At 43.2% G+C, this 288358-nt stretch overlaps 3 protein-coding genes, 1 non-coding gene and 1 pseudogene across 11 annotated transcripts; all 5 read left to right on the top strand.

Moving 5' to 3' along the window:
- The first annotated feature begins 7867 nt into the window (after positions 1-7867).
- Positions 7868-7951, top strand: TRNAQ-UUG. Its single transcript has one exon. It is a non-coding gene; the product is annotated as a tRNA-Gln (tRNA).
- Positions 7952-12882: 4931 nt separating this feature from the next.
- On the top strand, positions 12883-47705 carry IL1R2 (interleukin 1 receptor type 2). 2 transcript variants are annotated; one of them, XM_030310373.1, is made up of 9 exons: positions 12883-13097; positions 29647-29771; positions 30589-30853; positions 36749-36929; positions 39415-39589; positions 41718-41780; positions 42826-42961; positions 44536-44678; positions 46813-47705. In XM_030310373.1, the coding sequence occupies exons 1-9, from the start codon at positions 13084-13086 to the stop codon at positions 46950-46952; spliced, it is 1242 nt and encodes a 413-aa protein (XP_030166233.1). In that variant the 5' UTR covers positions 12883-13083; the 3' UTR covers positions 46953-47705. The 2 variants fall into 2 exon arrangements, with proteins under 2 accessions (XP_030166233.1, XP_030166234.1); XM_030310374.1 differs by lacking the exons at positions 12883-13097; positions 42826-42961 and having other exon boundaries at positions 39415-39608.
- Positions 47706-78878: 31173 nt separating this feature from the next.
- IL1R1 (interleukin 1 receptor type 1) lies at positions 78879-207786 on the top strand. 6 transcript variants are annotated; one of them, XM_030310342.2, is made up of 15 exons: positions 78886-79030; positions 128718-128979; positions 129125-129222; positions 177847-177983; positions 181575-181638; positions 190148-190382; positions 190492-190681; positions 191705-191873; positions 193817-193882; positions 199185-199285; positions 199405-199421; positions 200184-200335; positions 202801-202944; positions 203709-203876; positions 204409-207786. In XM_030310342.2, the coding sequence occupies exons 5-15, from the start codon at positions 181581-181583 to the stop codon at positions 204825-204827; spliced, it is 1719 nt and encodes a 572-aa protein (XP_030166202.1). In that variant the 5' UTR covers positions 78886-79030; positions 128718-128979; positions 129125-129222; positions 177847-177983; positions 181575-181580; the 3' UTR covers positions 204828-207786. The 6 variants fall into 6 exon arrangements, with proteins under 6 accessions (XP_030166206.1, XP_030166202.1, XP_030166200.1 ...); XM_030310340.2 differs by lacking the exon at positions 199405-199421 and having other exon boundaries at positions 199185-199302; XM_030310344.2 differs by lacking the exons at positions 129125-129222; positions 199405-199421 and having other exon boundaries at positions 199185-199302.
- Positions 195709-197321, top strand: LOC115510464 (annotated as a pseudogene).
- Positions 207787-218249: 10463 nt separating the features above from the next.
- On the top strand, positions 218250-262476 carry IL1RL2 (interleukin 1 receptor like 2). 2 transcript variants are annotated; one of them, XM_030310339.1, is made up of 11 exons: positions 218250-218839; positions 219610-219844; positions 222923-223118; positions 231301-231460; positions 235322-235396; positions 243367-243496; positions 244495-244631; positions 246638-246781; positions 255803-255964; positions 257847-258244; positions 260268-262476. In XM_030310339.1, exons 1-10 carry the CDS (start codon positions 218782-218784, stop codon positions 258212-258214), a joined length of 1665 nt encoding a protein of 554 aa, XP_030166199.1. In that variant the 5' UTR covers positions 218250-218781; the 3' UTR covers positions 258215-258244; positions 260268-262476. The 2 variants fall into 2 exon arrangements, with proteins under 2 accessions (XP_030166199.1, XP_032448505.1); XM_032592614.1 differs by having other exon boundaries at positions 257847-262476.
- The last annotated feature ends 25882 nt before the right edge of the window (positions 262477-288358 follow it).

The raw sequence follows: 288358 nt of genomic DNA, 5'->3' as shown, positions 1-288358 counted from the left end.
AATTTGGATGCCATCCTGCATTGGCAAACTGGACACACAGAAATATAAAAGTGGGTCCTGCTCAGGGCATAGAGCTTCAATTCTCCAAGTCAGCTGACCATTGGAATTCCTTTGGGCATTGTTTAAAAACCTGATGCCCAGACCACACTTCAAACCTGTGAAATCAGAATGTCTGTGTTTGGGCCTGGCCCAGGTGATGATCAAGTGTGGTTTGGGTTGAGAACAACTGGAGGAAGGATCCCCGTCCCATAGGAGATTAGACAGCTGGAACCTCTCCTCCCGCCACCTCAAAGAGCAGGGCCCACAAGGGAGCCAAGGAGAGACTGGAATGTTTTTCTAGGGGTGGAGGCCAGGCAGGCTGGGGATTTTTGTGCCATGGATGCCACCCTGCTGCCCCATCACTTTGGGTTACCTCTTCCTTTCCTTCTCTTGGTGTCTTGGAAAGGTCCAGGTTATGAATGTGGAGGGAGGAAGAGCTCTGACTAGAAAGGCCTGTTTGGAGATTTGGGGTGTGTATAGTGGCTAGCCAAATTTGTCCTCAAAAACCTGGGGTGCTGCAGCACACCCTGCCCTCCTCCCTCAGGGGCTTTGGGAGGGGAACTAATGTCTTCATGCTGGCCCAATTATATCCCTAGGAAAGGCTGTTGACATACTGCTTCCCGTCTGGTTCTCAGGGCAGTAGAGGGTCTGAAAGAGCAAACACAGTAATGTCTCTCTTCATTTTTAAGAGAAGGCCAGCAGGCATTGGTGTGTAGGTGCTGGCTCTCTTGCTCTAATGTGAATGACTTTTGCACTTCAGGGACAAAAGCTATTGGGGACTCATTTGGGAGAGTAGGCCCACTGCAAGAGCAAGTGGTTAACCTGGAGGGGACTTTGAAGAAGCTACCACTTGGGAGAGGGAGTGAGGGGGACAACCCTGCATGGGGAGCAAGGGGCTTAGTGTTGGCCGGGGGTGGGGGGCAGTGGATGGGTGTCTGTAGGAGAGGGCCTTGAGTGAAGGTCTGGGACAGGATGACTGAGGCCAGCAGGCTGATGGTGGAGAGTGGCAGGCCTGTGGCTAGGTCTGTGTCCTGTCACTAGGAGGCCATACCCTGATTTGGCCACTGACAAGACTACCACAGGCTTCTCTCACAAGTAGACTGGGACCAAGTTCTGGTGTGACTCTGGTCACTGGCTAGGTAACTGAGTGCATTCAGGGAGCCTTGAACAGCCAACACCTTCTCTGGGAAGATGAGAAGCACCGTCACCTCAGAAAGGGCTGCTCTGAATCCCTAACTGCACAGACGAAGAGACCCAGTCTTGCTGGTCTGTCTGTCAGCACCTTCTGTATGAAGTGATGGCCTGCTTCCCACCTGCCACCTTGAGCCTATGACTTCATAGGAGCCCCATTGCTTAGATGTCTCCATTCTGTCAGCCCGGTATGAGCATCCAGTTATTAAAAGTTCATCCCTGTGAGAGCCAGGGCTCTGAGGAATGCAGAAGTGCCAGACTGGGGAGCAGTGTCACTGATAGACCTGCATGTAGTCCCCTGGCCAATGGGAGCAGTCAATTCTAGAAGTGGTCAGGAGACAGAGGCCAGGCAAATGGGCTCCACCCCAGTCCACACCAGAGAGTGGGGCAGGGGGCTACAGGGACATGTCTGGCAGAGAGGGGCACATACTGTCCCTAGGATGTGGGATCTAGGATCAGGGAACAGGGTTTGGTGTTCAGAGGCATCCCTGGGTTGGAACTCTGGCTCTCTTCCTTGCTGGCTGTGTGAAGTGGGCTCTCTGCCCCTGTTTCCTTTTTCCATTGATCTGTTTCCTGATCCCTGGAGAAGTAAGTTGATGCCATGCAGTGCCTGGATGGTTGGTACTTGAAGTGGAATGATGCATGTTGTGTATTGAACCCAGTGCCTGGAGCACAGATGGGATTCACAAACATCAGCTCCCTTTGTCTCTTTTCATGAGAATGGGGGTGCACAGTGGAGCTGATCTTGAGAAGGAAGTGGAGAGCTCAGCCATCAGAACCAGCGATCTGTGCAGACTGCCTGCTTCCTTAGGGGCCTGTCTCCCAGAGCCAGGCAGGCACAAGGATCATTCTGGCAGGGATCCAGAGATATCTCTGGAAGCGTGGACTTTGCTCCTTTCCCTACCCATCTACCCACCTACTTCCCACCTTACTCACCCACCTTTGCCTTCCATAGATGTCACTGCCTTCCAAGTGCCCAGACCAATTTCTGGCCTCTGACCTTTCTTTCCCCACAGAGACTGGCCCTAGATGCCTGTGCACAGCAGCTCCTGCAGGTCCCGGCCTGACCTGGGAGAGGGGTCTGGCAGCAACAAGGTCAGAAGAGGCCTGGCAAGGCTGAATCGATACTGCGCCAATAGCTTGGGGCTTCATAAATTCCTTCCGACTGCAGTAGGCTGGTCCCAGTGCCCAAGGTGGGGCTGTGCTCACGAGTGGTGCCAGGAACTCTGGCAGGTGAGGCTGGGAGCAGGGCAGGCCCTTACTCGGCCCTCAGATAAACAGAGAGCTGTTTCTAGGAGGTTTTCATCTCTCAGACTCTCTAGGCACCTCATGTCATTATGCTTCAGACGGGGTCTTCATGTCCAGTGCATTAACAAGTTGGTGTTAGCTTTGTAGTAGTTGCTGAGGTTTACTGAGTGCTTTACTTTGTGTACAGCACTTTTCTAAGTGGTAGTTTAATGGTAAAACAACCCTAGACAGACACTGTTATTGTCTCCACTATACAGAGGACAATGCAGAGGCACAGAGAGGTTAAGAATCGTGCCCAAGGCCACTAACTAGTAGACAGTCATGTTCACCTTTGCACATCCAGTCCTTGAACTCAGCAAGTGCTTAATAAATGTTGGGCTTCACTGAATGAGTGACTGATTTCCTTCCCACTCTTGCTCACCAGTGATTGTTTTGGGGACGGCTGTTCAAGATCAGTGGTGCTGACTGGGCTCCCAGCCATGGTGAGGGCTGTGCTTCTGTCAAGCACCCTGAGTCAGGTTCCCTCTATGCTGGGTCTGGGACCCACTGCTGACCCCGTGGTGTGACCAGGCTTGAGGGGAGCAGGTCTGGAGAGGGCCTTTCACCTGCCCCACCTGGGAAGGCATTTTGCGTCTGGAATCTCCCACTTGGCAAGAGTAGCAAAGTAATTAACTTCTTGATGGAATGTGATAGAGTGAAATATCAGTTTGAAAAAGAAAGTGGTAAACAACTGCCTCATACTCTGCACGGTACGTGGCATTCTGAATTGAACTGTCCTGTTGCTACATGCTGGGGAGTTGGGGATGGTTTCAGTCTTGGAGATATTTTCCATCTCCATCATATATATTTATTTTCTGAGAATGTGGATGGCCAACAAGTAACGTTGTTTATTTCATCTTTGTGGGGTTCGTAGCTAACCTCCTCTGCCACCACCACGGGTGAGCTACATCGTGTCCTGGTGCTGAGCTGGCCACTGTCCCTCTCATAGCCACCCCGTGGGATGGTGATGAGGAGCATGGGCTCTGGGATTGGAGGGTCTGAGTTGGCATCTCAGCTCCAGCACCAACCCCTTCTGTGTATCAGTTACTGCCAACTAGATGGTTTAGAACGACAGTTATTTATTGGCCCAGTTCTGGGGGCTAGAAGTCCCAGGTCAAGGTGTCAGCAGGTCCATGCTCCCTCTGATGGCTCTAGGAGAGGATCCTTCCTTGCCTCTTCCAGCTTCTGGTGTTACCAGAAATCACTGGAGTCGCTTGGCTTGTAGATGCATCACACAGCTATCTTCCCCTTGTGTATGTCTCTGTGTCCAAATTTCTCCTTTAAAAAAAATGTAATGTTTTAAAATTTTTTTTTATTTTTGAGAGGCAGAGAGAGACAGGACGTGAGCAGGGGAGGGGCAGAGAGAGAAGGAGACACAGAATTGAAGCAGGCTCCAGGCTCTGAGCTGTCAGCGCAGAGCCTGATGCGGGGTTCGAACTCACGAACCGTGAGGCAATGACCTGAGCCAAAGTTGTACACTTAACCGACACTGCTACCCAGGCAACCTGAAATTTTTCCTTTTTTATAAGGACATCAATCATTTTGGATAAGACCCACCCTAATGAATTCATTTGAACTTGATTGCCTCTGTAAAGAACTGAGTTCTGAATAAGGTAACATTTTGATGTCCTGGGGGTTACCTTCTTTTATTGCTGGGGGTAGACACAATTCAACCATAACACTGTGTCTGTCACCTTTGACAAGTTACTAATGACTGCATACCTCAGTTTCTTTATTTGCAAAATGGGGCTGTCAATCCCTCATAATACCTCGTAGGGCTGTTGGGATGATGAAATAAGTGAATATGTGAATAAAGTGCTTGGGACAGAGGCAGGAAGTCAGTGACTGCTAGCTCGGTGAGTGAGAGCAGCTTCTACTGGGACCCTCTTCTTGCAGTTACAGAAGTGTAGTCTCTGGAGTTAACACACTTGAGAATGGTTTGAGGCTGGGTTCCAAACCTAAGTCTGCTTGGAAGCGGAGATGACTCTGTGGTAGCTACTTCCCCGCCCCCTGCCCCACCCACCCAGACCAGCATTATGCTGCATGGCCTGGCCCTGTGCCACCGAAGAAAGGAAGCTGGCTGCATCCAGAGCACACAGAGCTTAGTCTGGAAAGTGTTTTCCCCACCTGTTTTTCAAAGAAGAACAGGGCTCTAGTAGATCTTGAGTACTCATGGGGTGGGGGAGAGGGAACAGGGTAAGGGATGGCTTCATCCCTCAGTCTTCAGCTTGGGTGAAATCCTATCACAAATCCCTTCCTCATGTGCAAAGGGAGAGGGGGTCCCCGGGGTGGCCCCGAGCCTCTTCTTACTCGGACAATCTGTGCATCTCTGGATCTCTGAGTATGAGAACAAAACACGTGATGGTCTGACATAACAAATCCCTGTAACATTTTGCTTAGTTCTACTAGTATTTGGTCCCAAATGGCCCCAAAGCTTGGAAAGCTCCTTGGGGCTTGTTAGAGTGGGCCCAGCTGACCCCTTCTGTCTTTCAGAATCCAAAGGAACCAGAGCTGGGGCTGGGGAGCTCCTGGGGTTCTAAATCTGAAGAGGATTAATATGTGGGTTGACTGAATCCTAGAGAAGCCAGCAGATTCTTCCCCACCCCTCCACCAGGGCTCTGACAGAGTCTGGGGATGGAACTCCTTTGAGTACAGGCCCAGGAAGGCAAACCAGGTGGGCATGTCTGCTTGTGTGTGATCCTAACATTGCCTTCTTGGTCACCTTAGTCACCTGGAGAGTGGCCAGGATGACTGTGGGGTCATTCATCTTCCTGAGGCATTGATGGAGGTGACAGGGTGCTTCCTTGTAGCATTAGTGTAGGGATTTTTACTTTTGCCTGCAAAAGCTGGAAGAAAAAGTATGAACTCATGATTTCAGGAAAGTGGCCATTTATTACTTTGACTCTCAATGTTTTGAGAAGCAGATTAGTTTGAATTACTGGAGAATATATATATTTAAAAAGCAGTTGGAAATCTGTCAAGTATACTCTGTAAATGGATCCAGGCTAACAGAGTGTTCTGAATAGAGAAGCCTAGAACAAATCATCATGATATGTTATCAATACATCATCACTTTATGGCATGTGACTATTTTTTCATAAGTATGTAATGTGTACTCACTATAGTTCTGGTTTTTGTTTTTGTTTTGTTTTTTATTTAGCAACCTTTTTTTTAATGTTTATTTATTTTTGAGAGAGACAGAGAGAGTACAAGCTGGGGAGGGCCAGAGAGAGAGAGGAACAAAGGATCCAATGCGGGCTCTGTGCTGACAGCAGAGAGCCCAATGCAGGGCTCCAACTCATGAACCATGAGATCATGACCTGAACTGAAGTCAGATGCTTAACTTACTGAGCCACCCAGGTGCCCGACTTAGCAACCCTTTTTATCCAGATGGAATCAGAGTAAATTTCACTCTAGACCTTTTTTCCAAACTGTCAGCATTACTGACACTGGATTAATCCTACTGTTACTGGATTAGTGTCATCAGATCAAGGCTTATAGATGTCCCAAAAGTAATGGGGGTGATGTACCGAACACTCGATGGGTGAGAACAGATGATGCCAGTTGCTGAGACCAAACCCAGTGAGAAATGACATTTGAATTACCTTAGTATTGGTTACTGGTTGACTAGCATCTTGCTTGATATAAATTGACATTCATTTGTTTATGTCTTTATTATTGTCATTTTCTCTACTAGAGTGTGAGTTTTCAGGTTCTAGAACAATGCTGGGCTTGGAGCAAGTGCTCAAAATCGTATTAGTGGAATGAATGAAGGAATGAATGAATGGGAATGCTGTCCCCATGCTTGGCCTGATTCCAGGGTAGAGCCTGGAAGTTCAGCTCTTGTGATCTAGCTCAGCTTCACCTTTGTCTTTCTTAATAACTGTCCTCAGTGAGAATTTCCCCCACTTATTTACCTTTTCTTCCTGCCGGAGGTAAAGACACAGCTCTGAAGATTGTGAGCAGTTCAACTCCTCAGGCAGTGGCTCTCAACTGTGGCAGGCAACGCATTAGAATAACTGCGGGAGCTTAAAAAGTATTGACTGGCCCAGCCCCACCTCTTTCAAGATCAAATTGGTATGAAGGTGGGCCTGGGCACCAGTATTTGTTAAGAGCTTCTCATGTGCAGCCAGAATTGAGAACCACTGGAGTAGTGCTTCTCAAAATTTTGTCACTTCAAACATCCAGATGGCCAACGGACACATGAAAAGATACTAACATAACTCATCATCAGGGCAATGCAAATCAAGACCAAATGACAATGGCTAGTATCAAAAAGACAGGAGGGGCACCTGGGTAGCTCATTTGGTTAAGTGTTCAACTCTTGATTTTGGCTCAGGTCGTGGTCTCATGGTTGGTGAGATGGAGCCCTGCAATGGGGGCTGTCAGTGCAGAGCTTGCGTGAGATTCTCTCTCTCTGCCCCTCCTCCACTTTGCACTCTCTCTCTCTCTCAAAATAAATAAACGTTAAAAAAGGAGACAAAAAATAAGTGTTGGTGAGGATGTGGAAAAAGGGGAACCCTCATGCACTGTTGGGAATGCAAACTGGTGCAGCCACTGTGGAAAACGGTATGGAGGTTCCTCAAAAAGTTAAAAATAGAACTACCATATGACCCAGTAATTCCACTGCTAAGTATTTACCCAAAGAAAACAAAAATGCTCATTTGAAAAGATATGTGTCCCCTGCCATGTTTATTGCAGCATTATTTACAATAGCAAAGGTATGGAAGCAAATCAAGTGTCCACTGGTAGATGAATGGATAAAGAAGATTTGGTATGTATGTATATATGTGTATATATACACATATATGTATACATATATACATATATGTGTGTGTGTGTGTGTGTGTGTGTGTGTATACACACACACACACACAATGGAATGTCAGTCAGCTATAAAAAAGAATGAGATCTTGCCATCTTCGACAACATGGATGGACCTAGCGAGTATAATGCTAAGTGAAATAAGTCAGACAGAGAAAGACAAATGCCATATGATTTCACTCATAAGTGAAATCTAAAATAAAAAAAAAAAAACAGAAACAGACTCATAAATAACAGAGAACAAACTGATAGTTTGAAGGGTGGGGGAGGGGAGATGGGCAAAATAGGTGAAGGGGATTAAGAGGCACAAAGTTATAAAATAAATGAAGTCACAAAGTTGAAACGAACAGCATAGGAAATATAGTCAATAATATTGTAATAACTTTGTATGGTGACAGATGGTGACTCTATTTACCATGGTGAGCATTTCATAAGGTAAATATCAAATTGCTACGTCATACACCTGAAACTAATATAATATTGTATGTCAACTGTACCTCAATTAAAAATTGAAAAAAAGAGGGGTGCCTGGGTGGCTCAGTTGGTTGAGCGTCTGACTTTGACTCAGGTCATGATCTCATGTTCGTGGGTTTGAGCCCCGTGTCAGGCTCTGTGCTGACAGCTCAGAGCCTGAAGCCTGCTTCAGATTCTGTGTACCCTCTCTCTCTGCATCTTCCGCTCGTGCTTTGTCTCTCTCTCTCAAGAATAAACATTAAAAAATTAAAAAAATGAAAAATTGAAAAAAAGAGAAGAAATTGTCAGCATCAGAATCACGTGGGGATCATGTGGGTGGGGGGGCTGTTAAGCACCAGTTGCCAGGTACCTCCCTGTTTCTGATTTAATAGTCTGGCATGAGGGCTCAGAATGCCATTTCTACCGGGATCTCAGGACGTGCCACTGCTGTTGGTGTGGGCAATACTTTGAGAACTGCTGCCCTAGGGACCCAGGCATGGTTCTCGCTGGCACAGGGCTCTCTGCTCCCTGCCCCTGCTGTGCTGGCTCTTCCTTCCCCTGCTGGGCACTTGCTTTGCCTCTACACTGTCCTGCCCTTTGCTGAGACCCGGGATACTGACAGGGTACAGAAAACAATTTATTTTTATTAAAAAAATTTTTTTAATGTTTATTTATTTTTGAGAGATTGAGAGTCAGAAAGAGAATGTGAGTCGGGGGAGTGGTATGCAGAGAGAGAGGGAGACACAGAATCTGAAGCAGGCTCCAGGCTCTGAGCTGTCAGCACCGAGGTAGATGCAGGGCTTGAACTCAGAGACCGGGAGATCATGACCTGAGCCAAAATCAAGAGTCGGATGCTTAACCAACTGAGCCACCCAGGCACCCCAACGTTTTTGTTTTTGTTTTTGTTTTTAATCTACTTTTCTCAACCCAAAGGATTGGAATGCTTCAAAAGGTGTTTGATCTGAAGGGGAAATGGACCCCCCAAATGGGGACCAAGTCCATGGAGGTAGACACATTCGTAAGTGGTTGGGGCATGGGCACGCATTGGTTGGGGCATGCCTGAGAGGTGTGCTTGTAGGGGGAGTCATTTGCCACCTCTAGGAGTTGGCTAGCCCTTGAGGGCTCAGCAAGGCCCGGATGTCAGAGCCTCACAATACAGATGTTGTTAATAAAGGTCATGGTTAATGAAGGGGAATGGTTGGCCCTGACTTGGCAGACATAGGAATGGAGTTCCCTGTGGATTCATTTTAAAGTTGTTCTAAAAACACTGTCTCGTCCATAAAATACACATTGGCATGTAACTGCCCCATGCTTCTAAGCTCAACCCCTCCCAGACCAGGTTAGGGGGTGTGACCGTCACCACCCTTTCCCTGTCCGGTGTATGCATTGTTGCACCGAGGCTAGCTGCAGTGGCATGAGGTCATGGGCCACCCACAGGCCCGAGGGGGCAGAGGCAATTGCTTCAATAGCGCTGGATGAAGCACCATGTGTAACCACTGTGGATGTCACTTCCTGGGGAAGCTGGAGTGCCAGCCCATGACAGGCTGCTGAGAAGCGTGGATTCTCCTTTGTGATTAATTTCAGTTGAGGCCCTCCTTCCAGCTGCTGAAGGCTGCTGAGCCCAAGTGCTGAGCCTGCTTGTGACGACCTGCCCCAGGGGCGATGAGTGTGCTGGAGGGGTCGGGGCTCTGCATGAAGTGTGCGTGCCTGTCGCAGGCCAGGTGTGTCACTGCGCAGGTGGGGTCACTGTGAGGCCGTGCATTATATAACATGATACACAGATGAAAAGGCGATGGTACCCCTGGGGCCCTGCAGGATGACTCAGGCCCCGTCACCACTTTTCAGAAGTGTGTCAGCCGAAAAAGCAAAATTTTCTATACGTTACTAAGAGATTATTAGAAGGCAGAGAAAGTTCTCATGACTCAAAAAAAGAGCTGTGTGGGAACTAGAAGCCATTATGGAAACTGGGGCTATATTAGGGTGGGCCATGGTTGGGGTGTGAGTGACGGTGGCCAGGAAGGCCATTTGACCTGAGACTTACAGTCATAAAAGGCCGGGGATGGTGACTTGGAAGTTTTATCTCCAAATGAGTTTTATAGATTGCCTTTATTGTGGGTATTAAAAAAAACAAAACAGAACTGGGAGCAAACTTTGTGCTTGTACATGGCTGAACAATCGTCTCCTGAACATGCCCATGTCCCAATTCCTGAAACCTATGGTTATGTTGCCTTCTATGGCAAAAGGGATTTTGCAGATGAGATTAAGGTAATAATCTTCAGGTGGGGAGATTATCCTGGTGTATTTGAGTGAGTCCCAAATATAATCACCAGCGTAACTCACAAGAGGGAGCAAGGAACACATAGAAGAAGGTCATGTGATGATGGGACCCCGGGGGGAAGGTGAGGGTGCTGGAGACCTCAGTGAATCAATGAGGACAACCTCTAGAAGTGTATTTTCCCCAGGAGCCTTCAGAAGGAGCTTAGCCCTCCGAGACCCATGCCACGCGTCTGACCTCCAGAACTGTAAGAGAATTAATTGGTGTTGTATGGAGCCACTGGTTGTGGTAATTTGTTACAGAAGGAACTGGAAACCCACACAGAATGCATTTACTTCTTTTCACAGATGAGTTAGAAGCCCATTTGCAGTCAATAGTTTAGTTTGTTGGTTTGTTAATTATGTATGGGGATGGGAAGACTTTTCTCTTGCCTCTGTGAATAAGGCACAAGAGTATTTTTCTGTTATTGGTCCACTGACCAGAGCAGGCTTTGGAATGTTCAATGACCCTAGGGGCTTGGTGACCATATTGTCTTGAATCCAAATCAAGGATAAGAATGAGTGAATTTATGAGGATAATTTGACAGAGGCCGTCCCATCAAACCAGGGACAATTAGTCTCTGCTATAATCCATGACACAGTGACCAACACAGATTCTTTGCTCCCTCAAACTCCCTCCTCACTTTTCTGTACCCTCTGGCCTCTACATCACAGGGCAGGTTGGAAGCTTGCCACAGAGGTTTTCAGAAGATTGCTGTCAATTTCTGACCCCAAACAGACTTTGGAAAGGGCTGGGTTCAAAAAATGAAGACTCATTGCTTCAATCCTTGCAATAAACATCCTGGGTGACTTTCACCTCAAACCTCAGAGGATTTCGAGATACTATAGAACATTCTGTGCCTTGTCCATTTCCCATCAGTTGGTGGAGAAATTGAACCAAACACTCTAGTGATAATGAGGAGGGGGCAGTGTAGACCATGGATGGGAAATGGAGGGATATGGGAGGGTCGCCATTTTTCCATGAGTACTTTCAGTGACGGTTGGGTCTGAGGCATTAATTCCTCAAAGGGCTATTCAAGCAATTCTTGTGGCTCCATGATTACACTTTCCCATTGAAGAAGTGAGGTTATGTAAATTCCTCTTTATGGATCACAAGATCAGCAGTTATACTTGACCAAAAGCAGACTGCGTGGTTTCACTTCTTCTCTTTGGCTATATTAAGCTGTGGGCTTCCCTGTGCTATTTACCGAGTAGGATCCCAGCCAAGGCAAGGTTAGCTGAGGCTGGTATGTTTGGTTGACCACAGAGAGAGTGAGGACAATACTCAATTATTTGCATACCCTTCATCCTGGGATGATGAGGTATTTGGGGAAATTTCCCTGCTAGGGTGAATTTACACCCTTGAAATTACTTGGCTTGACTCAAAATGTATAGCTCACACGTCAATCTAACTATGTCAAGATTACAGAACAAAACCAAACGCTCCCCCTTCAACTGGTCATTGGAGAAAGAATAAGCATGGATACAGTGTAACCTTTACTCTTTGCCCAAGAAACTCCATTTTGGGGGTATTACAGCTTCCATCATGAAATTACATAAATTAATACAGCTTCCTCACCTGTGGTCTCCTTAAGTGCCTGGACCTCAATATGCAACCACCTCTAAGTTTCTATCTAGGTCCAACATTGCATTTTTCTCAGATTTTATTTACCCAATTTGAGCTGTGGTTCCCTGAAAGTTATCTTCCTTGTTAGCAAAAGGATAAAACAAGGGCCAATGGGCCTTTTTAGCTTCGAGCCATTTGTTCTGGATATGAAATCCCTAAGACTTCTCTAAAAGCATTTCTCTATCTGCCTTTTCACCTGTAAGAACCTGAGTATCTGAGTAAATTAGACAGAATGTGTCATTAAGGTTAGTAACATGGATTTTTAAGGACGTTTGGATAAATGTTCTTTTCCATCCACCAACAGGGGGATCCACATTACACCTCTGCCTACACTATGCAACTTGGCCCAACAGGAGGTCTTGGGGACCCAGAGGGTTCATGTTCTGGCCCCATGCCTTGGTCCCGGCCAGATTTTTACTCTTTCCCATGTGGCTTCGTGTTCATATCAAGGAGGGCACTGGACCCTGGGGTATGTGGAGGGGGCAAGGGTGATGGGGTGGGTGTTCGTAAGCCCATCTGGGCCAACAGCAAAGCAGTGAAACCATCAGGGGCCCTGTGCATCTGAGGATTTGCAGCAGGTCCCAGTGAGTGGGCAAGCTCCTGTGGCAGCCACTGGTCTGGCTTACCGCCTCTCTTCCTCCACTCCCACCCCACATGACTCCCTCCTCTCTAACTCCTGGTGGCTGATGAAGGGGATAGAGAAGCCATCAACATAACCTTTGGGCCTGTTAGAGGGAGTTAGGAGACATTTGTTTTGTACAGACATGATTTAGGACCGAATTTCCATTTCCAGCAGACAAACTATTCGGTTTGACAAATTCCACAAATTGTAATAAAGATTTGGAAAGTCACCCCCTTCCTTCACTTAACAATTAGAAATCATATAAGACTGGGACACGGAGGACTCAAAGCTTAACTCTCCTTCTATCCCAGAAGGGTTCCATGGGGACAGACATCAACTCTCTCACCAGTTAAAGCCCAGAAGACCTCCTTTTCTCTTTGATGGAGCCATGGTCAGGCAGAATACACATCACTTTAAAACCACCTCTCAGCTGGAAGTACGTAAGTTTTAGCGAGTCACAAAAAAATAGGGAAACTTACACACAGTTTCCTTGGCCACTTCCCCAACTGAGTGATCATGCACCCAGCACCATAAGCCAGAGGGTGCTCCCCGGTAAGGAGGGAAAAGGTGTGTTCACAGCCACTCAGTCAGAGAGAGTGACACAAGCCCTATTAGGAAATCCTTGGAGGACGAGGATATAAATCCCTGCCTGGACTGCTGAGTTTCCACTGAAGGTAAAAGTTGGGCCTGGCAGCCTTCCCCAGGCGAGAAGCAACAAAGTCAAAGAATGCAGGGCTGCAGGTAAGAGGATTTTGAGAGTGTGAGGGTATGAGAGCGAAGGAGAAACAGAGAGAGTGAGAGAATGAGAGAGAGAGGGAATGACAGAATGAGAGGGAGAGAGAGAGAGAAATCGGAGGCGTCAGGACCCTTGAGTTCCATTTCAGAATGGAGCCTCAAGCAGATTTCCTGATGTCTCTGGGTGCCTTCCTGGGTGACATTCCTCATCTCTTTGATCTTCACTTGTGTGAAGGTGACCTTGACCTTCTTGGGCTTCAGTTTCTCTGTCAAAAAAGGGCTGGATCAGAGGGTCTCTGAGGATCTTCCATGTTTCCAAGCAACAGGTAAAATTGGTGCAGAATCCAATAAAAGGAAATTCATAGTTGTAGACAGGTCACCTCGGGGGAGGCTGTGCCTACGAGGCTTACACTGAATTCAGAGGCTTTCTTCTTTGGAAGGTTGGGGAACTTTCTAGTAGGGCATGTTTCCTTTTTAAAAGTGGGTGTCACTCTTCTAACACTGGGGCTTTCAGAGCCGGCTGAACACCAGGACTCTGGGTTGTCTTGGAGGAGTAGCAAGCAGATAGTGGTGGTAAAGTGTGAGCTGTGAGGCTAAAGGGTCTGTGTTCGAGTTCTGACTTTGCCTCTTACTAGTTGTATGATGTCACACCTGTGTCCATAACATGACTGTCTTTAAACCATTCTGTACTCTAGTGAATAAGGAGTACAATTTGGATAGAGATCATCTATCCAGTGGCCAGCAGCTGGCCAGTAATCAATAGCCAGGAAGCATTAAGCTTACCTTTATCCCTTGCTTCATTCTCGTGAAATAATAAAACTAGGTACGATTTTTAAAATAAAGTTAATTTTTATCCCCAATTATAATGAAATACATTGCACAATTTACGTTTAGCCTCTCAGTGCCTCAGTTTCCCCATCTGTAAATAATGACCTTGGTGAGGAGGATCCCAAGGTAGTGGGAAGAGTAAATGAGTCTGAATCATGGGAAGCGCTTGGAGCAGCCTGGCACACCGTGTGTGCTGCTGAGATGTTGGCTCTCACTCTTTGGCATTATCTCCCTTGAATCCCACACCTTTGGAGGCCTTGGCTCCTCATGGAACCCCAGTGTCCTCAGAAGCTCCCAGGTCTGCCATTAGTGTGGTGTGGTCCAGGTCAAGCCTCGTCTCTGTCTGGGTTTCCTCTTCTATAAACAGACAGTTGAGTGACCTGACTTGTCAAGGCCCCGCCCCCCCCCCCCCCCCCAGCTGCTCAGGGCCTGCGATGGGATGCTGCTTCCTGCTCCTCAGCTCACCCCATCCCACCCAGTTCACCCTTGCCCTGGCCCATCTCTCTGAGCTCTGCCATCTCAGGGGGGGCAGTGGGTTCCATCCCACCGGTTCGGTGTGGTATTCCCACACACACAACTGACATCTCATTACAGTCACATCTCATTACAGTCTTGTCCATTTCCATTGCATTTTCCCACATTTTAGCTTCTTTGGTTACCCTAAGAGGCAAGCAGGAAACTTGGGTAGGGTCAGAGGAGCTGTGAGGATAGTCTCTGCTCCATTTATTTCCAGCTGCCAGGGAGCACCTCCCAAGTCCTGCCAGCAGGTGTCCCCTCAACCTCCTGGCTCCCACTGGACCTCACACCCCAGCTGTTGCACGGCAAACTACTGTGTGATTAAGACCCTCAGGCCCTGTTCCTCCTCCTCTGCTAGCCACGGACAGGCTAGCAGAGTCCGTGTCACATAAAAACGCAACTGACAAATGGCAGTTGTATGGGTTTAGGTTGCCTTTTTATGTTATCATCAGCTGCTTTCCTTATGGGGGTACATGGTCAAGACAGAGCCTTTGGCCAGTGCTTCTCAAACCTGAGGGTGTACCTGTACCCCTGGGGTTTAGTAAGCACAGACTGCTGGATCTACTCAGATTTCTGATTCAGTCCTTGTGTGCAGAATGTCTGAGGACTTGCATCTCTGAGCAGTTCCCCGGTGATGCTGATGCTCCAGGTCTGGGGACCACACTTTGAGAACCACTTCTTTAGGCAACAACAAGAAGTTTTACACCCAGTGCAAACTGACCAGGGAGTTGTTTCAGGACAACAACATTTTGAGGCCATTTTCAAAACAGCTCTCAGAGACCCACTGGATTTGACATGAGTACCAGAGGCCGGAGGTCTTAAATAGGAGAATTCTTTTAACGGATGGACACATAATCACAGCAGGAACAAGAGGTATCTTAGTGTCTGAATCTTGACCTCAGGCTCCTATCAATTTTGTTCTTCACTAATGAAGGAACATTGCTTAACATAGGAAGGGGGTGGCAAAGGGCAGCAAAAAGATGAAAGGAATATGGAAGCTTCTGTGGCCAGGTGATGGGCCAAACCCAGTGGCGTCACAAGGAAAATGATGATGGTGCTGTTAATACTCTAGCATCTCAGAGACCCTACTCCAGTGGTTCTCAGCCCTGGCCAAGTGTTAGAATCAGTTGGGGAGCTTTTAAAAATCTCTGTACCTGGGACCAATTACATCATTAACGTTGGGGGCTGGGACCCAGGCATTAGTAGTGTTTAAAGTTTTCTAGGGGTGTCTGATGGCTTAGTTGGTTAGGTATCTGACTTTGACTTAGGTCATGATCTTGTGGTCTGTGAATTCGAGCCCTGCTTTGGGTTCTGTGCTGATACTCAGAACCTGGAGCCTGCTTTGGATTCTGTGTCTCTCTCTTTCTTCACCTTCCTTGCTCACACACACTCTCTCTCTCTCTCTCAAAAATAAATAAACATTAAAAGAAAAATTTAAAACTTTTCAGGAATTCCAATGTATAACCAAGGCTGAGAGCCACTGCCCTATTCTGTCCCTTATACTCCTTACTGTCCCACCTCTATTAACTATTCAGGGACTAGCTCAACTTCAAACTCTGTGTTCTGAACCTGTAATTTATCTGATGAATCTCAGATTAATGGGCATTTGACTCACCAGTGGTGTGAATAGGAGAGAAGTCTGAGAATCTGTATTAACCTCCATCCAAACGTTTCTGAAACATACTTTGGTTAAGAACCTCTGTTTCATATTGAGCATAAATAGTTTCCTAAACATGAGGAGGCAGATGATTGTGATATTTGATTGCAGGGCCAAAAGAGCCCAATTTAGAACCTTGATATTATCTTGCTATGTGACTTAGACATGTACCTTAGTTTCTGGACATTAGTTTCACTCATCAGATGACAGGGATGGGTTAGGGAGCAGAGGTTCTTTGCTGTTGTTAAGGATCTCTGGAAAGTATTCATACCACCCACATTTGTCATGAAATGTCAAGGGGAAATTCAAGAATACGTGGACTTAATTGGGGATTTCAGGCTTGAGTATATTCACAGTCCAGGCAGTAAATCAACTCTGTGAGTCTGTGAGTGATACGGCTTGTGGCCAATTGGAATAAGGTTGTCCCTTGGGAAAGAAATTCAGTGAAAAGTAATACCAACATTCTGGCTGAATTATGCTTACTCACAAGCTGAATTGGCCCGGACCCTAGTTTGTGATTCACGGACTAGCTTTGACAACTTCTGACAATACGATCACATACACCCTGAGTTATGGCAAATCCTGGCCCCACCACTTTTATTTGTTTTTCCATAGAGGAGTAAGGAACTCTTCTTGCAAGCCTCCATGTCTTCATCTCTAAAACAAAAATAATAATATGTAGCTCATTACATGTTGGGGAAATTAAAAGAGCTTTGCCCACTGCTTGGCGTATATTGATGTTCAGTAAATGTTAGCTAGTATCACCATCTTCTATATCATCATCAGATTATGTGATTCTGACAGCAAAATTTCAGAAACCGCTCTGAAAGCCTGGAGTGATCAGGGCATGGGAATTTAATATAAGCTGTGCTCTCACTCCATGTAGACCTCTGCCTACTTTATTTAAGGATGAACCAATCTAAAGATCAATGCTTCTCAATCACCTAGAAATCTCGTTAATATGCCCGTAATTCTGATGCCTGAGTCTGAGGTGGGGCCTGCGATTTCACCTCTCTTCACAAGTGATGCTGCTGGTCATGGATGACACTTTGAATAGCAAGGCTTCAAAACATTTGGGACAAGGTTTTGTTACTTGGGAGCAAGGAAGAAGTGAAAGCAAAGCTGTGGATAGTTCCTGAATTTTCTAGAGCTAATATTCATCAGAATGTTTTTTTAAATGTCTGTGGTAAGCAGAATCCTAAGACGACCCCCACTGATCCAGGTCCTTGTATATCCCCTCCCCTGAATGAGGAGGGAATATAAGAATGTAATGATTAGGTTCACCTTGTACCACAAAGGTGAAAGAATTTTGCAGGTGTAATTTAAGACCCTGACTAGCTGACTTGAAGTTTATCAAAAGGAGTTTTCCTGGGTGTGCCTGATACAACCAGGTAGACTGTATAAAAAAAAAAAAAAAAAGTCTAGAGGTCAGAGTCAAGAGGTCAGACATACATGACGCAACATCCGATATTGTTCTATTGGCCTTGAGAAAACAAACTGTCATCTTGTGGAGGTGGCCATGAGGCCGGAAATGGTGGGTGGCCTCTAGCTGCTGAGAGTGGCCTTGGCTTACAACCGGCACGAAAGTGGGGATCCCAGTTGTACAATCAAAAGGAACTGACTCCTACCAAAAACCGCTTGGAACAGGACCCTGAGCTTTGATAGTCTGCTAGACCCTGAGCAGAGACTTTATCCAAGCTGAGACCAGACATCTGACCCACAGCAGTATGAGTAATGAATGGGTGTTATTTTAAGTCACCAAGTTCATGGTATCTCTACACAACAATAGAAAACAATTACAATTGTTTTCTTTGGTTGCTGTGCATATCATTCCAAGTTAGAGATAAACCTAAAACATCTCAGCAGCTTAGTACAACACAAGTTTCTTTTGCTCATGCTATCTCATTGTCATTGGTCAGCTGTGTGAGACTGTGGACGGCTCGCTGTAGCCACTTGAGGACATTTTCAAAAGAGAATTCATGAAGACCATCTGTTAGATTGTTTTGACATGAGTGCTGGGGTGGGAAATAGATGTTTCTCCTACTTAACAGAAGGAGAAAAGACATGCAGAGACAACTGAGTGGATCCATGGATGGAAGTAGATAGACCTCAGCCTCCTATCAGGATAACCTGATCATCCTATGTGGCCGCCGTCAATAAACAAGGGCTCAGAGAAAGAGTGCTGGAGGGTAGGCACCAGAAATGAAATGCTTAGTGATCCATATCCTTCCTACTTACTTTACATGGCTATAACCAGTCATGTGACTATGCCTAACTTCAAGTGTACAGAGAAGTGAAATTCTGTGTGTATCCAAAGTAGAAAAGTTCCAGATATTGGTCCGCGTGAGTCTGTCTACCACAGCATGTTGCTCAGGTTTGGAGGAAGCAGGATTTCAGACCGTCCAGCTTCATAGATCTCTTCTTGACAAGGCGGCTGGGCATCGCAGGGCTGAAAACAGCCAGAGGGGTTAGTGTGTGAATGGAATGCTTGACCCCAGCCACAGAGGACAGCAAAGGACTCCCTGGTGAGACTTTTTGGGTCTGTGGAAAACCCAGTAAGTCTGGGCTTTAGTGGGCTTTCTCATGGCAACGGATTTCCCCAGAGGGTATAGATAAAAATCATTTGAGTTTTTTTTTTAAATGTTTTATTTTTTTTTTGAGACAGAGAGAGACAAAGCGTGAGCAGGGGAGAGGCAGAGAGAGAGGGAGACACAGAATCCGAAGCAGGCTCCAGGTTCTGAGCTGTCAGCACAGAGCCTGACGCGGGGCTCGAACTCACAAACAGTGAGATCGTGACCTGAGCCGAAGTCGGATGCTTAGCCACCCAGGCACCCCAAAATCGTTTGAGTTTTTAATTGTTTGTTTTTGCTTGACTTTTCTCTGCTCTCATGGACATGCTGGACACAGGGCCAGGGAAAGCTGCTACCTTCTGTGACCCTCAGAGGACAAGCCATCCTGGCTGGGCACATTTTCCAGGGAGTGGAAGATGATCTTTCATTGCATAAAGAGAAAAACCCACCTTTTTTGACAACTTAATTTTGGAAGGAACTCTTTCTAAAATATATGTAGCATGGTGAAACTTTATACTCACTACAAATTGATGCTAAAAATTGTACCTTTAATCACTATTTTGATAAGAATCTCATTTGGTCTTGAGGCCCCTTTTCATTAGGAAAATGTCATCCCCATCTTGCTGGTTCACATTTGCCTCTCTTGGATTTATTCAGTCTCTTTTGGGTGGAGCTCAGGCTTTCAGAGTTTCTCACCTCCTAGCCAGGAAGGAGTCTGACAATAGGGAGGCCATGTCCTCAGGGCAGGATGGGAAGGGTGACAGTCCACACCTGATGGCCTGAAGACTTCACTGGTTTCCATGGAGATGTCTCTGGATGGGGTGGTCATGTAGTGTCCTGCTGAATCTACTGCTGAGTTCTGTGGCTGGGAAAACCCATGGTCTGATCTTGCAGCTGGGTCAGAGCCATGACAATGGCCAACTTGGGTCTACTGTGCGCCTCACTGGCTCCATAGGTTCTCTGTGTCTTGGCCATAGCCACGTTTCTCTCCTGGCTTAGACTGGCCACTTGTGCAGATTATACTCAGAATATTTAACAACCAGCAGAGATGAACGAACATCAACCAACTGGAATGGATGCTGTACTATTTGTTGCTGAACCAAGAGGATCTCAGGGGAGCCCCAGAAAAGCCATGGTAGTAGAGGGTGAAGAGCTCAGGGCTTAAGGATGTGGAATTTACCACCTGTTGGGGGTATGTTTCCACACTTGGCCACACTGCTCCTCATGGACTGAATATCTGGCAGTCTTGGCTTCAAGTCACCTCGTCTTTCATCATGTCAGTCCCATAGTAGTCCAGATCTCAGTTTACCTCCCATTCTCCACTGGAAGCACAGGGGAATATCTGGATCTCTTCTCCATCAGTGAAGAACTCAATCTAGCAGGGGACTAATGCTTGCATCCCTCTACCTGAACATGCCATGCCATTATTTCCCTTTTTCCTTAGCACCCCCACTTGGTCAGGATGCCTTGCTTTACCATGGTGGGGTTCCTCTGGAGACCCAATTTGAAAGCAGAACAAAAGTTTCTCTGCTCTCAGTTGCTCCCCCACCCCCATCCCTTCTACCGTGTGTCTCAGGAGCATGCCAATATGCCTCCTTGCTCTTGTGGTTTTCCTCCTTTCACCCTGGAGCCCCCAAAGCCTTTTCTTCTACTTCCCCTTCCTACCAGGAAGGAATATGTCACATCCACTTCCTTCCCTCCTTTCTGGGGAGGGTTTTGCTCTTCCCTTTTCTTTGGGCTATGGTGGCAGAAGAATTGGAGATAGCAAGGAGAGAATACAATGGAATGTGTCACCCTGACACTGTCAGTCAGGCATAGTGAGGTGGAGGGACCATTGATGTCTGCTCTTAAAGGTCCTTGATTGAAGTACTCTGGTTCTTGCAACTGTCTTCATATTTTTCTTTTCTTTTTTCCTGCATCTCTCTTAATGTTTTTCTGTCTCCTGTGTCATTGGGCCATCAGCTGTCACTCGCTTCTCTGTACATTTCTTCTACCAGTACAGTCCCTCTTTCTAATTTGCCACCTCGAATCTGCTTTTGATGAAGTGTTCTGGTCACATATTGCTGCGTAACAAAGTGCCCCAGAATTTAGCAGCTTATAACAAACATTTTATTATAATTCACATATTCTGCAGGTCATGAATTTGAGAGGGACTCAGCTAAGCAATTCTTCTACTCCATGTGATTTGATTGGGTTCAAACAGTGGTACTCAGCTAGTGAAAGGACTCTTCTGGAGAGTCTAAGAGGGCTTTACTCACATGGATGGTGTCTTTGAGGGGATTCCTATGAGGCCAGATATAGCTGGAACTGTCAACCATATTCCCTACATGTGGCCTCCTTTGCAAGGTGGTCTCAGAGTAGCTGGACAGTTTACATGGTGGCTGACTTTCCCCAGAGTAAGCATCCCAAGGAAACTAGGTGGAAGCATTCACCCAGCATTATTTCGTTGGTTAGACACAAGTCCCAGGCTGGCCCCATTCAATGGAGGGGAGTTGGACTCCAAGTTGTGATGGCAGAGTGCACAATCACATCATAGAAGACCACGTAAGATGGGAGATACTGTTGTGGCCATCTTTAGAGAATATAATTGCCACTCTGAGAAGTGATAATACTCTATACGCAACCAGAAAGAGGTTCAGTGAGAGAGGTGAAAAGCTCCTTTTGTGAGTAAAATATACATGCCTTTGTGCCAGGATCATATTGCTCTCTTTCAGCTGTTCAGATCATTTTGTCCTTGTTTCCTCTACCCACCTTATTTCAGATGAATAAGTTCTCTGAATGACTGTGTGGTGTTTATTACATACACTCAGATTACAAGAGGTTGAAAGCCACATTCGGCTTAAAGGGTTTGCTTCCTGTCCCATGCCAACACACAACAAACATTACCCAGTGAGTAGCCCAGTGGAGCTAGAACTCCCATCCTCAGGAGAACTCAGAGGTCTTGAATCCTGGCTCTGCTGTTTTCTGGCTTTGGGACTTCTGCAAGTGAATTGATGAGATTTGGTGGTTATCTGACTAAGGCCCCTTACTTCCTGCTTTAGAAACTGGAGCTGTGCCCACGGCTGGAGCCTAAGTGCAAATCCACACTGACTTTGAATCCTAGGGTTTTACAGCTGAAAGAGACCTGGGAGCTTTCAGCAGCTCAGTCCTTGTATTTATTTTAGAGATGAAGAAACTGTGACCCAGATTGGGTAAATCTCTTAGTGGCTTGCCTAAGATCACATAGCTAGTTAATGGTAGAGTGAATCCAGCTTCCAGAAATCCAGCTTCAATCTCCTGCTCTAATGTGCTTAAAGACTTTACCGCTAAGATGTCGGTCTGAATGAAAGCATCAGAATTCTGTGGTAGGCTTTCAATGTGTGTGTGTGCATGTACTTACAATTGTGTGTTTACATGTTAAACACATTTCTTTTTTTAAAGTTTATTTATTTAATTTTGAGTGAGGGAGAGAGGAAAAGAGAGAGCATGCATGCACGCACAAGCGCTGGAGGGGCAGAGAGAGAGAGAGAGAGAGAATCCCAGTCTTTGTGCTGTCAGCGCAGAGCCCAACTCAAGGCTCAATCACACAACCGGGAGATCACAACCGGAGCTGATATCAAGAGTCAGACACTTAACTGACTGAGACACCCAGGTGCCCCAAACATTATTCTATAATATGGATTTAGGCATCAGGTTTATTGATTCCATTAGGTAAAGTTGAACACCATTCTAATGTAGCAACTGGTATTAGGTAAGTTATTGACTATGGTACCAGAAAGTTCTCAGGCTGTGAGAGGGACCCTTAGCAGGAGTTAGTAAGAATGCAGGTGGTGGAAACTCTGACTTCTAACTCAATTCTGCCAGTTGTGTGCTCTTGATAAAGTTACTCACCTCCTGAGTTTTTGGGTCTGCTTCTGTAAAGTGCTGATGAGAGCCACCACATTTTAAGTGATTTGTCTTTGCCAGCTCTGTGTTGACCTCTTTACATATCACATGGAATCTGACCCTTCTGTGCCACATGCTAGGCTACAGCCATTTTACAGATTAGCAGACTGAATCTCTCAGAGGCAGTATGATCCCCACACCCCCCAGTCCCCGCCCCGCCACGGGCCCTAAACCATCCTGCTGGCACACAAGGAAGGCAGGACTCACATTTGCTTTGTCAGACTCTCAAGTCCATGTGCTTTCCACAGTTCTTTCCCGTAGAGACTCCCTAACTCTCAGAACTACTGTGCCATGTTGATGGACTTCTTCTGAGCTTCCTTCTAGGATGGACTCTGACCAATGAGTGGAGCTTAGGGGAAGGCAAATTTACATTTGAAATGACAGAGGTTTCTGTTTTTGTTTTTTTTTTTTTAATGTTTATTTACTTTGAGAGAGAGGGAGAGAGAAGTCCCAAGCAGACTCGGTGCCCTCAGTGTAGAGCCAGATGTGGGGTTCAATCCCATAAACTGCTAGATCATGACCTGAACTGAAATCAACAGTCAGATGCTTAACCAACTGAGCCACCCATATGCCCCTAAATGACAGAAGTTTCTGATCATGTGTATATTCCAAGACTGGAAGTGTCCATCTAATGAGGGGTAAAGTTGGCAATCTATGGAGGATGCTGGGTTTGGAAAGACTGTTTGGATGGGCTGCTGAGCTTTATGGCTTCTAGAGCCCCCTCTAGCTCCAGGTTCTGGTGCTTCTATAGAGCAGAGGATGAATACCAAGGCTAAGGATTGTGTTGACTCAGGATTACATTCCACTTTATCATTCCATTAGCTCTGTGGCCTTGGGTAAGTTACTTAATGTATCTGAGTCTATTTCCATTGCTTCATGTTTATAATGGGGATGATACACTCTACCAGACTCACGAGTTTAGTTAGCCCTCTGGAATTGTTCAGAGCAGAAAATTCCTCTCACACAAATATCAGGTTGGGAGAATGTGAAGCCTGGTGGATTCATACTGTGGGTGCTGAGGGCCTCATGGATGGAGCTTCCACCCCACATCAGTCATATTCTAGGAGGATGGCAATTATTCTGAGCTAGAGGGGTGGGTCTTGTCAGGGGCTAGCCTGTAAGAGGGCCTGATGCAGGAAGAAGGTGAAGGAAGTGTCTTGGTTGATGGTCCAGCTTGCTGGGGGCTCTGAATGACTCAGGCTTACTGGGAATGCAAAGTGTGAACAGAGGATTCAAATGAGTGGGGAGATGAGTTGGGTTGATTTGTCAAACCTCTTTGCCAATGGTTCCTGGTTGGGGCAGTTGACCGAGCTCAAAAGGTTTGATGAAAAAAGAGTGGTTTCAGAAAGTAAAACATAAAGAAGGCATGTAGCCCTTGGTGGAGCCAACTCTTAGCTTCTCTAAGTTTTCCCTTTGAGATTCAGCCCATCATGGCCCAAAGATGGGTCTTCCTGTGCCATGGCTTCCAGTAAGCATTTCCATCTCCCCAGACCCCACTGGAGTCAAGGACATTGAGGTGCTCTCATTCTGACATGGCCATGCAGACCAGAAATTGTCCCACCATGCTGCACTGAGTTCTCTGAATTCTGGGGTTGGGTGGGGGGAGTGTGGTGTGGTGGGGAAACTAGTTTCTCTCCTTTCTGTAGACAACCCATCAAGGGTTCTGCTTTAAGCCAGTATACTAAAAAAACAAAAAAAAGGCTGCCTCAAAATTGATCATGTATTTCTCTGCATCTGAAACTAAAGAATCTTCTTATTCCCTAAGCTCTTAACATCCTGTGCTTTCCAGAGACTTAGTTCAAAATACTTCTTATTTTGCTTCGGCTTTAAATTTTAAAAATTTCCAAGCTTAACATTGATGCAAATATTTATTTTCCTTTGGGTGTCAAAAGGTTTCATACCACATGCCTGCAACAACATGTGTCAGTTTTTAGGAATTTACTTTAAACTGGAGGTGGCTAAATAGTATGAGTAGGGCCTGATAACTCTTTGACTTCATTAATATTCAAGATCTGTCATCTTTGTTTTGCTTTTTTGGGTGACTGTACTGCCTGACTCAGAGATGGGCAGCTGCCTAAAATCTTTCCGGAACAAGGTGAAGATAGAAATAAAGTTTAATCTTTTCAGTGAATTAAGAGCTATATTAAAATATACTAGAGGGTAACATGTTTAATCCTTTTAAATGCCTGAAGATTGATCTCTGGAGCTATCATTTATTTGCTTATTTGTTCACAATCTGCTAAAACATGTGTTCCTATATGCATTCTAAAGTATTTAGGGGTGAAGTTTGAGATGTCTGTAATTTTCCAGTGTTCAGGGGAACAATATGTATATGTGTATGTATATGTGTAAGTATATGTGTATGTATGTGTATATGCATGTGTATACACATATGTGTATATATGTATATGTATACATATGTGTATACATGTGTATATATGTACACATGCGTGTATATATGTGTATATTATATGTATATATGTGTGTGCATATGTGTGTATATGTATATATGTGTATATATGTATGTATGTGTGTATGTGTATATGTGTGTGTATGTATATATGTATATATATATGTATGTATATACATGCTTATATATGTATATATACACACACATATATGTGTGTGTATATATAGGGAAGGAGACAGAGAGAGAATGAGAATAAAGCAAAATGTTAATAATTGGTGAGTCTCGTGAAATACATACTGGTGTTATGCCATCCTCACTTTTTTAGTCTGTTGGGATTTTCAAAATTAAATTAAAAGGTGAAGCAAACAGCTACATACTCTTAGGCTATGTGTACCATCCATGAGCAGGAGGCTGACACCAGGGATCAAAGGCGGTAAGCAGGGTGCTAGGCTCAGTGCCGGGCCACCAGCTCTTTCCACCGTACTGTGTTCTTTCTCCTTCCTTGAACTCTCCACAAATTGTTGGTCATTTTCTTATTCCTGGCCCTGCTTTCCATCTTATTCTTCGGTTTTCGTACACTGGATGTAGTGAAACATAGTTGTGTGGAAAAAAAAATTGTCATTCAAATTCTTGGAATCAGTTGCCTTTAAAATTTCTTTCTTCCAATAAGAAGGTCAACTCGGATTCAAGAAATGTCAAATTGTCTGTAATTTAAAGACACGTTGAAAGAAAGTAGGGCAGGAGAGGAATGTTTTGCTGCACACCTCTGCAGAACAAATTCTTTTTCCTTTAGGCCTGCCAAAGAATTACTATTTCCCACGCTAGGGCAATTTTGGTTCCAGCCTTTTCCCTAGGTTTTGATTATTAAAAATGATCACTACTGCATGTTTGTGGTTTAGTTGTCTGAAGCCACTTCCTGAAGAGGTCACAATGAAGCAGTTGTTTTTTGCCAAAGTCTTCAGAGGGAAACCAAGGCAATTAATTCCTTTGGCTGAGAGGGCCCTGGAAGGGGGGTGGGTGGGTGAGAGGGGATGGGGAGTACAACATTTTAGGGTTTCATGCCACTGGAACAGGGTCCTTGTTGAAATGTCTCTACTTCTCATCCTGACCAGACATGCGATTTTGAGAAGAAGGTTAATGTCCAAATCGCTTTCAACATGTGAAAAAGAAAGTGAAAGGACTAGATTTCCCTAAGACCCTTCCAGCTCTGTAGCTCTGTGAAGCCTCAGCTGATAACTCCCCCTGGATGGACACAGTCTGACTCTTTGGTGTCAAAGTAATTTTAAACATGGTTACAAACCACATAACTCAAGGCTAAGCCTGCACCTGTGTCCTGGGAGGTGCTCTCATCCAAAGGGAGGCTGCTCAGCTCCTCCTGCCTTTGAGTTGAATTACTTCTATTTTTTTTAAGTTTATTTATTTATTTTGAGAGGGTGCGTGAATGCACAAATGGGGAAGAGGCAGAGAGAGGGAGAAAGAGAATCCCAAGCAGGCTCCATGTTCAGAACGGAGCCCGCTATGGGGCTCGATCTCACAAACTGTGAGATTGTGACCTGAGCTAAAATCAAAAGCTGGATACTTAACCCACTGAGCCCCAGGAACCCCATAAAATAAGTTTTTTCTTTTAAGTAAATTCTACACCTAGCATGGGGTTTAGACTCATAACTCTAAGAGCAAGAGTTTTTGCTTTACTGACTGAGCCAGCGAGGAAGCTGAGTCAAAGTGACTTCTTAAAGAGTCAGTCAGCAGAAACTGTTTGAAACAGTTGAGTATCAGAAAGAGGACCAGTGAGAACACAACACCTGACCTGTCAGGGCTCCTTCCCCTGGTGTTCTTTTTATAAAGTTTGAGAAGTTTGCATATTGAGATTCAGTTTGCCTATGTATGGCAGGAAGCCCAAACATATTAAAAAAAAAAAAGGTAGTCTAGGGTGGGAGCCCCATGAAACCACTGAAGGACTCATGTTCCTGTCTTATCCCAGCACTGTCTGCAAGTGGTCTGCACCTTGTGACCCAATATGGTGGCTGTAATCCACCCACCATATCCATACTGAGCTAGCAGGAAGGAAGACCAGTGGAGACTTTTAAGTCTTTTGAGGAGGCTTTTAAGTCGACTTCCCAGGAGGAGCATACATTTCCACCTACATTCATTGACCCAAATTCTGTCACTAGGCCACTCCTAATTGCAAGGGAGGATGGGAAATATAGACTTTGTGTGGGATAGCAATGTGTCACACTAAGAGTCAGGGGTTCTATAATTGGCAAAGCAGGGAGGACAGATCTTAGAGGAGGAAACTAGCAGCATCTGTCATAAATACTATATTTTTGAAGAGTAAGTGCTTTGGAATCAGTAGTCTTGGGTTTAAACTTCAATTCCTGCTTACTTGTTGTGAGATATTGGTCAAGCTATATAACCTCCTTCATCTCTTGTATTATATGATCTGTCAAATTGGCATCATGAGATTCACATCATGGGGGTAAAATGGCAAAACTTATTTTCTCAGTGTTTAGCTCAGTAGCTCACTATTGTATCAGTCCCCGTGTCACCATCTTTGACTTCATCCACTTACTTGGATATGTGGTATTGGTTATACATGTGTATTTGACTCCCTCTTTTTTCAAAGCCTCTCTAGAGAACGAGTGAATCTGGCTGGGACCAGTACAGCTGGGGATGCGAGAAGCTAATGTGTGTGCAAAGAGGGCAAAGCAACTTGGTCAACGTTGTTGTGACTCTTATGCTAATCAAGTTGCCTGGTTAACCTGAGGCTGGGGTTAGTGGTTAAAGTCACGGGAAATATTTGTGTTTCAGAAACAGGTGAAAGATAGGACCACGCAGAAGCAGGAAGAGCTTAGGGGAAACAGCCCTGGGGTAGACACACAGCTAAGGGGAAGATCTCAGGTCATTTCACTGCCCATTCCAGTTCCTCATCACTCAAGGGGGAGTTCAGACTGCAACTCTGAACCCGTGCCTTCGGATGAGGGACGGTTACTAGCATGCAAGGGTACTTCCTCAGTTTGCCAATCCTGCCCTGGCCACTTAAGGTCCATCTGGGTTTACTGTGAGACATTCAGAATGGTATCTGTTCCAGGGTCAGGGAACAAGTTAAACTTTAAGGAAATGGGGAAGGGGTGGTGATAGGGAATTTTTTTTTTTTTTCCTGGATTCACTCATCACTCCCAATTTCCTGCTAGGCTTTTGAGCATAAATAATCTCCAGTACTCTCTGGGACTGGGTATTTTATAGGCCTTGAGGGCTGTGAATTAGACCATGCCTTGGTTCTCAAGACTGTCCCCACCCAGGGGAGCCAAAAAGACACGGTTGTGGCAGACGTCATCATTGCTCCCAGGTATTTCCATTTCCAGTGTAACTTGAGGCTCCTCCCACTAGAGGTGGAAGTAATCTCCCCGCCCCAGTGATGGCAGCTTTGGCCACATGACTTGCTTTGGCCAATGGAATGTGGGCAGACCAGCAGTAAGCTAGTTCTGAGCAAGGCTTTGAGCGCTCTTGCCACATTGCGTCCTTTTTTTGCCATCACAGAAGATCATCTCCCAGGAGGTTGTAGGTCCAAGGAAGATGAGAGACACATGGAGGAGACTTAAATCCCACCCGAAGCATGGAGTCAAGCCTAACAGCCCGATCTAGGTCAGCCAACCCCTATCTGATTCACGGACTGTGAGATAGAATCGCTTTACACCATTGGCGTGATCGCCATGGCGCTTGTTTTATGCATTTCAGTCTTGAGATGGATTGTTGGTAGTATGGTTGTGGCAATGGTTGCCTAATACAACAGATCATTACGCTATGGTGTGAAAGGGACTGCAGGGAAATATGGAGACATCTGGTGCTCCAGTCTTGGGGAAGTATGTGGGGAGGAGTACTTTATGAACTTGTGTAAGCTATTCACTATTTGTAACTTATTTTGCTTTTCCTCCTGGGATGCTCTAGACCAGAGAGTTAGCGGTACATAGCATCCATCAGGTACGTCAGAATTGTATGTAAAATAAAAGCTAATCCATAGAGACAGAAGGAAGAGTTCTCCAACAAGTAAAATATAAAGACCTTTTGGCTTCTAGTGATTAAGCCACTCATTCATTCAACAAGTAGAACTTAAGGATATAGTTGTAAATAGGATCTTTGAGTACATGAGCTTGCATTCTATAGGGAGGGAACGTGGTTGATGATGAATGCCACAGACAGCAATAGAGCAGGAAAGGAAAATGTGCAGCATTCACAGAAGGGTGGTGCAGCTTTACACGGGAAGGTCAGGGAAGACCTCACTAAAATGATTTTGAGTAAAGACCTGAAGGTTGGAGAGAGCCTAGGCAGTGGCCACAACCAAGGAAAGAGCATCTCGGTTTGCAGCAGGGAGCACTAGGGCACACTTCAGGAGAGAGAAACACTTAAGATATGGAACACCTCTTCCAAGGCACCTTGTTAGTGCTCTGGGGAGTTGATGTTAGGTATGCTCAGTGAATATAGCTTTTGAGGAGAAAATCCAAAACTTTTGTGTTTTCTTGGTTATAAAGTCTGGGCAAAAAGATTTCCATCTTCAGGTGAAGCCTCCAGAGCCTCCTGCTGGGACCATCGTCAAGGTGTTCTCTCTCTGGGTGTGTGTGTGGCTCCTGGTGACCCCTCTGTCTCCACCTACAGATTAGGGGGTGCTGAACCTGAGATCACCTCCCGTGTCCTTCAGAAGTTGCTGGAAACAATGTTTGTCTTGTACGTGTTGATAATCGGCGTTTATTCCTTCACCGTTCAGCCTGAGGAACACACAGGTGAGAAATGAATCTTTCAGCTGGAAAGGGCTTGCCTGAAGCTTCTCTGGGGGAAAGCAGTTGTTTATCTAGTGAAGTCTATTGTTTTCAAAAGGCAAGTTGTGACAGATGCTTCCTCCTGCCCATCTCCTCTGTTGCACTGTGCTTGCTCTGGGCATAGGTCATTCCTGCCAAAGAGCGAGCCAAGAAGGTGGTGTATTTGCCCTCAGGAAAAGGTGCCTTTGGATTTTAACCACATGTCCTGTCACAACTAAGCTCTTTTTGTATCTGAACTCAGCCAAAATCCACTTTTATTTTTTAATTTTATTTATTTTTAATTTTTTAATGTTTATTTATTTTTGAGAGACAGAGAGAGACAGAGCATGAGCAGGGAAGGGGCAGAGAGAGAGACACACACAGAATCTGAAGCAGGCTCCAGGCTCTGAGCTGTCAGCACAGAGCCCGACACGGGGCTCGAACCCACAAACTGTGAGATCATGACCTGAGCCAAAGTTGGATGCTTAACCAATTGAGCCACCCAGGCTCCCCCCAAATCTACTTTTAATGATAAGGAGTCAACAAGTGAAAAATATGACCCAACTTTTTAATCATTTTTTCATCTCCATGTGAACCAGATTGAATTTTCCCCACAAAATGTAAATTGGAATTGACAGTAACCCAAAAGTTGTTTTTGGGAGTTTTGAAGTCATTATAACAGGAGGGTTTAATGGGGCCTCCGGGGTGCAGGCCACTTGTTAGGGGCACGCGGCTTCTTCAGAGCTGCCCATCCAAGGAGGTTTTGGATCCAAAGCCTGACTATGATCTCTCTGTCCTTCAGCGGCTGCAGGAAACTGCCAGTTTCTTGGCAAGCATTTCAAAACTGACTTCAAAGTGGAAGGGGAGCCGGTGGTCCTGAAGTGCCCCCAGGTGCAGTATTGGTTGTGGGAGTCTGTCAGCCCCCACGTCAACGTGACATGGCATAAAGATGATTCTGCTAGAACGATTCCAGGGGAAGAAGAGACACGAATGTGGGTCCAGGATGGTGCTCTCTGGATCTTGCCAGCCTTGCAAGGGGACTCTGGCACCTACCTCTGCACTGTCAGGTGAGGCCCCCCAGGACTAGGGTACGGAGTGGAGCTCCTTCCAGAATGGACTTTTGCATGGTTCTTCGGTGTTGACCTGGATTTCAAAATGAGAATCTGCCTTTTGTCCTCTTCACTGTTCCTGAAATACCTCTACCCGAGAGCTTTCCCCAGATACCCTCATGGCTCTTTCTCTCCATTTAAGTCTTTGCTCAAATGTCACCACTTTAGAGAGGGCTCCCCCAGCCACTTTACCTAAAACAACATTCCTGACACTCTCTCTTTTTACCGTGCTGGTAGTTTTCCTACCTGACACACGTGTGTTCACATATTTAATGTTTGCCTACGCTGTAAGAATGTAAACCCCAGGAGGACTGGGACTTGGGCCGTTTTGTTCATGCCTGCATCCGCATGGACAAAAGAAATTGATATAGAAACTGGATGGGACTGTAGGAATGAATTAATCCAATTGCTTATTGTACGTGTGAGGGGACCAAGCTCACTTATGAGGTGCTCCTAGGTGGTGGGTGTGGAGCTGAAACTGGAACCCAAATCTCCTGATGTGGGGTCTACCCCCCTCCCTCTTTGTCCTGTTGCTTTTTTTAAAAGTCGTGGTAACATATGCATAGCATAAAAGTTATTATCTTATCCCTTTTTGAGGGTACACTTCCGTGCGTTAAGCACATTCACATTGTTATGCGACCATCAGCATCCTTCATCTTCAGAATTCTTCATCGTCCTACACTGAAACTCTGAGCCCATTAAACACGAATTCCTCATTCTTCCCTCCAGCTCCTGGCAACCCCCATCTTACTTTTTGTCTCTATGAGTTTGATTGCTCTAAATACCTCATATGAGTGGAGTCCTACAGCGTTTGTCCTTTTGTGACTGGCTTATCTCACTCAGCACAGTGTCTTCAAGGTTCATCCATACTGCAGTGTGTATTAGACTTTCATTCCTTTTCAACATTATTCAATGGAATAATATTCCATTGCATAAATATACCATATTTTGGTAATTATGGTGCTTCTGCCTTTAGGCTGTTGTGAGTGATGCTGGTCTGAACATAGGTGTACAAAGATCTGTTGGAGTAGGGTGTCTGGGTGGCTCAGTCGGTTAAGCATCCGACTTCGGCTCAGGTCATGATCTCATAGTCTTCGAGCCCCATGTCGGGCTCTGTGCTGACAGCTCAGAGCCTGGAGCCTGCTTTGGATTCTGTGTCTCCCTTTCTCTCTGCCGCTCCCCTGCTCATGCTCTCTCTGTCTCAAAAAAAAAAAAAAAAAATCTGTTGGAGTCCCTGCTTTGAATTCTTTTGGGTATATACCCAGGAGAGAATTGGTGGATCATATGGTAATTCTATGTTTAATAAATTTTTGAGAAACCATCACATTGTTTGCCACAGTGCCTCCTCCATTTTACATTCCCACCAGCAATGTACACGGCTTCCAGTTTCTCCTCATCTTCACTAGCACTTATTATTTTCTGGGGTTTGTTTGTTTGTTTGTTTGTTTTGGAAAGGAATAATAGCCATCCTACTGGGTGTGAAGTGTTATATTATTGGGCTTTCGATTTGCATTTCCCTAATGATTAGTTATGCTAAGCATATACCCATGTCCTTTATTGGCCAAATGTCTGTTCAAGTCCTTTGCCTAGTTTTAATTTTCAAAGTTTTTTGTTGTCTTATTTTTAATTTCCTTTAAAAATGGAAAAATAATTAAAATGCAGTGTTATATTAGTTTCAGGTGTAGAGTATTCAGCAGTTCTGTACATTTCTCAGTGCTCAGCACTATAAGTGTACTTTTAATCACCTTCACCTATTTCATCCATTCCCCCCCACCTACCTCCCCTCTGACAATCACCAGTTTGTTCTCTGTGTTTAAGAGTCTTGTTTGTTTCTTTTGTTGTTGTTGTTCATTTGTTTCTTAAATTCCACTTATGAGTGAAATTATATGGTATCTATCTTCCTCTGTCTGATTTATCTCACTTAGCATCATGCCATCCAGATCCATCTATGTTGTTGCAAATGGCAAGATTACATTCTTTTTTTGTGGCTGAGTCATAGTCCAGTGTGTCAATGAATCATCCTGTCAATGAATCCTGCCTAGGAAATAGACAATCTCTTACTTCCATAGCAGGGAAATGTGGATGCTTGATTTTACAATAGCTATCAATGCATGGTTTTTCTTTCCTTTTAGTGTAAAAGAATTCTAATGTTTTCCTAAGGAGCACTACTAGGAAAACTTAACAGTGCATTAGAAAAAGAACGGAATTGGGTTAGAATAGTATGGGTGTGAATCCTAGCTTTCTCGTTTTCTAGCTGGTAGGATGTTGGTCTTATTACTTGGCATTTATGGGTTTCAGTTTTCTCCTCTGTAAAGAGAGTTGTTGGGAGAGTTCTATGAAATCACAGCATGTGAAGCACCTAGTTATAGGGAGCACTGTAGAAGACGGTCAATATATACACGAAAGTGCCTTTTCTTTCCTGAAGGCAATGCTTATAGACTCTTGTAGTGATACTATGCAAAAATCAGGGAGATGTCAGCTGAGTGATGTTTGTCTTTTAAAGTTTGTTTTTATGGTTGTTTTAAAAAATTATACCTCATACTCATTTTATTTTCTATTCTTGTAGAAAAAAAGATCTGAGGGGCGCCTGGGTGGCTCAGTCGGTTGAGCGTCCGACTTCAGCTCAGGTCACGATCTCACGGTCCATGAGTTCGAGCCCCGCGTCGGGCTCTGGGCTGATGGCTCAGAACCTGGAGCCTGCTTCTGATTCTGTGTCTCCCTCTCTCTCTCTGCCCCTCCCCTGTTCATGCTCTGTCTCTCTCTGTCTCAAAAATAAATAAACGTTAAAAAAAAAATTAAAAAAAGAAAAAAAGATCTGAGATTGAGAGGGGCGGTAGAAATCTCAGTGTGGGTCAAAGTTTCGTAGCATGTGAGAGAGTCTACCTGGCTGATCTCTAGAACTGTCTTCCAGCTCTAAGATTGGGCTCCCAATGGATTGAGAATCACCGGCAGTTGCCATAATACCCTTTGGATTTATAGTCACAGGTCATGAAACAGCCCTGTTACTGTGATTTTTATAATCTTCTGATCCAGAACCCACAAGACCTTTCTGTCAACCAGGGTGGGCAAGTCAGTGGCTTAAAACCACAAATGCTTATTTATCACACATGTAACAAGCCAACAAACCCATGTTGGGTTCAGAGACAATTGAGAACCCAGACTGAGGGGGCAGTCACTATCTCAAATGTTGGCTGCCATACCAGAAGGAGATTGCTATTAAAACTTTGGTGCAAGGACACCTGGGTGGCTCGGTTGGCATCCAACTTTGACTCAGGTCATGATCTCGTGGTTTGTGAGTTCGAGCCCCACATTGGGCAGCTCAGAGCCTGGAGCCTGCTTTGGATTCTGTGTCTCAAACTCTTTCTCTGCCCCTTCGCAACTTGTGCTCTGTCCTGTCTCTCTCAAAAATAAATAAACATAAAAAAAAACACAAAACTTTGGTGTAGAAGTGACACACGTATATCTCATTGACTAGAAAGAGTCACATAACTGCACCCACCCACAGTGGGGCCATGACATGTTAATTCCACTGTATGCTCAGGATGGGGGAATTGGACACATTTGGTGAACAACACTAATGACCACCACCCCTTTGCTGTGGGGATGTAACACCACGTGGAGAATGTGAGTGTTGATCAAATCATTCCGCACCCATCTTTCTTTTGCGTCATTTTCACGGAGTGTCTTGCCCAAGGGGAATTACCAGATCAAAAATGTGAACAGATTTGTAACTTTCAATATGCGTAGTAAGTTTGGTTTCCACAGATCCTGCCCTAATTTATGGGTTTTCCCAAAGCCTTACCAGGCTTCTAACCTTGGTTTGACCTCTTAGTTGTTGTACAGCCTTAGGAAATTACTTAATTTCTGTATACCTAATTTTCCTCATCTAAAAATGATATAATAATAATTTCTGCCTCATAGGGTTGGAGAATAGATAATATATAGAGAGCACCCAACACAGGGCCTGGCATGTATCTCCTCCAGGTGCTGGGATGACTCTTTTCAGGTGTACACCCTTCTTTAGACTTGTCCTCGTTTACATTTCTTTTTTCTTATTCAAAAAAATTTTTTTAATGTTTATTTATTTTTGAGAGAGAGAGAATGTGGGAGCAGGGGAGGAGCAGAGAGAGAGGGAGACACAGAATCTGAAGCAGGCTCCAGGCTTTGAGCTGTCAGCACAGAGCCCGACGCAGGGCTTGAACTCACAGACCATGAGATCATGACCTGAGCTCAAGTCAGTTGCTCAACGGACTGAGCCACCCAGGTGCCCCTCCTCATTTACATTTCTTACAATGAGATTATATATTTTTCAAGATGATAGTTAACTTCCTGAATTTCTTTGTGCCTAAAATGTTTGTTCATTCTTTTCCTTTTTTAAACCAGACATGAAATATAATACAGATATTGGCTCTACATATTTGAATTAATTCTTTTTACTTTCAGGTAGCAAGATTTTATTTAAAAAAAAAATTTTTTTAACGTTTATTTATTTTTGAGACAGAGAGAGACACAGCATAAACGGGGGAGGGGCAGAGAGAGAGGGAGACACAGAATCGGAAGCAGGCTCCAGGCTCTGAGCCATCAGCCCAGAGCCCGACGCGGGGCTCGAACTCATGGACCGTGAGATCGTGACCTGAGCTGAAGTCGGACGCTTAACCGACTGAGCCACCTAGGCGCCCCTCAGGTAGCAAGATTTTACACTTACTTCTTTCACATACATTTTTTACATTTTGTTCCTTCTTCAGATATAGATTGTTTTTTCTTCTGCTGTACAGGTTCCCTCCCCCTGGCTCTTCCTTATACAGCACACATTTTCATGGTCTCTGTTGGTGTTGTTTCTTAGATAGCCAGGGGCTTAGCTGAGGCCATTGTATTTTCATGTTTTTCTATTTTTTCCTATGTTTCTATCAGTGTTTTGCCTCTGCCATTTCCCCAGCTCTAGGGTCTTGATAGAATTATGATAGTGAGATTAGAGTTAGGCCAACCAAAAAACAAACAAACAAAACCAAAAGAACACACACACACACACACACACACACACACACACACACCACCCAAATTAAAAACAAAACAAACTTGCCAAGTTCATTTCCCCATGCAGTATTGCAAAAATATTTTATAGATCTTACACAAAGTTCTCGGCAGTTTTCTGAAATTCGACTTACGCTCATAGATGATTCCCAAGAGAAGTAAAGGGAACTTATTCTAGGTAAATGGTGGCTTTTTGCAAACAATCTCTCTTTTTTGGATATGGCCTTCTGCACTAGGAAGTTGAATTGTGTTGGGGCTGTGCTCAGGGACCCCCTAGAACCCGGAAAGGTTCAGGCCTGTTTGAAGGGTATTTGGGGATCTCTTAGTGACCCTCAATGGGGTTGAAATCAGGCTTGCAGAAGGTCCTTTGGGAAAAATGCAGACCATGTCATCATTTTTTTTTACAATAGTTATGATGTGGTACTTTTTTGTTGTTTTGTCTCTCAAGGACTCAAAAAGATCAGGAAGAGAAGCATTGTGATACTAATCAAGAAACTGCAGAACACAGATTTTAATGGGTTTGGGGAAATTTGTTTTTTTTTTTTTTAATGTTTTATTTTATTTTTGAGGGAGAGACAGAGCACAAGTGGGGCATGGGCAGAGAGAGGGAGACATAGAATCCGAAGCAGGCTTCAGGCTCCTAGCTGTCAGCACAGAGCCCACTGTGGGGCTCAAACTCATGAACCATGAGATCATGACCTGAGCTGAAGTCAGATACTCAACAACTGAGCCACCCAGGCGCCCCAAATTATTCTTAATGTCATTTAGCTTTACTGTTATTTTTCCTTGTCATTTATTATCCTTTTTTCTCTTTTATATCAGAAACACGTCTTACTGTGATGAAATGTCCACTGAGCTCAGGGTTTTTGAGAAGACAGAAGCTTCCCTGCCTTTCATATCATACCCGCAAATTCTTACGTTGTCAACCTCTGGGTCCTTAGTTTGCCCTGAGCTGAGTGAATTCATCCGTAACAAAATGGACATGAAGATTCAGTGGTACAAGGTACATCTTTAAAAATTGCCATTTAAAAAAAATTTTTTTTTTAATTGCCATTTAATTAAAATGTGTCTTACCAACTACAGGAAGGATATAAAATACCCATTCTGAAGATAACACATTCACTTTTATATTTCTGATTTTTTTTCAACTAGTTAGTTTAAAAAGGGCAATGATTAATATGTTCTGTTCATCTTTATGTGGCTGGGGCAAGGGTCCTCAGAGTAGGAATTTAAGAAGCCAGAATGTAAAATGAATGCAGAGTAAGTGGCAGTTGAAGAGAATAGCTTTTTACTGTCATTTGTCTATAGCAATGGGAAAAAACCCATTGTTTATTTAACAACTGTGTACACATATTAATGAAGCTTTTTTAAAGCACATGATAATTAACTTTTGTGTTAAAGGAGTAAATATAGACAATTTGTTTTCTTGCCTGATTGAATAAATACTATCATCAGATCACTTGTGTAGACCAGGTGTGGGCAAATGATAGCTATAACCAGTGGCCAAATTGAGTGGCCACCTGTTTTTATTTGCTTGGGATAGTTTTTACTTTCTTTGTTTCTTTCTTCTTTTACGTGAAAGAGAGAGAGAGCAGGGAGAGAGGCAGAGGGAGCGAGAGAGGGAATCTTAAGCATACTCAGCATGGAGCCTGATGTGGAACTCAATCCCACGACCCTGGGATCATGACCTGAGCTGAAATCAAGATTTGGACACTCAACTGACTGAGCCACTGAGGCGCCCCCAGTTTTCACTTTCTTAAATGGTTAAAAAAATAAGACTAGTATGTCATGATATATGAAAATGACATAGAATTCAAATTTCAGTGTCAATAAATAGAGTTTTACTGGGACATGGCCATACTTTCTGTGTCTGTGGTCTCATACTCCAAGGGCAGAGCTGAATAGCTCTTCAAACTTACCAGAGGACAGAGGCCATGTGGAATGTAGGCCTGAAATATTTACTATCTGGTCCTTTACAGGAAAATTTGCTGATCCCTGATATAGACAGACCATAGACTGATGCTGAAAAGTTGTAATTTGTTTAAAATTTGATATAGGGCCACCTGGGTGGATCAGTCGGTTAAGCATCCAACCTTTGATTTTGGCTCAGTCACGACCTCACAGGGTGTGGGATTGAGCCCCGTGTCTGGCTCTGCACCAGCAGTGCTTGGGATTCTCTGTCCCTCTCTCTCTGCCCCTTCCCTGCTTGCACTCTCTCTCTCTCTCTCAAAATAAATTAACATTAAAAAAATACAAAAAATACAATTTGATACAAATTAATTCTGTAATCGAGGATAGGTCAACCAGTTGACTGGTATTATAGCTACAAGATATGTATAGGATATCAATGCTAATCGTTACTTAGTCTGAACTGGGTAGAAGTCTATTCTGGATTCCCTGGCATAAACTAACAAAGTAGGGACTGTTAATATCTCCATTTTACAGATTAAGAAATGGAGATACAGAAGTGTAAGGCACTTGTCCAAGGTCACGCAGCTGGTAGATGGTGCAGCCAGAACTCCAGCCCAGGAGGCCAGGCTCCACATACCACTGCCATGCAGGGGACCCCTGGGGGCTTAGAGGCCTTGGAGGAATGGGGGTACTGAGCCCTGTTTGGCTTTTTCATGTTTGGCTCCTCCTGTTAGGAACAATAAAATCTCTTTTTGGTTAGATAGATTGTAAAATAATACTTTATGAGCCATTAGCTGACAAACCTTTCCAGTTATGTCTCTGCTACCATTCAGAGCAAGAGTCTGAAACAGCTCAAGGTTACGTTTGACTATTGCAAGGTTTCGATCATCATGGTTTTGAAAGATAGGTTCCTGAGAACACTGTGTGCTCATTAGGATGTTTTTTTGAATCACATTCAGTTTTTTTTCTGTTACTGGAGGCCTTGCTCTTGAGGATTCTGTTGTGTAAGACCCACAGAATCTCTCACCCATATAGGAAGTGTGCTCTCATTTCTCACATTTAGTTTTTCTTTTTTTCACAAATTTTCTCCCATCTTTACTGACTCCTAAAATTGAAACAATCTTTAAAGTAATTACTGCAATATCATTTCTTCTGAATATTACTTTTCAAGTCACAAGTGATTGAGGGGCAGAGGCAGAGAAGGAGAGAGAGAAAGAGATTCCCATGAGGGGCAGAGGATAAGAGAGAGAGAGAGAGAGAGAGAGAGAGAGAGAAATGGGGCTTGAGACCACCGATGTGGGACTGGAACTCACTAACTGAGATCATGACCTGAGCTGAAGTCAGATACTTAACAACTGAACCACCTAGGCACCCTACAACTATGTTTTCTATGTTAACAAATTCCCTCTGCTAAGAAGTACAGTTAATAGTATGCCTAAAGTACATTTGTAAAGTAAATACCAGGGCAATTGTTGGATTGCATATTCAACATCAATTGTTAATACTGATACTATTCATGTAGCTTTTGAGATATAAATTAGTACATAGTATAACTTTGAAAAATATTTTCCCCTAAGGATTCTGTCCTTTTGGATCAAGACAATGAGAAGTTTCTAAGTGTGAGGGGAACCTCTCGCTTACTCATACATAATGTGTCTGTGGAGGATGCGGGTTATTACAGCTGTGCCATGACATTCGCCCACGAAGGCATGCAATACAATGTGACTAGGAATATTGAACTACGTGTCAACAGTGAGTACTTGCCATTGAGGTACTTTTCCACCCTGTCAATAGCAAGCATGCAAAGAACAAATTAGGGTTCCCCGTGGAATTCCTTGAATGTCTTTGGCAGGAAAGGAAGACAGACCTATCAATTCTCCTAAAGCATCAGTCTAATAAGACATGTGTGAACCTTTGAAAGATAGAAAGCAGGGTGTTTTCATGAGGAAAGCTGAATCCCTGGGTAGTTGATAGGGTTCCAAGTGTGAGGCTAAAACACACCAGCAGATGGGGCCAAACAGTGGTTCACTTGGAAGGTCTCTTTGGAAAACCCCTTTTGGAAGGCTTGTGCTCCAGGGCCAGCAATCAGAACATGGCTGCCATAACTTTATGTATAATTTTTGGATACTAGAATTTTATTGGACTTTTCAGTTAGAAGGCTGTGCATTGGCATATCCAGTGGAAAATGCCCTTTTTTTTTTTTTTGTCTTCCCCAAGGCACGTGGCCCTTGAAACTAGAATTTCAAATAGTGAGTGCTTTCTTTGGTTTAAATGAGTTCTACTTGAAAATAATGTTGTTAACAGTGTTGATTAGTATTTAAAAGTGTTCAACATTTATTGCATACCCCCTACATGCTGGACATCAAGCTTGGTGTAAGGAACATAAAAGTGTTTAAGTCCTGGACTCTGCCCTGAAGAGTATGCTGCTTTTCTTTATGTTATATACTGAAAAACTACACAGTTGGAGTCTTTTAAGGCATTTTGGAGGGCTTTGAAAATACATTAAGGTTAAATAATTAGTCATTGAAGGGAGAAGACATTTTTTTTTTTGTCACAGGGAATCCAGAGATTCAGTTTTACTACAGAGAAAATTGTGTCATGAACTGAAATCTCTAGACTATTTTACTGTCTTATGAGGATTCATTCATACCAACAACTTGTTCCCCCACAGGGAATCATGGAAACTTCCCAGGATTTTGAAGGGGCTCCTAATTATCCTGTTTATGTGATACTGCATATGAACACTAGGGGGCGACCAACCTTCATATTACCCAGTGTTATGATCTCACTGTTTCTCAGAGGTTCTCAAAGGGTGGTCCTGGGCCAGCCAGAAGTAGCAGCACTTGGATGCTCACTAGACTTGGAAACTCTCATCTCCACCCCAGACCCACTGAATTAGAAACAGGGATGTGGTGGGGGGAGCACAGCAATCTGTGTTTAACATGCGGCCCACGGATGCTGATGTACCTTCAGATTTGAGAAGCACTGAGGTTTCTAGCCCCTGAGGCTCTTTTCTCACCGCCTCTCTGTTGCCCCAGCATCTGTGCAGCAGGCATGCGATTATGTGTGTTTGTTGGGGGGCTGGGGGGAGACTCCTGGTCATGGTCAAGAAGCCATCTGGTCCTCTGCTGTGAGACTGCCTAATGCTTACTCACGTTAGGATTTCAAGAGGCTCTGCCAGGAAAGGCGTAAGGATGGAGTGAGCAGTTATGGAGATGGGCAGCCCTTCACCCACCCCCAGTCATGCTCTTTGCTCTAGTTCAGGTGCCCAGTTTCTTCAAGTGGTTGGGAGACCTTCCTCTTGGGAAGTTGGGTTGCTATTCAGAAGTCCACCTCTGTTTCCTAAAAGAGTTTATGTCTTCAATGAACAAGACATAGTAGCCAATGCTGGGTTGTGCTCTTTGTCACTCAGTGTGGGATTAACGGTATAAACAGGTGGTTCCCAAATACTTGTGCCTTTTTAAATTTTTTTCGAGTGACTCTTCAGAGGCAGGAATGGAAAGGATGGAGATATTTTAGGGCAAATAGATGTTGGGGTAAAGCCTATCTTGTGGACATTGTGAACATTGCTATTAAGGATTTATTCAGGAAGCCAGGGAGGGGAATGGTTAATTATTTATCACAGAGCAAAGAACATCTGTTAGTGGAATGTGTATTTAAGTGTGGCCTCTTCCAGTAATATCTCTTCTGGGAAAAGCATTGGCCAGAGATGCTCACTTTTGTGGAGAGCCTGTTTCCTTTGCTAGACAAAGGTCGAATCTTACAATGGCTGGCCATACTAGAGGAGAACTTTGTTAATTAGCTAAACAATGGAACTTGACTCTCAGCTTGAAATGAAGGCTTTCCTAATTGAATCTTTTTTTCCTCCTATCATTCTCAGAAAAAGAAGAGGAGACAATTCCTGTGATTATCTCCCCCCACCAGACCATCTTAGCTTCACTGGGTAAGGCCCGCAAGGACCGTGTAACCCACAGGGGTGCCTGCAGTCCCTAAGCGCAGTGTCCCAGACCCTTGTGACCCCCCTGGGTGGGACCCCAGGACCCCAGCGTGAGAGGCAGAAATAACGGATACGAGGGAACATTTCCTTCTGTGAGATGTTAGAAGTGGCATTGATTGAAATTACGTCTATTTTGTTACATGAAAACCGTACCTACAAAAATCTGCATGTAAAAATCCGAACATTCTGGTGACAGTTCTTAACTGTATGAGAGGATTAACAGCATGATTCCCTCATGTAGCCAGCACCTGTAGTATATTTTAAATCATTCACTTTACCAAAACTTGGCTGACGCTAAGCTTTTCCATAAGAGTCCATTTTTAAAAAAATTTTTTGTAATGTTTTAATTTATTTTTGAGAGAGAGAGAGACAGAGCACAAGCAGGGAAGGGGCAGAGAGAGAGGGAGACACAGAATCTGAAGCAGGCTCCAGGCTCTGAGCTGTCAGCACAGAGCCCGATGCGGCGCTCGAACCCGTGAACTGGGAGATCATGACCTGAGCCGAAGTCAGATGCTTAATCGACTGAGCCACCCAGGCGCCCCTCCGTAAGAGTCCATTTGTAAAGTGAGGCTGATCCTGCCACTACTGGCCCCAAGAGACAGTCTCTTGTTGCCAAAATAGCTAGTCAGCTGGTTGACTGGGGTGAGGCAAGTGACTGACAGGGTCTCCATTTTTCACTCTGGCCCACACACACTTACTGTTGAACGTCACTATGTCTAACGGGATGCCACTCAATGCCAGCATCGACCGTGTAGGAGGGCCTCATTTCTCCTGTTTTCCAGAAGGAAAAGCTGCTCAGGGGTCCTGGTGGCTCAATGAAGGTCAAAAGCCACACTCAAGTCAGGCTGGGGTTCAGACAGGCCTGTGCCTGTGTTTGAGAAGATGGGGAAGGGTCCACCACTCAGATTTGCTGATGGACGCAAGGACTGGTGTGACCCCTGTTTCCTGGCTGGGTTCTGACGTATGATGTGTGCTGTCTTGCTGTATGCAGGGTCAAGATTGACAATCCCATGTAAGGTGTTTCTGGGAGTTGGCACACACTCGACCACCATGCTGTGGTGGATGGCCAACACCACCAGCATAGAGAGCGCGTACCAGGGAGGCCGCGTGACCGAGGGGCAGCGCCAGTAAGTGTGTGAAGATCTGTGTCAGCTGAGAAGCATCTTCTAGGCATAGCTGTTAGGGGACTGATGTGGGCTTTGCTCTTCCTTTTAGAGACAAGGTCATACTGAACCTATTCGTAATGACACACATTCTACATTAAAAATAATCTTTTTGATTCTAAACTGTTGGAGTTTTAGGATTTTATACACTGAGTTTTGCTAAGCATTACCAATTGCTCTTGAGAATCAAACTTTCTCTAGGAGCTGAGTTGCTGCTGACTTGGCATCGATGTTGCATTTTCTAGCTGTTTCGTTTGTGTGTCGATTTTTGCAGTTTTCAAAAACATTTGTGTGTCGATTTTTGCAGTTTTCAAAAAAAAAAAAAAGAACCCAAAAAACTTTGGAGTTAATACATTTCCACTATGCACTTGGCAACCTGAGTGTCAAACATTTTCACAAACCCCTCAAAAGACTAAAGGTTAGCCCCAGTATCCAAGGGCCTCCTTGGTTTCTCAAGGAACTGGGGACTGCCGCAGGCACTAAGGAAGGTTAATACTAAAAGAAAGGAAGAATTCTGTTCTCATAAGCATTACTCTCTGGAATATGTTTTCTCACTCTGAAAGTAGAGCAGTCAGACCTTGTAAATGTGAACCATTTGTTTGAGGAAGGAGACCATTCAATGTTCCCAATTATCAAAGATTTTTAAAACTGTAGTTTTGGTACTCTGAATTAGCCTGAACTTTCAATTGCCAATTTTTTATCTTTTTTTTTTTTTTTTTTGAAAGACCTATCAAAAAATACCTTTCTGGATGCAGTTTAGCAGGTCAGAATTATATGTGGTTAGCACAGCTGCTTGCTTGCACAGTCGTTGTTGAGAAAAGCTTGGCATTGCTAACATGCCTCATGTGGGCTTACTCACACTGTCCACTCACTTAAAGGAGCCTATTTTCTCCCAAGGAGAAAAAAAGATAGTCCTAGTAGATCCACATACATGATGTTTTTATTCATGCTCATCAGTAGCAGTGAAGCATCTTCAGATTACCATCACTACAAATGGCTGACTTGAGCCATTCCCTGGCCCATCTGCGGCTCTCTGCTCCCAACTTGAGTTTCCAGAATGACAGCTGGCAAAGGAGCAGAGAGGAGGAAACACCAAGGAGGCCAGGATTCCTGGAAACTCCCTCCTCCTCAATATGCAAATGATTTATTGGTGTTACAGTTAAGTTTCCCCAAACCAGACATTTCTATTCCCACTGCCGCCTCGTTGTTCATCAATGGCCTTAAAAAATGGATTCTTCCATTATCCAAACAAAACTGGCTCCTGTTAAGTTCTCCTCGTGACAAGCGTCCTGTTACAGGCACCAACATCTTTAGTGTCACTCCCAACAGCTTCAGTGTCACTCTCACCTTCAGGCACAGGCTTAGAAATTCTCCCAGATAGGGAACAAATATAATGAATGACAAGTGCCCTTGACTTTATGAGTTGAGACCAATTTAAGCACAATAGATCCTTCTTATTGAGAGTGTTTGGATGTCTCCATTGTAAAGACGAACTTGCATTTGATACATCATGTTTGAGTGATTATTTCCTCCCTCAGGGAATACTCGGAAAATAATGAGAACTACATTGAAGTGCCACTGATTTTTGATCCAGTCATAAGAGAGGATTTGAACGTGGATTTTAAATGCGTTGTGCGCAACACACTGAGTACTCAGATGCTACGTACCACGGTCAAAGAAGGTATGTATCAAGCAGCATGTTTGATGTTCTGTGGCTGCTAGACAAAGTTACTGGCTTTCCATGTGATTGCTTAGGCCACCGAAAGCAGATCTCTCATTTTTTTCTGATTTATTTTTTGTCGGGTGGAGGCTGGCTTTGGGAGAGTATATTCAAATCAAAATTTAAGCAGCAAACTGATTTTTGGAAAAAAGACAAAGTGGTTCTGTGATAAACTTAAAAAAAAATCCTTGTGTCCTCATCTGGTTCTGCCCTGGATCAGCAAGACCACCTGTTTCTTCCTGACGCCTCTAGCGGGAGGGTGGGACATTCTTCATCCCGAAATTGAGAAACTCCCTTCCCCGAGAGGTGGGGTCTGGGAGATACGTGGGGCTCAGGGCAGCTTAAGGGTTAAAGTCATCAGTCGAGAGGAGAGAAAGCACAAGACTATAGTCCAGTCAACCCAGTGCCCATTTAATGGACCTTTAAGAAAGAAGAAAAGCCCATGCTATCGTTTTGACCAAGTTGATTTCTTCCCAGTGTTTAAGCACTGAGTGGGAAAGGGAAATAGAGGTAGTGCAGAGACCCTTGGCAGCCAGAGAGGTCAACAGGCGACAAGCCGACAAGCCGGAAGTGATCTCCAGCTACAGTCTCATTATGCCTTCTGGGCAGTCTGTAGCAATCAAAGAATCGCTCCACATTCTCTGTGTTTGCTGGGAAGGCAGCTGCAGACAGACTTGTAATTGAAAAGCTGAGGATTTGGTTAAGCCTCAGGGCAGAGCATGGCAACACCCCTGATGTCTCAAGCCACTAGTTGGAAACACAAAACCCTTGGCTCACCCCACATCTACCCAGCTTCTCCCAGCGTAAGGCAAAAGACTGCAGTTGGGCGGTACTCCTTTCATACTCAAGTTTGAGAACCGTTGTCCTAGATCATTTCCATGAAAGGGTCAGTAGTTGTAGAGATTTGGAAAGGAAGGGTCCCACGGAAAGCAGAGTTCACTTCTGGGGTTCAGACTGTGACCCAAAGGAACCTATGGTTTGTCTGGTCCTGAAGCTGGGACCCTTTAAACATTTCTGTAATATGAGCCCGCTCCCTGCATGCCTGTGCTGGATTGGCCATGCCTCATGGCAGCAGGCATGGCCGAAAGCCTGTCACCAGCATTGAGAGGTGCCTCTGGGCGGCTGCTTGGAAAATTAAAGCTTTTCTCATTTCTAAACCTTGTGGGATTTTAAGAGAGAAGAATCATCTGGAGAAATGGTGTGACATTGTGTTGATTCCTGGAGGCCTAGACAGACTACGATAAATAGCTTTAAAATGTAGAGCTCTGGCTTCATCGTCGAGTCCAGTAACACTTATGTACTTGTGTGTACTTGTTATGTTTTTATTTGTACTCTCTATTTTCATAACACAGGGATACCAAGGAGTAGAATGTAAAATAGCTGGGTCCAAGCAATAATCTTGACACCTAAGGCTCCTTTATTTGAAGTTTGTTTTCTCTTCCTTTGCTACTTTACTTAATCTTCCTGACAGCCACACTCATTGGAAAGGGGCAGACTGTACCCTGGCCAAGTCATAGTTGGCTGGTGAGGCCTAAACAGATACCATCTTTTTAAAATTTTTTTTATTTTTTTAAAATGTTCATTCATTTTTGAGAGACAGAGACAGCGCGTGAGCAGGGAAGGGGCAGAGAGAGAAAGAGAGAGAGGGAGACACCGAACCTCAAGCAGGCTCCAGGCTCTGAGCTGTCAGCACAGAGCCCCATGGGGGCTCGAACTCACAAACTGTGAGCTCATGACCTGAGCCGAAGTCGGACGCTTCACTGACTAAGCCTCCCAGGTGCCGCTAAACAGATACCATCTTATTGCACACTATTCAACGGGCGGAACAAGGACCCGTGACCCGTCACCCCACGCTCTGCTGTTTCTCTTTAATGGATTTTTGTTCTACCTTCCTTGTTTCCCTAATGCCACAGATATCATTCTCAAATATCCTTGACCTGATGTGAGGGACATGCTTTCTAAAAAATCACTGCACTATTATTAGAAAAGACAAACCCCACTTCCTTTCTTCTCCGTAAACCTGCCCTGCACTGTCCTGCCCTGGCAGTGAGAGAATGTTCCATCCACCCACCATGTGACTCTGTTCTTCCTACAGCTGCCACATTCTCCTGGGGGATTGCGCTGGCCCCCCTCTCCCTGGTCTTCTTGGTTTTGGTGGGAATATGGATGCACAGACGGTATAAACACAGAACTGGAAAAACATATGGTTTGACCACGTTAAAGACTGGCCCTTAAGATTTTCAATCTTACACGAGTGAAATAAAGGCAATAAAACAATTCAAATCCAAGCGATATCCTTTTTCATGGAAGTGGCTTGACCTTTTCGAAGATAGTGCTCTTCCTCAGTTTAACAGAGCTGCTGTGTTTATGGTGAATCCCTAAAGAAAGAATGTGATGTTTATCCTGAAGCTGAATGACAGGAGGAAGTGTGCATGTGGGCGTGTGAGTAGCTCCCTGCCACTTGTGACCTGTTTAAAAGAGTGAGGTGCCCCCAGGCCTGAGTTAGAGTCAAAAACATCTAGGTGAGTTTTATAATTCATTCATTCGTCATTTAACAAAAGCGTCTACCTTGGCTATGCTCCGTGGAAGGTGTTATAGATACAAAAATAGTTAAGATGTAGGCTGCGTTTTGGGGAAGATGGAATTTCATTTTGAGACCAGAAAGAGTGCTTTAGAAATGCTACAGAAGGAGAATCAGCAAGAATTGCTGAATTTTTTCAAAAGGACGAGCCAAAAAGTAGCAATTAAAATAGAGTAGACTGTGAGAAAAATACATGTTATTAGGACATATTAGTGAACTGAGAAACAGACTCAACTTTACAACAAAGCTTCTGAAAGTAAGGAGGAAAGAAAGGTATTGGGATGATTGCATACACATTGGAAAAAAAAAACAAAGCTAGGACCCCTTTTATATCATGTTACTCCTCCCAAAGAATCCCAGTTGAATTGATAAATTAAACTTAAATAAATCAAATTGTAGAAAAATTAGCATGACTCACTCCTTCATTTATTTGAGTCTTTGTTCAAGAGTCCTTCCCAGAGGCAATGCTGAATAGCACCTCTTTTCCATCCCTCTCTGTCCCCTCCCTCTGCTTTGTGTGTGATAGATCTTATCATCACCAAACCTTCCATTACATATTTACTTATTTATTTGTGGGTTTTCCCAGCGGATTTGCATGAGAGCAGAGATGTTATTTTGGTCACGGCTGTATCCCCAGTACTTGGAATCGTGCCTGCCATACACTGAACATTTAATAAACGTTTGTAGAATAAATGAAACTAGGATGTATTTTCTTTTGTTCACTACCAATAAAATACAAGAATGGGCAGGGTACAGATGGATGGACTTAATTATGTTACAATTCGTGGCTAATAGAAGAATGAAAGCAAAAGGTAAAAGATATTATGTCAGGCGAGTTCAAGGAATTAATGATAGCCTATACAGTTAATTCAGGGTTTAAAGAAAGGTGTCATGACCCTCATAGATGGGGGATCATGAATAGGGAATTTATGGAAGGAACACATAATGAAACCATAGAAAAGTGGTCTGTTTCAGTAATAATCAGAGATGTAAATTAAAGTGACATTGAGATAACAAAGCACTCACACACACTATCAAGTTTTAAAGGCAAACTCAAGGTCATTTCCAAATGGTAACTCCCATTTCCTGTAATTCCATTTATAACTTGGTACTGGGAAGTAGAAAGGGAATTTGTATCAAGCCAGTGGGGTGCTGGGAACAGCTTGTATCTTCTTGCAAGAGCTGAGTGTAGCATCTCTTCTGAGCTCTGTTCAGTGATGTCATGTTGGTAGCTTAAAATCCACCACCCTGGGAGTACTGACGCCATAGAAACTGGCAAATGCCACAGGCCAGTGCCCCCCTCCCGGGTATGCCACTCCAGGGCCCTGCAGATGCCTGGGGATGCTGCTCTTGGGAATTAATCTTAGACAGTAATTGAACAAAAGAAGATAAACAGATGTATGAAATATTTCAGTGAAACTCATCACCGTGATGATGAACAATTACGCATCAATTATAAATTATAATTAACAAGAATGCGAGACTGAAATACTTGTAATGTTATGGAAAAATTGTATATTTTATGTGATTTATGTGATTATGACAATATTAAAATTCATATCCAGCTAGAAAAGGGTGGAAAAAAAACCAAAGGATTTTGAAGACCGATTTCTTAAGTTTAATTCAAGGTCTACCATGTGGTGCCTCTGATCCTAGGCAAGGCCATTAGTCTCTCCATGTCAGTCTTCTGATCTGGAAAATGGGGTTGATAACAGGGACTAGAGTGCAATGTTTAATAATCAAAACCATAGGAGGAATAGACAGGAATAAAAATAGTTGTATTGTTTAGGCCAAAGGTTGGCAAACTTCAGCCTTCTGGACAAATGTAGCCTGGCCTTGTGTTTCTGTAAATTAAGTTAAAAAATTTTTTTAATGTTTATTTATTCTTGAGAGAGACAGAGCACAAGTGGGGGAGGGGCAGAGTGAGAGAAAGACACAGAATCCAAAGCAGGCTCCAGTCTCTGAGCTGTCAGCACAGAGCCCGACGTGGGGCTAGAACTCACGAACCGTGAGATCATGACCTGAGCTGAAGTCAGTTGCTGAACTGACTGAGCCACCCAGGCGCCCTTGCAAATTAAGTTTTATTAGAACACAGCCATGCCATTTTGTTTATGTATTGTCTGTCTATGGCTGCATTGGTTCTTTGAAGGCAGAGTAGTTGAGACAACAAAGTCTGAACTGTTTGCTATCTCGTCCCATACAGAAAAAGTTCTCTGACCACTGGTTTAGACTGAGGAAATGTGTAGGCAGTTTTCGAGCCTTACTTATATATTTCCCTGCTATTATCTTCTCCGTCCTGCCTTTCCTGTTTTGTAAGTGTGTAAGGAAGGAGAAGGAAAGGAGAAGGCAGAGCCTTTTAGCATCGAATCAGAACTTTCACCGTGAAGGAGGTGGAGGCAAGGTTTGGAATGAAGAAGGGGTGAGGGCTTTGCAAGGGGCTTCTCTGGGTGCTTCTGCCTTTCTGGCTCCTTAGGCTTGGGCACCACCCCACTCTCATCCCTCTTCCTTCCTGGGACTCCTCCTCCAGTGCTCTCCAGAGTTCCCTACCTTCAGATTCTGGCAGCTTCAACAATGACCTGGAAAAGAAACTGACTGCAGCCAGAAAACAACTTTTTAGACTCCACCTTGACTGCACGGCTTATGCATTTCCTCCTGTCCACAGTTCACAAGTTGGGGGTCATGCTCTTAGAAAGAATAGGAGGGAATTTTGGACACCACATTTATGATAATATCAAGGTATAAGCATGATATTGGAATTGTTATATTTTGAAAGGAGAGTCATTATATTTCTTTTTTTTTCTATTTTAAGGTTTGTTTATTTTGAAGGGGGCGATGGGCAGAGAGAGTTGGAGAGAGAGAATCCCAAGCAGGCTCTGTGCTATCAGTGCGGACCCAGATGCAGGGCTCGACCCCACAACCATGATACCATGACCTGAGCTGAAATCAATAGTTGGAGTTTAACTGATTGAGCCACTCAGGCACCTCAAAAGAAGAGTCATTATATTTCTAAGAGACATACAGGAATATTTATGGATGATAGTTGAGATTTGCTTCAAAAAGGTCCAGTACCATGGCAGGGGCAGGGAATATAGATGAAATATGATTGGCTGTGTGTTAATGATTGTTAACACTAGTGACGGGTGCCTAGGGGTTCCTTATGCAACTCTCTCTCTTTTTGCAAATGTCTAGAAATTTCCAAAATACAGAGGAAAAAACCAACAATATAGAAGTAACTAAATACCCTCCAGACAATAAAATGAATCCATAAGCTGGGCACAGTGGAATCTTCTACAGTGGTGACAGTGAATAAAATACAGCTACATGCAACAATATGGATGAACCTTAGAAATCTTAAGCAAATAACAAGTCCAGAAACATCTATTTACAGCATGATGCCTTTTTTTAAATGCTTATTTATTTTTGAGAGAGGGACAGAGTGCAAGAGGGAAAAGGGCAGAGAGAGAGGGAGACACAGAATCTGAAGCAAGCTCCAGGCTCTGAGCTGTCAGCACAGAGCCAGACGCAGGACTTGAACTCATGGACTAGACCGCAAGATCATGACCTGAGCCAAAGTTGTATGCTCAACCGACTGAGCCACCCTGGTGCCCCCAGCATGATGCCTTTTTATATAAAATGAAAAACAACTAAAACTAAGAGCTCTCTCTGTATGCATATATGCATACATACATGTATTTTTATATATTTATATTTAAGAGCACATATGTAATAAAACTACATTTTAACTATATTTGGATGTGTATGTATCTGTATTTAAAGAGTACATATGTGATTTTAAGGGTTTACAATTGTCTAAAATTTAAGAAAGCAAGAGCATGAGAAACCCAAGGCTCACGATAGTGAACACATCAGGTGACCAGGGCCGGGATGGGTTAGGAAGATGTAAGTTTCATCATGTCTGATCAAACAGATTAAGACACAGGCCACTCATGGACCAATGAAGAGTGTGCGTCTTCAACTTAGGATTCTGATTAATTCTGCACATCTGAGTCCAAATTAAACAAACAAAAGAAACAAGGTGTTTTCTTAATGTTTTCATCTGTTTTATGTTCTTTCTGTTGGTTGAACCTTCCAATTTGGATTTTTTTTCACCTCCCCCCACAAAATTGGGGGGATGGGGGAGTAAATAGCATTTGACAACCTCACATTTTGGCATGCTACCTGTAGGAAAACAAGCCCTATGTAATGAAATACCACTTCCCCAAGAACTAACTGCGGGTGACAGTGGATGCCAGTAACAGGTACGAACGAACATTTATGCACTCAAATTAAATTTGATATCTCAAGTATTTCATGTGCTGTGGTAAAATATAGGGGCTTTTCAGAGTGGGTAGGGTTGTATGTCTACAGTAAGATCTTCTAGGGACAGGATCGCTTCTGCTCATTGACACATCCCCACATCCCCAGCACCTGACATGGTGCCTCGCCACCTAGTAGGTACTTAAGAAGCGTCTGCTGGGTGGATAGAGAAATTGTGTGCTGCTTGGGTTTTCCCAGGACTCGCCAGCCTGTGTGGACAAATGGAATCCCACCAGTAGGACTCTTCCAAGTTTCCCGGCTCCTGCCCCTATTCCCAAATCTGCACTGGTTATTTGCACGACTCCTGCCAATAGCTTACTTGGCCACATAAATGGGCCTCGTGTTTGGTGGTTGTTTTCCTGCTGTTGTCCCCGTCTACAGACATCTGCTAAACATGCCATCTCTTCAAGGCTCCTCAGTACTGTATCTGGCCTCCAATGGAGCACTGTCCCCCCACAGAAGGCAGTGTTCCAGGGTGTCCGGAGGACAAGCCGTCCAGCCGCCACCCTGGGCTGCAGTTTCTGTCAGCTGTGGTGCCAGGAGCCAGAAGCTCTCCTTTCATGGCTCATGTGGCCAGCCAGACAACCGCAGTGGCGGTGGGGGCCTGCAGCCCTTCTCCCACATGGCTCAGCCTTGGAGTATGCCTCTTCTCCCTAGCGTGACTGCAGAAAATTCTTCCTCATTCTTGTTCAGATGAAGCGAAGCAAAACAAAGTCTCCTGCAAAGAAACTCCCAGAGGTGCTGCTTACTGGTTCTTCAGAAATGGCCTGTCTGCAGTTACCAGGCTCCTGAGGGAGGTCAAGGATTTGGGTCACAGGGGGCCAAGAGCTGCTCAGCCAGCTGCAAGGACCAAACCAGAGAAAGCTTTAGGTAAGGGAGAAAAAAGCAAGGAAGAAGAGGAAACCAACATTTAATTGCTTACAATGTGCAAGATTTTATATGTTTTACTCAATTTAATCCTCAAAATATCTGTGGGCGAATACTGTAACCCATGTTTTGGAGACAAGGGCATGGAGGCTAAGTTTAAATATTACATCATAATGTGGCTTAGATGTATGGCAACAAACAACTGATACTGACTCCCAGGCCTCAACACAGCTGGAGAACAGCTGGCCCCAAGTGGGGGTGAGTCCTTTACAAGAATACAGAAAAGAAGGAGCAGAGCAAATATTTGCTTTCCTGGGGGTGACCCGGCCACTGACAAGAGCTGAGATGCATGTGTCTGGTTCCTCTCCAAACTCACCAGAGGTACATCTGGAATCCATGAGGGGACAAGAGTGATTCTAGTGGGGGTCCCACCATGGGGAAGGAAGCACCAGGAAGGGGACCCAAGTGCCCCTCTCCCCTACAGAATTCCTCAGGGTTTTAGTTCTCTTGTCTTGTGGGACTCCAACCAGCCTGAATCCCGCAGGGTGAAGGTGGGCAGCCCACCCACACAGTCCCAGTTGGCCTTTCCGAGGCTGCTTGTCCTGGAAACACATGAACTTTTTCTGGACCTGGTGGTGGGCAATGTAGATTTAGCCCCCTGAAGGCTCAGAAATGGTTAGGGACAGCATGGGAATTAAATTTCCTGTTCCAGGGGTGCCTGGGTGGCTCAGTCGGTTAAGTGACCAACTCTTAATTCCGGCTCAGGTCATGGTTTCACGGTAATGAGTTTGAGCCCTGCATTGGGCTCTGTCCTCCTAGTGCAGAGCCTGATTTGGATCCTCTGTTTCCCTCTCTCTGCCCCTCCCCTGCTCACACACACACACACACTCTCTCTCTCTCTCTCTCTCTCAAAAATAAACTTAAAAAAAATTAAATTTCCTGTTCCAAATTACTGTTTTAAAATGTCAGTTTTATTATTATTCAGGTGTGGTGAGACCAACAAATCAGGCAATGATTGTCATTGAAAAGATGGTTTGTTATAGATCCCTGAAGTGGGCAGCCCATGCCAAGCAGGGGCCACATGGGGAAGCACCAGGGTGGGTCAGGAGGCAGAGGGAGGGAAGGGAGAGCATGGCCTTTACTATAGCTTCTTTTTTTTTTTTAATGTTTATTTATGTTTGAGAGAGACAGTGTGAGTGGGGGAGGGGCAGAGAGAGAGGGAGACACAATCCGAACAGGCTCCAGGCTCTGAGCTGTCAGCACAGAGCCCGACGTGGGGCTCAAACTCAAGGACCAGGAGATCATGACCTGAGCCAAAGTCAGAAGCTTAACTGACTGAGCCACCCAAGCGACCCAAGTATGGTTTCTGAGGAAGGAATGGACAGGACAGTGGAGGCAAGCTTCAGGTTGGCCAGTTTGACTAATTTCACTGAGTAATTTCATTCACTGGTACCTGGCTTAGGGCAGGTGGATAGTGGCCCTGAGAGCGTGAGAGACTGATAAAGGAGGTAGTTGGGTTGTGGACTCTGGGTTGGTTGGTGTGCATTTGAAAAGTATGCTCCCTGAATGGGCTAACTAGGGAAGGGCAGTCCCTTCAGGGTCAGCAAAGCTCAGGTGTCAGAAACACAGGGTTAATACAGTTATGCCCAGCTTCATCTGACAGCTCGCCAGAAGTTCAGCAAGGAAATAAATGGCCAAAAGTAAAGAACCAACAAAATACCTATGCCCCAGTTTTATTTTTTTGCAAGAATATCAAACATCCTTTATCAAGCAAACTCAAGCTGGTAAAGCAGTCACCATAAACCTGTCAAGGGTTGGCACGAAAAGGTTGTAAAATAATATTCTGTAGCCCAGGTTTGATTTTAAATTCTTTTTGCACTATCAGGTTCCCAAGGAGACATTAAAGTTCAAAGAGTAAATTATCCTGCCCTTGTAAATGCGAGTGTAAAGAAACCAAACCTCAAAAATGTTGAAATAAAAGTCTGAGTTTCCTCCTCCCCAATTCTACCTTGCTTGGTCCCAGCAGGACGGCTTCTCTGTCCAGGGACAGGGGACTGCGGTCTAGGCCGTCTTCTGTCTCTTGCAGGGAAGGGTGTGGTGCCGAGGCCTTGGGCATCGAATTGGCCTCTCACATGTCCCCTTTAAAAAGTCCCAGGTGTTAATGCGATATTAGCACAGCCCTGACTCCACTCACACCAAATTTTAAAATAAGCTGTTTCCTGGCTTCTGGAGCTGATTTCTCAGACCATGGTTGCTCCCACCTGGCACTGGGTGTCAGCAGTGACCACAGCAGTCCCAGGGGTGCTGGGGAGAAGGGCAGTTGGGTGCTTGTGTAGGCAGCTGGTTCTTGGAGTGCCGGCCCCAGACCAGCAGCACTGGCATCCCAGGGGACTCACTGGAAATGACAGAGCCGCTGATGGGAAGCTTGCGGTGGTGCCCCTGGGGGGTTGTGAGGCACGCTCACAGTCTGAGTTCCATGTGGTTTGTCCAGAATCCACGATGTGGGAATGTCAAGTCTGTTGGGGCAACTACTCCCACAGGCCTTAGTGACAGCACCATGGGGACCTCATCTGGAAAATTCCACCTGTGCATCTTATCTTAGCATTTGGATCTCTGATGTTTCCTTGAGTAACGTATGTGTCTCCAGGGGAAGCCCCTATCCCAGGCTCTGGGTCTTTCCTGGGGTCTTTCTTCCCCACCCAGCTCCCCACTCAGAACTTCTTACATGGCCTGTTCTGATGAGTCCTGTGTTTCAGGCCCTGCCTGGTGACAGAGCTTCCCTGGTATGTTGTCAGCAGGCCATGTGGTCCTGGGCCAGAGCACCAGTGACCATGGCCTCCTGCTGTGGAACTTTCTAGGCCTCTGCACCTTTCCCAAGGGCAGGCATCTCTTCCAGCCCCACTTTGACTGAAAAATCACCCTCAGCAGATCGCAGACCCTGCCTGTGCCCCTGAGGTTCCCTGAGAGTGATCCCCTCACCACATGCCTCTCTGTTCCTGATTTTCCCTCAGCTTTTGAATGATCAAGACCCTCTGCAGCATTTCCCCTACATAAATCTTTCTTTATCTTTATTTTTTTTAACTTAAATTCAAGTTAGTTAACATGCCGTGTAGTATTGATTTCAGGAGAAGAACCCAGTGATTCACCACTTACATACACGACACCCAGTGCTCATCCCAACAAATGCCCCCCCATAATGCCCATCCCTCATTTAGTCCACTTCCCACTCACTTAACTATGTTTCTGAAGCAGAGGGATGTGCTCCAACCCTGTGTGCACCAGGTAAGCAGGAGGGTTTCCAGCCTTGGCCACATACTGGAATCACATGGAGTGCCTGAAGCAATGTTGCTGAAGTCTGGCTCCACCTGCACAGATTCTGCTGTCAGTGGTCAGGGTGCCAGCAATTTCCATGCCCTGCAGGTGGTTCCCAGAGTAGCTGGACTGGAACCTTGGCTTGTCCTGTTTAGTTTTCTAGCACCTGTGGGTCTGAAAGCCTTCCTTCATTTAATTTCCTTTGTTTTCTGGACCAAGCATTATTCATTCATTCATTCATTCATTCACCCTGGCACATTCTTCTAGATTTTTGTCTCATTTGCCTCTTCCATGTGAACACTATAAACTCTATAAGCTTGGGCTTGCCAGAGCCCCCTGCTCATCTTCTCTCTTAAGCTGGATAATCCCACTATATGCTATCGGTTCAACATCTACCCCAGGCCAGACTCAATGCCATTGTCCTAATGGCCCCTTTACTCTGCCTTATCTGTGCTGTACCTTCCTTTATTACTGTCCTAATAAACTGCCTGAAATACGGTTTTAGCCACGTTCCCTCAACAAACAATTCTTGCCACCCCATCTAGCAAGAATCATGTCACATTAAAACTCACTCAGCAATTATTTGAGCATTTTAAGATTCTTAGATTATGGACAAGGCACATGGATTTAAAATACGTCCCTCCACAGTACTGTCCTTGGCCTAAGTGGAGAAGGCGGCTGGGGCACGTGATCTGGCTCTGCCTGCTTGGGCCTGGGACTGACTGCAGGGCTAGAACGTCTCAGTGCCCATGGGCAGCACAGGCACTCAGCAGCTTTGCAGTTTAGATGCAGTACCACCACCACTGAAAAGGCTTAGTCCACTTTCATTCAGCTTTGCCTGAAATCATGCCACACACGCCTGTAGCTAATGTAGTTCAAGGTCCGGCTGGAGCAGTCTGCCTCCAAAGGCTCCTGTCTTTGCTTTGGTCACTACAGGGCCTGCCCCCCTGTTTCACCCCCATCCTACTTCGAACAGCCTTAATATGAAACTACATGGTAACAAACAAGCAAGCAAACCAATCACCCAGGAGCTGCAATGGCTGCCAGAGGAAGTTTCCATGGGGCAAAGCATAATGCGGATTGGAAATTGCCCGCCACCCTCTGTAAAACAACCTAGGCAGCACATGGTCCCATGCGGGCTGCTGCAAGCCTCCAAGGGAAGCGCCAGCAGGGCCACCACAACTTAAAGGCGTCCCCTGGGCCACATCAGATGTTTCCATCGTGGTGTATATTTTACCCACAAATCCCACTCCTTATCACTTCTGTTTTCCCCAGCTGAGTTCTGAAGCAATTCAGAGGAAGGACAGAAAAGTAGGCAGAAGAAGGGGAACCTGAGCATTACCCACATCACGGACAGAGCTTGTGCTGGAGGGTATGTCGTAGATGTGTGGCCTAGGAGCTTCCTGATTCTGAATGCCTGAGCTGGACAGGTCCCAGCACTCAGTCCCAGAAGAATTTAGGACAGGGAGGAGCCCAGCAGAAGTTTGTTCCCTGTCGATAGCCTTGCCCCTAAAAGGTGGAACAGGAGCATGTGACTGAGCAAGGCATGCTTGGCCCCTCTCTGAAACTCATGGAAGGTCCCTCACACCTCCTCCCTCAGGGTGGACATTGAGGGGACCAGGGTCCAGGAGTGTCCAAATCGAAGGAAACATTAGGAGTGGGGACCAAATATTGCCTCCTAAAAATAAGCAATTCTTGGTTATTTCTGGCAACTGTACTGCAACTTCTGTTGTTGTTCCTGCCCAACTCTTCATTATCAAAAACTTCTTTTTGGAAGAAAGAACAGGCAGAATTGCTGGGCTGTGGTCAAAAAGTTTGAGTACCACTGGGCTCTCTTCATGGAGGCCAGACCCAGAGAGTGGGGCAGAACCTTTCTAAGGCCATTGACCAAGCCTTTGTTTCCTGTGCAATATGGCCTCACCTTTGTACCAAAAAGAAAAGAAAAAAAAAAAAGTCCAGCAATTGTTCAAGAGACATTCAGAAGCCAAGAGGTCCTTATAGTTCGGTACTCGGTAGGTGATCAATTTGCTTGTTGAATGAATGGATGAATAAATGAATGAATGGATAGATAAATAAGTGAATGAACGAATGGATGAATGAACAAATGAATGGATGAATGGACAAACAAATGAACGAATGATTTAATGGATAAATGGATGAATCAACAAATGGCTTCTGCACTGAATGGATAGGGCCAGAGGAGGAGCTTGCCCATTTACCATTGGCTTTCCTGCAACCGGCTTTGTCCATGCATTTCCTTTCTCTCCAAACCCTATTCCCACTTTAGGGCTCTTTTCAAATGCTGCTTCCACCACAAAGCCTTCCCAAACACAGGGATAATCCCTCCCAGCCCTGAATCCTATGTGGATCTTTATTATAGCATTTAGTGCTTTCAACTTTCTATGCTGTTAATCACATGTTTCTCTTTTCTCGCCTATGAGTGATTTGAGTGAGGGTTCAGGGTCTGACTTTTTGTCCCTCCAAAGCAGACTGCAGAGGGTCACAGAGCAAAAAGCATTGGTAGACCCGCGCAAGGGCTTTGAGGAGGAAAGCTTAGGACAGGCTGGGAGGGAGGGAGGCAAACCATAAGAGGCTCTTGAAAACTGAGAATAAACTGAGGGTTGATGGGGGGTGGGAGGGAGGGGAAGGTGGGTGATGGGCGTTGAGGAGGGCAATGGGATTGTTGCCCATTGGGATGAACACTGGGTGTTGTATGGAAACCAATTTGACAATAAATTTCATATTAAAAAAAATTAAAAAGGCAATAAAAGCAAAAAAAAAAAAAAAAAAAAAGAGGCTGAGCTCTAAGAGGCCCCAGAGGGGCCGCGTGATACAGCTCAGCTCTCAGAGCCAATCAGATTCTCTCCGGAGAGCCTGACCCCCAACACGCAGAGAGCCAGCCACGAGGGGGCGCCGGAGGGGGAGCTCAAAAGCCAAGGGGTGTGTGATGAGGGCCAGCGGGCAGGAAAGCGTGCACCTGCAGCTCTCGCGTGTGCCACAGCCTCACGGTTTCTTCAGGCCACAGACAGTTCCATCCTAAGCTTATACTTTGGTCAAGCTGGGACGCGATCCCCTGCGTCCAGGCCAGCCTCCAGCTCCAGCCCACCTCCCCCCGGGGCAGCCAGAGTCATCTTTCTGAAACTCAAACGTGACGGTGTCGCTGCTCTGCTTCAAACTTTTTCATGGCTACCTATTGCCCGCCTTCTGGCGTCTAAACCCAGAGGCCTTTTCCAGTCAGCTTACTTGTCTCATTTATTTTGTCTACTTCTGTCCCCTTTTGCTAGATTGTAAGCTCCATGAGGGCAGTGGGTTGTATCTGTTTGTTCACTGTTGCGTTTGCAGCTTTGGCAGAGGCAGGTGCCCAGCAAATACTTATTGAGTGAATAGGTGAATGCTTAGCCTCTGGCTTCACCTGCTGCCGGTCTCTGCCTGTCTTCTTACGCAGTGCTGGCCACACTGAACCACTTGCATTTCTGCCAGGTCTCTATTCTCTCTGGTCTGGAGGCCTTGGCCTGTGCTATTTCCTGGGCCTGGAAAACTCCTTCCCCTCGTGTTCAGTTGGCTGACTCCTCCTTTCTGTTCAGATCTTTCCTGGAAAGCCTTTCCCAACCCACCAAAGCTGGCAAAGACACTTCTCTTATGTGCCCACAGGGCACTAGGCAGCCAACACAGATAGAATACTTGTCATTTATTGAGCCGACGGCCTAGGCTTTTTCTATATATTTTTTCAGACACTGTCTCCTTCACTGTCCCAAACCTATAAGACAGCTAGTAATAATACCCCTCCCAACTTGACATATGGAGAAACTGAGGCTTGAGCAGGTTGAGTTACTTGTCTTGGTTACAAAGGTAGTAAGGGGGGTAGAGGCAGGGTTTGAATCCTATTATCTAGCTCTGGATGCCACACTCTTGGCCCCGAAATCGCTTTTCTGAGGGCACTGAAGTTGCTTGCATCCTTATCTGTCTTTTCTAGTGGATTATAGGCTCCTTAAGGGTAGGGTCTCTACTTTATACCCTTTGGCTTTGTCCCAGTGACATGCTTAGCACGGGTTAACTGACTTAAGACATGTTAAGCACCCAGTAGGCACTTGGTGAATGAATGAGCAAGGGACAGTGTTAAGGTTTGGAGCACACATGGACCAGGAAAACAGAGTCCCTGTCCCCTACCTCAACATCCATCCAGGAAGCTCATTACCTATTCCTGGAGTGTCTATATGGGCTTTTCCCTTAAGGCCCCGTTTATCTACCCATGTGTGTACTTGAATGCCTCAAAGGAATCCATCCTTACAAATATTATTTGGAAAGCAGAGATCTATAGATTTCCCAATGTCAAGGATATCAGATGAATGAATGAACAGGCTACGTGTTCATAGGAAGCGAGATGTTCTGAGGCAAACAAGGAGGTTTTTCTCTGCAGCCAAGGGAGGACACTAGAGTCCTACTGCAGGAATTACTCCCTCCTACACCCAGAGATTGGAGTTCCCTTTCTCGAAGATCTAGTGTCGCCAGGCTCTGTCTGCCCTCACGCCTTCATCCCCTTGTGAAAAGAACCCTCCCAGCCCCGCTTTGAGATTTAGATTTAACATTATCTTCCAACAACAAAGTGGGGCCTGACAGCTTGGTATGAACAGGGAGGGTCACTTTCCGAGTCACTGGCGTGGTTCAGAATGTTTTCTGTTCTTTGGACTTAGACTTTCCTGTTTAAATGTCTGAGAGTCTGGGCACAGGGTGCTTGCTGAGCTCTGACTAATCGGAGCCTATGATTAAGTTATTTCAGACTCCAATAAAAATATTTTTAGAATAAAGTCCTTTGGGAGTTATGTCAAGTGCTGAGCACACTTTTCTTGGTAAACATTTGAATCTGCCATGACTTTTTGAGTCAGCTTTTACGCAGCAATGTTCATCCTGAGGAAATTCAGAAGACTTATCTTTAAGGTCATAAGCCCAGGTTGACTTCAGAAGTCTCCTGGAGACAATGGCATCTGATGATATCTCATGGGCAGTCCTTTGTGTTTTAGCGCATCATTGCCCCCCTCACCCCCACCCCACCCCCACCCCCATCATCTTTAAAAGACAAATTCCTGTAATGCACTTGACATTACAATCTGCCTGGAGAGAAAATTTACGAAGAGGTCGTCCTCAGTCTCCCCACCATCCCCTCAAGCCAGAGCATGTGGTGGTAGAGTGGGGGTGATTTCAGGGAAGTTGGGGGACCATGAGCCTCTTGACCTCCCCATGCTCACTGACAACACTGACTCTAATATTTCCTAAATTACAATTGTTCTACAATAGCCTAAAGCAGATTCTCTGTTTTCTCCTGCTTAGAAGCAAAGTATGTAAACAAACAAACAAAATCTATTAAACAACTACCATGAATGAGGTGCTAGGCTTGGTGGGGGTTTGAAAGAAGACACACTGACACATTCTGCAGCATTTCCTTGCTCTCCAGGAGCTCATGGAACAAGAGTGGGCATGACATTTCCCAGACCGCACCTGCTTCTCCAGGCCACACCAGCTTGTGGGTGCCACCGGTGAAGGGGCCACGATGGCAGCTAAAAGCCTTCTGTAGTCCAGACCTGTATCAGATGGGATGCATGTGTCCTCAAGGAGCAGAAAAACCAATACAGGGCGGTTTGAACCAAAACGGGTGTTTATTTTTTCTCACATTACGGGAAGTAGAGAGGTTTGGCAGCTCAAAGATGTCAGGATCAGTGACTCTTGAATTTTTGACCTTTTCTCATGGTCACAAGATGACAGTTGGAGTGCCAGACGTAGTTCCCACATTCAAGGCAGGGAGGAGAAGGGGAGCCTCTGTTCTGTCTTTACCTTCATCTGGAAACCCTTTCCTGAGCTTCCTGCTACGTCTCATGGAACAAAACGGTCACACGGGCTTCCCTTTTCCTGAGAAAGCCAATCCCAGCCTTGTGCACTCAGTTTCCTACTGTATAGTACAGCCATGTTAGCAACCTTTCTTTTCTCACTGATTACAGCCCAGTGTCCTAGCAATCTGGCAACGTGTTTCTGTGGGCTGGATTGGAAGAAGGCTGGTGCAGTAACACAGCATGTTTCTCTGCTCTCAGCCCTCAGCAGGTATTCCCACACCTGGATCCCATGTCCAACCTCCCTTCCTTTGGGGCAGCTCATTTTCCAAGTGAGAATATTATTTTGGAGGGGCAGCCAGTTGTCCTTGATTTGCAAGAGGGTGGATCTGGGGTAAGGCCAAATATTAGCCTCTATGTGCAGTGCAGTAATCCCAGGGAGCTCATGTAAGGGAGACCCAGGTGGGACTGACACCAACATGCATGACGTTCTGGTGAGCACATGATTTAGGCCATGATGCTGGGACTCTCACAAAAGGAGGGAAGCAAGGAAGGAAGGAAGGAAAATGAAGAAAGGAAGAAAGAAAAAAGAAAAGGAAGGAAGGAAGGAAAAGGAAAAAAAGGAAGAGAAAGAAAGAAAAAAGAAAAGGAAGGAAGGAAGGAAAAGGAAAAAAAGGAAGAAGAAAGAAAAAGAAAAGGAAGGAAGGAAGGAAAAGGAAAAAAGAAAAAGAAAAGAAGAAAGAAAGGAAAGAAGGAAGAAAGAAGGAAGGAGGGAAACCCACAAGCAAAACCCACTAGTTTGTACTGTGGAGAATAGCGTGGTACATGCCTGACACACCAGTGTGCTGTGGGAACGCAGCAGGCGAAAGGCTTGCAGGGTGGTTGTGTGTGCAGGTCGGTGGAGGGCAAGTAGGAAGGGGATGAGGACAGTGCTTGCATCACAGAAGAAAGCAGATTTAGTTCACTCATTCATTCATTCATTCATTCAACAAATACTGGCTTTTCCTACCTTAGCCAGCAAGAACAGACTTGTCCACTGCTGTGTGAGAGCTTGTCTCCTGATGAAAACAGACGAAGATAACGTAATGAGTATTATAAAGTGTGAGACTGTGGAAGGTGCAGGAAGGAGAGAGTCGTGCTATTGGGAAGGGACAGAGTTAGGGCTGTTCCCTTGCTTAGGGAGGAGTGAGTGGGGTCTTGCCAAGTGGAGGGAGGGAAGGCTGAGCAGTGAGTGGATCTGGAAAGGGATGGCCGAGTTTGGGGAAAGGTGAGTGGTCCTGACATCCCAGAAAGGCAGAGAATAAGCAAGGATTGGGGGAACTATTTCCCAGTTTTGTGCCGGACATTTCTCATGTTCTGAGGCTAAGTTATGCTAGAATAACTTGTTAGGTGAGAATTCCTTTAGTTTGGCTCCCCTGAAGGTGAATTCTGGGACAAAGACTTGGATGCAGTAGGGGAGGTGATACCAGGAAGCAGGAGGGAGGGAGCCTGGAGAGGGAGGCAGGGAGTAAGGGAAAAACATGCAAAGGGTGATTTATGGAGCTCACCTACTGTGGCCACTGGGGCTCTTGTCCCCAGGATCTCCTGAAAGGCACATAGAAGTTCCCCCATAATGTTTTACTTGAAGGAATGGACACAGATCAGGAGTGAGGGGTCCCTGAGACACCTGCTCAGGTATTATATTCATTCAAAAGGTGAGGGTCAGAAAATTTTAGCCTCTTGCCCCCCCCCTTTTTTTTATTGCCAGTAAATGACAGAGCAAGGATTTGAACCAAGGTAGTCTGTGCCTGCAAAACTCACACTCTTACCTCCATCATCTGCTAAAATGGATGTTAGCATCAGTGTCGGTATGATATTTTTCTAACAGTCACTAATTCCTCTAGGCCTAAAAGTAATGCTAAGCCTGCTGCCACCACAGTACCTGCATAAGGGGAGTCACGTCACCGGGAGCTAGCGAGGGACGACATGGTGTAATCTACAGAGCACACTACAGGTCCATGATCTCATGGTTCATGAGTCTAAACCCCACGTCTGGCTTCGTGCTGACAGTGCTGAGCCTGCTTGGGATTCTCTCTCTTTCTCCCTCTGTCTCTCTGCCCCTCCTTGCTCTCTCTCTCTCTCTCTCTCTCTCTCTCAAAATAAATAAATAAACTCTAAAAAAAGAATCTACAGAGCAAACTAGTTGGCCTAACCATAAAATAGTGAAAAGGACAATAGGGTCTGTGGTGCATTAAAGATGGTCGGGGAAGAAAAAAAAAAAAGATGATCGAAAATTCTTTGCAATTTCGCCCAGCAAAAGTGGCATTTAAATCCCCTCCTTCTAAATTTGGTCTTATCTTAGTGACTTGCTTGACCCATAGGATGAGGCAGAGGCAACTTACTGGGCCTCTCAAAGTTTGTTCTCAGGTATCTCTACAGCTTACAGCTGGGCGTCTTGACTGGAACGCTTGCTCTTGGTGCCGAGCTGCCATATTAGATGCCTAACCTCGCTGAGGGTGCCATGCTGGAGAGGCCCAGGAAAGCGCTCTAGATGAGATTATTATCTGAGTCTGGCCTCCCAACTGCCCCTGCCAAGGTGCCAGATGTATCAGATACCCACCAGACAAGGCCCCTTCCAACAGAGTGCCACCAAGTAACCTCTTTAGGTGCCACATGGAACAGATGAGTCACCCAACCGCCCATCTTCTTGACCTACAAAATTGTAAGATCAAGTAATATACTTGTTATTTTAAGTTTCTAAGTTTTGAAGCAATTTGTTCCTCAGCAGTAGATAACTGGAACCTAGCCACGACTTTCTGTTTCCTGTAGTCACTGAAGCCTTACCCTTTTTAGAAGGACATGTAGCATCTTTACATTTAGGCCCAAATACAGCTGTTTCGACTAAGTTCCAAATATACATATTAGGAAATCATGGGGAAAATTTGGGCACCTGTCTCTTTTCCTCTGTGATCCACATCTGGGATTTGGGATCAAGAATCTGAAGAAACTGTCCCCAAGAGGGGAAAGCATGCTTCATTCTCAGCGTTGAATTTTAAGGGGTGGACCTAAGTCTTCTGAGTCAACCTGCAAACATAAGTCAGATGTAACAGAGGCCATCTGAGGAGGTTTCCATGAGCGGTTAGTAGGTACAGCGATGATTATGGATGAGCTTCCTGAGAGAAAGTAAAGCAGAAAGTACAACAAAAATTTGGGGGAATGCCTGCAGCTGAAGAAGCCAGAAGTCTGAGGTGACTAGCCGGGTGCTCAGAAGATGAGAGGGCTGGTTTGCTGAGCTCACGTCCGGGCTTGAGGAGGACTTCCAGCAGGAAGCAGTGGTGTCCCATGCCACAGTGAGGTCCAGGAGACTGGCCATTCAGATAAGGCTATCATCTTCTCCACCTTATAGGCACCCTCGTCATGGTTCCTTATGTCACACAGGTACTGTTGGAAAAAAGACATCTTCTTTTACTAATTGTGGAACTAATTTATTCAGGTGTCTCACCTCTTTGGGGGCAAAGGCATGACATGGTTTTGAAATTTTTTCAATAACTATAGCCAGTTGTGTCCTGACATACCCATTTTTCTCTGGCCGTGGATCCCCCGAATGACTCATTGGTCCATTTTCATAGCTTTTCAATAATGTTGGGTTATTGGAACAGTCTGGTTCTGATTGTTCATACTTAGTATTGTTCATTAAAAAAATTTAATCTCATGATATATTTCTTCCATTTACCCACTGCTGTGTGGTGTGTGTGTGTGTGTGTGTGTGTGTGTGTGTTGTGTACTGGTGTATATAGTGAGGTCTGTTGTCTTACACCCTCTTTGTTTCCCCTGAATGCACACCTCTGGGTTGGTTGGGGCTGGCAGGGGGACAGAGAAAGCCCTCGAAGATTCCATGGATGCCTGCCCCTGGCCAGGCTGCTCTCTTTTTTCTGCTGGCTGTCACTGCTTTTAGATCTTGTCTTGAACTGGCCTGGGGTCCTTGTGGCGCTTTCCACTAAATGCTGGCTATCCGGAGGTAGGAAGGTACACTGGTTGGTTTCCTGAGGGTCCTGGGGAGGATGGTCTCATTCTACACATTCTCCTGGTTTTTTGTAATAATGTTAGTATCCCCAGTGCCTTGATCTGTTCTGGTTGAAGATCCTCAGCATGGTGGGATCTTCCCATAGCATGCTTCCCATGAAAAGGCAAATCGGGGTTTTTCTGACCCCTTAGTCAATTCCAGCCATCCTGAAAGGAACTTTCACAAATGTTACCTGATCAATTCCTCTCTCAAGTCCAGAGAGAACAGAGACTGAGAAAGGGAAGTCTGCTCAAGCCACACCCACTGGGATTTTTATCCAGCTCTCTATCTTCTTGCCTAGTGTATGTAGACCTTGTACACATCTCTGCAACCATCACTTGTGCTCTGAGAGCTTCCTTGAGCCTCTTTTTAAAGCTGTGGTGACCCAGGGTTCCCATAGTTTTCCAAATACAGCTCAAAGTCGGTTTTAGGCAAACACAGAATGACTGTTTCTGACAGTGGTGGCTTGCTACCCTTTGACTCAGTGGGGCAGTGGGTAAATGTTGCCAAGAACTGGACGCAGTGAATGACCATGTTTCTTCTCAGGGTTATAATCGATAGGTTGACATCTTTATTTTATAAAAATAGTAGAGGTAACATTTCTGGAAGTCATTTTAAGGAAAAGTATAACCACAAATACTCCCAGAGAATTAGAGCTGTAGATTCCTGTCTACTACTCATTCCTTTGTCAGACCTTCTTGAAGTTCAGCAGCTTGCCATTTTATTACCTGGAAGAACTGAGTCATCTGCAAAGTTAGAGATTTCTTTGTGTACTCCCTCATTTTGGATCACGTTGAAGTATTCATTTATCTTGAAAGTTGGTTTTGGTCACTGGGTTTCCTGTTTAGCTTGATAAATGCCTCCTTTTCTACTGGCTGTATTTTGAAGTCATTAGGTTAGATTTGGGGTAGGTCTGAAGTGTGACCAGAAACCAGATGAGATGCTAACTTCCAGATAAGATAATTTATCAAACCTGGGATTTCCACTCGGGCAAGTCAAGAATGGGCACCATAAGCTTGTACCTTACATTACCATAAGGTAATTTAAATCATATTTACTGAACATACTATAACATACTAGTCACTTGATGTTTGCATGGGGCAAGGACAATGAAATGGCTATTTAAATATAATTAAAGAAATGCAGAGAAGTCATTCATAAAGAGGAGGCACACACTAAAATCCCAAAAGGTTCAAGTAGGGTTGGGGTTAATATTTCCACATCAATAAGTGCATATCTACAAGATAGTTTTTAATGGTATGAATTATATTCTTTTGTGCAACATCATAAAAATTATTTAACAAATCTCTACCATAGGGCATTAAGTTGCTTCTAGTTTTTAATTATTGTAAACACTGCTACAATAAACATCCTTGACTCTGCTGACACTTATCTAATTAGCTCCTTATGGTAAATTCCCAAGAATGAACCTGCTGAGTCCAAGAGATGTGCATTTCAAGGGATTTAAGTAAAATACCCTCAGAAAGGTATTGCATGCTTACATTTTCACCAGCAGTGATGGAGGTGCCCGGGTGTCTCTGTTCTTGACATTGCCAGGAATATATTTTTCTTCTGGAGAAATTCAAGGCCAATGAACCACTAAGCCCAGGAAGCAGAATTCACTGAATAAGTGCTTTTCACAATGCACACTTTGAACACAGAAGTAGATAACATTCTTATTTCCCCTCAGTTTCTGGTGTTTCCTTTTTCACATCGAGTGTGTGGATGGAATGTGCCCAAAGTTTGGAATCAACTATTTAATGGCTGTGGCTATGATGTCATTTGGTGCTGCCAACCCCCAGAGAATCCTCAGCCTAAGAGTTTAGAACCAGGCTCCATTTGACTGAGCGGGGGGCGGGGAGGGGGTGCTTGGAACATGGCTCTGAGGGGATGCTGTCGTGGGTTTCTGTGAGCCTTGCCTGCCCAGATGGTCAGGGCTTGGGCAGACAGGTCATTCTAGAGTCAACTTTTCAGGATCTTAGCAACAAAGAGGCAGTTAAGCAACACCTGACCAGGGACAGCTCTCAAATCTTGGAAGAACCCAAGTGCAGATTATTGATTTTAATTGAAACACTAATTTAAAAATTATTTCCGGTAGAAATTTCTATAGCACACATTTACCGGGAGTGGTTGACCAGATGTCTGTAAGATGAAGTATTAGAGATACCAGAGATGAAAGATTTTATTTGTTTTAGCCTTTCTACAACACTCTTTGCTCTGAGATCTGTTTTTCCTATGATCTCTTCCTTGTACCCTAATTAATTTTATATTTAAAAAAGATCTGGCCACAAATTGTAGCCTCAGAATTGTCCTTCACTTCTGGCTGTCCCATCTCCTTCCCAGACCTTTCCAGAATGTATCAGACCAGGGAAATGATGTGGTGGCTAATTAAGCACCAGGCTAGCCTGGGTTCAAATCCTAGCACAGCTAATTGCTCACTGTGTGACATTGGACAGACTCCTTAAAATCTCTATAAGCTAGGAGGATAATGCCTATCTCATAAAGTGACTTTAGAGATTAAATTGAACGGGGTAAAATAATATTGACTGTCTGTCACAGAATAAATACTCCTTAAATTGTCATTATCATCAGATGACATTGATGATGATTTCCAACTCCCAGTCTCTTTGAGCCTAGGTTCTAGAGGTTATTGGATTACAGGGGTTTCTCTGTTTGTTGGTTGATTTCCTAGATTACTGGGGAGTTCTAATTCCCTTTGTCTCTCCCCACGTGCTGCCTGGCCTGAAGTCTCCTTCCGGGCACAGGACCGTCACAGGAGACACTGATATGTGCCACCCAGACCCAAACCTTGCTTGTGATAATCCCAGCAACTCATTGCAAACTGAGAGTGGTATTTACAGGCTGAACAAATCAGGGAGGGTGTATGAGGGCAGGCTCAGTGGTTGAGACTGAACAGCCTTGAGAATACAAATCTGTAAAACTATTAAAACAAGATACCTTTATTTTTTATTGAAAAATTTTTTAATGTTTATTTTTGAGAGAGAGACAGAGTGCGAGCAGGGGAGGGGCAGAGAGAGAGGGAGACACAGAATCTGAAGCAGGCTCCAGGCTCTGAGCTGTCAGCACAGAGCCCGAGGAGGGGCTTGAAATCACAAACTGAGTTCATGACCTGAGCCGAAGTTGCACACTTAACTGAGCCACCCAGGCACCCCAAAACAAGATAAATTTAGATTGAAAATGGGCTTTTTCCACCTGTTTCTGGAACAAGAGAAGCAGGGCATGCCCAGGGATGCATGGAAATTTACAAGAAAATAATACATGACCCCACAGAGCAGGGAGTAACCTCATGGAACATGTTGTCCCCAGAGGTGGCACAAACTGAAGAGGGGGTTTTGCCAAAGATCTAGAAGTCGTAGAGAGAGTGTCATAGCAACGTGTGCCCAGAAATCAGTGGGAACATCCTGAACCTTTTGAGGTTGGCCTCAGGGAAAACAGTCACCCCAGTGTCTCAGCCTTGTGCTCTGCAGACAAGCCCTCCTCAGGCCACTTCACCTTGTCCCTGAGCATCTCCTTCCTCTTGGAACCTTGGTCCCAGGTGGTGAACTCCCTCATTTTTGGTTTTCTCTTCTTTCCTAGAGTCCGGCTATGGGCAAGAAAATCATGAGCTCATACTTTTATATAGTTTATACTGAACCCAATTCATTCTTCCAACATGGGATGGGCAGGGAAGCTCTTATGCACCCATTTAATTGAGGTTTGACTACATCAGTGGACTTATGTCCCCAACTCCTCAGTTTCTTCTCATTTTACCATGAGTTTTATCTTGAGGTGTACTGAGATTTACTAACTGATGAGGTTCATAGTTCTCCATTGTACAGAGCATTTACCTTCAAACAGGTGTCTTCATTGACCGCTGCTGGTCGAGTTTTTGACAACATGATGTGGTCATGAGAGAGAGAGATGGGGGAATTTTCTTAAGCCCCTCAGATCACAAGACTGTTTACTCACCTTGTAGGTGGTTTAGGTGATAAATTGCAATGGCAGATCATGGGGTAGGTCAAGTGAAAGTAGATGTTACCATGGAAATTTCCCCATCCTCCTACATATTATTACTGTTATTATTATTATTATTATTATTTTAAGTGTATTTATTTGTTTTGAGAGAGTGTGGAGGAGGGGCAAGAGAGAGAGGGAGAGAGAGAATTCCAAGCAGTCTTTGACTGACAATGTAGAGCCTGACGTGGGTCTCAAACTCACAAACTGTGAGATCATGACCTGAACCAAAATCAAGAGCTGGATGCTTAACTGACTGAGCCACCCAGGTGCCCCCCGCCCACCATATATTATTAAAAGGTTTTTTTTTTTTTTTTTTTTTTTTTTTTTGGTAGCATGAAATAGCAATAAAATGTTTGAGACAGCTGGACTACATTCTGAATGTGAATTCCAGGTTCTTGAAGTAGTGAAAACTGATCTGCTTACTCTAGGGAGACAAAATGAAGATGCTGAAGGAAGCGGTTTCCGTGCATTTCTTTGCACTTAAGTCATTGGACTTAAAGGAAACTGCAGTATGTCTACCTGGCAGGAGAATTCTGCCAAAGACACTCTTATGAGGTTGCTTGCTTTATTTATTTATTTATTTATTTATTTATTTATTTATTATAAGTTTTTATTTATTTAAGTGATCTCTACACCCATTGTGGGGCTCGCACTCACAACCCCAAGATCAAGAGTTGCACGCTTTTCCTACTGAGCCAGCCAGGGGCCGCTAGGCTGCTTTGAAACTGGGTTTGATTTTAATAGTAGTAAAGGCACAGATGTGCATGTTTATTTTAGTTATTAGTTTGGGCATTGTTTTATTGCATGATGTAGGTTTCCAAGAGCAGAACTCCCGTGACATTTCCCCATGGAAAAAGGGGTTTGACTTAAGATGGCTCAATTTTCGGTCATTGTTCGGGAAGCCAATGAGATGGTGAGGAGGCGGTTGCTAGCAGCGTTTGCCAGTGGTGTGGCTGAGGAGGGTGTTTTGGCCAGCTCTGCAGAACTTCGGCTACTGCTTTGTCAATTAGTGTGGTCAGGAGGTGATCTGGTGGTGACCGCTGCCTCTAGTCCGGGGCTCTGTGTCCTGCCTCTGTGGCCCTGCTGCACTTGATGGAGGGGTGTTTCCAAATCCTCTTGGTAGGAGAAGTAACTTCCTGAATAGTGTCCAAGCCAAAACGGATTTTTCCCCATCTGGTGAAATACCCAGTGCCATGACACCCGCCTATTGCAGGTAACATCTAAATGCCCTTTGTCACAGCCAGGGTTCAGGGAGTTCGTATTTAAGCCCGTTTAGTCCAAGTTTAGGCACTACCAGCTGGGGCTGTGTTCTGCAGACGTGAATGAACATGGAAGGTGTCCCTGAAGAACTTGGCAGGTGATGACTGTATGAAAGGTGTGTGGGCCTGGTGGAGTCTGACCAATACAAACAGTCCTGGCTGTGCCTGCGACAACTTTTACAGGTGGAGATTATTTGGGGGCAAGGACCAGAGTGATCACATGTACTTGCTGATTTGTGGAAGAGAAGTGTATCGGCATATATACCGAGGCTGTCTCAGTCTGGAATGTTTCTGAAAGGATGCATTAAAGAATGGTAAGTGTAGTTTCTCTGGGAAGGCCAGACGTTTTAGGATGGGAAGGCCGCTACATTTTGAAGCATTGTTTGACCCAAGGCACATATTCCTTTTCTATTTCATTTACCAAACTGACTCTCTCGAGCTACTAGGGCTAACTGTGTGATCTTAGCCACATATCACCAAACATTGCTGAATTTCATGTTTCTTATTTGAAAAACAAAGGATTTGAGTTGGAGGCCTTTTAACATCTTTTCTAGCTCCTTCTGAGGGTTAATTTTAAGTCTGAAGTACTTTAGGAAGTAGGTTGTACCTAGAAGCAATTTTCCATCTGAGATGTTTAAGTTGGCCATGACGCCTGCACCGTGTTTTGAAACCCGGCCAACCTTGCTCCACAGAGAGCCAGGACAATGGAGATGTTTAAGATCAATCGCACATGCCCTCTGTCTCCTAACGTGACCAGAAAGGGAGAGTGTATATCACTTCCAGTAGATCCAATAGATGCAACAGATCTTCCTGTGTGTGTGGATGGGTGGGACTATTTGAATCCTTTTAAGTCAAGCCAAAAACTGGGATTCAGGCCAACAGCCTGAGGAAGCCAGTAGCCTATTTGATCGGGATGTGTGAAGTCTTCTGGGATCTTCCATCAAATGGCCTTGTTTTCAGAAGCTTTCCTTTTGCTGTTCATTGATACCAACGAGTGCTTTGAAAGCCACGGTTGAACGATAGCTGGCTGGCATTCTCTAAAAAACGCTTCCAAAATGGAAGTATTCATGCTTTGCTAAAGCCAAGAAGCTTAAATAAATAGTGATTTCTTCCTTCAGTGGGGGCCTTTAATAGGCTGAAGGTTACCATTAACATTTAGTTGAGGCAAACTGATAAAATGGGGTAAATTACAGGAAGGGTGTTCTGATTAAGGCAAAGCTTGGTCTTTCTAAGAGTGTGTCCCTGGGTGACTGATTTGGTGTACATTGAAGGACCTGGCTGGTGGCTCAGGAAAGACTTTACTTAGGACCACTTTACTTATGTGAGTGAAGCCACTGAGGTCTTCAGGAGGGTTCACACTGGAGCCAGAAACTTCGTTTTGTTGGTGCCCAGCAACATTCAGGCTCCCAGGGATAGATTCATTCTAACCAAATTTAAAAAGCTATTGCATTCCTGAATGTCCATTTGCCCACTATAGCTGGCATCTCCCTTCCCAGTGATTTATGGAGGTAACTGGGGGTCTGATTTTGGGATCTGAAGGCCTCATAAAATCAATGCCACCAGTAATACAGGTAGAATTTTTCTTTTTTTTTTTTTAAATTTTTTTTTTTTCAACGTTTATTTATTTTTGGGACAGAGAGAGACAGAGCATGAACGGGGGAGGGGCAGAGAGAGAGGGAGACACAGAATCGGAAACAGGCTCCAGGCTCTGAGCCATCAGCCCAGAGCCCGATGCGGGGCTCGAACTCACGGACCGCGAGATCGTGACCTGGCTGAAGTCGGACGCCCAACCGACTGCGCCACCCAGGTGCCCCCAGGTAGAATTTTTCTGATGGAATTTTCAAGCAGTATACTACTGCCATTAAGAGCATGGCTTCTAGACCCAGACTGGCTAGAACTGAGTCTCAGCCCCTATTACATTGGTGACATTGGAGAGGTTTCCTTAAGCACTTTCTCTGCTTCTGTTTCCCTACCTATGAAATTGGTATCATTTCATCAGATAATTTCAAAGTTTGGTGTGATGATGAGATATGGCACCTAGAACAATGCCTGGCACATAGGAGTGTTAATGGCCATCATCATCTAGAGCAGGGGTCAGCAAATTCTTTCTGTGAAGAGTCAGATAGTAAATATTTCAGGCTTTGCTGGCCACACAGTGTCTATCTCAACCACTCAATTCTGCTATTATAGCACAAAAGCAGCCATAGACAGTATGTAAAAAAGTGGACATGGTTGTGTTCCAGTAAAACTTTATTCATGAAAACATGGAGTGGGCAGGATTTTGTCCTTGGGCTGGGGTCTACTGACCCCTCATCTATAGAATTCCTGTGATACTGGAGCACCACGTGATTACTGAATGTGGGCAAGGGACCAAGAAGAGGATTGTTTAGCCTTTATCCTTAAAGTAATAACTCTCCAACCCTTTGGGAGGTTGGAAGAGGTAGATAGGGAGACTGAGGCATTCATTCTCATAGTGTGAAGTTAGCAAAATCTGATTCCCTTAACCATGACTTCAGTGCTTTCCCCCAACCCTGAGCAGCTCAGTGCTCACATGGATGGCAAGAATCCATCATGTTTGTTTGCGAAGGGATGAGGGACATAAAATCCTACCCAAGGACCAGCTTCCAGTGGGGGATATTGAAGGATCATGAAAAATGGAATCTCCATTAAAAGGGACCTTAGTGGTCAATCATCAGATGCTTCTATTCCCTCAACTACATCCTGTCCAAGGAGAAGTGTGGAGTAAATCCTCAGCTGGCATTGACCAAGAGCATCCTCCAGCAATAGCATCCATAATGGCTGAGGTCAGAACTGCCCTCAGATTTGTAAGAGGTCCCTGCCCTGGGCCCCACACTTTAGAGAAATAAGCAACAAATCCTCAAGCCTTCCTTTTAAATTTAATTTCAGTCTCCTAAGAAATTTTTTTGTAAGTTTGGCCAAGACCTGAGCAAAAAGGGATTATGGAAGAAAGTTGCTTGAGGACTCTTCTGAGCCTGAGGTGGCAGGGTGGGAGCACTGAGTTTGTGTGGGAATAGGAGAAAATCACAGGTCTGCTCTGAAGACCAGGAGAAAGCTGCTGCTTTTGTTTACAGTTGGCTGCCACCAATCGCTAAAAGTAGATGTCTAGGCAGGAGCTGGGTTCCCTGAATAATTATATTTTCTTCCTCCCTTTGGCTGGGAGGATGTGGTTTTGGAACTGCCTAGAAATCCTGAGTCAGAAAAGTAAGGTGTGGTGTGGTGGGGATGGTGGGGAATCCCCTATAGTTTTAGGGTCAGGGGACCAACTGGTTGCTGGCCATAGGCCCGGGACACAAATAGGTAGAAATTCAGACATAACATTTCTAGGTGTATATTAAATACCATAGAAATGTCCAGACACATAGTTATGTGGTCCCTGTTTGTAGTCTCATTTTAAACCTCAGAAATGTTAGGAGCAAGCCTAGCCAAATTCACAGCACCTTGTGTTCCTGGGTCATCTGGTTTTCCTGGTTTGGCTCCTGAACACGTCCCTTCTAGATATGTAATCAACACATACTTAACTTTAGTCAAAGCTCTCCTGGCTGGCATACACTCCTTTCCCTTAAAGTACCTTTCATGCATCAAATTTTACCCATTTTATGCAGATCAAAGTAAACCCCAAATCACCAGAGTTCTAGTTCAGTACAGTAAAACCTTGGTTTGCGAGCATAATTCATTCTGGAAACCGAAACAGTGCTTGTAATTCAAAGCACTCATACATGAAAGCAAATTTCAAGCACCATTGGCTCACTTGTGATCCTGTGACATTCAATGTCACATACTACTTGTATTGCAAAACATCGCTCGCTTATTAAGTTAAAATTTATTAGAAATGTTGCTTGTCTTGCAGAACACTCACAGAACAAGTTACTTGCAATCCAAAGTTTTACTGTACCGTTATTATGTGTGTGTGTAGGAGAAAGAGAGAATACACATATGTGTGTGTGTGTATATACATATATATATAAATGTGTACATATACATGTATAATACGTGTATACACATAATATGCACACACACATATATTGTTTAGTTTTTTCATTTTGTCTTCCAAAATTGTCTCCTGTATTGTCTGAATATGAGGAGGGCTGGGGTAGTGCGTACATGGGCCATTTATTTGCCACTCTCAACTATTCAGTTAATAGAGTTAAGAGTTTGGAATGGAATGAAAAATACCTTCTCTAAAAGAGACACTGCATTAGTTATCCACTGCTGTTTAATAAATTTTCCTTGTTTGAACAATGACAACTATTTATTAGCTCACAGTCTCTGAGGGCCAGCAATTCAGGAGTGTTGGCTTGGCTGCTTTCTGGCTCAGGCCTTTCATGAAGTTGCAGTCAAGATGCTGGCCAGGGGTGCCGTCATCTGAAGGCTTGACTGGGACTGGAAGTTCCGCTTCCAAGATAACTCATGGCTGATCAGTCGATGCTGGTGGTTGGCAGGGGATCTCAGTTCCTCACCATCTACATGTCCCACAGGGCAGCTTGAGTGTCTTCATAACATGCAGCTGGCTTCCTCTGGAATGTGTGATCCTAAACACCATGGTGGAAGCTACATGCCTTTTATGACCTAGCTTAGAGGTCACCTACTGTTATTTCTGTAGGCCAGTCCTGATTTAATAGTTAAGGTAGAAGGGCATAGATACTAGTTAAAGTGACGATCATCTGGGGAGGGTCATATTGGAGGCTGGCTACTGCTGATGCTATAACATCCCTGTGTAAGATGCAGCACCTTATTGAATTGGCCCTATCCCAGCCCTATTTTTGCAAACATTGCTCTCTCTGTCCTCTGTATGCCCTGGGCCTACAGATGTTGCCATCACCTGGTTCAGCTATACCTCCTCACTGATGCCTAAAGAAGTCTTTGGGCTCAGGACTTCATAAGAAACACAAAAAGTATTTGATAACCACATCCAGAGCGTCAAAAGTCCACGTGAATATGAATAGTGCCCAAATGTATGCACAGTATCATCCTGACATTAACCACTGATACTTCCCCATTGAAGAACTGGCCACAGTCTCTGCCCTAGAGAGCGATGGTGATGTGTCTGTCCTACCCCTGGTCCTCTTCACTGGTTAACCTTTGACAGCTTCTGCATTCCGCATGATCCGCTCCATTTCTCAATTTTAATTCATCTGACACGGCAGTTACAGAGATTCTCTGTATTGCTAAGGATCATCTTTAAAGGACTGGGTCCTACCAACAGAATCCTATGGGCTCTACTAACTGTGTTTCTAGTGTTCTAGATCCTTCTGTTCTCATGCACTCAGTCACTCATTTTATTTATTTAACTGTGACTGTGTGCACACTGTGTGCCAGGGCTGGTGTGGCTCCCTTTGCTCTCTTGTTGGCTTTTGCATGAAAGGTCAAATACTGTAGGCTCAAGCTGGATGCTTCTTCATGAGGGGAGGCTCTTCTAGTGGCTTCTGCAAAGCATCCTTCTACAAAGGGCCAGCGAAAGCTGCCTGCAGCACAGGGGGACCAGATTTGAGAGGGCTCTCGTGTAGGTGGAGAACAATGTTTTCTGGGCTGATTCTATTGAGTGGACTCTTGGAAGGGCCCTTCATATTGTTGCATGGCTGTCTCCTCCATTGTTTCTGATGTTCTAACATCCTAGTTACAGATGCTCAAAATGTGGTCTTTGTGGAACTTTGCTCCTTTCTTGATTTTTGATCTCTTCCACAAAGGAGAGTTCTCTGGTCTTCTCCAAGAGTATATTTGCCCTCTGATACTTGTTTATCTGGCCTCTCAGTAGAGAGAGGATTCAAATCTGCTCTTTTAAAAAGGGGAGTGGCTGCCTGAAGCAGGTAGCATTGACTGTACTGTGAAGAGTCCGCTGGAAGAGATTAAGGAGGGGCACCTGGGTGGCTCAGTCAGTTAAGGGCCTGACTCTTGATTTCAGCTCAGGTCATGATCTCACAGTTCGTGAGTTTAAGCCCCGCATCGGGCTTTGCACTGACAGCACACAGAAATGGCTTGGAATTCTGTCTCTCCTCTCTCTCTGCCCCCTCCCTGCTTGCATTTGCATATGCACTCTCTCCCTCTGTCTCTCTCTCAAAATAAATAAATAAACTTAAAAAAAATTAAAACAAAAAAGAAAGAGATTGAGGAAACAGAAAAATGACACAAAGCAGAAGTAAATACTCAGAAAGAGTGTGCCTCTGGGGACATTCAGAGGCGGGGCAAGCTGCCACACAGGTCTTGGTTAAGAGCCCACACAAGCTCTGGCATGTTCATCACCCTGCATTGGGGGTCGGGCACAGAACATCTGGTCTACTGGAGGAGCCCCACCACTCATAAAGCTCTACATGGGGTCAAGGGACAGGGACTAGGCAACTATGTGAAAATGGATGCTCCCTGCTGAGTGACCTGGATGGACAGGGGAGGCCTCTAGAACTCAGGGGGTGATGGTAGCTTGTTCTTCCCTTCAGCTAACTCAGACCTGCAGAATCAGCTCCCAGCTCAGCTGCTAGTGGGAGAAGATGAGCCTCCAGGCCCATTCAGATTTCTCATTTCATCAAGGCCATCATCTCTGGGGTGGTTATGAGGGTCTCCTTTGATGAACAGATGGGTCAATTGTGTAGGCTTCTCCTGGGAGGGGATGGTGTGTGCGTGTATGTGTGTGTGTGTGTGAGGGTGGTGGTGACCTGTTGGTCCAGAATCATTAGCTTCCTCCCCAGTGTGAACCCTATGAAGACATGAGAATATCTGAGCGCCAACCTTGCTCCCCGTCTGCCAACGGAAGGAGGGTTTTCTAGGCCCTCCCTGCCAGCACGCAAGGCCGTCTTTATGCCACGCCCCAGAACAGTTTTTTAAGTATCTAATTACCCAAAGAGGGCTCTTTCAAGGGGGAAAACAAATGAACTACTCAGTTCATACATTTAATTCCCTGTTCACCGTAGGTGCATGGGGAAGGGGAAGTGATCGCATGATCAGCACAGGCCACAGGTTTCCCTGCTACTGGGAGGCTCCGTGCATCTGGCCTTTGACAGCACACGGCTCCCCGTGACCCTTTCAGGCTTTCAGATCGGAGAACCTGCTGTCAACCTAACAGGCAGTTGGCTACCCAGCCACATATGATGGGGACAGACAGACCTGACATTTTTTGGCTGCCCACTCTGATCAGGCATCCAGGCAAACACTCTTCACGGGATCATGTCCTCTGACTGCCTCACACACTCGGTGTCAACGCTCAGTCATAGACAAGGAGCCGGCTTGACTTAGGGGCTCGGTGAGAGTCTTCTGTTAATCTGGACAGCGAGGTGAGGAATCATTCCCCTACTCTTGTGCGCATGAAGCATACGTGCGGCCCCAAACCACTTCAGGACGGTTCGTCTCCTTTCCCCCTGCCTCACACCCCCTGACCCCTGGCCATCGGAGACTCAGTTGTTCTTTCTCCCAGTACTCCAGAGGACAGCCATTTTGCAGGGCGCTTGCCTTCTGGTCCTGCGGTGATGAGTCCCTTTTTGCCACTTGGATTCGACAAGCCCAACCTCTGTAACTTCGTACCCAAAGCCATGATGTAATCGCTGCTTTTCTTTCTGGTTTGCTTCTCGATTGTTCTCAGCTTGGAATCATTTGAGAGACCGCAGCTAATTCAGGCAGAGCACCACCTGAAGGGAATTCTATCAATTTGGCTGGTTTGGGCTTAGCTGCTGTGAGCTATCACCACCTCCCCCTTCTGGAGGTACTTCGGGGCAGTTGCACTGGGCAAAGGACACCACATCTTCAGTATGAGTCACAGACAGGGATGTGAGCAATGCTAAAAGCTCGATCAGGGATGGGGGTGGAGAGAGGGACAGAGTTTGGGCTACCATTTTATGGGATATGATCTCTTTTGCCTTTCCCTATATGTATTTATGTAGATGTAAATGTAAAAATGAAAAAAATATCCCTTTTTTACAGGTACAGCAAATGTCTCCAGAGTCTGGGGGAGCTGGGGTCAGGCAGAGCCCCTGCGAGTCTACACATCTATCACCCTGCAGGATTAACCATGAACGGGAGGTCCTGCCATTGGGCACCAGGTGGAAGACAAGCATGTGGGAAGGTAGAAGAGTTCAAGAGGCAGAGTGCTCTGGCAGGTGAGTGAGATCTGGGTTTGGGTCTGAGCTTTGTGACCAGGTGTGGCTGTGTGACCTTGAACAATCACTTCCCCTCTCTGGGTCTCAATTTTCCCCTCTGTAAAATAAGCATCCCTTAGTGACCCACGAGTTCCTTGCAGAACATTCCTTGACTTACAGTCACGGAGCAATAGGATCTTCAGACTCTTGTCATGGGCCATGGGTCATCCCAGTGGCCCAAGTGTCACAGCACCGGGGAGGATGATCACGTGGCCTTGGCTCTATTCTGACATGCAAAGGTGAGGATGGCAATGATTCGGGGCTGATACACTTACCAAGTGGATTTTCTTCATCATTTCTAAATGAGACCCGTGGCGAATGGGGCTGGGGACCCCCCACTGGGGTCTCTCATTCCAGCTTCTCCCTTGAATAGTTCTCTGACCTTGGGCAAGAATGATTATGTTTGCCCTCTGGGGTTTCTCTGGCAGAATATGTCTCTCGCTGGGTCAGAGTCTGGACGGTGCCTGTGGCAGCGTCTGCCTCATGGCATCGTTCACGCTTGTGATGGTGACAGATCTCAAGGACTCCGTAGTGAACGAGGGTGACAGAAGAATCCCGGCCCACCGGCAACAGTAGACTAGAATTCAGAGCCATGGTTTCACAGGCGTTTTATTATTAAAACATCTTAGTGAGTGCAAAGTAGCAAATTGATTTTCCAGAAAACATTTGATTTTAGTTTCTTGGACGTGTTTTTATAGCTTAACAGCAATAAACATTTTTCTCTTCTTGAATTGAACGGTTGAGTGGGTCCACTGAGCATTCTGTGTTTTGGAAATGTTTCCTTTGGATGACATTCAGAGCAGCAAAATCCTATTATACATCCCAATTTGGAAAGCCCCTGTTTGACTACTTTTGACCAAGGATTAACTTTGCATTTGTATTGAATGAGCCGGCAACTTCTCTCACTGACATGTTTATAAAGATAATATTTCAAGATTTCTAAGTTACATGTTTTTCACTTAGGTCATTTTTGTTTTCTTTTTGAATCATAGTCAAAATATACAAATGAATAAAAATATAAAGCTTTTACATATAATCTCACTCATAACTAAGTTCTTTTATTAGTAATTTTTTTTATATGAACAGCTTTTATTAGGTAGCGATACAAGTATGCCCAATGCCTCTGGAAATGCCCCAAACTTCTCTTGAGAAAGATCTATTAGTAGTTTGTTTGTTTGTTTGTTTTATTTGCAAGTGACAACTTATCTCAAAGTAGCATATGAGAGAGGGAGGGGGAGAGAGGAAGAGAAGAGAGAGAGAGTCTATTGGTTCAAAAGACAGTGAAGTTAAGTAAAACCCAGGAACAGAACAGCATCAGGCATGGCTGAATCCAGGGGCCATCAGGATGCCTTATCTTTGTCTCTTGAATGTGTTCTCTGCATGTAGGCATATCAGCCACAGGTAGCTCAAGGTGTACATTATATTTGCACAGCAATTCACATGAGAAAAGATCATTTTCTATGATATTTCTGTTCAGCTATGTCCTATGATCCTCTCTGGACTAGTCACTGTGGTCATGAGCATGATATAATCTGATTGATCAGGCCTGAGTCACATGTCCTCATTCTTTCTACAGCTCATAAAGTGTTCTTCTTTGTATCAGTTTCCTTATCTCTTAACTTAGTGAGAAGAATATTCTTCTGGTTTGTTTCCGAAGCCTGTCATGTAGGTACATTGTTTGGTGATTGCTTTCCATCATGTGCTTGTTTCTCTGAGACTGTAGCATTGTGCTACGATTACAGGTGGGCATAGACACATGTGGGGTTAATAAGATGTTTGGCTGGTCATAAACTCAGGCAGGCCCTGAATCTGGTCCCCACTTCCTCCTCCTCTAAGGCTATCTGGAGAGCTTTCTCCCTTCCTGAGATTTTTAGTCCCTATGGTGAATTGCATCCAGAGCCCAAAGTAGAAAGTTAGGTCAAGATGAAAAGCTTGGACTTGATTCTTGAAGATTCACAAAGCCTTACAGTGTGTCTCTTATTGGCCCAAATCAAGGGCTGGTGTGTTCCTATGAAACGTGGTGGTCATTTGCATCATTTAACTTCTGTTGGGCATCATACTGTTCAGATGAATGGTTTGTCCGATACAGCGGCTGTGGTGGAAAGTGATTCTTTTTCCTCTTCAGAAATGAGGGTGTGGAATCACCAGGGACACCTCCCTTGCTAGGAAAGCCCCTTGAGAACTGAAATGAGTTACCACTTTCTCAGGGCTATGCGGAGAACTCAGTGAATTGGTATTAATCAAAATTCCCCTTTTTTGTGAGGTTTTCCTTCCAGACCCGGAAACAAATGACTGGGAGAAAATGAATAACATGATACCTTAGCTATCGAAAGACTTCAAATGATCCCACATGCACTGCTTCACTTTGAGAGACAGATAGATGAGCTTACACTGGGTTTGTAGGTGGAGAGGCCGAGGTGTCACCTGACCCTCTTGTCCAACGTCACATGCTGGCTGGGGCCCCGCTGGAACCCTGACTTCTTCTCTGCATCTCCCAACCTCAGACACAGGTGCACACAGCTTCAGTTGTAAATTTGGGGTAACTTATTTTCATATCCTGCTTAGGAAACCAGACTCCCCCATCCCCCCATCATAAACTCACCTGACCAAAAGGAGTTGCAGTTTTCCTTGTTTGCACAGACCTCATAACCTCTTCACAGATCTTCTATGCCACGTTCCCTTGTGTACTCCAGAAAAAATAATCACTCCCCCTGTTATCAAATGTCCTTTGACCTTTTTTCAAGTACACATGACCTGTTTTCCTTCTCAAACAGCTCTTTGAAGTTTGTTTGCTTCTGAGGGCAAGGCCTTCCCTCCCCTGTGGGTCAAGAGCAATTACTGGAAGGTTGGTGGGAGGGGGTTCTTGGCTTCGTGTATACATAAATGTGCATCTATGAGCAGCTTGGTGTTTAATGTTCGGGAACTGGAGCCCTGGGGTCAGAAGAAAATGTACAGGACATCTCAAAACATGGAAGGAAAATGCGATGCTACTCTGGCTGAAGTCAGGGAGGGAAGGCAAGAGCCTGTGTGCCTCCAAAGCACATCAAGGAACCCTAGGGTTCCTCTGAACACAGAGGAGTCTCTGTAAGAAGTTCTGCTTGTAAAAGCCTGTAAGGCCCATGGTGGAGGGGGGGTTACCAGCAAAGATCTGCCCCTTGCCAGGGTCCTTCCAGGAATATGCATTGGCTGCACATGCCAGCAGATTCCCTTTCCTCCCATCACTTTCTACCCACCAGCTAAGAGGGTAGGTGTCAGGGTAATCAGAAGATTATGACTTGACCCCTTTCCTCAAAGGACTTATCATAGCGTTCCATGCATATTTGATGAATAGATGGGAGAACTCCCCTTCTTGAGGGATACAGAAGCCAAAAAGTATGCCGAGAGTCCAATCCTCAGTAAGAGACACGTTTGACATTGCGCCCAGAACATACGTCCATATAGAGGGATGCAACTGAAAACCTGGGTATATTCCATTCTCTTTCTTGTATTAAAAAAAAAATGCCAGGAGTGATCCACTAAAGTGTTTTCATAACCCATTAACGGGGTCCTGCTCTGGAGAATGCCGGTGAGGGTGTGCTCACTGATCACACCCCACAACTCACAACTGCGTTACATTTAGGCTTCTCCTGCTGCGTCAAGGGTCGGCAAACTGCGGCCCTCAGGCCAATGTCACCTATCACCTGTATTTGTATGGCTCTGGGGGTAACTGGTGAGCACTGTGAAGCCAAGGTGATGTGTCCTCCCCTACCCTGTTCCCCACTCTACTCCCAATGTGGTTGGGCACTGCCCAGTCCAGGAGCTGGAGCCTCAGTGACCTCTCTTCTAGGGGGCTGCCTGAGTGCAGGAGGAGAGGGTGCGGGGTCTCAGAAGGGTCTCCGTCGCCTTCAACTCCCCCACCGCACTGATCTGACGCACAGGTTGCTCTTCTTCCCGAGACTGTCTCCAACAGACGCATCTGGGCCCAAACACGTGCCTGCCTTCCGGAGCAAATATATATTTGCTTCCTGGCCCACAATGTCTAAAATACTTACCATCTGGTATTCAATAGGAAAAGTTTGCCCAACACAGTGCTATCTGGTGATTGGCTGCGCATGACACAATCCTATAAAAACTCATCCACTTTTAATAACAGGAAGCGGTAGTATTAGCTATCGCCTATTGAGGCTCAGAAAGGTTAAGTAACTTGCCAAAGGTCACACAGCTAGTAAGTGGCAGACGGGGACTCTGCGGTGATGGTTTGGCAGGAGAAGAGAGTGAACCATGGAACTGATCCTGTGCCATGCTGACAGCGTGTTGGCACCCCAGCTTCAGATCTCCAGGGACCACACTCGCCCCAGAACTGCAGGGCAGCTGTCTTCTGCCTCTCCTCAGGAGCCCCGCTCTGGGGTGGCTGCCAATGCTTCTTTTTAATTATCATGGTCCTGCATCAGGACACTGTGGCCAGAGCCTCCTTTCTGTTCGACATTTTCTTTCCTGTGTGGCTTCCCAGATTCGGGGGTTCCTCTGTGACTTGGCTAACTCCCCTCCGGAAACTTAGGTTTCCTCTTAAACATCACCTTGTGGTTCAGGGAGGAGACCACTGTTTCTAAAGCGGCGCCCTGCTCAATCTCTGGTGCGTCAGACTTGACAAGCCCCCTGCCTCTTGTCTACCCTGACTCATCCTTCCGGAGCAAGCACATCTCACTTACTGGGCATCATCCAGGAATGTGCTCTTAAGTGCATTTTCCAGGAATCAGAGCTCACTGCTCTGAACACCCAGTTTTGGAAATTTGTAACTATTTTGCATGTCTATCTTTGTAAAATAAATTACACGGTGTCTTGTGTTCTTAAGCAGAACCCATCGTGCACATTTGATCGTTCCCTGAAAACTTAGTAGACCCATTAAAAGCATGAGTTATTGTCCGGGCTGTGGCAGAGAGGCAGCAGAAGGTGGTGAATTGCCTGACTTTGAGAGAGTTACATAAAATCTTGAAGTTTCTGTTTCCTTCTCTGTGAAATGAGGATGATACTATGACTGACCCGGTAGAATCAGGTGAAGCGGGGTGGAATGAGATAATTCTCATAAAGCCTTTGGCAAAGTGATCGGCACATAGTGTGCTCCCGTGGGGTGATTTCAAACGTCACCTCACCCTGGGGAGTAGTTCTCAACCCTGATCCTACACTAGAGTCCCCTGGGCGAGTTTTTCAAGCATGACGCTGGGGCCCCTCCCCAGATCAATGGAATCAAAATCTCTGGGGTGGCTTGTGCTCCAGCATTAATGCTTTTGTTTGGATATGTTTGCATCTATGCCTGCTTCCCCCCTGGCCTCTCTCAGATGCAGCCGGAGCTGGGGACCCACGCTTTGAGATGTGTCCAGCTATTTGCTCCAACACTAAATAGCTTGCTCCTATTGAAACGTTTGAGAATTTATATGTATTTTTAAAGTTTATTTATTTATTTTGAGAGAGACAGAGAGAGAGAGAGAGAGGCAGTGAGAGAGAGGGAGAGAGAGGATCCCAAGCAGGCTCTGTGCTGCCAGCGCAGGGCCCCACGCAGGGCTCCAACTCGCAAACCATGAGATCATGACCTGAGCTAAAACCAAGAGTTGGACGCTCAACTGACTGAGCCACCCAGGCACCCCAGAGAATTTATGTTTTTATTTCAGAGCTTTTCTGCTTCTCTTAAGAGCAGCTAATAGTTATTAAGGGCTTTATGAGGCACTTTGCCTGCCTTGATCAACCCTTCCCTGCACCTGACCTAGTTGCAGGCACCCAGGGAGCACCCCTGAAGGAGGCCCTCACCGTCAAGGCATTGCAAGTGCCGGCCGTGTGCAATGCCACCATCAGTTTTGGGCCTCAGGTACCTGTTTGCCTCTCCCAAGTCCCTGCCCCACCCGACCAACCACTCTATTTCCCGCCCCCCTCCTTCTCTGTAGGGACTGGAATCTCTGTTTTATTCCCTGATACAGATTCCCTGTTTTATTCCTCTAGAACTGTGACCAAACACAATAGGTGCTCATGCATACACAAGCAAGGGAGTGGTACCCACAGGAACCCTGTGCCTTAGTTTCCATCACTATCCATCATTCCTCTTTTACCGATAGGGAAACTGAGGCACAGAAAGGCTAGACAATTTGCCCAAGGTCCCCAGGAAGTGGCAGCTTCAGCCTGGGCCTGAGGTCTTGTCACTCGTATATGGCTTCCTGATTCTCTCCCTCCCACTGCCGGGAGAAGCTCGGCTCCAAAGCTTGCCTGGTCCAGGAAACCAGTAATCACGTTTTAAAAAAGAATTGGCTGATAAGTAACTAAGCCCTGAATACCTAAGAAATGTTATTTCCTCTCCTCTTCCTGATAGTATAAGCCCAGCTATTATTTTTCGACAGATAAAACTGTTAGCCCAGAAGAGTCTTGAAGTGTCCTTTCCTTCTCTGGTCACCGCCCAAATCCCAGGCCCGCTGCTGTCCACAGCAGGGGCGGCAGACCCTGGGGGTGCTGGGAGTCCACACCTGCTGCTCTAGCTGCTTCTGATCCCGCCACAGGGAAAGGTGGCAGGAAACACAAACATCTCAGAGGGAGAGTTAGGGCCCCCGAGAGGGGCGGCTGCCCCTTGTCCCTCACGGGCATCCGGCCAGGGTGGGGGTCCTGATGCACGTGCGTGTGCACACACAGAGCAGGGACAGGGGGCTCCGGGTCAGGTGGGCAGGGCCAGAGGAGGGACTGCGAGGACAGTGGGGTAAGGAGCTCAGTGCATCTGAGGCGGAGGACTGCTCCCAGAAGGGAAGGCTGAGTCAAGGGGGCGAAGAGCTCCTTCTTTCTGAGAAACCAAGTAAATTCTGAGTCATGGCACACTCTGATCTTGTGTGACAGACTTACCGCCACGCTAGGTTTCAGGGCTTAGGGAAGCAACCCTACCTGGTAGCTCCTTCCTCTGAACCCATGTCCCTTGGGAATTGTTTACCGGATGCACGGGTGGGCATCCGTTCCCCAACTAAAAACAATATTCTCGCCTTAGACTTCTCTGGACTGTGATTTTGAATTGTGGGTTTCTGCTGCTGCCTAGTTTTATTGTGAAAAATCATACGTGATCTGTACCTCAGAATTTTGTGCCTGTTCTTTCCATCTCCACAAGGAAGTTTGGTGAGTAATGATATAGAGACAGGGGCAAGACTGTCTGGACTCTGAACTCGCTTCCAGAAAACTCTGCCCTGGGAGAATCTGATTACATAACTCCCCAGCGTGCCAGGTTTTATTGATACACACCCGGAAGCAAGAACCCTATGGTGTCCTATCCTACAGAGTAGCTTGTTTCTAATTGTTAGGACCCATTGCCTGTCACTGAGGGTGGGACTTTGTATTGAACTTCTGAAGGGGTATTAGGCTAGGTCTGCACAGCACAGAGTGAATGGAGTAATTAGGGCCACGCATGTTTGCAGAGCGATGTGAGTATTGGACCGTGAGAGCCTGTGGGCACCTCTCTCACCCGGGCTGGTGCTCTCGTCCCTGGTCTGAAGTGGGTCATGGGGTACACTGGGGGTTATGCTTCCAGGAAGCCTGCCTGATAGGGAGCAAGTATGCCCTGCAGAGAGCCCCAAGGACAGCTTTGTCCTGACTTCAGTTAAGAGCAGAGATCATGAACACGGGCTACTGTCAGTAGTGTCATGGGACGCAAGACCACTGGCTCCTGGACCGCCCTCCCTCTTCTCCATCTTGTCCCGAGTGATGGATGGCCTGGCTACTCACCAAGTCAGCACTTCATGGTTTACCCAACTTCCTAGTGCTCTTAATCTTACAAAATGCTGCTGCATCTGCTGCCAAAACATACATTTGTGTTTTTCCCTATGCCTCCACTGCCTTAACCCAAACCCCATCATGCCTTGGGGTTGGGGGACCATCGTCCCAGCCTACTAACTGGTCTCCCTGCTTCTAGTTTCACCTCACTCCAGTCCTCTCCTGACTCTGTGGCCGGAGCATCCTCCTGAAGCACGGATCTCTTCCCAGCCATTGCCAACAGCAGTGGCCCCTGACTGTGCATTACCCTGCAGCACGGGGAAGGTCCCACTCAGAGGGAGTGCCCTCTTCCTCTCTCCCTTAAGAAAACACAGCAGTTTGCACATGAGGAACGAGACATTGCAGGGATCCCCTTGACTGAGTCCCGGTTAGTAACATGCCACTTGTATGCCACAGTAACACTACCCAGCTGCTCTTTCCGTGAATCAGCACATCACGATTGAGCAACATTAGTCTAGAGGCAGCGCCCGTGAGACTTTTCCCAAACTCTTCCGGACCTACCTTTCAGATCTTGTTTTTCTCACGGTGGGCTCCCCCCAACCCCTTCTGTGCCATTCTGCAGCCCACCATTCTTCCTGTGCTTCCTTGCACGTATGGATGCACGTATGGATGGTCTCTGCAGGAGTGTGCTTCCTCCTCTTTCCCACTCGGCACGGTTCCTTGACTTTTCTGGCCCAGCCCAGTGACCAAGGCTTCTTTCATCCCCTTGGTGTGCATGCTTGTTACAGTGTTTTATGGCATCATGTTCTATTTTCTCATTCTGATTTTGTAAAAATCAACTCATTTAAGGTATAATCTACAAACAGGAAAATGCATCCATTTTAAGCGTGCAGTTTGATAAGCTCCGACGAATGTAAAAACCCATGTAACAACCACCACAGGCAAGATATAGGATTTCCAACATGTGGAGAGGTTCCACTGTGCCCCTGCCTGGCCACCACTGCTCACCCCAGCCCTGTAAAACCACTGATCTGATTTCTATGATTTCTGATTAGCTTTGTCTCTCCTGGCGTGTCATATACACTCAGCATAAGGTTGTGGGGATCCATCCACGTGTGTGTAGGTCCCTCCTTTTTCAAGAGCACTTTTCCATTGTACAAATATGCCCTACTTTGTTCGCCAGCTTTCCCACACCTGAGCTTTCCCCAGTTTTTGGCTGTTGTGACTAAGGTTGCTATAAAGTACAGGTCCTTTGTGGGCACATGGCTTTATTTCTCTTGAGAAAATATCTAAGATTAGACTCGTTGGGTTAAAGGGTAGTTTATAATTTTATAGTTTATAGTTTTATAAAAAAGTATCACTTTTCCCAATGCAGTTGCTTCCCGTATGTTCCCATGAGCGCATATGAGGTTCCAGTTGTCAATCTTCGATTTTAGCCATGATGTGCAGTTCTAGCTCATTGTGCTAATTTGTATTTCCCCTTATCACACCGTATTTTAATTATTTCTTTAACAGTAGTTTCCACACCCCCCCCAATCCAACCCCCATCAGACTTCAGTGTAGGGATAGCTACAGTCACCTTTGCTGGTCCAGTGAACATATGCTGAATATCGACAGAGTCTCTGCTTCTCACTCAAGCTGGGACATCCTGAGAAGAGGCTACATTAGCACCAGGCAGGGTGACCAGCTGTCCCGGCTTGCCTGGGCCTGAAGAAGTTCTTGGGCCAAGGGACTTTCAGTGTTAATTCTGGGTCAGTCCAGAGCAAACTGGGATGGCTGGTCACCCAGGGGATGTGGGTAGCTGCTGGATAGGAGGGTGACATTACACCCAAATGGAACTTTCTTTCTCTGTAACTGATCTTAGTTCATGAATCCCTACTTGTGCAGATGTTGGAAAAATCCAGTCTTTCTAGTTGGAGAGAACTCAGGCCCTCTCAGTCTCACATGTTTCCTCAAGTATTTAGACGGGTTCAAGATTCTCCACCTGCCTCTTCTCCCCTGTTGTCCCAGTGCTGCCCACAGTGGATGCTGGCCTGTGATGCCCATGGACCTGGTCATTGGGTGTCCTGCTTTGTCCCTGGTCTCATGAGGCAGGTGATTTGTGGGGAAGGGTGGGTAGCCAAGGAACTTATCCGAGCCCACTGAAGCTACTGGAACTCTGAGGCTTCCCTCAGGCCTCCTTTACCCCAGCCCCCTTGCTCCCCGTCCACAGGCTCCATGTTGGAGGTAGGGCTTCAATGTGAGATTTGTCTGGATATCAAGATGCAGATTCCTCCTGGCATCCCTCCCATGCCATTTCCACTGCAGTCCCAAACCGAGTCATATGTCCTCATACTTCTTGTGTTATGTGCTGGTTCAGATGTGTACTCCCTGTCTGGTTTATGACATAAACTCAATGCCCCAGGCTTCTAGGCTTTGGGCTTTTGATTTATTAGGATATGTTTCTTGAATTACAACAAATAAAAGCAAAAATAAAAACAAAACTCTGTTCTCACTCCAGGGCCAGACTTAAAAGTCAAGGCTTCTAGGATGCGAGGTTTGACAGTCAAGCTGGTGGCTACATTGGCACCTGCCTTCTGTTAGGGTGGCAACCAGGGAGAGTTGCCTGCTCACAGGGAGGGTGGCGGGCACAGGTGAGGACAGGAGAGAGAGATGGTTTGAAGGCTTCTTGGAAAGATGAACTGACGATTGGACTTTAAAGGGAGGGTAACCTCTGCTAAGCAGGCAGAGGGCCAGGAAACTCATTTCGGCAAAGGATCCCGGCATGAACACAAGCACAAAGCTGGCTGAGCCTGCCGTGTGGGGACACTGATAAGGCAGCCTGACTACAGGGGAGATGTGCTTCTAGGGGAGATAAGAGTGGAGGGTGGTTGTGCAGTTCCTTGGAAAGTTCACCTCAGATCATCTGCTGGTTTCCAGTAGGAGAGCTGGACACCAAGGTTGGCTACCCCTCCATTCCCAGTGTCTTATATTCACAGCATGCCTTTCCTTGACAAAGCATTTCACCTCAGCCTTGACCACCATCCCACAGAGTGGGTGTGATTGTCTCTATTGGTAGAGAGGAAACCAGGGCCCAAGTCATCTGCGTGAGTCCCAGAGCAAAGTCATTCAGTCATCCCACAGATATTTGTTGAGTGCTCCTGTGTGCCAGACGTGAGCACCATGACATTTTGTTTCTTTCGTACTTCGTAAACATTTCAAAAAACCCAATAGAACATTGCCCCCTTGTGTGAAAGTTCATGGACTTGGATGTCTTCCCTGAGTCTCTGTAGCACACATGATATGCATGGGAATATTTCTGAAATTACCTACGCATACATAGATGTGCATACATCTGGGTAAGACAGCTTCAAAGCCAAGCCTTGTTCAGCGTTTCATTTAGAAGAGCTGCTACCCTGAAAACCAATAATAACTGACAACAATTTAAAGCTTTATTGAAGGCCCTTCAAAAACATCAAAGTTGGGGCTCCTGGGTGGCTCAGTGGGTTAAGTGTCTGACTCTTGATTTTGGCTCAGGTCGTGACCTCACAGTTCTTGAGTTCGAGCCCTGGGTCATGCTTTGCAAGGACAGTGCAGAGCAGAGCCTGCTTGGGATCCTCTGTCTCCCTCTCTCTCTGTCCCCCCCTCCCCCTCGCCAACTCACACTGTCTTTGTCTCTCTCAAAATAAATAAATAAACTTAAAAAAGATCAGGGGCGCCTGGGTGGCGCAGTCGGTTAAGCGTCCGACTTCAGCCAGGTCACGATCTCGCGGTCCGTGAGTTCGAGCCCCGCGTCGGGCTCTGGGCTGATGGCTCAGAGCCTGGAGCCTGTTTCCGGTTCTGTGTCTCCCTCTCTCTCTGCCCCTCCCCCATTCGTGCTCTGTCTCTCTCTGTCCCAAAACTAAATAAACGTTGAAAAAAAAAAATTAAAAAAAAAAAAAAGATCAAAGTGTGTGTGTGTGTGTGTGTGTGTGTGTGTAACATTCATCATTGCAAAATGAAACAGAGGTGTGAGCTGGGATGGAAAGAGGCCTTGAAGCCCGCTCAGAGCCCCAGGCTGTTGGTTTCCGGGGACACTGAAGCCCTGACTGACCTGCTTCTCAGTTCTCCCACCCCTGAAGAAGGAAAACTTGGCCTGGAGTAATCCGGGGATGTGGCCCAAGACTCCACTCATTGGCAGCTCTTCACTTTTATTTTTTTCATATTGAAAACAGGAGGTGACATCCAGTTAAGGAAAATTCCAAGGGATTTGTCTTGACTAATCCTCTGAAAAATGAGCAGGGCAGCCAAATGATTTTTCCGAGGCTCCTTTACAGCTGGTTGGGTGAATGAGTCCAAGATTCCCTTAAAGGGCCCCTCCTGTTTCCCTGGGGCTGTGTTTGTGACCGTGTTATTTCCAGGGACAGGAGCCCCAGCACAGCTCCTGAGCTGGGCTCAGGGAGCTATTGCTGCTTCTAGGGTGTTTGAAGCCATATAATGTCAGAGCTCACTGGAGTTTCATTGAGCCCCAAGCAAAAATAAATTTCAGGAAGGGCTCCCTTTACTCCAAGAAAAATGAAGTAACAAGAGCTACCATTGATTGGACATTTTGTGCCAGGCTCTGTGAGGGGATTTCTATTTATTTTTATTACTTCTGGAGATCAAGACACATGTTCTATTTCAAGGCAGACAAGGAACTGGAGAAAGTGATCAAAAGCTAAATAAGCACAAGGTTATGCAAATTGATCTTATGTGAAAACTAAGATATGTGGAGACTATGCCCTTAGCATCTGTTACACGTTAACTTTTTAAATGATGGCATCCAGAACACTTCAGAGCTCTAAAGCTGAAATATATGTTCAGACATATATACACACATTAAAGTAACAGGTATTTATTGCTAAAGCCTTAAAAAAACAGTTTATATAGGTAGAAATAAAAGCTTTCTCTTCCTTTATAATTCTAATCTATCACTCTCTATATAGATTAATTTATTTTTTTAACTACATGGGTGATACCATGCATATGATACCCTTACGATTCTAACCTATCTCTCTACAGATTATCTTTTTAACTAAATGGGTGATACCATGCATATGATTCCCTAGCATTTTCCTTATTTTTTTATTTTTATTTTTTTTAACATTCTTCTTCTTTTTTTAATGTTTATTTATTTTTGAGACAGAGAGAGACAGAGCATGAATGGGGGAGGAGCAGAGAGAGAGGGAGACACAGAATCGGAAGCAGGCTCCAGGATCTGAGCTGTCAGCACAGAGCCCGATGCGGGGCTCGAACTCATGAACCATGAGATCATGACCTGAGCCGAAGTCGGGGGCTTAACCGACTGAGCCACCCGCGTGCCCCAGCATTTTCCTTATTAATGGAAGTCTGTGCACAACAGTGGTGATATAGCTCCCTATACTTCTTATCCTGAGCACAGTATTTTATTATATGGCAGTGCCATTATTTATTTATTTATTTATTTATTTATTTATTTATTTAAAATTATTTATTGATTTATTTTGAGGGAGAGAGAGCGTGTGTGTGCGCAGGGGAGGGGCAGAGAGAGAGGAGGAGAGAGAATCCCAAGCAGGATCTGCACTATCAGCACAGAGCCAGATGCAGGGCTCAATCCCACCGCCATGAGATCATGACCTGAGGTGAGATCAAGAGCTGGACGCTTAACCGACTGAGCCACCCAGAGGCCCCTGTGCCATGATTTACTCAACTACTTCCCTACCGATTGCTATGTCGTGAGGTTTTCAGAAAGTATCGGAAAGTGACTCAAACTGGCGTAGACAGTGAAGAGATTTCTTGGCCTACGTAATTGAAGTTCATGGAAAAAGTAGCTTCCAGATGTTAATCCAGTGGTTCCAGCTTCACTGGTTATCTTGTTATCTTCGGCATTTCCTCTGATGTGCCCTCCTCTGCAAGTTGTTTTTTCTGGAAGCTTGCTTCCCCTCCTGGTGGGAAATGACTGTTGTAGCAGCACCCGGCTTTACAGTCTCACATCCGGGTTATGAGGGAGAGAGAGAAGCTGTTGCCTTACATGCCAGGCAACGAGTTATGTGATTTACCCCAGTTGGACTCCTCAATGCATGTGTCCCCTGGCCAATGGCCAATGGCCAATGACTGGCCAAGACTCTTCTTCCATGCAAGCATTTGGGCCATGCCTTCCCCACAACGGACTCTTGGCATCAGTCCAAGGTTTTCAGAGTTGCAAATGCTGTTAAAAAGCAATAGCTTTGTACCATACACGTAGAGCTGTTTACTTGTGCCACAATCAGTTTGGATAAACTGCTAGAAATAAAATGGCTGGGTGAAACAGAATGCAACTTCAAATTTTTGCGTGATGGTGACGCTTCATCCTCCAAAAAAGGTTTTAACAATTTATGATCATGATAGCTGTGCCTGGTTCCTTTTATCTCACTCTCTTGGGTCTTAGAAATCTTTCAGTGTTTGCCAAAACAAGTTGTTTTCCGGCTATGTTAATTTATATTTCTTTCATTTTTAGTAATCTCAAACATATTTTTCATGTCTATGGGCTGCTTTTTTCCTTCTGCAGGTTGTTTATTCATCTGCTTTGCCCAGTTTTGTCTTGAATTTGTGGGAATTGTTCTCACGAGCGTTAACCCTTTGCTGGTAACACACGTTGCCAACATTTTCCCTGTTTTCATTTGTTTGGCAAACCTAGTGTTTTCCCAACACTGTCTTTTCTATATGAAAGTATTTCTCTTTTACGTAGCTGAAATTATATGTCAGTTTCCTTCACAGCCTCTGAGTTTTAGGCCATGCTGAAAAGTCCTTCCTCTGTTGAGGATTATAAGAAATTCTCCTATATTTTCTCCTTTATTTTTTATATCTTGCTTATTTTTATTTTTTTAGTTTATTTATTTTTTTGAGAGAAAGAGAGAGGCAGAGAGAGAGAGAGAGAAACAATTCCAAGCAGGCCCCTTGCTGTCAGCACAGAGCCCAAGGCGGGGCTTGAACTCACAAACCATGAGATAATGACCTGGGCCGAAATCAAGAGTCAGACACTTAATCAGCTGAGCCACCCAGGTGCCCCTCTCCTTTCTTTTTTAATTTCAATCTCTCATCTCTCTAAAATATGCTTGTTGTAAAGAGTGCGATTAGAAGTTGGATTTGAATCTCTTTCTGTCTGGCCCTCAAGCCAGGCCCCCTGTACTTCCCACCTCCCTCAGACAAGTCTTCAGTCTCCTGGCCGGCTCTGCCATCCAATAGGTTAGCCTCAGAGCCACACACGCACTCACATGTTAGGACAAGATCAGGGTTTGTCATACAGCCCTGGATGTGCCTAGAAATAGTGTCAAAGAGCTTTCAGGAGGATGTTCTCACAGTGCAGGGACTGAGGGAGTACCCTTCCTGGCCAGTTTTGAGCTTGTACTAAGTAAAATGGGCTGGTTGGTCTGTTTGGAAACAGCCCTGGGCCAGTAGGCATACAATTTCCTTTTTTCTTCTTGGGTCTGGAATATCATGAAACCTTCTCAGTCTCCTTGTTTTTTCCTAAACATTCTTGTTTGATCCAGGCATTAGGTCTGGTGGTTCTCAAACTTAAGAGTGTGTGAGGATTGGGGCACCTGGGTGGCTCGGTCCATTGAATGACCAACTCTTGATTTCAGCTCGGGTCATGGTGTCACAGTTTGTGGGTTTGAGCCCACATCAGGCTCTGGGCTGACAGTGTGGAGTCTGCTTGAGATTCTCTCTCTCTACCCCTTCCCTGCTCATGCTCACTCTTGCTTTCTCACTGTCTCTCTAAATAAATAAATAAATAAATAAATAAATAAATAAATAACTTAAAAAAAGGGTGTGTGAGAGGATTAACCACTTAGAAAACTCAGTAAGAGGTAGATATGGGGCCAGAGTGTGAGAGACTATGTATTTCTTCATTGCTATGGCCTGAATGTTTGTGTCTTCCAAAAATTCATATGCTCAAATCCTGACACCCAAGGATGATTTTTTTTTAATTTTTTTTAACGTTTATTCATTTTTGAGACAGAGAGAGACAGAGCATGAATGGGGGAAGGTCAGAGAGAGAGGGAGACACAGAATCTGAAACAGGCTCCAGGCTCTGAGCTGTCAGCACAGAGCCCGACACGGGGCTCGAACTCACGGACGGTGAGATCATGACCTGAGCCGAAGTCGGACGCCCAACTGACTGAGCCACCCAGGCGCCCCCCCAAAGATGATTATATTAGCAGGTGGGGCCTCTGAAACATGATTAGTCGTGAGAGTACAGCCCTCATGAATGGGATTAGTGACCATGGGAGACCCCTAGAAAACTCCCTGCTTCTGCCGTGTGAGGAAATGAAAAGTCTGCAATCCAGAAGAGAGCCTTCACCTGACTGGGGACACTCTGACCTCAGCCTTTCAGCCTCTGGAACAGTGAGAGATAAATGTCTGTTGTTCATAAGCCCCCCAGTTTGCGGCATTTTTTTGTAACAGTGTGGACACACTAAGACATTCATTGCACAGGTATCTTGTGAGTGTTCAGAGTGCTGTTCCGGGGACCACGGTTAAAACATGGCGAGCATAGCAGACAGGTTTCTCTTTTCATGTAGCTGACATCCTGGTCGGGGAGAGAGATAATAAGAAAACCAATAAACAAAAACTCAACTGCGTACTGAAAGAATCCATTAGGCAACAGGATGATTCTGCAAAAAATGTTGGGATGGAGGGAGGGGCCATGGGCTCCACAAACTGGAACAGAAACAAAGATTCAATCACTGAAAAAAAAAAGTCTCCGCTCTTAGTTCCTTCCCTCCCTTGCACCTTCCGCCCCCAGGGATTGACAGCTTAGTGCAGACTGGTAGTGATGAAAAGGTGAAGTGTGGTGGATTTCTCAGAAGTTCACCGTGTGACTCCTCCACTGTTCTTGTCACCACTTACTCAGAAATTTTGCAGAACCTCTGTGAAATGCCTTAAAACTTTGAGCAGGTAAGAACCACCCTCAGGACTTTTTCTTGGATGTCAAATGGACAGCATACTGCCTTTTTAGTAGCCGAGATCTCACATCCTCTTGCCTTCCCAAGGCAGGAGACAACAGTACTCGCTTTTGGAAAGTCATGGCGTGTGGTCAACCAAGCTCTAAGCTCAAAAAGAAGAGAAGAGGCAAAATGCAATCCTACCTCACCCAGTAAAAAGCTGCGTTTCATATGGTTGCATTTGGCCTTCTTCGGAACCTCTTAAAACTGATGTTAACTGTGTGGTGAGAAGATGGAGGAGCCAAAGGTCAAGTGACTTATCGAGGTCAAACAGCTCATAAGTAGCTCAGTCCGTTCTCAACCCGGTAGTACCGCTTCCAGCCCCGCCCTCTTTTTATGTCACCAGTGATGACCAGCACACGGTCTCCAGCTTCACAATAAGACTTGACATTTAGTTTTTGAGTTTAGTTTTGGTAATTCTGAGAGAAGCTCAAATGTTAAGATTTTCACAGCTGTCTTAATTATCCATTGCTGTGCAATCACACCCCCTGCCAAATCCAGTAAGACAGCAACCATTTTGTTTCCTCCCATGATTTTGTGGGCGGGCTAGGGTCAGTCAGGCAGTTCTGCTCCACACGGTGTCAGCTGGGGCTGCAATCATGGGGGGGCTTACTTGGGCCGATGGGGTTCAATGTGGTTCCCTCACACTGTGGGCATCTTGGTGAGGACAGCTGTTGACCAGGCCTCTCTTCTCCATGTAGCCTAAGGGGCTCTCTGCAAGGTCTTCCCACGTGTTTGCTCCTTCAGGGTAGCCTATTTCTTACACAGTAATTCCGAACTCTCAAAGGTATAAACCTGGAAGCTGCTGGGTATTTGTGAGGTGTTGGTCTGCACCTGGCATATCACTTTCCCTGGCCTCTCACGGGTAAGGCATTCACACCAGATTCAAGCGGAAGGGACACAAACCACCCCTCTCAAAGGACAGAGAAACAAAGATTTGCAGCCTCCCTCAATCCACTGCAATGTCTAATAAGGAATGCCCATTTTCTCACTGACATTCTGCTAAGGGAAAAAGTGGGAATATTTTTCACAATGGCGTTCAATAGCTCAGAGTCTATAAAGTTCTTCCAATGGAAAAGGATATGGAAATTGAAGGAGACATTCTATAAAGCAGGAACTAAACAGATGACTCCAGGTATGGGTCTCCATTCCTCTATTTACCCAAGAAGGTGTGCAGCTATGGGTGTTAGTTAGTTCAAGGGTAATGTGAGGGTTCTGCCATACATGAGAAGCTCTTTGCCATCTGGAAAATGGTTTTTACCTTCCTGGATCTCCTTCCACATGACTGTTGAGACTTGCTACAGGTCTACCCACTCACCAGGTGCAAATTCGAGGTGTAACACCACCCCACACATCCTAATTGTCTACTCACATTTCCAGAAGTGTCCCAAGGAGGCCCAGATGACTAGGTCTGTTTCTTCAACGGGCATGTAAGGGGTATCTTGACAGACAAGAATGGAAAGATAGGTTAAAGCCTTCAGAATTTATTGGGGGAGATTATCAGAGCCATTTAATCTTTTACAGGCAAAGGGGTGACACAACTAGCTTCAAGAAGATCAATCTACTGGCACTGTTGACCAGACGCCCAATCATGTCAACTGCAATCTGTGCCATTAAGGGATTTATTAAGCATGCCTTCAACTTGCTACAGCCTAATTTCAAGAGATGTTATACTACTTCATGTATAGTATAAGAACTTTATAGCACTTCCATTTCTCTCCACCCAGCTTTTGTACTATTAGTATTACAGATTTTTCTTCCTCATGTTACAAGCCCCACAATACATTTTTGTTATATTGGTTCAAATAGTTTTGTTTTATTTTTTAAGTAGGCTCCACGCCCAATGTGGGGCTTGAACTCATGATTATGAGTTGTGTAAACAATTCTCAAAGGAGATGGGTTCGGAGGAAGGAGCTATCAGGTAGGGTTGCTGGCCAATCATCCCTAAACAATGATATTTTAAAGAGATTTTAAATAATCAAAAAAAAATCTTATATATATTCCCATGGAATTATCACTTCCGTTGCTTTTCATTCTTCTCTATAGACCCAGGTTCCTATTTGGTATAATTTTCCTGTTGCCTGGAGGACCCACTTTAACATTTCATGTACTGCAGGTCCTCTGGTGATGAATTCTGTCAGCTTTCATGTGTCTGAAAACAGCTTCATTTCCCTTTCATTTTCAAAAGATATTTTCATGGCCTAAAAAATTGTAAGCTGACAGTTGTTTCTTTTAGTGCTTTAAAGATATTCATCCAAGATCTTCTGCTTTGTATCATTTTTGATAAGAAATCTGCTGTCATTTTTATCTTTGTTCTTTTGGCAACTTTTAAAGTTCTCTCTCAGATTTTAAACAATTTGATTATGATGCGCCTTGGTGTAGTCTTTTTTAGGCTTGTGCTAGGGGTTTATTGCATTTCTTGAATCTGTGGGTTTATAGTTTCCATCATATTTGGAAAACTTTTGGCCATTATTTATTCAAATATTTTTTTCTATCACCACACCCTACCTCATTCCTCCCCGCCCCCCACACTCTACAATCACATGTATATTTGGATACCTTAAGTTGTTCCACAATTCATCAATGCTCTATTCATTTCAATCCAATTGTTTTCTCCCTGTTTTATTTTGGATAATTTCTATTCCCATGTCTTGAAGTTTATTAATAATTTCTTTTGCAGTATCGAATCTGTCATTAATCCCATTCATTAAAAAAATTCAGATATGGGGGTGACTGGGTGGCTCGGTCAGTTAAGCATCTGACTTCAGTCCAGGTCATGATCTCACGGTTAGTGGGTTCAAGTCCCACGTTGGGTTCCCTGCTGTCAGCACAGGGCTTGCTTCAGATCCTCTGTCCCCCTCTCTCTCTGCCCCTCTCCCACTTGCGCTCTCTCTCTCTCTCTCTGTCTCTGTCTCAAAATGAATAAACAAGCTTAAAAAATTCAGATATGGTGGTTTTCATTTCATTAAACATGATTTGGATCTTTAAAAATCTCTTTCATGTCTCTACTCAACATGTTTGAGATCAAACTTCAAGATACTTTAGCATCTTGAACATGTGGAGTACATTCAAATAACTGTTTTAATGTCCTTGTTTATTAATTCTATAATTGGTGTTATTTCTGGATTAGTTTTGATTGATTTTTCTTCTCATTACAGGTTATATTCTCCTGCTTCTTTGAATGCTTAGTAGTTTAAGTTTTTTTTTTATTTTTTATTTTAGGGGTGCCTGGGTCACTCAGTCAGGTAAACATCTAACCCTTGATTTTGGCTTGGGTCATGAGTTCAAGCCCTTTGTCCGGCTCCATGCTGACAGTGCAGAGCCTGCTTGGGATTCTCTCTCTCTCTCCCTTTCTCTCTCTCTCTCTCTCTCTCTCTCCCCCTCTCTCTCTGTTACTCCCTCCCCTAAATAAAATAAACTTAATTTTTAAAATTTGAGATAATTGGCACATGATGTTACATTAGTTTCAAGTATATAAAACAGTGATTCAACTTCTCTATACAGATGCTATGCTCACCACAAGTGTAGTTATCATCTGTCAGCATGCAATGCTATTAAAATATCATTGACTATATCCCCTATGCTTAGTAGTTTTTGGTTGGATGGTAGACATTGTGAATTTTACATTGCTGGGCTAGACCTAACAGACATATACAAAATACTCTACCCAACAACAACAAAATACACATTCTTCTCAACTGCACACGGAACATTCTCCAGGATAGACCATACTTTAGGTCATAAAATAATCTTCAATACATTTAAAAGGATCGAAATCATGCAAAGTATGTTCTCCAACTGCAATAGGATAAAATCAAAAACCAATAAGAGAAAGAAATTTAGGAAATTCACAAATGTGTGGAAATTAAACAACACAATCCTAAATAATGAATCAAAGAAGAAATCAAAAGAGAAATTAGAAATACTATAAGATCAAAGAAACTGAAAATGCAATACACCACACTTATGAGATAAAACTAAAGCAATGCATAGAGAGAAATATAGGAATGTAAATGACTATATTTTAAAAGATCTCAGATAAATAACATATTTTTCCACTCTAAGAAACCAGAAAATGAAGAGAAAACCGAATCCAAAACAAGTAGAAGGAAATGTATAATAAAGATTAGAATGGAAACAGATGGACTAGAAAACTGAAAATAAAATAAAGACTATCAGGAAGACCAAAAGTTGGTTTCCTGAAAAATGGGCAAAACTTTGGTTAGGTTGACCAAGAAAAAAAGAGAGGGGCTTAAATTATTAAAATCATGAATGAAAGAGGAGACTTTACTAGTGACCTCAGAGACATAAAAGGTATTATAAGGGAATACTTTGAACAATTGTATGCGAATAAGTTGAATAGCCTAGATTCAATGGAAAAATTCCTAGGAAGGCATTGCCAAAACTGACTCAACAAGAAAGATAATATGAATAGGCTCATAAAAAATAAAAAAAAAATTCAATTAATAATAATAATAATAAACCCTTCCTACAAAGAAAAGCCCTGGCTCAGATGGTTTACTGGAGTTCCAATGAATATTCATTTCTACCAAATATTTAAAGAAGAATTAATACTGGGGCGCCTGGGTGGCTCAGTCGGTTAAGCGTCCAACTTCAGCTCAGGTCATGATCTCGTGGTTTGTGAGTTTGAGCCCTGTGTCTGGCTCGGTGCTGACAGCTCAGAGCCTGGAGCCTGCTTTGGATTCTGTGTCTCCCCCTCTCTCTGCCCCTCCCCTGCTCACGTTCTATGTCTCTCTGTCTCTCAATAATAAACGTTAAAAAAATTTAGAAAAAAAAATAAAGAAGAATTAATACTAATCCTTCAAAAATGTCTTCCAAAGAACAGATGAGGAAGGCATGCTTGACAACTCATTTTATGAAGCCAATATTACCCTGATACCAAAACAGACAAAGACATGATAAGAAAAGTAAAATGAAGGTCAATATCACTTATACATATAGACAGCACAATCCTCAGCAAAATATCAGATACCAGAAAACCAAATAGAGCAACATATAAAAGGATCATACACCATGGCCAAGGGAGACTTCTCCTAAGAATGCAAGGTTGTTTCAACATCCAGAAATCAATCAATATAATGTAACATATTAATGGAATAAAAGATAAAACCACATGATCATCTCAAGAGATACAGACAAAGCATTTGACAAAATGCAACACCCTTTCATGATAAAAAGAAAAATCAACAGACTAGGAATAGAAAGGAATGTCCTTAAGTTGATAATGTGTATCCCTGAAAAACTCACAACAGACATTATACTTAATGGTGAGAGAAAGATAAGATCAGGAACAACAGAAGGATATCTGTTTTTATGGCTTCTATTCAACATTGTAATGGAGGTGCTGGCCAGACCAGTTAGGTCAGAAGGAAAAAAGGCATACATATTGGAAAGGAAGAAGTATCCCTACTTGCAGATAACATGATTTTTTGCATAGAAAATTTTAAAGAATCTGCAGAAAACTGTTAGAACTAATAAACCAATTAGTTTATTAGTAAACCAATAAGTTTACAAAAACAATTGTATTTTATACAATAGTACTGAAAACTCTGAAAACGAAATGAGAAAACGATTCCATTTATAATAGTCTAAAAAGGAATAAAATAGTAACAGTTAAAAGAAGTACAAGACTTGTATACCAAAAATACAAAACCTTGTGGAAAGAAATTAAAGGAGACCTAAATAAATCAAAAGACATCTTACATTCATGGATCAGAAGACTGAACATTTTTAAGGTGGCAATAATCCCTAAATTGATCTGCAGAGTTATTACAATCTGTATGAAAATCCTAGTTGCCCTTATCGCAGAAATTGAGAAGCTGATCATAAAACCCATATGGAAATGCAAGAGATTCAGAATATCCAAAATAATCCTGAAAATAAACAAAAATAAAGTTCATTGACTTATACTTCCCAAGTTCTAAAGTTGGTGCAAAGTTACAGTTTTCAGTGTGGTGCTGTCATAAGTCTAAACATAAAAACATAAACATCAGTGAAAGATAATCTAGAGTCCAGAAATCACTTACATTTGTGAGCAACTGATATCAGCAAGAGAATCATGACAAATCAGTGGGGAAAGAACAGTCTTCTCAAAAAATGGTCCTGGGACACATAGATATCCATAGGTAAATAAAGGAGTTTGTACCTGTACCTTACATCATATATAAAAATTAACTTAAAAGGGATCATAGACTGAACTGTATGAGCTAGAATGATCAAACTCTTAAAAAAAACAGGCGTAAATCTTACGGTGTTGGAATAGGCAATAGTTTCTAAGCTATGACACCAAAAGCACAAACAACAAAAGAAAAATAGACAAATTGCATTTCATCATAATTAAAACCTATCATGTTTTGAGAAACCGAAAGTGTAACCCATGGAATGGAATAAAATATTTGCAAATTATATATCTGATAAGGAACTTGTATCCCTACATATAAAAAAGCTCTTACAAGTTAACACAGAAAGACAAATAACCCAGTTAAACAAAGGACACAGGATTTGAACAACCGTTTTTATTATTTATTTATTTATTTATTACGTTTATTTATTTTTGAGACAGAGAGAGATAGAGCACGAATGGGGGAGGGTCAGAGAGAGGGAGACACAGAATCTGAAACAGGCTCCAGGCTCTGAGCTGTCAGCACAAAGCCCGACGCGGGGCTCGAACCCACGAACTGAGAGATCATGACCTGAGCTGAAGTCGGACGCTTAACCGACTGAGCCACCCAGGCGCCCCGAACAACCATTTTTAAAAAGAAGATATACGAGTGGCCAATAAGCTCTTGAAAAGATGCTCAACATTAGTCATTAGGGAATGTAAATCCCACTAGGATGACTAAATTTAAAAAGACAAGTAATAATAAGTGATAAAGGATATGGAGAAATTGGGACATTCATTTATTGCTGGCAAGAATTCACTGAGAACTGCCTAAAATGGCAGCTCTCCAAAATGTTCAACATAGAGTTACCACATGACTCAGTAATCCTACTCCTAGATATATACCTCACATGATTAACAACACAAAACCTGTTCACCAATGTTCATAGCAACATTATTCATTATAGCTAGGAGTGGAAACAATCCAAATGTCCATTAACTGATGAATGGGCAAACACGTGTGGTATATCCATGCAGGAGAGTATTACTTGGCCATGAAAAGGAAGGAAGTACAGATGTCCTCCACACTTCAAACACAGAGTGTTCCTAAGAAACCTTTTGTAATCTGAAGCACTGTAAGGCAAAGAAGCAATTACCATTTTGTAAAAGTGAAGAATCTCATCAGATATCTTTCAGTGAGTGAAAACAGGTACTAACATAGGTCTTTTGTAAAAGCCAAGTGTAAAGCAAACTTTCATATAGCAACGGAAATTTGTACTACAGTACATACTACTTCGTGGATGATCTTTGAAATCATTATGCTAAGTGAAAGAAGCCAGTCACAAAAGGCCACATATTGTTTGGTTCTGTTTATAGGGAATGTCTGGAATAAGCAAATCAACAGGAACAAAGTTGTTCGGTGGTTGCCAGGAGTGGGTTGGTACAAAGTGAATGGAGAGTGACTACTAATGCACGTGAGATTTCTTTTTGGGGTGATGAAAATGATCAGAAATCAGTGCCGATGAATGCGCAACTCTACGAATATACGAAAACCCATTGGATGACACACTTTTAAAATGGAGAAATTTATAGTGTCTGAATTATATCTCAATAAAGCTTTGTTGAACATATGAGTATATGAGAATACCTATTTCTAAATGCAGAAGTTTTTTTAAAAAATCCTATACAGATATACTGAGTTAATTGTAATGCGTTGGGAGAATTGGAACCACACCCAGATGGCCTATCTGGCACTCTCCCAAGAACCAAAAATAAAATCTAAACTTGCAACATAGCAGAGCATCTATCAGTTGGTCTGACTCCACAATGGTTTCAGCCATTGCCCTACAAATGATCAAGTTTAACAGTAGAATAAAAATGAGGATTGAGTTAGACTAATTGTACCCAGAGACAGGAAATAACAGCTCTGTCTCCAGTCATGGGTCAGAGGTTTGGGAAGCACCTCAGCTGCCAGTGAGTAATCCAGCTTCCTGCTAAGGAAGAAAGCCAGAGATCTTGCCACCCCTGATTACAAGCCCAGGACTAATTAGATGTGAACGACACCTTGATTGTCCTGTGGAAACCGCAGCTGATGTACTGGAACACTTGTGTTGTGGATTGTTGCTACCCCGGAAGTTGTAGTAACCTCAGGTTCCTAGTGGACTTGGGTTTACTGGATCAGGGCAGTTCCAGGGGCTCCTCTCTTGGTTATCTCAGTGACTGTAATAGGAACTGCCCAGCCAGTCACCCATCGTTATTAATGGCCCATTAATTCCCACATGAAACAGAATACACGAAATACACGGGAATACATGAAACAGAAAAGAGGCAGTCCCACCTTTAAAGAAGCTAAAATGTGGGTCACAGAATGTTCCAGTTCAGTGTTTTTGCAAACTTCAGCCTGTCTCAGAATTACTGGAAAGTACAGGTTGCTAGGTACCCCCTCTCCGGAGTTTCTCAGTCAGTAGATGTGGGCCAGACAGCCCAACACTGTCATTCATGCCCACATTTTCTTCTTTTCCTCTTCCTTCTTCAAGTTTCCTCCTGTTTCTTTTTTGGTATTATAATTATCTTTGTTTCCTTATCCTATGTATTGCTTCCATGACACTTTATGTCTAATCCCTTAATTTGAATGTTATTTCTGGAAAATTTCTTTTCACATGGTGTATTCCTGGTAGAAACCACACGAGAAGCAAGTACTAATTGTCTTCTAAAAAATGGTTGCCTTGTTTGGCCTGGAGCCAAGGATGTGTTAGTGCGTGTTGGAATGCTTTGGATCAAAGCACATACTTTAAGTTCTCAGACACCACTGATTTACTTGGTATAAAACTTTGGAATCAGGGCAGACTAAGAGCAGTTTCTTGGAAATGGTGCCATGATTATTCCACACGCTCAACAATAGGCAGTGGCAACAGTGGTGTTCGTTGTCCTGCTTTTTCCTATTCAACCTGCTCTAACAAACAGCCTCTGGAGACAATACCACTTATCTCTCTCTCTCTTTAAATGCTTCAAGTGAGCATGCCATCAGTCAGGCTGTCTCAGAGAGATTCAGTGCCGGGAGATGTTTGGTCAGCGCAAGTGAAAGCCAATGGTCCAGCCTCTAAAACTGTCTGGCTTTTAGAGATTGTTAGAGTTTGTCAATGTCTTCTTCTTCTTCTTTTTTTTTTAATGTTTATTTTTTTTTGAAAGAGAGAGACAGAGAGGGAGAGACAGAATGTGAGTGGGGGAGGGGCAGAGAGAGAGGGAGACACAGAATCCGAAGCAGGCTCCAGGCTCTGAGCTGTCAGCACAGAGCCTGATGCGGGGCTTGAACTCATAAACTGTGAGATCATGACTTGAACATAAGTCAGACGCTTAACCAATTGAGCCACCCAGGTGCCCCTCCAATGTCTTCTAATAACTAACTCTGTGACCAACATGGAGCTTTGCATGTGAAGAATGACTTCCTCCTGGGAGCCATAGTCAGGGGTGGGGTTTGGACCCGTGCCAGTTTCGTGAGAGAACAGGAATGATGTCAGAAACATCATGAGGCTTAGCAGGGGCAACTCCAGGGGGATTGGAGGCTTCTGTGGGACAGACGCATGACTTAGCACAGCAGTAAATGCTGACTGGTTTCTAAGTACATCCAGTCCTGCCCTGGACTCCAAGAAATTCTGCTGCTGATCAGGAGAGTAAGCTTCATGTGCTGACTCATTTCCACACTTTAGAGAACACTTTCTTTGAGTGGGTGTTCGGAAAGAAAATGCAAAATAGATAAAACTTTCCTACCTGTCAGCTGCTGACTTATACTGAGGGTGCCTAGAATAGAATCTTTTTTTTTCTTTCGGGTACCCACCTTCTCCCCAGTTGTTTTGTGCCCCAACGTGCTGCGGTATGGAGTGATATCATCTTGCGTGTAATCTGCTGATGCCTTCTTGATCAAAGAGCTGGAAGTTCTGAGTGGTCAAGGGTAATCCCTGAGCCAGTCTTGGTACAAGCATATGGGCTTTTCTATCTCAGGCTACTCTGATTCAAGGTCTGATGGAGATATTAGAACGGTTGAATAAGTCTGAACACTTCTGATGATTCATTTGTAAAGCGTTTTCCTCAAGTACCTAAAAACCATAGTTACCAGTTATTTCAAAACAACTGTAATGTATGCCAGTCCTTTGTAAAAATGGAAATATCAATATGTAGCCAAATATTAATTTTTGTTGTGGCCTTGCTACTTAGCTGTGTGGCTTTGACCAAGGTCTCCCTGAGTCTGTTTCCTTTTTGGCACAACTGACATTCGGCACCTACAACATGAGCCTCAAAAGAGAAAGGCCATGTAAAAACCAGGAAAACCTGTTTAAGTGAAGACCAGTTAAACCAAACCCAGCCCATTGATGTTACAGGAAAGTGGCAGTAACAGCAAAGTGAACTTGCTCAGCTGCCTGAATATGAGGTTCAGCACCTTCAGAAAATTTTTGGCCATGGCTATAACCCATCCCAAGGGATTCACCACTCAGGGTGCATCGAATTGAACCCAAGGAAATGCTGAAAGCAAAAAAAAAAAAAAAAAAAATCACCTTTTTATTGCTTGTCGCACAAGTAAGGAGATCCGGGGATTGCTCTCAAAGCACTTGTCCCTGTGGGGTTAGCACAGGTAGCCATATTCAGTGTTTTAGGGGGCAGGGGCAGGGCCCTTGGCTGGGCACTTTTGGTTCAGTTGTGAGGGTCTCCCACGTCAACATGCTAGTGCACACATCGTGTGTTCAAAAAATGGTGGAAAGCTCCGTCTGTAGGAGACGTTAGTATTAGAATGAGCTAAAGGTAACTTCAGGACAACTCAGGGGGGCTTTTGTGCAATCCTCAGCTCCAATCCGGCTCAAACTCGCTCAGGTAAGGGACTATCAGGCGAAACACCTAGTTGAGCTACTCTGGCTGGAGCAGTTGGTTCTGCAAAACAAAACACATCCATTCCCTGCTTTGTCCCTTCCCCTCCTCCCTTCTGCTGGCAGCATTCTTATTTGAGTAACTTCCTGTCGAATTTTAGCTAACATTACCTCTTCAAAGATGGCTTCTGACTTGCTCTTTCTCTCTTCCCCTTCTAAGATTAATTGTATGTTAGACTTTTTAAGTATGTCTCACAAATCTCTTGTGTTCTTTTTAAAAGGATTCTTTTTTCTATTCATGCATTAGTTTAGACAATTTCTGTTAAACTGTCTCTTGATTCACTCACCCTGGCTCTGTGTGTGATTCGCTGTTTACCCATCAATTGCCTTTTTATTTCAAATGTTAGAGTTTTTAGTCTCAGACTGTCTATTGGACTACTTTTCATAGATTTCCTTTTGTTAATATTATTATCCTTTTACTTATTTAGCTCATGTTTTTCTCTATCTTCTTGAATGTACTAATTGTAGTTATTATACAGTCCTCATCTGTTAACCATAATTTCTTGGTCATCTGTGTATAATTCTATTGCCTGTTTTTTTTTTTCTCTCTTGATTATTGGCCATCTTTTCTTGATTCGTCAGTAAGTTTTTAATTTTTCCAGAAAAGGTGCATTAGAGGATCATAGATGCATCAGATGTCATTATTTATCAGACAGTTTCCTCTTTTTTGTTAGACAGTTGAAATGAAATCTTGGTAAACTCAATCCAATCAGGATTTGCAACTTTAGAAAGACACATGAGACCCTGGTTTACCCCTGTGTCATGACTGAGGCTTTTCTGGGCTTTCATAAAGAGCCTTGTGAGTCTGTGTTTCCTTAGTCCTGAAAAATTGTGAGATGCAGACATGCTCTCCAGAGATTCACAGCCCCGCTCTCCAGTGTTCAGTCCCCTATAGATGAAAACTCTGGCGAATGTCTGGAGGGGAAAACAGGGTATGTGTTTGAGGCAGGCTCTTGGAGGTTTTGATTTGTAATTACTTCAAAACTCCAGTAGATTTCACTCTGCACTTGAAAAATTTTCAGACCCTGTGCCTAGCTACCTGCCCTACTCAGGCCTCTACAAACGTCCCATTTTGCAGATTAGTCATGTGTTTGAGATCCCTCTTTTCTACACTGTCATAATTGTTCCACACAGTCACTAAAAGCTTTGCTGGTTTTTTGCCCCAGCAGGGTCCTCTTCCTGGGCCAAGCTCAATCTCTGCTTGCAGATAGAATGGGTAAATGTCGAGAGAGAGAGAGAGACAGAGAGAGAGAGAGAACGAGCAAAGGTTGGCAATCATAAGCTCATATTCTAATTGTTCTCTATTCCCTGAAAACTTTTTTTTTTCCGATTCCTTATTGCTTTCACAGCTCTCTGACGTGTTTGAAAATACAGCCTCTTAAGTATATCCATATTTGCCCAATTACTGTGGCAAGGTCCAGTGTATCTTTTATCTAGCACATCCTTCCCAGAAGCAGTTCTTGACAATGTTATCTTCACATTCATTTCCCAACTGATTATATAAACCCCATGTTTCTCAGCGTTCTCTAAACCGACTTTTTTTGGTTTTCCTTGTTTATTTCCTCACTCATGAGTTAATTAACATTTTGGCTTGTGCTAACAATGACATTGGAAATTCTACTTTGCACACTACATATGAACTTGGAGAACAGAGCACAGAGACGCACACTTGCAGGCTAGTTCCTCTAGAAGTGGAGCTCTCGATCAATAGATCTGAGGTTTATCTGCGTAATGGGGCACATAGGAGAGAAGCAAGAGGAAGGTGAAGTCAAAACTGATGCCTGAGGGAATGGGGTGTCCAAGGCAAAATGTGTTTCGACTTTCTAGTTCCAGGACTAGGATTTTTGCAGGTCAAGAGTAGAGTATATCATTGGGGCACCTGGGTGGCTTAGTTGGTTAAGTGTCTGACTTTTTTTTTTTTTTTCAACGTTTATTTTATTTTTGGGACAGAGAGAGACAGAGCATGAACGGGGGAGGGGCAGAGAGAGAGGGAGACACAGAATCGGAAACAGGCTCCAGGCTCTGAGCCATCAGCCCAGAGCCCGACGCGGGGCTCGAACTCACGGACCGCGAGATCGTGACCTGGCTGAAGTCGGACGCTTAACCGACTGCGCCACCCAGGCGCCCCAAGTGTCTGACTCTTGATTTTGGCTCAGGTCATGATCTCATAGTTCATGAGTTTGAGCCCCTGCATTGGGCTCTGTGCTAACAATGCAGAGCCTCCTTGGGATTCTCTCTCTCCCTCTTTCTCTTCCTCTCCCTCACTCATGCATGCGCTCTTTCTCTCTCTCTAAAAATAAATAAATAAACTTAAAAAGAGTAGAATATCTTGTTAATATGAATGTATTAGGATCAAGTAAAAATTTTGCTAACATGCACTTAGAAAACTCAGAGTCCAGAAAGGGAGATAACTTTACCCCTAAACCAAAGGTACATCTGTAGATGTCTCTCTGTGATACATCTTAGGAGAGCTTTTGGAATGAGAGGCTGAATAGTAATTGGTTTCCAGCATTTACATGAGAAAATAATATTCAGTGTGAAGGACTTGTTTGTGATTCCAGTAATGCAACATGGAACCGGTATGAGGATTTAGGCTTCTATGGCCCCAACTGCTTGAGGTAGGTGGTGGTTAATGGTGCTCAGGGAAAGGAAGAATGAGTTGAACACCAAATGAGAAAAAAAAAGAGAGCAGCTATTTTAAAGGACAAGAAATTGCCCCTAATCTAACTCATTTTTTTTGAGAAAGCTAGCAAAACTCTGTAAAAACCCTTGTGCAAAAACCAAACCACAAAATAACAGAATAAAGCAAGCAAACAAACAAACCCCCTCCTTTTTCTTTTTCTTCCAAAGTTTTTGTTTAAATTCCAGTTAGTTAACAAACAGTGTAATATTAGTTTTGGGTGTCAAATTTAGTGATTCAACACTTCCTTACAACACCTGGTGCTCATCACAAATGCCCTCCTTCATCCCCACCACCTATTTAATCTATTCCCCACCCACCTCCCCCTGGCAACTATCAGTTTGTTCTCTATAGTTAAGAACCTGTTTCTTGGTTTTCCTGTCTTATTCGCTTTGCTTGTTTGTTTTGTTTCTTAAGTTCCACATATGAGTGAAATCATATGGCATTTGTCTTTCTCTAACTTATTTGGCTTAGCATAATATTCTCTAGCTCCATGTCATTGCAAATGGCAAGATTTCTTTCTTTTTGATGGCTGAGTAATATTCCATTATATATATGTATATATGTATACATATACATATATACATATATATGTATATTTATATGTATACACATATATATATGTATGTGTGTGTATATATATATATCTCCCACATCTTCTTTGTCCATTCATCAGTCGATGGACATTTGGGCTCTTTCCATAATTTGGCTATTGTTGATAATGCTCCTATTAACATTGGAGCATCCCTTTGAATTAGTATTTTTGTATCCTTTGGGCAAATACCTAGTAGTGCAATTGCTGGATCATAGGGTAGTTCTATTTTTAACTTTTTGAGGAACCTCTAGACCGTTTTCCAGAGTGGCTGTACCAGTTTGCATTCCCACCAACGGTGTAAGAGAGTTCCTTTTTCTCCACTTCCTTGCCAACACCTGTTGTTTCTTGTGTTGATTTTAGGCATTGTGACTGGTGTGAGGTGACATGTCATTGTAGATTTGATTTCCCTGATGATGAGTGATTAAGATGTTGAACATCTTTTCATGTATCTGTTGGCCATCTGTATGTCTTCTTTGGAAAAAGATCTACTCATGTCTTCTGCCCATTTTTTTAACTGGATTATTTGGTTTTTGGGTATTGAGTTTTGTAAATTCGTTATATATTTTGGATACTAACACTCTATCAGGTATTTCATTTGTAAACAAACAAAAACCCTTATGTAAGAGAATCCACACTCTATGGTTAGAGCAATGGGTCAACTAGGTCTCCAGGTTTGCTACATGATTACCCCAGAGAAGCTATTAACCCATTCTTACCAAACTTTTGAACACTCATTGTTGCCGGATATTGAATCTAGGAAATGGCTGCATGCATTACTATATTCAGAGATAAGAACCTAGGCCACATGAAAGCAGGTCAGTATATATATGTGAGGAGATGCTGCATTTATACTTAACAGAGTGCTGAAGGTGACAGTTTTTAAACTTGATTGATTTTTTAGAAACAGGTAATAAAGCCTAGGAGTGGATATATATAGAAGGAAACTTCCTAGGAGAAATTTTTATTTAGCACTGAAAAAGCAGTCAGTTCTCTGATATCCTGATACACAGGCATGTGTACACACACACACACACACACACACACACACACAAGTTAGGAAGAGGAACAAAGGCAGCCATTTCCTAAGAGCTTAACCTTTGAACGTCACCTTCTCTCCCCACACCAGAGCCCATATCATGAACTACCCATTTTTAAGATTTATCATGAAGCTACAATAATCAAGACAGTATGATATTATATAAGACTGACAAATAGACCAATGGAACAGAAAAGAGAGTCCACACATATGGGCAACTAATTTTCAACAAAGCTTAAAAAAGCATTGGAGACAGGATCGTTTTGTCAACAATTGGTGCTGGAATGATCGGACACCCTTATGTGAAATGAAAGCCCAAATGCCAAAAAACAAAGAAACATTGATTCACACTTGACACCACTACAAAAATGATCTCAAAATGGATTATAGGACTGAATATAAAACCTAAAATGATAAAACTTCTAGAAGAAAACACGAGACAACATCGGTGATCTTGGGTTAGGCAAAGATATTTATGACTGAAGCACAATCTGTAAAAGAAAAAATTGATAAGTTGGCTGTTACCATAATTAAACATTTTCTTTTAAAGGCATTCAAGAGAAAAAATTTGCAAATCTTATACCTGAGAAAGGACTTGTATCTAGAATATATAAAGAACCCTCAAGATGCAATAGTAAGAAAACAAATAACCCAATTTAAAAATAGGCAAGAGATCTCAACAGATGCTCCATCAGAGAAGATATGTGGCTGGAAAAAAAGCACCTGAAAAGATGCTCAACATCATTAGTTCTCAGGGAAATATCTGTTAGAATGGCTAAAATGAAAAATACTAGCCATATTGAGGATACTTAATACACCGAACACCACTGGTGAGCATGTGAAATGGTACAACCACTTTGGGAAACAATTTGATAGTTTCTCCCAAATTTCAAAATGTACCTACTATCTGATTCAGACATTTCATTCCAAAGTATTTACCCAAGAAAATGAAAGCCCACAAAGACTTGTACAAAAATTTCATAGCAGTTTTACCTGTAAGGGCCCCAAACCAGAAACCACCCAAATGTCCACCAATAATTAAATGAATGAAAGCAGTGGTGTATCTATATAATGGAATACTATGCAGCAATAAAAATGAACCAACTATTGATACATACTACAATATAGGTGAATCTTAAAATAATTATGCAGAGTGAAGAGAGACAGGCAAAAAGAGCCTATACTGTATGATTCAATTCATATAAAATTCTAGGAAATGCCAACTAATCAATAAAAGCAGAAAGTCAGATCAGCAGCAGCCTGGGGAGGGGCAAGAGTGATGAATTTACAAAGGGGTTTTAGAAAATTTTAGGGGTGATGGATACATTCATGATCTTGATTGTAGTGATGATTTCACAGCTTTATACATATGTCAAAACCCAACAAATGTCCACTTCACAGCATTTCCCAAGAGTTTAACCTTGGATTTCCCCGCCTGCTCCACTATAGTGTCCTTTCTTATTGCCAAATCGTGAACCGACATTTCCTCCGAGAGTCACATACATACAATTCCTGCGTGGCAAGCAGTGATGATGCCATTTTCTTTTGGTAGTAAAAATGGGGGAAAATACAGTTTCTGTCATGGTAAAAAGAGGTTGCAGAGATGATAAAGAATGTGGGAATGGACAGCAATGTATCTATTAGGAAGAAAAATTCTCCTTGTTTATAAATTCCGTTTTATCTGATGAAGTTTTCACTACAACATTGTTTTCTTTTTCTTTAAAAGCAAGAAGACAAGAGAAGGGCATTGATTATTTTTAAATTATAAAACACTCAGAGTTTACAAGGGGATAGATGTAATTTATAGGCCTTAAATCAAAAAACCTGTCCTCACAAACCCACCAAGTAATCTGAGAAATAGAACATTATCAGTATCCTTAAGGTTTTCTGTGTGCCCTTGCCCTTTCCCACTTCCCCCTAGATGGAATCACTCTCTTGAATTTAGCATTTCTATAATTTTAGCATTTATGTTTGCGTATCAAAACAATATATTTGCCAACATCTATTGTTTCCTGAGTTAATTTTAGCCATTCTGACAGGTGTGAGGTGGTATCTCATTGTGGTTTTGATTTGTATTTCTCTGATGAGTGATGTTGACATCTTTGCATGCGTCTGTTAGCCATCTGGATGTCTTTTTTGGAAAAGTGTCTATTTGTATCTTCTGCCAATTTCTTCACTGGATTATTTGTTGTTTGGATGTCGAGTTTGATAAATTCCTTATAGATTTTGTATACTAACCCTTTATCTGATATATCATTTGTAAATATCTTCTCCCATTCCATCAGTTGCCTTTTAGTTTTGATGATTGTTCCCTTTGCTGTGCAGAGCTTTTTATCTTGATGTGGTCCCAATAGTTTATTTTTGTTTTCATTTTCCTTGCCTCTGGAGATAGGTTTAGTAAGAAGTTGCTGCAGCTGAGATCAAAGAGGTTGCTGCCTGTGTTCTCCTCTATGATTTTGATGGTTTTCTGTCTCACATTTAGGTCTTTCATTCATTTTGAATTTATTTTTGTGTTTGGTGTAAGAAAGTGGTCCAGGTTCATTCTTCCGCATGTTGCTGTCCGGTTTCCCCAGCACCAGTTGGGAAAGACTGCCTTTGTTTCCACTGGATACTCTTTCCTGCTTTGTTAAAGATTAGCTGGCCTTATATTTGTGGGTCTATTTCTGGGTTCTCTACTCTATTCCATTGATTTATGTGTCTGTTTTTGTGCCAGTACCATACCGTCTTGATGATTACAGCTTTGTAGTAGGGGCTACAGTCTGGGATTGTGATGCCTCCAGTTTTGGTTTTCTTTTTCAACATTACTTTGGCTATTTGGGGTCTTTTCTGGTTCCATACAAATTTTAGGATTGTTTTTTCTAGCTCTGTGAAGAATGCTGATGTTATTTTGAGAGGGATTGCATTGAATGTGTAGATTACCTTGGGCAGTATAGACATTTTAACAATATTTGTTCTTCTAATCCATGAGCATGGAATATTTTCCCATTTCTTTGTGCCTTCTTCAATTTCTTTTATAAGCTTTCTATAGTTTTCAGCATGCAGATCTTTCACCTTTTTGGTTAGATTTATTCCTAGGTATCTTATGGTTTTGGTGCAATTTTGAATGGGATCGATTCCTTGATTTCTCTTTCTGTTGCTTCATTATTGGTGTATAGAAATGCAACTGATTTCTGTATGTTGATTTTATATCCTGTGACTTTGCTGAATTCACATATCAGTTCTAGCAGTTTTTTGGTGGAGTCTTTTGGGTTTTTCCATGTACAGTATCATTTCATCTGTGAAGAGTGAAAAGTTTGACTTCTTCTTTGCCGATTTGGATGCCTTTTATTTCTTTTGTTGTTCTGATTGCTGAGGTTTGGACTTCTGGCACGATGTTGAACAGCAGTGGTGAGAGTGGACATCCCTGTCGTGTTTCTGCAGAGAAAGGGGAATCTTTTTGCATTGCTGGTGGGAATGAAAACTGGTGCAGCCACTCTGGTAAACAGAATGGAGTTTCCTCAAAAAATTAAAAATAGAACTACCCTACAACCCAGCAATTACGCTACCAGGTATTTATCCAAAGGATACAAAAAATGCTAATTTGAAGGGGCACATGCACCCCAATATGTATCGCAGTGCTGTCAACAATAGCTAAATTATGGAAAGAGCCCAAATGTCCATCAACTGATGAATCGATAAAGAATACGGTATTGTGTGTGGTATACACATATAATATGTGTATATGTAATATTTGTGGTATATACATATACAATGGAATATTACTCTGTGATCAAAGAGAATGAAATTTTGCTATTTGCAACAATGTGGAACTCTAGTATGGAACTGGAGTGTATTATGCTAAGTAAAATAAGTTAAAGAGTGACAAATACCATATGACTTCATTCATATGTGGAATTTAATAAGCAAAACAGAAGAACATAGGGAAGGGAAGGAAAGTAAGATAAAAACAGAGAGGGAGACAAACCACAAGAGACTCTTAAATACAGAGAACAAACAGGGTTGCTGGAGGGGAGTTGGAGGGGGATGGGCTAAATGTGTGATGGGTATTAAGGAGAGCAATTGTTGGGGTGAGCACTGAGTCATATGTAAATGATGAATCACTGGGTTCTACTCCTGAAACCAACATTACACTGTATGTTAACTAACTTGAAATTAAATATATTTTAAAAATAAAGGGAAAAATATATTATTTTGTTTTTTTATATTGTAAAAAAATATTGCCTTATTCTTCTGTGACTTGCTTCTTTTTTTAATTTAGCATTTTGTTTTTAAGCTATAACCATGTCGGGGCCCCTGGGTGGCTCAGTCGGTTGAGTGTCCGACTTGGGCTCAGGTCATGATCTCACAGTCCGTGAGTTCGAGCTCCACGTCGGGCTCTGTGCTGACAGCTCAGAGCCTGGAGCCTGCTTCAGATTCTGTGTCTCCCTCTCTCTCTGACCCTCCCCCATTCATACTCTGTCTCTCTCTGTCTCAAAAATAAATAAATGTTAAAAAAAATTAAGCTATAATCATGTCAATACATGTAGCTAAACTTAGTTTTCACAGCTGTATAGTATTGAATGGTGTAAATATATTATAATTAATACTGTAATTAATTTATCCATTATTTTACCACTGGATTTTGGGGATTTCATTGTTTTTTGCTGTTATAAAAAATGTTTCTATGAGCATTTTGGTACTCATCTCATACAGTATATATTTCACGATATGCTCTAGACAAAGCATAAACTGAATCTGAGGGTAAGTATATGTTCAAATTGTTTCCCAAGTGGTTGTAATGATTTATAGCACATCAAATACAATTACTATTTATTGTCCACATTTGGTTTCTTAGACTTAAATTTTTTGTGTCTCCATCTAGCAAATGTAGAGTAGTATTTCATTGTGTTTCTAATTTTCCTGGATTTTTAACTGAGGCATCTTTTCATTGACTTTATTCGTCTTTGAGTTTCCCCTTGTATGAAATGTCTATTTTATCTTTTTTGTGCATTTTAACATTTGTCTGTTTCTCCCTCTGTACTGATTCTAGGAATTCTTTGTATGTTTTGGATCCTAATTCTCTATAGGTCATTTGCATTGCAAATATCTCCCACTTTTGGCTTATCCTTTATTTTTTTATGATGTCTTTTGGTGATGGGAAGTTCTTCATTACAACATAGGTAAATTTATCAATCTTCATATATTTTTATAATTTTTTTTTCAACGTTTATTTATTTTTGGGACAGAGAGAGACAGAGCATGAACGGGGGAGGGGCAGAGAGAGAGGGAGACACAGAATCGGAAACAGGCTCCAGGCTCCGAGCCATCAGCCCAGAGCCTGACGCGGGGCTCGAACTCCCGGACCGCGAGATCGTGACCTGGCTGAAGTCGGACGCTTAACCGACTGCGCCACTCAGGCTCCCCAATCTTCATATATTTTTAAAGACATTGAGTCCTCTCAAAGTTTTTTTTTTACTACTCTGAAATTCTTTTATTTTAGAATAAGTATATATTTTCATATTTTATTGTAAAAAATAAATGAAGATTTTTGCCTTTCATCATCAATCTTAGATCCAGCTGAAAGACTTTCTTTTAGGATAGTACGAGATCAGAAGCTAGTTCCATTTTCTCTGCATGTGTTTTACCGCTTGTCCCGGAATGTTTTATTGAACTGTCTGCATTGTCACCTCTGTCATGTACTAACCTTCCACAAATATTTGTCAGGATAGGAAACAATACAATGCAGTGACAAAGCCTGAAATCTCACTGACTTAGCACAATGAAAGTTCATTTCTCACTTGTAAGTCAGGTATTGGTAATTGGCTCTTCTTTAAAAAAAAAAACCAACAATGAATGAACTTATTTAAAAAAAATTTTTTAGTGTTTATTTATTTTTGAGAAAGAGAGGGAGACAGAGTGCAAGTGGGGGGAGGGGCAGAGAGAGAGGGAGACACCGAATCTGAAGCAGGCTCCAAGCTCCGAGCTGTCAGCACAGAGCCAGATGTGGGGCTCGAACACATGAACTGCGAGATCATGACCTGAGCCAAAGTCGGACGCTCAACCAACTGAGCCACCCAGGCACCCCAGTGGCTGTCTTTTAATGGCAGCTCCATCTAGGCTGCTACCTTTCTGCCATCCTACAATCTTGGAACTCTTTCTTTCCAGCTTCACATATGGGAGAAAGAGGATGATGGGGAACTCACGCTTGCTCCTATTTTCTTTCTTTTTTAAATTGAAGTATTTAGCTGACATACAATGTTATATTAGTTTCAGGTGTACAACATAGTGATTCAATAATTCTTTACATTAAACTGTGCTCACCACTTCAGTGTAGTTTCATATTTGCTCATAACTGCCTTGGTTCATTAAGTGAAACAGGTCAATTCCGCTTGCAGCAATTTATCCAGAACTATTTACTTAGTTCTGGCCATACTGCAAGGGAGCCTGTGAAATTTAGGGATTACATATGTATTTAATGGACATTAATTTTCTCAATATGACCCTCTTTCTGAGCTCTTTATTGTGTTCCTGGTCTGTTTGTATATTCTCAGACCAATACTTTAATTGCTATGGCTTTATAATAAGTTTTGATGTCTGCTTGTAGAAGTCCTTGAATTTTCTGTCTTCTTTTCCTAATTTCTTAAGGAAAGCACTGAACTCATTAATTTTTAGCCTCTTTTCCAATATACACACTTAAGGGTAAAAATGTCCCCTCCATAGCCATATACTTTTAGCTTTGAAACATAGGTTTTAAAAAGTATTATTTAATTTTAAGTGTTTTCTAATTTCTGTTATTATCGTAAGTTAAGCAGACATGTATGTTTACATTTCCAAATATATATGTGTCTTAGTTTTTCTTTGTAACTTAATTGCACTGTAGTAAAAAAATAGGGTCTGTATGTATATCAATGGCTTGAAATTTGTTCTAAACTTATGGCTTAATTGTATGCTCAATTTTAATTAGTAGTATAGTACATATGTATTTTTAAAAATATCTGCCTGGGGCGCCTGGGTGGCTCAGTTGGTTGAGCGTCTGACTTTGGCTCAGGTAATGATTTCATGGTCCGTGAGTTCGAGCCCTGTGTCGGGCTCTGTGCTGACAGCTCAGAGCCTGGAGCCTGCTTCAGATTCTGTGTCTCCCTCTCTCTCTGCCCCTCCCCTGCTCACACTCTGTCTCTGTCTCAAAAATAAGTACACACTAAAAAAAAAAAAAATCTTAAAAAATTTTTGCCTGAATGTTTTGTATATTTTTTGTTTCTTACTATGTTTCTTGATTCCTTTTCAAAATTAAAAAAATTTTTTTTCAACGTTTTTTATTTATTTTGGGACAGAGAGAGAGCATGAACGGGGGAGGGGCAGAGAGAGAGGGAGACACAGAATCTGAAGCAGGCTCCAGGCTCCGAGCCATCAGCCCAGAGCCTGACGCGGGGCTCGAACTCACGGACCGCGAGATCGTGACCTGGCTGAAGTCGGACGCTTAACCGACTGCGCCACCCAGGCGCCCCTCAAAATTTTAAAATGTATACATATTTGCTTTATATCCTATGTTTGATCGTTTAATATTTCAAGAGGTGTTTGTAGAGGCCACTTTTAGGCAACAAGCTTGAGGAATGGAAACCCGAGCAAGGTGTAAGAGCCCTACTGAGCTGAATGCAAACAGGCTCATTGAGCAACTTACCATGAAATAGCCATAGGCTCTCACTGACCAGTTACAACCAGGCACAGTTCGTAGGATTACCAAAACAGGGAAAATTCGATAAGTCCCCATACTCCCTGCCCTGCCTTGGGTGAATTCTTTCCCTGCCTAGGTTACCAGCCTCCACCTGGTTGGAGTGCCCCACATTTGTGACCTCCCCCCCACCCCACATCTGATCGAGACACCTAATAGTTTTTTGTTTTTTGTTTTTTTCTAACCAGGCTGGTTCTCTTGGATTTTTATGTGAATATTTAGTAGTTTATATCCTTGTGTGTGTGTGTGTGTGTGTGTGTGTGTGTGTGTGTGTTTTATTTTTCATTGTGAAGTCATGTTTGCTTAAAATCTATCTGCAAAAAAAGCTTGAGGCTCATTTTGAGAGTACATTCCTCCAGGGAGTATTTACATTCCCTTGGCCAGGGGCCTTAGGTGTACTTTAAGTTGGCTTATGGCTTTTCTGAACATACAGACTTGTGTAAAATTGAGTTCCAAACTCATTGAAAGGCGTGCCAGGAGCCACATATTATCATGGGAGACTTCTTTATCAGTCCTCAACTGGAGATAAGGCTGAGATAACCATTTTTCTATGCTATTTGCCTCTGGTGAATTTTTTTTTTTTTTTATAGTTTGTATTTCTGAAAGCTTTTTTTTTTGGTAATGTTTATTTTTGAAGGGGGAGGGGGAGGGATAGAGAGAAAGGGGGACAGAGGGTCTGAAACAGGCTCTGTGCTGACAGCAGGGAGCCCGATGCAAGCTTGAACTCAGGAATGGTGAGATCATGACCTCAGCCAAGGTGGGACACTTAACCAACTGAGCCACCCAGGAACCTCCTTCTGAAAGCTTTTAACGGTTTCTAAGTTCTACTTTTTAATTTTTTAAAAATGTTTTTATTTTAGTTTTGAGACAGAGAGACAGAGCATGAGTGGGGGAAGGGCAGAGAGAGGGAGACAGAATTTGCAGCAGGTTACAGGCTCTGAGCTGTCAGCACAGACCGGGACATGGGCTGGAACCCACTGAGTCCTGAGATCATGACTTGAGTTGAAGTTGGACTCTTAACTGACTGAGCCACCCAGGAGCCCCTCTAAGTTCTACTTTTATGTGTGAAGTGTTTTTACTCTCACTCTTTATCCTGTGTGGTTTAAATGTTTATCCTCAGTTTATTATCAGAGGGTTTCTTGAGTCCATCCGATGGAAATCCCTAGTCATTGATTTTTCATATAAACCAATAACTACACAAATAATTATATATATATGCACATATATACATGTATATGCAATTTATATTATATATTATATATAATTTTATATACGTGTACCATTTCAACCTTGTGTCATAAAATGTTAATGATGACTGAACAAATAGTCTAATATTTTCCCCACCCTTCTAGAAGAAAGGTTTTTAAGATAAAATCAAGCTTACTGGCTAGTTAAAGAATCAAATGTAAAGAAAAAATGAAAGTAAAGGGATTCTAGTAACTGGATGGATGGGGGAATGGGACAAGGTTAGCTAAAGGGGAGGTGGTAGTCGTGTCTAGGGAAGAGAGTTGGAAGGGCAAGTCTGGGTGTGGGGTCAAGTTGTAGGGGAACTGGCAGGAGGGGCTTGGTGAGCCAAGCTGATCTTATGTGGATCCCGCCAACCTCCTGCTAATGCCGTCCAAACATCTCTCACACCCGCAGGATACAACTTTGGGCTCACATCCTACTGGCAGGGTTCCTGAGAGCAGTCCTTTCCGAGCTGTATTCTCAGGCTGGCGCAGCACTTGACATAGTTTGCAACGGTTGAGTGTTGAGCGACCACAAGGGGAAGTGCCCAGAGACTGGTATTCGTCCTGAACTAGAACAGCAGCCTGGGCTCGAAGTACTATGTTAAGCTCTCCTCCCAGAAGGTAAGGGTTGACACAAGGAGGTAGGTGAAGAGACTCACTTGGCAGCTGTGATCCTTGGGGAGTCTTGGTAGCTAGAAGTTAGGAGGAAGAAGAGGATTCAGAGTACAGAAGAAGCGCTTAGAGAAGGAGACTCTTCACTGAGTCAAGTGCCCCCAAAGGAAAATTTTATTTTAATTGTATTTATGTGGTACGTTATTTTTTTAAAAAGAAAAAAAATGTATATCCTGGGCACCATTCTAAGTGCTTTATATATATGATCTCCCTTAAAATTCTCCATAACACAATGAAGTACATATAAATGTTGTTGCCATTTTATAGATGAAAAACCAAGGCACAGAGAGGTTACGAAACTTGCTCAGGGTTACAGAGCTGGTAACAGGTAGAGCTGAGCTGTTCTGTAGAGACTGGCCACAGAACAATGAGCTCAAGTCCTGAGGAGAGGCCTGAGAAGTAAATGAATCATGGCATCTGAATTTGGCTGAACCTCTCTCTTATGCATCATTTTACCCCATACATTCACAGCGGTTATCATGAGAATATCTTGTTAAGAATTATCCCTTTAGACAAAAAGCACTCAGATTTCTTAGAGAGGAAGTTTGAGAGGAAGTAGAAATAACCCCTCTAAAGGAAGAATTACTTACAATAACTTTAGGGAACATGATTAATTAGGATTCCTCCACCTTGAGGGAATTGGAGATGAAGTAATGAAATTGAACTGAGTTTTTAAGGAGAACTGCTTGTTACAAAGAACAGGGTTTGAAATTGAGTCAAGAACTGAGTATAGTTTCACAGCATTTTGTTAACCAATAGGTACATTTGTATACTTCTGTTTTTGTGATTTCTATGACTGAAACCACATAATTAATGTGTCTTTGCTCATAAAATCTTCATCTATGAGGAGATAGGAATAATAAACATGGAAAGCGATATTTTCCAGGCACACACACACACCCCTCCCAAGGCACTTCATAATGGCTCTTGATGTTAAGCAAATCAAGCTGACACATGATCTGTTGATTTCCTTGTACTGAATGTGATCGTGTTTGTGATCCTCTTGAGCATCAGCTACAGAAGGGGCAGGAGCACATGTGTTCAATTTGTAATGACTGAGCCTTTGATGTCATATCTTATAGATTTTTAAGGTTTCTATTAGAAATCTTGGTGAGGTTCCTTGCTTGGTAAGATATCTACAACATACAGAAAACATATGAAGAGGAAAAGAACTCTGTATCATGGGCAATCCTGTCCTTTTCAAATGACATGAAGATGTCCATCCATCCAGACTTTTAAAATGTAGTGTGTAAAAAAAATCTGTTTAATTTCTAAATGCAAAACAAAAGCCATAAAGGGAACTAAGACTTCAAAGAAGGGGAAATGTGTCAGAATAGGAGGTGATATGCATTATGTGATAATTTAGTACTAAAAATGATAATTATGAAAGCCATTTCATAGCACAAAAAACTGCTTGCAATGAAATGTTAAATCAAAAGAGATTACAAAGAGGGGTTCCTGGCTGGTTCAGTCAGTAGAACATGTGACTCTTGTTCTCAAGGTCGTGAGTTCAAGCCTACGTTGGGTGTAGAGGTTACTTAAAAAAAAAAAAAAAAAGGAGAGAGATTACAAACATATATGGGCATAGAAAAAAAGGAATAGATGGAAGTATTCCAAATGCTGACAATAATTAGGAAATGGATGGCAAGATCATGAAGGACTTTTTAAACTTTATTTTCCCTATCTTCTATATTGTGGTTATATCTTTTTAAATAAGAAAACCATTTAAAAAGTCTGTACTACTCAAAACCTTTGAACCTTCCCACAGATTTAGTAATAGTATTAACTTTTGTCAAAGAACAACTGAAGACAGAATAGTTTCATCTAAAGTTTAATGGCACAGTCAATCGGACACATTTATTGGGCTGGGACTCACTTAGAACTTGAAATATAATGGGCACAAACAATATATCATCTTACCTTATAAAAGACACTGAATTCCTTATTCACTGGAAGAACTGAAACCCACACCCAAAGTTTACAGAAATGTACAGCTAGTCACTGTGATAGGGAAAACGAGGAAAGGAGTTAAAGTTGGTAGATCTAAATTCTATTTGTGGATTTTCTCATACTAGCTCTAGTTTCCTATTTCAATTTGTGAATGATAAGAAAATGCGCCTGCCTAGCACAGTGATTTGCCATGAGGGTAAAACAAAACAAAACAAATGAACAACAACAAAAAAAAAAAAAACCCCACAAACTTCATGAAAAATCAGAGGGCCAATAAGAGATGGTGGAAGGGATTCCTGTTAGATGTTCATGTCCATCCCAAGTGGCCTTTGTTTGAATACTTCAGGGATCTGTCAAACATATCACCTTTGGATTTGGCCCATTTCATTGCTGGGAGCTCTATTGTTACAAAGGTCTCTCTTCAATCGGCCTCTAGAACTTTCTATTCCATTGTCCTAGCTCCATCTATGGAGTAGGATACCTGGTGGCTTCCAGGTGTGCAGATATCAATCCCCTTGGTTTATGGGTCAACAGGAGAGCCTGGCTCATCTTCTCTGGCCAGGAAAGCCCTTGTTATCATTTCCTCTGAGTGCCATGATGGGAAAATGTTTAGGAAACACTGTTCTGGAGATTGATGAGAATGACCACCCTCACTTTTACTAGAAGTCATTTTTCTACCAGGGAAGCTAAGCATGCAGTCTCTGATCACGCTTAGGATTCATCGAGGATGTCTTAGTCAATCAAGAACCCCTACATTTGTTTGGTTTTGTTTTCCACCAATGCTTCTGCTTTCTCTTTGCCCTATCCTATACTTACAAAATTAGGTTTGGGAAGAAAGAATAGGGTTTCACATTTGTCTCTGTTAAATTTTGTTTTATTAGTTGGGGTCTATGGCTCCCTCCTAATGGGGTTTTTGGGATCCTGATTGCTTACTCAGTGAATTTGCAGTCTATTTAAACTCCCCCCATTGTGTAAGCATGCCAGCCTTGCCCTTAGGCTTCAGGAACTTGCACTGGGCCTACCAGCTCCATCTCTAGCCTCTAACTTGGCTTTGTGGCCCTCTCCTCTCCTTCATTCATGGCCTCTGGAAGTATTACCAGGATCCATCTCTACACTCTCTGGATCTTTTTGGCAATGCTCCCTTGATAATTTTTTTGGTTTCAGATTCAAGTTTTTCATTCTAACCTTGAATTTGCTCTTGTGGGGGGAAATGTATTCCTTTCAGTACTCCTCCCCCCACACTCCTCCACTCTTGACTCATCACAACTGGAAGGTCACCCATGACCATGTATATCCCCATCCTGGCTGTCAGTTTCCTGGTAGGGAGCAGGTATGGCACCTGAGGTTTTCTGGTGGAGACCACCCTTCAGATTGACGCATTCGTCATGGAGTATGGGTGTTTATGAAGATTTCCAGGTCTACTAATTGTATTATTCATTTTGCTCACAAGAAAGAAGTTTGTAAATGCTTTCGTGAACTCTTGATTCATTGAGTCTGAAGTATTCTGTGTAATCTTCCCATCTATAATGCCATCAAACATTGAATGAGCTTCACCAGACTTGGCTTGTCCTTAGTCAATTCATGTTTTCTCTTAGTGATCATGGTTTCATTAAGTGCTAAAAGGCTAGCTCTGTAATAATTATCTAAAGTCTTTCCTGCTCACTAATCTGTACTTGCAAAATCCCTCCAACCCTGTGAAGGATGAAAGAGCTCTCTGGAGGTATGAAGTATTAAGAGGTTTGGTAGGGAAGCTGGAAGACCCCGTGTGGCTTAGTGGTCTGGAAGGGTCATGGAGACAATCCGATTTGTTTATTTGTCATTGCCTGGGACAGGAGTGAAATCAGTAGGCAAATATCGAGCCAGATTCTCCCAGGGCTTAACCACAAAGGTTACAAGGAGGGCATTTGGCATAGTGTGTTAATTTTCCAGTTTAAAGGAACAAAGGTTAAACTAACAGAATGTGTCACTAGAAGGTACTTCAGAGATCATGTAGACCAGTGCTCCTCAAACCTAAATGTGCACACAAGTCACCTGGGCAATTTTATTCAAATATAGATTCTGATTCAGTAGTTCTGGGATAGGACCTGAGATTCTGTATTTCTGACATGCTCTCTGGTGATGCTCTCGGCCTATGGCCACGCTTTATATAACAAGGATTTAGACTATCCTGCATTTTTTTTTTCATATGTAGAAACTGAGGTCCAGAGCGGTGAAGTGATTTCCCCAAAGCCATACTCAGGTCTCCTGGGGTTTCCGGTCAGTGTTTGTTTAATTGCAAAATTGCTGGACCTAGTAAAACAGAGGTTTACTCTTTCTTAAGGACTCATAGCATAGGGCAGGCAGCCAAGGTTCGATTCTAGGTATGTCCATGCTTGCACACAGGCACACACACTTGCACACACACACGTGGTCATGGACACATATATTGTATGTGCTTCTTCATATTCTCCTTTCTCATCAGTTGTGATATGTAGGAAACACACGAATCACAAACACATTAAAGATATTGTTAAATGCAAGTCAATTCTGAATGTGTAAACTTTTCCATAAAAATATTCTGGGAAAATACATGAGTTGTTTCTGACCGCTTATGCGTAAATACAGAATGTTCTGGGGTTCTACAAAGACCATGTTACTGATAAAACTGTGTCATAATGATGTTTTCTATAGTTTGAATAGTAAAAGCTCTGGGCTTGACTCAGTAGGTTCTGTGCTCCAGCATTTATAAAGAACCCTAGAGTTTGGAGATTTTCCATTAACTTCTGGTATTGCATTTTTGTTGCCAGCTATGACTATTTGTTTCCCCTGAACTCTGTGGAGGGACTAAGCAACTGAGAAATCCCACGCAGAAGTGTGTGTATGTGTGTGTGTGTGTTCACACATGTTAACTAAACACTCTAGATTCCTGACATTTTTTTCTCCTTGTTGAGAAGCAGGAAAGGGGAAGGGAGAGACAATTCTCTGGAATGGAAAAGAGGACCAGAAAAATCCTTGAAATGAAATCTCTTTCCTCCACTAGAGGCTTAGATAAGATGATAAGCTAAACAAGGAGGGAAAAATTGAGGTCACAAACTCCTGTTTTGGGAGGCAAATACTAATGGTGGGCTAAGCCCATTGTTGCATCTGCAGCTTGCCTATCTACTGGAGGGTAAGCTTCTTGAGGCCAAGGCTGGGTCTTCCAGGCCTTTTTTTTTTTTCTTCTTCCAAAATGCTTAGAAGAGGGTCTTGCACCCAGTAGAAGGACAGAAGCATCTCTGGAATGAAATATTGTTCATCCTCCAGCATCAATCGCTCCTGGCTAGCAGCCCTGGAAGCTGCTGGTATGCTTCAAAGAGCATAAGAGCCAAGTCTGAGAGCTTATGAGTTGGTGTTCATCTGAAGTTGCAAGCCACTGCTGACTGTCGTCTCCTCTCTCCTTATCGGCCTCTTCTTACCACTCGGAATCTCTCTGATGATGTTTTCCTTTTCTTTATGGGAGGAAAGAGTGGGAGGAGAAGGAAGAAACAGAGGAAACGAAAGAGGGGGAAGAAGGAGGCCAAGGAGAAGGAAGGAGAGGAGGGGAGGGGAGGAGGGGAGGAGATGAGGAACAGGGAGGAACTGGAGGAAGAAAGATGGCAAGCTGCTTGTGCAGAGGAACTGGGGTCAGACTCTTTCCCCTGAGATGCCCCTCCTTCTGGTTCCCCAGCCACCACTCATCTCTGCTCTGGGAGTCTGCATTAGTCAGTATAGTTTGAAAACCCGATTCAACTGATATGGCAATGCCAAAAAGTAGATGTCTCTCATCACTGAACATTCCAGAGATAATATGGGTTGAATGAGTTTCTAGCACTTTCTCTGTAGTTCTCTGGAAACCCCTCCCTTGTGTGTGGGCTTCATTCTCAAGCTTGTTTCTCTCTTTGTCTTAAGAAAGGTTCACATAGCAGCCCTAAGTGGGTGCTTCCTACCATTGTCAGGTAGAAGCCCTAAGACTTGCTCTGACTGGACCACCCCTAAGTGCTTGCTATGGCCAGGAGGATGCTGTGTGGCACTTGGCTTTGCCGTTATGCCCATCCTGCAATCTCTTTGGAAGGAATAGTAGAATGACCCTGGTTGGCTCAGACCAGTGGGGCCAACCCTAGAGTTAGGGATGGAGTTAGCCCCTCAAGGCTCATGGCTACTCCTCGTTGGAGAAAGGGTAGAAAGTTCATTCAGACCTTTGAGGGACTTCTCAGCTGTTTCACTGGGATTATGTCTTAAGCAGTCTGTTGATTTACCAGGTGGCCTAGACCTGAACACTCACATTATAGATAGGTTAGAAATGTCAGCGAAACTATTGCAGGAGCCTTAAACCTCAAGACCATTCTACCTATTTTTAATGTTGTTGAAATTCCTGCCCATGGCTAAAGCAAAACATTTGGTATCTCATTTAAATTTCATTAATCTACCAATTAATTGTGGTTATTTGGTAATTACCTAGAATGGGAAGGCATTCTGGGACACCTTCTGGAAAGGATACCAATAGTGTGAGGAAATTGCATTGTCCCTGAGTACATATATTCCCCCACCCCCACCCCCAAATAGCACTGATTCCAGGTAAGACTTGAAGAACAATGCCAGATGGCCTCAATCTGGGCTCTACCCTGCCTGGGGAAGGGATCTGGGGGAAGGGATTTGCTTTTTCTACACCTCAGTCTCCTCATCTGTAACACGGGTCTAAAAATGTTAAATTTCCTAGAAAAGTGCCTGAAACCTAATAAGTGGCTACTCTTGCTGTCTGTTGTTAGTCATGGAGGCAAGACACAGGTTCAGAGCAAGAAGAATCACCCCAGGATGCAGTGGCGGGGGGGTATGCTTGAGTGAATGGTGGTAAAGATCAGAAGTCTGGGGGTGGGGCAATGAGGAGGGTTGGAAACGTGCATGTGGGTGTCGTCACATTCGCAAAGATAAGAGATGGTGGTAGGGCGGTGGCTGCCCAGCATGGGCAAGCCAAGGTTTGAACAGTGTCTTCTCGAGTCAGTGGGTGGCCATCCAGATGGGCACGAGGGGTTCTTGTGAAGGGCAGTGGGAATGAGGCAGAAAGACGTGTTGAGGCCACCTGATGGCCAGAAGGAGAGGTTTGGCTATGCCGCAGATTTTATTTTTCAAGTTTATTTATTTGTTTGTTTGTTTATCTTGAGGGGGGAGGGGCAGAGAGAGAGGGAGAGAGAGACTCCCAAGCAGGCCCGGTGCTGGCAGCACAGAGCCCAACACAGGGCTGGAACTCATGAAACTGTGAGATCATGACTGGAGCCAAAACCGAGAGTCAGACGCTCAACCAGCTGAGCCACCCAGGCGCCCCTTTGCTGCAGATACGTGAGCAGCACTGTGAAAAGCTGGACCCTATGTCATGTTGAGAACATGAATGCCGGGTGTAGAAGGGGGTCAAAGGAGAGAGGGAGGAAAGAGGCAACCGGACAGACAGCACCATCTCTCCTGGATAGACCCCACCGCTTCTGGAGGAAGGCAGAGATTCTGGCTACACACAGCCCTCATCTCCCCTCACCCTCCCTGCCTGCCACTGTCCCAGCATCCAGACACCCTGTGCCGGAGGGTGATCAGTGGGCCTCCCACCTCTAGGACGCTGAAGAGAGAGGCTGGCAGTGTTCCCAGGGCATGTGGCAGAGGCACAAAGAGACGCTGGGGCTGAAAGATAAAGAGAACTGAATGAAAGGTCCTTCAGGCTCACGTTTGTGGATATTGTTCTAAGAAGGATTGGGAGGACAGCAACCAAGGGAGAGGGTAGGACACCCCAGTCCCCGTCTTGACTCGGGGGATGACGGGACCTGTGGTAGGCTGGACATGCGGGCAAGGCTTGTCTAGGTCTAACGCAAAGTCACATGAGGACAGAGACACAGGCTTGTGAAGTGTTCGAGGTGAATGTGAAATAAAGTGTGTGGGTATTTCGTAAGGGTTTGGCACGTTTTCGGAATGATTCTGGCAGTCTGCCCAGCTCTGAGTTTCCTGTTCGTAGCTCCCCAAATGTGTCACTGCCGAGGATTAAAGCCCCTGTAGGCTCTGACACACACATCACTCAGAATATTTGTCCTTTCTTTTAGCCTCAGTACCACTGGGTCGGCCGACAAGATGTGAGGTACCCTCTGGTGCTGCACGAACCAGATCCAAAGCTCTTCGGAGAGAGAAAAGAGGAATTAGCAAGTCTATCCAGGGCTGACATCAAAATGCATTTTTGTTTTTAATAACCAACTGCGACTCAGCTGACTTATTTGGGGGAAGAAGCCCTGTGGGCTTACCCTTGGAGTCACCACCTCCTGTGAGGCCAGCCATCCCCAAATGTCCCTACGATGAAGAAAGGACATGGTAAGATGATTAATTGCACTTCTGGTTTTTGTTCCCGTATTTTTTCCTCTTTTTCTTTTTGCTTACTTATACATTGAGAAAGTATTTAGGAGGAACACATGGAATTTGATAAAACTGATAATGTTATGCTGTTTGTTGAAAACAGGATTTTTAAGGATTTCTTGGAGCTATATGGCTCTGTTGTAGCCATATTTGACCTAGAGATGTGTCTGTGAGTCATATGAAGAGGTCACCTATGATAAGGTATGTTTTACTCTCTGGAAGATTAACGATGAGTGATATGGGAAATATATGCTACTTATAAACCATAAATAGTTGCATGACTTTGGGTAAATTGTGAGGTTTAAGGGATGGGTATTATAAATGAGAAGCTTTAAAAAACATTGTTGTTGATGTTAGAATTAAGACTTATTTTATCACTTTCCATTAAGTTTTGTCAGTTTTAGAGGGGCACAACCTGGGCCAATGTTTGACTGAAGGCCTTGCATTACTATTAACAGACATCCATTGGTTGCATTTAATGTTATAATGTATTGTATTAGCAACACTTGCAGGAGCTTCCTCCAGTAAGGGCTTAAAATGTAATCTTAAAAGTGCAACCATTTTTTTTCAGAGGCCTTACGAATGTTACACCCACAGCTGTAAGGAAGACCTTGTACTCTCAGAGGAGATTAGAAACATCCCCTGGTATTTCTTTATTGGACGCCCTTGACTTCCATAATCCTAGCAGTAGCATTGTTGTGGGAAAGGATAAGAAAATGGGATAGAATCTGGAAGATTAAAGAGAAATGAGAACCCCAGAAGGAGAGCAAAATGAGGTTTACCGTTCAATTCAATTCAATTCAATTCAATTCAATTCAATTCAATTCACGACTCTTTGCTCTTAAGCAAACTGCTAGTAGGTGCTGTGGTGAGGAAGGATGTTTTCAGAAGGTGCAGCTGATGACCAGCTGGTTTGTGAATCAGGCGACCCACTCATGGGTGGCTGGAGACCACCAAATGTGCTGGAGGCCAAGGAAGGATCTGTGCTTGCTGGAAACGTGTGAATCTTCTGGGGACAGGAGGGAGATAATGCTGCCTAGAAAGAGCAGGGAGTGCTTCTTGAGGTGATTTAAACCTTCCTGATCCTGGTGATGAACTTCAAGAGATACTTAGGGCCTTTCTCAAGGCCACATGCAGGGGTTAGTCTTCTATCCCTCAACCCCTTCTGGGCACATGCCTGCTTGCTTACTTAGGAGAAAACCTTGCCAGGCATGGTTGAGGAATGGCTGGGATTCACTTCTAAAATGTGCCCTTGCGGGGCGCCTGGGTGGCGCAGTCGGTTAAGCGTCCGACTTCAGCCAGGTCACGATCTCGCGGTCCGTGAGTTCGAGCCCCGCGTCGGGCTCTGGGCTGATGGCCCAGAGCCTGGAGCCTGTTTCCGATTCTGTGTCTCCCTCTCTCTCTGCCCCTCCCCCGTTCATGCTCTGTCTCTCTCTGTCCCAAAAATAAATAAACGTTGAAAAAAAAAAATTAAAATGTGCCCTTGCAAAATTGGCAAATCGACACGCATCGCCCATGTTCACTGTCAGATACAGAATAAAGGACATAGATCAAGAAAAAAGTTGAAAGATAAAAACCCGTCACTGTGTGAATAATGCTGTTAACATTTTGGTGCATATGTTTTTTCCCCGATTGTATTTGCATTTAAAAGAAAAACATCCTTGTACTGTACCTACTGGTTTATTACCTGCTTTTCCCTTTTGGGAATATATTGTGATCATCTCGCCATGCTAATGAATTTCTTTCTACAAAAGTTGTTTGATCACATTACATACAGAATTTAGAAATCATGTTGGTAGGTATTGGATTGTTTTCTTTTTTATTATTAACCTTACAAGACTGATGTACTCACTAACCTTTCTATCTCTTCCTGATTGTTTCCTGGGACTGTCTTCCCCAGAGGGAACACCATGGGGTCAAAGGGCATAATCATTTTTGAAGCTCTTGGTCCCTGCTACGAAATTAATCTAGGAAGGTGCCATTCATGTATATGCCCTCCAGTTCTGTACAGATACCATTTCCCCCACACTTTCACTAACACTGGGGTTTGCCTTTTTTTTTTTTTTTAATTTTTTTTTCAACGTTTATTTATTTTTGGGACAGAGAGAGACAGAGCATGAACAGGGGAGGGGCAGAGAGAGAGGGAGACACAGAATCGGAAACAGGCTCCAGGCTCTGAGCCATCAGCCCAGAGCCCGACGCGGGGCTCGAACTCCCGGACCGCGAGATCGTGACCTGGCTGAAGTCGGACGCTTAACCGACTGCGCCACCCCGGCGCCCCGCCTTTTTTTTTTTTTTTTTTTTTTTTTTTTAATGCGCTTGCTAATCTAATAACTGGCAAAGGCTATTTTGTGGTCTTGATTTGCTTTAAGAAAACCCTTTGTAAGTCCTTTTGGTTTCCTATTCTGCCCCTTTGGGTTCAGTCTCTTCTTGTCTTTCTGGTTATCAAAGCAATCATTTCTTACAGTAACTTATGCCAACCTAATTTCTGGGGACTTTGACCTCATTTGATGTCGCTCAAAAGGTAGACTGAGATGTGGGGAATCAGAGGCTTTTGCTCTGAATTGCCACCATTTGAACAACCCAGGGCAAAACTCAGTCTTTATGATTTTATTTCCTTTTTGTCTATAAATTAAAAAAAATTTTTTTAAATCTTTATTTATTTTTGAGAGGGAGAAAGAGACAGAGTGCAAGCAGGGGACGGACAGAGAGAGGAGACACAGAATCCAAAGCAGACTCCGGGCTCTGAGCTGTCAGCACAGACCCCAATGCAGGGGCTTGAACACGTGAAACGCGAGTTCATGGCCTAAGCTGAAATCAGACGCTCAACCGATTGAGTCACCCAGCAGCCCCTCCGTTTTATCTATAAAGTTCAAAAGTAAGGACTGACTTTTCAACCCACCATATGATTGTATTGGGAACATGGAGAGATGAGACAGAGGAAAGCTTTTTGAATAGAAAAAAAGGAAGAAATACAAAATGATACTATTATGATGGCTGTTTTGTTTATTTATATTCTTGCCTTATAAAGTATGTTGTTTTTGGAGAGCAGCACGCTGAAATTTTGGCAATGTGTTCTAATTCTAGACTTGGAAAGTGTGTGTGTTGAGAGTGTGCACACGTGCGTGTGTCTGTGTGTATGTGTGTGTGTGTGTTGCAACATATTTCTTGGTTCTTGGATTCAGTCCTAGCATTTGGTATGTTCTAGCAGCATATGGACATACTTTAGATTGAAGATGGTTTCTATTTTGTTGCTTACTTATCTCACTTGAATGTAGGACAATGCACCATCCTTCTTATATTGCATTGTCATTGTCCACTTGCTTTGCTCAGTTCCCCCTTCTCAAAGGCGGGGCTTGTTTTTATGTGTGTTTCTCTCTCTAGCACCTGGTCTGGGGGTCTGATACCTCGCGGTATCAGGCTCCACAAATGTTTCTTGAACGAGTCAACAGAAGGTAGCCAGGAACATTTTTACCCAACTCTGCCGGGAAAGGAATCACAGAAGAGTTTGGAAATGGTTTAATTTCATTTGCGTTGGTTTCCATTGTTATTGAGTAAACCTTTAAAGCTCTTAATGGATATTAAGCAAATGAATACAAGCCAAGGGTAGAACCAGGAAAACGGAGATCATAGATTTGTAAGAGTAAGTGTCACAAATGGGCTTGGTGTGAGTATAAGAAGCTTTACAGGGGGTACAGAGTTTCACTCTGATCCTCAGCTCCGTGCTAGGCTATCAATATCAGAATCAAACTGATGCTTAGCAATGCTTTGAACTCGGTGCCGAATAAATAATAATGAGGGCTAATACTTCATAAAGCACTTAACTATATGTGAGATCTAGTTCTAAGTGCTTTGTATATAAGGTAGTCACTGTTATGATCTTATTCTGCAGATTAAGAAGCTGAAGGACAGAGAAGTGATTTGCTCAAAGTCAGTGCACAGCTGGGATTCATGATGCAGTCTTACTTAGAGCCCACAGGTTGGTGAGGATAGGATTGACTGAACCCTAGAGACGATGAATGGCACGTAGGTTTGGGACCGCTGACCCACCGACGATGTTTGTGCTGTCCAGTTGGCTACATAGCCACCGTTTACTGAGTTCCCACTAAGGAACACACATTGATCTGCGTTCTTACATCATTATATCTCATCTTTTTCATAACATTGCAAAATTGGCATCATTATACATGCTCAGGGACCAAACCAACCCAGACTCTGAGAAGTTTGGCAAGTGGCCCAAAGGTGATGAGATGAGCTAGTGATGGGAGATCCCCATCAATCTATATCAAGTCCATTGAACTTCCTAGCCTCCATGCTACAGTGGTCTGGACAGTTGAGTGCTGATGTGATGGATTCCTTGTCCAAAAGTGCTATGAGTCCCGTGCTACATTTGAAGGTGTCAGGCCTAGAAACTCAGCCAGTTCATCCCCTCACTTGGGGATTGTGGGGAGGTGGGCTGCTCTGTTCTCTCTGATTCTATGTGGGCCATTGTGAAATGGTACCTGGAGTTGATTTTCAGGCTGACATTCCCTAGCAGGATCATCCAATTTATCATCTCGGCCTAGACACGTTGAGTGTTTAATACGTGGGGACACTTTCCCTAAACGTTCTATCCATTGGTCCCCTAGTTCTGCACCAGGAATGTCCAAGAAATGTCTCCAAGGAAGCTAGAATGAAGTAAGGCAAGTACTAGCTTGGGAGAGGAGGCTCAGCTTTGTTTTCTCCTGGCAACTGACCTATCTTCTCTTCGTTTAGTTGTTCCAGTTATAAGATGGGGATAAGAATATAATTTAAAGTAGTATTTTATACAATTTTCTGTTGAACTTTTCAGTAAGATTTTGGAATTAGATTTTTTTTCCAACAAATAACATATAGTTTGTGTACTTTTGAATAGATAACACACAATTTAAAAGGGGTATCTAGTGAAGTCTTTCCTCTCTTTCCTTTTCTTGGACACCTCTTTTCCTCACTCTCACCAACAAGTAGCTAAACGAGGGTTAATAGTTTTTTTCCACCTTTTCCAGTCAGGGTTCTTTAGAGAAACAGGGCCAGCAGGAGATACATATATCAATCTCCTATTGGTTTTATATATAAAATTGGGCATGTAATTGGGATCCTGAGAGAGCGAGAGCGAGAGAGATTATAAAGTATTGGCTCACATGGTTATGGAGGCTGAGAAGTACTACTATCTGCCGTCGACAAGCTGTAGACCCAGGAAAGCAGGTGGCATAGTTTTAAGGCCTAAGAGCTGTAGAGCCAAAGGTGTAGATTCTAGCCCAGGTCTGAAGGCCTGCGAACAAAAAGCATGGAGGGCAAGAGAAAACAGATGTCTGAGCTCAAGTAGAGCTGATTCAACTTTTCTCTGCCTCTTTGTTCTGTTGCGACCCCCAAGGAATTGGACAATGCTCATGCATACTGGGGAGAGCCATCTGCTTTATGAGTTCAAACACTAATCTCTTCCACAAGCACCTTCCCAGACACACCCAGACACAGTCTTTAACCAGCTATCTGGGTGTCCTGTGGCTCAGTCAAACTGACACATAAAATTAACCATCATGCACACTGATGGTGTACCCTCCTCTGCACCTTAGTCCATATCTGCGTCTAGTGAGGTGCATTTTTAACCTTTCAGTGGACTTTTAAGTTGCTTGCAGTCTTTTGCTATTACAACCAGCGTTGCTATGAATAAAAGCCTCACCTGTGTCATTTTGCAGAGGGGCAAACAAGCGTATTTATTGGCTAAATTCCTAGAAGTGGAATTACAGGTCAAAGACTATGTGCATTTGTGATTTTGTATGTATTTCAAAATTGCCCATCCACGTACCACCTACTTATGCCAATGAACACTTCCTCTGGAATATTGGAGAGAATGTTTCCCCATGCACTTGTCAACACAGTATGCCAGTCAGCTGTTTTTTTGTGTTTTTTTTTTTTTTTTTTGACATTTATTTATTTTTGAGAGACAGAGAGAGACAGAGCATGAGCGGGGGAGAGGCAGAGAGAGAGAGGGAGACAGAGAACCTGAAGCGGGCTCTGGGCTCTGAGCTGTCAGCACAGAGCCCAATCCGGGGCTTGAACCCACGAACCGTGAGATCATGACCTGAGTTGAAGTCGGACGCTTAACCGACTGAGCCACCCAGGCGCCCCCCACCAGTCAACTGGTTTTTATGAAACTTTTGTGATCTTTTGGAGGAAGAGGTTAACTCAGCTTTTTTAAAAATTTTTCATATCTCATGTCATGATGGAGGTTTCTTTTTTTAGGCTTTATTTTTTAACAGCAGTTTTAGGTTCACAGCAGAATTGAGGGGAAGGTATAGCGATTTCCCATTTATGTTCTTCCCCCACACATGTATAGCTTTCCTCATTATCAGTATGCTCTCCCTTCCTGGAGTTTGTTACCATTGATGAACCGACACTGACACGTCGTTTTCACCCAAAGTCCATAGTTTACATTGGGGTTCACTTTCGCTGTTGTACTGTGGGTTTAGACGAGTATATAATGACATGCACACATCACTGTGGTATCACACAGAGTATTTTCACTGCCCTAACGTCTTCGGTGTTCCACTTATTCATTCTCCCCATCACCACCCGACAACCTGGGGCAACCACTGATCTTTTACTGTCTTCATAGTTTTGCCTTATTCAGAATGCTATATAGTTGGAATCAAGGAACAGATTGGCTTCTTTTACTTAGAAGTGGGCATTTAAGTTTTCTTCGTGTATTTTCATGGCTTGATGGTTCATTTCCTTTTAGTGCTAAATAATATTCCACCATCTGGATGTACCAGCTTATTTATCCATGCATCTACTGAATAATATCTTGGTTGCTTCCAAATTTGGGTAATTATGATTAAAGCTGCTATAAATATCTATGTACAGGTTTTTGTGTGGATGTAAATTTTCAACTCTTTTATGTAAATACCGAGGGGCACAGTTTCTGGATTGTATAGTAAGTCTGTTTTGTAAGAAACTGCCGAACTGTCTTCCAAAGTGGTTGTACCATTTTGTATTCCCACCTGCAATGAATGAGAGTTCCTGTTGCTCTACTTCCTTGTCAGCATTTGTTGTTGTCAGTGTTCTGGATTTTGGCCATTCTAATAAGTATGTAGTGGTATTGAGATTGTTTTAAAAACTGTTTGTGATCATAAGTTTTGGTTTACTCAATGATTGTTTTCTTAGGCCTTACTAGGTGTCTAGCCATGAGACACCATAGTGAGTGAGGGCAATCTGGCTGCTGCTTGCAAGGGCGGCACAAAAAAGCTGGGCAGCAGCACATGTACCAGTAGTGATTAGCACCATGAAAGAGACAGACTGCTGCTAAGATGGTGACTGATGAGCCAAGATCTACATTAGCTTGGTGATGCAGGTCCTGGTGGAGGAGGGCGGGGTCTGAGGCACACAGGTGGAAGGCAGAGGGTTCAGCACGGTAGAGCCCTGTTGAAGGAACAGAAGAAGACATGTATATGGTTGGTCAAGTATGAGGGAGGGGGCTTGGAGATGAGCTTGGAGATGGGCAGGGGGCAGATCATGGTGGGCATTTGCGGCCATTGTTAGGAGATTGGCTTTTATTCTGAATTTCAGGTAGCCTTCAGTCATGGGCTGGAAAGATGGTGACAGAGTCTATAAAGTCTTATGCTGTAGACCATAATAGCTCATCTGGATAGTGGATGTCATGGGCAGAAGTCGTTGCGTTTGCCACAAGAGACAGTGACATGGCTGACATGTGGTAGAGCATTGGCACCCAAGATACTTCACTCTTTTGCCCAGCCCTGAATTCCTGTGTGTGTGACAAGTGACAAAAGCTTTGCCCAAACAATGCCATGGAGATGTTCCACAAAAATACATTCTACCTCTCCCAGAAGTAAAACTCAGCTTATAAGGACTTTCTCCTTCATTATCTCACACCTTGTTGAATTAACTGGTCGTTTTCACAAATCACTATAGCATTTCCAGTCTGGGCCAAGCACTGTACTGGGTGCCCCCAGGAAGAAAAGGAAGAGGAAGTGGGAGGGAAAACAGAAAGCTTTAGAAAATGTGCAGCAGTTTACAGTCTGGCTTCTAGAGAATCAAATGTCAACAACCAAAAGGAAGGCAGGAAAGGAACAGCAAAAGGATCCTGCACCTTTCAGCTTCCAGATGAAAACTCTGGCCTCATGGTGTGGGCCATGTATGTGCTTCTCCCACATCCTTCTCTGGAGGTGCAGGTAGGGTTATCATTCTAACTTTAGAGGTGAAGACTAGAGAGCTTTCCTTAAGACCACTGAGTGAGCAAGGGGTGGAGCTGGGACTGTCCCCTGAGCACTGAGACCATGGCTTTCTGTACTCCATAATAAAGCAAATACCTAAGTTTTATTATCTGGGGAAGGCCCTGAGGAGAGGTTTTCCCTCTACTATGACTGCTTTTCCACCCTGGTCCTTCGGTTCCATTCTTATGGGGCTACTTTGCTCATGAGTTTGCGAAGCTGGGAAGGCTCTGCAGAAGGGGTATGGATGGACCGTGCCCTTGGGTACCTGATGATAAGGCTCCAAGTTGAGAAGAGCCTCCATCTTGTAAAGAAACATAAGAGAACAAGACAAAGTATTGATGATGGGGGGGGGGCACTCAGGCCTGTCTGCATGGCACAACTGGTCATTTGTGGCCACAGCAGAGTGGGGATTAATGTATATGCATGGAGGGGTACCTGGAATGAAGACTCCATGAACTTTGGCCCTGAAGAGGTGTTAAGGGATGCAGGCTTCCATGGACATAGAGCATCTGGATAGGAAACTGGAAGGCTGTAGGTCAGTTTCATAAGCTCAGGAAGCTTCTCCTCCTGGTCCCGGGAAAAGAGGGCAGTGTTTCCTTCTGAGAGGAAGGGACTCCTCAGGTGAATTCTAGGTGCTCAACCAACCCAGACAGAACTGTCCAGTTGAAAGCAACTTGGGGAAGGGACTGTCAAGTGATAATGATGGGTAAAAAAGGCAGCAAAAGGGATATATACCAAAAAGCAAAACAAAAAAAGTCCAGAAACATTATTTGTAAAATTTGAAATGTGTCTAAACATACTTGTTAAACATAGTTGAAATAAATATCTGAGGATTCCTAGATTTTTAGGCTTTTTAGTTTTCTTATATCTATGTTCAATCAGTCCATAACAATGGCATTATTTGCTTTAAAGACTGAAATTTCAGAGAGGATTTTAGCAAGTTTGATGTCTGAAGCCTTCAGACATTCTCGGACTCAATGAATGAATAATGACATTGTTCTAACATTAACTAGGTGATGGCATGTGTGCGTCTTTTGTGGATGTCTGCCTCTTTTTATAGTTTGAAGGGGTATTATTGGACACAACCATGCTTATAAATTATCCCGTCTTGTTTCTAAAGATACCAAACCTCTTGACAGTGAGCCCTTTCTTGGTTGAGGTAAGCAGTGCTGCTTTTGATGACTGTAGCCACTCAGTCAATTTTGCCGACAGCATATTCCAACATGGGTCACAAAACCAACACATTCCAAAGCCATGAGTGCACCCCCCCAAAAACTGATGTGGTTACCCTAACTCTATTCCCGGAGTTAGTGAGAGGGTAGAACTTGACTGGAAATCCTCGGGCAACTTTTCTTTTGTTATCTTTTGTTAGGCCTTTTGTTGTCTGTGATTTCATTTGCCCACCTCTTGATCTCTTTGTTGTAGGCTGACTAGCAGCCACACTCTTCTGGAAATACCAACAATGTAGCACCCTCCTCCCCTGCCCCTGTCGGTCTCCTCCCCATGATTTCTGGGTGCTTCTCAGATATTACTTGTGTTCCTTACATGGATTTTATTATTTTTAATTTTTCCTGAAGGAGACAGAGACCCAGAGACATCAAGTAGTTTCTCAAGATGTAGTGAATGATTAACAGGAGTCCAAATATAAACACGTGTCTGCTGGAATCCCAACATTCTTTGTATTTTGTTGTGCTGAAATGGTAAGAGAACTTGAAGAAGGGAAGCACTGGTTTATGGAATCATTCTTCTTTTTTTTTTTTTAATTTTTTTTTTAACGTTTTTGAGAGACAGAGAGAGACAGAGTATGAGTGGGGAAGGGGCAGAGAGAGGGAGACACAGAAACTGAAGCAGGCTCCAAGCTCCGAGCTGTCAGCACAGAGCCTGACGCGGGGCTCAAACTCACGAACTGCGAGATCATGACCTGAGCCAAAGTCGGACGCTCAACCAACTAAGCCACCCAGGCGCCCCTGGAATCATTCTTCTTAAGGTGTAGTTGAAGTAGTCACATTTTTATGAGTGTTGATGTTTTTCAAAGTTTGTTCACATGAAGCACATGATTAAGGTTCCCTCTTTCCTCCTCTGATATGGATTTATCACCCAAATTGGCACATGTTATCTGTAAGCTAGTTTTTTTCAAAAAGGTATCATGTGCAAGGGTTATTTTCCACCCTCTGCAATAGTCAGTAGATAATTTTTAAACTAAAATCAATCTAGATGAAATATACATAATAATAAGGTACGAATTAACTTGATAGATATTTCTCTGGAATGATTAAACAGACCCTGCCTGAAGTAGGTGGGAAAAACTTGATTTCACAAATAGTTTCATCTGTCCATTAAAGAATAATCTGTATATCAAAAAAACAACAACTGATAACAAGTGTTGGCAAGATTGTAGAGAAAGGGGAAGCCTTGTGTACTGTTGGAGGGAATGTAAATTGGTTATGGTTACTACTGAACATGGTATGGAGGTTCCTCAAAAATTTAAAGGAGAACTACAGTGTGATTGAGTCATCCCACTTCTGGGTGTATATCTGAAGGAAGTAGAAACAGGATCTTGAGGAGATATCTGCACCCCCATGTTTACTGCAGCGTTATTCACAATAGCCAAGATACGGACACAACCTAAATATTTGTCAGCAGGTGAATGGATAAAGAATATGTGGTATATATATGCAACGAGATATTATTCAGCCACGAGAAAAGAAGGAAATCCTGCCTTTTGCAACAACATGGATGAAGCTTTAGGGCAAAGTGAAATAAGCCAGACAGAGAAAGAGAAATGCTGTATGATATCACTTACATGTGAAGTCTACAAAACCTAAACTCAGAGCAACAGAGTGGAGGAGTGTTGTTCTTAGAGGGAAATAGATTTTGATCAAAGGATAAAAACTTCCGGTTATGAGATTAACACATTGGGATCTAATGTACAGCATGGCTATTATAGCTAATATCATGCACTTGAAATTTGCTAAGAGCAGATCTTAAATGTTCTAACCATAAAAAAAGAAGTGGTAATTATGTGATGGGTTGGGGGTGTTAGCTTATGCTATGGTGGTAGTCATTTTGCAATTTATAAATGCATCAGATCCACACCTTGTGCACCTTAAACTTACACAATGTTATACGCCAATCATATTGATATTCATGTACCTATACACATAATGTAGCTGGCAGTGCAAAGATTCACGGGATTTCTTTCCTAGAAGGAAAATGCGTGGTTATAATCACTGGTGATAGAATGTGTACTTAGACTTAGTTGACTTGAAAAATCTCATGTGAACTTACCACGACTACCTCTTTTTAATAAATTTCCCTCAAGATTTAAGCATTTCTCTAGATTAATATGGTGGGTTACTGAGCTGGCTCGTAAGGAGAAGGGGCGGTTCCATTTTTGCTATTGTAATAATGTGGGAAATTACACTCAACACCATTCACCATGCTTGAATATTTATCATCAACCTCAAATTCTGAGTTTTATTTAACAGCAAGATTAGAGTTCTAAACTTCTTTTTCCCAGTTGGAACCTTTAAGAACTTTGGTATGACAGTGTGATAAGTGTACAGAAACTACCTTCACAGGAAAGAGAAAAATGCTACGGGGAGGGGTGGTGGAGACAGGTACTTCCTTTGGTCTGGAACTGATGTATTGCTGTCCAGATTATAAATTACTGTTCTAGGGAAACCTGCTGTGTGTGACTAAGTCCCTGAGGCTCAACTCTCTTTCTTTGCCTGGCCACAGTAGGCTGGGTCCATGTAGAAAACAGGTTTTGCTGTGTTAGCGAACCATGCAGTTCTGTACAAATTGGATATACGTCTGCTGAATAGGATCATCCTCTATGGTCTAGGCCAGTGGTCGTCAATCCTGGCTGTGTATCTGAATCACCTGGGAAGCTTTAAAACATGCTGATGCCTGGGTCCCACCATCAGAAGTTCTCATGTGATTGGTCTGGGACACAGCATCAGCACAGGGATTTTTAAAAGCTTGCCAGGTGATTATACCATGCCACTGGTATAATGTGGGTTGAGAACCACTGACCTGGGATGTAGACAGCCATAAATTCAGTAAATTACCTAAGCAAACAAGAAGCTGGCTGGAGCAAGGCTGTCCAGAGTGATTGCCACATCCTGCCTGCTGGGGGAATTTACATCCATTTCCCAGAAAACCTTGTCCCTAGAAGTTACCAAAGGCTCTCCATCCCATCAGTGTGGGTGGAATTTTCTAAGGCACGGTGGGCATTAGTCGTGTAAATGTAGCCACTGTGTACTTATTTGGCAAAGATTCACATGTCTGCTCTGTTCAAGCTATAGTCAGAGAAAGAGCCTGCTTTTAAGAACTTGAGTATCAGGGCAGTGAAGAACTCATCCAGAACGAAGTTGGGGTTGCCAGTGCCATCAGAGAGGGGGAGGTTAAGCCAAGGGTTCAGAGGAGGGGAGAGAATCTCCCCTGGTTGGAGGAGTGGGGAGGAAGGCATGAGCTGGAGGAGGAAGAGTGACTTTCTCTGTGGAGGGAAAGAGGTAGCGACCGGGGAAGTTGGTGAGGAGGCAAACACTTGCAAAAGCTAGAGTCCAGGGAGACCCAGGCGGGTGTAGGACCCGCAATGGAGTGGTCTGGCCTCATCCCAGCCGCAGTGGGGGCCCCTGTGTGGCAGACTTTGACTGCCAACGTTGAAGCAAAGAGTGAGTAGGGACTTGCCTAGTACTATTTATTCAGCTAACGTGGATGGTTCAGAAGAAAAGTGTGTTTTGGTCTAACCATCCTTTTTGATAAGGTGGAAAAGAAGCCCACATAGGTTACCCAGTTTTGCGCTGGCAAGGTAAGTGTATTGCATTTGGTGGTTCAGACTCTTCTAATTGCCTTTTCTCGAACTGCTAAAGCTTCCTTTGTTCTTCCCCAGTTCTCCTGAGGAAAACACTTAAGAACTTCCCCCTCCTCGCCCCCACACAGGATCTTGTCTAAAGCAGTAACAGTGAAACTCTGAATATGAGATGATTAGGTGCAGCCATTAAGAGGTTTGATGGTTCGCACAGTCTTTACTTAACAATTTGGGACCATATTGACTCTTAAGTAAATATGGCAACTGCTTTTCTTTTTCTTCTTCTTCTTTTCAAAATACAAAAACAAACTTTAAAAGTAAGGCAGATTTTGGAATAAATGGATAACGTACTTCTGCAAATGATGTTTCTGTATTAATTTTATTACATCCGAATGCTCTTTAGTGTATTTGGGGAATTTTATTAATAAGAAAGTCTAAGTGCTGCTAGTGAGTCAGCCTCTGAGACATCAGTACTCCTATAGTTGAGATCACTTTGTGTGAGTCTGACTTTAAAGCATCAAAAAGTATTTAATGAGTTCTCTGCACCGGGTTAGGCGCATTGGAGGATACAAAAAGATAAAATAAAAATAAAATAAAATAAAATAAAATAAAATAAAATAAAATAAAATAAAATAAAACAAAACAAAATAAAATAATAAAATAAAATGAGGAGGAAGGACATTGTCCCCAAAACCTCTGGGTTTGCTTTTTTTGTCCCTTTTGCACAGTCGAAGAAACAGGGCAAATCGGGAAATCATGGCAGCAGACTTTCGACACTTGATCCTAATGTGTTCACGATCAGGCTACATTTTTCTAAATAAAATTTGCACATCTATAGTTTCTTAGTTCTGCTTCTTACTGTTCTCATGTTAATTTATTATCCCACTCAATATGTGTTTGACCCAGTTTGAAAGAATCTAGTGATAAGTGGGGAAGGAAAAAAAAAAAAAAAACCTTTAAAAAAAGGTTTAAACCTTTAAAAAGGTTTAAAAAAAACACCCTCAAAATGGTTTAAAAAATCTTTAAAAAGTCTTTAAAAAGATTATGCTTATTTCCCTATGAATCTTAGGTGCGTGACAAAGTAAATGTTAACAAGTCTTAGTTTTAACATCTTGGTTTTAAATGTTGGGCAGTGTCGTCCCATATCCACATGTTTTCTCATCACACCACATGTCCAATTTGGGATGGGGAAGAGGTCCTTACTCTACACTTGAAATCCTAATACTTTCTCTGCCCACCTTTGGGGGACCACAAATAACAATGCAAAGCACCTACCATATGCCAAGTATCACAATAAACACTTTTATCTGTGTGTTTGCCATTCTGGAAAGGTGACAGAGGGGGCATGAGACTGATGAAGCAAATTTGGAAATAGTAGAGCTGGAGGCACCTTGGCCTCTCCTGTGAGTTAATGCTGTTTGTGGCATTGTCGTGCATGGACGTTTTTTGCTTAGCTCTCTTGTTGACATCACAAAATCAAGTGCGTATATTACTGTTAGTTATCTCTGACTTCTCAGATCATTAAACAGCCTCCAACATCTCTCTTCAGTTACTTCTGTACTCAGATTGCTGCCTTTGAGTCTCTATCCTATCTTTCTTCTGGCACGTTCCTGGCATGTTTCTTCTGGCATGCTATTTTTATCAGTAGGTTAATCTCACCTTGTAACTCAAGGACTCAAGACAGCTTATTGCTTATTTAAATGTGTGTCCAAGTCTGTATGGCTCCTTGGGGATGTGTCATATGGGCTTCTCAGAAATGGCGTTTGTGGGTGGGGGACACTGCTGGGCAGAAAATATTTATTTTGTTCCGAGCACTTGAGTTTCAAAAGTTATATCCTCACTTATTAAGACTTTGGAGGAGTGCCAAAGCTGCTACCTCTTGAGAGTTTTCCACCAAAATCAGTCCTCTGGCATGGTAAAGAATGTTTTGCAAAGTATCAAGAAAAGATATATAAATGAATATTGCTCCAAATAAACATACAATTCTGGAAGCAAAGAAAACATTTGTCAGAGGGTAATGGTAAAAACAGTAACCTTATGCTCAAGTTAGGTTGGACCTTGTTTCCAATAACTCAAGCATACCTTGAAACAAACTCCTGACTTTAAAAACATGCCTTTGTCTAAGGAGGGTTTCCCTTTGTACTCTCATGTGAAGTTGGAATATTTATTATGGAAACCAAATTGAACTTCCTTTGGTCTGCTGAAAATTAGAAAATAAATTGTGTGTAGTCGGTGAGTTATTGTTCTGAACTTAACTGCATCAGATTAACTTCTGGAACTGAAATCCCAGTGACACAATTTCACAGTGCGATTGTAATGTTTGTGTAAGCTCCAGGTGTTGAGAAAGATGTAAGGTACATCTGGTGCCAATGGCCTTCTCAGTCTGGCAGGGGCAGAGTTTGGAGTCTTAATGGGAATTACATAACAAGTGCAGACCATTAGCTCTTAGCTATGCAGGTGGATTTTAGTTATAACTCATTCTCATGGCCAGAAATCCCTTCATGGGACTCTGTAATGGCTGTTTTGGGAACTCAGGTGGACAAATAGTTTTGTCCTGAACTAGCTCAATTGGAGTTTCCCTCTGAGGTCTCAATGCTTTCAGGTCTCACTGACTTTCACGTGCTTAATTTGATTAGATCAGCCTTTGTCTCTGTCATGGGGTCCTTCATGTTAAAATACTTCAGCACAGAGACTTTGATGTGGGTGTTATGTGAGTGTGTGTTATGTTTGTTGTATGCTTTTGTGTATGTGTGTTGTATGAATGCGTGTTTTTATGTGTTGTGTGTATGTTGTATGGCTGTGTCATGTGCCTGTTTTTCGTGTGTTGTGTGTGTTGGTGAGTGTTGTGTGTGAGTGTGTATGTTACATGTGTATTGTGTTTGCTGTGTGCGTTTTGTGAGTATTTTGTGTGTTGTGCATATCTGTGTGTTGTATGTGTGTTGCGGGAGTGCCCAGAGCTTAGCATATATTTTACTGGGTGCTTGGTAAATATTCATTAAATGAGGAAAAGGAATAATTCCTACTCCCATGAAGCTCACTGTATAAACTCACAGGTTGGATTGTCAATTTCTTGAGAGTAGGGTCTAACTTGTGTTATGACACCACTGGCATACGATAAGTATAGGGGCTCAGACGGGAAATATATATCATGTAGCAAACCACAGTCTTGCTCTCAGGCTCAGTCTTCTTGAGGCAGACATTTTCCACATTCACTTTCTCACGTACTATATTATTTCCTTCTTTATTATGTTTACTCTTTATTGTCTGTCTACACCATGTAGAATGTAAGCCCCATGTGGGCAGGGATTTTGTGTGATTTGTTCCCAGATACATCCCAAGTACCTAGAACACTGCCTGGTATATAGTATGTGCTCAATCACTGTTTATTGAATGACTAAATGTAAGAGGAGTTCTAGTATGTTCAGTACAAGTCAAGGTTTTTAGCCAAATACAGACGTTATTATCTCTGTCATAGTTTGTGTTCAATCTCAGTAACTCTTCGTAAATAGCCTTTCAGGGTCTCTCCCTCTTGCTTTTCTCTGGTCCTCTCCCTAAGGTAGATCTAGCATCCTCTAGGGATTGGTTCCCATGCCAGCATTGTGGAGGGGGCCCAACCCAATCTGGCCCTGGTGAGATGTCTCATTCTGTTTTGTCAATGGTGGTAGCCCTGTCCTTGGGTCCCTGCTGTGTTTTGTCTACCAAGTGTCTATTGTGGTGTGACAGGTCTTACCTGGGTGTAGGCCATCAAGTCACCCAGTACTGATGACTCTGGGTATTGGTGTAGATGTGAGGCTTCTGGACTCCAGTCTTCTGGTGCCAGAAACTCTCAGCAGCTTCTCTCCACCTGTTGGTGGCACCTCTCTCAGCTCTGCAATTCTCCTTGCCCAGCTGGAAGCCAGGTCTCAGTCTGCACCCACCTTCTCTGAGGGAATTGCTGTCTCCCCAGGCGACTTCAGGGGGGAGGAGGCCACCAGCCCTTTCACCATAGATTTCTACTCCCCCTTTCAGTTGTGACTGTAGGAGTTAAGCTCTTGCTTTCTCCTTTTTCTCTTTCTGTGGGCTCTTTCCATCAGCTTCAGGACATTCCCTAACCATCTGTGTGGTAGAGGGTCTCCACTGCTTTAGTCTAGCCCTGCTTAGTCTTTGGTTCATGGGTCCAGTCTTCCTCCCTGACTCTTAAGATGCAAAGTCCACTTGAGGAGTTCCAAATAAATACCTTTTGTTTCTCAACAAAGCCTTGCCATTTCCCCAGCATATTTTAAGATACATCTTGCAATAGATGATAGGTCATAGTTAATTGGCAGCATTTTCTTCTTTTCTATTACACATCTTACAATTAATGACATTTTAACTTAGGCTTTTTTTTTGGCCATTGCCTTAAACTGTATTCTGGAGTTCAAAGATGAGCAATGCCTTCTTTGTTCTAGCCTCCATCTTCCTCTTCCCAAGGTAATAGATGCCTCTTCTTCAAAGGTATGAAACCACTGGGCAACCAGACACAAAGGGTGATCCTGGAAGAGTATACATTGTTATATATTCAAGAAATAGAAATCCCCGTACATAGGATTACTCTCTGAATTAATATAAGTGGGATTGGAGCAATTTAGTGCAATAGATTGGCTTTCATGTTATACAGCTAAAGAAAAGATGTGTCCATTTCTTTCTTCTTTGTCCATTTCAAAGAAGTCCAGCTTGTCATATAGCAAAGACATAAGGACTCCCAGACAAATGAGACAATGCCCACCCAGGTTTTGGGTAAGTCACAGCCCTTGGTAGGTCCTGGTGCAGGGTGAAGATGAAGGCCCCCAAAAGTGATGCCATTAAACACTGGAGTAACCCTCCTGTCTGATTCCTTGATCATTCTGATGATCACTTCTGATCAGAACATTTCTGATGATATCTTGGTTTCTCAGTGTGTACTTCCTGGAAGAAGAAAATGTACTATCAGTAAATAATAATACCTTATCCCTTTGGCAATCTGTGTGTGTGTTTGACACACACACACACACACACACACACACGTGTGCGCATGCGTGCGTGCACACAATAATGAATGAGTGGACATGAAATAGAGAAGAGCTAACTCTTGGAAAAACAATGGAATCTAAGAATCTATGAAAAAAATCTGATAAGAATGAGGGCTCTCAGCTAGATTTTGATGATTGTAAGCAATAAGAATTGGCAATGGCAAGAGCCAAGGGCATGTTTAAAGGAGATAAACTTGCTCAAGCAGAAAGGAAGAAATTTAGTCACCATTCAGAAGTGCCTCTGGGAGCAAGGACAAGGAAGCAGCCTGGCTCCCAGAAGGGCTGAAACAGCCTGGGGGTTGTCTGTCAGAATCTGAATCTCTTTTCATTTTTTGTCTCCACTTCTTGCTTCTCTCTTTCTCTGAAAACTGGCTTTCTTTTCTTCTCTGCTTCACATGGAAGAAAACATGGCCACCCTCCCAAATGGAGTCCAAAGAAGAACAATACTTTCATTTTGACTCCACCCATGACATGTAGGAATTAGCTCCACGTATCTCAGGCTTGATGCAAAGTTCTTGGGAGAGAGCATGTAAATGTCCCAACTTTGGGTCTAGTGAATATTCTCAGCCCAACCATCCAAGTGTCCCTAGCCCCACACCTATGGACTGGAAGTGGGGGTCAGGGAGGTTGGCTTATCTTCCTAAGAAATAGGGATATACTATGTACTGAGTAGATACCAACCCAAAGGCATCCATATAAATGGAGAAAGATCAAATGCAGCCTTGAATTAAATATACAAATATATTTAGCCTATTTCCTTAAGGTGACATTGGATCCCAATCCAAGGTGGGTTGATTCAAAGGATGATATAATATAATGTCAAAGATTGGTCAAAGACATTTAACCACAGATGTACCATGCTACCCTTATTTCATGGGAAGTTGTATTTTTTTTATCTTTTTGGAAACAGCATTATGAAGCCAACTTTGAGAAGCAAGCTGAGTTTTCTTATAAATACATTTAGCTTCTTTGGAATGAAGTATTCCCAGAATTCCATGCTCAAAGAAAATTTGAGTACAGCAAAAGTACATTTACCAGAATCAGTGGTCAATGAAAGGATCAGGGGAAATACTTCACATATATGCTTTACACACATGCAATAATAAAATGTTATGGTTTAAAATAGTGTACACTAATACAATTCCAAGAACATAGAGAAATGAGTAGAGTGTCTTAGGTGGATCCTTCTTGGTTGATGGAGAGCAAGGAAGGGGATTTGGAAGAAATTGTAGTGGAAGATGGAGAATAACAGGGAGAGGAAATTGGGGGAGAGGTTGGAAAAAGGGAGGGAGAAGAAGGGAAGGTTTTTGAGTGAGGTCATCTCAGTAGAGCCCTCAGATGCTGCCTGCACTATTTGAGCCAAGGAAGGGTTTGACAAGGATAATGCAAGAGACAGCAGAGTGGCCACCCTCATAGCTCTGTAGACTGTTGGCTAAGGGGATCTCCTGGAAGCTCTTTCTCAGCTACTACCCAACTATCTAGAACCCATTGATCACTTAGCACGTGCTGTGTTCTCCCTGAAGAACAACTTGGTAGGAAAACCACAGTAGAGGATTTACTCTTGTGACTTCATCGTCTCTTCATGAAGACTAATTCCGTACTGGGATTTAGTTTGGCACAAACAATGTTTTTCTTTCCCCTTGGTCACAAGTCTTTGTAACCATATTGTTTCTTGGACTGAGGGCTTCCGGAGAAAGTGAAGGGAAGAGTTTCTGACATGAGTTGAGGGCAGTCACAAAGGTGAGTTAGAATTAAGTCACATTTAGCAGCCTGAAATGACAATGTGGCACACAGGTGATACATGAGAATAAGGGAGATGTTTAAAAAGGGAAGCACAAAACTTTAAGAACTCTCAGCCCCACTGTGGTACTTATGGCTCAGGAGTGTCAGCCAAGCTGGTTGGGTCAAGCCTTTCTCACAGTCTTGGGTGTAATATTTCAAAGCAGGGCTTGTGTTAATAAAAAAACAAGTTCTAAAGACAAAACTCAAATTATCCGTGTTTCAAAAGGAAAGCTGAGGAAAGCTGAAAAGATCTCTGGAGGGGAGGGGCTGCCCATGAAAAAAGACCTCTTTTGTGATGCTCTGGATGCTGCAAAACTTGGAATTAGAAATGGTTTTCCTAGAAGACTTGCCATTGAATAGGCCACCAACTGTGGAGAAGGAATGGGATAAAGTCAAGGGTGAACACATAGACAATGAGGACAAGTCAAAGACAATGGTGTTGTCATCTCCAACCATTAGCTTTGTTTTGAGACATGAATTAGATGATTTAGATCAGTGGTTTTATTTTTTTTTAACATTTATTTATTTTTTGAGAGAAAGAGAGAGAGTAGGGGAGCATCAGAGCGAGGGGGACAGAAGTAGATCAGTAGTCTTACCCTCCAAGGACTTAATGCTCTCTTTCTTAAAAAATATTTTATAAATCCCCTTTACTATTCTATAACGAAATTTACCGAGAACATATACTACCTGAGCGTGGTATTAAAAATTGAACTATGCTACCCTAACCATGATGTGAAGGAGAAATAAAAGTGATTCCGCATTCAATTCAATGTGTATGTACATGAGTATGACTGAGCTGGAAGACACAAAGAAACAGGTGCTTGCAGTAACACACACACATGTCTGTAAAGTGGCAGCTGCAAATGTAGATGGAAACAGTCTGTGTCTCCCTGGAGATTCCAATATCATTAGTGGCATTGCCTTCAATGATGTGATTTTCCCCAGTGGTGAAAAATCTTTTTTAAAGTTCCCCCCAAAATAAAGTTCTACTTCACCTCAATTTTTGTGGTAGCTGCATTTCCAAAAAATTCAACACATATGAAAATGACACAAAAAATGCTATGCGTTTCTATGAAAAACAGAATTAGGCTCTGGGCTTAGATTTTACCTACCTTCTTGTCTGGTGGGATATTTTCAAGTTTTGTGGGATGGAGGACATTTTGTCATTTAGTGCGGCCCTGGGTATTGCAGAACCTCTAGTATTCCCAATTTCTGTCCAGTAAATAATGCACCCTCCCAAACAGACAACCACTTAAAACTGCCCTGGGAAAAATTCTGGGCTTGTTGGTTAGTGGCTGTTATTCTGAGGAGCAGTTGGTAGCTCTTTAAACATACAGATTTCCAGGCATCATCTGTGGAGATTCTGCTTGGAAAGGAGGGCTCTAGAATGCCCATGGGACTCTGGCGCATAGCTGGGTATGCAGCCCACTGACCCAGCCATCTCTCGATCTGATTCATGAGGCCCCTTTCTCATATCTAGGGCCAGTGGCTATTTCGTCTGTGTTTGAAGGAGAAGTGTTGTAATATCAACGCTCTTTCCAGCCCACGTATTAGCCCAAATGCAAGCCATGAATGGGAGCAGTGGTCTAAGCTTCTATGTAAATCCCTTTTTTGGGTCCTTCCTTGTGTGCAGCAGCCCAGGGGGTGGTTGATTCATGATCTAGACTTCAGCTTTCTCTGATCTGCTCATTCCTATGTTCCGAACCCTCACTTCATCAAGGGTGAGAAACACTTTGCTTCAGGTCTCCATATTGTGAAGTCCTATTGGCTGAGTCAGCTCCCCACGTACCCTTAGAAAGATCCAGGACAGGTAAGTTGTCTTAATGTCAACAACCTACATATTCATGGCTAGGGCCTGATGAGACAAAACAAAGATGGTTGAGAAAACTATAACCGGTTGCATAAGAGGTGGTGCAAGGAAGATAAAACATTGTCAAATGGAAAGGATGAAGAATACTGAAATCAAGTATAAGGACCATCAATGTGCAGAGCTAAGTCATTCATTCATTCGTTCATTCATTCATCAATATAAGTGAAAATGAATCTACCACACGTCAGGCTTTCTTGGAGACAATGATAGTACAACAGTGAACAAAACAGACCAAAATCCTACCCTCAGGGTGCTTACATTCTAGTAGGCATAGCTGGTTAAGAAACAAGGTCACAAATAATAGAGACAGTGAGTTAGATGTGAACCGTGCTATGAGGCACCGGTAGGGACCTCAGATAGAGTAGCGGTGTGCGTGCATGCTCCCGTGTGTGCTCATGTGCATGTGACATCTAATGGCTTGAGATACCATTTGGCAATGCGGAAGGGAATTTCTTTGGCAATAGTAATTTGGAGTTTAGTAGTGTAGAAAGAACGGGAAAAAGATATTGCGGTTGTCAGGACAGGAAATGATTCAAGTTTTGGTAAAACTTTTTAACAATGAAAAATGAAGGGCAGCAGAACAACTTTGGCATGGCAATAATTGAATTTCTGAGTTTACGTAAGGAATGTTGAGAAACTTCTGGTTGCAAACTGACCTTTTGTTTGTTTTAAGTCCTTCATTATCTCTGAGGACTGTTTAAATTTCAGCTCCCGATAGTTCCTCATGATATTAACAAAATTCACTGTTCGATCACACAGAGAGAGACTGAGTCATTTTACATTTCACACTTGGTTACTTTAGACTTGAGTGTTTGTGCAGAAATATCCTGCTTTTTAACTGTGGTTTCGGTTAGTGTTTTTGGAATAAGGGATTTATTAGCTGTGGTGACAAGTACATACTCTTTTAGCCAGAAATACTGATCTCCTCTTTACCAGAAAACTCCCTATTCAAAAATGACATCATATTGGGAGTTTATGGCAAATAAAGCTTCTATATTGTTTGCTTATTTGCATATTATTCAGTTAAAAATACTGTCTAGTACATTCATTATCTGTGACTTTCTCAATAACTCTCTGGTGTAACTGGACAGTTATTTTTTTTTAATATTCATTTATTCTGAGAGAGAGAGGGAGAGAGCAAGGAGGGGAGGGGCAGAGAGACAGGGAGAGAGAGAATCCCAAGCAGGCTCCACGGGATCAGTGCAGAGCCTGATGCAGGGCTCGATCTGATGAACCATGAGATCATGACCTGAGCCAATATCAAGACTCAGGTGCTTAACCAACTGAGCCTCCCAGGTGCCCCAGGCAGGTATTTTTATACCTGTTTTTTTAGGTTCATAGATCCTGAGTAATTTACCCAAATATAATTAATGTATGGCAAATAACACTCATCTCTATCATTGACTATGTATCAGACAATGTTTAAATGCTCTTTACATATCAACTTTTTCAGTTCTCATAATAACCCAATAAAGCAGGTGTAATTAGGAACATTTTTTACCATCAAGGAAACAAAGAAGTTTAGTGACTTGCTCAGCACCACACAGCTAGTACATGATAGATCTGGGATCCAACCTACAGCTGTCCAGCTCCTTTGTCTACACTTATAGCCACTAGGCTGTTCTCCCTCTGGTTGTAGAAAGCAGAATTCCGATATTTCAGGGTGTTTTTTTTACTTTACAAACAACAGCAACACAATAGTGATAATGGCAGAGCAGTGAAAGGTACCAGTATGAATGGCAAAGACCATGAGCTTTAGAGAGTGAGCTGAGTCCCCGTTGGTTTATTTCACTCACTGGATAATCTGAGGCAAGATCCTTAAGTTTTATGTTTCCATCTATAAAACAAGAGGATAATAATATTGTTCATAGGGTGGTGAGCATAAATGTGATGTCCTATGAAAGCACTGAACTCACTGTCAGACATGTAATAGGTGCTTGATTATACATTTCCTTCCTTCATAAATGATCAATTATTAGGCATGGGTCAGATGAATAGTGGAAAAATTATGGTGAAGCAGACTGGAGAGGACACTGGCAATTTCGCAACCCTTTCGAGAAATTCGGGGTGGGACTTGTAGCGCTGAAAAGAGCAATTCAGATCTCAATAATGAGTTAAGACCCAGTTCCTTGTGGATGAGGCTTACAGGGGCTGCTGTTCTATGAGTCATCATTTCAAAGTCTGGATAAAAGGTAAAGCAGCCAGTGTTGGGGGTGATTCTCCCTTGTGACTCCTTGATCTTCAAGGATCTTCTTGATCCTTGTTCTGGGGAAGATACTTCATGAAGTACTCAGTGGTCTCTGTAAGGCTGCAAAAGCTTTAGAACAGAAGTTCTTAGGCTTGTGGGCTAAGGACCCCTTCACACTCTGAAAAATTATTGAAAACTTTAAAGAGATTTGTTTACCTGATTAACTCTACTGATATTACACATATTAGACATTAAAACCAATTACTGAGAACAAACTGAGGGTTGATGGGGGGTGGGAGGGAGGGGAGGGTGGGTGATGGATATTGAGGAGGGCACCTTTTGGGATGAGCACTGGGTGTTGTATGGAAACCAATTTGACAATAAATTTCATATATTAAAAAAAAACCAATTAAAAATTTTATTGATTATTTAAAAAGAAAAATAAATCCATTACCAGGTAACATAACATTTCTCTTACAAAAATGTATTTTGAAAACAAATGGAAAAAGTAGCATTGTTTTACATTGTTCTAGAAATCTCTTGAATGTTTGGCTCAACAGAGGACAGATGAATCTTATATCTGCTTCTGCATTCAATCTTTGAGATACACATCATGTAGCTTCTGGAAAATCCACTGTGTGCTTGCAAGAGAATGTGTGTGAAGAATACACATAACACCATCTTTGAATTATATCAAAGTAGTTTGGACCTTGTGGACCTCTAAAAGGATCTCAGGGAACTTTGAGAGCCACTAATGTAAACTATTTGTTCTCTTTAACAATTTTTTGGAACCCTCATAGGATTCCTCTCAACTTTTCCCTCCTGATGCCTGTATTCAAACAATCACAACTGCTAATAATGCTTCCTTTAAAATTCTTGGGTTTGGCGACCCTGGGGATAGATAATTAGGTTCTTTGGACTTTATATGTCTTTTTTCCTCCCTCTTCCCTTTCCTTCCTTCCCCTCCTCCTCCTTCACTATTTTTCCTCTCCCCTCCCCACGACACAACCTTCGTCTCTCTGCCTCTGGGACCCAGCGGTTGCCAGACTGCCCTTTATCTGACATCATTCACAATTTCCTTCCTTCCTCAAAAGTCTCGGTTTTGGCTAACATTTATTAATTCTGGGTTGTGATTTAGAAATATTTCAAAAACTTTTCCAAACAAAATTAAAAGGAAAAAGTTTTGAGATGTGTAAAGAATGTTAGACATGTTCCTGGCCAACTGTCATATTTATGAACACTGAGAACTGTGTAGCCAAGTTCTGCTGTCAGCCAAGATTGACTAGTAGGGTCTGGATTTACTTTCTCATGACAGACAACAAAAGAGCTGTATAAAATACATGAAACCAGGGCATTTAAGATACTGGACATCAGCCATTGAAGGACAGGGACCCTTGAGAGACTGGGAGAAAAATGAGGTGAGCCCTATGATTGCCCCCACTTACTGACATGAGAGAATTCCCAGGCTGTGGAAGGGTGTCTTAGCCATTTCCACAGGGAAGGGAGGTCTTGGCAGAACTCAGCAAACTTGCTGAATTGAGATGGAGCTGAGGGCCAAGGGAGACCCAGGTTGCTGTAGTTCACAAGAATGGATGCCAGAGAGGAGAAAGCCTCAATGAGGAAGAACGTCAAGTCTGCAAGGGGGGTCTCCCTTGAGAATTCAGCAGAGTATGGGTCAGCCCACGTGTGAGGGAACTACCTGAGGCCAGAAATTAACCACCCATGGGATTAGATGAAGTAGTAGACAGCAAGGCCAGGCATAATTTCTGTTCCCACCCGTCAGAATGGAGAACCTCACAACCTGCAGGCATTTGATAGAGAACTAGGATTGTGTTTGAGCAGTGGGGTGAAATGTGTCCCACACTGAATGCTGCCATGGCCCTGCCTGATGAATCATAAGGGCAACACCCCAAATAATGGAAGCACTTCCAAGAGCTAGAATGCATCCTTGAACTCAAACATACCAAGCATCAAGCAAGTTAAACTTCACAGTGTTTGGCATCTAATAAGAAATCACTGTGCAATGCAAAGAAGTAGACAAATAAGGAGGAGAAAAATCAATCAAAACCAACTAAAACCAACACAGCCCAAGACGTTCAAACAGTTATTACAACTATATTCCATATGCTCAAAGCAGTAAGTAAAGGAATGGAAGATGTTAAAAAAAGAAAAAAAAGGCCCACCTATAACTTCTAGAGATGAAAACTACAAAGTCTGAGATCAAAGTATACTAAATGATATTCCCATCAGATTAGACGATGTAGAATAATGAATTTAAAGACACAACAGTAGAAACTATCAAAATGAAACACAGAGGAGAAAAACAAATAAAAAAAGAACAGCATCAGTGAACTGTAGGGCAATTTCAAGCAGCCAAATACACATGTTATCAAAGTCTCCAAAAAGCAGGAGGGGTCACAGAAGGAATATTTGAAAACAATGGCCAGAACTTTTACAAATTGGATGAAAATTACAAGCCCATCCATCCAAGAAGTTCAGTGAACCCTGAGAAACAGAGATCGATACATTATGTCCTGTGATAATCACATTGCTTAAAACCAGTGGTAAAGAGTAAAATCTTAAAAGCAGTCAGTGAAAGAACATGCCGAGGAACAAGGATGACAAGATGACAGATTTCTCACAGAAACAACGTACACCAAAAGGCTTTGAAGCATTGTCTCTACAGTACTGGGGAAAAAAAATGCTGACGACCTAGAATTCTATATACAGTGAAAATGCTTTCCAAAAACAAAGGCAAAATTAAACTGTTTCAAACGTACAAAACCTGAACTCATCACCGGCAGACCTACACTACCAAATATTAAAGGTAATCCTTTGGGCAGAAGGAAAATGATGACAGATGGAGATGAAATTATGGCATAAATTTCTTTAAAAGAAAATGGACTGTTCAAACAGAAGGACTGATAGTGCAGTGTGAGGTTTTTAACATACGTAAAAGCAAAATGAATGACACACATCGCACAAAAGCCAGGCAGGAAAAGATGGGGCTATGGTATTGTAAGTTTCTTTTTTTTTATATTGAATTATAATGGATATACAATATCATATTAGTTTCAGGTGTACAACATAGTGTGATGATTTTATACATTAAAACATAATCACCTTGGGGCGCCTGGGTGGCTCAGTCGGTTGAGCGTCCGACTTCGGCTCAGGTCATGATCTCGCGGTCCGTGGGTTCGAGCCCCGCGTCAGGCTCTGTGCTGACAGCTTGGAGCCTGGAGCCTGTTTCAGATTCTGTGTCTCCCTCTCTCTCTGACCCTCCCCCGTTCATGCTCTGTCTCTCTCTGTCTCAAAAATAAATAAACGTTATAAAAAAAAAACAAAAACATAATCACCTTTATCCTCTGACACCATACAAAGTTATTCCAATAACGCCAATATTCCAATAATTCCAATATTATCGACTATGTTCCCTATGTTATACTTTTCAGTAAGTTGTGACGTATTTGTTTTATAACTGAGAAGTTTGTACCTCTTAATTATCTTCACCTGATTTACCTGTCCCCCCACCCCACACCCCTGTGACAACCACCAGTCTGTTCTCCACATCTATGAGTCTGTTTCCATTTCATTTTGTTTTTTAGATTCCACGTATAAATGAAATCATATGGTATTTGTCTTTGTCTGACTTATTTCACTTAGCATAATACCTTCTAGGTCCATCCATGTTGCTGCAAATGGCAGGATTGTATTCATTTTTATGGCTGAGTAATATTCCCTCGTGTATATATACCACATCTTCTTTACCCATTCTTCTATCAGTGGACACTTGGGCTGCTTCCATATCTTGGCTGTTGTAAATAATGCTGCAATGAACATTGGGGTACATGTGCCTTTCCAAATCAGTGTTTTCATTTTCTTTAGATAAATACCCAGAAGTGGGATTGCTGGATCATATGACAGTTCTATTTTTAAGTAAGGTTCTTAGATGTGGAATGATATACATCACTTACGGAGAAATTTTCAGCATGAAATGCCTATTTAAAAAGGCAGAAAAGTGTTAAATCCATGGCCTCAGCCTCAACTACAACTAGGAAAAGAGAAACAAATTACACCCAAAGCAAGCAGAAGATAAGAAGTAACAAAGATCAAAGCAGAGAACAATTACATAGAAACCAGAAACATACTAGAGAAATTAATGACACCAAAAGCTGATGCTTGAGGAGAACAGTAAATTGATACAGCCCTGGGTAGCATGATCAAGAATGAAAGAGAGAAGACAGAAATATCAATATCAGGGCTTAGGTAATATCACTGTACCACACTACAAATATTAAAAGGATAATGACAGAATATTAGGAATACAATTATGCAAAAAAATTGATACTTAAATGAACTGGATAATTTCTTTCAAAGACACAAACTACCAACCTCATTCAAGAAGAAATAGATGACTTGGATAGTCTTCTGTCTATTAAAGAAATTGAATTTGTATGGAAAATTTTCCCGCAAAAAAACCTCTAGGCCCAAATAACTTTCCTAGTGAATTCTGCCAAACACTTAAAGAAGAAATAGTATCAATTATGTACAGAATTTTCCAGAAAATTGAAGAGGAATACATACTTCCCAAGTCATGAGTTCTCCCCAACTTTTTGATGTTAGTATTACTTGGATATCAAAACCAGATAAGACATTACAAGAAAAAAATAACTGTAGGCCAGTATTCCTCATGAAGAAGGACATACAAATTATAAACAAAATATTAGTAAGTCCATTCCAACAATGTGTAAAAACACAAATACATCATGGCCAAGAGGGCTTTATGCCAGGAATGCCAAATTGGCTTAGCAATGGAAAGTGGATAAATGTAATTCACCATATTAATAAAACCAAAAAAGAAAAACCATATGATCATCTCAAAAGATGCAGAAAAGGCATTTGACAAAATCCAACATCTATTCCTGATAAAAATTCTCAGAAAATTAAGAATAGAAGTGCACTTCCTCAACCTGATAAAAGACATCTGTGAAAGACCTACATCTAATATCATAGACTGAAAGCTTTCCCCTAAGATTAGGAACAAGGCAAGAATGTCTACTTTCCTCACTTCTGTTCAGCATGGTACTAGATCTGGCTGGTGTAAAAGGTCAAGAAAAGATAAAAGCCATCCAGATTGGAAGAGAAGAAGTAAAACTCTGTTTGTAGACAACATGGTGGTTTACATAGAAAATCCTACGAACTCAATAAAAAAGCTACTAGAACCAATAAGTGAGTTTTGTGATCACAAGGTAAATATATAAAAATTGGTTGTATTTCTGCATACTAGTAATGAACAGTCAGGAATCTAAATTTAAAAGCAATACCCTTGAGGTGCCTGGCTGACTCAGTCCATGGAGTGTGCAACTCTTGATCTTGGGGTTGTGAGTTTGAGCCCCAAGTTGGGCGTAGGGATCACTTAAAAAATAAAATCTTAAAAAAAGCAATGCCCTTTACAATCAGTAATATCATATCAATATTATTGATATCATTTTCATATGAATAATATGAAAAACTTTGGCATCCATTGGAAAGAAGATGTATGAGATCAGTGTGTGAGGTGGTAGTTATGGGGGCTCTGTTGTGCCCCTGAGCCCACAGTGTGCTTGGCCCTGTTCTTGTCCATGGTCTCTGCTCCCTGCCATGTCTGGCTTGGGTTTCTCTCTCTGCAGATGCTATTTCAGAGTCTTTCCTAATTGCTGGCTTTCACTGGGTCATCCAGGTACCTACCTCACTACTTCCACACAGAGAGCAGGGAAAGTGGAAAAAATGCTCAACACTTTCTAAGCACTTTGTTTTACTCCTGACTACCTCCCCTTTTCCTGGGACAGCATGGGGGAGAAACTCTCTTCCTAGGACACATAGGGCTTTCCTCTACATTTAAGCTTTTTATTATTATTATTGTTTTTTTTAATGTTTATTTATTTTTGAGAGATAGAGACAGAGCGTGAGTGGGGAGGGGCAGAGAGGGGGAGACACAGAATCGGAAGCAGGCTGCAGGCTCTGAGCTGTCAGCACAAAGCCTGATGCGGGCTAAAACTCATGGGCTATGAGATCATGACCTGAGCTGAAGTTGGACGCTTAACCAACTGATCCACCCAGGCGCCCATCATCTGCATCTCAACTCTTATGCATAAGGACCAGTCCTCACACTCTTGAGAAAGCCTGGGCTCTGGGTGTCACCTACATTTTTTTCTCCTTGGGCTCCTTCTCTGAGATTGTTTCTCTGTGTTATTATTTTCACGTCCAGATTGGGAAATCGCCAAGTTCCTTGACAAGCACACAATATGTCAAAGCAGCAGGGCAAAACACTGTAAATGATTTTTTTTCTTAGAGAATAAAAAAAGGAGTGATGAAAATGTAGTGTGGTAAGATTTTACAGTGCTAACATATTGTATTTAAAACCTTCAGTCTCTTTTGTTTTTAATTGAAAAGTAATAAATATTCTATTGCTGATTTCATGATCTTGTGACTGGGGACTAGATTGTTGCCTCTGCTAGACATCACTATGGGCACAGCACAAGTTTGCGGTGATACTTATCATGAAAAACCTCCCTATACCCTCTTCCTTAGTGGTTGGGTGATTACTTCTTTTTTTAAAAATTATTTTTATTTTTGAGAGAGAGAGACAGAGCACAAGCAGGAGAGGGGCAAAGAGAGAAGGAGACACAGAATCCAAAGCAGGCTCCAAGTTCTGAGCTGTTAGCACAGAGCCCAATGCATGGTTCAAATTCACAAACCATGAGATCATGACCTGAGCTGAAGTCGGAAGTTGAACCAACTGAGCCACCCAGGAGCTCCTGGTTGACTACTTCTCACATTCAAGGTTGTAAATGAGTATTCTGGGACAGGTGTCCACCTCCCCCCCCCCATGCATTGTTCCTATCCTTGAAGATCTTACATATATTTTTATTAGAAAAATAAAAATATAGACATGAAACAATTATGGACAAAGAATCATATTGATGAATGTAAGGTAATTACAATAATATAAAAATGAGCTCATAAAATATAGAGAAAACATGTGACCTGGTATGTTTTAGCTGAGAAATGGAAGACAGATTAAACAATGACAAGGTTGATGAGAAGGAAACGGGAAGGTGTAAATATTTTCACTTAAGTATAGATTTAAAATGAGCAGATTATTTATTCTGGATGAAGACTAGTTTGCCAGGGAAAGACCTCTTTTCCAGAGGCCTTGAATTGTCTAGACTCTAGAGTAGCAATGTCCAATAGAACATTCTGCAGTAATGGAAATGTTCTATGGGTGTGCTATCCAATATGGTAGCCACTCATGACATGTGATGGCTATTAAGTTCCTGAAGTGTAATTAGTGCAACTGAATTTTAAATTTTATTTAATTTTAAATAATTTAAATACTGTCATGATTCTAGAGGCTGAGGTATTAAATAGCACACCACAGATGTAGAATACAAGAGGGAGTCCTTGAAGTCACCTCCTGAGGGCTGTGCATAAGTCACAGTCAGGGGACCTTCTGTGTCTCCTGCCCAGAATCTGGTCTAGACTGGATCCTAAATCTTTTATGCCATTTTCGGGGGAAATGATATTATAGGCTTCTATTGTTGTCACTCTCAGGAGGACCCGAAGCCCAGTATCACTCACCTCCTATGAGGACAATACCCACTATGTTCTAGACTGTAAGCTGAGCTCCTCAGCAGGTCTAACTATCCCAGGGTACGAAGAGCTCAGCACTCATCACTCAGGCTCTTAATTCAGCGATTTTCTTATGAGGATGCAAGAGGTAAAGAAGGAATCAGTGGTATTAAGGCCTCTTCTCTCAACCTTTGGACCCAGGACAGAGAACTTTCCCAGCTCCCATCCTCTCTCAGGGAAGTCGTGGATAATAGTAATTATTGTTGGACAGTAGTCCACCTGCTGCTGACTATTGCCAAATTGTTTTGAGGACACAAAAGAATGGAACACGTGTTAACATAGTCTTTGGAAATTAGCAAAATGATTCAACAAATATGGCACTCCTGAGTCTGGCCAGATTTTTCTTATGCTTCTATTGTCGGAGGTAGTAGCTTGCTCCTTACCTTTCTAAGTATCTTTGTCTGTAGAGGCTTACTTCTGATGGTTGCACTACTTCTTGGCAAACCATCAAATAACAACACTAGAGGGGCACCTGGGTGGCTCAGTCAGTTAAGTGTCTGATTCTTGATTTTGTCTCAGGTCATGATCTCAGGTTCATGGGTTTGAGCCCCACATCCAGCTTTGCACTGACAGCATGGAGCTTGCTTGGGATCATCTCTCTCTTTCTCTCTTTTTCTCTCTCTCTCAAAAATAAATAAATAAACTTAAAAAAATAACAATACTAGAAACTAAATCATTCTTGCAGTTAGCACTTGCTGAAATGTACAAGGAAATAACTACTTCTTTTACTCAAAATAGTATATTTCAAGCTAAACCTTTTTCACTATCTCATAATTCTCCTTTTCCCTTTATTTGCTGGTGAGATAATCATAATAATCATCTTCAGGAAGTCTGTAACTGGGCAGTGGTCAGAGGTGATGCAGGAGAAGGGAGGATATGTGTCATTTTAATTTGAAGAGACCTTGCATGCTAGGCTGATTCTGTATGGTACAGGACAGGCCAACAGTGAGTTGTGACATGCTTCTGAGTTGGGTCATTGCCTTGCTTATCTATTACTGTGATCCAGACTCAATGACTTAGAACAACAATGTATTATTATCTCTCATGGTTCTGGGGTTGATGGGACTCAGCTGAGTGGTTCTCCTTTGGGGACTCTCCTATGGATATAGTTGGCTAGCAGCTGACCAGGGTTGGCTGGCTTAACTTCCAGAATGGTGCTCTCCTATGGTGGGAGGTGGTTCTGGCTGTCAGCTGGGGTTGTGGACTCCATGTGGTTTAGAATTTCTCATAGCATGGCAGTCTCAGGATGATAACACTCCTTATCTGGCAGCTTTGGGTACCAAGACTGAGTGTTTCAACAAGCCTAAGAAGAAGCTGAAAGGTTTTGGATGATCTGGCCTCAGAAGTTCCAGAAAATCAATCCCACCTCATTCTATTGGTCAGAATTGGTTGAGTAAGCCAGCGAGACCAGCCCAGATTCAAGGGAGAGGAATTAGACTTCACCTCTTAATTGGAGAAGGGAAGAATTTGAAGCCATTTTTTAATCTACTACAGTGATAGTATTAAAAGGAAACCATTTAGAGAAGACAAATTGGCAGTAATGTTTAGAAAGGATTGAAGAGTTAAAAGGCTACAACAAGAACTCTGGATTTTGGAAGGTGCTTATGGAAGAGAGTATGTGACAAAACATAGAGACAAATTACAGACACTTTCAGAGAACCAAAGATAGCGGGACCTTGTAGAAATACAAGGGAAAACATTTAAGGCAGCCAGTTCCTTCATTATGTTCAAAGATGAGGTTAAGGAAGACAGTGCTTTTGTTATGTGTCCTTTACATGACTGAGGACAAAGATTTCAAAAGACCCTTCTTGGTGGCACCTGGGTGGTTCAGTCAGTTGAGCTTCAGACTCTTGGTTTCAGCTCAGGTCACAATCTCGCAGTTCATGAGTCCAAACCCCATGAGGGGCTCTGCACTGTCAGTGCAGAGCCTGCTTGGGATTCTCTGTCTCCTTCTCTCTCTGCTCCTCCCCTCCTTGCTCTCTATTTTTTCTCTCAAAATAAATGCTAAACATTAAAAAGAAAAAGCCCTTCTTGGATGATGAGGGAATCTGGTAATGGCTGCCTTTTGGGTGGTGATGGCTGGCTTGGCTATTGGTGCTTTGAGTTTCATGTGTTCAACCAATGATCGGATAAAGATCTGGCATAAGAGAGTAAGAGGCCACTAGTCTGGTTCTGTTAGGTGCGGCAGTTCTTGGAAGCCACCCCGTCTATCGGTCTCTGGAACTTCTGTGCTGTTTCTGTGTTGTTAGCAAGGAAATAAAACCAGGTGTAAGAAGCCACTTGCACTCAGTTGCTTTTTGTTTTTAATTTTATTTTAATGTTTATTTATTTTTGAGAGAAGAAGACAGAGTGTGAGCGTGAGAGGGGCAGAGAGAGAGAAAGAGACACAGAGTCTGAAGTAGGCTCCAGGCTCCGAGCTGTCAGCACAGAGCCTGATGTGGGGCTCGAACCCAGGAACCGTCAGATCATGACCTGAGCTGAAGTCAGACGCTTAACTGCCTGAGCCACCCAGGAGCCCCTCAGTTGCTTTCATTGAGCAAGATTAAAGCTGCAATTAGAATAAAAAGTTTGCTGGGCTGCCTGCCATGTCCATCTTTTTGTCCTCGTCTTATAAAGGAAGTTAAGAAATAGTTTACCGTCATTGGCAATTTTATGATATTCTACAGTTTCTCATCAACTCTCATCTCTGGTTCACATGCGGCTTTCTGCTTGGTAAAGGTCTTGCAAAATCAGAGGAATCTGAACAGCAAAACGATCAGAGAAACCCACAAAGAACTGCTTAGAGAAAGGGATAGTCCTGAGCCAATGAAAACGGACAAGTGGCAGTAATGGGAGGTAATATGAGACACAGATTGAAAATGTGGTTATTTGGAGGTCAGGAGATGGAAAATGTGTGAAAGGAACGAAAAACTACGCTGTAGAAGGAAGTCCATGTAGGACAGTGGTTTTTAAACCTATCTCAGGGAACACTGTGGTTCTGTGAGCCGTTACTGGCAGTTCTATAAATAACGAAAAACAGGCGTAGCAAGAATCACAGAGGCCCTGTGTGCAAAGATGTCATTTTATTTTCCACAACTGAAGTCAGCTTAGTTCATGGATCCTCATTTCCATCTCTAGCGCTAGAAAAAAAGCTTGTCACTTCAGAGTTGCTTAGTCTCTACTGGTGCAAGACTCAGCCTCCTCTCTTTAGAATCCTTCTCTCTCCAAACCCCTTGTCCTTGTGGACACTGACTGGAGTTCTCTCCATACGTCGTCCTCTGGACTTACCGACCCCAGCTGGGATCATGCTTGCCTTGGTGTCCCCAGCTGCCAGGGGTGGTCAGTGTCGGCCTTCTTACCCCTTGGCTTCCCCCTCTGAGGGTCTGGGGACTCTGAACACTCTAGGAGTGTTGTGTCACCATTTGTGAAACAGCCTGTTCTCAGGCCCAGGCAGTTCCACTGTCACAGCTGTCCCTTGGCACAGACCACCCTGGACACAGGGCTTTGCTCTGACACTGGTGGTTTCCAGGATTCTGCTTCTTGTGCATTACTAGACACTCTTATCAAAGACAGTCCCATGATTTGAGCAGCTTGCTAGGAGGGTCATACACTGAAAATCCTCAGAGAATACGGTCTCTCTCAAGAAAGGTGGTCTGGCGATGGCAGACAGTTGAGTCTTCCAAATGACAGGAGTCTCAGAGATGGGAAGGTAGTGAGGGAGATAACACTCCAGAAGGTGCCATCCAGACCCTGGATGTTATTTCCGTTTCTCGTAAGTTTTTGTGAAACACACAAATATCATCACCTCCGCGGAGGCATATGTCTTACACATTCGCATTCAGAGCATTTGTGTGGTGCTGAGACCAGAGCATACAGGAGTGACAATCTCCGCACCATGAGCTTTCAACTCAGGGGTGAAGCAAGACAGGTGGACACACGAGCCACCTAGGAAAGGAAACAAAGGGAAGGGAGAGTTCGGAAACGTGGTCAGCATGGCTGAGTGAGGGAGGAGATACATTCAAAGTGCCAGAGAGAACAGTGGCTATAGGTAAGAAGGGAAGGTCTTCAAACCCCATCCTCATAATAGACGGGTGTATGCGTGTTTTATCTGGGTCTAAGGGCTCACGTGTCTAGCAGGATGGTTGGGGTAGGGATGGGTGGGAGGCATCAGAATACAAAGAAAAAAACAAGGAAAAGTGTAATTTTAATTCCAATTTAAAAATTTAATTACATTTAACTTTATTAATTTAAATTTAATTTAGTTTAATTTTAAGTGTAATTTTAAATTAGGATTAAATTTTAATTTTAATGTAATTTTAAATTAAAATTAAATTTTAATTTTGAAATTTAGATTAAAATGTAATTTTAAATTCTACATTATTACACAGACTCATCATGTTTTCTACTCGTAAACTGTTTAAAAACCTTCACTATACAAACTGTGAGATATGTTTATGCTCACTAACAACACTAGTTCTGCAGCACTGAGCCTGACCTGCTCATGCTAGCTTTCATTAAGTGCCCCTGGGACACGTGCTGAAGCAGCTTCAAGCGGAGGGTTCACAGTAAGGCCATCACTAGGGGGGCTCAGAGGAACAGTTGTTCCCACCCCTGGCTGCATGTTGGAATCACCTAGGAGCTTTAATAACACTGAGATTTGGGCCTCAGTCCCAGAGATTTTCATGTGACGGATCTGGGCAACAGTGGTCCAGCTCTCTCTCCTGATGATTCTGATGTATAATCAATGTTTTGAGAACCACCACTCTAAACAGGAATACTAAAGAGATGGGGACATCTGGTGAATTCTTTTTTTTTTTAAGCTATTTTTAAAATTTTATTTATTTATTTTGAGAGAGAAAGAGTGAGCAGGGGGATGGGCAGAGACAGAGGGAGAGAGAGAATCCCCAGCGGGCTCAGCGCTGTCAGCGCAGAGCCTGATGTGGGGCTCGATCTCATCAACCTGTGAGATTATGACCCTAGGCGCTGAGCCACCCAGGCACGCCTGGCGAATTCTCATAATACCGTGTCACTGGCCCCAGAGTTAAGCCTGTTCCTTGGAGAAAGAGGAACCAGATGCAAGGGCTGGAACCAGATAAAATTTTTTAAAAAATAAGAAATTATCATCACAACAGGCCACAAGTCAGCATTAGGGTTGATGAGTTATTGCTGTTGGTTTCTTTATGCTTTCCTCCAGCCCAGAATTATCTGGGCCAGCTGAGGCCAGGGTTATCTCAATTCTTGGGTTTCCGACAGAGATATCAAGGGAAGGGCTATGGAAACCAGCACCTGCCCAGCCTGGAAGGGATACAGGAAGGGTGTGTGTGTGTGTGTGTGTGTGTGTGTGTGTGTGTGTGTGTGTGTCTGTGTGTGTGTTCTGTTAGGAAGGAAGCAATCATCATTTACTCAATGTCTCCCCAGAGGATGGCTCATTAGGTCCTCAAAACAAGTCAGGGTCCAGGCACTTGCTGGAGGTACGGAGTTTTGGAAAGGGAAGAGCAGCTTCCAAGCCCCTGGCTGTGGGGCTTGGAGCCCAAGCCAGCCTCTGCTGATACCCCAGCATCTTTCTCTCCCCGCACCAAAGTCTACGCCTGACCCCGGCCATTCACTGCATTTCTAGGACTACCAGTTCTCATGTGCAAAATGAGTGGATGGGAGTAAGTGGGTTTTAAGCTTAAAAGAATACCTGGTCAGGCCAAGAAGTCTGGTATCAAGACTGTACCACCGATAAGCTGCTCTTTCATCCAGGCGCAAAACAATAACAAGCAGCAAGTGACTCTTGTGTCAACCCTGTGCTTGGCGCTGGTTTACAGTGTTAATTTATGTAATCTCCCCAACCACTCCATGAGGTGGGTGCTGCTGTGATCTCTTTTCAGTGAAGAGGAAAGGAGGTACCAAGAGGTTGGTGACTTGTGAAAGTTCCCAGGGCCAGTGTGAGAGAGCAGGGGCCAGGCCTCAGGCTCCAGTGACTGACCCTATCTGGTCTCTTAGGCTGGAAAGTGTGTGTTTCTGGGACCTGAAAGTCCCAAGCTCCATTCGCTGCAGTCATGCCCAGGGACCCCGCAGTTGGGTGGTAGCCAGGTTACGCTGTCCAGGTGAGTCGTCCCAAGTCACTGCGGGTGGGACCACGGTCACTGCCCCTCCAGGGTGCGGGAGCCCGGGGCCCCCGGGGATGAGGGGGATGAGCGGGGCAGGCCGGAGTCCCGGGCTTCCCGGGGGTAGGGCGCGGGGGCACCCGGCCAGCTCTCTCCCTCCTGAGCCCGGCCCGCCCCGCCTTCTCCGCCCACCCACCCGCGTCCGTCTCCGCCTGAGGCGTCCAAGCCGGAGCCGGAGCCTCAGCGCAGCAGGAGCCGCGCCCGGCTGTTCCCGGGCGCAAGGGCGGCGCGGCTCCTGCTCGTGCCCGCGCCCGCGCCCGGAGCCGACACGGAGCGCGCGGCGGCGGCGGCGGCGGCGGCGGCGGCGGGGGCGGCGGCGGCGGCCCGGCGCCCCCAGGAGCCGGCGGGCATGTGACTAACCGCGCGCCCGCGCCCCGGAGCCCCTCGCCCGGCTCCCAGGGCGCCCGCCCCGCCGCGCTGGGCCCGGGGCGGCCCGGGGCTCGCCCAGGTAGGAGGAAGCTGCAGCCTGCGGGGTTGGAGTGTTGGCGGGTAGGCGGGCGGGCGGGAGCGGCGGTGGGGGGGGGGGTGGGTACCCACCGTGGCTTTGACACCTTTCCCTTCGCACAGACCGCGCGGAAAGCGTCCTTCTTAAGTCAGTGAGACTGAACTTGGTTGTCAGTTTGTTGTGGAAGAAGGTGATGGCGGTGAAATCTGTGGGGGTTTTTTGCTTGTTTTTATTTTTGTGTGAAACCGGAATAAGGATTGTTCAAATCCCTTTGCGGGGGGCGGGGGGGACTTGACGATCGTCCTAGCGGGTTGTTGTGGGGTGTGTGTGTGTGTGTGTGTGTGTGTGTGTGTGTATGTAAACTGCTTCCAGGAATTTGAATGCAGCCAAGTATGGCTGGTTCAGGAGTGTCCCTCTCCGGGGTTTAGGCTCAGAGCTGTCAGTCTGGTCAACAAGATAAGGACGAATGCGAATGCCCTACAGTGGAGGAGAGAAACTTGTGCTCCCGCGACCCCAGGGAGAGGCTGATGCTGGGTGTAGCTACAAACAGACATGAAGAAGACTCATTCACAACAGGCAGGTCCAGTACTTCACAGTTTATAAGGCTCTTTAAGCTTCTCTTTTATCTTCCCCAAAGTCTTGTGAGAGACACGCTATTACCACCTTCCTTTCACAGCAGGGAAAGTGGAGGCTCAGACAAGGTGACTAACTTGGGGGACTGGCACCCAGAAGGAGAGTGAGCCCTCGGGACTCCAAAGCTATGCCTTCTGCTTTACCGCACGATGGCTTCCATGGTCCGTGCCTGCCCAGGCTTTCTCCTCTGTGTTGCTGAGGGTGTGTGGATTCCTGCCAGGGCAGATGTGCCCAGTGATTTCTGGTGGTAGGAGATGCTTATCAGATGGGCACGTTCTAGGGCTTTTAGCGCCACAGCATAGGAACCAAGTAAGGGACATCTCTGGGCCACTGATGCCTTGGAGAAAAAAGGTGAGCTGAGATCCGTCTGTCATTGGAAGGTGCTGTCTGGGTCACCCTGGCTTGGTACCAAGCTTCTGGAAGGTGAATGTATAACATTGAACTCCAGGACTATTGGCGAACTGAGGAGAGCCAGGGATGTAGGGTGGGGGGAGTGCTGGGGGGTTTGCTGCCCCTTTCCGCACCCGGTTTACTGTGCATTTGTGGCCACCTTTTTTTCTCTTGACTGCTTTTAATTTCTTATTTCATATCCTTGTCATTGCATTTAATATTCTGTATTCATATCCTGTATTATGTTTTGTGCTAGATGAAAACGTGGGGCCTCCGGGATGGGATTTGATGCGAGAAGGGACGTGGAACCCTTTTTGTATTTTTAGTCTTATTTGGCGAGCTGCCACTTTGTGGCATGTGGAGCATCACCTGGCCCTGTCTACATTTGGGTGGCCTCCATGTAGTTCCAGAAAGGATGTTTGACCTGAATTTTCACATGATCTTGGCAGGGCAGAACTAAATTCTCCTTTTTCTTTCTTTCTTTTTTCTTAAGTTTATTTATTTGTTTTGAGAGAGAGAGAGAGAAAGAGAGAGAGAGAGAGAGAGAGAGAGAGGCAGAGAGAATCCCAAGCAGCCTCTGAGCCGTCAGTGCCGGAGGAGGGGCTCGAACTCACAAACCATGAGATCATGACCTGAACTGAAATCAAGTCAGACACTTAAACGACTGAGCCACCCAGGTGCCCCTAAACCCTCCTTTTTAAACAGGCTCTACTCAGCCCTGTGTGGTATAATGCGGAAAGGCTTTCTTTATGGCTTTTTAAAATAGCATCTTGTCAGTAATTCTTTTACTGTTGGTGAAATACTACTTAATATTAGATTCACTTATTTATTTAACAAATGTTTATTGAATACCTACTTTGTGCCAGACACTGTTCCGAGTACTGAGGACAGAGCAGTGAATGGGATAGATGAAAATCTCTGCCCTCTAATGGATGTGAGTCCTCTTGGTGAAGTCACAGGGCAACTGCAGTCTCTCTGCCTAAGGGGGTTCTTTGAACTTTGCCTCTTTGAATGGAGAGTGGGCACGCTGGCCACCCACAGGCAGGACACCGTTCAGTGTCTCCACTGGAGAGGGCAAGAAGGTAATGGATACAGATACAACTTATATGGGTGGTTCCCAAGGATGCTGAGATATACTCTAGGGCTTGGCCGTGCCCTTGGATCATGGAAAATGGAAACCGTGTGGCTGGGATGCACCAGTGGGAGATGGGTGTCCTCCTGGAAGCAGGAAGAGATGATGTTGTAAACAGAGTGTTTTATTAATCAAAGTGGCAAAGCCGGACAGTTGCAACTACCCCAGCGTAGGGAGGAGGGAAGTACAGAGATTATGCTACATGACGGACTCACCGTGAACTTGCCACTTTGAAGGACAGCTGTCATCAGAAGGCACTGAGACTCACTGGCCATGGCCCAGCCTCATGATGTTCTCCATCTGCTGCCGTTTGTATTTGGGTTTGTGTTTTCCTTTGAGGTTTCGAGTTTGTCGGGCCGGCTTGCAGGATCTGTGCTGTCAGCAGCTTTGTTCGCCTGCTCCTTCCACCCTGCCCTTGCCGGCTGTGACCCCAGGAAATGCTGCTGCAGCCTCCTGGCCATGCTCAGCACTGGGGAGCCTGTGGGGGAGCCCTGGAACCAGAGTGAGCTCACCAAGTGTTGAAAGGGGCTGGGGTTCCTGAAGGTTTGAACGCCTGAACTCTGCGCTTTTAATACACGTGGCAGGGTGATGGAGGCTTTCCCCATTCCTACCTGTTCCGAAAGGATTTACAAGATGCCATAAATTAAAAATAGGATGAAGAAAAACAAGAGCGGAGAGGAAGTGGAGCCTGCAGTGAGTCTAGAAAAGTGTCAAACGTAAACCTTCGTGAACTATCTATTTGCAAAGTTGCCAAGCGGGGCTATAAATCTGGAGGTAAGCTGGGTGCCCCGGCCTTGCCTGTACCTTACTTAGCATTGCCTGAGGTACTCTGACGAGAAATGCCAGGACTCCAGAGCAAACAAACCAGCGTCTCTGGGGGTGCACCCAAGCACTGGTGTTTTTAAAGCCCCCAGGGAGTTCTAAACGTGTGACCAAGGTTGACAACCCCAGTGTACCTTCCTGCAGGCAGTGGGAGAGAGGAAACCTGGTGGGACACAATTGTCTGTGTCTTCAAGCTGTAAATGAAGTGCTTAGGAGAAGTAAAAGGATGCCTGGTAACAGAGAAAAGTGGGACCTTCCCCCCCCCCCCCAGGGTCCCCGTTGAAGAGGTACAAAGAGCAACTTTTAGGCGGTCTCTTGAAACGATTCCCCATCGACAGTGCGGTTTGGTAGCCGAGTTTCAGCTGGACTTAGGGTGCTAGTAGGAGGTGGGGGAGGTGGCCTATGCATTGTGAGCTCTGCACGTGTGGCCTGGCAAACCAGAGCACTGAAGGCCACCAGCAAATACAGCCCATGACTCCTGCCCCTGAGTTCAATCCAGAGTTAAATCCTGTCACTTAGAGCAGTGCTTCTTGGCTCATTCAGAACCCCTTACCCCTCTTTTTAAATATATAGTTTATTGTCAAGTTAGCTAACATACAGTGTATGCAGTGTGCTCTTGGCTTTGGGAGTAGATTCCTGTGATTCATCACTTACCCCTTACTAATGCAAATATTTGCAATTCTGAAATAATATAATAAAACTTACCGACGATGTAATTTCCAAATAGTCACTATAATAGCTAGACGTAAAGGATCACTGTGTGGATGGATGCTTGGGCAGAACCAAACTAGAACCCGATGAGGCTGCCAAATGGGTTATGTAGGCTGGACTGTAGCATCACAGAGGACAACTCCAAGTTTGGTCCAGATCAGAGACATCCTGGTGGGGGATCATCATCTGAATGATGAGTGACTCTTGCTCAAGGTCTAAGTGGTTGTCAAAGCCAGTCCTCTCTGTTTTCACCATATTTGCATTCCTGGAAAATTTAGTATGTACGAAAAGCGTGCCAACAATATATAAGTGTAGGACGGAATTAGGCACTAGCCTCCCCAGATGATAAATGACATGAGATGCTTGGAAGTCATGCAGGACAAGAGTCCATCTTTACTTTCTGGAACTGCCTCGACTTGTTCTGGAAGGGCCTCTACCACTAAATGCTTCGTTGTGATCACCCAAGGTGTCCCCTTCTCCACACTTTCAAAAGTGCTACCTTAGCAGCCACACCGGCCTCTTTGAGAACTAGTGCTTCCCTTGCATCACTTGGTAGTGAGTGACTGAAGCCTTCACGTCCCTGTGCGCCCTAACATAGCAGGGCACTGATTGGGTGCAAGCCAGCCGTCCAAAGTTAACTGTTAAAAGGTCATATTGGTGATGATAGAAATCAGAACGTGGAATCCTGTGCAGTGAGGGGTGGCTAGTAAGGGACACAAAAGAACTTTAGGGGAGGATGGAGACGGTCTGTATCTTGATGGGGTATTCTGGTGTATACAGTTGTCATAGTTAATGGAATTATACACTTAAGATTTACTGTGTGTTTCACTGTATGCGTATTTCATCTCGGTAAAAAAACCACAGGAGTAGGGGCGCCTGGGTGGCGCAGTCGGTTAAGCGTCCGACTTCAGCCAGGTCACGATCTCGCGGTCTGTGAGTTCGAGCCCCACGTCAGGCTCTGGACTGATGGCTCGGAGCCTGGAGCCTGTTTCCGATTCTGTGTCTCCCTCTCTCTCTGCCCCTCCCCCGTTCATGCTCTGTCTCTCTCTGTCCCCAAAAAAATAAACTTTGAAAAAAAAAATTAAAAAAAAAAAAACACAGGAGTGAAAACAAAGAAAAATTCATATGGAGAACGTCTAGTCCCCTGAGGCTACCTGTAGCTGCCACTTAGAGCAACAGAACCGTTCTCACAACTGGAAGGCAGTGCTTAAGGGCAAGCCGTGTGAGGCCAGACTCAGTATCAGGCCCCTAGCAAGCACTGCATTGGAGCTGTGCTGGAGGGCTGACAGGGCCAGGCAGAGCATTTGAAAGGGGACAAGGGACAGGAGAGCAGAGCCCTTCCTGTCACTGGGTCTGGTTGCTGTGGTCCAGGAGCCCTAGAGGGTTCACTGGGGAGAAATTGGACTGTGTTAAAATTCAAGTCCAACCAAGAGATAGGTCTGGCCGATTCCTGTTTGTAGCCCTCTAGTGATGGCAGTCCCGTCCTTCTGCTTTATTTTCCCCGTTGTCCCTGAAACCCACACGAAACCACCAATCCGGTGGCTTTGTGCCTTGTAATAGCAGAACAACTTAGACTATACAGCAACATCTAAAACCTCTGTGACTGTGTTTACTTTATCTCCATATCCCTGTGCGTGATAACCTTTGGTGATTAAAAAACTTTCCTTGTCTCATTCGTGTGGGCAAATACGCCGGATGAATCTGCTGTGAGCCGGGCTTTTGGATCATCTGAAAGGAAGGTCGCCCAAGTTTCAGTGTTTCTCAGACTTTCTGAGATGATGCGTGTTTCTGTGGCCTCTGTTGTGGGAGTGGTTTTGTTAGCTCATAGTTTTACATAACTTTTTCTCTGGGGGAAAATCAGTGATAGCCATGCTGAACACACAGTTGGGTTTTAGGAGCTCTGTGTGTGGTGGGGTACATGGTTCTCCTCTCTGCAGAACGGAAATCATCGTATCACACTGTGGTGACCCCCTTTGTGTTCACATCCTTGTTCTCCTTCCCTGTCTCGGGCATGGAACCTTCCTGGGGAGGTATCTCAGTGTTAGGGTTAGGTTGCTCTGACAGTCTGGCCCCACGCGTGTGACTTTGTGCGGCCCTCATTGTTCCCTTTCTCATGACTGGGGCCGAACAGAGATGACCACGGGTATTTATGTAGGGCAATGCCTCTCAGATTTTACCACCAAAGGAGTAAATGCTCAACCTAGCACTCCAAAGTGACTCACCTTCAGGGCTTCTTTGATGACTCATGCGTTACCTTTTGGAGATCTTTCTTTCCATTTCATAATATAGCCATGTTTTCTCTAATAGAAACATAACTCTGCCCAGAGAATCCTTGAGTAAAATCAGTACCCTAGGAAGTTAGACTCCAAGTTTCCTGGCTGTCTACAGCTTCTCCTTGGGGATTTGCAGATTCTAGGTTATGAAAGAGGGATTTGTGTAAGTCCAGAATTCTAAAGTATTTTCCACAGTTTTGTGGTTCTATGGCTTTATGAGCAAGTTTCTTTATGCCTTGTCTTTAAACCCAACGTTTTGGGTCCTAACATTATTGGAGCCTGTTTAATTGCTGTTTGAATCCTTGTAACAGGTAAAGGTCAAAATTATGGACTTGATTTTAATGCCATATTCCATTCCCCATATGTGTTCACAATGGGTTTTTTTTTTTTGATGTTTATTTATTTTGAGAGATAGTGAGTGGGGGAGGGGCATAGAGAGGGAGACAGAGTCCCAAGCAGGCTCCCCACTGCCAGCACAGAGTCTGATGCGGGGCTCGAACCCACAAACCGTGAGATCATGACCTGGGCAGTCATGAGTCAGACTCTCAACTGACTGAGCCACCCAGGTGCCACAACATAGTGGTTTTCAATAGAGCCTGGAGGTTGTGGTGATTCCTGAGCTGAAGAACCTGATTTAGTCCTTGTTTCTTCCAGGGGCTATCCACAGTCGCTTCTTAGTTACAGTCACTTAGTTGAAGCCTAATTCTCTGAATATTTCTCTTAGGTCAAATATACATAGATACACACGTTGAATAATGTTTGGGATGAGAAGTTTTATTAAATGATGCTGCATATGTATTTGTAAGGCACTCATTGTGAACAGTGGAAATGTGGAAACAGTGGAACAGTAGAAATGTGAGGTGGAAATGTGAAAGTACCGTTAGGATTTCCACTTAAATTTCAGATGTGGGGCTCTTCAGGTCCCTGGAGGAAGGAGGGGGCATCTGCTGCTGTCTTCTCTCTCTTCCTGGGTTTCTGTGGAGGTTTGGCTGCTGCGGAACTTCCCTTAGAGGCAGGCAAAAGTGGTCCCACAGAGGTCCTGTACTTTGGAGGGTTCTGCTCTGCTTCTCAGCCAGCTGTGTGCCTTAGCATGGCCAGGAGTCTGTAGAACCAAAAGGATGTGCCTACTTGGAACATGTAATGGAACAGCAGCATGGCCATGACCCAGGTACCCGGGCCCCCCCTAAATGCCTTGTCCAGACAGCCTGGACAGAGTATAACAGGTCTCTTTCTTAGGTCGTTCCCCTATGGACTCTGCTGCCGGTATGCCTCCTTGGTCTGCTGAGTGGCCAAGGCTGTATGGCGGGGGTGAACTTGGATATGTGGATTGGAATGTCTACCTGTGTGCACGTGCAGGGCCCCTCATGATATGTGACCGAGCTGGGGGCAATCCGGGAATCCCTCTTGGAGGTTAACGTAGGCAGGGAGAGCGTGAACCATCCCAGGGTCTGCTCCCCACAGGTCCTTTGTGGGGCAATACAGCCTGGGCTCAGACGCTGCTCTCAGAGCCTGGTGCCTCTGCTGCCCCTCTCCCAGAAGTGGGCCCACACAGCACCTGCCTCTTCATGATGTCTGGTGCATGCCACTTCTGTCCTGTGCCTGGCTTCTGTCCTGGAAAGCCAGGTTCACAATATGGGGGGATTCCTCAGCAATAGGAAGGAAATTCCTCGAGGTTGTGGGAAATTCTTCCAGAAGAAGAAGGCGTTAATAGATGCAGTGTGGCCACAAAGTAGGAATAAATGCCCCTTCCCTCTGCACTGGGGCCCTGGGCCTCGTGGAAACCACTTGGGTTCTGGTGACAGTCACTCTGTCCCCCAGCTGTCACCCTTCCTGTGTCAGTGCTGGATATGGAGTTCCTTGCAGACTGACAGGACAGCACTGTGTGGTGAAGTGGGACGCTTCTGCTGGGGGCCTGTATGTTCATTGTTAATTCTTGTACCTGATCTCTGCTTTTGTAATTTAGTTCACGTTGAAGTTTGTCCTTCTAGGTCTGGTAGGACATTGCTTTATGCCTCAAATTCACATTTCCATTTTATCTTTTTTTTTCTTTTAATTTTAGAGGGAGAGAGAGACAGTACACATGTGCAAGCAGGGGAGAAGGGCAGAGGAGGAGGAGAGAGAGAATCTTAAGTAGGTTCCACACTCAGCTCGGAGCCCCATGCAAGGCTCAATCCCCTGACCCTGGGATCCGGACCTGAGACAAAACTAAGAGTCAGATGCTCAGCCTACCAAGCCACCCAGGAGTCCCTCTATTTTATCGTCAATAAACAAGTAGCTTCATACATATTTTTCATATGGCACATGATCGTGGTGTGATGTACCAGTTTCCAGTTTCCAAATATGTTATAATCACCAAAATGCAAGGGGAACTATACATTTCATGTAATTGTCATAAAAAGCTGTGTTTCCTGTTTTCGCACCCCGGGGCACTGCAGTGAATAGACCAGGTTGCTGGGGGCAGGGGGCTGACCAGCCGAGGCCTCCTGTCATGCCAGGCCCTGGCTGACTACCCTGGTTGGGCATCAGCACCTCAGTGCACGGCTGGGTCTCTGCACACCAGCTGGAAGCTGCCATGGAGAGGAGGGTAGGCAGGGTGGGAAATTTCCTATGGAACACAGACATCACTGCACCTGCGGGCAGGACGGGAGCATTGTGTTAGGGCTTGTTAATTTATCGGGAGCATTAATCCTTTCCCCTTCCTTAGACATTTTTTTTTATGTGGAAAACGCATCTGAAAAATAACACAGTGGAATAAATACATGACGGTTTTTATTGTCAATACTTTCTAAAAATATTTTGAATTTTACTTATAAACCAATTTTAAAAATCACTGCAGGCTTTGCTCAGTTGCCTCTGAACAAGGGAGAGTGACTTGGCCGGTATCCCTTCTGGCAGGAATTGCTCCCAGTGTCTGGTCTGCTCCGTCTGCTGCCCCCCAGCGTCCTGCGTGGCTTCCTGGCTGTGCGTCCTTTGTGTAACCCCTGAAGTGGTAGTCTTCCTTGTCCAGGGTGGTTCCCTTGCATTTCTTTTCTCTGACTCACACTGAGTACCTGTATTCTATCCTTTCTCCCCCTTGCTTCAAGGCCAGATTTCGTGTAGTCTAATGTGAAGATAGTGGGTGGGTGAATCCCTTCCTCTCTCCCTCCCTCCCTCCCTTCCTTCCTGAGCTCTTACCACATGCAAGGTGAGTAGGATGGGCCCCTCCTCACAGGAGCATGGGAGAGGTAGAGGGTCCTCTCTGTACCTTTCTCTCCCGGCCCAGGTAGGGAAGGCCAGCAACTGGGGCGAGCCACCACTGCTGCCCGAGCCCTGGGTCCCAGAGCCAGAGGTCTGAGGCATGCAGTGCCCTGTGCCCTATGTGACTTGTGGTCCTGGCCATTGAGGGCAGGGGCCTCTACAGGGCCCCTGGGAAAGGCCTGAGGTCAGAATCGGCTCAGAGCTGGTTGGACATCACAGAAGAAGCAGGTGGACTGGGAGCAGTAGAACGAAGTGACAGCCCTGAGAAGCACTGGAGAGGCGTGGCGGAAGCGGAAGGCAGCGTGCTTGCAGATGGGCAAGGAGAAGACCCTATAACCCAAACAGCAGAGGATGGGAAGTGGAGACAGAATATAAAAGTTCTTTTAAACAACTTTCTGGGGCAAAGAGGAAGAGGGAAAGTGAAGTGGTTTAGGGGAGGTGGGAAGTCAATTCTGCAAAAGATTTCCTGGACTTTCCAAGTAGATTCATTCCTCTTGCCCATTCTCTCCCCGCCCCCCCCCGCCCCCCCCCCACCTCTATTAATTTCTCTGACATTCCCCAGGTAATTGCCCCCCACTGCACTCATTTCTGGGCCATACTCCTGGAGACCGAGAGGGCACTGTGCTTAGGACAGGGGGCAGGAAGATCAGGGAGTCTTTGATTTTGTGTTCTGTGTGATTCATGTGGACAAGCCACTGTGCCTCTGACCCCTTCACGTTATGCTGTATGTTCTCATAAATCTAACGTGAATAATCAGGCAGTAGTTAGTCTATTTAACCTAAGCAACGTGTTTGGTGTTGCATTAGGCTATTTTATTGATTGGACATTAAAAGGCCTTATGCCTCAGTCTTACCAGCATTTCCAAGGCCTAAGGAAATGACAGACCTGAAGAAAATGTCAGACTCCAACATATTGAAAGTAAACCGTAAAACCAGGGAAAGGATTGTGGAATGTCTACAGGACATAACAGCTCAGCTTTTTGGAACTTGTTTCAAATTCTGTAATTTGGAATGCAGGTGTATCAATACACTTGACGTAAGGAAGGACTCCCAGTGTGCCTGTTCTTACAAGGGACCTGTTCATTTCTTCCTGGCATCTGGGTCTTTCTCTGAGCTTTCTTCCCCAAGTGCAGAAAGCGGTGAGATCCCCACAGGTGGCTCCATTTTTCTGCATCCCTGAGGCTGGCAAAGAGCCAGGTTGTATGTGGTTTTTTTTTTCCCCAGAAGGGATGGTGGTTGTTCACCTCTTGGCATCTCTCACGCCTCTGATTCGATCTTCTGAAACCATCGTCTCAGAGGACCGTGGGGCATCTTGCTCTTTAAATGTATGGCGCATTTTTCCAGCTTGTTGTGGGTTTTTTGGACACCTCTTGAGATCTGTGCAGTGGTCGGTCGGTGACTAAGCCTCCTCAGTCGAGCTTACACTGGTGTGTGTGCTTCCTTCCCCAGGTAGACTCGCCCCTTAAAGATGCTGACTCCATCCTGAGAAGCAGGAGCACCTCACACACCAGTTCACACCTCTCGAGGGGCGAGGGGCTCATCGGCCTTTTCTCACAGACAGCTGCAGTCTTCAGCCTCAGCTTCAGGTGATCTGGGCATATCTCTCATTGTATACCGAATATTGGACAGCTGTCCGGACATTTTCCTTTGGGTCAGCTCCATGGTTTTATCTGATTTCTGAAGGGGTCTGTGGCCGCTCTGAGGGTCACTGCTCAGTCACTTTCCCAGTGACCAGGTCACTTACCTGTCACTACGATTACGACCTGTGTGATGATGGCTCCCAGTGCTCTGTATGCCCTCCAGTTCTGGCACATTCTAGGCCTTGTGTCCATGTCGCTCAGCTTTCAGCTGACACTGGGGTTCTCGGTCTCTGTTGGAGGCCACACTGCTAGCTAGCCACAGGAGACCCAGGCCCAGTCGTGCTGTGAGTGACACCCTTTGGGCATCTCCTCGGGTTGTCTGTGGGTCCTGGAGCCTGTCCCCCTTTTCCGGCCTGCCCATTGCTGGTCTCCACCTGAATGAACAGGCGCTGGTGCATCCCAGACCCCCTCTGTCACCCTTCTTCTCGCTTGCCTCTGACTGGGTCTCAGATACACCCCATCACTGCTGCTGGCTCACCGCCCCATGCCCTCTCGTCTGGACTCCCTTTCACAGCAGCCTGCTCTCCCCGCCAACCCTCTTATCTCTGGTTTGTATTCCACGTGGGTGCCAAGATTTCTATAAAACATGAAAATCTGATCGCACACCACCCTGTGGCTTAAGTGATTTTCTTTTTTGCCACCTACAAATTGCAGTCATCTCCACAGCGAGACTCCGTGTTCTGGGCACTTTGGGCCTCCCCAGCTTTGCCTCTCAACTTCCCACCTTTGGTTTATACTCTGAAACAGGACGGGGCTGATCTCTTCCACGGGCTCCCCACCGCCTCCTGAGGTTCAGGTAACACCTCGTCCAAGAGCCCTCCTCCAGGCTGAGTTAGGGCCCGGGGGTGGACACCCCTGCGTCATCATGTAACTCTCTCCAAGTAATTCTCTACAACCCTACGAGTAATTTGGAATTAGATCCTGAGATACAGTCTATACATAAAATTCACCCGGGCATCTTTCTTTTCTTCCCTGTTCAGTAATCACACAAGTCAGATCTTGTAACTGCATGAAGTAATAGCTGGCACTGTTCAGTTGGTTCCTAGTGCCTTTATATTGTTTCAGAGAAAGTAACGTGAGTAGTTGATTGGCCTGGACCTGGTCATTGGGAAATCATGTAAACCTTTATTTTTCTGCCTCTCTATCAGGGAGACTTAAAACACTTCCACAGAGCTACAGAAAGAGCTAGTAAGCCAGGCTGCTAATAATCTGAATATAGTTTAAAGGCAGTATATAGTGATAATAGCGCGATTAACCTCGGCTAACTTGGGAGAAGGCCAGTTTACGTGAATGAAATGTCAGAATTACAGGATATTTAAGGAATGCAGTCTTACTGCTCTGAGGTAGGTTTCAAGGCTTGAACCAGGCTTAAGGATCATAGTCTTCAGGCTGGGGGTAAAGTGGGGAAACTATAAATGGGAGCATCTATCATACTGAGAAAGTCTTTCTTTTTTTTCTCTCAGCATTTATGAAAAAGCACGTTGTGACATTTTTTAATGCGTTTTAATACCACTTCTTAAATGGAACATTTTTCAGATAATATTTAAATGATTGCACGTCATTAGTGTCTGAATTAGTGATGTCTTAGTTACAATGTGTTTTGTGCTTGCAATTAACTTGTAGCCTCAGATAATATAGACAGATTTCATCTCCTGTAAAAATTAACAGACAGGTGTTGTTAAAATGTGAAATTGCATGGTTTACTCTGGACATTGCCCCTGAAATTGGGTTAGAGGGGAGAGCTATTTCTTTTGTTAATTTTTTCATTGTTCCATGCAAATTTATTAAGGGCTTGAGCTCCAAGTGTAGTGGCATTCTGTGGGGGCAGTGAGGGGCTTGTCATGGTGCCTGCCCTCATGATGCTTCCTGTCCTGGGATAACCACAGTAAGATGTGCCGGGCAGGGGCTATGACCTGCATGAGCACAGAGGAGGAAGGCCCAGCCGGCCTGGGGGGTCTGTCAGGGATGATGGTGATGGCGTTGAGACCTGATAGATGAGGGAGGTAGCCAGGTGAAGGGAGGAGGGACTAGGGAAGGCAAAGTCTCTGAGGTGAAGAACAGGCCATGGACCGCAGTGGGGGACAAGGAGGCGGGGCATTGAGTCTGAAAAAGAAAGTCAAAGCCTTGGCACAAAGAACCTGTATGCACTTGCTAAGAAGTTTGGACTTTGTTGTGTGCACTGGGGGGCCAGTGGAGGTCTTTTGAAAAGACCATTTGGTAACTGTGGGTCTGTGGGCTCTCTGGATGAGGGGGAAGTGGTATGTCCACAGGCAAAGAGACCGATGAGAAGTCTGTTGCCATAATTGATCCGGGCAGGAGCTGGTGATCGCCTGAGCTAGAGGCATCGGCAGTGGGTGTGAGTGAACAGGGCCACTTGATAATGGTTAGGGTGGTTAAGAGAGCAGCTCTGGGGCGGGGGGAGTGGTAGATTCAAGGTCATTGGCCTAGATCTCTTGTTGGGTGGGAGTATGTGTAGCCTGTGCAGGGCAGTGCTGTGCCTGTCATTGAGGTGGGGAGAAGATGAGTTTGGGTGGGGGCCTACTGAGTCTGAGGTATTCACGGGCCCTCGATTTGTGCGGAAGTTCACTGGAGGTGTGAGACTAGAACTTACTGTATGCCCTGTTCAGGAGCACCTACAAGGAACATTCAGAAGGAAAATGAGGCTGTCCTGAAAATTAACTTCATTGGGGTTTGAGAAGTTTAGAAGAGTAGGAAAAATTGTTTTTTTTTTTTCTTTTTACATCCAATTGATATGATTTTAGTGACATTGTTTTATTGATGAGGCAGTGGGCACGTTTTCTTTCCAGTATCAATCAAGTACCTGATGTGGTTGCATCCCACATGTAGCCCTATGGTTGACAGATACCTGTTGAGGCCGATGCTATGTTGGTGTGGTCTTCTAAATCACCCAGGGCCTATGGAGTCTTTTTTTTTGTTTTGTTTTGCTTTTCCTTTGTGACAAGACAAATACATGCTCACTGTAGAAATTTTAAATCGCTTCAGAGAAGCGAAAACCATTTATTTTCTATATATGTTGTTACTATTTTTTTAAAGTCTTCTTTGGGGCATCTCTACTTAGGTATACCATTTGGTACCAACGATTTAGTATCTTACCTTATAAAATGAAGGTGTGACCTTTCAGCTGGACCTGGGAGTATGGGAAGACTTTTGCAAGTGGGTCCTAGCAATAGGGTACATTCTGGGTGGGGAACAAATCCACACAAGTAGAAGCAAGCTGGTTTAGGGCCTAGTCACTTTGGATATAGCATAGATTACCTTGGGGGGAAATTTGAGTGGGAAACAAGGTGGGAAATGAATGTTGGGACAGATGATGGATGCTTTCTTAACCTTAAGTTGTTTGACTTTGTCCCCACTTCTGTCCAGAAGCATGATCACATTGATGCAGGGCACTAACCCATCAGTGTGACTTGGGGAGGAGGGTGGAGGCAGGTGGGAGTTAGCATGTGTGGTTTTAGAGATTTTTCTGGAATAGTGACATTTTTATTTTGGTTTTTCTTCCATTTCTGTCTTTTCCAGGAGAATATGAAAGTGTTACTCAGGCTTTGTTTCATAGCTGTACTGATTTCTTCTCTGGAAGCCGGTAAGTAAGCATTTCCTTGTGTTCCTGTTTGCTGAGGAACTCTATTATTTAGAATTCATGAAGTACCTTCTGTGACGGAGTCATTTTTTTCTCTTCTGTTCTATTGAATCTGTGACCTCCTGGTCGCAAAACCGTACTGCTGGATGTTCCTTCCTCATTCTCTCACTTATGGAACAGTAGACTGGGGCACAGTGAGCTTACAAGCCCAAGCTCACGTAGCTAGTGTCAGAGCAGGAGCTAAAGTCCGGGTCTCCAATGTCAGGGCCAAGCCTTCTCCGACTTTGTTGCTGATTGAAGAGTGTGATAAGGGAAATCCTGGCTCTCATTCACAAGAAGTATCAAAATTCATTATGAACCCACAACTGAACTGAAAACCATCATAAGACAGTTCTTTGTTTTCTCGATTTCTTCTTTTTTTTTTTTCCTTTTTTCCTCTTCTTACCATACTGCAAATGCATTTAGCCCTTACTGTGTGCTAGGCTCTAGGTGCTGGGGACACAGTGAATAACCCCAATAGAAATATCTGCCTGCATAGGGTTTGCATTCCACTAGGGAAGAGAAACAATGCATTAGATAAGTAAGTATATATTATGTCATATGCTAAGAAGCATACATAGAAAAAAAATCAGGAAAAGGATATATAAAGTTTGGAGACTGGGGTGGGCAGAAGGTTAAAGATTTTGATAGTGTGGCCAGAAAAGGCCTCACTGAGAAGTTGACCTTTGAGTCAAACCTGAAGTGGGGGGAGGCAGGAGCTATATAGATATCAGGTTGGGAGTGGAGAAACATTTCAGACAGCATGTGCCAAGGCCCTGAGGCCAGGAGTACTTGCATGTTCTAGGAACTAAAATACCAGTGTGGTTGGAGCAGAGTGAAAGGTGAGGGATGTGATAAAGGCCGAGGTCATGTGGATAATGGTAGTGGGGGGAGGATGATGGAGGGTTGTTTGTATAGAACCCATAGACCTTTCTAAGGATCTTGGCTTATACTCTGTGTGAGATAGAAAACTGCAGGGTTCTGTGTTCAAAACCAGAGAGATGATCTGACTTCCATTTTAACAGGATCATTCTGGTTCTTACATGGTGAATAGATCGTGGGGAGGCAAAGGCAGAAACAGACCATTTAAGAGCTGTTGCAGTGATCTAGGCAAGGATTGATGGGAGCGTGTTCAAGGGTGGCAAGGAGAAGTGAGAAGTACTCAAAATTTGGGTATATTTTGATGATAGAGCCAACAGGATTTTAAGATAAATTGGATGTGGGTATGAGAGAAAGAGAATCATGGCTGACTCTAAGGGTTTTGGCCTGAGCCAAGTGCAAGGTGGAGTTGCCCTTGATGGGGCAGGGGAAGATCCATGTTCAGACCACACATGTTAAGTTTAGCTCCATTCCGTGTGGAAATAGTGACGTTGACTAAGCAGTCCGGAGCCCAGGGGAGAGTTCTGGGCTGGATATAAAATTGGAGACCTCAGAAAGCAGCTGGTACTAGAACCATGAGACGAGATGGGGTCACCTGAATGTGGTTGGAAAAGATTAGACCTTCAAGGACTCAACACTGTAGATCTCCAAGGTTGGTGGTCAAATTTCTACTCATCAGAGACTCCGTGAAAGACAGACCTGAAATGTAGTAGAAGAGAAGCAGACAAGTGTCCTGAGATCCAAGTGAAGAAAGCGTTTCAAGGATGAGTGTTTCATAGGTGTCAAATGCAGATACTTAAATAAATTAAGTAAGATGATATCTTAGAGTTGTTTATTTGATGTGTCAGCTTAAAACTTACAGATCAGAACAATGTCAGTAGAGTGGTGGGGCAAATCCCAGATAAACAGAACAGGGCGTCTAGCTGAGACCTTCTTAAAGTTTACTCTTTTTATCATACACTGTTTTTGCTACCGCCATTCCTAGTAGCTAAATATTTAGAAGTCCTCACAGGGTACCATGCTAACCTGTCCACTTTTATCTCTCTTTTTTTTTTAAATTTTTTTTAACGTTTATTTATTTTTGAGACAGAGAGAGACAGAGCATGAACGGGGGAGGGGCAGAGAGAGAGGGAGACACAGAATCGGAAGCAGGCTCCAGGCTCTGAGCCATCAGCCCAGAGCCCGATGCGGGGCTCGAACTCACGGACCGCGAGATCATGACCTGAGCTGAAGTCGGATGCTTAACCGGCTGAGCCACCCAGGCGCCCCTGTCCACTTTTATCTCAATTTTATGTTTTTTTTAGTTATTTACTTTGAGGGACAGAGAGTGTGAGCAGGGAAGGGTCAGAGAGAGAGGGAGAGAATCCCAAGCAGGCTCTGCACTGTTGGGGTGCCCATATTCCTTTGAATTCGTATTTTTGTATTCTTTGGGTAAATACCTAGTAGTGCAATTCCTAGATCTTAGGGTAGTTCTATTTTTAACTTTTTGAGGAACCTCCATACTGTTTTCCAGAGTGGCTGCACCACTTTGCATTCCCGCCAACAGTGCAAGAGGGTTCCTTTGTCTCCACATCCTCGTCAACACCTGTTGTTTCTTGTGTTGTTGAGTTTAGCCACCCTGACAGGTGTGAGGTGACATCTCATTGTAGTTTTGATTTACATTTCCCTGATGGTGAATGACGTTGAGCATTTTTTTTCACGTGTCTGTTGACCATCTGTATGTCTTCTTCAGAAAAATATCTATTCATGTCTTCTGCCCATTTTTTAATTGGATTATTTATTTTTTGGTACAACACCACTCTGTGACTTTTCCAAGGAGCTTCCAGTCAGGTAAATTCATGGCAGTGCTCTAAGAATAGGACTTTCTGGTCTCCTCTTGAAAGCCTGCTGTTTTTCACAGCTGTTGTGTTTTCCGGGCTTCTGTTTTCAGGGCTAGAGTGGAGCTGGGAAAAGGGGATGACAGTATTTTAAGTTACAAAGACACAAACTGTTCTGTTCCACTGAGATTTAGCTGGGTTGTTTTTAAATAAATGTGTTTGTTTTTTTTTGTTTTTGTTTTTGTATTTTTTTTAAGAGAGAGAGAGGGAGTGGGGGAAAGGCAGAGAGAGAGAGAGAGAGAGAGAGAGAGAGAGAGAATCTTAAGCTGGCTCCACACTCAGCATGGAGTCTAAAGCAGAACTTGATCCTATGACCCTGAGATCATGATCTGAGCCGAGATCAAGCAAGAATCAGGATGCTTAGCTAACTGAACCACCCAGGCGCCCTTAAATAAATGTTTTGATTATTGGAAGCCTTTGATGGGAAAAAATTTCCAGTCTTATTTCTGAGACTTCTATTCCAGTGACCTATTTATCTGTATACCAATACTGCACTGTCTTAATTCCTGTGGCTTTATAATAAATGCTGAAATAAAGCAGTGTAACTTCTTAAAACATTTTTAAAAAATCAAAATTGTTGACTCATTCTGTATGAATTTTAGAATCAGCTTGCCAATTTATACAAAAAAAAATCCTGCTCATATTTGGAATGAAATGGAATTGAATATAAATCGATTTGGAGGGAAGTGACATCTTGACAAAATTGATGCTTCTGACCCATGAACAGATTATACATTTCTTCATTTATTTAGAACTTTATTTAAGCAACATTTTGTAATTTTCATTGGATAGGTCTGAAGCATCTTTTGTCAGATTTATTCTTTAGTCGTATCTTTTGACGCTATTAGAAGTGATATTTTAAAAATTCAGTTTTCGGTTATTTTTTGCTTGTGTATACAAACACATTTAATTTTGCATATTCATATCCTACAATTTATTAATCCTTCCAGGTCTTCTGTAGATTTCATAGCATAGTCTACACAGATGGTCATGTTGTCTGCAAATAAAGACCTTTTTCTTTCCCCTTCAATCTGGATGCCATTTATTTCTTTTTGTTGCCTTAATGTACTAATTGGATCTTCCAGTATAATATTGAAGTGGTTACAGTGGGCATCCTTGCTTTGTTCCTAATCTTACTATATGATTAGCTGTAGGTTTTTCACACCTGTCTTTTATCAGGTTCAGAAAGTTCCCCTCCATTTCTAGTTTGCTGAGAGTCTTTATCAGGAATGGATGTTGGATTTTGTCAAGTGCTTTTTCTGCACTGTTGAGATGGTCATATAATTTTTCTTTTAAAAGGTGTTCAAATATGGAATTTCATAGAGTTTTTAAAAGAGGTGGATCCAACTTTGTATTCCTTTGATGTTATGTACATTATAATGCATTATCCTTTTTTGATGTCATTGTAGGATTCAGTTTGCTAAAATATTTTAAAAACTGTTTACATCTATGTTCACGATGAGGAGTGGTTTGTGGGCTTCTTTTTTGGTCGTGTCTTTGTTTTTGACATTTGAATACTGCCGAGCTCAAAGTAAACCAGAAGTGTTATTGACTCTTCAATTTTCTGGAAGACTATATAAAATCGGTGTTATTTCTCCTAGTGAAGCCATGTGGGCCTGAAGTTTTCTCTTTGGAAGTTTTTCGAGTACAGATTTACTTTATTTAGTATTTACAAGTCTCTTTGGGTTATCTTTTTCTTCTGAGAAGTTTATAGTCAAGGAATTTGCTCATTTTATTCAAATTCTTAAATTTACTGGTATAAAATTGTTCATAAGATTTTCTTATTATCCCTTTAAAATATTTGTAATAAGAGATGTCACCCTCTTTTTTCCTGATCAGTGGCTAGACATATATCAATTTGATGGATTTTCTGAAAGAACTAGTTTTTGGTATCTTTGACTTTATTATTTTTCTGTTTTTTATTTCATCAGTTTTTCTCTCAGATCTTTTGGGTATATATATTTTTTCTAGTTTCTTAAGTGGAAACTGAAGTTAGTAATCTGAGATCTTTTTTCTTCTGTAGACATTTAGTGCTGTCTTCTTTCCTCTAGGTACTGCTGCCAGTGCATGCCACAAGTTTTGATATGTTTTGTTTTCCTTATTCAGGTTAAATTACTTTCTAATTTCCCTTTTTCTTTCTTTTTAACTCATGGGTTATCTGGAAGGGGTTTACATCCTTCAAATATATGGGGAATTTCTAGATTTCTTTCTATTATTGATTTCTAGTTTAGTCCCGTTGTCACCAGGGAACATACTTTGTCTAATTTGAATCCTTTTGAATTTATTGAATATTAGATTATGAACAAGAATATGATAAAATTTTTTGTGTGCACTCAAAAAGAATGTGTCTTCTGCTCTGTTGGGTAGAATTATCTAGAAATATTGATTGCACCAGGGGTGCCTAAGTGGCTCAGTTGGTTAAGCGTCAGAATTCAACTCAGGTCGTTATATCACAGTTTGTGAGTTCAAGCCTCGCGTCGGGTTTTGTGCTGACCGCTTGGAGCCTGAAGCCTGCTTCGGATTCTATGTCTCCCTCTCTCTCTTTGCTCTTCCCTGACTCATGCTCTGTCAGTCTCTCTCTCAAAAATAAACACTAAAAAAATCAGTTAAAAAAATTGATTATGCCAAATTCATTGACAGTGCCCACATCTTTTATATCATTATCATTATATGGCTGTTTTACTTGTTCTATCAATTATTGTGAGTATGGTGTTGAAATCTTTGACCGTAATTGTGAGTTTCTTTATTTCTCCTTGAAGTTCTATCAGGTTTTGCTTTATGTATTTTGAAGCACTGTTAGTAGGTGAATAAACATTTAGGATTACTGTGTACCTCTTGATAAATGACTCCTTCATTGTAATGAAGTGGCCATTTTTATCCTGGTAATGTTCTTTACTGTAAAATTGGATAATATAATAATCATTCATACTTTCCTTTGATTATTATTATGGTAGATATTTTCTCTTTTTTACTTTTAATGTGTTTGTGTCTTTATACTTAAAGTGTGTGTATGTGTGAGAGTGTGTGTATAATAGGCAGCATATAGTTGGGTCCTTCTTTCTTTATCCAGTCTAACTATCTTTGCCTTTTGGTTGGGGTATTTAGACCATTAAAATATTTTAATATGATTATTAATACATTTGGGTTTAATTTAGGATCATATTTTATTCTCTCTTTGTCCTATAAATTCTTTTCATTTTTGTTTCACTTTTTTGCTGCTTTTTGGATTGAGAATTTTCATAATTCATATTTATCTCCTATGTCTGGCTTATACTAATAACTTGTTTGTTTTTAAAATAACTGCTCTCAGGATTATGGTATCCATCTTTAACTTACTGCTATCCACTTTTAAGTGATACTATACTATTTCAGTTATAGTATAAAAAATTTAGAAAAATATGCATCCACTTCTCCTTTATTGAACTTTGCCTTATTGTTCCCATATATTTTACTTCTTTACGTGTTATAAATCTCACAATGCTTTTTAAAAAATTGTTGCTTTAAACATTCAGTTATCTTTAAAGATATTTAATAATAAAAATTATTTTATAACTACCCATGTAAGAAACATTTCTGAGAATTTATTCCTTTATATAGATTCATTTTTCATCTGATACTATTTTCCTTCTTTATGAAGAACTTCCTTACATATATATATATATATATATATATATATATTTTTTTTTTTTTTTTTGCATAGATGTACTGGTGGTGAATTTTTACAGCTTTTATAAATTTGAAAAAAAAAGTGTTTATTTTGCTCCTGTTTTTGAAAGATATTTTTACTAGATCATGAATTCTAGGTTGGTAATTTTTTCTTTCAGTACTTATCGTTATTTTACTCTTTTCTGGTTTGTATTGTTTTTGACAAGAAGGCTGCATCATTTTTGTGTTTGGTGTAGTTTTTGTCATGTTTTTTTTTCCTTAGGGTTTATTGTGATTTTGGGATCTGTGTGTACATTATTTTAATAAAATCTTGAAAGCCTGTATTTCTTCAAGTACTTTTTATGTTTCACCCACCTCTCTTCTCCTTTTTCTTCAGGAATTTATATTACATGTATTGAAGTTGTCCTGCAGCTAACTAATTTTATTTTGTAAAATTTCTGTTATTTTTCTTTCTGTGTTTAATTCTGGATAGTTTCTAATGCTGTGCCTTTAGGTTCACTAATCTTTTTTTCTGTATTGTCAAATCTGCCATTAATCATATCCAGTGTTTTTTTTTAAGTCAACATTGTAGTTTTCATTACTAGAAATTTGATTTAAATTTCATTAAAACATCTCTTTCATGTCTCTACTCAACATGCTTGATCTAGTATCTTGGACAAATGGAACTGAGTAGTAATAACTATTTTAATTTTTCAATCCATTCTATCATCTGTGTCAATTCTGGGTCAGTTTTGATTGACTGATTATTTTCTTCTTCTTATTGATTGTATTGTCCCACTTCTTTGCACACCTGATAATTTTTGATTGAATGCTGGTCATTGTAAATTTTACCATTTTGGGTGCTGGATATTTTTGTATTGTTAAAAATGTTCTTGAACTGTTCGGCCACAAGGTTATGACTTGGAAGTAGTTGGTCTTTTCAGGTTTTGATTTTAAGCTTTATTAGTCATGATCAGAACAAGGTTTTGTATGGGGCCTAATACGTTCCATCTGGTGGGTCAGAATCATCTGGGTACTTTACCTGATGCCCCATGATTAAGGAGGCTTTTCATTCTGCCTGTTGAAAACATCAAATGTTACTAGCAAGTATGTGCTCCCGTGGATATTCACTCTAATCCTTTTGACAGTTTTCACTCTGGCCTTGGCACTTCTAATGTGCTTATGCTAATTGGTACTCAGCTGAAAGCTTAAGGGAGACTTATCTTCAAAGCTCTATCTATCTATACAGTTATAATCCCTTTGGTATTCTGTCCTGCAAATTTATGGTTTACCTGGATTTCCAGCTCTATTTTCTCCATTCAGAGAGAACACTGGGCTTTGCCTGTGTTTCCTCCTTGCAATGTCATGACCTAGAATCTTTCTCTAGGCAGTAACTTGGGAAAATTGTAGAGCTCACCTGTTTTGTTTTCCATCTTTCGAGTATTTCTGTCTTTTGTTCCCTGATGTTCAATGTCTTGAATATTGTTGTTTCATATACATGGTCCATTTTTAAAATTGTTTAGGTGGGAGGCCAAATCCAGTCCATTTTGTACTGAAGTAGATATCTCTCCTGCTACATTAGCACCAAATTTTAGATGGACAGGAAGGGATAAGAGAGGTTAAATAGCTTTCCCAAGGACACACAGCTAGTCAGTGACACAACTGGATTTGTACATAAATCTTTCAGACTTCCAAGATGATATTTTTATTTAAAAAAATGTTTTTAAGTTTATTGATTTATTTTGAGAGAGAAAGAGCATGAGCAAAGGGGAGCAGAGAGAGAGGGGGAGAGAGAGAATTCCAAGCAGGCTCTGCACTGTCAATACAGAGCCTAGCAGGCCTCAGACCCACAAATCGTGAGATCATGACCTGAGCCGAAACCAAGAGTTGGACACTTAACCAGCTGAGTCACTCAGGTGCCCCCAAGATTATACTTTTAATCATAAAGCCGTTAAAACTCATATAATATGAATTGATATATTTTATAATTGATGTGTTTATATGTAGATATTACATTAAAAATCACTGACGAATTTCTCATGGAAATTGCTTTCCCTTTTTCCCTTTTAAAGATACTTGTGAGGAACGTGAAGAAAAAGTAGTTTTAGTTTCATCTGCGTATGAAATTGATGTTCGTTCATGTCTTCTTAACCCGAATGAAAAGAAAGGCACTATAATTTGGTATAAAAATGACAGCAAGACACCTATATCTATGGAAGTAGACTCCAGGATTCATCAGCACAAAGATAAACTTTGGTTTGTTCCCGCTAAGGTAGAGGATTCGGGACATTACTATTGTGCAGTAAGGTAAGAAAGGGATTAATAATGTTACAAACATGTGTTCTGTGTGGCTGCAGTCGTTAAGGATGGAAACATCTTTAATGGTGCTTAATTCATCTATTTTGATTTGTTTTAGAAATTCAACTTACTGCCTCAAAATTAAAATAGCTATTAAGTTTGTGCAGCATGAACCTAACTTGTGTTACAATGCAGAAGCTATATTTACACAGAAACTACCCATTGCAAGAGATGGACAACTTGTGTGTCCTTATTTGGATTTTTTTAGAGACGAAAAGTATGAGTTACCCAAAATACAGTGGCATAAGGTAATTTTATATTACATATGGTATTTTACTTTTCTGTCAGATAAAATCAGTTTTCTGTCTTGGACCATAGGGTGAATCTGCAGAGGACTTTTTCATGTGACATGTTGTTTGCTTTTGTGTGTGAAACCTATTAGAAATTTTTTTAAAAGTTGTAAGAATACATACATTTAATTTGCAGCTTAATAAAAATCTTACTTTCTCTTAGTTTTATTTGATTTAGTAAGATTGAGAAAAGTATAGTAGAAATAAAAGATATTTAATGATAAGACTGATTATAAATTTAAGGTTTTTAAGAAATCCCTATTTATCATAAAACATATGTATTTTTGCTTTATTAAAAATATTAAGTGATCCTGAAATAATTTAGTGGTTTCTATGACTATCTTGAAAGTGGATTGGCTAGCACTCCATGGAACACATCACATTTTTTGGTACTTTCGCTCTACCTAGTTGGTTGGAGCTTATGTAGGGAATCATCTTATAGGGGTGAAGAAATACAAAATAAATAATGTCAATGAAGAAAGGAAGTACAGCATTACTAAGAAAATATGGTGTTAGCATTCTTTCCTCAAACATGTTTTTCTTGCAAATAAATTTGTCTTCACTTGTCTTCAAAGTGCAAGGCTCATAGGCATAAACATTTGATATCCTGGAAATGTAATTGTGAGTATTGCCAAAAACATACTATATTAAAACTTGTATGTAAGGAACATGGTCATACATGTATTCATACATGTGCTCAACTTGTGATCATGTGCCTGGTGCAAAACAGAAGAGAAATAAATAGACGTGTGAGATTATTTTTGTAAATTCTCCTGAGGTTTTCAATTCACATATGTATGAATATATATGAACATAAATGTGCATGTATACATATGTGTGCGTGTGTATACACATACATACACATAAATAGACACATTTGTAAAACATTTACCAATGTGAAAAAACAGAGTTTCTTTTGCTGGTAGGCAGGGGGAATTCATTAATTGGTTTTCAATACTCCCTTCCTCTCCCTCTGTCTAGGATTGCAAACCTCTACTACTTGACAATGTGAACTTTACTGGACTGACAAATAGACTCATCATGACGAATGTGACTGCAGCACATAAGGGGAACTATACTTGTCAAGCATCCTATACATACTTGGGAAAGCAGTATCGTATTACCCGGGTTATAGAACTTCTCACTCTAGGTGAGTCATAGCTCCAGTCCTAGGAGTTTGAACCTGGGAAGGCCCAGAAATCATGATTCTAGTATTCCCTTCGTTGTTAATGGAAGAGCTAAACCCAAGAGCAGCTTGGTGACTTGCCAAATGTCACATGGCTGTTAGTTTAGTCTTTGTTGCTAATACCGCGTCTGTGTTTTGCATTCCTGCCTCAGATGCAGGGCTAATTCGACCAACAGTTAAGAGCTGTTTTCCAATGGAAGCAAGAGGCTTGTTCTTTGGCATGGCTAAAGATGGTTCTTCCAGAGAGCTCTGGGGTTCCCTGTGGCTGGTGTATGAGGAAGAGTAGTTCCAAGGTCTTTCGCTTGGGGAGTCTGAGTGTGTAGCAGTGAGGGTTGTTGGTGTGATGGGGTGGACGCTGATGGGCTTTGGAACATGTTGCACTCCCAGAGCACTCTCTACCTCTTGTTAGTTTCTTGTTAGCTCGCCTGACCTCTCTAAGCCTGTTTCCTCCTCTGTAATGGGATACAACCTTCCAAGACTGTTGGGGAGATCAGCAATCAGGTATGCTCAACTTGTGGTCATGTGCCTGGTGCAGAACAGAGGAGAAGTAAAAAGGTGTATGATGATTTTTCTAGTAAATCTTCTCGAGGCTTTCAATTCTCTATTAACTATGTTTCCCCTAGAAGCTATTTTACAAGAAAATGCACTCCTACATTACTTGGAGATGGGCAGAATGTTCAACCTTTCTGTATCAGATTTCGTAAGCTTTCAGTAATAGAAGAGTTACTTTAACCAGGACTTTAAAAGTTAAAGGAGTCTTACTAGTAATTATGCTGGGACTAGAGGCAAAAATGGGGACTATCTCAGGTAATTCCAAAATATGATCACCCTACCTATAGCTAGGTGTTCTCAATCATCTAATAATTTATATTTTTTAAACGTTAATTTTATCGAATCAAAATTAATTCCTTGCCCACATCCTACAAGCACCAGTGCATTATAATTTCCAGCAGTCTTTATATCACTACCATCCTGAGATTTTATCAGTTCTCTCTTCTTTCTTGACATATGGCAACCAGAGCGGCAGACAGAATTTTAGAGAGAACTAGGGAATTTTTTAGATAGGTCAAATATGTTTTAAATACCCTCTGTCTCATTTTCTGATCCCTTCTATAGAAATAATATACTTCATCAGAGATGAGGTCATATTTTGTTTTCATAAAGGCAGATTCAAAAATATTAATTGAGCATCTACTCTATGCCAGGCACACTGTTCTAGGTATACGTCAGGGGACAAAAGAGACAATATCCTGCTCTGATGGAGTTTGCTTTGTTGTTGTTGTTTTTGTTTTTTTGCCTTTTGTGTTTTGTTTTGTTTTGACTATGGTGGAATCCTGGCCATTCCAGCTCATAGTTTCTCAGGCTTGGCTACAGATCAACCTTTGAAGTCCGTCTTCTTGTAAATAAAACTCAGATGGATTTCTGGAGCTCCTTAATACTTTTCCACCCTTTTTAATAAATGATGCCAAATTTCTTGGCACTCCACTCTTGGGTCATTACTAAAATTACGAAATACAAGCAGGTCTAGCACTGGACGGTCCTTCTGGTTACTAATGCTTCATCCACAGAAGTACCTTGCCACAGCTACTCGCTTTTCCTGATTTGCTTTAGGAAGAGGCACTTGTCTGGAGTCCTGGTGATATGTGTGTGTTTGTAGCACCAAACTTGATGGGCTCAGCAGGGCCCAGGCTTTCTGGCAGGCGTTCATGGTTTTGCCGTGGCCTCTGTGGTGGCCTCCTCCTTTCACTTCTTGCCCTCTCTCTCCTGCCATATATGCGCTGGGCTCTCAGGGGAATATCTGGCCAGACTCCATGTGATATATTTTGGTATATTTTGCTAACTGTTGTCATCCGCTGAGATTCTGCTCTGTAAGTGACTAAGAACCCCTGCTGATGTTTGTCTTTCAGAGGAAGACAAGCCTGTGAAGCCTATAATTGTGAGTCCAACTAATGAGACAATGGAAGCAAGTCTGGGTAAGTGGTCTCCAATCAGAATATGCTGAAATCATTATTTTGAACTCAAGATTAAGATAAACTCTGCCTTTACTACACATAACCTAAATTATTTACTGAATATACCTACCATTAGTGGGAAAGTGGCACAGATTATGTCTTTAAATGTTTCTTTGGATTTCCTGCCTCTCAGGACAAAAATCTAGCCTTGTCTGATTTGTCCACCCCCACTCTCCTGTGGATACTTACTACCCATGGAAACACTAGCCAAAGACCAAGTTCAAAAGGACTAGAAATGAGAAGTATAATTTATCTGACTGGTACAGGATGGATTTCTTATGACCAGAGCTAAGTTTTCAGGCAGAAGAATAAGATAAGAGACCAAAAAGGATAAGTTTTTTTTTCTAGGATGACCATCAAGTCAGTGAAAATTTTTTATTTCAGGAACAAAGACATAATCCTATAAGCATCCAGACCTAAACTATACAATGCTATAGCCACCAGCGATATGTGACTATGTACATGTAAATTTAAATTAAGTAAATTAGTTAATTTAGTTCAATTAAAAACTAGTTCTTCAGTCGTGGTAGCCATATTTCAAGGGCTTAATAACCATATGTGACAAGTGATTACTGCATTAGCACAAATATAGAACATTTCTGCTGTCACTGAAAATTTTATGGAAAACCACTGGCCCAAACATAAAAACAGATTTTTATATCAGAGGATCAAACACCAGGTTGGCATATAAAGTTCTCTTCTGTGAAAGTAACTGCATGAAGACCGTGAATAGTTGTACAGAGATTAGAAGGTAAAAGTTTGGGACCAATGGATGCTGTATGTGTCCAAGCAGTTATTAATGGCGGGAGGTAATATAAAGGCATTCACAGATATAAAAAAACAAAGATGTGAAAACTCACAATTACATATAAGCCAATATAGAATCTAGAGCAGTATTCTAGTAATCTAGAGCAATGCTTTTTTGTTTCTCCTCATTACTGCTCCCCTGTAGAGCCTAAAAAGGCATTCACCCTACCCCCACCCTATTTTCTTCCCTTCTTCAGTTTTCTAATGCCACAGATATATTGTATATCTGTTGATGTACCGTGCACTTTGCAGGGTCACAAACCATTGCAATGTCTAAGGATTTTCTTGCCCAAGATCCACTTTTTGCCCTGGTGGCCATAGCCCCTGTTAAGAATTCTTGTTCTAGATGTGTACACTTTAGAGCTCTATAGTTTAGGTGACATTGATCTCCAAATCTAAAAATAGCTTCATATTCAGAAACATATTTTAATATATCATATGTTATTATATTTTAATGTATCATGTTGGTCTGATGCACCCATCACCCTGTCCTATGATTACCCTGTAGGTCTAACAGGCATTTGATAAGATTCAATACAAATTACCAGTAAAATAACTTAGGAACTGAGGGATACTTCCTTAACTTAATAAATAACATCAGTTCAAACCAGTAGTCACTAACATTCTTCATGGTGAGCCACTGTTGTGTTAGACCTTCTACAGGTATAGACCCCCTCACTGAAGTCAAGAGCAAGACAAAGATGCCCACATAACCAGCATTACTTAACATATTTCAGAAGTGCCCACCGATACAACCATAAGTAAAGGAACCAAGTCATGCTTACTGTAAGGGAGAAAATGACTTTATTATTAAAATTAGAATTAATATATTACTAATTGGCCAGATATAAAATTAATATTCTAGGTATAGCAGAAGTCCCTCCAGCTGTGGTGGTGTGCTGTGGGGAAGAGATAGATTTGTGAATCCCAGAGCGAAGGCCTACTTCTCCAAGGCCACTGCTGTGAGGAGGAGACCCTGGGTGAAGCCATCATCACCATGTCTGACCAGGAGTCAAAGCCTTCAAGTGGGGACTTGCGGGATAAGAAGGAAAGAGCACACATTAAACTCAGAGTGGTTGGCCAGGATCGCAGTGAGATTCACTTTGAAGTGAAGAGGACAGACAACGTGTCTCAAGAAACACCAAGAACCATACTGTCAAAGACTGGGAGTTCCAGTGAATTCACTCAGGCTTCTCTTCAAAGGTCAGAGAATTGCTGATAATCACAGTCGGAAGGAGTTGGGAATGGAGGAAGAAGAAGTGATTGAGGTTTATCAGGATATCAGGAGCAAATAGGGTCCTTCAGCAGTTTAGATATTCTTTTTATCTTTCCTTCTTTCCCGTCAGTCCCTTTTTACTTTTAAAAACAGTTCTTTTGTGGCGTTCAAGATGGAACTGAAGACTGTCACCTCACCTCGTTAAAACCTCTGGTAATTTGAGTTCTGGTGTCCATTAGTCATTATCATTTGTTTTCATGGTGCTGATTTTTAGTAATCGAGCCTCAGTCTCCTTCCTTTGCCCTCTCCTTTTTATAAATTACGTGTGTGCACAGAGGGGCCATCTTTTCCAGGACCATGCTTCTTCAGGCTTGTGGTGAATAAGACCGACGTGAGTTTTCATACTGCTTTCCAACTGGCCCTGAAGTTCCAGCATGTGATTGTTTCCCTCCTGACTTGTGGCTTTCAGTGGGAGATGGAAGTTTCTCAGAGAACTGAGCTGTGGCAAATGGCCTTTCCTTAATTTAAAGCTGCTTTTAAAATCTGGGGGTCTGACCCCAAAGAAGAGGAATAGCAGGTTGGCGTCGAGGTGGCATAGAGATGGTGAGAATAGTGACTGACTCCAAAGATGGTGTCACTGAAGAGAAAGCATTTTAAGATTAAAGAAAAATCTTGTCAGAAGATCCCCGAAAAGTTCTGCTTTTCATAAGCAGTCAGTAAAGTTATTCATACACAAGTGTATACCACAGAACACTGCACTTTTTAATTTTATTTGTACTTTTTGGCCTGGGGATATGGGTTTTAAATGGACATTGTCTATAACAACTTCATTAAAATACATAAAATGCTTGTAACAAAATCAATATTCTAAAAATGGTGAACTTGTTTGGCAGTAACCAACTAGAAAACATAATGGGGAAAGAGATCCTGTTTGCAACATGTCATAGAGATGTCTATAGTTTCTTGGCAAAATCTTTTAAAAATAAATAGGATTTAGAGGGGAGAAAAAAATTCTGACATATAAATATCAGGAAAACTGAGATTTAAAGCATGCATATTGACAAGGAATGGGAGCTATGTTGTTTCCAGTGGGGATAAAATTGGTATTTAGAGGAAAAAAATCTCAGTCAACGGATATACTGTATGTCTGTGGTATTAAAAATTCATGGGGAGGTAGTCAATTAGGGTAAAAATGTCTAAAAAGACTCAAAAGGGAGAATAATGGAAACAGTCTTGAGAAACACCAATTTAAGGAAAACTTTAATAGAAATGTATGTTTTTCCTGTATGGAAAACTAGAGATTGTAAAGATATCAACTCTTAAAATTGTAGTTTTATTTTTTTTAAATTTTTTAAATGGTTATTTATTTTTGAGAGAGAGAGGGACACATAGAGTGTGAGCATGGGAGGGGCAGAGAGAGAGGGAGACAGAGAATCTGAAGCAGGCTCCAGGCTCTGAGCTGTCAGTACAGAGCCCCATGCAGGGCTCGAACCCAGAGCTGTGAGATCATGACCTGAGTTGAAGGTGGATGCTTATCCAACTGGGCCACCCAGGATCCCCTAAAATTATAGTTTTAATGGAATTCTGACAAAAATATGAATGGGCTCAAAAGTTTGCAAGTGATTCTTAAATTCACCCAGAATATTAAAATGATGAGATTATTAAAATAGTATTGACAAGAAGAGCTCTAAATAATACCAATGTTTACCCTAAAACTATAGTAATTAAGATTGTGGTACCCTTGACATCACTATACACATTTAGCTCAACCAAGAAAGTCCCAAATAATTTATTTTATGACAAAAGTGGCATTACAAATTATTATCCAATAAGGGGTTCTGAAATTATAAATGAGCTATTTGGATAAAAACATGAAGTTAAATCTCTCCCTCACACCATACCCAGTTACATTCTAGACAGAGTAAAGAACTAAAACAGTCAGAACAATGAAAACATTATATACCTCAATGAAAATGTACTTGGGTATTATCCTGATTTGGTGGTAAAGCTTTTAGAAAAAATTGTGAAAACATATAAAACAGAAATTTGACCAAAAAAGGGGAGAGAGGGAGGGAGGGGGAGAGAGAGAGAGAGATGGAGAGAGAGAGAGAGAGAGAGAGAGAGAGAGAGAGAGAGAGAGATATCAAAGAATTTCCAGAGACCGAAATAAAACAAAAGCAACAAACTCTGAAAGTTATTTGGAATAGTTTTCATGTATGATAAAACGTTAATATCCTCAGTGAATAAAGAGCTCCCATACAGCAGTGGAGTTAATATAAGAAGCAATTAAATAATGGACAGTAAGCATAACAAACAGTTCTTAAAAACAAACCGATACTGAACTTATAAAAGATGTCCATTCACCATGATTTCAAGAAATGCAGAAATGTTTTTGTTTTTTTTTTTTAAAGTTTCTTTCTTTATTATTTTGAAAGAGAGAGAGAAAGGCAGGGAAGGGCAGAGAGAAAGAATCCCAAGCAGGCTCCACACTGTCTGTGCAGAGCCTGATGTGGGGCTCAACTCACAAAGCGTGAGATCATGGCCTGAGCCAACATGAAGAGTCAGACGCTTAACTGTCTGAGCCACCCAGGTATCCCAAGAAATTCACACAAAAATTTAAATGGTGTTTTTAATTCTCTCATTGGACAATGACTAAGCAAATATATTTGGAATCTGGGGGCTTGGGGGTGAGATAGCATTCACATACCCTGCTGGACAAAGTGTAGATATGTACAGTCTCATTTGGAAGAGGGAGGATGAGTTTTTAAATATGTTTATCTCTTAATTCTACTTCCAGATTCAAAGTAATACTTCAGGATATGTACAATATTGATGCACAAGGGTGTTCATTAGAATATTAATCCTAATAATGAAAAATTAGAAACAAATTGTGTTTAGCAATAGAAAAGCCATTAATCATAGTAGATCTGTATTACAGAATACTAAGCAGCCATGAAACGGCCTCTTTTGGAAGGCTGATCATGTGAGCTGAAGTTCCCAGTATACAATATTTATAAATAGTAGACAATAATGTTTCATTTTAAAAATTTCACGTATACACAAAGAATGAGATACATGAAGTTACTAATCACGGTTCTCTCCGAGTGGTAGGTTTAAGGGCAATTTTTCTTTCTCTTTGTACTTGTCTATAATTTAAAATTTTTAATCAATAGCCATTTACTAATCTAGATAGATCAGATAAAAATCAATAGCTCTGATTAAAAATACATTGCTTTGCAGGATCCAGGCTACAGTTGATCTGCAATGTCAGTGGCCAGTTGAGTGACTTTGTCTACTGGAAGTGGAATGGGTCATTAATTGATGAAGACGACCCAGTGTTGGTGGAGGATTATTTGTCGTAAGTATGCTAAAAGCCTATCGTGCAACCGAGAAGTTTTGGTATCACACTTCATATCATGCTCGGAATGGGTCATTAATTGATGAAGACGACCCAGTGTTGGTGGAGGATTATTTGCCGTAAGTATGCTAAAAGCCTATTGTGCAACCGAGAAGTTTTGGTATTACACTTCATATCATGCTTTATACAACCTTGATGGTTTCATTGAATAGCAAGAGTTAGTTGGCAGTTGACTGGCCCTTGACCCTTTGCTGCCCATATTGAGTTTTGCTGAGCTAAACAGGATTTATAAGAACTTACACACTTAAGGTAAAAATACATGTCCTCATGGTGTAAATTCCGAACCACTTGGAAGGCTTTCTCTTGACCATAGGTAGATGTGTTACAGAATTCTAATGAAGCAACTTTCCTGAATTACCCTTCATGATATTCTGGGTTTTTAAGAGCAGTTTAGGAAAGACTCATTAGGTGGGCCAAGAGCCTGGCACTCTACCTCTCAAGTCTCTAGTGGCTTTCTGATTCCTCTCTAGGGATCAGCTCCTGACTCCTTAGCATTCTCCTTGGTCATCTGTCCCAATCTCCTGTTTCGTGCGTTCTTCTCAGTGCCCCATGGTGACTAGCATGTGCATCCATTTTTTTCTTCTTGGAAGCTGATAATTTTAACATGATCTCTGCTACTGAATCTTTCACTGACTGTGGTCTTTGGGCTATAAAATCTCATATCAGTGTTGCCAACAGCCTGATTATTATCCCTGTGCTTAGGGCTGGTGATAACTTCTGCTGTAATTCATGTGGCGAATAAAGAGATAAACCATGTGTATATGTCTCAGTTGTAGTAGTTTTACTCAAACAACTTCATGTATTCTCTTTCTTTTGAACAGAGTGGAAAATCCTTCAACCAAAAGAAAGAACACAATCATCACAGTACTTAATATTTCAGAAGTGGAAAGTAGATTTTATCTATATCCATTTACCTGTGTAGCCAAGAATACAGATGGTATAAATTCAGCATATATCCAATTGATACATCCAGGTAAACAACAAAATATTTGAAATGAAGTTTTGGTTTCCTGTTGCAAGATTCCATGACTTTGAGATTTGCAATGCTATTTCCTCTGCTTAGAAGCTCTTGGATTCCTCTTAACCTGGCAAATTTCTATTCTTTCACTTGTCAGCTGAACTACTTCTAGGAAGCTTTCTGTCTTGCTGCCTGCTCTTAACAAGCTCTCTGCCCAAAGAGACGAGGTTAGTGTCTCTATTACATACTTCAGAGAACCCTGTGTCCCTGTCACAGTATCTGTCATACTTAGTTTTCTTTCCTTGACTTAAATTCTGTGATGGTGCTGACCATTTATCTTACCATTCATTCTATATCCAGAGCTAGTAGTGACTTAAATCTGGCATATCATAGGTATCTGATGAATATTTTTAGGTAAATGACAGAATAATGGATGAACAGGGGAAGCCTAAATATCCACTTTGCAGAAAGGAAATCAGAAATCACTAGTTCTCTTCAACTGTGTAATCGAACACAGTATTGAAAATCTTTGTGTAATATTTTGATTGTTTGTAGTTGAATTAAAAATAGGGTATTTATAAATGTGTACATGGAGGAAAATTTAAAAACCTATAGACAAATTATTAGAATTAGTAAATGAATTTAGCAAGATCACTGGTCTTTCCGTCTATATATAAACATATGCATATATGTGCATATATATGGTATTTCTATGTATGTCTATAAATACCAACAACAAACAGAAACTAAATTTAGAAGATTACATTTACAATAGTATCAACAATTATCAAATACCGAGGAATAAGTCTAGCAAAGTCTGTTCAAAAGTGTGATACAAACTAAAAAAGAAACAAAACATTATTGAGATAAATTAGAGAAGACCTAAGGTTATACAATGTTCATAGATTGTAAGACTCAGTATTATAAGGATATCAGTTCTCCCCAAATGAATCTATGGATTCAAAAAAATTCCAATCCAAATTTCAACAGTATTTGTGCAAGTGTGGGTATGTGTTCGGGTGGGTGTGTTGTTGTGGGCAGTTTTATTCTAAAAGTCACATGGAGGGGCGCCTGGGTGGCTCAGTTGGTTAAGCGGCCAACTTCGGCTCAGGCCATGATCTCGCGGTCCGTGGGTTCTAGCCCCGCGTTGGGCTCTGTGCTGACAGCTCAGAGCCTGGAGCCTGCTTCAGATTCTGTGTCTCCCTCTCTCTGACCCTCCCCTGTTCATGCTCTGTCTCTCCCTGTCTCAAAAATAAATAAATGTTAAAAAAAATTAAAAATAAATAAAAATAAAAAATAAAAGTCACATGGAAATGCAACAGAACAAGAATAATCAAGGTGGCCTTGAATAAAAACAAGAAATCTGGAAGATTTACACTACAGGTATCATGATCTTGTGTGAAGCTACACTAATTAAGGCTGTAAATGTGAACTGTTCATTGGGCCAACTGGATATTAGTCTGGAAAATGTGCAATCCTGATTTCTGTTTGATACCCGAATCAGCTACGGATGGATCAAAGACCCAAACTGGGAAAGTAGAGTGATGCAACTGTTAGATTTCTCTTTTCCGCATGGCCCCTGTCATTTAGAAGCCACTGTCTTCTTTCTTCTCTACACCGCACCCCATTACCCCTCCTTCACCTTACTTCTCTGTCCCTCCTCCGCTGTAATCTTTGGATGAATAATTAGAGAGTGAAGCTGAGAGAGTGTGGAAGAGTGAAACATACTGTATGGCATCCCTAAGCCCTTTCTTTCCTTACCCCCAAACTTCAGCTTTCCCCAGCTAACTCTTGTACCTCCAGAAACTTTTGTAGGCTTTTGAGTGACTTTGACTTGTTTTACTCTGAAGTGCTCTATCCTATGGTCTTTGGCATTTTTTCTGTGTTATTCTATACAGTGCACCCTTGAACAACATGGGAATTAGGAGCACCAACACCCCCATTCCCAGTCAAAAATTTGAGTATAAATTTGACTTCCCTAAACTTAACTACTAATAGTCTACTGTTGACCGGAAACGTGATGGATAACATGAACCGTTGATTAACACATACTTTGTATGTTGTATGTATCACATACTGTATTCTTATAATAAAGTAAGCTAGAAAAAAGAAAGTGCTATTAAGAAAATCATAAGGAAAATACATTTACAGTATAGTATTGTAAAAAAAAAAAACAAAATGCATATAAATGGACTCACACAGTTCAAACCTGTATTGTTCAAGGGTCAACTGTATTATAAGATTTAGGTGGAAATTTAATACAATGCACCTCAGTTTTATACAGTATCAATTCTAGACGGCTTTGTACATTAGTATGCATTACTAAGTTGTGATAATGAATAGGTTAATATTATCTGGGATTTGGGATTGCAGGCCAATCCCAAAAATGGTTTCTCTGGGATGATGATATTTAATTTGGTATGCTCAAATTTTTAATTTTTTTGATTCTAATATATTTTTTTTCCTCTTTTCTGCCATAGTCCCTGATTTCAAGAAGCACACAATCGGTGTGTTTGTCATGTTAACTCTAGTAATTACATGCTCTGTTTTCATCTACAAAATCTTCAAGGTTGACATTGTGCTTTGGTACAGGGATTCTTGTTATGATTTTCTCCCTCCAAAAGGTACAACTTTGTATTCTATGCAATATTTCCTTGTTGGAGATAAGGGGTAGTCAAGCGATGTAGAAGATGGCTGAGAGGGTGTTTACTTAAATTTTAAAATGAAATGTGGCATATGCAAGAATAGTAGCTATTTGTGTACATAATTGTAGTTTTGGAACTGAATAGACTAAATAGCATTGTTTTCCAGGTTACTGCTTTAGTGTTCATAATGGTGGGGTAGACAGGCATTGAGAGCATCTGTTTGTAAATCCAATATGCATTGTTGAGGGCCTGCTCCAAGCTGGTTAGGACATAGATGACCCCATGATCTGTCTTCAAAAGAAAGAAATAATGATTTTCATGTGTCAGGGAACCTCTCGCTTTCTCTTTTGTTTAAATCTTGCAAAAAAAAAAAAAAAACCCAATACTGCATTTATACATAAAAGGAAGAATGATAGAATTCAGGGCCAAGACACTGGGGAAGAAGATAAGACCAGTGAAGTAAGGATAGTTCCCAGACCAAGAGATAGACAATCTCTGCACCTGAGATGGCCATTCAACAACATAAGAACACCTTCATAGTGTAAAGCACAATAAATAGAAACTTGTCAATGAACACTTTAAAAAGTTGTTGTACTTTGGCATTGCTGCTTCGTTCATACCATCCCCCACACAAAATTAATAATTCATTCCGAAATGCATGTTTGGGGTATTGACTTTACCAAATCTTTTGGTCCAGATAGATTGGATCCAAATACATCTAAATATTTTACTTTCCCCTCTAGCTTCAGATGGAAAGACCTATGATGCATATATACTATATCCAAAGACCCTTGGGGAAGGGTCCACCTCGAACTCAGATATTTTTGTGTTTAAAGTCTTGCCTGAGGTCTTGGAAAAACAGTGTGGATATAAGCTGTTCATTTATGGAAGGGACGCCTATGTTGGGGAAGGTATGTGTGTCACGGAAAAAAAAAAAAACCAGTCTGGTTGTAAAAATAATTGCTAAAGCTAGGTTTCATCTTTCTAGAAGAACTGTGGCATAGGTGTATATATTTGGCAGTTTTAAGAACTCCCCAGTGGTTGGTAGTGATGATTTCCACATCTATTAACTGCAAAAAGTACTTACTTTTCTTGTATTTTGTTGGCACAAGAATTGACGAAGTTTTATTTAGTTTTGGAAAACTTCAGAACTAGTTAGATCCACTGGTTACTTTACAACTGAGACAGTAAAATAAGAGTGGAAGAGATCAAATGGTTTAAGGCTTTAAAGTTTATACCAGGAGTATTCTGAGTTCTAAGTGAAATATTCAACTTTTGTGGGCCAGGTGTTAAGCTGGTCTATAAAATCAGAAGCTTCTTTAATCTTAATTAGGATGAGAAAAAAACATTGTACGACATAGGGGATGGGGGTCGGGTCTTGGTTTGGGAGAGAATGATTATAAATTGAAATTTTACTTACTCTGCTGGGCTTCCTGTTTTCAGACATTGTTGACGTCACTAATGAAAACATAAAGAAAAGCAGAAGACTGATCATCGTTTTGGTCCCAGAGGCATCAGGATTGGGCTGGCTGGAGAATTCATCTGAAGAGCAGATAGCAATGTACAATGCTTTCATTCAGGATGGGATTAAAGTTGTCCTGCTTGAACTGGAGACGATCCAAGACTATGAGAAAATGCCAGAAACCATTAAATTCATTAAGCGGAAACATGGGGCCATACGCTGGTCAGGGGACTTTAAAGAGGGCGTGCAATCTGCAAAGACAAGGTTCTGGAAGAATGTCAGGTACCACATGCCCGTCCAGCGGCAGCCACCTTCATCCAAACACCAGTTACTGTCCTTGGCCATGAGACCAGACTCGAAGAAAAAGCTTCAGAGGGAGGTGCATGTGCCTCTCGGGTAGCAGGGAGAAGCTTGGCCAAGAGTTCCTTGGGTGACTCCTGTCTTCTGGCATTGCAGGCCAGGCTGTGCCCTCACTGACTGTACAGTCATAAAATGCACGTGTAGAGTCTCTTATCCTTGAGGTCACCTGGAATCGGATTGCTCAGGGAGCAGGATGTGGTGACAATAGCAGGTCAGGGCAATTCAGAACCGAGAGCTTGGCAGTCCTTTTTAAAAGGCAACAAATGCCCTGTCCAAATGTTTGAACTGCTGAGAACAGGCACCAGGACAGCAAATGAGAGGAAAGAACAATCAGGAAATATTTATCATCTATAAATGTTTTTATGGAGCTGTCCACAGTCCAAGGAGGGCGGCTGTGACCCAGCCCCCGGGGATAGCATGGTCACTGGCCACCCCAGAGGCTTTCCTTGGCAGTGCTGCAGGCAAAGTGAGACTGGTATTTCACAGAGGAGGGAAGAAGTATGCTTGGAGAACTTTCCATTTGCTTCGCATTTTCCCTACCCATCAACAGCCAGCAGTCTGTTTCCAGAGACTGAATTTCATTTCACAGCCCTTTAAAATTCTCATTTCAGTGAAAAAAGGATCGCATGTTTTTGAAATCACCTTAGCTTTCTGCTGGAGAGAGGGCATTTCAAAAGCAGGAGTAGCAGAGAATAGATCCACTCTGGAGGCCTTCCCCCCTGGAGTGACCCTTCTGTAGCACCTTCCTCTTGTGCATTCCACTTGACTCATCATGTCTTTGGAAGGACAGCTTCCCAATCCCTTCCTCCTCCCTCTCTGTCACACACCTGGCCCACGGATTAGCCTTCCTTCATAAAATGCTGCTCCAAGCTCCTCCTGTTCCTACTGAAAACACCTCTCCCGGTTTAGGACCTAAAGCCCAATTACGCATTTGCATTTTGCCACTGCTGCCCCCAAACCCCCAGTCTGTCCGCACAGCTGTGCCCCTCACTGTCCTGCTCTGTGAACTCCCAGGTCAGCCTTTGCGCACTTCCACACCTGCCCCTAGTGTTCCTTCATCTCTGCTTCTCCTTCCAGTCTCCTCCGACCAGAATGTCTTCTGGAATTTTCTCCAACCCCCAGAGTTGTATGAAATTCAAAATTTACCCCAACTCTGTTTCTCTGAGATTTCCCCAAGAAACTGCCCTGAGACACCTGCTCTCTGCTCTCAGTCTGATGGCACTTAGTCTGCTGGCCGTCACTTTATGAGAAGGTGGTTCTGTGTCCCAACTAGAGAGACCCTGCTCTCTGCAGGAGGGGCTGTCTCTTGTAGTCTTCGGTGGCTTCACGAGTAATTAGCACATGTGACATAGATTTGTGTGGGGCTTTCTTGTTGAAAACTGTCCACAGATTCTCATATTTTTTACAATCATTCTAATTTTATAGAGAAAAGAAGTGACCTGTTTTTTGTTTTGTTTTGTTTTTGTTTGTTTTTTGTTTTTTAAATCACGCTTAGTGCTGTCAGACGTAGGGCTTCTAGCTCTGTCGCTGGCTTCTTAGTGCAGTGTCCTGAACGCTTGACTTCAGGTCATCGAGTGTCCCCTTCGCCCCTACCCTGGCACTTTTGTGAGAAGAAATGACTGTTTTCTGAGATGGTGGCTGAGTCTAGAGATGCTTTCTTTAAGAAACCAAATTCTAAACTTTTGAGTGTTGGAATTTACAAAAATTGTTTCGAGTTCACGGAAAATGTTTCTGCTGTCATATAGTCTTTCCCAAAAGGTAGATATTTCTTAGTGAATTAAAAATGAAAGCAAGTTGCTGTTTTGGTCTAGGACATGGTTTTTTAAAACGTGATGATAGTCCTTAGAGAAAGCCTGGAAAACTGCAAAGCCAAGTTCATGTGCCATTTGCTGAGGGGCACGGGCACCATTTTTAGAAGTTGTATGAACATGGACAGGCCCTATGTTTTTTTTATTTTTTATGCTTAATGCTATGGGTGAACACAGTCTTATATAGCATATTTTTTACCCCTGAAAGCAGTTAGAGCCAGACAGAAACAGAGTTGAATGCTTTGCCTCTTCTCTTTCTACCTGCTTTTTCTTAGATCCAATCTGACAGCATTGCATAATAGTGCTGTTTTGAGACTGTTGTTGTTGTTGTTGTTGTTGTTTTTAAAAAACTGCCTTATCTTTATTTGCCAGCATATACACGAACTGTAGCCAGAAGTCTGTGGGGCTCGGGCGGGGGGGCTGTTATGCCCCCAAAAGGCCTATCAGATGCTTAAAACGTATTATGTTGCTGATCATTTTTAGTCTGTCATCTGTAAAATATACTTGCTGTGTAGTGTCACGAAAGCCAATTCCGAACATTAGACTTAGCAGCAAAGTTGGCCAGAAAGTAAGGAGCGGGGAGAACAACCAAGAATTACCAGCGGCATTTGCACCTGGAATTTCTGGAGGGCCAAGAATCAGGGGATGTGCCCTGGGACCAGGAGGAGCCCCAACAGGAAAGTGCATGTCGCCTGTCACTCCCTGTCCTTCCAGGGGGGATTCCGGGGGAAGGCGCTACACTCCTAGTTCTCTGGGAACTTCCTTTGTTTTATTGTTTTCCCTGAAAACCTCTTTTAAGCTCTTCCTTTCAGGCCTTTCCCATTAATTAGATTTTACTGCATTATCTGATGGTAATTTTTTTTGTTTGTGTGAGTGTTTAAAGGAGAGTTTGCCATAAAGCATTTCGCTTCCAGTTGTCAAAAACTGGCTTAGCAGAATTTATATCTTCCTTCTTCCACCTCCCTTTGTTTATTTGCAATAACAGAAAAGGTAGTGAGCCATTTTTCTCAGTGGTATTTTTGATAAATTATATTTTTATTGGTTAATGATGAAGGGTTTTTAAAAACTTGTTTGTACAATTCTAAGCAGATACCAAGTATTTTTATATAGTAAAACACAGATTCATGTACAGCATGTATCACTGATCAATGGACTGTACTTGTTTTCCAATAAAATTGGCAAAAGCTGGTATTGAGAATCCTCATTAAAATCTGTTTCCATGCCGGCCCTGCCCTGGGCTTGCTGGATCACACTCCCAGGTCTGATGTAGGGTGAGGACACCTTCTGTCTGGGGAATTCAGGGTCCACGAGCCAGCCAATGAGCTCTGGATCCCATCTCTAGCCTCAACTCTACTCCATTTGTTTGCTTGCTTCTAAAATGGATTAAAGGCGCCTGGGTGGCGCAGTCGGTTAAGCGTCCGACTTCAGCCAGGTCACGATCTCGCGGTCCGTGAGTTCGAGCCCCGCGTCAGGCTCTGGGCTGATGGCTCGGAGCCTGGAGCCTGTTTCCGATTCTGTGTCTCCCTCTCTCTCTGCCCCTCCCCCGTTCATGCTCTGTCTCTCTCTGTCCCAAAAATAAATAAAAAACGTTGAAAAAAATTTTTTAAATGGATTAAAATGTGAGTTTTATTACTGTTAACACTTTATGAGTCCAAAAAAGACAAGGGCAACATCTGTATGGACTGTTTCACATTTTGCAAAAGGTTTCATTGAGTTCCTCCTTTGACCCAAGAGGTGAACACAATTGGCCAACGTGTCCACAATGCGAGCTCACCACGCTCACAAACTCTAAAGATCAGAGAGCCCTCTGCATGGTCGGTGCTGTTCTGTTCTCGCTTCAGAGAGATTCTCAGCAAGCAGAGGGGCTCTGGTGGCACCTGGGGAGCCGGCCTGGGGAGGCAGGTCAGCCTGGGGTCTGAGGACCCATCTTAGATCCTGCCTCGGACTCGCTGTGCAAATTTGGACAAACTATTTGAGCCCCAGTTTCCTCACCTATAAAATGGGTATAATATCGAATTCACTGAGTTGTGTAAGGGTTAGAAAGATGAAGTACATTCTGACAGGCAAAGTGCCTAGCGTGCAGCAGGCCCTCAGCAAATGGGAGTTTGCTTAGTAGTCATTCTGTGAATACACCTGGTTACCTCACGTCATATGGGAATCTGCAAATTGGAGAGAGAAGAGTAATAAACCAGAAGTGGCAACTGACACCAAGGAGGAAGTAAAGCAGTCAGAAAAATAAAGTACAAGTGGCCAGATAGAGCTGCGTGACACCAAGGCCAGGAGCCCTGCTCCCCTCAGCCATGGCATCTCTGTATCACCAAGGGGTGGGGACTGGTGTTCGTCCAAGCTGACCCTCTGCTGACAGTGGGCTTTAATGGATGTCTAATGTCTAAAGAAAGGGAGTCAGGGGCACCGGGGTGGCTCGGCCGGTTGAGCGCCTGACTCTTAATTTTGGCTCAGGTCCTGATCTCACAGTTCTTGAGTTCAAGCCCCATGTTGGGCTCTGCACTGACAGCATGGAAGCTTCTTGGGATTCTCTCTCTCTCTCTCTCCCTCCCTCCCTCCCCCTCTGGCCCCCTGCCCCATGCTCTCTCTCAAATAAAAAACATTATTTTTAATTAAAAATTTTTTAAAAAGTAAAGGGATTTAACACATTCCTGAAGGATTTTTCAATAAAAATGAAAAAAAAATGCAAGAACTTAGAAAACTTCAGGATCAGCTATCCAGAAAACTTGCTTATACAGAATTTCTCACTGGAAAAATTCAGTTTTTTTAGCATATTTTGGTTATTTTACCAGTTAATATATTTTTTAGCAAACAACACAAAGTCAAGGCTAACAACCATTCAAAAAAATCATTTAGAAGTGGTTTTTTTTGTTCTTGTTTTTGTTTTTTTGGTCATGAGGATTTTTATTCTCTTTACTAAATAACTTCCTTAGAATAGGGTTTTTGTTTTTCTGTTTTCTGGGTGTTTTTGTTTGGTTGGGTTTTTTTTGTTTTTTTGTTTTGTTTTGTTTTGTTTTTGTCTCTAGAAATGTTTCTCAGTAAGGGTGCCATCTGGTGGAAAAAACATGAATATAAATTCCTGCACTGTCGCAGTTTTGAAACTAGAGCAAGGCACTTCGTTGTTTTGTGTCTCCTGTTTTCTCATTTGTGAAATAGGACAACCTAGGGAACCTGTGTTTCAAGGTTTTTATATGTGGAAAGACCCTGTCTGGTGTCTGAGAAAGAATCCCAAGATACATTTTTTTAAAAATTTTGCCTTTTGTTCAATACATATAAAACAAACTTAGTTTTAATTTTTTGGATTTTTTATTTCAGAGAGTGGCGGGGAGAGAGCACATGGGGGGAGAGAAAGAATCTCAAGCAGGCTCTACACTCGGCATGGAACGCAAGCTAGGGCTTGATCCACAACACTGGGATCATGACCTGAGCTGAAATCAAGAGACAGGGACTGAGCCACCCAGGCATCCCCCAATTCCTTTAGCCACAACATAGCTTTTTCAGATTATGAAGTTTTGGGTATGGAGGGAGAGGAGGGCATATTATCTTGGTGTTAACTTCTAAAAATGATAATAACTTTTACTTAATCCAGTTTTAGCAAGTCAGGATCTGACTAGTTATTTTTAATGTACACTTGACCCCGGGACAACACAGGTTTGAACTGCTCACGGTTCCAGGGTCACCTGCAGTAGGTTTCCCAAATATTAATTGGGGGACTTATAAGTATCATATAGTTATAAAATCAGATCTCCTCAAGCTAGAGGAGATCTATTTGTCAGAAGAAAATCTTTTCACCTTAGAGATGAGAATCTGTTAGTGTGGTAAGTTGGGCTTGATGTGAAAGTCACAGAGGGGGTAGCAGGTGGGAAGAGAATGTTCTGGAGTTGGAATGGGGAAAGTTGTTCCTTTTTTACTTTTTTAGATGCACAAATGGATCAGGACAGTAGTCAAAATTCATAAAATATGAAAAATAGATTACACATAAAAATGTACATGGGGAGACAGGTGGGAGGGACTTCTTTTTGGTATGCCAACATTTATTTTACAACCAAAATATGACTTTGTGTGTGTGTGTGTTTATGCAAATATTAGTTTTATGCAAATATTAGTTTTAGGGAGGAGAATTACAGGAAATAGAAGACACTATTTAAAGTGACTATTAGCCTTTCAAAACAAAAACATGCTCATCTAAACACATGTTGGTCAGGTTTTGGCTGATTAAAGTACATAAACCCTGTGTTTGTTCACCTTAAATCTGCAGCCCAAATATTAACACTGTAGTCAGAAACATGTGTAGTTGTTAGACCAGTTGAGCCTGTCCCACTTGAATCTAGCCCCAAAGGATACTGTTGAGACTCCTCCAGGCTTGTGCTGGGAGTTGGGAGATTAATTTGCTCAGAGTGAAAGTCAGCGAAACTTGTTTTTCTCAGAATCTTTGACCTGGAAGTGATCCCAAGTGTAGCTTAGTTCATACTTCTGGGTCTGAGATGACCTGCAGGAATACCATTTCTCAAGGTTCCCTGGTTTTCCTTTCACTAAATATATCCTGAGAGAGAGAGACTCCTGGGACTTCTTTAGTGAGAGGGGATTGCATGTTTAACATCTTCCGTGGGAACCCCCTTCTGCTTCGCCCAAGTGGTTAATCCTGCCTGGCTGCCACTCCTGTTTCTCTCCTCTGCCATCTTACGTCACTCATCCTGCTTAGCCTGAGACACAGCTGCTCTGTCGCCTTCACAGCTGTGCACAGTGGCCATCCGTTTGAACACTACTGTTAAGAGGAAATGTACAATTCTGCCTTCTTCTGAGTTCTTATTTCTAAAACCTGGACCCCACGTCCTCCCTTAGATTCTCAAATACAGGGGAGATATTTTTGCTCTCAAGTTTACTTTTGGATTATTTTAAAGTGTTAATGATGTGCCTCATGTTATGCCAGACACTGGGAAAATTCTAAAGTCAGAAAACACTTAAACCTTGTCACAGAGAATAGTGTGAAAGGAGAAAGCACTTCGGGAAATGAATTCGTATGGTAGAGGGTCTTAAATCCCTGACTAAAATATCTGCCTTTTTTGATTCGGAGTTGGTATAAGGAAGCTATTGGAGATTTTGGATGGGAGAACGTAAGGCATAAATAAAGTTGGCCGGGGGTGGGCATAATGATGCCGGGGAATTAGGGAGTAAAAGTTTAGGGAGGCTGTTGGCAAGTGGGGACAGTAATGCCTCTGTGAGTTGATTGTATGAGAACCATTTTTCTTAAGTGAGTTTAAAAAAAAAAACAACCTTTTTGTATTATGGAAACATTATTGGTTTGAGAGAATGCAGAAATTTCTAAACAATACAAGTAAGAAAAATTCACCCATTATCTTACAAACTTAAAAATTATTACTAACATTTTATTGTCTTTCTATTGATAAAGCTGGGATCATATAATATGAGCAGTTTAATACCCTTACTTAGTAAAAACATTTGCCTATATTACTATTATTGGAAATGTGATTTCTGAGTGATGATTAAGCCTATCAGGTGAATGGTCCGTAATTTAACTTTTCTGCTTTGATTGGATATTCCTTGATCTACTCCAGTAGCCTCCTACCTGGGGCCACGTTTCTCTACTTGCTACCTGATTCCTCATAACCAATTTTTCATGCCATATCGAGAGTAAATTGCCTTTGATTTTATCTATTTATTTATTTATAATTTTTTTTTACATTTATTTATTTTTGAGAGACAGAGAGAGACAGAGCGTGAGCAGGGGAGGGGCAGAGAGAGAGGGAGACACAGAATCTGAAGTAGACCCCAGCCTCCGAGCTGTCAGCACAGAGCCTGATGCAGGGCTCGAACCCACGAACTGTGAGATCATGACCTGAGCCGAAGTCAGATGCTCAACCGACTGAACCACCCAGGCGCCCCTGATTTTTTTTTTAACTGAAGTATAACCTACATCTGGAAAGGAACACATACAGAAACAGGTCCATGAAGTTTCACAGACACATTTTGTCCATACTGCCAGCATCCAAATCAAGAAAGGAAGGTGATCAGCATGGGAGCATCCCTGTTATGTGTCCCCCAAGATACTGACAGCCAGGGAAACGGCCATTCTGACTTTTGACAGCAGAGATTAATTTTTCCTGTTTTTGAAATTGAGGAGGGCACCTTTTGGGATGAACACTGGGTGTTGTATGGAAACCAATTTGACAATAAATTTCATATATTAAAAAAAAAAAAGAAATTTATGTAAATGGAATCAAGTAGTATGATGTCTGTTTTAAAATCCATTTTCTTTTGTTTGACGTTATGTGGATGTGAGACTCATCTGTGAGATCTGTCCATATTGTTGCCTACACTTGGGCGTGGTTTTTATTCATGGCTCTATGGGATCCCATCGCATGAAATCAACCATACCTGTTTTATCTATGCGATTGTTGATGGGCATTTGGGTAATTTCTAGTTTTTTACAGTTATAAACACTACTGCTGTGAATATTCTAGCAAATGTCTCTTTTGTGAACATATGCATACATTTCTACTTGGTGTATCCCTCAGAGTGGATTTGCTGAGTTAGCTTCCGAAGATACTACCAAATAGTTTTCCCACGTAGTCGTGCCAATTTGTGTTCCCACTAACAGTATATGATAGCTCCATTTGTCCCGCATCCTTCTCAACACTTAGTATTAACAGTTTTTATAATTTTAGCCATTTTTATGAGTTTTTAATGCTCAATGTGACATTTAAAAATGCAAATAAGGTTATATTTCTTTTCTGCTTTAAATCTTCGAATAGCTTTTCATTTTACCTAGAATCAAATCCAACCTTCTTTTTATTGCCTACAGGCCCCTTGGGTGGTCTAGCTCCAGCCTACTCTGTGACTTCTTTTATCCAGCATTTCTGCTTATTCACTCTGTTCAATTCACACTGGCCTGGCTGCCTTTATGCTATTTTGAAACATGCAAACTCTCTCCTCCTTCAGAAATTTTGTACTAGTTGTTCCTTCTAGAAGGAGAACTCTTTCCCCAGATATCTATGAATGCTCAGTGAATGAGTGAATGAAGGGATCACCGAGCCTGGGGGAGGGGCAGGCCTAGGACCTCAGGAAACCCAAGCTGCTGCTTCTTCCCTCTCTGGAAGCTCATTTCAGCAACAAAAGCCTGGCACAGAATTGCTGCTGTACATTTCAAGTCTCCTAGAGACTACAAATGTGAGAACTGAAGAACCTGAAAGGCATGAAGATCGCGGTAGAACTTCCACCCCCGCCCTCCCAACCCCAGCCTAATCCTGCATTTCAGAGCATTTGACCATTACATGTGAACATATCTCTGCTTCATCCTCACTGGGGAACTTGACGTGCGGGTTGGGTTCAGTGGGAAATCAGCGGATATTTAGCTAGAACAAATAAAAGCCACTGTGTATTGTATAAAACACACATTCGTGTATATGAATACACATCACAACCTCGTCTAAGGAGCAAATAGACTGAAGGTAAAAGTCAACCCGGCTGAACTCAGTGATGCCTCCATTACAAAGATTGCTGTTTTACACCTGCTCTCAGAATGATGTAAAGGATCTGTGGAGAAATGGTTTCACTTCATAAAAATAAATTAATGAATAAATAAACCATTGGAAAGAGGCCATTAACCATGGCTTGTGCCCAATGACATTAACTTCTAAGAATGTTGCCATTGCAAAAATATCTGCAATTAGGGAAGACTGACAAGGAGGAGTCAGTGGGAGAGTGAGAATAAACTCCAGGCTCACCAAGTATTTCTTGCTGTCGGGCACCCTGCAAGGAGCGTTTCACAAATGCCACCTCTGAAAAGTGGGTGTAATCATCCCTCTGTCATACATAAGGGCTGTTGCTGGGGTTTGAACTCCCTGGCAGGGAGGGGACAGTGAGGTACCTCTACACCTCCCTTTGAAAGCAGCTACGTGAGACATCAGAGGCAGAATTTAATGAGTTCTCTGTAGATCAATAAAACGAAGGCAAATAACCAGGTGGGTAAAAGGGCAAAGCATGTGAGAAAACATTTCCTAGGGGATATATAAATGGCCAATGCACATAGGCAAAGATGTCCCATCTTACTAGGAATTCGAGAAATATAAAATAAAATCACAAGATAGCTTTTACATCACTAGACTTGCGGTACTGGCAAAATGTAAAAGTCTGACATTATCAAATATTGCCAAGAATGTGAAGCAATGCAAACCTTATGCTCTAAAGGGTGCCTAATGTGGAGAAAATGAGGGATTTTCTAATACAGTCACAGATGCATCTACCCGGTGATGCCTCAATTTCACTCACTAGACAACCTCTCAAAAAAAGCCACACAAGAGAACATTACAGAAATGTCCACCACAGCACTATTTTTAAGAGCAAATATAAATTTGAAACAACCTGTATGTCTAAAGGAGAGGGATACATAAATTGGAGTACAGTCGAACAATGGAATATCATACAGTCGTGACCTTGAATGATCTAGAACTAGAACTACACTCTTCAAAATGTTTGCATTTATGTTGCTTAAGGAACACACACACACACACACACACACACACATACCGGAATGATAAGCACTAAACAGGATAGTGAGTTTGGGGGTGGGGGTGTGGGGGGAAGGTATACAGAAACTTGGTCATTGTGATTTGAGTCTGGGTCTTGCTTCCATGACTTATGATTCGTTTTGAATTCGTTAGCTGTTAACCATTGCATGTTGCACCTCTAAAAGGAGAATTTTTAATGTGAAAATCAGAGAAGAATAAAGTGACTGAACTCAGGAAGTTCCCGCACAAAACAGCAATTTTCTCAGGGCCATCCTAAAGCAAGCCTGAGCTGAGCCACAGAGAACCTCCATAAATACATTGTTTGAATTCCTACCTCCCTTTTTCTCATTAGCAAACAATGCTCTCCGGTTTCTCCAATCTTTCAAGGTAATTAAGGGCCTGCCCTAGATGTTTTGGCTTTCTGTTGTTTTTAATTGCAACGTTTACATCCTCCTTAAAAACAGCATTTCCATCCTCCTGATAGGTTCTGCCTTCGGAGCCAAGTGGTTCCCCCTCCACCTATCAGGAAACACAGGCCTAGAAACCATCCTTGAAAGTGTAAAGTGGCCGGTCCAGAGCCTCACCAGAAAAAGGAAATAGCAGAAATGTCCCTTCGAGGCACTGCAGGGGTGGGGGTGGGGGGGCTGGGAAGGCACGTTGGAACTTCTAAGCTTTGGGGCAACTATACTGATTGGATTTGGCACTCGTGACTACTGTCCAGCTATAAAAAAAGTAAGATACGACACAAATTTTTTTTATAAGGCAGAAGCTGAAGAAGACAATGAGAGTTAAGAAAAAAATGGAAATAACTTTTAACACTGCTTACAACAATGGTTCTGTATGTATGTCACTTAACAGTTTTTGTAGTAACACCCTTGTTTTTTTTTGGGTGGGTGCCTAGACCTTGCTGAATGTACATGTACTGAAGAACCTCATTTAATGCTGATGCTAGGGGAAAGGAATAAAGATCTCCATTTGCAGCTTACCAAAGGGGTCCTCCAAGTGTGAGAGGCCTAAGGGTTGCCAAGGTGTGTGAAATCAAAACTATTTTCATAATAGTATTCAGACCCTATTTATTGAAAGGGCGGGCCTACGCCCCCCGACTCCATCTTGTTCTGTGTCCTTCACCTTGACCACGCCTCCTCCCCTTGAGTAACCTCCCGCTCACCCCTTCAAACTTCCCGATCAAAACACGCCCGGCGACCTGCGTAACAGGACTGCGACCCTTCCCCAGCCAATCGGCTGAGGCCACAGCCATTATCTCACCAACTGCCCCTAGACCCCAACAAAATCTTTGTGCTTTTGAAACTTGCTCTCTCTTTCCTGGTATCTCACCGCTGCGTCAGTGCAGGTAGGGGATTGAGCTCCAGCTAGCTCGAATAAAGGCTCTTTGCTTTTGCGTCGGACTCGGCTCCCTGGTGGTCTTTGGGGATCACGAATTCTGGGCATAACATTTATCTTTTTATTTTTTTTATTTAATTTTTTTTTTTAACGTTTATTTATTTTTGAGACAGAGAGAGACAGAGCATGAATGGGGGAGGGTCAGAGAGAGAGAGGGAGACACAGAATCCGGAAACAGGCTCCAGGCTCTGAGCTGTCAGCACAGAGCCGGACTCGGGGCTTGAACTCACGAACCGCGAGATCATGACCTGAGCCGAAGTCGGACGCTTAACCGACTGAGCCACCCAGGCGCCCCAACATTTATCTTTTTAATTCTCATTCTCTCCAGGCTTTTGCTTGAAAGTGGATTTTTTCAGAGGCTACCTGACATGTTACATCCTAAGAGGTTTGATGCCGAAGCAGCTGTGAGAATCCAGCTGTCTTCGGTTAAGTCAGACATCAAAGAGACTCGGGAACATTAAGCAGGGGTATGTAGTAGTAGGTAGAACAGTATGACTTTCCTCAATAAATTTGTTCTGGAAAGTTCAGTTATTTTTCATAAGATGCGTGACATTTATGTTAACACTTATGTTAAAGTCTATTGTTTGTATTTAAAATAAACAAGAGAATAAGCGTTTTAAATGCTCTCCGTCTTAATTTCTGATAGAGTAAATATTGACAGCAGTAACCCACATAAACAAGCACTTTAGAATCCTCAATAATGTTTTGAGTATAGCAACTTGCAAACCCCTGGCCCCCAGCTCATCACAGAAAGCTGTGCTGGTAATGAAATTGTCGAACTCCTGTCCTGTTCCTGCAGCTGCTTCTGTCTCGCTCTCTCTAAAACCACAAAACCCGCCAGAGATAGCTTGGTCAGGAATCTGCTAAATGGAGATTACATTATGTATATATATATTTCTTCTTCTTCTTCTTCTTCTTCTTCTTCTTCTTCTTCTTCTTCTTCTTCTTTCTGAGTCCCAGTGCCCTGCAGGGATATCTCTGGGTGTCTCCTGAAGGCCAGGGCAACCTGTCCTGGTTGATACCATCTTTGGAAATTTCACACAGGAGCCGACTTTGTGCTCAGGTATTTCAGGATCGCCCTGGGAGGTCTGCTTTACAGAAGTTAACAGCCTGACTGGGGCAGGGAAATGCTATTCCTCAGAAGCCATTTGGGACAGCTTCCACGTTGGGGTATTCTGTATAGACCAAGCGGGGCATGTAATAACTGCTCAGACGGTCTGGAAAGGCAAGAGTTCCTTTATGGGGACGATTCGGAATAGATCTAAGCAGACATGACTGCCGGTGAAAGATTTGTCAGCCGCCAGAAAATCAGGTAACAACGCCTTTAAACCCACTTCTTCCTGTGATGGCACTATTCCTTCCTACGCTCCCCTTGGGGAAGGTAGGCCTGCCCTGCCCATGGTGGCAAGGAAGTAGCGCGGTATGGAAATGCCACGCCTGGGTTCAGTGCCTGTCTCCCATTCTCCTCTCTCCGCGGGATCCTGCCTGCTCCCGCCGGTCTGGCAGGTGGACACCGGCCGCGAGTCTGCGGTTGAGCCAAGCGGGTGCGGCGCCGGCCGTCGGAAAGGTGTGGAGGGAAAGTGGCCGGCTAACAAGTGCACGACCGAGAGGCCGGAGATCGGGACTCCCGGGAGGGCGGCCCCCGGCCCGCCGGCGACCTTGGGGGAGCGGGCTCCGTCTCTGGACGAAGGTGTGCAGTTCCCGCTACCTGCCGGTCCGGCGGCGCTCTGGCTTCCTCTCCCTTTTCCCGCGGCCCTTTGTCAGGTCGGCCTAAGCTGGCTTCTCCCAGGTGAGCTGGTGGTGAGGGCTGCGTTTGGACCGCCAGGCCCAGGCGGACCCCGAGGCTAAGGCGCGCAGGGGAGAGGCTACGCGGGACGCACAGGTGGGGAGCCCAGGCGGGTGGCGTGCCGCTCACCCGGCGCAGGGCGCACACCCGCCTCGCTGCGGGTTAGCAGAGGTCACGCCACCGCGGCCGCAGGAGGGGCCAGGGCGCACCCCGGAGCTGGGAACCTCCCTCCCTACGAAGATCACTTCCCGGCACCGCGCCTCCCAGCTCCTCCCGCTGATCCCTCTCCAGTCTGCAGGATTCTGGAGGTGGGGCCTGGAGCGGGGAGTCTTTGGCGGCACGTCGGGTAAATGTGGGCACCCCGCGAAGACAGACCTGGGCTAGGACCTCTGAGATTCGTGGTCGCCGTCCCCGCCGAGCCTCATCCGCTCCCACCTTGTGTCTTCCTTGTCGCCCAACGGGGAGATGCTGGCCCTGTTGTTCTGTGGCGTGTCCATCGCGCTTCCACCCTTTGTCAGAGCAGGTACGTTGGTCCGTCCTCGGGTCTAGGCCACCCTCACCCACCTGCCTCCTTGCGGCTCTGTGGGAGTGCCTGCGCGGCCCATCTGGGGGCTCACAAGAGCCCCCAGCCTTTCTGCTACTTCCACCCCAGGGGACCAAGTGAAGTTAACGCTGAGTGGGGAAACAGCAAGTTCCCAGCATCTGACGCTCAGCCCCAAATGTCCCCTTTGGGTTTTGAGGCACCTTTGGGAGGGGGAAGGTGGGTGGGGTGAGGAGGTGTGGGTAGGCAAATTTGGAAGTATTGAGTCCAAAGGCTCAAAACCCAGCAGCAGAACAGACTTCTCCCAAGAAGACACGCAGTGCAGTGCCATGCTATGCGGTTCAGTAGAAGCGAACTTTAACATGAGCAGATTTTTAAACAATCCTCTTTGGGATGAAATACTTGCACCTTTTATTCAAGACGGAGTGAAATAACTGGGTGGCAGAGCACAAAGAAACAGGACAAGGGGGCTCAGAACAGGAATGTGTACTCAGGCAGATAAGGACTCAGGGTCTTAGGAAAGAAGGGACAGAACAAAATCATCCCAGACAGAGAGGATGAGTCAATGTCTTTTATGGACACATTTTTGTCCATAAATCAAATCAGCAGACCATTTTAGGGAACTCCCACGCTGAGAAAACTCTCCAATACAATTTCAAATTGGCTAGAAAATTGAAGAGGCATTTGTTAAACTGATAATAAATAGCACCAGAGTTCTCTTTCATGATTCCCCCACCCCTTTCTTTCCCTAGATGCATGCAAGGATATTAGAATGTACAAGGAGACACCTTCCGCCGGCCAGCCTTTTGCTTTTAATTGTATAAACCTGTCACCAACGTCCGGGAAAGTACATGTAACATGGTATAAATATCCTGGCAAAAGCCCAATATCCACAAATGCACAGTCCAGAATTCACCAGGAGCAAAACTGGATTTTGTTTCTCCCCCTGACACAGGAGGACACCGGGATCTACCAATGTGTCATAAAGTAAGTTGCTCATTTAAAATAGAACTAAGTCCCTCTTTCTGTCTCTTTTTCACACACACACACACGTGTGTGTATAGTGTTATAACCATATATATATATATATATATATATATATATATATATATGGGGGCGCCTGGATGGCGCAGTCGGTTAAGCGTCCGACTTCAGCCAGGTCACGATCTCGCAGTCCGTGGGTTCGAGCCCCGCGTCGGGCTCTGGGCTGATGGCTCAGAGCCTGGAGCCTGTTTCCGATTCTGTGTCTCCCTCTCTCTCTGCCCCTCCCCCGTTCATGCTCTGTCTCTCTCTGTCCCAAAAATAAATAAAAAACGTTGAAAAAAAATTTATATATATATATATGTACATATATATATATATATATATATAATTCTTTTAGGAAAATTCTTTATAAACTCTTAATAAACATAGAAAGCTCAGTGAGAGAATCAAATAGTTTTATAACAGTTTGTTACCAGACGGTTTCCAGTGAACACATTTTACACTTGATCTCAGCCAAAATGCCGAGAAGTGATCCAGTGAACACATTTTAAAACAGAACAGGTTTATAAATCAGTTGTTGGAACATGAAATGCGTCTTTTCCCATTGATCTAAGGCCACAGGCCAGACCAGCTTAAAAATCTGTTTCTCGAATTGTTATTGCTGCCTTCTTTCTTAGAATGCCAGAAGTTTTCGTGACAGGTGGCACAACCAGATGGGGATAAACCTCCTTTGAGCACCTTTTTGTAATGGCACCACAATAGGAATTTAACAGTGACTGACAGATATGTTGCAGGCCCTGTGCTAAGTAAGCCTCATGTTAGGACCTAATGTAAATGAGTGACCCAGGGCTCATGGCAGGGAGACAGTTGAGCCTGGTAGGGGCTGTGGGGAACCAGAAAGCATAAGTCCCACCAAAGGCAGCAATCTCTGCAACTCAAGCCCATTTTCTAAGTTTTCAGAGAACCTGGAAATTGTATATATGTGTGTGTGTATGTGTGTGAGTGTATGAGTGTGTGTGTGTGTGTGTGTGTGTGTGTGTGAGAGTTTTCAATAAGCTTTGTGAGTATGGCTTAAATAAAACACATTTGTGGACAAATTTTGCCCAACGGCCTCAATTTTGTTACCTTTCCTTACTGGCATGCATGTCTTTAACAAATGATTTGATCTCTCTGAGCCTTGATTTTCCTATCTGTAAAATGGAAGTAATGCCAGCCTGATAGGGTTGAAGGGACAATTAGCTGAGATTATATGTGAAATTGGTACTGGAGAAAGGTGATTGCGTTTGCCCAGTGGTACACAAGTGGGAGTGGCTGTGAGCCCCTGTTTCATGGCTCCTTTCCACAATTTCACTCACTGTATAGATTAAGGTGCTGACAAGGTGTCTCGTGGAGGTCTCCTGTCCTGTTTGACTCTGGGTTATGACATAATAGAGCTGGAGATTGTGTGGCACACAAATTCATCTGGATGTCTGGGCTGGATTTAAAATACTTAAATCTGGTTGCTGTGAAACAGGGAAAGATCATCTTTCCTAGAAAGTAGACACAGATGCTGCTGTCATGGAAAAAAATAAGTGTGAATTCTCACAAATCATTAACATACAGATATGAGACATACTTAGTAAACTGTATATTTTTACACTGAAGTAATTTCAAATTCCTGCAAAATTTGCAAGAATAGTATAAAGAACTCCCACCTATCCTTTATCTAGATTCCTCATTATTTTAACATTTGCCACATTTACCTTATAATTCTCTCTCTCTCTCTCTCTCTCTCGCTCTCTCTCCATATATGACTGATCCCTGAACAACATGAGTTTGAATTGCATAGGTCCACTTATACATGGATATTTTTTTGATAAATATAGTACATTACTGTAAATGTATTTTGTCTTCCCTATTATTTCCTTAACATTTTCCCTCTAACTTTATTATTTTTTTCTTTTTTCATTTTAAAGAGAGAAAGAGAGAGCATGAGCAGGGGAGAGGGGCAGAGGGAGAGAGAGAGAGAGAATCCTAAATAGTCTCCACACTCAACATGGAGCTCAACAGGGAGTTTGATCTCACGACCTTGGGCTCATGACTTGAGCTGAAATCAAGAGTCAGTCGCTCACCTGACTGAGCCACCCAGGTGCCCCTCTAGCTTACTTTACTATAAGAACACAACATATAATACACATAACATACAAAATATGTGTTAATCCATTGTTTATGCTATCAGTAAGGCTTCCAGTCAACAGTGGCTATTAGTAGTTCAGGTTTGGGGGAGTCAAAAGTTCTATGTGGATTTTCAACAGTGCATGGGGTCCAGTGCCCCTAACCCCCTGGTTGTTCAAGGGTCAGCTGTATATGTATATTACACGCAATATTTTTTTTTCTAAGCCATTTCTTCTAAAACACTTGAGTTGTATGCGTCGTGTTCCTTTAGCCTTGAGTAGTTCCATGTGTGTTTGCTGCCAAGAATATTTTCTTAGTTATCATATTCAGGGACCATCATATAACATTTTTATCTAACTCCCAATTCACACTATAATTTTGTCAATCATCTCGATTTTTCTTGACACATTTTGTTCCTTTCCTTTCTGGTAGAGCATCCAATTTGGGATCATGTATTGCATGGGGCTGTCACGTATTTTCAGTCTCTTTTCATCTGGAACAGGTCCTCTGTCTGTGTTTCACAACATTGACATTTTTAAGGAGTACAATTATTTTATATACTATCCCTTCATTCGGGTTTGCCAGACATTTCTTCCTGAGTAGGATGAGGCTGAGCCTTCTTGGCTGGAATAGCATGTAGTCTGTACCCTCTTCAGACAACACACTCAGCAGCTCATGGTGTCCATTTGACCCTTGGTGGTGGTAATCAGTTGGATCATGTGGTTAAGGTGTTGTCCAGGGTTTCCACAATATAAACATTTTTTTTCCTTTTTGTAAGTAATGATTTGTGAGATGCATCCCACCTCGTTTGAGGCAGAGGGCTTGCACAATATCTTGAAGATGATTTGGCAATCTGGAGATGAGTGGATTCATTTGATTTTGTGACTGTTGGAGTTTACGAGGTTTCACTTTGCCATTTTCTTACAGCTATACAAACACCTGTCACAGAATCCATGTAAACCTAACTGTGTTAAGAAAATATTGGTATTGTTTTTCTGGAAACAGTCAACTGATTTTATCAGATGAATACAAACAAATACTACATGCCGGAAAAGACGACAGTCTTACCTGTCATCTGAACTTCCCACAGAGTTGTGTTTTGGATTCAATAACGTGGTACAAGGTAAAAAAAAAAATAATTTTCCTATGATATTTTTCTTCTTCTTTAAAACTTACTCGCTTTGGGGGGGCCTGGGTGGCTCAGTTGGTTAAGCATCCAACTTTAGCTCAGGTCATGATCTCACAGTTCATGAGTTCGAGACCCACGACGGGCTCTGTGCTGACAGCTCAGTCTAGAGTTGGCTTCAGACTCTGTGTCTCCTTCTTTCTCTGCCCCTTCCCTGTTCTCACTCTTTCTCTGTCTCAAAAATAAATAAGCAGAAATTTTTTTTTAAACTTGTTTTTAGTTTAAGTTGTATCTTTTAAGGCAGAGTTGGTAAAGAGATTTGAGTACCTAGCTAATTGTTAGCTAATTGATATTGATAATTTTACCCAGCTGATTATTGATTTTAAAATTTATGGTTCTTATAACTTTGAAATATTTTATTCCTTGTATTCACCACCTCCCTGCTATTATATTTTTTGAGAACTATCCTTGGTTATTCTTTTATTCTAACAGATTAATAAATTTGAGTGGGTACTACATGCACATGATTCAATAATCACAAAGTATAAAAAGTCACCCCTGGAAAGTATCCTCTGCTCTCCTGAGCTGTATTTGCCCTGGGCCTGTTACACCTTTCCTAGCATGTGGCTGCTTTTATTACTTTCTTCTATCCTTTGTGTTATTTTTATATCATGGTATCCAAGCAAATAAAACTATATCTTTGTCCTTCACTTTTTATGAAAACACGAAATCCTTGACTCACCTTTCTGCACCTTGTGTTTTCACCTTGGAGCATTCTCTTTTCTTGGCTGTCCCAGCAGATATTAATGTCTAAGGCATAATCCTAGGCAGGGAGGAGAACAGGCTGGTTATTTAAGATAGGATTAGTTTTCCTGTAATTCTGCTTGTTAGCACCTGTCGGTACAGCCATCTGGGGCGTGATTTTTCTCTGTGGAAACCTTTTTATCACCTGATTCAATTTCATTAATGGAGAGAGGCTTATACCAATTTCTCATTTCTTCCTGAAAGAGTTTTGGTAAGATTTCTTTTTTTGTAGGAAATTGCTCATTTCATTAAACATTTCAGATACTCTAGCATGCAACGGTTTATCATCTTTGCTCTTTTGATGTCTGTTTCTGCCAGAAGGTTCTTCTTTTAATCCCTGTTACAATGTATTTCTCTCTCACTGTCTCACTGGATTGGTCTCTCATAAGAGAGGTGTCAGTTTTATTACTTTTTTCCAAGGATCCAGTTTTGGCCTTGTTGATCCTATTACACGTTTTGTGTTCATTTACTTTGTTTCCATTTTCTGCTCTCACAAGGCAATGAATGGCCTTATCCCTGTGTTTGAAGGCGCATTTGCCAGTGTGCAAGTTTTGTAGGCTACATTCTCATTAACCTTATAATTGTTAGATTGTAGGCTATGTATAAAGCATTCAATTTCATTGATGATGCCAAGTTCCTTGACAAAATTTTTTATCGGCTTATACTCACCCCCTGCAATATCCTGGACTCCCTAAAACCTTATCTAGGACTTTGTATTATAAGACTTATATATTTTTTTATCAGCTTAATGGGTGTAAATGTTACTGTATTGTTGTTTTAGTTGCTTTTCCTTAATTATTAGTGTTAGTGAGATTGAACAACTTTTGCATACATTCACTGACCATTTTTGAATGCTCTGAACTGGTGACTCCTACCTTTTGCCCTATTTTTATTTTTTTCATTTTTCTTACCATTTTGTTACTGACTCACAAGAGACTTTATATATTTATATATTCTGGGTACCAATGTTTGGAATGCGTGAACAATTTCCATCGAGGTTCAGTGTATGTATAGAAAATACATGAAGCTTAAGGGGACAAGCTTGATGGATTATCAGAAAGTGAACATACCTTTTGGTTACCCCTTCCAATGATCAAGGTCAAGAACTAAAACACCACCAGCACCTCAGAAGGCCCCCTTCTGCCATCTTCCAAAGAACTGTACTTCCCTAATCCCCTGACTTATAATAGCATAGATTAGTGTTGCCAGCTTATGAATTTCACTGAAATTGAATCATATTGTATGTAGTACATATAGGCACAAGCCTGGCTTGCTTGGCGCAATAGTAAACTTGTGAGAATCATCATCTGAAGTTGGGATTGATGCGGTCTTCTTTTAGGGCCATGCTTTTAGCGGTTTAACCAAACCGTGTGGTCATTTCGATCCCAGCTGAGGACTTAAGAGTTTGGCAGGACGTCAGGCCCTGACTCTAGCTTTTGTCTCCTACACCTGTAACTGTCAAAGCACTGTCTTATCAGTCTACTGGCTGTCACCTTCAGGATAATTTGGGGGGTGGGGCGCCCGGGTGACTCAGTTGGTTGAGGCTGAGTGTCCAACTTCAGCTCAGGTGATGATCTCACGGTCTGTGAGTTCGAGCTCTATGTCGGGCTCTGTGCTGACAGCTCAGAGCCTGGAGCCTGCTTCGGATTCTGTGGCTCCCTCTCTCTCTGCCCCTCCCCCACTCATGCTCTGTTTCTGTCTCAGAAATAAATAAACATTTAAAAAAAAAAAAGAAGTATTTGGGACACTTAGTTCTAAACACCCAGTTTTCCTTTAATGAGAAGTTCTCTTTACAGACTTTATAGCTACTGCCTGTGCCTTCTCCACTTACAAGGCTAATACCTGGCCCTGAGGAAATGTTCAGTAAGTTTCTATTGAATAGGTGGATGGCTTCTGAGTTCTTTCTATCTCCAATATGTTTTGTTTTTCTTATTAACTATTGGGCCAGTGGAAAAAAATTACGTGACAAGTATTCATTTAATATGTGTTGGGACATATAATAAACAGTTTGCATACTCTTTCTCATTATCCTCTTGTTAGCATTGGCTCTGACTACAGTTTAAAAACTAACAACAATCCTGTTCCAAGGGAGGCCTGGCTGGCTAAGTCAGTAGAACATGCAACTCTTGATCTCAGAGTCATGAGTTCCAGCCCATGTTGGGCATGGAGCCTACTTGGAAAAAAAAATTCCCTAACAGTGTTCCTGTTTCACTTAGAGGGTACTGATTGCCAGGCCACCGCCCCCTCAGCCTCAGTTGGCTTGGACTGTGGCATTACCCACTTTCCGAGTCCAACTTTGGCCTTCTCAGGATACGGGGTCACACGTTCTTCTCCGTGGCTTCTTGTAGACTCTTCCTCCAGCATTCTGTCTCCCACCTTGCAGCCTTGCAACAATTACCTCTTGGCACCAGCATTATGCCCCTTTAGAGTCTTATCAGTAGAACTCTTCTCGAAATTTCTTCCTCTCGGCCTGGGCCTATTGTGGTCATAGATTGGAAAGCACTTGACATTTGTAGAGAGGTAGGTTTTTAGAATCAACTTTGTCACTACCTCAGTGTTAAGAGGATGGGTTTTTTTTTTAAAGCACTTGGCTCGGACTTATCTTCTACTCCCTGAATCAGATTATCCATGGGTGAGGTTCAGGCATCTTTATTTTTAAACTATCTGCTCAGCCTGAGCAGATAGGAGGCTAGGAGTCGAGCAATATGAAGAGGAGGGATTGTTCTGAAACTGTCCCACCAGTGACCTCAGTTATGGCTCTGTTTTTGCTACTCTCCAGTTCAGACCTTGAGTTACTTTTGGGCCTCAGTGTTTTCTTCTGTCAAATGAGAACGTTGGAATCAATTCTCCAAGCACTTAGAGCCTGTTATCTTCCTGGGGCCATACCAGGAAATGTTTTGTGTAGGAGGTGAGCATTGCACTGCGTAAAGAATGAATAGCAATGAAGCTGGTGGGGAAGGGGGGGTGGGGGGCAAAAATGATGACAATTAGAAAAAACCCTAGCAGGTGCAAAGGGATCAGGTAAGAAAGAGAATGGTGTTTGGGGGCATTAGTTAGAGTCTGGGGTCCATGTCCGAGTGGGGTAAGGTGATGCTAGGAAGTAGAAGATCTTGTTTGCTAACCAGCACATAGCCTTTCCCCCACTTAAAGTATGTTAACGGCCAATCACCCTATTAGGAGAATGACATACTCCACTTCTTTACGCGTTAGTAAAGTCCTCGTGGAGGCACTGCAGGGAATAAATTGGAAGGGCTTGCGGATGGTGGCGTGTGGATCATTGACGCTATTTCAGAAATTCAGTGATTAAACGAGGACCATTGAGGAGAGTGTGTAAGATAGAACTGACAGAATGAGGGGAAAGGAGAGGAGAGTAAGTGGAGGGAACTCATTCCCAGTGGCCCCTCTTTTCTCCATTAATTGGAGGGAGATGTTAGGTGGAAATTTAGAAAGAACAGTGTAGGTGAGTAGGTGAATGAGGGAATCGAAGGCAAAGAATTTCTAAGGTGAAGACCATGAATTAGTAGTGATGCCAAGACTCATGTTGATGTGATTTTCTCTCATAATGTTCATCGGGTGGTAGGCATGTAGGAGAGGGACAATGGGACCAACCCAGGGTGGGTTTTGCAGGCTGAATATGCTGCAAGGATAAAGGGCGACAGTGTGGAGGAATTGAGGGGGGTCAGTAAAGTGACGCCACATGATGGGAAAGGAAATGATACCTGAAGGAAAGTGGTAATTAATACCAAATGGAAGGGTCAAGAAGACTGCTTCCAGCGAAGACAGAAAAATGGGTGTGATGGGTAGAAATTTCAGGTAGAAGACTATAATGAACATGGTGGATAGATGTTCACTGTCCATGGTGAGCCTCTTTAAGCACTAGAGAGGCTATAAAGCTAAAAAGAAACAAACGAACAAACAAACAAACAACCAAAGCAACCAAATACACACCCTACAGTTTTCCAGGGTTTCCTGCAGCTAATGTTCTGGATGTGACTAAGCTTCTTCAGCTGGCTTCCCTGAAGGGCTGAAATGAGAAATTTTCTAGATTGTCCTGCTTTTTCTGCTGGACAGCATGGACATGGGGATTTTTCTGCAGCGGTGTTCCAGGGCCCAGACCTCGGCTTTGTGGGAGCTGAGAAGCAGTGCATAGGCCTTCTGATGATGTATTTGTTGGTGTGACTTTACTAGATGTGGCATGACTTCGCATGCTAGAGTTGCGTCGTGGCAACTCCTGGTGTCTGACTTTCAGATGGGGTGTTTCAAAGTCTTGACTCCCACCTCACAGTTATGTCAGAGGTAGCAGGGATCCTGTGAGCTAGTTCACCAGCATGGTCTGGTTTAGATCTCACTGCCTGAGTGCTTCTTAAAATTTTGTAAGCGCCTAATACCTGTGTTAAATCCTTTCCCCCCTAAAATAGCTGGGACGCTTTTTGCTTTATGCAACTAAAACCCGTCCAAGAGATAAGGGCTCACAGATTTGTTTTGAAGAGTGAATGAAATCATCTATCTGGTAAGCCCTTAGTTCAGTGTAGGTACATAGCAATTATTTAATAAATAAATATCACATGCTATTATTTGGTTAAAATAAAGGAATGGAAGAGATGGAATAATAAAAAATGATAATCAGAATGGTATATTTGTTTTGAGGAATTTAGAAACATAGTGGTTCTGGATAATGACAAAGCCCAGCTTGTGGCTGGGATAATTGAAGACCAAGAGGAATAGAGATGGTCCTTGAAATTGAAGGGTTATGGAGGAGAAGGTTCAGGTATTAACATATCCATTCTTGGGGCACCTGGGTGGCTCAGTTGGTTAAGCGTCTGACTTTGGCTCAGGTCACGATCTCGCGGTTCGTGGGTTCGAGCCCCGCATTGTGCTCTGTGCTGACAGCTCAGAGCCTGGAGCCTGCTTCAGATTCTGTGTTTCCCTCTCTCTCTGCTCCTCCCCCACTTGCATTCTCTCTCTTTCTCTCTCTCTCTCAAAAATAGACATAAAAAAATTAAAAAAATAAAATATGCATTCTCATGGACAATGAAGTATTCACATTGGAAAAGCAGTAATGTCTCCATTTTTTTTTTCAATTCCAAACTACTTCTCAATGCAATGATTTCTGCTCCACTATTAAGCTGTATCTGTACTTCCTGAGATCATTCTCAAAGGCAAATATGATCGTCTCATTCCCTTGCTGGAAAAGCTGCAATGTTCATCCCATATTCATGGTTTTCTATGATTGGGCTCCTGGGTGCCTGACCAGTTCTATCTCTGTCATTCTCCTGTAGGTACTGCATCTTAGCCAGACACTCTGGGCCATTCTATTCCTCCAACCACTGTACATGCTGGGCTCAAAGTGTTCTTCTTGGCGCTTGGGAGACAAAATACATTCAAATGTTGCCTGCTCTCATTACTAATATTTTAAGTTTAGATCTTGTCAGTGAGATGTCACTTACAGATTTTTAAGTAACTGTCAAGGCCTTCTGAGAATTTAAACTCTACAACGATGCCCTAGTGGACTGTGGTAGAAGCAGTCCCAGTTACTGTAAAGGGACAGGAGCTATCAAGATTGCTTCTTAAATGATCAAGATTGGATTTCCATATGATTAAGTATTTGTACATCTTAAAAGAAAGGACGAGTCGATCAGAAAGGGACTGGTCAATGACGGAAATGTAGAAAGGGATATACGGATCCACGTATTCTGGGCCTGCAGAGATTGCCCCTATCAAAGCCCTATCCAGGGAAGAAAGTTTTCATAGTCCAAGGACTCAATGCTTTTTGTTTGTCCCTACTCCAAAGAAGGTGGCATCACATTATGGGATCTGATGCCTTCACCCATCTGACCCTTACTAATAATTCCCATTCTGTTTGTTAAGTAACTATCCAATTATAATTGGGTTTCCCATATGGGGAATAAGGTAAAACTTTTAGAAATTCACATGATAAATAAACAAATGCTCGTTCTGGCATTATTGAGTTTTAGCTTCCAAGGTGGATCCATTCACACTGTTCCCATGAAGAATGGGGTCTGCTCCTGAGCTAGCTACAGCTGACTCCATGAGAAGAGAGCTCCAAATGCAGGCAATTAAATCTTTATCAGGGTAACCCCTGAAAGTTTGTCCTCTATATTACATGGTTGTGAGCTTTCTGAAGACAGGGACTGTATCTTACTCCCGCGTGACACGACCTCTCACAGACTAGCAAAGAGCAGGAACTTGAATGCTTTAATGAATAAATGGTTCAATAATTCAAGAAGTTACTCTGTTGAGTGGCACTTCCCAAAGAAAGGGGCAAAGTTTTGAAGAAATGTTCAGAAGGGGGTCTGTGAGATCGAAGAAGTGGCAGTTAGCATGAGAATGTGAGCTTCTGACAGACAGATGGAGGCTGAGGCCTGCCCTGTGGGTGGTTGCCGAGGATGACAAGCAAGGACGGCATTCCTGAGACCAACCAAACCTCAAGCTGGTTTGGTATGAGGTTGTTCTTGTCGATGCAGCAGCAGCGTGGGCGACGTAACAAGTTATGTGACATCTGCCCATAAGCCTAGCCATCATACTTTGACTATTGCTCAGACCACCAAGCAGAATGTTCTTGAAGAGTTATTTTGGACCTCTGTAAAGTCCAACCCCCGGCAGGTTGAGAAGGTGTATTTGGGCCTGGAACACAGTGGAAGCAGTCATTAATCACCTGGGCTTGCAGTTTTAGCAAAGGGTCATGGTGCCATGAGATGGTGGTCCACTGGGAGATATGGTCCCCTGTGGGTGGAAGGCATTCCTGCCTGTTCACATCCTCCTACCGTATTCCTCTGAGGACCCTACCCAATCCTCCTTCATATAGTCTTCCTTCTAGCCCACTTAGGCCTCTCTCTTTTCAACCTCTGTTAGACTTAATATTTACAGCACTCACTGTAGCTTGCAACATATTATTTGTCAGATCTTCTGTAGATATTTATCCATCTTTCTATCTATCTACAGATATAGATGGATATGGATGGATAGATAGTAGATAGATAGATAGATAATCATCTTCAGTTAGATTATACATTACCCATGGTCTAGGGATCACATGTTTCTTTCATCTCCCCACAGTTCATAGGAGGTGCTAACTAGGAATGTAACTGATGCACCAAAATACTCTTTGAATTAAAATGTATATGTATAAGGGCTCCCGGGTGGCTTAGTCAGTTGAGCGTCTGTATCTTGGTTTTGCTTCAGGCTGTGATCCCAGGGTCATGGGAATCGAGCCCCACATCAGGTTCTGCACTGAGCGCAGAGCCTGCTTGGGATTCTCTCTGTCCCTCTCCCCTCCTTGCACTCATTCTCTCTCTCAAATTAAATAAGTAAATAAGTAAATAAAATATATATGTATATATATTTTTGTATTTAGGACTGTAAAGAGATTAAAGGAGGACGGTTTACTCGTTGGAGAATTAAGCTCTCAGTGAGCAACGTTTCAGCAGAGGACGGAGGGGACTACGCGTGTCAAGCCCAACTGACACACACAGGGAAGCGGTACACTATTTTAAACAGCATCACTGTGAATATCAGTAAATATGCTCATATCCATTGCCTTGGCTTCCTCTTGGCTCTGCGTGAGATGGCTGGCTTTGGGAAGCAGTGATTCTCAATCTTGATTTTCTTGAGGGTTAGCAGACTCTCAAAGTTGCCATTGTTAGAATCAGAGGGGAGAAAGAGGGGGTGGTCAAAGGGCAGGAGGAGTTCAGTTTCTCATCTGGGAAAACAGAATGCTCAACACACTTGGTGTGAAAATGAAATGAGAGCACGTATGTAAAGCAGGTCCTTGGTACCTGGCAAAGTATAGGTATTCAGGACGTGGTAGATATTATCGTTACTCTTATTTCCCTCAGCCATCACTACTGTGACTACTTTGCTGGGCCACTCCAGCTTTGGCCTCCCCTGCCCATGCATGCAGAGTTCAAGGTCTCTGGACTTGATGCTCATGGGGCATCAGTTCTCAACCCAGAGCAGCCAGCTGGCTTGAACATATGACCTGGAGACCTGAAAGCAGAATATTTGGGGTTGAAGAAACCCTAAAGATAATTCAGCTTAAGCCGTTAATTTTATAGAGACCCGGGAGGAGTAACTTATGAAACTTACAGAGCTGGTTGGTGACAGAAACAGGTCCAGGACTAAGGCTTTCAGTGGCCAGATGAGCATTCCTTCTTTTCAACACCTTCATCAAGGAGTTCTTGCTATTGCCTTTTGCTCTCTTGTCAGGAGGTAGTTGTTTTCTATGTTTATTCATCTAAATGGGAAGAACTGAAGACTGAATATTTCTTTGATTTGGACCATTATATCTGTCACTAATTTCTATCAGACTTCAAAACGCTGGGTGGTACCTAGCAATTTCTTAATGGTGTGGTTGTCTTAGGCAAGTATTTAGCATGGATGGCTTCCTGCTTCCCACCTAGAACCCTTTAATTAAGAAAAATAATTGTATTACATTTGATGATTTTTATGCTTTTGGGTTTTACGTCACCTGTTATCTCTCCAAAGGTAGGCGAAAGTTGTCTTGCTCAATCCCCCACACCTAGCCCAGTGCCTGGCCTAGACTAGGCACAGACCTGTTTATTAACAACATGATTGGCAACTGTCATGCTTCAGTTTTACATGGGTAGCCAAGGGATTCTTTGAAACACAACATTTCAAAGGTGAAATGAAGACTACCTCAAGAGGTCATTGAGCTCAATAGTCTATATTTCGTGCCATTGCAACAAACACTTAATTATGATCTATTATATCTCCCAAATTGTTAGAACCTGATCATTAACAAATTAAAAAAAAAACCATAAGCCCATTGTTTCTTCTGTTGAGAAGCTCTCAACCTGGTGGCAGTGGAGATGGAGATGTAAATGAATCATTTTAACATTACGTGATAAGGATAGAGTTATAGATAGTGTCTGAGGAACAGTAAAAGAATCGGAAGTAGCCACGAGACTGGCAAATAAGTGGCCTTGGAAGGCATCCAAGAGGAAATGTCTTCTCAGCTGAATTTTGAAGGATGAGTTAGATTTATAGATGTAAAGAGTGAGACAGGGCAGAGAGAATGGTCTAAGACAAAACATAAAAGTGTCCACCAGTATAGTTTGTGTTGGATCTAAAACTAATTTTGTTGGAGCATACATAAGCATGTGGTAAGGAGCGGAGATTGCTGAGGCCATGGAGTGAAACAGAGTCAAGGTTAAGGGGGCCAGTTACACGCAGGCTTTCCCATGGAGCCACTACAGAGCCTTTGGATGCAGAAGGATGAGGCTGCATTTGTGATGGACAAGACCAGTCTTGAGATGGTTGAGCAAGAGTTGAAGAGGGTCTTGGAGCCTGCAGACCACTTTGGCAGCTGCTGCAATACCCAGAAGAGGGCTGATAATCAGAACTTGAGTGGAATTGGCAGGAGATTCTTCTTCAGGCGGTAATTTAGTGGCTCTTTACTAAGTGCCTAACAAGGCCGGGTCCTGTGCTTAGTAGAGAGAGCATGTTAAGGAGGAAAACAGCCATGACTGCTGCTCTGATGGAACTTTGAAGTCTGAGCAGGGAGGGGAGGCAGAGCTATATCAGATAAGTTGCTAGTGAGATGTGTAATTACCAAGGAGATTCAATGCAATGAGAGAATGGAAAATGTGAGATCAAACAGACAAGGACCTGTTGAGAAGTCTGTGGGTCAGGGAAAGCTTCTTGATAATAGTGATGCTGATAGTCAGGAAGCATAAACTGAATGATGGAGTGGGTGAGATTTTTCCAGACTGAGGGAGCAGCCAAAATAAAGGCCTTGTAACAAAACAGACCATGGTATGTCTGAATAATGGGAAGTAGGCAGGTTGGCTGGAGCAATGCTGAGGGAGGGAGGTCACGCTAGGTAATGAGGTTGGAGAAGTAATCAGGGGCCAGGAATTGGTGGGAACATGCAATCCAAAGCAGAGAGTGTGGAGTTCATTCCAAGAACAATGGTAAGCAGCCAGACGGGTGGAGAGCAGGAGAGTCGCATGATGTGACTTACATTTCTGAAAGCTGAGTGTGGCTGCTGTGCACAGAATGATCCCTACAGGGGTAGAAGTGGCATGTAGAAGGCGGGTACAGAAATGCAGGTGAGATATCAGGTAGGTACAGGCAACATGGTGGCATTGAAGATGGAGAGATGTGGCTGGGTTCAAGGAATTTTAGGAGGTAAAACCCATAGGTGTTAGTGTTGGATTGAATATGGGGTAAGGGATATGGCAAAGTCAAGGGAGTTAGGCCTTTTGGCATATGCAATGGGCTGGTTGGTGATATTATTCAATGAAATAATATAACTCTGAAGGAAAACTGGATTTAGGAAAGAGATCATGAGCTTGGTCATGGGTAAGTTGAGTACTTGGAGGTGCCCACGCGGAGATGTCAAGTAGGCCAAGGCCACAGTCTAGAGAAAAGTCTGGAGATGCAACTTTCAAAGTCCTTGGCCTTTAGATGGTAATGGAAGGGTGGATATGAATAAGAGTACCTAGGAAAGAGTAGAGAGTGGAAAATAGAGGGTTTAGCTGTTAAGAAGGAGGCACACATGAAGAAATGTTAGGAGGTGAAATTAGTTTGGCTTGGTGGTTGGTAATTTGAAGAAGTAAGAGAAGGGCTGTTGCCTAGAATGACTTCTAGATTTTAGCTGTGTGCGATCCAGAGCAAGGTGGTATATTAACTGGCCGGTGATGATTTCTGTCTGGAACACACTGAATTTGGATGCTTTGTATGTAGAATGTGCAAATATTATTGTCATTATAAAGGACATATGTTTTTGCATTTTCCTAGCTTCCCTCTTATAGCTTCTCCGCATCCCACCCCAAATCTAGAGGAGGCATGTGGGGCTAGGCAGGTGATTGCTAAATGTTGGTGGACAAATTGGGAAGAGAAGAAGTGGAGAAAATTGAAGGGCTGACAAGTCAACACAAGGGAAGACAGTGATACAGTGGAAGTATAATGGAAGAGGATGGGATATAAAGAATGTGGAAAAGCAGGGAGAGAGGATGGAGCAGTGAGACATTAGGATCATTATCTCTCTGTAGGACCCAGGCCAGAGCTTTGCTTAGAGCCACTGCTTACGAACTTTATCTGGATTATTAGGTAATGAGATTTTAGTACACAATCTCATCAGTTTACATTTATACCAAATACAGAATGGCGAAGAGAGCTCTCGTGCTAGCCCAGTGCTTAGGGCTCTTCCTTAGCAATTCAGTTATTTCTGGTTTCAAAATAGGTATTTATGGGGTGGCATTTCATCATGCCATGAGCTTTGTGTTTTCCTTGACTAGTATTAACTGAAGATCTACTTAGTACTGTGTTTTCTTTACACTAGCATTGGATAAGTAGTTGGGAAGGTATCGTACATGATTCTAATGCAATTTCATGTGGGTTTGATTTCTTAGCAGAAACACATGGATATGCAGGAAGAATTCCTAAAATCATTTATCCAAAAAACAATTCAATTGAAGTACAACCTGGTGAGTAAAATTATTGAGGCCACTGAAATCACTAAGGGGAGATTAATATACATGTTTAATATAAAACCAATTAAATTTCATTGTCCTGAAATTTGACAAGGCATTTGTTAAAAATTCATGTCAAAAAATGTTGGAAGAAGTTAGCAGGAAAATAATTGAATAGAAGAAATAAAGAGCGAGAAAAAGAAGAAATAGAGATCTTTTCTAGTAAATATTAAAGTATGTTTAATTATAAAGCTATAATAGATACTGATATTTGTATGCAAACACAAAGATTAGATAACATAACAGAAAACAATAAGCATATGTTGGAATACACAGAAATTTAGTAAAGGAGATATGTAGAGAAAGAGATATAGTGTATGTGCAATATGAGTAAAACTTGTTAAATGTGAAGAATATGTAGTTAATTCTTTATCTCATATCAGACACGAAAATGCATTTTTGATGAATTAAAGAACTACATATAAAAATAAATTCTCAAAAGTACCATTGAAAATAAAGATAGGGGCACCTGAGTGGCTCAGTCAGTTAACCGTCCGACTTCGGCTCAGGTCATGATCTCGTGGTCTGTGAGTTTGAGCCCTGCGTCTGTGCTGACAGCTCAGAGCCTGGAGATTCTGAAGGCCTGGAGCCTTCAGATTCTGTGTCTCCCTCTCTTTATGCCCCTCCCCCATTCATGCTCTGTCTCTCTTTGTCTCAAAAATAAGTAAACATTTAAAAAAAAAGAACATAAAGATAAATCAGGGCACCTGGGTGGCTCAGTTGGTTGAGTGTCCAACTCTTGGTTTCAGCTCAGGTTATGGTTCCAGGGTCATGAGATCGAGCCCCAAATCAGGCTCCGTGCTGAGCATAGAGCCTGCTCTGGATTCTCTTTGCCCCTCTCCTGCTCACAAGCACTTACTGTCTCTCAAATAAAATAATAATGATAATAACAAAAGATAAATTTATGTCCAACCTCAGAAGGATGTACTTTCTACACATAGAAACAGTGGAAGAAATCACAGAAGATTAAAAATTAGACTATCATAAAAAAGTTAAATGTATGTATATGTAAAAAATGGTAAAATCAAAATGTGAAAGACAAACTAAGAATGTTTTGAGCAGAGATATTAAAAAACAGCTAATATAATTTCTATAGAAAATTCCAAGAAATCAAAGAATATGAATAATCCAAATGGGGCAAATGAATAATTCACAGAAGAATAAAAGACTAAGAAAATATGAAAATATATTCACCTGTGATAAAAAATATACACAAAAACAATGATATCTATCCATGAAATTGGTAAGGATTAAAACATATATAATACCAAATATTAGCAAGGATACTATGGGGGGTCTTCTAATACATGACCAGCCATAAATATGAGCAATCATTTAAAAATGTTTAGGTTTAAAACTCTCCAAAGGTTTCCCATCTCAGACTAAAATTCAAATAGAAGAAATAAAGAGCGCGAAAAAGTGGGGCCCTCCAGTGGGGCCCTCCACGGTCGACTTCCCCTTGTTAGCACTTCACATGTGCTTGGACCTCATTTATTGCAGCTCTCCATTCAGTCCTTCTGTTTTGATCACACTGATATACCTGCTGTTCCTTGAACAGTCAAGCACACTTCTACCTCAGGGACTTTGCACTTGCTGTTTCCTCTACTTGAAACGCTCTTCCACACACATCCCCATGGTCTGTTTCTTCACTTCCATCGGGTCTCCGCTGAATGTCATCTCACCTGACCACCGTGTTGAAATAGCACACCTCACTCACCATCATGCTCTAGCCCTTGAGCTTTCTCTATGTTTTCATAAAGTACTTATCACTACGTCACATATTTTGAACTTGTCTTGTTATCTCTAATTCTATTTGAATCTATGCTTCTTAGGAGAAAGCTTTGCATCTGGTTTGTTCCCTCCAATATCACCAGTGCTCAAAACAATTTCTAGAACACAGAAGGTGCTTATGGCGGCTGGGTGGCTCCATCGATTAGGCACCTGACTCCTGATTTCAGCTCAGGTCATCATCTCACAGTTTGTGAAATCGAGCCCCGTGTTGGGGTCTGTGCTGACAGTGTGGAACCTGCCTGGGATTCTCTCCCTCTCTGCCTCCCTCCTACTTGCTCTCTCTCTGTCTCTTCCTTGAGATAAATAAATAAACAAATATTTTTTTAAAAAGATGATGCTCAAGAAATAGTTGCTAAATAGATAAATAAGTCAATGGACTGGTATAAACTCTGCAGAGGGAAATTCTAATATGTATTCAGACCCTTCACAAATATGTATAACTTTTGACTCAGTAAATTCTAGCTGGTAGACCACATACAGCAGACACAGATCCCCAGGGTCCCAGATAAACACACACACACACACACACACACACACACACACATATATATATGTATGTATATATGTATCTATATGTATGTATATATATGTGTGTGTGTATATCTTAAAAATTAGACTATCATAAAAAATTTAAGTGTATGTATATGTGAAAAATGGTAAAATCAAAATGTGAATGACAAACTAAGAGAGAATGTTTGGAACAGAGGTATTAAAAAACAGGTAATATAATTTCTATGGAAAATGCCAACAAATCAAGGAATGTGAATAATCCAAATGGGGCAAATGAATAATTCACAGAAGAAAAAAAAGACTAAGAAAATATGAAAATATGCTCATCTGCAATAAAAAACATACACCAAAACAATGATATATATATACATTGTGCTTACTATGTTCAAGGAAGGAAAATACATGATTGAAATTTCAAAAGACAATTGAAAACTTTTAAAAAGAGTAGCATATCAGATTTGAAAAAGAAAAAACGAAACATCAGGACTGACAAAGACAATACCAAAACAAAAAATTCAATAGAGAGTTTAATAGCATATAAGACATTTGAAAAAAGAACTACTGAACTAAAATATAGGTCAGGAGAAAATGTCCAGGATCAAGCACAGAGAGACAAAAGAATAAGAAATGTAGAGGTTAGAGGAAGAGGATCTGCAGAGCTAACATGTATGTAACTACAGTCCTAGAAGAAAGAGAAAAGAGAAAAATGAGAGCAGAGGCAATATTATTTAAATGTAATCTGAGAATGTTCCAAACTGATAGACACATCAATTAAAAGACCCTGGAAGCTAAGGAGACTCAGCAGGATAAATGAAACCAAACCTGCACCTTAAAATACCACAGTGAAACTGCAGAAAACCAAAAACAAAGGAAAAGTATCTTAAAAGTTAGGGAAAAAAAAAAAAAGACATGCTCTGTGTGCAGCAGTAAAACCACTGTTTGAAACTTCAATGGAAATAACAGAGGTTGTATGCTGAAAAAAAAAATGCTGGTAATTTTATAATCAGTGAAAATATGGCAAACTAAAAATGACAAACTTTGCCAAGCACAGTCTTAAAAGGAACTACTGCAATGCTCTTTTTTTTTTGTCAATATATGAAATTTATTGTCAAATTGGTTTCCATACAACACCCAGTGCTCATCCCAAAAGGTGCCCTCCTCCATACCCATCACCCACCCTCCCCTCCCTCCCACCCCCCATCAACCCTCATTTTGTTCTCAGTTTTTAACAGTCTCCTATGCTTTGGCTCTCTCCCACTCTAACCTCTTTTTTTTTTTTTTTTCCCTTCCCCTCCCCCATGGGTTTCTGTTAAGTTTCTCAGGATCCACATAAGAGTGAAAACATATGGTATCTGTCCTTCTCTGTATGGCTTATTTCACTTAGCATCACACTCTCCAGTTCCATCCATGTTGCTACAAAGGGCCATATTTCATTCTTTCTCATTGCCAAGTAGTATTCCATTGTGTATATAAACCACATTTCTTTATCCATTCATCAGTTGATGGACATTTAGGCTCTTTCCATAATTTGGCTATTGTTGAGAGTTCTGCTATAAACATTGGGGTACAGGTGCCCCTATGCATCAGTACTCCTGTATCCCTTGGGTAAATTCCTAGCAGTGCTATTGCTGGGTCATAGGGTAGGTCTATTTTTAATTTTCTGAGGAACCTCCACACTGCCTTCCAGAGCGGTTTGCACCAATTTGCATTCCCACCAACAGTGCAAGAGGGTTCCCGTTTCTCCACATCCTCTCCAGCATCTATAGTCTCCTGATTTGTTCATTTTGGCCACTCTGGCGTGAGGTGATATCTGAGTGTGGTTTTGACTGCAATGCTCTTTAAGCAGGAGGAAATGTTTCCAGATTGTGAATCAGCTATGTAGGAGGGAATGAAAGAGCAATGTTGATGTAAATATGTGAGCAGATCTAAATGAATCTTGACTGCATAAGGCAGTAATAATGACGATTGTTCATGGAATTTAAAATATACATGACATTAGAATTCCCAACAGCATTTGCCTGTATGCTAGGAGAAGGTCAAATGTAATTACATTCTAAGACTTTACATTCTCTTAGAAGAGAGTGGAGATATCAGTAATATCAGACTTTGATAAGTTTGAGGATCTATGTTTTAATATTTAGGGCAACCCTAAGATAATAATAATTTTTAAAATATAGGGTTATATGGAGTAATAATAATCAAGAACAAGGTAAGAAGCGATCCAAAAGAAGGAATCAAAAGAAAGCAAGGAGGAAAAGACAGATATAGGACAGATGCTACAAATAAAATATCTATATAAGTTAGTCGATTTAAACACACATATATCACCAATTATATGATGGACTAAATGCTCCAAATTAAGATTGTCACACTGGGTTTGAACAAGAAATTAAAACTCTGGACTGTCTACAAGATGCTGGAAAAGACTGGAAAATGATATATAAACACTAACCAAAGTGATGTTGGTATAATTATACTAATATCAAAGTAGATATGAAGGCAGAATGCATTATTAGAGATAAACAGGGATACTTCATAATGATTGAAAGTTCATTTTTGAACCTATTAGATACATAATAACATGGCCTTAAAGGTGTGTGTGTGTGTGTGTGTGTGTGTGTGTACATACAGAAAGAGACAAAGTTAGTTCAGGATTACAGGGAGAAATTGACCAATTTACAGTAATAATGGAATAATAATGGGATAATACCAGCCACGGTTTTCACAATAGCTGATAGAACAGGCAAACAGAACACCCTATCATGACAAACAAAATGTGTCCAATGAATGGCCTGATGTTTATATTACAGAGCCCTGTGCCCAGCTACTACAGATTACACATTCTTTCTAAGCACAATGAAATGTTTGATAAAATAGACCATATATTGGGCTATAACAACAGATTGAAATCATTGCAACTACATATTGTCAGAAGTTAGAAATAAGTAATAAAAAGACAATTAGAATAACCATATCAAATCAAATAAACAATCAAATAAAAACAACTCCTCTCAATAGCTCATGGATAATAATAGAAATGAGAAAATTATTTGACAGTGAATACTAATAAAAAGATTACAGTGAGGTTGATGAGATACAAAGATTTGATCAGAGCACGCTTGTTAACCTGAGTTAGGAAGAGAAGATGGTTGCAATATCTATGAGCAGCACGCTCACCCCTGAAGACAGAAAAGGAGAAACAAAATAAATCCAACAGAAATGGAAGAGATCGGGGCACCTGGGTGGTTCAGTTGGTTAAGCGTCCAACTTCGACTCAGGTCATGATCTCGCAGTTTGTGAGTTTGAGCCCCGCATCAGGCTCTGTGCTGACCGCTCAGAGCCTGGAACCTGTTTCGGATTCTGTGTCTTCCTCCCTCTCTGCTCCTCCCTCACTCATGCTGTCTCTCTCTCCCAAAAATAAATAAACATTTTTTAAAAATTAAAAAAAAAGAAATGGAAGAGATGAGGTGAAAAGTAATAGCAGAAAATAGTGAAATAGCAAATGAACGTGCAGTTGAGTGATTAACAAAGAAAAAGCTGTTTTTTTTGAAAGTGGGATGTGATTGGTAGCCCCCTGGATGATTAAGAAATGAGGGAAGGGACAATCTGAAGGAAAAAGAGGCCATCACCATAGATCATATACACACGAAAAAGATCACAAAAGGATATTCTGAACAACTTAGTGCCAATTTGAAAATCTAAAAGGAAATGGGCATTTTATATAAAAATCAGCACAGAGGATCTGGCACAAGATTTCGGAATAGGAATAAGACTATAAATTTAAAAATCTTGCTACAAACAAAATTCCGTATCTAGTTGGCTTTTCCCGTGAGCTCTACAAAGCAGTTAGTAAAGACATTTAGCAAATTTGAACAAAATGTTTCACAGAGCAGAAAAAGAGGAAACAGTCATTAACTCATTATACTAGGTCAGGAAACTCTTAACCCTCAAACCCAAAACGAACGTCGTTACAAAGCAAACTTCAGGCCAATCTCATTCATCGACACAGATGAAACACTCTAAGCACATTTTTAGCAAATTTATTTTAACAGCATACATAAAGAATGTTACCTTGTGGCCTAAGTTGGGTTTACATGAAACAATGCCAAGCTGCTTCCTATTAGGTAATTCATTCTTTTCTTTTGCATTAACAAACCAAAGGAGAAAAAATAATATATTCACTCATAGACACCAAAAACCATGGACACCTAAACTAGAAATTTTTTTTTAATTTTGTAAATATTTATTTTTTTTTGAGACAGAGAGCGACAGAGCATGAATGGGGGGAGGGTCAGAGAGACAGGGAGACATAGAATCCAAAGCAGGCTCCAGGCTCTGAGCTGTCAGCACAGAGCCTGACTCGGGGCTCGAACTCACGGACCGTGAAATCATGACCTGAGCTGAAGTCGGACGCTTAACCGACTGAGCCATCCACGTGCCCCAGAATTTTTTTTTTTAAACTTCCTTTAAAACTACGAATGTAAGGGAACATCCTTAATCTGATTTTTAAAAATCTATCTTTAGAAATCTGTAGAAGAAATAACACACTCAAGACTGAACTCTTAAACCCGTTTCCTTGGTTTTGACGGAGAGCCAAAATCTCAATAGAGTTTCATTTTTTGCTGAATCTGTTTATAATGTTGGTAGGGAAATGTAAAGACTGACTAATAGTTAAGACACTCTTGTCCCAAGCAGGCTCCACTCCCAGCACAGAGCCAGATGTGGGGCTCAATCCCATGACCTTGGGATCATGACCTGAGCTGAAATCAAGAGTCAGATGCTCAACCGACTGAGCCACCCGGGCACCCCCCCATACTATTTTCTTGATGGGGTGAAGGTGGTGTGGATATGCGCTTCACATGTATATTCTATACTTTTTACTATACATGTGTTATAGTTGAGAATTTTTTTTTTAAAAACCTTAATTCCAGCTGGAATAAAGAAACATGAAGTAGACTATTTAGAAATAGAGTAACTTTTTATGTCGTGTAAATAGATGGAATTTATTAGGTTCATGGAACCAAACAAAAGAAAAATATAAAATAAATACATATAAAAATAAAATAAAAATATAAAATTGTTAAATATAATTTGTGAACGTGTGTGGAGTCAGGATAGGGGTCACGATTGGTAAAGTATTTGGAAGATTTGGAACTAGAAAACCAGAGTTCATGTCTCATTTCTTTCTCTAATGTGTGACCTTGGGGGCAGGTCACTAATCTATCTGAACCTCAGTGTTCTCTCATCTGTAATATGGACCTTATAGCACCTCCTCTTTTTTTATTGGTATAGTTTTGAGGATATGAAGACCTAAGGAGACAATGTGTGTGAAATACTTTGTAAACTTTAAAGTTCTTTGCTAAGTTTCCTAAGACTAGAACTAGTATTTGTGTCCCTAATACTGTGGAAGACATTGGCCAGATATTCGGCTGTTTAAACACCCTGGAAGGCCACTTGTCCCCTATTATCTCTGTCCAAGGAGAGAATAAAGTAGATTAACGTTGACCTCCAAGGGGTATTTTTGGTAATCAAAACATATTCCAGGCTCAGGAGCAAGAGGTTTTGTTTAGCTGATCATTTTTTATAGACTTTTCATGTAATATTTATGAATTTGTTTTTTACAGGCACTACCCTTACTGTAGACTGCAATATAACAGACACAAGGGATAATACAAATCTCCGATCCTGGAGAGTCAATGACACCTTGGTGGATGATTACTACAATGAATCCAAACGAATCAGAGAAGGATTTGAGTAGGTGTTGTGTTTTTCTGACTTCCCTAAAAGTTGGCAAGAATTTCTTCATTTAAATTATTTTGGGGGCGCCTGGGTGGCTCAGTTGGTTGAGCGCTGACTTTGGCTCACGTCATGATCTCGCAGTCCATCGGTTCGAGCCCCATGTCAGGTTCTGTGCTGACGGCTCAGAGCCTGGAGGCTGCTTCAGATTCTTTGTCTCTCTCCTCTCTCTGCCCCTCCCCCATTCATGCTCTCTCTCTCTCCTGCTCTCTCTCAAAAATAAAATAAACATGAAGTGTTTTGATGCTAGTACTGCTTTTTTTAGATGCTTCTCACTGATCCCTCATTACTCCTTTTGGCTTTGTCTCTCAAAGATCTTGCCAGTGCTATGCACAGCCAAACCTTCTTGAATCAGGGGGGTGCGAGGTGTTCATGTTATCAATCCTGCTTACACCCTAGTCAGACACATGAGGCAAAGCATCAAGTATGGCCTTCATGCATCAAGATCAATTTCTCCCAACTTAAAACCAGCCTCATTCCTGGTTAGTTATATCATGAGCTATAGACCTTCTAGGCTTCAGTAGCAAAACAGGCAGCAACAAGGGGACTCTTAGGGGAGATAGGACTTAATCATTAGCTAATTGAGTGATATAAACCCAATTTGTGATTGTTTAAATTGGGTGGTATAAATCAAGACTACTGAAGGCAGAGGCAGGAGAAATTGTGTTGAACCCTGCAGGGTTGATAAGTTAGGATAAGTGGAGAGGACCAGGCCAAGGCTCTGGAGGGCTGACGATGCTATCTGTAATTAACAGAGCCACACTTCCTTGTCACCTTCCAGAAGAAAATGAAAAATTTCCACACACCTCACTGAGCCACTCCGTGAAGCCTTCTTAGGGTAACAGGATGGCCCAAAGTGTTCTCTGGGAGAGACTTTTATTCTCCAGACTGAAGATGGTACAGTAGGTTGGGTAAATATGACTCATGTATAACTGAGTGGTTCTTTTCTTTTACAGATCTCACATTTCTTTTCAGAAACATATTTTTTACACAGTGAACATAACCTTCTCAGAAGTGAAAATGGAAGATTATGGCCATCCTTTCATTTGCCATGCTGGAGTGTCGGCAGCGTACTTTATTTTAAAACTCCCAGGTAGTTGTCCGGTGGGGTACATGCTGTTTGGAGGGCTCAAAACAATGACAAGGAGACACATATGAAAAGAGCATGGCATTAAGCACTTGGCATGAGGCAGCAGAGTGACAGTCGGTAGAAAAACTCAGCATTCATTTCCTGTTTGGAAATGTGATGGTTTTAAACTCATTTCCAGAGCAGAGAATATCAACACTCCTGAAGGCGATGAATGACCAACTCAAGAATTTCTGGCCATCACTCCTGTCTACTTACCAGGGGCTTTATGAATCTCATAAATATTGCACGACATGGTCTTCTTATCATGACCATTACGGTATCAAGATCCGTGAAGTCTATACATTACAGGTTCCCAGACATGGGTCCTCCTAAAGGGAGGGGTGGCGTTGTTGTTCCAAGAGTTGGGGAAGGACAAAGAGAAGTGGAGGATGGATGGGAAGGGCGGATCTATCTAACAGAAGCTAGAGATTCAAACATGGTCAGGATGAGATTGGGCACCAGCGTGCAGAGCAGATCCGCTTGGTTGTGCTGGGATTTAATCAATGGGCTGCTATTTCTGTTGACCCAGAATGTGTTTTAGTCATGATGCTTTGTTGTGCCATTTATTTAAAGACATGCAGTGGTGCATGGAGATGTCTTCCACCTCAGACTGTTTGCAGTATGGTGTGACTTAGGGCAGGTCGTGATAAGATCTTTAAGGAGTATTTAAAAAAAGGAATGTGCTCTGGGAGTTCAAAGAAAAGAGAACCCCCCCCCATACCTACCCCCCCTCCCGGCCAGGCCATCCCCCCACACACACACCTTCTAGTGGGGACTAGAGCATCAGGAAGGGGCTGATGAAGGAAGTGGTGTATGCGGTGGGTTCTAAGAGTGGAGAGACTTTCTCTTCCTCTGTCGTCTTCCACTTTTCGAATTCTCCCCTTCCTAGAGCCTCCTTCCTTCCGTGGCAGCACTGATTTGGGCTGTGGTAAGGGAGAAGGCTGTGTTCCTCTTCTCAGTGGTGGTAGTGGTGGTGGTGGCAGCGGTGATGTGGGAGCATGTCTTTAGGGACTTGACATTCCAGAGGAACTGGTTCTGCTTCTCGGTCATCTCCCACCCACTGCTTTTGCCATGATTGCTCCGCAGTGGTGTTCACAAGCACAGCAGGGGTAGACGCCCTTTCTGAGATCGTGCCTTGCAGGCAGGCCCCCAACCCAGACCTTGCCGGCACAAAGCGGGCAGTCTGGCTCTCTGCCAGCCTTATGGAGACAAGAGTTGGCTTTCAGGAGAGGCCGTTGACGGCTCTTTATTTATGACAGACATCCTGCTGCTCAATTTTTGGTGCCTGTGGAAGCAGTTATAACAGGAATAATCAGGAATGTGCAAGAGAACCACCAGGTCTTCCAATACACACTCTTAGGCTCTACCTCTGGAGAGTCTAGTGTTGACTAAGTAAGACCTGGTTGTGTGTGTTTTGGGAGCAGTTCTCATGCATCAGAACCATGCCGTATCCACCATCAGAAGTGGGAGTTCTGCAGGATTTCCTTCCCCAGGTTCCCAAGAGCACATTTGCTTCCTGAAATTCATGGTCCACGCTAGATTATTCTACTCCCATATACCTGTTATTTAACTGTAAAAAAAATATTTAAACAGTATCCTCATTGACCTCTCACACATTTCCATTTGGTATTTGTTTTTTTTTTTTTTTAATTTTTTTTTTTCAACGTTTATTTATTTTTGGGACAGAGAGAGACAGAGCATGAACGGGGGAGGGGCAGAGAGAGAGGGAGACACAGAATCGGAAACAGGCTCCAGGCTCCGAGCCATCAGCCCAGAGCCCGACGCGGGGCTCGAACTCACGGATCGCGAGATCGTGACCTGGCTGAAATCTGATGCTTAACCGACTGCGCCACCCAGGCGCCCCCCATTTGGTATTTGTAATGTGATCTGTATAAGTAAAGTGTATAATTGAGCCTTTGTATTATGATTATTATCTGATTATTTATGTATTTATTTGCTGTCGTTTGTAGCCCCGGATGTTCAAGCTTACTTGATAGGAGGGCTTGTCACCCTGATAGGCGCAGCAGTGTCTGTCACGTACATCTACAACATTTTTAAGATTGACATTGTTCTCTGGTATCGAAGTGCCTTCCTTTCTACTGAGATCAAAGAAGGTAAGTGTGGGTAACCAATGAAAAATGCCTCATACTTGGTTGTTGCTCATCCGTATACCCATTGTAAATATACTTTCACATATTTTACTAGCTTGCCTTTCATGTTGTTGGCAAATTGGAAGGAAGGAATCTTCCTGGAACTTCTCATGCTTCAGGGAGACAATTGGTCTGTGGTCACCAGCGTTGTTCAGTTAAATAAGGCTTGCAAGCTCGTGGTGACTGAGCAAACATTTGCAAAGCAACAGGAGCAAATCATCTTCCAGGTCCCACTGTGACCATTTTAGAGCAGTTCTCACATCTTCTGGTGTTTCCAAAAGAAGACAATTTCTCCTGGAGCGACAAAGGGCTCCCCATCTGCGATGCATCTTCAACATGGTCGGCACATGAACAGAATTTACATCATGAGGAGTGATGAGCTGCCTGCGGCTGGAGCTCATTCTTTTCTCTCTGGGCTATAGAATGGAAAGAAACATGAAGGAAGGAAGGAGAGAAGGGAGGAAGGAAAGAAGGAGAGAGGGAAGGGAGGAAGGAGGGAGGGAGGGAGGGAGGGAGAGAAAATGATCAGAGCCTGCCTCACAGAGTATTGTAGGAACAACTGAGTTCAAGTCCAGGAAAGCACTGAGCAAGGACCTGGGGCACAAGGGGCATCTTGCTGTCTGAAGGCCAAAGCCTTCAGCTGCCCCTGCCACTCTGCCCTGGGTTTCAGTTTGGTCTGCGAAGCGTCTGTCCTGCCAGCACTACTCAACATACAAATGTCTGTGAGATCCTGAAACTCCGAGGAGAAGGCATTTCCCACCATCATGGGTTGTTTTTTTTTTTTTTTTTTTTTTAATAAAGTTTATTTATTTATTTTGAGAAAGAGCTAGAGAGCGAGCAGGGGAGGGGCGGAGAGAGGGAGACATACAATCTGAAGCAGGTCCCAGGCTCTGAGGTGTCAGCACAGAGTCTGACGTGGGACTTGAGCTCACGAGCTGAAGTTGGATGCTCGACCGACTGAGCCACCCAGGCACCCCTGCATTCTCTTTTGGTGGCACAGCTCAGTCGCGGAAACCTGACTCTGTGTGTCCAGCGCAGCCTGAAGCGCCTCTAGGTTGCAGACAGTCAGCTGAACGTGGGGTTTCTCTTTGGGGCCGCAGTCCCTGCAGAGTCTCCCTGTTGGCCGCGCTCCTGCCTGCCTGTGTGGGGCAGGGGACCAGTGCATCACCACTTGTCTTTTCTGACACCCACACGTGAGTGGTCCAGCTGCCCTCTGTTTACTGCCTGACAGGGAACTGCAGAGACTTCAGTGGTGTTTCCAGATCTCTGGCCCTGGTGTGTGGCTCACTCCCGGACTCACTGGGACTCCCAGGAGTCTGAGAGCTGAGGGCCTGTGCAGCTGTCTGCTGGTGAGGTGGAGTTTAGCAGGAAGAGATAAAAGGAATAGTGACTCACCCAGAGCGGGGGGAGCTGAGCAGATGACAGACTCAGGGAGCCCCACCCTCTGCTGGGAGCAGGCTACAGCCCAAATTCGGGCTGAGAATTTGGACATCGGGGCTCATAGTCAAGCCAGGGTTCTATTTTTTTCTTAATTCCGAGGAGTACTTGCGTACTTTATGATTAATCTCTACAGCTCCGTCTATGAGAACTACCCCTGTAATTCCTCTCTGAGTGTTGGCTTTGACAACGAGTTAGCGATGAGACTTACGATTTGTCCCAGATGTTATTTCCAAGTATTGTATCCCTTAGGGATAGTTCCTGAGTTATTTGGGAACTGTGGAGTAATGGGTGGCAAATACAAATGAGGAAATAGATGAAATGTGTCTTTCTTATGATAAGTTATTTATTCCAATGCGATTAGTTACACTTTATAACATGAGTAATAGTTAGGTGTGTATAACTCAGTTTTATTGAGTCATCGACAGCCCTAATATCCATGAGTTCTGTATGTTCTGTATTAAATTATAGGAGTTACTTTAAAAATTTTCCTTCCAGGCTGTGCAAGTGTGTGTAAGAATATAAGAGTGATCTTACACATCTCCTAGAGAGATTTGTGTATGCCTCACCTGCTTCCAAATAGGTTTGTGGAGAATACAACAATGAAAAACAAACAAAGCAGGTACAGTGAACAGAGGGTAGAACGATAAAATAAAGCTTGGGGGTAGAATCAATGACAAGTCTTAGACACTTTTTAAAGATGAGCTTGCTTTAGAAGTAAAGGCAAAGCAATGACAAGATTCATTGTGTGCTTCTCACAAATACCTTTCAGTTGCTCGTGACAGCACATGGCTTTGTCTGGGACAGTTTTCCAAGGAAAAGTTTTTGTAGGGAGGCCTTATTTTTAAAGGGCGTAATATAATGAACCTTGTCTGCAACAGCCTTCCCATGGTAAATGTAATAGCATGTTTAATGTGGCTTTTCTTCTAGTGTCTTCCATGTTAAGGCTAAAATGCCAAACCTCATGCAATTTAGTAAAAACACCTGAAGGCCAGATGGATTCTATCTGATTTCTCCATTGGTCCAGTTTGATCAGGTTGGAGATTTAGCAATAATAAAAGAAAGTAAGGGCTTGAATAATCTTTAAGCGATCTGTCATAAATATTAATTTATGCAAACAAACTTTGTATTTTTTGCCGAGAGCCAATAAAGCCATATGCAGATGCTTTAACATCGAAAGTAGGGCTGAACCTCCTCAGGAAATTAAAAAAGTGTGGCCAGAATCTTCATGAACTGTTACCCCACCACTATATAGAGGCAGGCTATGGGGGTATCTGCCAGCAGGCCATTTTCTCAAAAAACTTACCAGTAGGTCTACATTTCCACAATTTTTGAGTGAAATAGACAGTTGGGGGGAGTGTCCAACTCATCATTATCTATTGCCATTCATTGTCACTTTCCCAATTGCTGTTCCATTTACTATGGCTAGGAAGCAAATTGCCTCAAAACTTTGTGGCACAGGGCAGCCATTTGTATTGCTAATGGGTTCTGTGGGTCAGGATGTGAACAGACACAGTGGGGATGGCCTGTCCCAGCTCCATGATGTCTGGGGACCCAGCTGGAGGACTGGCAGTTGATTCTGGCCATCAGCTGGTGGCCTCGGTTTCTCTCTCAACAGCCTCTCCTTGTGGTCTCTTGGTGTGGGCTCCTGAAGCCCACAGGAGCCCACACAGCATGGTGATTGGCTTCCAACGGCTAGTGTTTCAAGAACAAGAGAGCCAGGAAAAGCCATATTTTCTCTTATGACTCAGACCCTAAATTTCTAGTGTCAATTCTACCACATTCTATTTGCCAAGGCAGCTATAGAGTCCTAGCCAATTTTAAGGGAGTGGAAGTAGATTCCACCTCTTTGGGGGGGGTGTGGTCCGTTCTGAAAGAGCATGTGGAACTGGAAATACTGCTAGGGCTATTTTTGTAAAAAATGCTGTCTGACCCACTTGCACGAGACTAATCAGGGAGAAACTTTGTGAAGTTTCCTCCTCCCAGTTCTCATCTCAGCCACACCAGAGGGGCGGTGGGCTTGGGTTTGACTCAAAGCTGTGCACTTGGCAGCTGAAAGACTGGAGAAATAACGCGGCCTTGTCTGTCTCAGCTTCCTTACCTGCAATCTGAAGGTATAAATGTGACCCTTACTGTGACTGTGAGAGACACAACCGTGCAGTGCTGGCAGGCAGTCGGCTAAGACGGCCCTTCCAAACTGCAGGCGGATGCGAAAAGCAAAATGGCGTCAGCTTGGTTTTTTGCTATATCGGGTCAATCGGTTATGAGTTGATCATTTGGAAGTGACAAGAGCCCACTACGTTTTGAGAACAAGTCGTGAACATAAGCATGTCTACTCAAAAGCTTCGAAAGAAAAAAAAGATGACTGAAAAATTGGGAGCATTTTATATTTTGAGGTTTTAAAAGGTGTGAGTCCTTCACTGCCCAAGTCTCTTCTGTCCCGAAGTCTGCATGTTGCACAGCACAGAGCAGCTGTATGTTCACACTCCTCACATAAAAACACGGAATTGGAACGCTGTCAAAAGAGAGAATTCAGGGGGCGCCTGGGTGACTCGGTTAAGCGTCTGACTTTGGCTCAGGTCATGATCTTGTGGTTCGTGCGTTTGAGCCCTGCATCGGCCTCTCCACTGTCAGCACAGAACCTGCTTCGGGTTCTCTGTCTCCCTCTCTGCTCTTCTCCCTTTCACACACACACTCTCTCTCAAAATAAATAAATAAGTAAACATTAAAAAAAGAGGAGAGAGTTCACTTAACATAGTTTTTCATTTTGTTACTTTATTTTATCTTGTTTTCTTTTCTTTTCTTTTATTTCATTTTATTGTTTGTATGAGAAGGAAGAAAGAGAAACAGCTTGAGGGAAGAGAGACACTGGTGGCAGGGGTTCCGACAGAGGTGTTGATGAACATGGATGTTCGTTGTAGTTTCTAGACCAGGAAATACTGTATTCAGTGGGGAGGCTCTGTTATGTGGCAAAGAAAGTACCAAGCCAACCACCCCTTTACCATAAAAAGGATAAATATTATCATAGTTTTAAGTGAGAAGATTTAATTCCTTTCTAAAGTGTTTAAAAGCATAAAGCCTTTATGAAATCTTAAAAAAAAAAATTCACATGTCCCCCAGCTTTAGAAAATCAAGTGTATGACATTAAATTTGATACAGAAAAATATCCACTTATGGAGTAGCGGTATAGACTAGTAACATTGAAGACATTGCACAAGGAGTTTTAGCTCGGTTGGGTTTTTGCCAACTCTAGACACAAATTAATCATCCCTTTGGCACGTGACTTGTGACCCTGATTTATTAAAAAGCAAAATCTGCTCATGATCTAAAACTTCTCTCTCTCCTACATAGATGTAACCTCCTTGAGCCTCTGCAAAATCAAGCCCCATGCAGATATTTGGCAGTGACTGATAGAGACCTCCTCTGTCCCGTTTCTTGCTCCAGACACTGAAGATAGAATCACACCAAAAGAAGCTCCCATTTTCACACAGTTTCCCTTTATTACAGGGAGTAGAGAGACTGAGGAAGAGTGTGCCTGTGTGCACATGTGTGTATATTACCATTTTCCACAGGATGACCAGGAAGGGTAGGCAGAGACCAGAAGGTTGTCAGTGGTTGGGGTGAGAATTTACGGAAAACGAGAAAAGGCTACATGTAAACTCTAAAGTTCTGTGCACATTTTCACTACAAATCTTCCTTGATTTATGATGGGGGTTGCATCCCAATAAACCCATCATGAATTAAAAATATCATAAGCTGAAAATGCATTCAATGCACTTAACCTGCAGAACATGATAGCTTAGCCCAGCCCACCTTAGATGTTCTCAGAACTCTTACATTAGCCTACAGTTGGGCAGAATCATCTAACACAACACCTATTTTATAATAAAGTATTGACTGTCTCATGTGATTGACTGGATATGGCCCTGAAAGTGGAAAACAGCAGGTGTATGGGTACCGCATGGTTGTCTCTATATGGATTGTTGACCCTCCAGATCACGTGGCTGACTGGGACCTGTGGCTTTTGGGTCTGCCCAGCATCAGAGAGAGGAGAGGAATACATATCACTAGTCTAGAAAAGATCAAAATTCAAAATGTGAAGTATGGTTTCTCCTGAATGTGTATAGCTTTCAGACCATCATAAAGTCAAAAAATCATCAGTCGAACCATCCTAAGTTGGGGACAGTCTTTAGACAAAAACTAGACGAATACAAAATTCTACCTTCTTTTGTTGGGCTTAGAGCCAACCCTCTTTTCAAGTCTATTCAATCCAACAAACTTCCATAAAAGAGGAATAGAAAGGGATGGCTCTCTCTTCGGTTCCTGTTAGGTTGGCCAGGAATTTCTTAATAGCCCGAAGGTCAAAAATCACATTTTCTTTTTTTTTTTTTTTGAGTTTATTTTCATTTATTTTGAGAGAGACAGAGACAATGCGAATGGGGGAGGGGCCTTGAGAGAGAGAGAGGAGACAGAAAATCCCAAGCAGGCTCCGAGCTCCAGCGCCAGAGCCCGATGTGGGGCTCAAACTCAGGAAACCTCGAGATAACGACCTGAGCCGAAACCAAGAGTCGGATGCTTAACCAAATGAACCACGCAGGCACCCCTCAAAAATCACATTTTTCTAATGAGATGGTCACTCAAGCCTTCTAGCATGCTAAAGCTTCTTACTTGTTCATATGACCCGAGTAGAGCATAAACATTCCCCTTCCATGCCCTTCTCAAACTCTTTCTCTCCTTGATCTCTTTCCCTCCGCTACCAGCCCATTTTTTTCCTTAAGTCCGTTAATATCCAGGAGCTGCCCTACATCCTTTGTGAATTTTTCTCAAGAGCTCCAGGCCGTGGGGAAGTTTCTTTTCTTTCTGTTTCTCCAGTTCATGAGGCCATTTGTTATCTTGCAGTGCCTCGTGTTTCTATTTCCAAGTCTGTGAATGGTCTTTCCAGTTAGATGTGTCTTGTTCATCTGTACGCAGGTGAGCACAGTGACTGTTACATGTGGTTAGTTGCTCAATAAATGCTTGGCTCATCCTGGTGATGACGAAATGTGCTGCCGTGTTTGGCTTCTCAGTTTCACACAGGAAGTTCCTAGAGTCTGCTCAGAGGCTTGGTCTCTAGAGTGCCATGTGCAATTGCAGTGATGGAATTCACTAATGGGTCTGAATTGTGAGAGACTTTGTCGGTTTTGCCAGGTACAGTTACGAAAGTCCGCCATTGCACAGGACCCATGGAAACTCCTGCCTTCAGTTCTCATTTTCACCACAGGGAGTGGTGGACTTAGAGTCAAAGGAGTCAGGTTGCAATTGGGGCTGCGTCATCTTGAAGTGATGCTTATGTAATGGTGAAAAGACCATCCTCCTCATAGATCGATGTCCATGGGGTAGGAAACTCTGAACTGTAATTGACAAATCACTGGAGGCTCAATATGGACAAATCTGAGACTTAAAATCTTCACAGGGACCTAGTCAGAAGGGGTCAAAACCCACACTTTTGTGAGTGTTACCTCCTGGAAGCCTGACCTGGCTCACAGTAAATATCCTGCCCCCAGAAGGGGGAGGAGACAAATCATTCTGAAATATCCTAGAGCACTGTGTTCTTATTAACAATGCCTGCCCTCAGGATAAACTAGTTAATGAAAGCCTTATCTGCTAGGGTGTTATCAGAGCCTAACTGACCTGTGCAGAGAGAAATACCCAACTCCGGCCCAATCTAGCCATCCTGCCCCACCTAAGTGGGGATAAAAAACTGAGCAATGCTTGTGAAGTTCATAATCCAGAGTCACTGAAGGACTGAGATCTAATCATAGGGACCATAGATTGCACACCTCACCACCCTGTTACTAAAGGGCGTTTTTTTTTTGTTTTTTTTTTTTAGCACTTTCTTTTACCTGGCACATTCTATCCAGCTATCAGGAAAAAGTATGAGTCATATTAAAAGGCAAAAACACAATTCGAAGAGACAGCAAACATCAGAGCCAGATATGGCAGGAATGTTGGCATTATCAGACTGGGAATTTAAAATATTCCTGATTAGACTATAGATGCTGGCGAGGATGTGGAGAAACGGATACCCTCTTGCACTGTTGGTGGGAATGCAAATTGGTGCAGCCACTCTGGAAAACAGTGTGGAGGTTCCTCAAAAAATTAAAAATAGAACTACTCTATGACCCAGCAATAGCACTGCTAGGAATTTATCCAAGGAATACAGGAGTGTTGATGCATTGGGGCACATGTACCCCAATGTTTATAGCAACACTCTCTACAATAGTCAAATTATGGAAAGAGCCTAAATGTCCATCAACTGATGAATGGATAAAGAAATTGTGGTTTATATACACAATGGAATACTACGTGGCAATGAGAAAGAAAGAAATATGGCCCTTTGTAGCAACATGGATGGAACTGGAGAGTGTGATGCTAAGTGAAATAAGCTATACAGAGAAAGACAGATACCATATAGTTTCACTCTTATGTGGATCCTGAGAAACTTAACAGAAACCCATGGGGGAGGGGAAGGAAAAAAAAAAGAGGTTAGAGTGGGAGAGAGCCAAAGCATAAGAGACTCTTAAAAACTGAGAACAAACAGGGTTGATGGGGGTGGGAGGGAGGGGAGGGTGGGTGATGGGTATTGAGGGGGGCACCTTTTGGGATGAGCACTGGGTGTTGTATGGAAACCAATTTGACAATAAACTTCATATATTGAAAAAAATAAAAATAAAAAATAAAATAAAATATTCCTGATTAGTATGCCAAGGGATCTCATGGATAAAACCAGACAGCATGTAACAACAGACAGGTGATGTAAGCAGAGAGAAGAAAATCCTAAAAAGAACCAAAAAGAAAGCTAGCAATTAAAAACAAACAAACAACTGTAACAAAAATGAAGAGTGCGTCTGATGGGCTTCTTAGTGGAGTGGATATGGCTGAGCAGAGAATCTCTGAGCTTGAGGATATCACTCTAGAAACTTCTGTAACTGAAAAGCTAGAGAACAAAGACTGAAAAAAAAAAAAAAGAAGATATCCAACGAGTGTGGGACTACCACAGAAGGTGTAACATAAGTGTAATGGGAATACCAAAGGAGGAGAAAGAGAGAAAGGAACATAAATATCTGAAACACGACTGACTGAGAATTTCCCCGAATTAATGTCAGACACCTCTGAGAGTACCAAGCAGAATAAACAAACAAAGAAACAAACAAACACCTAGACCTATCATTTTCAAACTGTACTAGATCAAAGACAAGAAAATCCAAACATCCTAAAAGAAGCCAGACGAAAAAAACACCTCACCTGTCAAGAAACAAAGATGTGCGCTTCATTCAACCTGCCCTCAGAAACGACACAAGCAAAAGACAGTGAAGAGGAACGTTTCAAGCCCTGAAAGAATGAGAGTTGCCTGGTGTGGCAGTGCTTGGCACTGAGCCAGCCAGTTGGCACTCCAAAGTCAATGAGCCCAAGGGAAGAATGTCAGGGTAGCAGCTCAGAGTTTCGCTGTGTTCGCATAAAAGAATATGATAGGAATAATCCCACGACTGTACCTCATTTCCTTTTCAGATGGGAAGCTGTATGATGCCTATGTCTTGTACCCCAAGCCCCAAAGAGAAATCCAGAGTCATGAGGTGGACACACTGGTGTTGAAGATTCTGCCCGAGGTGCTGGAGAGGCAGTGTGGATACAAATTATTTATATTTGGTAGGGATGAATTTCCTGGACAAGGTAAGTTTTGAGTATCAAAGGTATAAAAGCAGCAGATAAAGAGGGAGAGGGAGGTCTCTGTTCCTTCACTTTACAAATGGTGGGGTGGGGGACTCTCCTTTCCTTCTCCATGGAAACATGAAGAGTCCTGTACCTCCCCAACCCACAGCCCCTGAGTCAAGTTAGGACCGGGCCTCTTATCTCTGGGGCCCATTCCTGCAGGAGGGTGACTGGGATGCCTGGTTGAAATAATGTGACTCTTGGCAGCCTTGGCCAAGAGACTGAAAGGAGACAAGGGCTCATTTGCCCTCATGCCCTTGAGACTAACTGCTGAACGTATTCCATCAGCTTGAATATATCAATCCGCTCATGTTTAAAGCTGATCTTATAAACCTCAACCCCCCAGGCTTTTCCTGCATAAGTAAAATAGAATTCATTTATTTATGTCTCCCATTGGACAGGAGTGAAGCTTTGGGCTATGCAGGCAACCTCTCTGAACCTCAGTTGTCTCATCTGTCAAATGGGGATGAGAATGCTTCCCTGACTTGGCCAAGAGAATGAAATGAGGCAAAACCTGAGCAGAGACCAGTATGGAGCTTAGCACATATGAGACATTCAGCAGATAAAAGTTTCCCTTTTGACCTACAAATTTTCCTTCCTGGAACTCTATATAATAAATGGCTGAATTTTGAAATAAACATCCTTTACTGGTCAAAAGGAAACCAAAATTACTTTACAACATTTGCTAGTGGCCTGTTCTGGGTCGTTTGCAAAGGTTGCTAAGTACTTTGGATTTGTAGGCTGCTCATATCCATGGTGAGCTACAACTGTATCTCAGCCCTCATCTTCTCAAGTCATAAAATCATCCTCCATGAGGAAATGAAAATTTGATCTAACGCTTGCCATAAACATGTGGGAGAGTTAAGACTTCGTAAGCACATTCTGTCACTTACTTACTCAGCAAATATTTATTGAGCACCTACTATGTGCCAGGTAATATTCTAGGCACTAGAAATATAAAAATAAACCAAAGGGAAGAAGAACATGATCTTGGGAAGGCCACAATCTATTTTTATATTCTAGGAATAAGGAGGATATAAAAATTAATCTTTATTGCTAAAAAAGACCAAGTTGCATCCATAGCTGGATATTTCAAGAACTCTCCCCAAGAAATCATCAGGGGATGTTATTCATTTTCACATTAGTTCTATAAGTCCTGGGCCTTTAAGGAGCTGTGAAGCACAAAAAGAAAACACCGATAAAGATTAATACAATGTTTGAGCTATCTACATTTTCCCTATTCTTTTAAAATCTATATATTTAAAAAAATGTGTTAATCATCTAATATAAACCAGCCCTTCGGCTAAGTTGGAGATATCAACTTGGGGATGATAAAACCCTTGTTCGGAGTAGTTCACAAGGTGGAGCCTGAGGAAAGTGACAGCTAACCACCAAAAAATAAGACTTATGAATACAAAGGACCAATTTTTCAGGGAAAGTCAGGAAGGTTTCACAGAGGATGTGATAAATGTTTGGAAAAAAAAAAAAACTTTCACTGGGGAGGCTGGGTGGCTCAGTCAGTTAAGTGTCTGACTCTTGATTTCAGCTCAGGTCATGATCTCACAGTTGTGAGATCGAGCCCCATGAGATCCCCATGAGATCAAGAATGGAGCCAGCTTGGGATTCTCTCTCTTTCCCTCTCTCTCTGTCCCTTCCCCGCTCGCTTTCTCTCTTTCAAGATAAAGAAATAAACTTAAAACAAGTTTATTAATCCATTCCTAAGTCACCTTTATTTTAAAGCCCACACTGTCTTCCTGGGTCCCATTTCTAATATTCTCAATAGCACTGAGGTCTGGGCTGTTTCACTCATGAGATGATCCGCCTCTTCTTTCTTTATTTCCAGCTGTGGCCAATGTCATTGATGAAAACATCAAGCTGTGCAGGAGGCTGATCATCATCATAGTTCCTGAATTCCTGAGCTTTGACCTGTTAAAGAACATGTCCGAAGAACAAATCGCAGTCTATAATGCGCTCATCCAGGACGGGATGAAGGTCATTCTGATTGAACTGGAGAAGGTCAAGGACTACACGGCCATGCCAGAGTCAATTCAGTACATCAAGCAGAAGCACGGGGCCATCCACTGGAGTGGGGACTTCACAGAGCAGTCACAGTGCGCAAAGACCAAGTTCTGGAAAAAAGTGAGATATCACATGCCACCCAAAAGGCCTCCACCGTCTTCTTCCGCCCAGATGCTGAAGCACACGTACTGAGACCTCATAGCCGGCAAGTGGGGGGCCAAGGTGGGTTCATCACCAGTGATGGCATTGTTGGCACGGGGTGGCTTACAGAGGGACAACGATGCATCACACTTGGACCATCTGCTTGAAGCTTGCTACCGTATATACTTGTTGTGAGAGGGCCTGTGTCTGTTGCTTGTTTTGATCAGAGCTACTTCTTAAGGGAAAGACGTCACCTCTCCAGAAGGCCCTCCTTCACTTACAGGCTCTCATGAACACTCCCTGAATGCGGAGATGTAGCACGTGAGCCCTGGGGTAATGGGACGCGAGAGTTGTAGAGTGGCGGTTAAGATGTCAGGAAGTTTGGCATGTAGTGTAGCATACGTGGGGCCAGAGATGGAAGTCAGGGAATGGCGGGGAGGGCAGGTGAGGATAATGGCACTTTTTTCATGACCACGGTCGTAACACATTGATACTGGAAGCCACTTAAAGGTCACACAGACTAGTGGGGACCAAGTGTGGCGCCACTGGGATTGCACATTAGTTACCCTCCTGCTGGACTCCAGTCTTGAAAGACTTTATCCACCAAATCAAAATAAGTAACAATTCGCTTGTTTTTCCAGCTGGCCTATGAAGGCCAGAATTCTTAGAAGCATGTGAGAGACACAGCTGGCACACCAAGATGACGCAATTCTAGTCCACGTCAAACAAAGCCATCTGTCAGTTAGCCGGTGTCCCCTCATCATAGGTCAGTCTATGTTTGAACAAGGCATGAGGATTTCTGATGCTAAAACTTCACTGTAAACTCATCTGTAAACTACTGTCAAAGACCTGACCTGAGGCTTAGATAGCATCCAAGTTCTGTGGTTTTGATGACATCAAACCCTAACAAGTGACCTGCTATGGTCAGAATGTTGTATCTCCCAAATTTACATGTTGCAACCCTAATACCCAATGTCATGGTATTGGGAGGTGAGGCCTTTGAGGAGGAGGTGAGGTGACTGGGTCATAATGGTGGAGACCTCACGAATAGGATTAGTACTCTCGTAAAAGATACCCCAAGAGGTCCCTTGCCCCTTTGGCTATGTGAGGACACAGCTAGAAGTCTGTGATCTGAAAGAAAGCCCTCACCTGACCATGAGGGCACCCAGTGTTAATAAGCCACCCAGTGTATTGTGCTTCATTATAGCAGCCCAGACAGACTAAGGCATGGCCCGAATGAAGGGTCATGGGGACTGGAAGGGAATCAGCCAATGGGCAGGACAGGGGCTGGGGAGGGGGAGGAGGAGCAGGAGGGGTGAGTTGGGAGAACAAAGACCCCAGCATGCAGGAATGAGCAGAGTGGACAGAGTCTGGGGGGTGGGGGACAGGAATAGGTGGCTGTGTGACCTTCTTGACAGGCTGCAGACAGCATAAAGTGTCTGGTGGGATCTTACGTCATGAGGAGCCCCCTCAAGTCTTTTAGAATTTAGGTTCCGAGGTGACCTAAGGTTACACATTTCTTTGCCATCATACTCCAGTTCTCACTTAGCGTCAAGCCCCTCTTTATTTTATGTAACGTTTGTTCTTTGAAGATTTTTTCATTGTGCTAAAGTATATATAATGTGAAATTTACCATCTCAACCATCTTTAACTGTATACTTTAGTGGCAGTAAATACATTCACCTTGTACAACCATTAGAACCGTCTGGTTCCAGAACTTTATCATCTTCCCCAACTGGAACTCTGTCCCCGTTAAACACTAACTCTCCCTCCCCGCTGTCACAGCCCCTTCAATGTTCTGCTTTCTATGTCTATGATTTTGGCTATGCTAGGTCCCGCATATAAGTGGAATCATACAGGATTTGGCCTTTTGTGACTGGCTTAGTTCACTTAGCCACATGTCACTAAGATTCATGTGTAATATTTGCTTTTTGTTTCATTATTCTTATTTAGTGCCTCCCTCCCTTCTTTATTTCTTATCTGCTTGAAGAGTGGCATGTGTCTATTTTATTACGGGGACTAGGGACAATCACCAGAAGTAATAAGCTTATTAGGGTCCTTCTAATCAGATGTTTGTAAACTCTTTCCTTCTTGGTTTCGGTAGAACACGGGAGTCCTAATTCCTCATGGAGGATTTGCCAGTTTAAGGAAAAGAAGCTATTTCTCTGGATGTACCCAGGAGCAAAGCGACGGCCACTGATGTGTTCCTCATTCTGTTCCCCTCGCTGCCTCAGTGTTCTCTTCTCTGCTTTGTACCTGGAGATTGCTATTGATGCTGGAGAAGGCTTGTTGGCTGCGGGGGTCAGACAGGCGTTTTGCCCTTCACTTTGGCTTATGTGGAGTCCATGCCCCAAAGCCTCCCCCTTCCTTCCAAGCCCTTTCTTTCCAGGGGATGAAGAGAGACAGAGAAGCCCCAAGAGTCAGGATACACTTGAAAGAACTCTGGCCATGATATTCAGGGAAAAAAATTTTAACTGAAGGGGGGAAAGAAAATCAATCGGCATTGAACGTTTTGCAGTAGGCAGCCCACAGTTTTTGGAGAATCCTAAGCTTTCTACTACCTTCTTAAAGTCACAGAAAGAATGCCCCTGGAGACAGGCGCTCCTGTTGAGACCCACGGCATCCACGCCTGGGGCCCATGCTGTGAGCGCTCAGCTGGAGTAACTTTCCAAACTGTACTGCCCTGCCTGCTGGCTGGTGTCCTCTTCCTTAGGCAAGGACCCCGAGCCTTCCTGATCCCCTGAGTATCCACACAGGGCTACCGGCTCCCGTGGGGGCTTTGAATATTGTCCCCGCTTGCTGCTTGGTCTTGATTATGAGGAGCTCAGGGAGTTTCGAAGCCTAATCCTGGGAGGTAGGTGCCAGGAATAACCTTCCGCCGGGCTCACTCTACCACACAGTATCCCAGGCCAGAAGAGTGTTTGAAGGAAGTACCTGAACTGGGGAGACCCAGCTGAGGCCTATCCTGGGCCTCCGGAAGACTGTGCTGTCACCCCTCCTCCAGCCACAAGCCAGTCCTACCACCTCTCGGATCATGTTCCATTCTCCCTGAGACACAAGCACCCTGGTATGGTACCGGAAGTTGCTCACTTCTTGCCATTATTTCATCGGAACGCCCCTGAAATGAAACTCAACAATATGTCCTGAAGACTCTACTTGGCTCAGAGCCTTCCAGAATTTCTGTAACAGGAGTTCAGAGGCATTGTTTGGTTGGGGTAGTGGTGGTGGGAGAGAAGGGCTTGAAGTAGCGTTTGTGCAGATAGCCCTTGGCCGAGGATGGAGAGACCATTAATTCCGCGGGTCAGAGAATGGGCTGGTCCCTAACAGAGATTTCAAGGAAGGGGTGCTGGGATTCCACTGAGGATCCTCAATTTGATCCACAATGCAGCTCCCGAAATGTGCATTTCCACTGTTTTGTAGGTGTTCTTTAACATTACATCTCAGCACTTGGACCCGTAATTAAGTTGCTCACGATCATGAAGTGTAAGCTTCATACTGAGTACTCACCCATCTCATTCTCAATTTTATTATTACTAGTTTCCTGGTTCCAGCAGTTCCATTTTTAATTTCCACCAGTTTTTAGTGGAACAAAGGGATACAATGTGGTAAAAATGTAAGTGATTGAATTAGCCTGGCTTTGCCACTGAAACATAGATTAGAAGGTAAAAGCAAAAAATATTCAGTTGTCAGCTGTGGACTCATGTCTAAGTTTGCACAACTAGGAAGGTTTAGGTGTCACCGGATAGTGGATAGAAAGGCAGATTATATGAAAGCTGAAGGCCACCACTGATTCTCTCCTGTTTTCCCCAGTGGGGCGTGGTGAGGTAAATGGGGCTCCGGATAACCCGAGGGAACAGGACTCACCTGGGGGCAGGGGTGAGAGGTGAATAGGTCAAAGAAAAGATGAAACACGTGTGTTGAACCCCTCCGTTACCTTTTGGCCCGCCTTCCTACAATGACTGAATCAACAACAGGACCCACTTCCTTTGGTTTCTCCCCTCAAATACTGTGAGTCTGCCTGTGAGAAAGTCCTGGGTGAAGACTGAGTCACATTAAATAGAGGGTCCAGGAAGGTCTGGTCTTTTCCCAGAAGGTCAACCGAGATAAAGACACATACGCGAAAGTGCCTGGCACAGGCCATAGTGTCACGAGGAGTCGTCTGACCTACCTGGGGCCGGGGGGCACGATCCCCCAGCGCCTTCTGCCCCTGCCAAACTGCGGTGACTCAGAGGTCTGCCTGCTCTGGCCCAGTCGGTTGACCTTTCTTTGGCTCTTGATCCTGACTCGTTTTTTAATAAACTTTCCTCCAACAGATGCTTTGTTTGGTTGATTTATCCAGGGCCGCGTCTGGAAAGTTAAAGTGGAAAATTCCTCCCTGGTTTCCTTCTTTGAATAAAGACTGTTCTATAGATGACGAATCCGCAATGTCTAGAAGAAGTGATGAGGGCGATGGTGGCCCTCATAGCGGCAGCACATCTGTTGTGACGGCTAAAGGCCACTCTTCTCAGATCTCAGATGGATTCCTCTGGGGCCTTCGTGGATGGGGCTCTGTACACATCTGTCTCCCTCTCCCCTCCCTCCCCAGGTAGCTTCGAAGGGATGCTGCCATTTGCTTGAATCAAAACCGAACCCCAGACCTCTGAGGGAGAGAGAGATTCTTCCCTTGAGAAGGGAAATCGGTGCTTGTGGCTCTGGCCCTGCTCTCCAGAGTCACCTTTCCTCAGAGGTTCTTATATTAACAACAGTTGCCACTGCGGGTGCTCTGGCCTGTCCACCCTTGACTAATTCCTAGAAGCGCAACTGACACCTGCAAGGACCAAAAAAGATTTTACAGGACGAGAAGGGATAACAAAAGAGAGTGAAAGTCTCCTGGGTGGCTCAGTCGGTTAGCGTCTGACTCTTGATCTGGGCGCAGGTCACGATCTCACGGCTTCGTCGGTTCGAGCCCCGCGTCTGGCTCCGGCGACTGCACTTGTGGTGCAGGGCCTGCTTGGGATTCTTTCTCTCCCTCTGTCTCTGCCCCTCCTCTGCTTTCTCTCTCTCTCTCTCTCTCAAAATAAATAAATAGACATTTAAAAAAAGAGAGAGAGGATGAAATCCACAGGGATGTACCATCAGATGGTCCCTCTCTCTCTCTCTCAAAATAAATAAATAGACATTTAAAAAAAGAGAGAGAGGGGCGCCTGGGTGGCGCAGTCGGTTAAGTGTCGGACTTCAGCCAGGTCATGATCTCGCGGTCCGTGAGTTCGAGCCCCGCGTCGGGCTCTGGGCTGACAGCTCAGAGCCTGGAACCTGTTTCAGATTCTGTGTCTCCCTCTCTCTCTGCCCCTCCCCCGTTCATGCTCTGTCTCTCTCTGTCCCCAAAATAAATAAACGTTAAAACCATGAAAAAAAAAAAAGAGAGAGAGAATGAAATCCACAGGGATATACCATCAGATGGTCCGACTACAGGATGGAGTTTTTCTTGTCCTCATCAGAATGCTTTTCCCTCACCTCCCACCACCTCAGAAGAGGACCAAGCACATCGTTTCCGATTCGGGCCCCGAATGCGCTCAAGGGAGACACAGGTGCACTCACACCCCGCGGAGAGACCTCGCACCAAATGTTTGGCCGGAGTGTGCTGTGTTTTGCAATCTCTGGCTGTGCGGTGAGGCTGGTGGTGGGATTCTAGCAGCTCCGCCACAGAGAGCTGGACGTGGCGAGAGCAGGTGGGGCATCCCTGTAGGCCGCAGCCGGCTGAATCGGACACAGAGGCCCGTGCCTGAACAGCACACGCCCCTTTCCCTTTCTGGCCACGAGAAAACATGAAGCTGCAAGTCTTGCAACCATCAGAAGTCTATCGAGTAAATTCAGAACTCTCGATTCTGAAACCTAAATCTCGCTTTTGTTTGTTCAGAGCTCATATGAAAAGGACAATTTTATCAATCTAAAAATTAAAAACCCTTTTCTACTACAACCAGGTAACCAGTGTGTCGCCATTCTAATATTTATAACTTGACGACACGACCCGGGTGACTGTGTCCACTGAAAAACTGGGCAAAACCCAAACTGTGATTATAGTTACAGAAAAATGTGAGAATAATGCGCAGTGGCTTCTTTTCCCTCCTACTCAATGGCTGTATTAGTTCTTAATCTGAGTCACTGATACCTACTGTTTTATTTGATTTATTCACGTTGTCCCTTAACTAACCCAGAGAAGCTCTGGAGACCAAAGGTTTACACAGTGATGGTTTTGTGGTCACACCCTCCTTTCTCCCTGTTTCCCTCCTGCTCTGTGTGTTATCAGCCCTCCTGCTCTTCGCTCTTCACCACCGCCAGCACTCTGCTTAGCATCTTTCTAGAAAAGAAAAACATAAGGAGTGAAGGTTGTTGGACAGGGGCTGGATGAGTTTTCAATACATCTGTTGTATGTGGTCAGCCCAGAGAGCCATGATTTATTGTCTCCCCATCCCAGATGGAGCCACATGCAGGACAAACCAGGGGTGCAGACCTTAGAGACACGCAGCTTAGGTCGTACATGAAGTGCTGGCCTCTGCTACCAAAGGTGTTCATGTTTTGTAAACGGCAAACTACAGGATTAACTACATTTTACATTGCAACTCCATACACACACACACACACACACACACACACACACACGTACGCGCGCGGAGAGAATGAAAAAAAACAATTCCATTTTTTGTTATATGTTCGATTCTGTTTTGTTCTCCTCTCCTTCAGTTTTTCAAAATGCGAGGTCACGGCCCACCGACTTAAGGGCCAACTTCTGGTTTTCCAAAGCAATTTGAAAAACACAGCACCAGCTTCCCAGCCTACTGGTGACCCAGCCAATCATGACATTCTGCTTTCTTTAATCATCAAGGCTTTATCAAGAACTTATTATGGTTCTTCTTTATCTAACTTCCAGGTCAATTAGCTTTGTTTGTTATTTTAAATGACCCCAGGGCCGGCAGAAGTCTCTCCCACGGCAGTTTTAAATGAACATAATCTCCTGCCTGAGTAAAAGGATGACAAGAGGAAAAGAAAGCGGGTGAAGGCCTTTGAGAAAGAGAGAAGCATTTCCTCTCATGAGACACAGGAGAAAATGACGTTCACGCCTTAACCTGGCAAAAAAGAAAGGACGCCGGTGCCTCCCCACGGCTCCACTGCGCCCTCTGCTGGCGGCTGAGGGAATGCTCTCCATCTGGCACCTTGCTCAAGAGATGGATGTTCACCGGTGCATGTAAGCTTTCGGAGGGTCTTTAACTTAAGGCCAAGAATAGCTTTTCTCTTCTTAGGCCGTGGCAAAGGTTGAAGTATTCAGTGCCATTTTTCTAAGTCTGTCACTATGTTCTTAACCCTTGCGCTTCAGAGACGGCAGTACTGAGCCCAAGAGTTGTGATGGGGGCCAGAAGGTCCTCCTTCTTCTGTGTCCACAAGACAGAGCTCTAAGCATAATGGCTCCAGAAGGGTGTCCCTGACTTCAGACTGCAGTTACAACCCCACCGCCTGCTAACTGAGTACGTCTGCACAACTGGTGATTTTCTCAGGCAAGTCACAAACTCTGTGCCTCAGTTGCTTTAGGTATAAAAAGAGGACAATAAAAGCACCTATGCTGTAGGATGACCAGCAAGTAAATATAATGCCTGTTGGCACCTAGTAAGACCTCAGTGGACATTGGCTCTTATTACATTGTAATAACAATAATATTATTTTTTACTATATTGTCATTTTTACCAAAATTATTCTTTTGCACTCATGATTTTTACTCCTGTGTTAGTGCTCATGATGACAATGATAGTTAACGTTTACAGAGCACTTACAACACTCCAGATATTCTCCTACATGCTTTATATGCATTACTTCATTTTCGGCTCTGTGGGGCAGGCATGCTAAGGAAGTCCGCTTTGCAGAGGAAGAAAGAGAGGCAGAATATGGGTTCAAGGTTTCTAATCTCTTTGTTCCATCAGCCACAGGTCTCATTTCCAGAACCCGGGTGAGGATAGTACTTCCTTGATAGGTTGGTTTTGAGTATTATATATGTGAAAAGCACTTTAGACCCTAGAGAAAAACTGGTTGTTGGTATCACCATAAATATGGGGAACCCCAAATTATCTTACATAATTTATAGAGCTAATTTATAGAGTTGTTCCACTTTAAGAAAAACCTGATTCTATAAAATATATAAGCTCATGGATTAGAGAATGATTACATTGTTTTGCATTTTAAATGAAAGAATAGATTATAGGGCTCATTTAAAGAGTATTTCTCAAAGTTAATATGTGCTAAATAAAAAAAAAAACAGGAAAACACAAAATACTAGAAAATGCAGATGTATATTATACTGGGTCAAAACAAAGTAAAAGAAAGACTGACATATTTTACTACATAATCATAAGTGACATAAAAAAGTAGGGGTGGCCGGGTGGCTCAGTCTGTTAAGCGTCCAACCTCAGCTCAGGTCATGAACTCATGGCTCGTGAGTTCAAGTCCCATGTCGGGTTCTGTGCTGACAGCTCAGAGCCTGGGGCCTGCTTTGCATTCTCTCTCTCTCTCTCTCTCTCTCTCTCCCCCTCTCCCCTGCAGACACTCTGTCTCTCTCTCAAAAATAAATAAACATTAGAAAAATTTTTTAAAAAGCATAGAATAAACCGAAAAACTGTGGGCAAAAGTATGAAGTTAAGGGTTGATATCCATAATGCGCCCTAGAAAAAGGGCCAAAGGAAATGAACAGGTAATTTACAGTATAAGGGCAAATTCATATAAATGCTTAGGGAGTGAGAAAGTGTATAATGTCACAAATCATCTGTGCCAGATACCATGCTAACCTCTTTAAATACATTATCTCATTTAATACTTTCAATTATCCTATATAGTCTCTTTTTTTTTTTTTTTTAATAAAGAAACTAAAGATATAAAAGATTAGGTAACCTATCCAGGAGGTAACACAGTTATAAGAAATGGCCTTAGGGAAATTTATCGCTGATTGGGTGTTTTATGACATTGGAGCATTACTGTTAATTTTTTTTTATGATAATGGTAGTATTGGTATGTTTCCAAAACAGTCCCTGTGTTTCAGAAGTGATATGTTGAAACGCTTATGAGTTAAGCATTGTTATGTCTGAGATTTGTCCCAAAATAATCCAGTGCAAGGAGAGGTGGAGACCATGGAAGAATTGATGGCTATGAATGAGGTTCATGGGGGTCCAGCATACTATTTTCTCAACTTTTTTATGTTTAAAATTTTCTCCAGAAAAGTTTGAAAACCAGAGTAGTTAAAAGAACATTTTTAAAAACCCCACCCAATTCTCAGACATTTAAGCCAGTTTGCCTGTGAAAACAACAAAGACTGTGTTCTATAGGGTAGGATGAAGCTAGAGAAGGAGGCATTTCGCTTTGTTTTGTTCGGACAACGTAGACAGCTCTTGCTTTTCTCGACTTTCTGCCCACTAGAAAAACTCATAAAACAGGAAGTTATTTAAAACCAATATTTATTAGCATTTTAGCGTACATATGGATATTTACAAAGATTTGATCTTGAAATACATACCTAAATGTTCTCTAGTAAAATACTAATATACCAATATAGCAATAGCACATGGACATAGTTACGAGCCAATAAACACAAAGCTCCATTTTTATTCAGGTATAATTGACATACAACATGATATTAGTTTTAGGTGTACAACATAATGATTTGATATTTGTATGTATTGTAAAATGGTCACCACAATAAGCCAACATCTTGTGATGAGAACTTTTAGGATCTACTCTCTTAGCAAGTTTCGAATATGCAATACAGTATTATTAACTATAGTCACCGTGCATCGCTTTTAATGGTAGCATAGCATCCCATTGGATAGAGGTACTACACTTTATTTAATCCCTTGACTTATGGATGTTTAGGTGGTTTCCAGTCTGTAACTTTGGCAAACACGGCTCATTCACCTGATGATTTGCCTTGGGTAAATTACTGGAAATAGGATTTCCAGATGAAGATATCTGGTACATCCTTCCAAATTCCCCTCCAGAGAGCTTGTACTAGTGGTGACTCACACCATGTTGACCGAAGATGCCAGAAAGTGAAATAGTCTAAGGTGTCTCAGTGGAGAATTTTAGGCTCGTATTTGAGTTCCTATTTTGGTAATGACAATGGGAAACTTCTTGTTTTATACATTTTTGTACATTTCAAAAGAAATGATCGACAAGATAGGGTGGGATGTTTTTTTTTATTCTTATTTTTTAATGTATATTTATTTATTTATTTATTTATTTATTTATTTTAAATATGAAATTTATTGTCACATTGGTTTCCATCCAACACCCACTGCTCCTCCCAACAGGTGCCCTCCTCACCCACTTTCCCCTCCCTCCCACCCCCCATCGACCCTCAGTTTATTCTCAGTTTTCAAGAGTCTCTTATGGTTTGGCTCCCTCCCTCTCTCTTTTTTTTTTTTTTTCTTTTTCCTTCTAGGGTGGGATGTTTTTGATCTGGCAGGACCCAGTAGCACATGTCTCCGTTCTGGGGTGAGGCTGTGTAATTCCCAGGCCTGTCTAGTGCACCTGTCGGAAGTGCATACCACGTTCCTGGTGACTCCTATCAGGGCGCTTCTCCAGCAGGGTCATGGTGTCTGGGGCGCTCCTGAGGATTTGGGCTCTTCTACTGCTCCGTCCAGTTGGGGGCATCTTAAAAACTTGATGGGTCATACTACAGAGGTGAGGAAAAGCCCAAGGCTCCACACGGAGAGAGAGAAATTTCTAGCCTCCCACTAACCACGCTGGTAGAGTAAATTACTTCAACAACAGTGATGACAAAACCCGCCAAGGGCAGAAGAGGCTGATGTTGTGTTTGGGGGTCTTTTGTATTAAGGGCCCAGTGGGGAAGACTGCTCTCCCCAGACAGGAAGAGGACAGAGCCTGAGTCAAGCAGGCTGCAGTGGAGGGCTGACCTCCTATGGGGAGGTTGAGCTCCCCTAAAACTAAAAGAAGGTTTGGGATTTTAGGATGTTTCTGGCCCTGCTCTGATGTCATCCTCTCTATTTCATTTCCTATACCACAGTTGACAGAGCACAGATATTCTTTTTTTTTTCTTTTTAGGTTTATTTATTTATTTTTTAGTAATCTCTACACCCAACACGAGGCTTGAGCTCATGACTCTGAGATCAAAAGTCTCACGCTCTTCCGACGAAACCAGCCAGGTGCCCCAGGACACAGATATTCTTGAGAAATTTCTTGAGACATTCTTGGGAAGAGATGCTTGAGGCCTTGAGAGGGTCTTCTTAGTAGGCACTCCATGTCTGTTGGAATAAATCAACAAAACCAAATATCTCATTGAGGGCGGGTGGACAAGGGCTGGAAATTCACCCCTAACCTTCGTGCTTGAAAACAGATTCCCTTCTCAGTTTTCCAACTTTTTTCTTCAGCAGTGCAGGCTAGCTTTGAAAATCCCCACAAATGACCTAATGCATGTTAGACAGGCTTCGTCTCTCTTATGCAAGGGGAAAATAGCCGTCGTACGTCTCAACTGTGACAGTACCCAGTTTGTGCGTCAACAGGTACAGACATTGTCTTGTCCTGGGGCCTTCGCAGGTGTCTGCCAAATGATGAATAACGGGAACCAACTTGGGGCCCAGGAGCATCAGTGACATTGGCTCGCGGGCTCCTTCCTGTCCAAGTTTGTTTGTTTGTTTGTTTGTTTGTTTTTTGTGAATCTACATAATGGCTTCCAAGCAAAATAAGGATAATCTGGCCTGATTTTATTTGTATAATATTTTGAGACGGAGTTTGAAGGACGAATAGCAAACGGGAAGCAGATTTCTGTTCCTCTGTTGCAGCGTCCATTCCTCCAGGACTTTGCCCAGTGACGCTCCAAGTGGGCTGTGCCTGTCCCACATCTCAAGGGTGGGACCTGAGACAGAGAATCCAAAAGATGTGCTTTGCCTGGCTTCCTGAAAGTTCTTTAAAACTCCTTGCGGATGAGCCGCGAGGATATCCCAAACCCATAAACCTCGTGAGGTCTGAGGCCACCTGAGAGGTGCCCATGATTGCTCCAAGTGTCCTGCAGAGGGCGCCCTGGGATTTTTTTCCCCCTTCTATCTCAAAGGGCTTCTCATTAGAATTGATTTGACACAAAGCAATGCAATCTATACTGGGAATTATACACCGTGGAGAGTAGATGAGCACGCTGATCCTAAACCCCTTCTTGCTTCAGAAACACACAAAAAAGATCCCTTAAAGGCATAACATGTAGGCTTCGGCTTCTTACATGATTGAATGCGTAAGTGTTTTGCTGTAAGACTTTTTAGAGATGTCTCATCAAGGAAGGAAAAGTGTAAAATGAAATCTCACCTTATCACCGCAAGCACTCTGTAAGACTGTTGCAGCAGGTGGACGACAGGGGTAGCCAGGTAACTGAGCTCAATGAGTGTGGTACAAACATATTTTCCCCCCAGTGCTGAGTCCCCTTTCCCATCAGGTCCTTTAATTATGATCTAGCTAATTTTATACATTGCTAGTCATTTTGGGTATTTTGGAGAATTATTTGGGATTTATAGGATGCAGCTCTAGTGCATATTAAAATGTTGGTCATTTTTTTTTTAAAGTTAACGTTTATTTATTTTTGAGGGAGAGAGACAGACAGAGAGCAAGCTGGGGAGGCGCAGACAGAGAGGGAGACAATCTGAAGCAGGCTCCAGGCTCTGAGTTGTCAGCAAAGATCCCGACATGGGGCTTGAACTCACGAGCGGTGAGATCAACTTGGACACGTCACCAACTGAGCCAACCAGGTGCCCCTCAGTCATTGTTGTTTTTTTTTTTAATTTTTTTTTCAACGTTTATTTTTATTTTTGGGACAGAGAGAGACAGAGCATGAATGGGGGAGGGGCAGAGAGAGAGGGAGACACAGAATCAGAAACAGGCTCCAGGCTCTGAGCCATCAGCCCAGAGCCCGACGCGGGGCTCGAACTCACGGACCGCGAGATCGTGACCTGGCTGAAGTCGGACGCTTAACCGACTGCGCCACCCAGGCGCCCCAGTCATTGTTTTTTTAACGTTTATTTACTTTGATAGAGAGCAAGTGGGGAGGAGTAGACAGGGAGAGAGACAACCTCAAGCCGGCTCTGTGCTGCCAGTGCAGAACCCACGCAGGGCCCGATCTCATGAACCATGAGATCATGACCTGAGCCAAAATCAAGAGTCGGATGCTGAACTGACTGAGCCACCCAGGCGCCCCCAAACATCAGTCATTTGATTCAAAGCCTTTCTTTTTCTTTTGCTCTCTCAGCAGAGGGGAGATGAGTCTCGGGACTGGCGTGAAGGTGGGCGTCATGTGCTATGAGGCACCTGTCCTTTTGCTCTGTGTCTCATGCCCTAGTTGGAGCAGTGAGAGACAGAAAGAAAGATGTCTCCGTCTTTGCACACGGTGGCAGCTGCTTCCCTGGGGCATCTCCACTGCTCTCCTAGCTTGTTGTCCAAGGTCCTCAGGTAGGTGGGTGGTGACACCTCCGTGTCCCACTTACCGGGAGCTCTCATCCGGCTATTCTTTCCTGCTGATGACCAGCGGCGGCCTGGTACCATGGACCTGTGATGCTTGTGTTCCCGCACCTGAAGCTCTCAGCTCACCTTCTGCCGCGGTCTGCCATCAGGACTGCAGGCGCGTGAGGATCCATCGTTCTTACTTCTTAGAAGCCAGAGCCTCTGGTGGCGTGTGCCCACGTGGGCGTGGCAGTGAGCGTCCGTGCCCCCACCTCTTCTCCAGTCCACGTTCCTCTAGTTCAGAGGCACAGGGACAGTTGGGCAAATCTACCAGCCAAGCCGACACAGTAGGAGTTGAAATCCCGTCCCTTGACCTCTCTCCGGATGTGGAGTGTTGTTCTTTGGTGAGGGGTGGGGCCCGGGGGCTGGTGAGGGCGGTAGGATCAATTCCTCTGCAGTGTCCCTCTCAGGGCGCCTTTGGTTGGAGCTGTTTGTACTTAGGTTATGGGGAACTAAGCTTAATCTCAGTGTCACACCCAGGTGAAAATCAGGAACAAGACAAAAAGTCTTGCGTGGGTTCCTTGTTAACAGATCTTCAGATGAGGAAAAACAGATTTTAGGTCACGTGGTTGGCACTCCATGATATAAGAGGTAGGTCCCTTGATCCAGGGTTCTTCACGGTATCGCCCAGGGAGGCACAATGCTAGAGATGGCTTCTCTTCTTCTACTGTTCACTGGACTCTGGCTCTAAACCCCTATGAATCAGTATCAGGAAAGGGAAGGAGATGGAAAGGATGGAGAGAAAGGACATGAGAGTTGAAGCCAGATTTGGGGGAGCGTCCTGATACCGGTAAAACTCAAAACAATGTCGATCAAGAGTTTCAGAAGAATACACACAATAGTTACAGTCATTAGATATAGTAAAGATACAATAAAACACAAAACAGTACTATGTTGGGGTGCCTGGGCAGCTCATCAGTTAAGCGCCCGACTCTTGATTCCAGCTCGGGTCAGGATCTCATGATTCGTGAGATCGAGCCCTGTGCCAGGCGCTCCACTGACAACATGGAGCCTGCTTAGGATTCTCTCTCTCCCCCTCTCTCTGCCTTTCCCCCACTTGTGTGCACACACTCTCTCTCTCTCTCAAAAAAATAAACATTAAAAAAATACAGTCCTATGTGTTATTTGTGGATATGCACAAATGTTATAAAATTATGAACATAGTGGCCACCTTGGGGGTGAAAGAGACTGAAATGGGCCTGAGTGGACCACGTGGGGGTTTCTAGTTGTATGGACAAATGTCCCATTTCTTAAAAAAAAGAAGAAAATAGGAGGAGGAGGAGATCCGGATGAAATGTTACAAACTATCATTTGGGGAAGCTGCCTGGCAGGTGCCTGTGTATACATAGAATGATAATTCTATGTATTGTTCACATGCATGAAACATTTATTATTAAACTAGATTTCAATGGGTGCAGAGTTTCAGCTGGGGAAGGTGAACAAGTTCTCAAGACGGATGGTGGCAATGGGTTGCACAACAAGGCAAATGTATTTATAAATTTTTTTAACGTTTATTTATTTTTGAGACAGAGAGAGACAGAGCATGAACGGGGGAGGGTCAGAGAAAGAGGGAGACGCAGAATCTGAAACAGGCTCCAGGCTCTGAGCGGTCAGCACGGAGCCCAACGCAGGGCTCGAACTCACGGACCGCGAGATCATGACCTGAGCTGAAGTCAGACGTTCAACCGACTGAGCCACCCAGGCGCCCCAAGGCAAATGTATTTAGTGTCACAAAACGGCACACTCAAGCATGGTAAATTCTGTATGCACGTTTCACCATAAGGAGAAACTTGAAGTTGGTCTGACTCTGTGTGGTTCTTGAATTCCTATAGTACGTTGATGAAACAAAACAAAGGGTAATCTTAGTTTTGAGTTTATCAAACTCTTATTCACCTCGAGCTCTGATGCAGGACCTTTTTTTTTTTTAAATGTTTATTTATTTTTGAGAGAGAAAGAGAGAGAGACACAGAGCATAAGTGGGGGAGGGGCAGAGAGAGAGAGGGAGACAAAGGATCCAAAGCAGGCTCCAGGCTCTGAGCTGTCAGCACAGAGCCCGATGTGGGGCTTGAACTCATCGAACCATGAGATCCTGACCTGAGCCAAAGTCGGACGTGTAACCAACTGAGCCACCCAGGCACCCCTCTAATGCAGGATCTGTTGATGGTCACGCATCACTTTGGCTCAAGCTTTTGAGAGCAGCATGTCACTGGACACCAAAACCTTTGGTTCTACATTAGGTATTGACTTGAATGATCTTTGAGGCCTGTTACTTGGTTCTGTGTCTCAATTAGTTCTGGCTTTCTCCTTAAGTGATCAGCTACTTAGTAACATTTAGGGATTGTAGAATGCTATGTTTTCCCAAAAACATCTCCATCAGTCCACCACCACATACCTTTCTAGAATTAAATGAAAAAAAAAAAAAAAGTAGGTGTATGCAATATCAGCATGAGTAGGGTTTTTGTTTGTTTTTTGTTTTTAAATGAAAATGTCTCCAACAACTACACCCACACAGTTGTGGGGATAATCTCAGTTAATTTTGTTACAATGTGATGGCCAGCTGAGGCGGAATGGAGATACGGAAGCTTTGTTACAGGAAAAGAGCAGAGAGCTGACATTTAATATGGGCTGCTGTGGGGCGAGGGTGACAGCAGGTACAACACTGGAGGCGGTGCATTTACTCTCTGAAACCAGGAGAACGCAGGACAAGGTTGAATGAATGTAGGTGTTTTGCACAAACATGTAAACCTGTCACAGGGGAACCACATCTGGTATCTCAATGGTACGTCTGATGGCTGTAGGGATTAACATTTCGCTGAGAGCATTTACCGTGTTTCAGGCACTTAGCGTACAAACCCTTACACCACCCTTCTGAACTACATTTTGAGGATGCATGTGTTGAGCTTCTGAAGCTCAAATCCCTTTCCCAAGTATACAATACTATTGGAACGCAGGGTTAGCTGACTCCAAAATCCAATATGCCATGATGGCCCTGAGTAATGGTTTTCTTCCTAGTTTTGCTTACTTCTAGACGGGGTCTAGGTTTGTGGTGGACTATACTTTGGGTATGATCCATAAATTTTCCTACCCTTCTTTTGATTCCATTAGGAAACTACCACCTGTATACATATGGATCCCATGGTCCATGATCCAGGCTTGGTCAGTCCTAACACCGCATGATCTGCACATAGTTCAACAATAGCTTTGTGCCCCAGGATGGGTAAGCCAGAAGCGTTCAGAATTTCGTTTTAGCTGGACTAAGTGGGGAAAATTGTATGTTTGTCTCTCCTTCTCTGTCCCCCCGACCCCCCGCAGCACCTCTCTCAGAAGTAGATGCGCCAGTGGCAATTTTTCCTTCCATAAGCATAGAATTTGTCAGAATCAAGAAAGAGTCATGCCAAAAATGAAGAGCTAGACAGATGAGCACAATCAGAGAAGGGGAGGGAGAGCGAGAAAGAATAAGAAAGTCCTATGACGTTGTTGGAGATCCTGGATCCTGCTGTGCTTAAATTCCCTCGGAATTCTCAAGTTCAGGAGTTAACTCTTCCTCATTTCTGCGTAAGTTGGGTCTCTGTTTCTTGCAGTTGAAAGAATTCTGACAAATGTAATCCTCCTCCATAGTTCTGTCTTTCCCATTAGACTTCCTTTCTGATCAATACCAACCATAAACAATGCAGATTTTTCTCCAGAATAATGTGAGTTTCTCCCCTTGGAAAAGAGATAAAAGAAACATACTAAGTTTGGGGTTTCTATGATGAGGATGTTTTGGTTTAAATTATAAAATGACTTAATGGCTCAGAAGCAAATTTTATGTATCTTTTTGGTGTAACCTAGCCAAATAAATGCATTTAATAATCAGTAAAATGAAATTCAAGTGGAAGCAACAATGTCATGCTTCCCTGCCCCTCCTTCACTGCCCCCTCCCACCACAAATCTTGGGAGTAAATAAATGAATGAGAGCTGATCTGCTTCCAATGGAACAGCTTGGAGTAGTTTGGTTCTTTGTCAATGGCTCTCTTCTGGGAATCAGTGAGCTGGTGAGGGAGAGTGGGGAAGGGCACCTTTGGGGTTGTTGATGCTTCAAATCACAACAACTTTCTACTAGGAGCAAGCTGAGCCATCACAACGATGCAGGCTGAGCACAGGCACACGTTGGTGTCGGGGGGATTGCCATGATGTGCCTCTCCACCATCACCTGTCCCGAAGTGGAGTGTCCAGACTGTGCTCACAGCCCATCTCAGTACCGACTGGGACCACCGGGGACACTTAAAAGTTTTCCTTTTTATATCTGACACATCCAAATAAAGAGAAGTCTCTCTCTCTCTCTCTCTCTCTCTCTCTCTCTCTCTTTCCCCAACAGCTAGTTTAAACACTCCTGAAGGAGAGAAGAATATACCATCCCCTGAAGTGCCATTTTTGGCATATTATCTTGAGCTAAAGATACTTGGGAAACAGCCAGTGCAAGAAGGACACTCTTACCCTGCTTTGTCCCCCTGAAAGCAGGAGACACATTTCCCATGTGAAAAGTACCCTCTCTGTACAAGGAGGGTAGAAGGATCCCTCTCACCAGAGATCAGGAATTTACGGCTGAGAAGGCTGCATGGACAAAATTTACTTCTTCACCGCTTTGTTACTTCAAGCCCAAACCTCTCGGCCTTGTGAGTTCATCACAGATTTACTGCTTATCTAAAAGGTATATAAGTTGCTTGCTTTGATCACTTCTTTGGTTCTCCTACTCTTATGGGGCTCCTGCATGCACATACGAAATTAATTTCTTTTTCTCCTGTTATCTGTCTTATGTCAATGTAATTATTAGATCAGCCAAAGAACGTAGAAGGGAAGGAGGGAAATGTTTTCTGCTGCCCCTATGCTGCTTCAATCGTACCACAGAGATGGTTTAAACGTGGCATCGTGCAAGAGCAGCTTTCCACAACGAGGCCAATTCTTGATTGTGATGGTGGCTTGATGTGTTGGGTTTTGCTTTGGTTGTCTGAAAGAAGGGAGCCTATGGGAGTGGCCTTCTCGGATAGTTGTCAGAGTTGTGCCTTTTATTTTAACTAGAATCAGGAACTAGAATTATTGGCACGTAGTCGAGCCTTTCTTCCTCCTTCCCTCCCCTCCCCTCTCTCTCTCATTCTCTATCTTCTCTCTTTCTTTTTCTTTCTTTCTTTCTTCCTTTCTTTCTTTCTTTCTTTCTTTCTTTCTTTCTTTCCTTCCTTCCTTCAAGTTGTTTGATATTGCTGCCTAAGACATGTAGGATAGACTGTAAACACATAACGAGAAAATTCTACTGATGATATGCATTTGTTTGTTCTGGCCAGGAAGCCCTGATTTGCTTATCACCTTACCACCACGACCATGTGTGAACTCACATGTAAAGAGGTAAGTTTGTTTACTCCTGATTGTTCTTGAACAAGAGGGTTGATTTTTCCCCCAGTGGTTATAAACCACTGGGCTCACTCATAAGATGCCTCTCTTTTAAAAAAGGAAAACAAAAAATAAAGCCAACAAGCAAATGCCGTAGAAGAGAAAAAAGAATCACGAGGCACCCCTTTGCAGGGAGTTCAGAGGAAACCGTTGAAGAGGAGAAAGGTCAGAAAGAGATCTGGATCATTGATGCTAGAGATAAGCAGAAGGGCAGAGGCCACAGAGTACTTTGAACAATAAAACAAGAAAATTTAGTGCAGGCCACTCTAGCGAACCCACTGTGTCTTAGAGATCTCGACAGAGGACCGACCAATAAAGACTTTTGAAAATCTCTGTGTTTTAAGCTTCTTTGTGCCCATTTTCAAGCAGACTGTTAGAATCTGACTGAAGAGCAAAACTATAAACATGAAACATCCTTAGTAATAGAACCAGTTTGTGTTTCAAAGGTATTTTGAGTTGAGATCAATAAACAGGTTTAACGTTTAAGGATAGAATTATAGAATTCTATAATACTATAATTCCATGGGCGCCTTGGGCCCATGGATTATTTTGAGTTGATTATTTTTAAGAAATGAGAGAAGCCCTGAACACAGTAGAAATTACCCTTTTGTAAGGAATATTCGCATTTCTAAGGGGACTCTCTATTTGTACGTTTCCCACTCTGTACCAGGAAGAGAAGTATGACTCTAAATCACCAGAATCTCTCATCGGTGGAGAATGCACCCTATTTAAGTCTGCATAGCAACCTACTTTTGTTTACTGCACTTTCTCTCATAACCTTCCATAACTACACCCCCCTTGGTGCCCCTCCCCCAGCCCCCAACATCTTTCTTTTGTCTTTAGATGGAGATGGTATTTAACGTGGTGGCTTGGGCCATTTCAAGCAGTCTTACTCAGTTTCCTGGTATCTTCTGTGTATACAAGAGGCATATATGTTACCAAACTTCTGTTTGTTTTTCTTCATTGGCTGGATTCCAGAAATTTAATATGTGACATTCTTCTGGTTATGATTTTATTAACTTGGGGATATTTGAGTTTTGATTTTCATTTGGACCAATATGGCTGCCTTTGCAGTAACATTGTTAATTATTTCTAGCTTTATTGCATCCTGGCCAGAGGATTTGTTAATATCCTGTTAAATAATCTCTTGGCACTTCTTGTTACATTCCATTGGCATAAGAAGCAAGATCATAATTTTTATATGACTACTTTAGTGCCTGATTTGCACATTCTCAAATCACTTTCCTTACAATTGTTAGGTCTACAGTACTATGTCCAGTCAAACATCATTGGGTCACGGGTCAAAGGTCGTTCAGCATGCCTTTTGCCAGAGGGCAAATGTGAAAGGGACCCTCACCTTTAATGTCTGTTACCCATGCTCCTCACTGCTCAGGGACTGGTGAGTGTGCTGTCACCGCGAGGGCATGAGATGATGACGGTTTGGGCTACAGAAAACCAATATTTTGAGGTCTGTAATAAGTTACCGGGTGGCTATGATGACAGGCTGGTGGAAGACACAGGGATAGCCTTGCAGGGAGGTGAGGTTCTACCCACACTAACAAAGCTGTCCCTGTAGGATGCATCCAGAACATCATGGCGGAGGTTGTGATCATTGCCTTGGCAGGTCCAGTGGATGCTGCATCAGGTGTCCTTCTCGTGCATGCCACTCTATGGACCAGGGCCACCATGTGCTCTGTCTCTTTGGCCATAACTCATTCTCCCAAGTGGGGTCACCGTTTCCCCCCAAGAAGGTCCTTCCCCTCTTCCTCTTTTCCTGGGTCCTACTCTTCTAAGGGAAGACACTGTCAGTGAGTGAAAGGTGATATGACTTTCCAAATGAGTATGGTCTCTCAGGGAATCCCAAGTGATTTCTTATCCTCACTTACCTTATGACAGGGTGGAAACGTCCCTCAGTTAAGAGGATTATTCCTTGCACATACACCCAAGTTTAATTTCTGGTTGGATGTGCCTCTGGAAGGGCCACTTATTACAAAAGAAAAAGAAGTTTCCCCTGAATTTCTATTTTCTTTCTTCTAAAAATGTCACATTTATATCTTTAAGCTTCTTACTAGGCCATAACTAGTTGTTTTGTTATTACGCTATTTCCTTCCATATTGTCTGTGCCTTCTTAATCATTTTCCCCCTAAAATTTATATTGTTGCTCAAAGCTAATTTCCATTGCCTCTGAAAAAGTGTCCAAAATCAGTGAGAAGGATGTGACCTGCATCTAAAAAAGTCAACTGCTCCTTTTGGTAATCTAGGACCTTTCTAGTGTGACCCCATTTTACGTTATTTTGTTCAAAATTCCACAGGCGATCATTACTTCTATACCTTGTTATAGCAATAGAAGGAGCATGGGGGACCCGGTTCAGACCCCAACCTGGTGACAGAGAGTCTGGGTGACTTTAAGAATAATGCTTAAGTAGCACTGCTAGGAACTTACCCAAGGGATACAGGAGTACTGATGCATACGGGCACTTGTACCCCAATGTTTATAGCAGCACTTTCAACAATGGCCAAATTATGGAAAGAGCCTAAATGTCCATCAACTGATGAATGGATAAAGAAATTGTGGTGTATATACACAATGGAATACTACGTGGCAATGAGAGAGAATGAAATATGGCCTTTTGTAGCAACGTGGATGGAACTGGAGAGTGTTATGCTAAGTGAAATAAGCCATACAGGGAAAGACAGATACCATATGTTTTCACTCTTACGTGGATCCTGAGAAACTTACCAGAAACCCATGGGGGAGCGGAAGGAAAAAAAAAAAGAGGTTAGAAAGCGAGCCAAAGCTAAGAGACTCTTAAAAACTGAGAACAAACTGAGGGTTGATGAGGGGTGGGAGGGAGGGGAGGGTGGGTGATGGGTATTGAGGGGGGCATCTTTTGGGATGAGCATGGGGTGTTGTATGGAAACCAATTTGACAATAAATTTCATATATATAAAAAAAAAGAAATGGTCAAAATAGCAACAAAAACAACAACAAAAAAAAAACAACAAAAAAAAGAATACTGGTTAGCTTTTGTTAAGATAGGGTAACATCTACTCATGGATATGTTTGAGGAAGAAGACACGAGACTGGAACACTGGAGTGTCTCACGCTGTGGCTGCTGGTGGTGGTGTTACCGGCCAGCCTGCTCTTCTCTTAATACTGCAGACAGACAATCGTTCTGTTCTCCAGTCCTTTCTTAGGTCCCCCTCTCCGATGTTTTCCTCACCTGCCTGTGCGTGGTCTCCTAGGAAACAGGGAGTGTCACCTCGAAGTGGAGAGGGGTGTCTGTGTGTGATTGTGCCCCAGGAGACATTTGACAATGTCTGGGGACATTTTTTGTTGTCACAACCGGGGGATTTAGGCAGCTATTGGCGTCTAGTGAGTAGAGGTCAGAGACGCTGCTGAACTCGTCACAAGACGTAGGACAGCGCCCTCCAACCAAGAATTACCGGGCCCCAGTGTCAGTTGGGCGGAGGTTGAGAAGCCCTCGGGACCACCTGAGGAGTGTCGTCCTGGTGGTCACCTAAGGATTCTGATGTGCCCAAGTGTATCATAACTCTCCCAAAGCAGGGAAAAGATCATCTCCCGGATGAAGACTTTGTAGTTTCTCCCAACACTGTTGGCTGCTTTTTCCTTTGGCCTGATCGCATCAGCAAGCCGAGTGGCTTCTGGGAATGTTCTTCGTCTTCCTGTGCGAAGCTTGAGGGAAGTCGGAGTCTTGCCTGCAGGGTAAGATGTGAACCCGCTCTCACTCCCCATTCCGTAGCCTAAGCTCCTCGGGGTCCCAGGCTGTGTCCGGTGGCACTCAGGGCAATGCAGGGGGAGGGGTGCTCATTTACAAAGTTGCTCATTGATGGATCAACGCTCAAGAAAGAAACGCTTCATTTCACTAGTGGGAGTGGTAAGGTGGATTTGGTGATAGGCAATTCGAACTTTCGAAACCACAAGCTGTGTATCTCCTGACAGCAGTAAATAACAAAGCAAAAAAAACCTCTTTCCTTTCTGAGAATGTTTCCTTTCTCAGAAAAAAAAGGGTGCTGCAATCACTTTTTCTTGTAAAGTGGTAACTGGGAAGAGCCATTGGTTGCAATTGCTAATTCAGCTCGTCTCTAAAAGACCACGCGTCTCAGGCAAGATTCCTCAGCTTTTCCTGCCCACCGCACGCACGCACGCGCGCGCGCACACACACACGGATTCATGATTCTTCTCTGTGTGCTCACGCCTGCAGCAATGACGGGTCACAGGGTCTAGGCTTCTTACACTTGAGTTCGATGTACCCTAAAATAGACACAAAATCCAATTGTGCCCTAATGCCGCTCGCTCAAGACTCTTAAAGCCACAAAGCTACAGTATTTTTCTCCTCCTGGGAAATGTTTTCATCTGCAAATGCACGGCTTTTCCCCCAACCAAGAAATGGTTACTTGACTTATGTCATCAGGATTGATTTTTGTTTAAAAATGAATTTTTGTGTCTTTTTTTTTCTTTGGGTTGACACAAATTTATTTGTTGCAGCTTTTGTAAAAATAACTTTATTTTTAAAAAATAAATTCACACATAGTTTATCTGTAGGAGTTTATCTGTATGTTCCTTTCCTCCCTTTCCTTTAAGGATAGACTTTAAAGGGGCACCTGGGTGGCTCAGTCAGTTAAGCACCCGATTTTGGCTCAGGTCATGATCTCACCGTTCATGAGTTCGAGCCCCGCATCGGGCTCTGTGCTGACAGCTCAGAGACTGGAGCCTGCTTCAGATTCTGTGTCTCCCTCTGTCTCTCTTTGCCCCTCCCCCACTTGTGCTCTGTCTCTCTTTCAAAAATAAATAAACATAAAAATATCTTTAAAAGGACAGACTTAAAAAAATACAAGTTTTGGGGCATCTGGGTGGTTCAGTTGGTTAAGCGTCTGACTCTTAGTTTCAGTTCAGGTCATGATCTTGCAGTTTGTGAATTCGAGCCATGTGTCAGGCTCTGCTGACAGTGAGGAGCCTGCTTGGGATTCTCTCTCTCTCTCTCTCTCTCTCTCTCTCTCTCCCTTTGCTCCCCCCCTGCTCATGTGCTCACTCTCTTTCTTCTCAAAATAAGTAAATAAACTTAAAAATTTTTTTAAAAATGCAAGTTTAAGATGAACAAATGGTGATGAGCCAATTTTCTGGGGATGTTTCCTCCATGAAATGGAGGAAAGAGTAGCATTCCTTCTCTATGTTCTTAGATCGTCTGCAGACCCAGAATGAAGTTTCTACTATAAACACCTAGGGACGACTGCCTCTCTTATCCATAATTCACTGAAAAATGATTATCATTTCATTCCCCATCTAACAGCATCCTTTCCTTTGTCTTTTGGATACATTTTAATTTTTGTTCTACCAATGGGCCAACTTAAACAAGACCCACCCCTTCTCTGGCCCTTAGTTTCCTCAAACAGGGAGCGTGAGGTTTGGACTTCATCAGTGGTTCTCCAACCTGGCTGTGCAGAAGCGTCACCTGCAGAGCTTGATAGATACACAATGCCCTGTCCGGGCCCCCGTGGGTCCAGTGGCAGACACGTATGAGACCCTTGCTGTGGGTCATCTCTTGGATTACATTCAGCTTTAAACATCTGTGATCTGAAACACCTGTTTCGGTGAGGGTGGTGGAATTGGCAAGTCGCTGGTCTCCAATGGGAAGGTTAGGTTGGTGTGGAGATTCCAGGGCCAGTTTAGTTACAGATATCAAAAGTCTTAAAAATGTACCTGGCCTGTGATCCAGCGCTTGTCTGTCTAAGGCATTTATTCTTAAGAGGAAAGTTATGTTGTATCAGAGAGTTACAAGGATGTTGACTACAGCATTACATAAAACAGAGACAAAATGAAAATCTACCTATTTGGGGAATGTTTAAATAAATTATGGTACAAAGACCCAGTGGAATACTATGCAGATATTAAAAATATTAACCCCATAGAAAATATTTTATATCGTCAGAAAATACTCACGATAGGGGTGTCTGGGTGGCTCAGTTGGTTAAGCGTCCAACTTTGGCTCAGGTCATGACTTCACAGTTCGTGGGTTTGAGCCCCACCTGCGTTGGACTCTGTACTGATGGCTCAAAGCCTGGAGCTGCTTCAGTTTCTATGTTTCTCTCTCTCTCTGCCCCTCCCCCTCTTGTGCTCTGTCTCTCTCTCTCTCTCTCTCTGTCTCAAAAATAAAAAAATAAACATTAAAAAAATTTAAGAAAGAAAGTAGTCATGATACACCAAGTAAAGTAGTAAGTAACACATAAATCTCATTTTATTTTTGGTAGACCATCAATATATAATAACATCTATAAGGTTGTAGAGCAAAATGATGATAACGGTTCTCTCTGGCTGGAGGGAGGAGTCATTTTGGTTTTCTTTTACTCATCTGTGTTTTTCCAATATACCCAGGGCTATTTTGTACTATCGCTTTAATTCAGACAGCTATTTTAAAATCATTCTCTAATCTGCCTCCTTCAAAATATACATGTTTGCTCCTTAAACTCTGCTCTATCCCTTTGTCTTCCAGATTGTAACCCCCATAGTGCTTAGTGACAAGTTCAGGTCTGCCGGGAATACTAAGCTCAAAAGAGCAAACGTGAGTGGGCTCCACTCTGGGTTTGCTATCACATCACCCAAAACCAAGTGGAGGAGATGGATTCCCAACCAAAAGCACAGTCCAAGCCAGAGTGGCACAGTCCTCAATCAATGTGTAACCAGGATGTGGACTAAAGAGGAAGTTCCAAGTTGGGGGGGATGCACAGAGCCTTCCCAGACCAAGGAGCATTGGAGGACGAGGCTTTCCCCAAGTGCAGAATAAAGGAACAAACTGCTGCAGAGATGATGGAAACTCACCCTTGGCTATTCAAGTACCTGGTACACTTGGGAAAAATAAAAGATTTGAGTCTGAGTGTCAGGTAGCAGCAGGAATATGGATGTATTGTGGAAGAAATCTGGGAAGTCCCAGCCTTTACTGAACCTTTCGGGAAATTAGGGAAAGGCTTCTTCCTACTCTGACCAGACTGAGACTCGGCCTAGGCCACTGATTTGGTGGCTGGAGCATGAGTTTGATTTTCGTGTTAACGGATTCCATCATCTGGGCATACTTGTGCAGTGTACAACCTGAACGACTGTTCTTACAACCACACCAAGACTCAAAGAAGGCAAAATAATTTCTCCATAGTCTGCAACTCATGCATCCAGAGCGAAGACTCTTAAGCAATGAATTTGGACATTAGTCTATGGGCTGTGTGAACCATCGCTGGTTTTGGAGAAGGAAACTAAATTGAGTGCATGAAGACTGTGGCAGATGTGGAGAAAAATTAGGAAGCCATTGCAGTAGTCCTGGTGAGAAGATAAAGGCCTGAATCGGGTCAATGTCAGGGAGTCATAAAATAAGTGGGTGAACACAACGCATATTGTGTAGGTAGCATGCAAGAAGTTGCAAGTAAGGTGAAGCAAGGGGTGCTGAGAAGAAGGTCCACCTGGATGTGGGTCTTAAAACCACCTGCATGTGCTGACGGTTGCAGGTGTGGGAATCCATGAGCGTCCCCGGAGAGAGAAGCAATGGCAGATCAAGCACACCTGCATTTGAGCTGTAGGGGGAGAGAGGGATCAGAGTGGGAATCCAGAAAGAACGATCAGTGGTTCGTTCAGTGGAGGGAGAGCAAGAAGGGAGTGGGGTGTGGGTTGGAGTTTCAAAGGGGAAGTGGTCACAGTGTCAAATGGTCCCAGTGGGGGCTAGATGAGAATTGAGATTTGCATGTCACTCGAAAGGTCTTCAGTTACCTTTTAGGGAGCAGTTCAAGGAGGACTCTGGAAATCAGACCCTAAGGGTCCAAGGAGTGGGTGTGCAATGGGGGTGGCGGAGCCTGGGGTAGGGCCTTGGGCAAGCGCTTGGGCAGGAAGGAAGGAGAGGTGGAGGGAGGGCGGTAGTCGCATGGGAAAGTGAATGTAAGGGAAGGCTTTCCTTAGGGCGAGGAGCCTGCACCAACTGTAGAGACGGGTGGGGAAGCCCGTAGAGATATAAGGATGAGACAGGGAGGAACCCTGTAAGAGGTAAGACTGCACTCAGGGCTGGTGGGATTGAGAGATCACACCCGGCATGCAAGGGGAGGGGCTAACTCTAGAAAAAAAGGCACTTTTCTTTGGGAGGAGGAGTTGTCGGGAGGGGAGGGAGACTACGGTTGAAAATCCCAGAAATTTTGCATTGGGAAAGGCAGGTGGTGCGGACCCATCAGATGGTGTCCATTTCCTCAGTGGCTAGGAAGTGGGACCAGTGACTCACAGCCAGAGATTCAAGATAGAGGTGCAAGCCAAACAAACCGAAAGTCTGGGAAGATGCTGTGGGAACGAAAGGGAAACAAGCCAGCGGGGAAGAGAAGGGTTCGTCAGCCCTATGGCAGGCCCTCTCACTGCAGCTGGGTTCACATGAACGTGTTATCCTGCTTGTGGAGAGAAACCTCTGTTGATCTTGCCATCCCATCTCCAGTGAGTATCTGTCATATAACACAGGGCCTGGCCAGAGCAGATGTCGGGTTGATATCCGCCTACTGACTACATTCTGTAAATGTGTTGGTCAGCAAATGAAGGGAGGTCCATCAGCACTTATTCCGCAATCGGGGGAGAAACCAGGATTGGGCAATGGGAGGAGGCATGGCCAGACGGGAAGCCCACCCTGGGTCCACTGCCAAATGCAAGGTCCTTGTGCTGCTGATGCCCGTGAACTTCCCCCTTATCATTCTCAAGTGATCAAAGAGGGATGTATCTTGCCCAGGGTACACAGAAAATTTTCGCTTTCTCCTTTTCATTGGTTTCCTCTTCTCGAACCTGTCCATGATAGGCACAGATAACTCTTGTTACTCGGCGAGTGCCTAACCAGTACAGATGACATTGGGCTGTCATTGATCCTGGCCACGGGGCCTCCTGCACCTCGGCCAACAAGTGACGTCCTCTGTCGCCCCACTTCTGTGATTGTTCTGCGTTAGAGGCTGTGGCTGCTGCCCCTGCCTTGACCTCTTTGCACTAAGATTTCCCCTTTTGATTTTCAGTTCACCTTTAATTTCTACCCTCCAACTGCACACCCGTCTATTCCCTTCAGCCTCGTCACTACTCCCTGAACCCTGTACCCATTTCTCTTCTCCTCTTTGAAGCATGAAGACTTTTCCCCTGCCTGGAATCTCTGTCTTTACCCTCTTTGGCTTCTGGCCGAAACATCTGTCTGGGAACCCATGCCTCATCGACGTGGCTGATGTTCTCCTGAGCTCTTCTTAAATGAAAATTCATGAATCTCGTTTTCAGTAATGGGTGTTCTCACTCTTACTCAGTTTCCCTGTGTTGGGTCACACATTTCCAAGGCCGCTCGTGGGGCCTAATCTTCCTCACTGAGTTTCCTGGGTGGCCCCCAATGGCACTCTTCTAGCAATTGTTTGGTTCTTCTAGCACCTTCTCTCCCCCTCACGGAACACACTTTCCACCCCCCAGCTTGCTCTACCCTTTGAAACGTCTCTCAGGGCCTCCAGTTTCTCTGGACCAATTGGAGGCTCTGTTTTAGAATTTATATGTCTTAGAACCAAAAAAAAAAAAAAAAAAAAAATTCTATTTGTTTTGCCGAAAAGCAAGATGAGACACAGATTGTGGCACCTCCGAGTGGCAAATTTAAACACAGAGCACTGAAAAGTATAGAAGAATTACTCTGAATGTGAGGTCAAAGAGTCTTGTACTTTTATTAGGGAGACTGGTAACTTTCCCTTCAGAAGGTGGAGGCTCATTTCTCGGGCCGCGTGACTTTCTCTGTGAGGTGTTTTTCCCCCTCTAGTGCCCCAAAGCAGCAGGCTGGAGAGAGGAATGATTCACAGAGTTGGTGAAGCCATGACGTCTCTGTGGTGCTGCAGGCCATGGGAACAGGTCCCCTCTGTGAAAATAAGGCTACTGGGGCCAGTGAAACCACCTCCATGGAGGCCAGGTGCAGTGCTGGAAACATACAACGTTGAAAAGTCATCCAGTGCCAGCCCCCGGAAGGGCTCAGAAACCACATCCCTTTGGGCGGGATACGTAGAATCAGGTAACCCCCGTGGTCCATGCCCACAGATCAGACAGGGGAAGGACTGTCGCCAGGTCAAGGAGGCCGCAGTGTGACACTGGCCTTCGTATCTGTGAACACAGAGAGCCGTGTCTGTAGTAGTCAGCTCCAGCCGCCATAACAAAGTCCCGCAGCCTGGGCCTGGGTGGCCTAAAGAACAGACATTTATTTTCTTATGGTCCTGGGGGCCACAAGTCCAGGATCAAGATGCTGGCACGTTTGGTTTCTCCAGAGCCTCTGTCCTTGACTTGCAGACAGCCGCCTTCCCGCTGGGTCCTCACATGGCCTGTCCTCCAGGAGTACCCCATCCCTGATGTCCCTCTTCTACTAGGGACACCTGTCACATTGGCTTAGGGCCCCACCACATGATCTCGTTTAAGCTTAATTACCCCCTTTGAAGGTCCCATTTCCAAATACAGTCCCAGTCCAAGGTAGTACGGGGGTTAGGGTTTCAACCTATAATTGGGGGGTGTGGGGACACAATTCAAGCAGGATACCGTCCATTGCAAAATGAAGAACGTGGGCCTAAGTATCAGAGCGGCACAGTGGAAAAATGCTGGCCCCTCACCCAGGGGTTGTGGGATTGAAGCCACCCTCTCCTATGGCTCTGCCTTACGTTGAGGACCTTACGCTAGGTGAAATAAGCCAGTCACAGGATTAAAACTGTATGACCCCACTTATGTGAGGGACATAGAAGTGTCAGATTCATAGAGACGGAAAGTAGAACAGTGGTAGCTGGGGGCGAGGGAGGGGAATGGAAAGGTATTATCTAATGGGTAGAGTTTGGAGGTGAAATAATTTGGGGGATGGATGGTGGTGATGTTTGTACTACAGTCTGAAAGTACTTTAAAATTTTTTTTTTCAACGTTTATTTAGTTTTGGGACAGAGAGAGACAGAGCATGAATGGGGGAGGGGCAGAGAGAGAGGGAGACACAGAATCGGAAACAGGCTCCAGGCTCTGAGCCATCAGCCCAGAGCCTGACGCAGGGCTCGAACTCACGGACCGCGAGATCGTGACCTGGCTGAAGTCGGACGCTTAACCGACTGCACCACCCAGGTGCCCTGGTCTGAAAGTACTTTAACACAAATGAACTTGGACACTTGAACCTGGCTAACATGGTACATTTTACATTATGTATATTTTATCACAATACTAAAAAAAGGGTATGAGCTGAGGACACCAGAATTTCAGCC

The sequence above is a fragment of the Lynx canadensis genome, chromosome A3 (genome assembly GCF_007474595.2).
Source record: "Lynx canadensis isolate LIC74 chromosome A3, mLynCan4.pri.v2, whole genome shotgun sequence".
Lineage (NCBI taxonomy): Eukaryota > Metazoa > Chordata > Mammalia > Carnivora > Felidae > Lynx > Lynx canadensis.
This window is presented reverse-complemented; position numbering and strand designations above follow the sequence as displayed.

Excerpts from the sequence above, each read along its gene's own strand:
- IL1R2 (XM_030310373.1), top strand. Across the intron at positions 30,854-36,748 it reads ACCTACCTCTGCACTGTCAG|AAACACGTCTTACTGTGATG; the intron begins GTGAGGCCCCCC and ends CTTTTATATCAG. Across the intron at positions 44,679-46,812 it reads ACGTACCACGGTCAAAGAAG|CTGCCACATTCTCCTGGGGG; the intron begins GTATGTATCAAG and ends TTCTTCCTACAG.
- IL1R1 (XM_030310344.2), top strand. The coding sequence starts at position 181,581 with ATGAAAGTGTTACTCAGGCTTTGTTTCATAGCTGTACTGATTTCTTCT. Across the intron at positions 190,383-190,491 it reads CATTACTATTGTGCAGTAAG|AAATTCAACTTACTGCCTCA; the intron begins GTAAGAAAGGGA and ends GATTTGTTTTAG. Across the intron at positions 199,303-200,183 it reads TTGGTGGAGGATTATTTGTC|AGTGGAAAATCCTTCAACCA; the intron begins GTAAGTATGCTA and ends TCTTTTGAACAG.
- IL1RL2 (XM_030310339.1), top strand. The coding sequence starts at position 218,782 with ATGCTGGCCCTGTTGTTCTGTGGCGTGTCCATCGCGCTTCCACCCTTT. Across the intron at positions 235,397-243,366 it reads TTCAATTGAAGTACAACCTG|GCACTACCCTTACTGTAGAC; the intron begins GTGAGTAAAATT and ends TGTTTTTTACAG. Across the intron at positions 244,632-246,637 it reads CTTTATTTTAAAACTCCCAG|CCCCGGATGTTCAAGCTTAC; the intron begins GTAGTTGTCCGG and ends TGTCGTTTGTAG.